Consider the following 210,050-nt stretch of genomic DNA (forward strand, 5'->3'; position numbering starts at 1 on the left):
TTAAAAATAGGCAAAAGATGAAAACTATTCTTAGAAAAAAGGACAAATTGATTGTAAGTATATGGAAAGATGCTCAACCTCCCTTATAAAAAGAATAATACAAATGTAAGATATACTAACATTTATGTCCAACAAATGACTCAATTTCAATATACAAAGAAATCCGACAGTATAATCAGAAAAAAAACAACTCAATTTTCATTTTAAAAGTGAGCAAAGACTTCAACAGGCATTTCACAAAATCCAATACACATTGAAAAGTCTTCACGGAATGTAAATTAAGATTATTTAAGGAGTTACTGCCACATATCCAGTAGTACGGCCAAAATGAAAATACGACACCCCAGAGCAGGTGAGATGCTCATATATTGGGAGAGTAACTGGTATACCCACTCTGGAAAAGGTCTGATGGTCTCATGAAACTACATATAAACCAGCCTATGGTTAGCAATTCTACTCGAATTCATAGATCTCAGAGAAATTAATACGTTTATATCATCCCCAGACTCCTCTCATGCCCCTCTGTAGTTAATCCTCCAAACCCTGGTCCCAGGAGACCACTCATCTGCTTTCTGTCACTATACTAGATTTGCCTTTTTCAGAATTTCGAATAAACCGAAGGATACTTTACGTATGCTTCTGTGTCTGGCTTCTTTTGCTCAACATAATGTTTTTGAAATTTATCTGTGCCATCGTTCTATTTATGTTCTTTCTTTCTATTTATCTATCTATCATCTATCTATCTATCTATCTATCTATCTATCTATCTATCTATGAATCTATCATCAATTTCTTAATATTCCTGTTAGATTTTTATTAATTTTATCAATCCTTTCTAAGTAGTAGCTTTTGGTTTAATTGATTTTAACCTTTTTGTCCATTTCTTATTTCTTTGACTTCTGCTTTTATCTTTATTATTGCCGTCCATCTATTTACTTCCCTTGAATTTAATCTGTTCTTCTTTTAGTAGGTTCTTAAGATAAAAGCTTAGATTATTGATTTTAAATCTTTTTTCTAATATGAGCATTTTAAAGCTATAAATATCCCTCTAAACGCTGCTTTAATTACATCCCACAAATGTTGATATGTGGTGCTTTTATTTTCATTCAGTTCCAAATATAGCTTCATTTCCCTTGTAACGTCTATTCTGACCCATGGATTATTTATACACGTGTTGTTTAATTTCCAAATAAAATGAGCAGCCATCTTTAACCTACCATCATTACCCACAGATAAGATCTGTATATTTTTAATATTTTTATACCCCATGAATATATCACCTATTCAAAAATTAAATTTAAAGTTAATTTAAAGAATGATGACTCTCAGTTCGGGAGTGAGAACCTACCCACAGACTGAGCTTTCCATCTTCCCCTGACTGTTCTCTCTCCTGTGTGCCGCAGCTCACCTCCGCCCACCAGAATACTCAGCATCATTAGCTTCCTACCTCTCTCATTCCTCACATCTAAACAACTGCCCTGGCACATGGCTCTGATGTCCTGAGTTTTACAAACTATGCCCCTCTCCTTTGCCGTATCTCAGTTGAATTCGCCATTGACTCTAGTTTACACAAATGCGATAGCACCCTAATGGCCTCCCCACAAAATTCTTCTTAGTTACACAGGGGGAAAGAGTGACCACGCAGTAGAAAAGTCTGGCAGATGCCACCTTCATCGAGTGATTAAAGTGGACATCTTTGTTAATGGGACAAATAGAAACCACGCACCACTTGATAAAATGCAATCTGAACATATCACTTAAACATTTTTTTGTCAGATGATCCTAATGTTTTAATTTAATTTCTATTAACTTTCTCTTCCTATTGTTTGATTTTATTAGCTTTCTTGCTTAGGGTTAGATTTCTTCCTATGCTTAAGAATCTTGGTTTTCAGGCTCATTTTGAGTAGTCCATGGTGATAGTCATTGTGTTTTTGAGCAAAGGTTAATTTTTAAAATACTTGCTCTCTTATTCTTAGGTGCTTGGAGCAGCAGTAGTGCCTTAAAGTATGAACTTAAAGAGGATCTTTACAATCCAGCATCCTGTGTCCGCACTCTGGTGTAGGAGAAAGAGTCAAACTCCCAGCAGGCCAGAAGCCTCCTTTTGAATTCTGGCTCTGACGTGTGATTTTGTTCAGGTTACTGCATTTCATTGAGACTCAGTTTTCTTGTCCAAAAAATGGGCATAATAACACCTACCTTGCAGAATTTTTGTAAGGATTAAGAGAAAGTGCCTGCCAGGGCTTCCCAAATGTTGTTGACTTTGTAATTGAAACTATAATGGACTTTCCCCTTCAGCATGAATGAAACAGAGAAAGTGGATATTCTGCCAACAGGTGCAAAGGAGGCTGCTGGGCTTTTAAAAGAGAAGGACTCCAAATACATGTGACTGTTTACATTACGTGTGAGTGGTCCCTTAATCCAATTTCTGTCAGTGTGCTCTCAGAGGGAGTAAATAGAACCCACAGAGATTGGAATGTGTGGTATTTCTGGAGTCAGAAAGTGGCAAATCCAGTAGCAGGACTAATGGCTGATCAGCTGCTGGGGCTCTGATAACTTGCAAAAATTGACTAGGCGAGACCTATGTCTTTCTCAGCCTGGCAGTGACAGAATCAAAGGCTCCTGTCATTCAGGTCCAAGTAGCCCATAGTAATAATGGGGGCAGTGGCGGGGAATTGGGGTGGGGGGGAGGGGGAGGCATGGGAGGCTCAGGGATGGGAGGAGAAGCTAGAGTTGTGCCTTTGTTTCCTCTTCCTTGTCATTCCAAGCTTCTTTCTGTGGGTCCCTTCTCCCCGGATGTGCTCACCAGCTCCCCCAGCCTGACCCTGAAGTCGCCGCCAGCCCCGCACAGGTTTTTACTTGAGTTACTGACTCTTCTTTCTTGTTCAGGGTCTTCCTCGTGGCCAGTGCACACTTCACAAGGACACCAGAGAGGGAAATTAAGGCAAAAGACAAAGAACTGAAAAAGGTAGGTGACTGTACTCAAGATACGTTCATATTTCGAAACTCATTTAATTCCCTGAAGTCCTTAAAGCAAGTAGGGCATAGTACTTATTTTTACTGTATTAATGAGGCTCAGAGGGCTGGAAAGAAACCCAGACCCCTTTTACTCTAATCACAACATTTTTGAAATTATAGAAAAAATAACATTATTTAGCTATTTTTAAAAAAATGGTTAAAATCTGTTGTTTTATTAGTCATAATTAGCCTAAAGGAGTTATTGTCATTCTGTTTTGTTTCTTTCACTATCACTATAAATAATGACAACAGAGTGACTACCATTTATCAAATGCATGTTCGTAGTAGGAACTGTGCTAAACATTTTACCTATTTTGTCTCATTTAATCATCACGATGAACTGATACAGTAGATGTTAACAGCCTCATTTTCCAGAGGAGGCCAAGAGGAATTTAACGTGTCCATCACTTCACAGTCTCACATAATGATTTTCCTAACTTTCCACATAATGTTCGTGATTATCATCTTTAATTGCTATATGCTCACAGTGTTTCCTAGTTCAGTCCATCCCTTTTCCCTTGTTAGGTACGATGATTAAAAGACCTTGCGGGGTTGGGGGGGGGGAGCATCATTCATTTATTTATTGACCAAATACTTAATTAGTGCCTCCTATGTTGTTAGGTGCTATGTTAGGTCCAGGAGATACAATGGTGAGTCAGGTAAAAACACTTAGCCTTCACGGAGCAGCTCACAGCCTCCTAGGGGATGTAGCCAGCATGAGGTGATTGCAAGGTGAAGGGGCAAAGTCCTCGGTGCTTTGGGAGCACAGAGCAGGGAGCCTAATCCCTGCCCCTCAGCAATGTCAGAAGAACAGCTGCCCATTAAGGTTAAGGACAGTCACTCCAGGAAGACTAGGATAAGCCAAATGGCCACCAATTTACCATCTGCAAAATTAAGGATGGCCACCACACTTGAACCACTCATGGACCTTTGATGGAACTTGGGAATTCAAGAGTTCCAGGGATTTAGACACTTTAGGATTTGGAGCCCCAGACTATTTTCATTCCATGGTAACCTTCTCAAAGGCATGTTTGTCATTCCTTAGGCCAAAGGGCCTAAAACAGCCATGTCTATGCTCTATTCCAAGTTCATGATTCTGTTGTCCTCGTGGTAACAATGTTGAAGATGACAGTGATGGTGGTGCCGGTGCGGTTTTGACGGCTTTCACTGACTGAGCATCTCCATGCTCACTTTATGAATGTTATTGATCTTCACAACAGCCCTAGAAGGTGATATTGTTACCTTCATTTTGGGGAGAGGGTCAGAAACTAAATCGGAGAGATTAGGTAGCTTGTTGAAGCTCAGGCTGCTAATAAACAGAAGGAACCAGTTCTCTAACCACAACGGTTATACCATTTAGAATGTTCGGAGTAGCGAGAGTGAGCTGGTTTTACCCTGAAGGTGAAGGGCCGGGTTATCGTGTTTAATTTATATATACATCCTGCCCCATTTAATGAAGGGTTTGAGCTTACAATAAAGATATTACAATATGTCTTAAAAACAGGTACTATTGAGTGGGAATTAAAGCCAATATGCTAACTGTTGTTGTGATTGCTCAGGTAAGCACTGAGCTTCCTGGCAGCCATGGTAAAAATAGAGGCATCGTAAGTTGCAAAGCTATTGTTATGGAGATACAGTACCATGTTTTTCCTGGTACTGATTTAGAAAAGCACTAACTTATGTAAAGAATAATATCCTCAATAATTTCTTTGAAAAAGCAGATGACTCCCCATGACCGTATTTTTCTACATATCTTCTATAAAAACCAAATACAAATATCTTCAGTTGGGTTTCCAGGAAGCAGACTCTGGGACTGAGATTTGTGTACAGGATGGTTCCTGGGAGTCCTCTCAGGGACATCTGTGAGGGGTGAGGAAAGCAGGCTTGTGCAGAGGAGAAGTTGAAGTTCAGTGTGGTTGCCACAGAGGCCTTATCCTCCTGATCCTACTGGTCAGCGTGATCAGTTTTCTTAGCTTTTTTTTTTTTTTTTCCTTTGTATGGTGTATAATTCTCTGCTGTGCATGTCATGGCTTGCTCCAGAACTCAGGTGTGTACATAGTGATTCTCCTACTGGGGTGTGTAATAAGTTCTACCCGGCATCTTCTCCTTCCATAAGCCCCACGAATACCACAGGTCTTCTTCACCCCATGACCCAAACAGCAGTGATACTTGTACTCGAGTCCCAAATGACTGCAGAATCCTTTCCTAGTCAGTGCTTCGTTCAGAGCTGGCCGCCTTCTGCATTACTTGATAGACGGGTCAGAGCAGCATCCCACGTGTGAATAAACGTGCTGCCTTCAGAACCCAAAGAGGACAGCAAGCATTCCGCTTCCTTTTCGGTGGTGGATGAGGCCATGCCAGAGGCTCTGTGTTGACATCTTTTTCGGTTGCAAATAGACATTTGCCAGGCTTTCACTGTTCAGCAGCCATTAATTCCTGCTTCCTTTAAATTGTCCACTAGGGAAATCACAGACTCTCTGGTTTTCGAGATGCATGCTTCAGGTGGAGTTGATGTCATATCTGGCACCAGGGTTCAGGACGTGACTCTGGATTAGCCAATAAGATTATCACATTTTCTGGCCATAGATTGGTTCATAAAAGAGGTACATGACCCAGTCAGAGCCAAAGACATGTAATAAGCATTTTGTTAGGGCTATTGAGAAGCACACTCACTTTTCTATTAGACTTGAACCTGGGAGGATGTAGCCGTGGAAATACTAAGAGCCATTTTGCCACTTCTGAAGGGTCAGCCTAGCTTCAGAATTTCCATGGGGTTGCCTGTGGTCTCCACTGAGACTTTATCATGGCCCAACTTCTCTTTTTGCTCAATCCTACTTCCTTCCTTCCCTTTCTTTCCCTTCCCCACGTGTTGATCCCAGGAACAGCCTCCAAATAAAGTCTATCTCTGTCTCAGAGTCTGCTTCCCAGGGAACCTCACTGGCAGGCATGGTGCTAAGCACTTACATAAACGATTCATTCCACAGACGAATTCCGAAGACGGGCTATGGGCCAGACACACAGCACTGTGACTCGCACAGCAACCCACGAACCTCTTTTAACAGGTGAGAAAATGGAGGCACAGAGTAGTTCGTTAACAACCCAACATTATACAGCTATTAAGCAATAGAGTCAGGATTCAAACACGAGTCTGTCTGATTCTAATGTACTGCTACAAACAAACCAATGGCAGAACTAAATACCGTTCCCGATTTCCAGATCTTCGTAGCCAACATTCTTGTGCTGAACCAAATAAACTAAACATTCTGCTGGCCAGATCTCAGAGTCCAATGATGAAAGGGCTGCTAAGAAAGGCCTGCCCAGTGCCTGCAGCTCAGGCATTCCTAACATGGTCAGGAGAACCAGACATAACACATGAAAAATGAAATCGCAAAACAGTAAGAAGGAAGCACATCGTCAAATTTAAAAACACGTGATTTACCGGTGAGTCCAGGATGAGCTGTCAGGGTGAGACGGGCGGACCAGCACATAAGCTGGGGTAGAAGTGGGCTGAGACAGGCAGGGCCTGGAGAAAGCGGGCGCCCAACACAGGCCAAGGAGAGGAGGCGCACAGGGGCAAACGTGGAAGGTGTTTTTGTGGGGCGGGTGAAGGGATTCCACCAGTCTGGCCAGAGCTTTAGTGTGCGAGGGGGCGCGCCCGGAGGCTAGACCAGGGGAAGGCTGTGGCGGCGTGTGGGTGTCAGAGTCCCTCCCCCTTGGACCATGGCTCTTTGCCTCCAGTTCCCTCCATACCTCCAATGCTCACTTGATCCAAGCATCTTGCTTTCCGCAGTAGCCCTGGGATTGGAATTGAGTTTGAGCGCTCCCGGGGTAAGGGGCCGGCGGAGGCGTCCCCGAGGCCCCTCTGGCTGCACGTTCCTCACCTGGCTTCCTGGGCTCTCAGATCAAGGACCAAAATCTCTTAGCTCTTCTCTCACCCCTAGTCCCTTTCCACTCTGTATTAATTTCCTGGAGCTGCCAGGAATAAAACAACACAAACTTATCCTCTCACGGTCTTGGGCCAGTGGTCAGAACCCCAGGTGTTGGCAGGGCCGTGTGGGACTCTGGGGAGACTCTTTCCTTACCTCTGTTCCTTGACTGGCATCTGCCTTGTGCCAGTCTCTGCCTCTGTCATCACATGGCATTCTCCCTGAGTGACCCGCGTTTAAATCTCCCTCTTCTTGTAAGACACCCGTGACATTGGTTTAGAGCCCCACCCTGATGACCAAATCTTAATTCGATTACATCTACAGAAACCCTTTTTCCTAGTGAGGTCGTATTCACAGGTGCCTGCGGGTAGGACTTCAACAGATCTTTTTTGAGGGGTTGGGGGTGAACACAATTCAACCTATAACACGCCCTTAGGTGTTTTACACATGCTAGTTTATTCCTTCCTGGGGTGAGGGGAGGAGAGCGAAGCAGGCACGTGTTAAAAACCCTCGCACACCTTTCACCTCCCTTCCCTGCACTCTCACGGGCGACCTGCTCTCACTGGATTCAGAGCTCTCTGAGCCGCCTGGTGTCGCATGACTCAGCAGGTCATCACTACGGCCACTCAGCTCTGGGCCAGCAGGAAGGAAAGATTTGTTATTCCCCAGTTCATAGATGAGGAAACTGAGGGTGGGGAGCTTACAGAAGTGAGCCCAGGGAACCAGGCTGGCAGGGGGCAGAACCAGGACCCGAACTCAGGTCTGTGAGTCTCTTACCTGCGGTGTGTTCTTCTGACAATACTCCCCCCACCTTTACCTTCCAGATGGTTCTTACGATTATTTCCTTTCCCTCTGGGGCTTTTACATGCAGAGAGTGATTGATATCCTAACTCAGAGCACCCCTCCCTCTATCAAGAGAAGATTCTGTATTATGAGTACTGACTCTCCAGTGGGAAGTCCAGTAATCATCATATTAAAAACAGCCGATGACAGTTTGCTGAGTCCCAATCATACACCAGAATACACTGGTGTTGGTGGTTCATGAAAAAATAATCAGCTTTATTGATGTATAACTGACATATAAAATTGTAGGATACTTAAAGTGTGCATGGTGGTGTTTTGATATCGTACACTTTGTGAAAGAATTCCCCCCATCTAGTTAATTAACTCCTCCATCACCAGACATATTCATCTTTTTGTTTGTTTGTTTGTTTTTGATTAAGGGACCAAAAGTTTTGCCTTTTGGGATATTGATTTTAGGCTATTTATTAAGAAACAAAAGACTCATAAAGAAACTTTGACCCTTCCCCCCATTTCCTACCTAAGAGATTCGGACAGAAAAATCTACTCCAGGAAGGCAATCTTAGGATGTTCACCTTAGCCTCATTTGGATTAAGTATGGTAACTCAGAGGGCGTCAGGCTGGGGCCTGTTAGCTGGATATCCACTGTGTCCCATTTTTTTTAATTTTAATTTTCAATTAGAATTGACATTCAATATTATTTTATATCAGTTTCAGGTGTGCAGCATAGTGGGTAGACATTTATATAATTTACAAAGTGATCCCCCTGATTAGTTTTGTACCCACCTGGCACTATACATAGTTATTACAATATTATTGGCTATATTCCCTATGCTGTACTTTACATCCTCGTAATTATTTTGTAACTACCAATTTGTGCTGTGTAATTCCTTCACAGTTTTCACCCACCTTCTCCAACTCCCCTCCCATCTGGCCATCACCAGTTTGTTCTCTGCATCTATGAGTCTGTTTTCATTTTGTTTGTTCGTTTATTTTGTTCCTTAAATTCCACACGTAAGTGAAATCATATAGTATTTGTCTTTCTCTGTCTATTTCATTTAGCATAATACCTTCTAGGTTCATCCATGTTGTTGCAAATGATAAGATTTTTTTTTTTATAGCTGAGTAATATTTCATTGTATGTATGTACCACAACTTCTTGAGTTGCTTAATAAGAATTTGCCTGCCATGGTTTTCTGCTCTTCCTCAACTACCTATAAATTGTCCATTCTCACTTCTGAAATCTAACACTCCATTCCTCCCCTTTTCTCCTTTGTCCAAAATGTCATCTAAACCCAATGTTGCCTGTCTTTGGAATTTTCATGCATATGTGAACTCCCCATGTATTAAACACTGATTTGCTCCTGTTAATCCGTCTTTTTTAATTTGATTACTAGCCTGGCTAGAAGAACTCAGAATGTAGGAGAAAAAAAAATGTTATTTTTTTTAGTCCCCACAGTGAGAACATTTTTCTACTCTCAGCAAATTTCAATTATATAATACATTATTATCGACGGTAGTCACCATGCTTTACGTTAGATCCCCAGTCCTATTTATTTTACCGCTGAAAGTTTCTACCCTTTTTTTACCAATCTCTTAAGTGCATTTAATCCTCACGACAACCTTATAATGTGGCCACTACTAGTCCCAGATGAGAACACGGGCTCAGGAGGTGAAGTTACTTGCCTAACGTCATGCAGCTAACAGGGCATGGAGATGGGTTTCTAATGCAGCTATTCTGACTCCAAAGACTATGTTGAAAGGGCGCTAGGCAGGGTCTCCCACACGGGGTGGCCCTGGATGACCAGGGGTGCTGCAGAAGGGAGTGGCACCAGCCTCTGCTCCAGGCCAGCTGCATGGGTGCCCACTCAGTGAGGTCAGCACATCACAGGCTCTGACTGTTCCTGGCGTCATGCTGGCATGCAAAAGCCTCCGGTGTTGCCTTCCATAATAGTCACCTGATCCTCAAGCTGGTGGGCAAATAGCCTGAGATGTTTATTTTCTAACGACCAACTGGCCTGACCGACAGACAGCCGGCTGATAAAGAAGACGGGGGAGGTAAGTGGGGGAGGTGCTGGATAAAGGAATCCTCTGCCTCTGAGAAGTCCTGTTTTGCTTGGCTGGGGTGGCAGTCACACTACCGGGTCTGAATGACGGTGACATTCCCCAGGGATTAAGCCTTCAGTGTAGAAGCTGGGTCTCCATGGGGGTGCCGAGCTCCACGGAACTTAAATCATGCAATTAGCCACCAGCTAACATTTCCTTCACATTCATTTCATACCTCCGTGACTTTCCATCCCCCCTCCAAAAAAATTCAGCTGCAACTTGTTTTATGACACCCCTTATGGTACTCTGCTGATTTGCTTTCTCCTGGAAACAGCAAAGGAGATAAAACCATTCTCTGATCCTTCAAAGCACAGCTTAAAATTCTTCTTTTCCAGGAAGCCATGGCAGGTAACCCTGTTATACCTTGCTCTGAAACCCTGGCACTCAATCCATAGTTGTTGGTTTGCCACCAGGTACCAAACAAGTAGTGGAAAGACAGAGCTCAAGCCAACTGGACTTGGGGCAGTGATGCTTCTAGGGGAGGCAAAGATACTGATACCACTCCTGGTTTGGGATAACTTGTTCAGAGCTATTGGATATACCTGGTGATGCAGAACCTACTGCTACTTTGATTATAATATGACACCTGTGCAGCTCGTTAGCGGGCAAGGGGACTGGCTGATAAATCCACAACCAGAGAGATGGAGGCTAAGCCTTTCCCTGTGGCCAATGAGGGACGAGTTGTTAGGCAGAAAAGAACCTCATAGGTCATGTCCTCACTTTTCCTCAGCTAAAGTTCCCTGACTGTCTCCTTCAAATTCAAATGTGCATCCAGTTTCATGAGTAACCACATTATTTTTAAACAGCATCCTTCAGCCACTCTCTCTTCTGAGTTTTCAGAGAGGCAATCCTTTGTGAAGCTAACACAGGACTTTATTTCACGATTGTTTAGAACACCTACAGGGGTTCCCTTGCCTTCAAGTAAAAGATTGTGCTATTACTCCAGAGAGAGGCCAGCATACAGCTCACCTCGGGGTAGGAAAGAGAGAAGCCAGGTGATGTGAAGAGTTAGGAAAACAAAGGGTGAGATATTAGAGACAGCAGAGAAGGTCAAACCAGCCCAGAGTTAGCAGAGAAGCTTCTGTCTTAAAAGCCCAATGACTCCAAGAGACACATGTGGAGTAGTTAAAAAACTCCACTCTAATTGTGATAAAGACTGGGGTTACATCCGCAGTCACTCCACTTACTAGCTGGCCAGGCGACTGAACTTCTTTGAGCCCGAGTTTCCTTATCTGTAAAATAGGCATAAAATAACCACCTAATAAGGTGGTTGTGAGGATTAAATAAGAAATATTATGTGCTCAAGACTGCCTGGCACAGAGTAATAGTCAAGAAATGGTAACTGTTATTATTAATACCAAGAAAACAGTCAATATGTTATGGCTAACTTGATAGGCTTCTTAATATTTATCCATAATTGTCAAAGAAATAGACTAACTGTATCAACATGACTGCTGGCAACTTAGTGAGTAATTACTTAACTGACTTCATTGGAGTTATTAGTGTGTGCAAGGGTAGTCTGGACAATATATTATCCAGTGTGTTACTCCTTCATTCTTCCAGATGAATTTTTGCTTTAAAAACATCCTGTTAATTTGCTAAGTGTTGTTAAGAATTATTAGTAGAAGAAACAAGTTCTGTTGTTAATTAAAAAAAAATGACAGTTCATAGTAAAATATTCAAACAATGCACGTACTTTGGTAAAATTTTATTTCAAATATTTGAACAATATAAAAGGTCAAGGTTTCTGCCCCATCCTTATTTCCAGAGGTAATTAATGTTAATAATTGTTTGCACAAATTCCCAGAAATGTTTTAGTTTCTTTGGCTTAATTGAACTGCAACACTCTTGGGGAACTTGTATTTTCTCCTTAAAGTACATCTTGAAAATCTCTCCCCAACAGCGTATATAGATCTGCCTGCCTTTTTTTTAAGGGCTACATTGTACTGTATACATTGTATACAGGGACCATCCTATATGTAATCAGTCCACCATTGCTTGGTACTTTGGTTGTTTCTAGTTTTGGCTGCCCATAAACCCATAGGATAAATTTCTAGAGGGGTAACTGCTGAGTCAGTTTCCTTTGTTTCAGCTTTGCTAGACAGTGCCAACTCACTTCCAAAGAGTCTGCAGCAACTGACACTTTCCCCCAGGGCATGAGACTGTCTGTGTCCCACAGGTCACCGGCTCTGGATATTATCAAACTACAATTTACTAAGTAAATTGTTATTTAAAAAATAACAGTCATAATATACATACGTGGAATATCAGTACATATTAAATGGGCTCATCTTCAACGATAAAAAATGCTCACAATCACCTTGTGAGGTGGGCTAGTTTCCCTTTGAACAGAGAGCATGCATGGGTTATCGGGAGTCAGACCACTATTTATAATCCCTGTGGCCTGGGGCAGGTTCCTCAAGCTTCTCTGTCTGCAAAATGGTGATATCTAATGAAATAAAGCATGAGAAAACTGGAACTAGTGCCTAGAACCCAGTAAACAGTGATCAATTCTGCATAACATGCCAGAGTGCCCAGAGTCCCTGGCAAGGCTGAGAATGACCCTAGTAGTAACAGAGACCTGGGTTTTGTTTCCTGTTCCTTCCTACCATGTCCCACCGGCCTGCTTAATTTCTTTTTTGTAAGATATCAATTTGGATCCCTTTTATAGATGTACTGATCCGGATAGAAATGAGCGGCAGAGTTGAGTCACCATGCAGGTGGCATTTTACCTCCACTGAAAGATGCAGATAGCATCGCAGTAAAAGAAGACAGGTGGGATCGGCTCCCTATCTGCCACTGAAGCAGTGGAGACAGGTTTGGGGTCAGATTGACCCAACTGCAGTCCAGTCTTGCTTCTGCCCCTTAAAAGTCAGGTGACCTGGGTCAAGTTCTTATGGTTATCTAAGCCTTGATTTCCTCAACTCTAAAACATCCGTAACAGTGGCTACCTCATGGGTTCATTGTGAGCAAGAAATAAGTAATAATCTATGAAAGCGCTGAGCAGGTGACTCCTTTTTAATGTTCAATATATTTATTCATAGACAGCAAAGCCTCCCTGTCTGACCACAGCCTGCTGGTAGGTCAGGAGGGATGGGGTACTTATGCAGACTAGAGCAGGAGAGATATTACCAGCCCTCACTTCCCAGTCACACTCCTTATTTGTTGAGTCAGGTGACTCACATTGCCTTTCTCTCACTTCTGTAACTGTGAAGGCACCCTGGGGTGGTGGGGGTGGTGAGGGCGCAGGGCAGAGAAAAGCAAGATGGCTACAGTTCTTAACTCGTTGCAACCCTAACTTGGGATCTTGTTCATTCTTCCTGGCAGGAAGTGAGGAAGCAAAAGTAAAAAAATATTTTCCATTGGAAATATTTGATACACTGAATGTCACACTTACAAAATGGAAATGCCTGTTCAATATTATCCTGGGTGAAATTTTGTGGGGATCTGAAGTAGGACATGAACTAGCCTGAAGGTTTTTACTATAGCATTCCTCGCTCCCTTTGCCATGTGCTTCCACTCAAATCTGATTTTTACAGAAATTGCAAATATGAATCTTCAATCATGGAAATGGGATCTCTGAAAAACACCTTGCGAATAATTTTTTCCAGTTTTTAGTTTGAAAATTTCAAACCTACAGAAGGGATGCAAGAAAAGCCCAGTGATTACTTAGATTTACCTAGTTGTTATTTTGTTGCATATACTAATACATTATTTTTGAGACGGAGAGAGCCACATTCACATAATGTGGGCTGAGGTTTTTTTTTTCCCCCCTATAAAAGTGTTATGATTTAATTTCATATCGACATTGTGACTTGCAGGCACTCAGCTTCCTGGAGTTTGAGATCTGTGGTTCTTTTTGGCTATAAGATTGGGATATAAGGAATTATGCTTGTAATAACCTGCACCATATACGCAAGATACATTTTTTCTCATCCTAATAGCATTTGTGTAAGCCATGGTCTCCTCACTCCCCATTTACCTATCTGGTAACTGGTGCTCACAGAGGTTGAATCACTCCATTGGTAAAAACAGATCTTGACAAAACCCTTTCACAAAGGTTTTGGAGGATTGTCACAGGGAGATTTTAATGCATACATAGTGAAATATAGTGAAAGTTTTAGTTTAAGTATCTGGGAGTAGCAATGTTAATTTCAGGTAATTTCCCTCAACCAAGTTGGTTCCCGGTGGCGGAAGGTGGAGTTTTATGAAAACCATAGTCAGTACTTTAAGTGCTAGAAACTAAAGATTTTGAACCAACCATCCAGAGAGCGAGAAGACTCATTTTTAGGCAGCCTGTTACTAGCCGCGGTGGGACAAATCACCCTGAAGCTTCATTAGTGAACTGGGGACAACAGCCGATCTCTCTTTACCTGATTTTTTTTTTTGGTGAGACTCGATTTTGCGAACTGTGACGATCTTTATGAATACAGGACCGGCTGTATCATTTTATCTGTGGGAGTAAGGAAGGAGGGAGAGAAAGAGAGATTGAGGGGTGAGCATGGGAGGCGGGGGAGGGCTGGGTAGGGTGACAGAAATCAAACGAGGTTAGTTTCCTGAGGCTGGCGGGGAAGTCCATAGGAACTCACTGTTTGGAAAGAGAAGAAAGCATCTTTAAGGGGATTCAAAGCGTTGCCAGGTCCCAGAGAATCTATCTCCAGAATTTTCCTCCGCGGGAGGACTGGTGGCTCTCGGATCCTCGGCAAACTTCTATTCAGGCCGGGAGGCACCCTGGCGTGTGCTCTGCCTTCCAAGGCACCCAAGGGACACTTTTCCTTGCTTCTCGAGGCTGCAGGTGTCAGGATTGAGAGAGCCGGCGAGCCCGATGATCTCTTGGGTGACTTCTGTGGGCTTAGATGTTTCTTCGGTACCTGTGCATCAGGACATTCAGCTGCCCCTTGCGGGGGGCGCTTTCTCAGCCCAGGACGCCGGCCGCACCCACAACTGTGAAGCGGTGTGTGCAGGTGAACTGGCGCACGTGGGCGCCCGGGCAAACGACAGAGCTTCAGAGGCAGGGAGGTGGCTGCGCACGGTCGGAGAACTCTCTTTTTTCCATCCTTGACAATTTCCACTGAGATTTCGCCAATAAACAAGAATAAAACGTGTGCTTGGTTTTGTCTTTGCGCTCGCAGGATCGTGGCGGGTCTTTTAGAGAAGCGGGGATAAAAGATGAAGAGAAACCGCGGCAGCCCCACCCGCTGCTTCTAGGTACCCCCGGAATCGGCCGCCGGAACAGCCAGTGGGAAAGCCCTCGGGCCTGCTCCTCTAAACCCTGGGGTTGAAAGACCCACCGGCCTCGGGGAGGGGCCGGGCTTTCCACGCGCGGGGCGGGCCCCTCGCCAGCGAGCGGCGCTGGCAGGCCTCCAGCCGCGGGAAGGTGCGGAGCCCCGCGCACTTCGCGCCGGCGACGCGCGCGGACGTCCGGGCGCGCTCCGTGAGTCCCGCTTGGCAGGAGCGCGCGGGGCCGCGCGCGCCGTGCCCGGGGCCGCCCGGAGCCGCCGCCTCCGGAGAGAAGCGAGAGCCCGGCGGCGGGCGGCGGGCTGGCGGGCGTCTGGCCTCCTCACGCGGGTGTGCTGCGCTCGCGGCCCGGGACCCTGAGCGCGCGCGGTGGCGGGCGGCGCTCGCCGCCCTGTGTCCCCGCTCACAGCGCCCGAGGTCGGCGGGCAGAGCTCCCCGGACCACCCCGGCGCCGAGCGGCTCCTGCCCGCCGGGAGACGCCCCCTGGCCCCCACCCCCGCGTGGCCGGGTCGGAGGAGCGAGCGCGGCGCAGGGAGGAGGAGGCGGCGCCGCGGGGACTGCCTCCTCCCCGCCCCTCGCGTCTCCTCCCCGCGCCACCGGGAAGGACAAGGGGACTGGGCACGGGGACCCCGGCCAGTGAGCGCCAGTGCCCCGGGGCTGCCCCTTGCGCGCGCTCTCTCGCCGCGAGTCGGGGCAGCTCTCGCCTCACATGGTGCTGGCCGCAGCCATGAGTCAGGACGCGGACTCCAGCTGCCCCGAGCAACCGGACAGAGATGCCCGCAGTGTGCCCGGTGCCTCGGTGCCCCCAGCACCTTCCGGCCCGCGAGGGATGCAGCCGCCGCCTCCGCCTCCAGCCAGCCTGCCCCAGATCATCCAAAAGTAAGGGGGGGGGTACGCTGGGGGGACACGCCCCAGGCGCCCCAGTCTGTGGCTTCGTCTCTCCAGGTCCTGCTAAACTTCGCTCTGCCGCCTTGCGTTTGAAGTTTTCCTGCCCACTTTCCCGGGGGAGTTGGTGTCATTCTGGCTGTTTGTGAGGTTGGGGACAGGGAAGCCAAGTTATTCGGGGAAAGTAATTTTGGTTTCCCTTATCCCCTTTCCCTTCTCTTCAGGGATGTTACTGGATGTTTTGAACTAAAATCTCTCAGACTGGGGGGAAATGGACCAGAGACTGTATTTCATCCTTCTGGTCCCAAGAGGCCGCTGGAATGTATGGAGGACCGTGCGTGAGTGTGTGTGCGCGCGCGTGAGGGTGTGTAAGCGAAATGCCGCCACCACGAAACCACCCTTAACGGTGCCCCTGAAGTCAGCCAGTGACATTGGGTGAAAAGGGTGGTGAGGGTTTATGAGCAACATGTTTTTGCTTTGCCCTGAAAGACGTGTTTACACTTTTCAAGAAGGCCCTTGCGAGGAGTTCTCAGCCACGCAACTGTTTTCCATTAATGTCACCATCTCGCGATTCGGGGACCCGCGCGGCTTGGTGGTTAATTTTCCAGCCCGCCTTCCCAACGCGTGAGCACGTTGGGGGTGGTCCACAGGCTCTGAGAAGCTCCTTTAGCCCACCCGGGGGGACAAAAAGTAGAACGATGATGTTTTGTTTCTTCTTTTAAGATTTGTTTGACAGTTTGAGGCCTACAATGTTGGTTCGTTTGAAGGATATTTACTCTCCGAAGAGTTTCCCTCTGCTTGTAATGAAGCCCCCAAAACTAGTTTAAGAAGTGTAGGAAAGTCTGGATGATGAGTGCTTGGGCGAAACTAGAGAAATACTCACACGTACAAGCGATCGTATGGGACAGAGCAGAGACGTTTCTTCAGCGCTGCTGCATGGATGCTTTGAGTTACATAAACATTAAAATGTAGTAAGAGAGGTAAACAGCGATGCGATGCAAATGGAAGTAAGTGGCACTTAAATGTTGTTAAGATCGATTTATGCAATAGAAAGAATAGCGAAAATTCAAATTTGACATCAAAGAATGCTAGTATCATATTTCAGAACAAAATGGTTCCCCTTTTTGGACAGACGATACTAAAGCTCCATTTATGACAACTTTTTAAAATTTGTTTTTATATAACTTTCGACTGCTCGCAACTTTCCAACTACATGAAAATTAGAATATTTTATAATATTCTGTTCCTGTTGTTTTACAGAATATTTCAGTTGAGACTTAATATGAGTGACACTTTATGTACATCATTATTTAAAATTTCTCTTTAATAGAGAAAAAAATTTAAAACCTAAAGTTTATTTACTAAAAACCGTGAATTGACCAGTTAATAATTGGGAAAAATCTAATGCCCGGCCAGTGTCTTGTGGTTCGAGATTAGGCTGCACAGTAAATTTATTGAATTTGCTTTAGTATTCTAATCACCCTGCATTTTCCTATCATTTACTTTTAATTAGGAAAAAACTAGGAAGTTTAGGTTCACAGAAAAATCTCTGTAGATGGATGTCTTATTATGAAATGTTGCCAGGGCAAAAATAAATGCCGTTTCGTGGAAAATGGATAATTTAGAGTGTATTTTAGTTTCCTCATATAATAGTAATTTACCCTGTAAATCCATCCCCGTTTTGAAAATTTCATCTCTGGAATATCTTACTTTTAAAAGATAAGACTGAGCTCTTCAAAGATGGCCCCTTCTGCTAGTAGTCCAGGATGGAAACCTCAGGAAGCGCCTGATAGCTCTGCCTTGTTTTGCGCTGGTGACAGATCAGTGTTCAGGAGCCAGGTCCAAGGCCCATGGGATTTGTCGTTTATATGCTTCTATCTTTCAGTCTTTCTTTATAAGGAGGTTTTGGGGTTTGCATTCCCCCTCGTGCCCACTGACATTCTACTGGAACCAGGCATAACATAGCAAATGCTTTGCAGGTCCACCCTTAGTGCGCTGAAACTTGAGCATGTTATTTTGAAACTACGTTTGCATAATTTAATCTGAGCAACCATTTTTCTGTAGTTATGAGGTGCTGTTTGCATCAGCCATCTTTGAGAAAATGTAGTGGGGAGGTTGCCTTCAGCCGCGAAATGAGCTGTCGGCCTCTTGATTTGGGAGTTTTGTGAACCAGAGCTTTGGAGGAAAGTCTCTTCTGGTGGACTACATATGGAATAAATTTTATTGGGGAACCTGTATTTTTTTTCAAGTTATTGTAGTGAGGTTATTTTGTAATTTATAAGGGGAGAAGTTTTGAACTCTTTCACAATGATGAAGATATCAATCTTCATATGCATAGCGTTTAAGGATTACAAGAATTTTTTCACTTCTTAATGCCTAGGTTTACTGATTTTCATTAAAAAATGGCTTTTATTCAGGGTAAAGTCAATGACTTTGGTAAAATAATTGTCATGATCATAATAAAAGCCAGTTTCTACTCACATACCTTATATTTGGTGTTGAGAGAACAGCTGTATACTACATTTATGTCGATAAACACATGAGATGTGATGATAAATAATGAAACCGATTTTGTCGTTTGCTTTGTGGAAGCCAGTATCGGCACTTACGAAGACCACGTCGAAAGTTAATTTGTGTGGAGTACTTTTGTTCTACTTAGGGATATTCGGTTTTCTTATTATCGCATTCTTAGCTTCAGTCAAGAATTGTCCATGACCTTTCTGCACTTGTTAAACCCCTGACTCCTGGCCAATATTGGCATTACCTATAAAGAGTTATCAGCAGTGTTTAGACACATATTACCCCTATCTGTGTAAGATCTTTGTTTTAAATGTGCATTCTTTAGGATGGCCAATGCGGAGGTATTATTGGATAAAATATAAAGCATTATGTAAGCCACGTGGGCAATGAGAAATATAAATAACACCTTAAGAGGAGACTTGGGATGAGTTTATTAAATCAGAATAATTTGAAGACTTAAAATATATCTTCCATATTAGCAGAAGTAAGAAAACATTGGCTCGTGTGTGTCGGTGAATGTTTTATAAAGATTTATCTCCTCAAACATTCACAATATTTTATTTCCAAAAGTGTTTTGTATTTTAATTTTGTGCTTTGAAAGCAACGCTAATTCTTGATTTATAAGAAGTTATTAACCACGATGAACATCAGAAATTGAAATTTTAGGTTGTAAATTTTAAAACTCTCTACGAGATGAAAGCAGAGCCGCTCAATGCTGTGTGAAATGTTGAAGTCAGTTGTCAGATGCAACTACTACGTGTGCCACTAATGACGGCGAAAATTAACCAAACAAGCACACACCCCTTCCACAAGGTGAACACATAGGTGATTTTCTTAAATGACTTGATTTGCAGCAAAATATTCCTGGCTAATGCGTGACCTTGGGCTGCAGACCTTATTTGAATATAGATGACTTATTTTTTTTCCTTCCCAGATTATTAGCCATGAATAAAAGTCAATTCTAAAAACTGAAAAAGTTTTGGTCTAGCATTCGATAGCTAATGTCACCTGCATGTGTTTGTGACTTATGAAGAAATAAAGCCAGCTTTAATTTCGAAAGTTTATCATCTTCTGCATAGCGTTAGTGACGCTGGCCAACGGTGTTTTGGCCGACTGTGTCTTCAGAGCAAAGTGCTCCCTGATTCAGAATAGAAAACGTGATAAGTAGTCATTATGATTATAGATAACTCTATAGACATTCTGCATTTGGAAAGATCTTCAAGTAACTCTTAGGGAGTGATACGCAGGCAAGTTGTATGTGATGTCCACCCGCTTTGACGGAGATGCTCACAATTACCTCCAGAATTGGAGAGAAAAATGAGAATTTGCCAAAAAGGGACATTACCTCACTCATACTCGGTCCTTTTCTGGAAAGAGGATGGAATTTCTAACATATGTGCCAGTTTATAACATGAATTTGAGACCATTTTTAGGGGAAACAGGGGTACAATTGTAGAAGGAATTTTGAAAATTTTAAATACCATCTTAAACTGCACGGAAGACAAGCATTCAGCAGGAGAAAACATCTGAGAGGATTAAGCATTTACCCAAAACAGGCGAGGAGTGAGGGTGGGCTCTTAGCATTCTTCAAAGTTTCTTTGCTTCTCCAGAAAGCCTCTTAAGCATAATTTTTTTTAAAGGCAATTATGCTTGAGGGTTTGTTGTGATTAGTATTTTTAGATAGTAAGTGTAGCCATCCAGTTATGAATTTTTCTTAAATGTCCAAAGAGATCGGTATTATGAAATGTAGTACATTATTCTCATTAGTCATGGTAAATGACTATACATATGGCATACACAGAGCTGTTCTAATGCCAGTGCTGTAGGGATAAGAAAAGAAGAAAAATCTTATCACCTATTTTATTCTTCTACCCACTTACATCTTTGCTACCTCCTGAGCGATTTATCAAATTAATAATTTTAAAAGCCCAAACCTGTCAGTTGGAATGTTAACGCTGATCTGTTAAGATCTCTTTGTCTTTCCTTACAGTTACTGGGAGAAAAAGAAACCCCACCAGGATTGGCTCACAGTGAAATGATCCCACATGATCCAGTTTCTCTCTCTCTGATTTATTTTTCTTGGGGCTGTAGGCTCTTCTCTCCAGTTAAACTAATATTTCTTCCCTGCCCCCAACAGCTAATCCTCAAGGAGACAAACCAATATAACTCAATTTACAGCTTTGATAAACAGGAATCCACAAAAATCTTGGGAACTGGAGTCTAATCAAGCGATAGAATTAAAATGGACTGAACTAAACATGGAAAGCAAGAATGGAAGAACCTTGAGATAGTGGAGTTAAAACTCCAAAGAGAAATCCAGAGTCAGGGCTCCCTTTTCTCTTCATCACCATGGTCCCCCTGCCAGACAAAAGCTTGAAAGGGTTCTCCTGTGCCACAAAATCCCACTTAATCTGATTTTTATTTCCTGCCACAGTAATTACCTTGTTTGGGATGGTCTGATAGGATTTTGTGTTATTTTAACAGGGAAAGTTGCTGTGGATCCGCAGCTGGCGTGAGTGACTGGTAGTAGTGTTTAGAATAGCATGTTGAAAAGTTTTGCAGAAAGTAAAGTGATCCCGTATTCCAGAATCAGAGCAAAGACCATGATTAGTGATTTGTAGAAAGGAGTACACGGCAGTTCTCTTTCTGGTTAATGGACCTGGCTGGATCTTGGTGATATGTGTGTTATCCTGGGAACCTAATATTCCTCGTTCCCACCAGTGAGAAGACTGGGAAACCCTAACTTTAATTAAATAGACACATTTTTGGATCAGGAATGTGAATTTGTTTTCCAATACCACCAAGGGGGTTCTGGCAATGGGCTGATATTTTGCTTGGCTCAGTGGGTGGTCGCTGTTTAAATTCCACCCAACTAAGGTTTCAGTCGTTGACATTTACAGACAGCAAGTTTGGGGACAAGTCATCACTGCCAGCTGTTTGAGGAGGTGGAAGGGAAGGACCCCCTCATACTCCTAAGATTTTGTTGTGTACTTTGGATATAAGATATATTTCTGTGAATATGATGCCTATTCTAATATGGTTACGTCTTTACAGCCGCAGAAGTTACAGCCAAGTTAATCGATCCTTCTCTTTCCTTATATTCTGCTGGATTTTATAAGATAAATCCCATGATGATTTACAAGGCAACTTTTCCAACTCACTGACAGCAGATCTGTTAGGGAGATGGCACATACTGCTGTGAATGTATTTTATGAGCAAAAAGGGAGCCGTTAAGCAACTTGCATGAGGAGGTGTTAATAACGTGTAGCTGTTTGCCGAATAAATCTTTCCATATGTTCAGAAACAAAAGGCCGAGGGTCATGCATATGTTTGGGGGTGGTTGTCACCCCATAAAGATAGTTTTCACGCCACTTTGCCCTTCTTTTAATGTGGGCATTTGCTTTAAGGATGCACGAGGCCATTTGCTGTTGCCTTTTCTTTGCACCTGCCTTCTCTCTATCACGGTAAAGACCCATCACTTATCAGTTGCCGCTTCCCGCTCTAGCCCAAACCTGGAAGCCTCTGTTCGCGGCTGTCTGGACACGAGGAGTAGGCAAAGCAATACATGTTTTAAAAGACGTATTAATTTCACCGAGTTACTTCTTTTGGTTTATTTTGAATTCATTATTGAAGAGAAGGATTTAGGATCTGCCTGGTGCTGTCAAGTGTAAAATGAGCATCTTTGTTCTAAATTAATTATCGGGTTTCTGACCAAGAGGGTTAAGGAGCAAAAGAAAACACTGGTTGGGAGTGGGTGACCCCGACAAGCCTATAAACCTTCCTAATCCAGCCTCTCCAGGGGTTGGAAATGATCGATGGCAGTTCCTTCCAAGAATAAAATTATGTGAACCTCCAGGAATATTGCTGAGTGATCATCAGTGTAGAAGGCTGTCCATCTCCTCCTGTATACCTGACAGAGAATATATTTCATATCAGTTACATTTTAGCAATTGGCACAGGTACATATTTGTGAGATCGATTACTCAGGAAAGAAGCAATAACCACAAAAAGACAATCGCTTTCTCCAGAATTTGCAAAGAATATTTGAATCAGTGCCATAATTTTAACGTCAGAAAAGCAGACGCAAATGTCAGTGAGAAGGACATTTTATGCTGTTTTCTAATGTCTAAACATTTTAATAAATAACAATTATTTTGGAATGTTGAAATGAACACTCGAGTTTGCAAAAAGTTCTGTTTTCAATTCAGGAGAGACAGAGCGGATACTTTTCATATGTCCAAGTCGGCTTGTGTTTGAATAGGCAGTTGGGAGTGCTTTGGTGATATCATTGTTTTTAGAGGCGAAAAACGTAAACACAGGACCTACAGGCGTCTTCTAGGAGCCTGGCTGCCGAGCGGACTGGACTCGGTCAACCGTGACGGCGCAGTCAGTCGGCAGTGCGGGCGGCGCAGCCGGCCTGCCGAGCGCTCATGGCCTGAAATACACTTTGCAGAGAGATGGTGGTTGTCCAAAAGCTGGGCCTTAGGTTTCCCTGTGGCTCCTTGAACTGAAGAGCCCCAGCGTTGTTTCCTGAGCCTCTGAAGGACAGGGTCTCCTTGGGGCCCTGCGTCCCCCTGGGATGGCCTGGCAACAGGGAGAGCTTTTATTTGATATTTGGAAAGATTCATTTTTAACCTTCTGCATAACAAGGGAGAAGAGCTTGTGATTAAAACTTGATTTATAGACTTTATACGTCATATACATAAGAATATTTATTGCAGCCTTGTCTAGTAGAGCAAGCGTTAGAAACTAAATGTTTCTCAGCTGAGAAAATAAATCATTTGCATGAATAACAGTGTGTACCGTTCAACCATTAGAATGCTGCTGTTATTTTATATATGTAAATATGGACTATAAACCATATAATACTGTTAACTAGAAAGAAATTACACACAGCATGTGTACAGAGATCTTGTGTTTTTAAAAAAAAACGTGTATGATTGTGCGAGTGCCTGCAAGCTTGGAAAAACATCTGAAGAACAAACAGGAAGTTGTTAACCGTGGTTCTGACTCTAGGTGGTGCAGTTATAGTGGTCTGCCTTTTTTTTCTCTTTTATACTTTCTGGGTTCTTGGTTTTTTTTTTGTTTTTTTTTTTTTGTTTTTTTGTTTTTTTTTTTTTGCGAGCTTGTATATGTTGGTATTGCACTGTCTTGAAGTCTGACCTGCCCGTTAGCATTTTAGATTTTAGATCTGGAAAGCATCTGAGAGCTGCCGGAGCCCGGTCCCTCTTGTTTTCCTCGTAAGGCTAGTGAGCATCAGAGAAGGCAAGTGAATTGTTCCAGGTCATACAGCAAGGCAATGGTCAGGGTGAGCTAGGAATCCTCGTTTTTCTGTCTATTGTGTTTTCTGCTAGGCTACCCTTTTGTCTGCCTGGAAATGAGGGAAAGTCAAATGGAGAACATTTCGAAACTATCTTTCCACCGGCTTCAGTCTGTTTACATTCCCTAAGGGGATTTTTGTAGAGCATCCATATGTATCTCCTGTCCACCCCCGCAGGTTTCTGTGCGTGGGGTAGCGGCCGGGTCTCCCCAGAGCGCCTCCTGCTCTGTTCCGTCCTGCCGAACACAAGACCAGTGACACATTCCCCCTGCCCCAAACTATTTGAAAGGAAGTGGCATAACCATAATTCTGTTCACAAATCTAAGGAAATTAATCTTACTTAAATAATTTTTTGTAATAAACACTAGATTTCTAACGTGTTCCCATAATAAATAATAAAAATGCCTCTTAGCTGTTTTTAAAAATCCCTGGGTTTGCATTTGTTGATGATGCCTCTTTTAATTTAGCAGCGTGCCTGCCTTTTTCTCTTCCTCATGACCGTAGATTGCAAGCTAGCTGCCTTGTAGAATGATCTGGATGTGTCTACTGTCTCAGATTCAGGTTAAGCATTTTGGCAAGGGTATGCCGTGGGCGATGTGTGTTCCACGAAGTTTGATTCCCTGAGTTAACTTGGTCACCACCAGATCTCTCCACTGTAATGGCACATTTTTCTCTTTGTGATAAGTAACTAGTCTGTGGGAGTGATACAGTAAGACCTTCTGAATATCCTGTCTCCCAAAAAACTTTCATCTAGTGGTTTTGTTTTTTAATTTGACCATATTCTAAAAAAAAGCCGCTTCGATGAAATGTGTGGAACCGAAATGACAATTAAATATCACTTTAGAATGGATATAGAGTTTAAATCTGACAGCCATGCAAAAGTGTTTGTATTGTCCCAGCCTGAACATATTATCTGGAGCTGCTGGATTTTTTCACTCCTGACTTGCTAGGAACTTAACTGATGGGCCTGCCACTTCCTACTTAACCTCTACGGCAGGCGTTCTGTCACAGGCCGTAACACTTTTTAATGTCCATACAGAGTGAATATACATACCTTTTAATGCTGATGGTAATGACTGGATGCTAATGTAATTTTTGCTAGCTCACACAATTTCTTGGCATCCTCTTGAAGCTATGTCAACTCTTTGCAAAAACTTCTTCTCTTCCTTTTTAAAATCACTATATGAAGCCGACTTTAAAAATGACCGATGACTTGCCCTGGAGCCTAAACTGGGTGAGTCCTGGAGCCGGTCTGTGACTACCAGTTTGTTCATGCTTTTTAGGTTGAAGTTAGGTAGCTATTTTTGCCTCTTCCAGATTGGTACTCTTATTTTCATGCAGAAAATATGTACGGGTGGGGAAAGTTGTGTGGAGTCGTGAAAAGAATCCAGAGTAGGCTCTATGTTGTAGAATCAGCTTTACCGCCACTCACCCTGATCATATAAAGTGAATAATATATTCACAATAATATAAAGTGAATAACAATGAACATTCATTGAGGGCTTCCTGTGTTCCAGCTACTAGTCTAAGCACTTCACGTATGTTTAATCCACTTAATCCAACAATAGTCCTGAGGTAAGTGCTGTTATCTCCTCCATTTTACAGATGAGGAAATCGAGTTACAAACTTACAAGGACTCAGTAAAGCTTAAAAAAAATAGTATTTATGAGACAACTGGGGGGCTGGAGCTGGGAATGGGAGAATGTTATCTAAATCCAGGTGATCTTATCATCTCCCTGTAAATATCCGTGTCCTCCAAATAATTTCTAGAAAACCCGTCATTTACAAAGAAAATATTATGCAAAAGAGTTGCTGAAATAAATTTGAAAGCTGGTCGAATTTGAGATAAACTAAACGATCTAATCAAAACCATTTTTTTTTGGTCTTCTGCCCTTTGTTTTTTTCTGTAATTTGAGTATGCCTTTTGATTTAAAGTGAAATCCATATCCCAATTTAAATTCCACAAGCAAATCTGACTCTGGCATTGATTCACTGCCTTACTCTATTTGTTATGCATGTTAGTCAAGATCTGAATTTGATGCTCACTGAGAGTATATAAACACTTATAATCCTCTCAGCATGTGCTAAAATAATAACAGATATGATCATTTGATTTGCAAAGTGAGTGTCAGCCAAGTTCTACCAGACCCATTTCTGAACCAATTCAAAAAAAAAAAAAAAAAAAAGAAAACCCAAAAAACCCCAAAAGGAAACCTCCCCCCCATTAAGTAGTTATTCCCCATTTCCTCGACCCCTGTTCCCCAGGTCCCTGACAACCACCAACCTGCTTCCTGTCTCTGTGGGTTTGCCCTGGACATTTCATACAATACGTGGCCTTTTGTATCAGACTTTCTTTCACTTAGCGCACTGTTTTCGAGGTTTATCCGTGTCGTAGCACATGTCGGTATTTCACTTCTTCTTGTTGTCGAATGATGTTCCATTGTATGGATAGACAACATTTTGGTTATCCATTCATGAGTCGGTGGATTTGGGTTATTTCCACCTCCTGAATATTGTGAATAGTGCTGCTCAAACATTCGTGTACAAGCTTTTGCTTGAACGTCTGTTTTCAATTCTTTTGGAGATAGCATATCTTGGAATGAAATTGCTGAGTCATATGGTGACTCTACACTTAATTGACTGAGGAAACTCCAAATGTTTTCCAAAGTGGTGGTACCATTTTACATTCCCACTGGCAGTGAGTGAGCGTTCCAGTTGCTGCACAACTTTGCCAACAGTTGTTATTGTCCCTTTTTAAAAAAAATTGTGGCCACCGTAATGGGTATAAAGTGGTATCTCATTGTGGTTTTGCTTCGTATTTCTCTAATGACTAATGTCATTGAACATCTTTTCGCATGCTTGTGTTGGTCATTTGTATATCTTCTTTGGAGAATATCTATTCAGAGCCTTTGTCCATTTTTTAGTCATCTTTTAGTTGTGAAATCATAAGAGTTCTTTATAAATTCTGGATTTGCAGATATTTTCTCCCATTCGGTGTGGTTTATTTCAACGTAATGATTCTAAAGCTCATCTATTTTGTTACATATATCAAAAGTTGAGTCCCCAAACTTACCATAAACCTTTCACCCTCTCTGGATTGTTGGTTTCACATGGTAAACACACTGCACTGATATTTAATCCTCTAAAGAATTCCTAGTGGAGTCTTCTGTCACATCATAGAGCCGTGTAGGGTAGCAGTTCGGGAAGAAGGTGTCTGTCAGTGCCGGGTCCCCAGCAGCCTGTGGAGCAGTGGACAGGATGGAACTGTCAGTTGGAGGTGCCCTGTACACACCATCATCACCACTGTGCTGAGTGGTTCACACATGCTTCCAGGTCGTCTGTTTTATCAGCCCAGCTGATTGGTTTGGGGACACAGGTGCTTCCTCCATCGGTCCCTCCATTCTCAGCCTGAACATCTGTTAGGGAGATAGTTTTCCCCTTCTCATTCTTCTCTTTTGCTGGGGACACCACATTGAGAGAGGAGGAGGGAATGCAAAGCCTCCTTTTTTTTTTTTTTTTTTTTTAAATGTGGACATATCTTTTAGTTTTCTTGGGTAAATATCTGGGCCAATGATACTTTAACCTTTTAGGAGCACAGATGCTGTACATTAGAATCATTTTTGGGGGGTGAAACCACCTTTGAGTTTTTATTATTTTGTCCTTGAACCCAGCATGTTAATGTGACCCTTCTAGGCATCTAAACATGCCTTTTCATTTTCGTTTTCAGCATTAGTCACTGATTAGCTTAGTTTGTTTTCTCTTCTTTGGACGACTCTTCCCTCAATAATTTTTTTATTGGACAAATAATTCTTACCATGGAAGTGGGCCATGAAATGAATAAGATGATGCAACTGTAGAACTTCAAGCTGGAAAGGACCCTAGAGATCATCTAATTCAGTTTTCTCACTTTATAGAAAAGAAGGTCAGATCCAGAAGAAAGACCAGATTCACAAAAGGGCACTCGACTATTAGAGAAGATAAGTGAGCAGGGAAAACGCACGTGCCTGTAAGTGTCATTTGAAGTCTCCCAGCGATGAGGCGTCTACAGCTGCAGGGTGGGTCAGTGATCAGCCCTGTATTCCTGCCATGCTGGGAGGTTCACAGGCTACTGTCTTCCCTCCTGGGTTATCCCATGTAATCCTCCAACAGCCCTGTGAAGTAGGTAGGGATTAAATAACGGTACCAGTGGTTCAGGGTCCCCTAGCCAATGACCGAAGAGCCCAGGCTCAGAGCCAGGCCTCCTGATCCGTTCCAGCTTGTGCTCCCCGCTTCCATGCCCACTGCCACGGCCTCGGTTCCGGCCTCCCAGGTCCTCTCCCTGCCTCCGGCCGGCCCTGTCCTCAGATCTTCCTTTTCTCCACACCCGTGCAGCCTTAATCTTGTCATCTGCTTACTTATAGCCTTGCTGTAGCTTCCTATTGCCTGTAGGTTGAGATTCAGACTGTTTAGAAGCCCTTCTAGACCTGTCCCCACTTAGCTGTCCGGCCCTGAGCTGGTTGTCATGGCTGCCCTCAGTCTGTCTTTACTACACCACCTTCTCACCCCTCAACTCGAATATTTCTTTCATTTTTATGGATTCTGCTTAGACTTTACCTCTTCATCATACAGGAAGGGGGGTTACGGGCCCCTTTCTTGTAATGCCTTGTCGCCCCCACTGTAGCATTTATCCCACACTTATCATTGTCTGTCTCCCCTAAAGATCCCATAAGGTCCTTGTGGGCAGGGCCAGTGTCTTCGATCTTGGTGTCCTCAGCATCTGGTAGGGTCCATGGCGCATAGTTTGTTGAATACATGCGAGAACGGGAAATTTAACTGTAACGTGACTTGATCTAACTGACTTTGTGATGAGAAAAACCACTCAGGATGGTCTCATGAGTGAGAATTGATGTGAGACCAAAGCTTGGTTTTTTCCAACTTATGTTTTATTCAGCCTGCCTATCTGAAAGGGATAGATAGACATGAATACCCTGCCTTCATGTTTGGAGAGGCAGTATAAGCAGAAAGTACAAACCTAGGAAATAAGAAACCTGAGCAGAGGTAAGGCACGTAGTCTCAGGTCTTACATTTGTTAGAACGGGGGTCAGGGTGTAGGCTTGTTATAGAATTTGTGGTTTGTCTTAACAATCAATGAGACCAAACACGAACATACTTTGACAGGAAATAAAGTGCTGAATACATGTGTATTATAATGTAACCTTTTTTGTCTCATTCACTCATCTCCAGCCAGGGACCTGATTATACCTCTCCAAGTACAGGCAAATTCCAGATTGAATTTCTTCTGCGAGATTTGACCCAAGTAGGAGAAATGGTAGAAAGGAACCCTTGGAACACCCCTTAAGTCTCATTGCATCAAAACGTAGAATGACAGGAATTTCTGGAACACTGCTTATTCAAGGAATCGCTAAACACAGTTCAAGGCAACTGCAACAGCAGGAGACTAGATTATTATCCTGATATTTGCTATCATGACAGTTGAATTGTGGCAATGATAATGACAATGGACCTGTGGCAACTTCTTAAAGGAGTTGCACAGATAATAATATATTGCCCGTGATTTCTCAGCGAGACCTAATCTGACCCCCTTATTTAAATTGCATCCTGTACTTTCCCATCCAGTCTCCCTTACCTTGCTCTGTTTTCCCCCATAACACTTGTCATCTTTTAACAGGTGATGTAATTTACTTGTTTGACTTATTGAGTTTTTATTGTCTGTTATAGCCCCTCCCACCCCGCCTGCGCTGTGCAAGCTCTCCAAGAGCAGGGGAGTTTTATTTAGTGATTCCCACCCACCCCATCCCTTTCCTGTCAGTGCCTAAGAATAATACCTGGCACCTGGGAGCAGCTTGCTAAATATTTGTGGAAGGACTAGATGAACAGTTAATAAAAATGCCAAGCTTAAGCATTGCTACATGGTGGCATTTGTTTCTTCTCTGGGCCCACCTAGGATGTGAATGACATGTGACTCCTGGATCTGAGTTTTGTGATTCAGGAAACAAATGAAAGTACAAGATGTTAGAAGATTGTAGCCTCTGCTCCGGTGTGATTCTTGGCAGTAAAAGAAGGTGCCAAACCTGGGCTGCTCCCCCAGCCCAGGCGTCAGTGACCCTTAAAGTGGCCTGGCTCCAGCAGCAGCCAGTCTAACTGGGCTCTCCTTGCAGACATCCAGGCTGTGCATTTAATGAGATCTTGGTGTTGAATGAAGAAGCGCCAGGTTTCACTCAGTCCCTTAAAATCGGGGCCCAAAAGACTGGGACAATCCCTTGTCCAGTAACAGGGAATTAGTGAATAAATTTGGCTGCATCCTCCTCTACTATGAGGACCATCTCCGTGTGCTGGCACAGAGAAATCTCAAGGATATGGGGAAAAAGCGGGGCGCAAAACGTGTGTACAGTTTCTACCTTTTGTGTAAGAAAAGGGAAGAGTGGGACTCTTTATATATTTCACATTTACCTTAGTTGCATAAAAATACTGGAAGGATAAATGAAAAGAACACTAAATAAAATGATTACTTATGAGTGCAGGTGGAGAATGCGGTTGAGTGGGTTGAGGCTGTGAGGTGAGACCCGTGTTACAGCAGGTGACGGAGGGTGAAGGAGGAGGCTCAGGGAGGACAGACCAGCCGTCTGCAGAGGTCAACCTGAGCTGATTTCAAATCCATACCTAGAGGCTTGCCAGGTGGATGGAGGAGGGCAAGTCTAGATGGAGGTGGGAGGAGAACATTCTAGGGGGTAATGCATTTTCAGAGATGAGAAAGACCATGGTGACCTGGGAGCCTCATGAGTAATTCTACTTGACTGGAGGTCAGAGTGTATTTTTAATTAAGGGACACAAACATGGGATGGGTAGCTGGGGAATGGTGAGAGCTGAGGATGTAAAATAAGGCAGGATGCTGGTGACGCAGAACCGTGTTTCTCAAGGCAAGGCGTTTGGATGTTATCTTTTGAGTAGCCATTTGTAAGCAGGGGCCTGATGTAATGCGATTGGTGTTCTGGAAGATTGCATGGGTATTGGAGAAGAGAGGATAATTGGGAGGGGTGTGCGTGTGTGTGTGTGTGTGTGTGTGTGTGTGTGTAGGTGTGTACCTAGGAGGCCTCCTGCACTCAGGTGATGAGCATCTGAAATGAGTGAGCACCATAACATGACAGTTAAAGGTAGGTATTGGAGTTGGAATGCCTAGGTGTGCATCCTGGCTGCCTACTTGCTTGCCAGGGGTGTAGCCTTGGACAAGTCACTTAACCTCTGTGCACGTCCATTTCTTCGGGTGTAAAGCGGGGCTGATAGGGCATCTACCTCAGTGTTATTGTGAGGAGTGAATGAGATTATGTGTGGTAAGTAGCCTTAAATGTTGGTCACCTGTATTAAGGTGGTGGCAGTGGTGTTGGTGGGGAGGGAACAGGCCAGAGAGGTGTTGGAAGTAGAGACGAGTAGGAAGAACCAACGAAGTCTCCATGCTGCCTAATCCGAGCTGCTGGGAGGATACAGTTGGGAAAGGGAAGCTCAGGGTGATGCTGATCGGTGGTGTGGGTGTGGACAGGAGCCAGCAGTCAGTCCACACCAGATCTGTGATTCGTCGAAGGGATGAAAGGGCATCAGGAAAGGAGAAAGCACTGAGAAGCCCCGCCCACCCCCGCCACTTTGATGTCCCAATTCAGGGAACTGCTTGTAGTTCACAGACACCCAAACTAATCCATGATATTTTCAATCTGAATATTTCATATTGTGCCTAACTTCTTTATTAGGGGAGAGAGAATTATGTATAAGGTGTGCATATAAGTCAGGAAAGGCTGGGGATAAAGGCATTTCCTTGAGCTTAGTACTGCCTTTTCTCAAAAGAAATTTTCTTTGTTTAAAATGTAGAGAATTGAATTAGATAGTTTTAATCAAAATCCTTCTCAGGGATTGTTAATTAAGCCTCTGAGATTTCAGAGACTTGTTTTTCCTTGTTGAAGTCAGCATGTAAAACATATAACCTCATGGGGAGAATGTAAAAATGGTATCACTTCAAGGGAGGGGAATTTGACAACATCTAGCAAAATTACCTGTGCATTCTTTTTTGACCAAATAATCCTTTTTATGAATTCTATGCCAAAGATACACAGGCAAAAATAAGAAATGACATGCACAAGGCCTTCCGTGGTGGCATTATTTGTAATAGCAAAAGACTGGAAACAACTCAAATAAATGTCCAGCGATAGAAGAAACCACAGGACATCCATACAGTGGGATTCTACGTAGCCGCGAAAAGGAAGAAGGACCATCTCTATATACTGCTATGAGATGATCTCCATGACACACTGTTAAGTGAAAAATTTGGGGTGAAGAAAATACAGGTAGTATGCTTCCATTTACCTGAGAAGTACATATGTATTTGTTTATAATGAAAAGAAATGGAAGAGTAAACAAAAATGATTACCTGTTATACATGGATGGAAGAAATGGTCAGGGATAGAGGCCAGGCTTTTCTGAATGCATTTTTTTTTTTTTTTGTAGACTTGACTCTGGAACCCCGTAGATGTTTTTCTTAACTATAAACGAAGTTTAATTAAAATTTTAAAAAATCACCCCAAATCAAGAGCAAAATGAAGCATATTTTATGTATCAAATTTGTAGTTTAACCACACAAAAATACTTCGAATGACTTTAAAACACAATAATATGATTATCTATAGTAGAATTTATCTTAAGGCAAAAAAAATTTCAAATAAATCTTAAGCTGTTTTCAAAAATATTGTAATAGTCTTGGTATTACTATTCTGAATCATATATATAAATTATGGTAAAATAATCAGAAACCAATGTTTTTAGTATATAAAAAAGAAGTTTATAATCAAAGATGTTAACTAAAAATCTTATAAACTTAAATTTGAATTGGCAGTGTCAGTATGAACTCCTGATATATTTTCTCTTTAACAAATGAAGTATTTCTTAATTTTGTCCACTGAAACGCCAAGATATAATGACCAACTCAGTAGAGGTAAGCACCTGTAACACCCAGATTGTGGCCTCTAATGTTTAGAGATCGAAGATTTCTGAGAAAAATGGTTGATTGCAGATCTATAACAGGACATGTACAAAATGAATTGGAATATCTTGTTACATGAGAAAGTGAAAAAGCTATCAAAGACCACTTGTGCCCTCTCAAAAGGACTCAGTAGCCAAGTTAAAGGGCTTCCCAGTTCCCAAATATGGAATGATTTGAGCATTAAAAAGAATAACTATACCGGATTAATGTACATTGTACATCAAATGTATTACATTGTGCAAAATCCCTGAGTTAAACATTCAGTGGTCTCCCCTGGAAGATGTTGAGGACCCAACTCATTCTGCAAACTGGCCAAGGAAGGGAGGAATCACATTTATTCTGTCCTTTCTTATTGGTTACCTTAGGGTACTCAAATCGTTGATGAGGAAAAGTTCTTTTTTTAATAAAAGAATTTCATCTAGTAGTCACAGAAGGAATATTAGAGTTGGGACATCAACATTTTGCATCTTCTAGTGAAATAATAAATTTAGATAATGTGGTTATTAAGTGGTTGCTAAAACACTAGGTGAAGCCGATGGGAAACTTTATCATGGTTGGATCAGGCTGATGACATTGAAACCCACTGATCAATCTTAACGTGACAGAAAAGAAAGACTCCAGGCATCATGTGCCTATTGAGGTGATGTAGTAGAAATGTGCGGCACTATCAGAAATAGAACCTGAGTCTTTGCCAAGCGCAAGATTTAACTACCAGTTTATCGAAAATACAGGGGGGCAGAAGAACATGTCAGAGTAATACCATGGAGATAAAAACTGACCAACTGGACTTTGAGACATTATTCAGGCCAGAAACCTGGTTTCTTCAACAAGTAAATTTTTGCAAGAATAAGAGTAGCAGGAGGGGTTATCTGTAGATTAAAAGAGACCTAAAATACTTAACAGCAAAATGGATCCTAGCTCAAACAAACCGACTAATCAAAATTATGAGATTAATTAGGGCATTTGAACACCCTAAATATCTAGGCTAAAGAATTCTTTATTAATATATTAATTAATTTGTTATTTATTTATAGTTGTGATGATATTGTGATTATGTTAAAATTAAAAAGTTACTCTTTTTAGAGCTATATACTAAAGTATTTATAGATGAAATGACATATCAGGGATTGGCTTCAAAATGATAGTGTGAAGGGTGGGAATGGGTAGCCGGTACAGAGTAAACAAGATTGACTGAAATAAATAATTGTTGAAGCTGGGTAATGGGTACATGGGACTTCATTATACTGTTTTCTTTACCTTCATATAGTTAGAAAATGTCCATAATAAAAGTAAAAAAATAAAACCCGCCAGCTTAGTCAGTTTCATCTGCCCCTGAATTTAATTTTGGGCGGTGGAGTATCCTCTTGAAATCACCTGGGTAGCAGTTAGAAGGGCTAAGATGCTACTCACATCTGCCTGGCCCCACAGCTCAAGGTCTTCCCATTTTCCTCTGTAGAATTGATGACCCTCTGTGGCTCAAACTATCGTGGGATTGTTTATCAGGTTTCACTAGCACTCATCATGTAAACTTGGGAAAACGGAGGCAAAAGCAAAACAAGAACCCCAAATCAGAACTAAAACATGAAAGTTGGTCTTCCTCCAAGGGAGAGAACTTTTACCCAAGGTGGAAAGACTGCAAACCTCCCACCTTGACCTGGTTGGGCTTCTCCTGTTGTACCGCCTTGGGTTTGGGATTGAGAGACCTGGGCTAAATAAAGTAGCATGGCCTGTCCCTTACTAGCTGTATGACCTTACTGTCCTGTGCTTCAGTTTATTCAACCTCATCTGGTTGTTGGGAGAATAACATGAGCTGGTAAGGCCTCAGGTGTTTATTTAGAAGAGAAAGCGGAAGCACAGCTCACTTGGACCCCTCCCCCCCGCCCCCGCCGCCCCAGCCCTAGCACATTCTCCAGGACCTGGGGAGACAGCCTCACCTCAATTACCATTTAGGAGGCTCAGTGCTCTAAGGATGATCATTTTTCTACATGGTCATGTTTTGATGTGGCCCAACAGCCAAGGACGGCTGGAGAAGATCATTCTTCAGTGGGTCCGCATGAAAGCTGGAGGCCAACTTTAACTTGCCCATCTTTGAGATTGGGAGGAGAAGGTGAAATTGCTTGTCCTTTCTGAAGGATACACCGCACCATTTTTTCTCCCTTTTTTATCTCTTATAGCCGCACCCTGTCCTACTTTCCTCACTAAATTTCTTAACACACAGAGGGCTCCATCTAGCAATGTGGATCTTTTCTCGAGCCCTTTAAGAGTTGCTGGCCAGTGCCCTTGGTTGAGTCACTTGGTCACCTGGGAAATGTCCAGAAGCCATACCTTGTGGCCTTTGATCCCTGGGTGTCTGGTTCACTTTCCCCCACTGCATGTGGCCTGCCCACCACTTGCCAGGGCTTGGGTGTGAGAGAGCCAGCCGCTGGCCTGGCTGAGGCAGCTCAGCCAGAGGGAGCCCTGATTTACGAACTGTCCATATTTAACCGAGGCTACAGCACTTTTATTAATAGAACATGCTGCATTTCCTTTTTATAAAAATATAAAGATCACTGCACTCAGGAAAATGCCTGGTGACTTTCTGTCTTTGGGGCATGTTCATCACCAGGCTAAAATTAAAAGTGAAGTCAGGCCCTTCTTGAGTCTATTTTTAACCGAGTTTAGCATATGAATGTGAACGTGAAGTCTTTCTTTAGATCTCACTTAACTCAATTACTTACTTATGCCAAGCATCCCGCCTGGAATTCTGAACTGGTTGGGTCTACCTAGAGTAGGAGGCCCAAAGGGAAGTTAGGGACAACTAACCATATCCCCTGCTGAGTTTGTGTGTCTCTACCCATCCAGGTTCACTTATTCCAGAAGTTAAGGTGGAGCTAGTCATCATACTGAAAACAAACAAATAACAAACACAAATAACTTCTGAGAGAAACCAACCAACTAACCAAACCAACCAACCAACCTAAGGCCATCCTGTGATGCTTAGATATGTAACAGCCCCTACTTGGTACCTATTTTCCTAGGGGCCCCAATTTAGAAACAGCCACTTGGGTTGAAGGAGAGACTTTGTCATGCAAGCAGAAAGTGCGAATGGCCCTGGCATCCCACAGGAGACTTGGGACAACAGGTGGAGGGAGGGAGAGAGGGGAAAAACATAACAAGTGTCATTCCTGCCCGAGAGTCACCGTGAGTGATGGGAGTGCGAGGGGAAACTTTCAGAAACCCTCTTAAATTCCCTCTTTGAAATCTTTTTAATGTCTGCTCTTTGAGGCCTGTGAACAGAGGGGAGGGCAGAGGGCAGACTTGATCCTAAATCTTAAGATTCTTTGGCCTAAAGTTTCACTTGAAGGCAGGGACTGACAAAGGCTCTTTTTTTGAACTTCTGAGGGTGGTTCCCTGTGGACGTTTTTCAAATAAACCACTTAAAAAAAAAAAAAAAGAAAGAAAGAAAGAAAGAAAGAAAGAAAGAAAGAAAGAAAGAAAACCCTGTCTATCATGATAAGTCTTCACCCTTGTTTTGTTTTTCTGAAAAGTGATTTTAAAAATGGCGATCTTATGTTTTATGTATATTTTATGTATGAAAAATATTGGTAGTTTGTTCCAGTTGTGTCAATTTTCTTCCCACTTTTACGTGAATGTGTGTTTAGCTTACGTTGTCCTGAACCCCTTTAAGGCGTTGCCACTTTGAAGCAGGAGAAAGCTCCTTCTATATTTTTGGTATGGCCCCAAAGCCATCACTGAGGACCAGTGGAAGATTAATTTAGAATACCAATTACTTTTGCTAATCTATTGATAGTGAGGTTGTTTATGGCTAGAAAACCTTGAAAATGTTGCAAGAGTCTGAGCAGGGAGCATGGGGAAGGACCCGGTGAATAGGCAAACCCTTGATGAACAGAGTTGCTAAATTCAAAGTAATAAGCCATTTCTTTGAAAGCATTCAGTTTCACCATATTTAGTTGTTCAGATTTTTTGTCTTGGTTTTTATCTTGACTCTCCCGAGTGAATCTAATGATTCATCTCTTTGAAACCTTTTTGTTTCATCTTACTGGGTTGTTCATACTAAGGAGAGCATTTTTGTCTCCCTCCCCGCCCCCCCTTATCTCAGCTTGACCCTTTAGAGAGTCTAAGTATTTCACATCTTGGCATTTCAGAGTGGATCCAAAAAATGGTCAAGATCATTCTCGTCTCTTTCTCAGAGGCTGTTGGGTGGCACCTGGCACAGATAGACAGATAAGGAAGTGAAGAATGTGGCACATCCTTAAATTGTCCTCTGAGGTGAGATCTGAGCCTAAATTTCTCATGACTGGGCTGAGCGAAAAGCCCCTGGCATTTGCCTCCGCTTCTTTCACTGCTTTATGATTTGTAGGACTGAGGCTAGGCCTGGAATCCCCAGAGTTCCTCTCAGCTGGAGTTCCCTCGCACAGCACCGGCGGCTGGTGCTAATTCCAGCTGCCAGCATGATCCTCCTCCTCCCCTGGCAAGTCGGAACCGAGCTCAAAAAACACACCAATACCCTAGAACCATCCCTGCTGCAGGTTTTCTTCGGAATGCTCGGAGCTCGTGAAAAGATGTCTTACTCTCACAAATCCTTTTAAGATATTCTCCCCTTTCTCCAGCTTTTATTTATAAAAGCTCTACTGTAAGACATAAAGGGACATTTTTGAAAGGAAAAATAATGATCAATAATTCTTTTGTCAGACTCGATAATTTGCCCATTTTTAGGTTCATTCCTTTTATGGTTGGACATACACATATATTTTGAAGTTTACATACTACTTTATATTCTGGTTTTCCTACTAAATGTCTTGTAAAAATATTTTTTTGCAGTTGCATCATCTTCAAGATTTAATTTTCTGATCACTTTATATTCTACTGTGCTGATTTACCAACATGAATCTAATTGCTTATCAACCGATGAACAATTTCTATTTCAGTTTTTCACTCTGATTAATGCTACGGTAGTGATATCTTCATGCATGTAGCTTTGGAATTTCTCCCAGGAATGGGATAACTAGGTCCAAGGGTATGAATATTTTTATTGTTCTTGATATATTTGCCAAATTGCTTTACAATAAAATTATACCAGTTTTAAAGTCAGCAGTACCTTATGAGGGTTCAGGAGTTTCACCATGAAAACTGAGTTTCATGAGAGGAAACGAGAACCACTTTCCCTGGTTCGAATCCCAGCTTTGCCACTTACCAGCTGTGTGTAACCTTGGAAAAGTTGCTTGACCTCCCTGTGCCTCAGCTACTGCCTCTGTAAAATGTGGGTAACCACAGTATCACATAGATACTATGTGAGTTAATATTTGCATAGTGCCTTGCAGGTTGTTACGCACTGTGTGTAACACATTTCTCTAGTTCAAGAGTACAAAGAGTAATAGAAATAGTGACTTAAAAAAACCTTTTTACATGTTTATTAACAGTATTCCTAAGATGCCCCCTTTTAAATCTTTTTTTGGAAAAGATGAATTCTAAATGTTAATTTACAGAACATCCACGCTGGTGGGATTATTCATATTATTTTTGGACTACTTCTTTAAACTTTTCGGAGAGCCCCTAACCCCTTTAGGCTTAGGTCTGAAGGTCTGTATCAGCTAGCCTGGAGGTGCAGAGGCTGACAACTGCTCATCTCTGAGAAATTCGAATGCTTAAATCTGGTCTCCCCCATCTCATCTCTCTGCGGGGCAAACGTGTGTGTACGTTAGGACTTGTATCAGGTGTTCTTCTACTTGTCTGGTTAGATACCTGTTCATGCAGAATTCTGGTTCGATGCTGAGATTGCTTTTACCCGAGGGACCGCGGGGGACCATGCTCGCTGCTTCCTGCGTTCCTCGGCGCACGTGGAGCGGGTTCTCCAAGCCTGGTGGCGATGCCCGGGCCCCTGCGGGTGGGGGCAGTGGTGAGGCTTCAGTCGGCCGGGCAGCCGGGCTGGAGGGCGGGAGAGGTGGCAGCCCTAGGCACGTTACGGATCGGTCAGCTTTTCTCTTCTTAATCCTCGTTCTTTCTGCTGAGCTCTCCGAATAATTCAATCCTCGTGTGCGTTTAAAAACTCTAGAAACCTGAGAAATCACAGAGAGCCGGTCTCGGGGGAGTCTACCCGCGTGCCGTGTGTCTCCTGCGCAAAGACCCTGCGTCTCCACCTCGCGGAATCCACCTCTGCTGAATGAATGGCTGTCGCCCTCTCTCGGACCGCAGAGCTCCCAGGTTGTGGGCCGAAAGCCCCGGGGCGGGTGAGCTGCACCCCCGCGATCTTCCTGCAGGGCGTGGGGAGGTGTGAGCGCCCGCCCGCCCGCGCGCCCGCGCGCCCGCGCGCCGCGGTTCTCCCGCGTCCCCAAAACTGCGGCCTTGGTAGCTTCTGTCCTCTGTGTGCAGACTTTTCCAGGGCTGGGCCATCACAGCGGTCCCCCAGGGAGATGATCGTCTCTCTTGAAGTGAGATAGCGGGCTGCTTGCTCTTGGAGCGCCAACGCCCCTAACATGCTGGAAGGACTATGGACCAAACCTTCTCGGCTTTTCAGATAACGTTTAACGCGTGCCTATTATAGGAAGTGGAAAAGTAGGGAAAAACCTCTCATGGGTCCACTCTCCAAAGTCGGCTACTATTTGGGATGGTCCCTTTGCCTTCTTTTTCTATAAATTAATTTTTTTCTTTTCTTTTTTCTAGTTTGCATGATAATGTTCACTTTTGAAGTCTTGTTTCACATTATTTTACAAACATACATCCTGGCATAATATTTTATTAAGTGTACACAGTCATTCAGGGGAATGTATGTTAAGATGGTTGGGTTTTTCTTCTTAAAAAAAAAATTTCTGGAGTAAATATCTTTTTGCCTAAAGTTTTTTCCATATTAGTCTCATTATTTGTGACAAAGTGTGGCTGATATTTTTATTTCATTTCTCTCTTCCTCTCTCCGTCTCTCTCGGTCTCTCTCTCTCTCTCCTTCCTGTCCTCTCTCCCTCCCCCCTACCTCTTTTTCTCTTTCTCACTCTCTCTGTCGCTCTTGTTAGCTATGCTGGAGTGTCTGTTTTGTGCCAGCCTCACCAGTGCTGGGTATGGTCAGAACCCCGGTGAGGTACTGAGGCCACAGTGGGGAGAACTAGGAGGTACTGACTGTGGAAGCCTGAGTTCTGTAACCCATTATTTCCATCTCTCTGCCTTTTGAGCACAATGGCCTCTATTGAAACTGGGGGAATGAGGTTTAGTTACGTTTCAGGAATTGGGGTGGTTCTAGATGAGCGGTCTCCAACCTTCTTGGCACCAGGGACCAGAGCTCCTATCAGAAGCTGACACCCGATGATCTGAGATGGAGCTGAGGCAGTGATGCTAGTGCTGGGGAGCGGCTGCAGATACAGATGAAGCTTCTTCGCTTGCTCTCCCGCCACTCACCTCCTGCTGTGTGGCCCAGTTCCGAACAGGCCACAGACTGGTACTAGTCCCTGGTCCGGGGCTTGGGGACCCCTCTGCTAGAGGTTATCTTGGATCAGTGTGTTTATAGTTAGTAGAACACTATCTGAAACTGTCATGCCTTCATAACTCGTGCGCTTGAGTCACACGTAAAGAGAATACCACTATCTCTGTGTAGCACACCTTTTTGGGGTTGGCTTCTGTTTTGAGGAGAGTGAGCCCACATGGAGGGACTTTTTCCTTGGCTGTGTGCGGGTGTGTCTTTCTGGGCAGGGACTAAACCCGACATTATTTTTTAGACTTCCCCTTCCCCCGTAACTTTTATATTGCAGTTGTTTGTTAGGGTCGTTGCTGGGAGAGACAGGGTCTTTCTTCAAAGGTTTGTTTCAGTCCCTTTGTGAGTCAGGTGGATGGGAAGGAATGCAAAAGTCACTTGTTATTATTATAATTAGTAATTATTATTAGTAGTAGTCGTCTGCAGATATATTGGAAAGGTTGAGTTTTAAAAACAAGTGAACTGTGCAGGGTGATGTTCATGTTTGAGTTGTTCAAGGTCAATTCTTACATTCTGTGGCTATATCACCAGGTCACTATTCTTCGCCTGCCTCACGTTCCTGGGGCTCTGCTGACAATCGTGAGCTCTTCAATGCAAGGCTGCTGTCTTTGCTCAACTGCTTTTGAGTGGGAGCAGAATTTCAGTCTCCTTCAATTTAAACAAGCTCTGAGTATCTCCTTAGAATTATTCTCAACTCCCAGCCCATTTCCAGAGAATGGGGCAGGCTTAAATTACATAACCAGTAGCTGGACATTTGTATCATGACCGCACCAGCTCAATCATGGCTTCCAAGTCTTTGTGGATCACTTAGAAGCTCACTGGATTAATAGTGTTGGAGCTTTTTAATCCAAATAATTTTAATTGCATTAAGAGGCCTGCATTTTAACAAGCTGGTAGTAGGTGTGAGCATTAAGATTGATACTGCTTAAATCTTTGAGATCAAATCCATGGTCTGGTATTTTTGAGCATGTTGATGGACTGTATGTATTCTTTAGACTTTTTCTTGAGTTCATTCTCTACTCTTGTAGATAATTTATCCCAAATAATTATTTTAAATATCTTAAAATAATATAAGCCAATTACTTTAGGATTCTTCCACCAGAGGATATGCCTGTTTTACATGGCTCTGTGTGTGTGTGCATGCACACGCCAGCTCTGTGTCATTGTTTGCAGAGGATATAGAAATAGCTCACGTACTGTCCTCAAGGAGCTTGCAAGCAAGTTGTGGGGCAAAGACAAACAAAGCTGAACTATCTAATGAAAGTTTCAAGTCGGGATATAAGTCTGTATTCACAGTGTATTGCTGATTGCTGATGATGTGCAAGGTGCTGGCCTTAGGCATATGGTCAGGGAGGACCAGTGGGCTCTCAGTGTTTGAGGAAGGCTTCATAGAGAGGGTAAGATTTGGAGGGGCCCTGGAGGAATTAGCAGGTTTAGTTGGAATGAAGTTATTGAAGTTACACCCCAAGGAGACTTGGAAATAGAGGAGAAAGAGAGCTGAGTTAGGAGAATAAGATTTTTGTTGAATTTTGATGGGTAAAAGGTGAGATCGGATGATGGGTCTAGGCTTGGGAGGAGCCCAAAGTCAAGAAGAGAAGCTGATCCTTTAAACCACTATTGTCGCCATCATCATCAGCAGCCTATTGTTAGCAGCTAACCTTTACTGTGTGCTTACAACATGGTTCTAAGGACTTCACATATGTTATCTTATTTCATCCTCCAACAGCCTTACGAAACAGATATAATTATTATGTCCTCTTCGTAGCAGAGAAATTGAGTCATAAAGAAGTTAAATAACTTTTAGCTGGTATGTGGGTAGAGTTGGGGTTCTTCAGATGGACTGAATTGGGGAACCTGGTGTCACAGTCTGTGTCCTTCACAGTGTGTTACTGCCTATTAGTCGACAGCTCTAGGAGAGTGACGTGGTCCCCCTCGGGTTCTGGAGGAGTCCAGCCTGTCAAGTCAGACCTGGGCTCACATTTTGGCTTTACCATTCATTAACTATGACCTTGGAAGTTATTTCTCTGAACCTCAGTTTCATCATTTATGAAAAAAGGACAATAATAATACTTCAGGATGTGTGGGAGAATTAAATGAAATACTGTATATAAATCACCTAGTGGAATGCCCAGCAGGGAGTAAGCAGACAGGAAATGACAGCTACTATGGGCTTAAATTTCTCTAATACACCCGGGACTATAAATGGGGTCTCTGAGAAAGAGAAGGAATGAGGGTAAGACATAATTCGGGTAGAATTTATTTGGTGTCACTTGCAATAACAATTAGCCAACACAGATACCAGATGCTTGATTCCTTCTTCTGCAGCATTCCAGGAACGGGCTGTAAATTCCAGATGTGATTCTGCATTGCTCCAAGAACTGACTACACTCCGCTTTGTCCTCCAAAACGTGGAGGGTAAAACCAGGACATTGTCGTTGCACTGACATTTGGCATAGGATCTGGTGCCAGTTTTCCATTCCAGGGGCTGCAGTTGGGATTGTTGAAATGATCAATGTCCTCCCTCTGCTGTTTCCCACTTACCAATGGTTCCAGCCGGAGATAACTGCCCTGCATCTCAGGGAGAAAAAGAGAGCTTTGAAAGCAGCTTATTTAACCGTCTATAAAGTTAAACAATATTTGGAATAATTATGGCTAAGACAGACATTTAAACAAAACATTTAGAGAAGAAAAAAAAAAACAGTTGAAGAAAAACCGTGCTGAAATGCTAATTAGAAATACCGCTCTCAGAATTTCTGGAGAAACAGCGCTCAGTGCTTCTCACACTTGAGTTCTTGCACATTGCAAACTGTTCACGTGGTTGGTTTTCTCTGTGTGACGTTCTGTGGTTATAGAGTGCTTCTTAACATTACTTCCTTCAAGAATTAAAAAAAAGCCACTGGGCATGTGTCTACAAAGAAGAACCATTTTTAGTCCTAATTTTCAGTCTTCTTGGTTGCGATAACCTATTTGTTTTTGTCTTTGTGTCCTTGGTATAATCCAACTTGGCTTCCTTGGAACTACGATGCTCTTTGTTCTTCTTAATCCAATATTGATTTTGAATTTGGGAATGTCAGAAGCTATATGGCAAAATAAAGGTTAAAAAAATATGTGTCTGAGGATGTGAAAATTTATTAAATTCCCAGAGTCACTGTAGAATTTTTAATTTTTCAAATAAGGGTAGAAAGAGCTACTCGCAAATCTATTTTGCTAAGTGATATTTTGGAAAAACTAGAGTGTTGTCCATTATTTCATTTTTCAAAATATTAGCTTTCCAAATTGTTTTGCTTGAAGTAAAGGGGGTTCACATCCTCCAGAGCTTGCAGCTTCCTAGTCAGACACATGGGACACTTCAGTCTCTGTTCATTCAACTAAGAGAAGTATTTATTGAACAACTAATGTGTAGTAGGCACCGTCATAGGTGCTGAGTGACGAACAGAACAGATTCTTATGGGTGAAGCCTACCGTCTAGTGGAAAAAAACCAAACACTAACCAAAAAACATACATATAACCAAAAACATATATCGAGATAAATAACATGAAGGGAAAGAAAGGATTTCTCATGTGTAGGTGTCAAGGCATTTAAATACGTCAAGTGGCCATTAATTGTCCAATGAGGTGTCGCTAAATGGAATTCTGTTTCAAGACGCATCTGAGCTCACGGCCATGCTGAGGCCATGGATAGTGCATCTTCTAGTAATTTGGTTCACTTTAAAGTGTCATCATACCCACTGCAGTGTCACCGTAGAGTGGATTTCCTGAGTCAGGGCCACCATGGAGGATGTCTGATAGGGTGACTCTTCTCTATTCCTCTTTTCCGGTAAGGTGCAGTTTGCTCCTGGAAAGCGTCCTTGAGTGTGCAAGGCCAGCGGGATCTGGGTTCCACCCTGTGTTCTGCTGCCAGCCCCTTTGGTCAGCTTGCCTTCCTTGAGACTTAGGGACTTAAAATATGAAGGGGTTGAGCTTGATGACCTCGAATAGTTTTTCTAGGTCCAGATTTTATTTCAGAAGACATGGCCAGTGGGAGAAGGTCTGGAGCAGAATCGCTTCATGCTTAATCACGACGTGACATTTTAATGGTGTGATGTGATAGGAGCACTGGACCAGGAGTCTGAAAGGTGCAGGCTCGGCAATACCGCTGACTCCCGGAACAGCTTGGCTTACGCCAAGGCCCAGAGCGCCGATGGGGTCCTGGTCTGCTGCAGCCCTTGTTCAGAGACAAGGAGGTTCCCCAGTGGGCGAGCATGCAGGTTCTGGATTCGAATCCAGACACTCCGCTAAGCGGTCTCGTGCGCTAGGGCTGGAAACTTGGCCTTCTTGAACCTCAGTTTTCTCATCTATAAAATGGAGCTTCTGTTTCTCATCTACAAACATTCCTCTTCTCCTCCCAGGGTTGGAGCAAGGAGGGAGGTTGTGTGAGGTGGTTAGCGTAGTACTTGGCACATAGGAAGTACCCATGAAGTGTTTCCTGTCACTGTCACTTTTCTTATTAAATTATTATGGCTTCTGTTATTGTTTTTCTTCGGTTGGGCATGTCGTCTGTAACCCCTGTGTCTTGGTGTCCTGCCTTTGGTGCCTGCCTCAGAGGGTTGTTTTGAGCATCATGTGTAATTATGAAAGTGCTTTGTGAACCCTCACATTGTCTCCGATGGCAAGGTGGCAGGCCTGAGCAGGTGGAAGCAGAAGGCTGGAAGTCTGTCCGTCTGCAGCCTGGCTGTTTTCCAGGGGAGACAGACGGGTCCGCCTTCCTCCGGTCCTGACAGACTGAGGCACATGCACACACATTTCCCATCCAGGCGGACGGGCTCAGCCTGCAGATGGCCACAGAGTCAGTCATTTGGTGACTGTCATTCACAGCTCGCGCCATCTCCTGCCAGAGGCCGTCGGAGGGCACCTCCGATCTGCGCTTCATTTCTCCACGGACCCTGCCCTCTTTCAGCTTCCTTGACTGAAATGGCAGGCGCAGGGCATACACAGTAACAAATAAACCCAAATGCAATTTTAAAACGATTTTAAAAACAATTCCATAGGCTAATTAAAAACAGTCTAAGATCCAGAAACCGCGAACGGTGGTGTGAGAGCCGGCACCTGTTGTCACGCAGGCCGCCCCGAGGGAGAGCAATTAGTTTGGCAAAACTGCTGGAATGTTCTCGGTGGGGGCGGAAGCCAGGAGTGGGTGGTGGGTTTGCTCCCCGGGTGTGTCGCCTCCTTCGAGCAGATGGGGCTGAAAGAATTTCCAGAGGGCGGAGGGAGGCACGGCCGGGAAGGGCCCAGGGCCTGCTTTCCTGTCCAGATGGCCCATTCATAAAACGCCTGCTCTTCCTTCTCCAGATGGCACTGGCCGCCGCCTGGTTTTCCCCACCTTCAGGGGTTCATTTCTCTCAAAGGAAGGAGGAGCAGCACTGTCAGCTAAAAAGGTGGTAGGAGCCTCCTTCTCTGAACTCCATCTGTTTTACTGGCTCTGTGTGATGGATGGCCTCGGCCACTCTGGGTTGCGTGTTTAGCTGTGAGCCAGGATCTGCCAAGGGTGTTTGGCCAGCTCGGACTGACACATATGGAGGACAGCCTGGGCTCTGGTGTCTGTCGCAGTGATAGCTCACCTGGGGGCCAGGAACGGTGGGTGTGTGGGGGAGGCTGACGGACCTTCCATGGCTCGGGTTGGTGGGGCCTTCCTCTTCACTCTTCACCCCAGCTTGGTTTCCTTAGACTGGGGTGATCAGGAAGGCTTGGGAGAGACAGATGTTTCCTGGGGGTCAGTTTGCCCAGCTGCTCCTTGCAGGGGAGAGCTGCACCCACACTTTAACCTCCTGTTCCTCTTATGGGCTCCCCACACCTGGCCCCGTTACCCTTGCTTCTTTTCTTTCCATTTCTTTCTTGCAACCTCTGTCTTTGATTCTCTTTCTCTCTATTCTGGCATAATTGTAGATGTGATTTGCTAATCTTCCCTCAGTGCGGCATGTTTCTGTGTGGGCGCAGCTGCTCGATGGAAGAGAGGCAGGACTGCCTTCTCTCAGGTTTCTTGCTGACCACTCAGGAATAGCTCTTGAGTAAATGAAGAAGGGACACCTCTTCAGAAGGCATTTCACTCCTTTGTCAGGGCTGCAGGAGAAGCTGGTGGCAGAGCTGGCCTTGCATCCGAGGAACACACTCTCCCCCTCTGCTACTCCCCTGGCAGACACTTCCAAGAAAATCCTCTGCCCACCTGTCTCTTAGGGTTGGTTTAGACTTTGAGACACCTCAGGGGGCTTAAGAGTCTGAGTTCATCCTTTTACTACTTTTTCTGGTAAGTACAGGGGTCCCCAAACTGTAATATGTATAAAACACATAATATAAAATAAAATATATAAAAATATATTTCAATTTAATTTTATTTTAAAAAATTAATTAATTATTATTATTTTTTATGGCGAAGTTGGTTAATGAAATCTGGTACGTTTCAGCTGTACATTTTTATAGTAAGGAATATATACGTTTACATTGTGTGTTCACCTCCCATAGTTAGATTTCTTCCTGCTGTAATATATTTTTAAAGGCGATATTGGTTGAAGCAAGATTATACTCTCTGCCAGTCCCGTCTGCCTTTGGTTCACTGGTGTGGATCGTCAGTGATGCTGGAATCGTTTTCACCATTGCCTTTAAGCCCCATAGAGAGAAACTTCGGGAGGTGATACCAGCCTGGAGATGGCTGCTGCTGCTCCCTCAGCCTCAGACCCGGCCGCGGAGTTTCATTACAATTCTTGTTAACCTTATATTTTGAACTAGTTTTAGACTTATGGAAAAATTGCACAAAAAGCACAGAATTCCTGTATACTTTTCCCTCAGCTTCCCCTAGTATATTAACATCTTGTAAAACCACGACACATCCATCAAAGCCAAGAAGGGAATATTAGTACAATGCTAGTAATCACACTGCAGACTTTTTTTTTTTTAAACAGTTTTCCAGTAATATTTTTTTCTATTCTAGGATCTCACATGGCATTTAATTGTCGTGTCTTCATGGTCTCCTCCAGCGTATGACAATTTCTCAGTCATTCCTGTCTTTTATGACCTTAACACTTTTGAAGAGGACTGGTCACTTGTTTTTTAGAACAAAGATCAGCCAATTTTTTTCTGTCAGGGGCCAGATAGTGAATCTTTTTTTGGCTTTGCGGCCCACGTGATCTGCGCGGCAGCTACTCCGCGTTATGTCGGAGCACGAAAGCAGCCTCAGACAACACGTGAACGAACGGGCATGGCCGTGTTCCAGTATGAGCATGGGCGGAGGTCCTTGTTTGGCCCTTGAGCTGTAGCCGGCCAACTCCTGTTGTAAAGGGACCCTAGATCTAGTTTGTCTGATGCGTTCTCATGACCAGACTGAAGTTACGCATTTTTAGGTAAGATTCCCGTAGGATGCTCGTCCAGTGCCTCACTTAATCCTTTGGTTAAGGAGGTTTTAATTGTAAACATTAAAAGTTGCTTTCCCTCCTGTGTAATTAAGAATATCTTGAAGGAGAGACCACAAAATTATGCAAATATGGTGTTTCTCCTGAAACTTTCACCCACTAATTTTAGCACCTCCCCGTGGAGCTGGCCGACAGTAGTTATTGCTGTGGTTCTGATGCTGAATTTCTGTCACTCATCTCTTCCAGATTTTTTAAATTGGAATTCTCCTGTAAGGAAGAGCAGTTCCTTCTCTACGATTAACTTATTTATATCAATATATACTCACAAATATCTCTTTTATTTTTTTTTTTTGCATTGTGATGTTAACAGTTTTTGAAGTGGATGCCAAGTGCCAACTCCTTTAGATTTCTTTGATCTCATCTAATTCTTGACCACCTTCTTGATTGCATAGTTATGAAATCCACACTTTATTTTAATTCCAACTTTGTGGGCATCTGGGGGCCTTAGATCTAACAGTTTTGCCTTTCATTAACTTGTTAATGGCAGAAGGCAGTGTTATTTTTCTAGCCTAAGCGCTGGCCAAGTTTACACTCTCCATCCATCACACAGAGGGTTGAGTTGCTCTGGGAGGTCAGCCTTGGGGCGATTGGAACCAGTTGGGTGCTGGGTAATTGGTTTTCATCAATCTTGTTGGGCGGAGGAGATTGTAGTAGTTTCTGGTACATGCCAGGTCAGGTTTGAATTGTGAGTGTGAGAACTAGAAATTACTAGTTCTTCCTCTCTCCTGCTCTGTAAGAGCTTTTTAAAAATTCTGTTTGCTGAGAAATGTGAAAGGTAAAAACTTGGCTTAAGTGCCCAGTTTAAAGTCAATAGAACTTCACTGCTTCTGTATGCATATTTCTGGATTAAAGTAAAATGTCAGTTTAAATGGCTCAGTTAGAAAGCCAAATAGGTTTCTAAAATATAGGCCCTCTGATCTGCTTTTAAACACAAAATGATTATGTTGACTCAGCTTTCTGAAATAGAAGAACCTTCTATTACTGCTGTAATTAAAATTATTTCTTTAGTAACCACATGGAAGATTAGGTGAACAGCCAATGAATGTGACTCTTAGCTTTTTGTTAGCCCTTTATGTGATTTCAGAAAATATCCTTTAATAGGGCTTTTTGATGATGATAGAAGAAAGAGAAAAATCAAGGCATGCCCAGTGATTTAAAGGCCGGATCCCTCACTTGGAAAGATTAAAAACTAATAATTAATTTTCTAGAAAGGGTGAGTTAATTCACTCAGCTTTTAAAGAAATTCATAGAAAGAATTCTCCCAGGGGATCAGTTAAGGGGGAAAAAAAGAAAGAAAAGAATTCGCCCAACACATTGTTAGAATTAAAAAAAAAAAAAGGGTCGGTGAGGGGAGTGTCAGATCTTGTTCTGGTTACAGAACTCAGTAAAAGAGCCTCATAAATTGCCGCTTAATTCCTGTCTTCTTTAAGGTAGAAATATGTGTGCTACAGATTCCTGTGGGAGTTCAGGCAGGTTTCCATTAGTAACTAAGAAATTGCATCCAAAACTCTGGCAAGCTGTTGATACACACCTTTTTAATTTCTCCCGAGATGTAGAAGTGGGTGAAAAGCCGAGCTACTAATACTAATAAAAAACAAAAAAATTGATAACAGGGAACCATGGACTTTGCTGTTCTGTGTTTATTTCACTCTCTGCGAGGCAGCCTAATGAAGTCACATGCTTGAGTCAGATGTAGATCTCTTAAGCTTAGGGCTACCAGAACACTCACTCCCAGAAAACATGCGAAGGAGACGGGTAAAGAGAATGGCTGGTGACATCTCTGGATGACTGTGGTAGATTCTGGTCCTTGAGAAGTGAATTTGTTATGAAAACTCTAGCTTTAGCACAGGCCCCTGGATCAGAGGGCTCCACATGCTGGAAATGAAGTGAAGACTGGGTTTGCTCATTTGTAAAATGAGGCAGTCGGACCCGCTGTTGGTTTGGGGAAAACGTCGTGTGGGCCCTTCCTGTCCTTCCTGGGGTTTGTGATCCCTGTGGAAGCTCAGCGCTTTCACATGTGACCTTACAGAGTCATTGTCATCTTGTCCTTGGCGGGCCTGTCCAAAAGAAGTTATTTCGAAAGCATGTTGCTGATTGTACATTTCATTCCATCGAGTGCTCGGTGCATTTCGCGTAACTGCTGGAGGCCTCTGAGATAAGAGTGGAAAAGTGCCCTGTGCCCTTCTGAGCGGTGGGTGATCTATTTTCGACTTGGAGACTGGTGACAAATCTGTCTTCTGTCAGGTCAGACTCACAGGGACTTTCTTGTTTTCTGGTCTTCTGTTGACAGCTGTGGCCGTGTCCAGAATGGTCATAGGGTAGCTGGAAGATAGCGCTGGCATTTAAACGCCTAGATAGGAAGGGGCGGTGGAATGTATTTTTCCTTGCTATTTTGGTTAGCAAGTCCCTACTAGTCCATCCTGAGAGGCAAAGAAGTGAGGAGAGACCTCCGGGAGGGTGGGCAGGAAAAGACGCCCAACTTCTGGTTTGGAAGAGGCAGAAAGAGAGACAGAGAGATTTCTGCCACTGATGGGTTTAGTGCCCAAAAAGGGAATGGCTGGAAGGAAGATGGAAAAGAAAGTTTGAGTGTGAGCTAGCCATGGGTGGAGAGAGCAGATAGAGGTTGGATGGAGAAGAGAAAGGCAGCGTTTTTTTTTGTTGTTTTGTTTTGTTTTCCTCCCATGCTGTATAAAACATAAATTAAAACTCATGCACTGAAAATTGCCTTTCTATAATTCTTTCACATAATGTAAGAACTTTGTTTTCAAAACACAATGGTGAAGGCCGACGACGGGAGAACTTTTGAGAGACCCTTTTAATCTTCGACAGTATTTAACGTAAACGTGCATGCAGCTTGGTTTAAATGCAGTCTGAGTTCCCAGCGTCTTGCATCCACATTTTTAGCCATCAAGCTTTGACGAGTTCTGTACCATCCTCGTCAGCAAAATGGAGGCAGATCTACCTGCCTGCCTCACCGGGCTGTTCTGAGCGTCCAAGACACAAGGGCTATGCTATGTTGTCAGCGGTCTTTAGATATTTTGTAAAACCTGTAATGGAAACTAGGGGTGTTGCTCCCAGACCTCACTTTACTTATTTATAGTAGCCAGTGATTCTTCCCCTCACCCCTCCTTTATTTAAGGTCATGGCTCCCTCCAAGAGTCTGATGAAGGTATAGGCCTCCTTTCCACAAAGCACACATACAATTTAGGGGTTCACAGTCTGAAGCCCAGTTGATAACCTTTGATTCGACTGTGGTTTTTCTTTTATGAAAATTACAGTTTGATCTGAGAGAACTGGGTTTTTACAGATGCCTGGCATTTGGAATTTTCTGCTCATATACAACTTTATCGATCATTTATTTTTCAGTAGAAGAAATCACTAAATTGTGTTCTTACTATAAGTTCAGTGTTTTTCTAGTACTGCCCCAGTTCAGCTATAAACAGCGAGATTGTAAACTGACAACGGCAAGACTAGAAACTCAACAGAAGGAAAAGCTGAGTCATATGTTACAAACTGGGAAGGAAAGTAGTAAGTTATTAAAAGTAGATAAATCAAAAGTATCCAAATCACGTTTCCCTTCTCATTCTTAAAATGTCATAGCTAACCAGAGGGCAACATTTTTTTCTGCGCTGAACCCAATCAATGTGATTTAAATCATTCATGATATATTTATAGCTGAATGATTAAGTTGGATGACGTGACAAAACTCTTAAATCACATTTATGGTCATCGATGGTTATATGCGTTATTAGCAAGAAGCATAGTTACACCAAATTAAACAGAGACATCTGATCCAGACATCAGTTCAGTAATTTCATGGGAAAAAATAAATCTAAATGAGCAAAAAATGTTGTGGTATTAACTCCAATACGATGGTATTACAAGTTTCCCCAGTTAATTAGTAACACATATGGTAGAACAAATGTTTGAAACAGAAATCTCATGTTTTAACGCGACAGAAAGAACCCCGCTCGAGGAGTGGAGCTGGGCGTTTTAGCTCGCCTGCAACTCTGCGGTGTGACCTTGGGCAGATCACTTCACCGCTTTGGATCTGGGGCACGGGAGGTGGGACTGTATATTTTAAGTGACAGAAGATTTCTTGCAGTGTTAATATTTTGTGACTCTAAATTTAATTCTGTGATTGTTGCTTTTGAAAAAAAATACCGTTTTGTCAACTTTTAACATATATACAGAAAAGTGGACAAATCTTTTTTATGTAACTCATTGGATTTTCACCCTTCTAATCAGCCCTGGATTAAGAAATGAAATGCTATCAACATTCCGAAGCCTCCTTTGTTGTCTTTGGGTCTTGAATGCTACTCATAAACATGTGTGTGTGTGTGTGTGTGTGTGTGTGAGAGAGAGAGAGAGAGAGAGAGAGACAGAGAGAGAGAGAGAGAGAGAGAGACTGGGAAAGGGTTAGGGAGAGGGAGACATGTAGGTAGGTAGATTAAGGTGAAAATAATTTTTGGAAATTTGGAAGTCTAACATTAAAAATCAAAAGATTTATTCACTTGTAATCCTATTAATCCAGTCCACAATCCTCTGTCCACTGTTTTGAAATCTGAATAACTCTGAAACCTAACTGAAAGTTTTTAGCAAAATTATTTGACAACAAAATTTGATCTGAAAGGATGGATGATCGTAGCCTTTATTCTATGGAGTCAAGCATCTTGCTGAAGAAATATTCATGTGTTTACTGTTAAGATGCTGCCCCAGGACCGCAGTGGGGTTTAATGTACAGCACGTGTGTCATGCTTCTTCTTTAAAATCAAATAGATTCTAAATTCCAAATCAAATCTGGCCCCAAAGATTTTTGCTGAGGGCTTGCGTAATCAAAGCAGTGTAATTGTTCGTAAGCGTAGAGACCCCCAACCTTTTTTTTATTGCTTAGATAGTTTAACTGGGGGAGAAAAGCAGATGTACTTCTAGTTAGCTACCTGGTATGTTATCGGATGTTTCTCTTCCAACTCTACATTAAAAAAAACTTTCGTTTTGGGGTAGTGTTGGTTGCAGTTACTGCAGAATTTTCATATATCCTTTACCCAGCTTCCCTGAATGTTACCGGCTTATATAACCAAGGTACGTTTGTCAAAACTAAGACGTTAACTCTGGGTACAAGACTATGGACTACATTGTAGACATTATTTATATCTACTTAGTTTTTCCACTAATGTCCTTTTGCTGTTCTGAGATCCCACCCAGGATCCCTCATGCCATTTAGTCGTCATGTCTCCTCGGTCCCCTTCCGTCTGTCACGATTTCTCAGTCTTTCCTTATCTTTCGTATCCTTAACAGCTTTGAAGAATATTGGTCAGGTTGTGACAACGCGGATGGACCTTTGAAGGCATTATGCTAATTGAAATAAGTCAGACAGGGAAAGACACAATACTATGTGATCTCACTTAAATGTGGACTCTCATAAAAACAAACAAAAAACCCCTACAAAGTCATAGGAAGAGAGATCAGATTTGTGGTTACCAGAGGTGGGAGGTGGAGGCAGGGGGAATTGGAGAAATGTCATCCAAAGGAACCGACTTCCAGTTAGAAGACAAATAAGTGCTAGGGATGTAATATACAGCCTGGCGACTGTGTTTAACACTGCCGTACGATGCACCGAGAAGTTGTTTAGAGACTAGATCCTAGGAGTTCCTATCACGAGGAGAAGCTGTTTTCTTTTTATCATATCTATACAAGACGATGGATGCTAACTAAACCTGTTACGGTTATCATTTCACAATATCTGTAAATCGAACTGTTATGCTGTACGCCTTAAACTTGTACAGCGACGTATGTCAATTAGTTCTCGATAAAGCTGGATAAAAAAGAATACAGTCAGATATTTTGTAGACTGTCTTTCAGTCATTTGCTTGCTTAAATTTTTGTTGGTAAGCTTTTTAAAATTAAACCTTTTATTTTTTTAGTAGTTGTAGATTCTTGTGCGGTTGTGTAAAATAATACAGAGAGATCCCGTGTACCCTTTTCCCAGATTTTGCCAGTGGTAACATTTTGAAATCTGTAGTCCAATATCACAACACAACAGTAATACAGTCAAGTTACAGAACACTTCCATCACCCCAGGGATCTGTCATCCAGCCGAACTCTTACACTCTCGGTTCAGTGCATACTGACTGAGGTCTCTTGTGGGTCAGGCTGTGCACAAGTCCTAGGGAGACAGAGGTGAACAAAAGAGACAGACCTGCCTTCATGGAGCTTAGCGTCCGGGAGACAGTCATGAACGAGGAAACACATGCGCTGATTGCAGCATGTCAGCTGGTAAGTGCTACAAACTAAAATCAGGAGACTAAGGACTCAGAGAGAGAAGGAAATGCAGAATTATAGCTTCTCTTAAAAATCGAGAGCCTGGTCATATTCAGCCAGCCTTTCCCCTCAGCACAGTACCCAGTGGGTTCCCTCGCCCTCCCCCCCCCCTTTATTCTGTTAATGTGGTAGACTACATTGATTGATTTTTGTATGGTGAGCTGTTCTTACATTCTGGGGATAAATCCCACTTGGTCACGGTACACTAATTATTTTAATGTGCTGTTGAATTTAGTTTGCTAGTATCTTGTCGAGGATTTTGCATCAATATCTATAGGGCACGTTGGCCTGCAGTTTTCTTTCCTTGTGTCTGTCTGTCTTCGGTGTCAGGGTTATGCTGGCCTCATGGAATGAGTTGGGAAGTGTTCCCTCCTCGCCGATTGTTGGGCAGAGTTTACGAAGGATCGGCATTAATTCCTTAAATGTTCAGTAGAATTCACCTGTGCAGCCATCTAAATTTTGGGGGGAGGTTTTTGATGAAAGCTTCTGTCCCTTTATTCGTTATAGGTCTTCTCAGCTTTTCTATTTCTCCACGGGTCAGTTTTAGCAAATTGTGTGTTTCTAGACATTTGTCCATGTCAGCTGTGACCATTTTAAAACTGAACAGTTGGCAAAATAGTTAATTCTGTCTCTTTGATTTTATTACTTTCTTGCCTAAAAGTGAAACTCTCATTTTAAGTGGCATGTTATTTTTTACAAAGTACCAAGGAACATGAGGGATTTACTCTTATGTATTATTATTGATGTGTATTCTATTTTTTGTTACATATTCAGTAAAATATTTTACGGTGTGTCTTGCGAGCCATTAAAAGTAAGGAAGTATATATGAGATGATTAGGCTATATAAAAATGTTTACAATGCGCTAGTTACTTATGGTTCAGATTACAGAGCTTCTAAGGAGTTTTCGGTAAGGCATTATTAACTGACAATTATCCCTACTCTTGTAAACTGACTTTGTTTTTATATGGTCTTTAGCCCATTTAACTGGTAAAACAGAATGAACCAGTGATATGTTTGTCTCAAGTTTAACTTTCTCAAGTTACACCAACTGGGTCAGCCAGAGCCAGCAGAAGCAACACCTCTCCATGTGCTATGAGAGCTTTGTGATTTTCCCCTGTGTTTTCACCTGATCATCAGGGCGAGTGTGTCCCAGTAGAGTCATTCATTGAATAGTTATTCACTGAGTACCTGTCATGTGCCAAGCACGGTTGTAACCATTGATCTCCCAATGATGCAAAAGTGCAGAAGCACACGAAACAGGCAACTTCCTGCGTGTTGGCAGAACCGAGGGGTGAAACCAGAACCCAAAGGCAGTCTGGGTCCTCAAAAAGTAGGCGATTTGCTTTCCGAACTCTTGGAACCTTGGTTGGAGCTGGGTTGGCCCTTATGTTAGAAGCCCGAGTAGCCACCTTTAAGGCGATTTGGGGCTGTGATGAAACAGTTGGAAAATTTCTGCAGAGCTTTGAAAGCCTCCCAGAATGATATATGAAGGGTGGTATTTGCGTGACAGAGGAAAATATGGCAAAATGGAATCTAATCATTTCATCACAACAGGAGATTGAACTCAAGCTACTAATGCAGGGAGAGACAGATGGGAGAAAAGTCGAAGTTTGCATTCTGAATAGCTCTGCTTGAAGCAAAGAGCTCGCGATGCTTTGGGTTAACGTGGTAATTTATAAGCCACATGCCTTTCAACAACAGCAAACTGGATCTTGCCGTAAGAAGGGAGTTCGTTCTGTTAGAACATACCTTCGCGTTGGATTTTAATGAGACACTTTAGAAGCCGACTGGTGTTTCACTAGAAAGTTCCTACAATTTTGAAAAACACTCTGCCCAAGGAATCAGAGTGACTTTGGCCAGTGGCCTCCTGCGGGGAGTCAGACATGTGCCAGGAAATCTATACTATCAGAGCACCATGCCCATGGTTCAAAGGTTGTGCCTTTATCTCTTGAGTTACATTTTCATTGAGAAGACAGAATTGAATTTTGCAGGTGTCGTCACTTCAAAGGGTTTCCACACATGATTGAATTTCTTAGGACATCCTTAGAGAGTGAGATGATATCCCGGGGCTCCGAAATTGCTAACTTTTCCGGCCCCTGCTGAGTTGTGACAGAATGTCCCCTGCAGTTTCACAGAGGTGCTTTATTCATCTGCAGACTGGAAGCCCGGGACTGGAAATTTAACACAAAATAAATAATTAAATCACAGCTTCCACAGGTGCAGAGGGCATAAATAATCCAACTGCATGCTGCCCGAGCATTCCATATCGTGGGCCATTTAGATTTAATGCCCAGGCACTCACTCGTAACTGAATATGTCAGAACGCGGCTCCTGCCTGGGACAGGGAAAGGGTGCTATTTCAGAGCCGTGTGCTTGCCCGTCTGCTGGCAGGCCGCCTCCACCCTCTGACTCTTCTGGAGACCCTGTGCTGGCTTAGTCTCCAGGGAAATTCATCTGTCCCAAGCACAAAAAAACTCCTGCAACCCACTCTTCTTGTGGTTGGTGAGTGAAGGAGGTGATGTTTTGAAGGGCGACCCAGGAAGACGGCTCATTTAATTGGAGACGTTTGAGGGAAAGGGATGAGTGAGTTCGCCGATAGGTGTGGACCTTGAAAACTTTATTCTCAGTCAGGAGTTTGAACCTGAGCCCATTTGAGCACTGGGGAGTGACCGAAAGGTGGTGTCCTTTTCTGCTTCAGCAGCAAATCCTATGAAGGGCACCGAGGAGTAGCAATCCATTTTCTGGTGACTGAAGGTGAGAGAACATAGCCACCGATTCTAATTACGTCTGCATCGCTTGTGCAGCTTTGCACATGGTAGGGGTTTAATAGAAGTTTGTTCAATGAGCGAATGAAGGCACATGGTGCTTTGCACCGCTTCCTAGCTGTGGCCCTGTCTGGTCTGCCGCTGCTCGCGGGGAGGTCGCCAGACCAGCAGCATCTGCATCTGGGAGCTCGTTCGGAATGGACATTCTCACTTCCACTGATCTGCATCTCTGGGGTGGCCCAGGAATCTGTTTTTAACAAACCCTCCAGTGATTCTGATGCCCACAAAAGTGCGAGCACCCCTGGCCTAGAGTTGCTTCAACCAGGGATGTGAATTGAGAATCGTACACACACTCGCTCTCTTTCTTCTTTTTCAGTAGAAGATCACCGTGGCTAGTTGCAGGAGAATCACGTTTTAAATCCTTGCGCGCACATGTTTCTTCACCGCCATCCCCTCGGCTCGGCTCCTTGCTTTTTTCTCTAGCTCTCGCTTTTCCAGATTCTCTCCTCAGTCTCTTCTAGGAAAATAGAGATGGGATGGAGTGGAGGCCATTCTTCCGCTTGCCGCTTGCCAGGAGGAGGGCGAGCCATCGTGTTAGACACTTATTGTATGTCTGCTGTGTGCTTCGTCTGTGTCCCCGGGGCCTCAGGAGCCCCAAGAGCGGCAGACAAGGAGGTGACGAGTGCCAGGCCAGGCAAAGGCAGCATGCACTGGCCTGTGTCGGGGAGCACTCAGAAGAGCCAGGCTCAGACCTGCGTTAGGGTGGGATAGAAGAGGCTTCCTGGAGGAAGTGCTGCCTGGGCCACCTCTTATAGGATAAGTAGGGTGACGGCAGGGTGCAAAGAGGGAAGGCCAGAAGGGAAAGCACACTCTAGAGAGTCCTTTTTTCAGCTATCAGGGTCTCTATTTACTTACCATTTTACCTTTTAAATTGAGTTACATCCCACATTTGGTAAAGTGGACAACTTTTAGGTTTGCAACTCAGCGAATTTTTAAATATGTCCTCACTCTTATAAGCACCACCCAGATCCAAATATGGACATTTCCAGCTTCTCGAAAGGCTCCCTGTACTCCTTCTAGTCTATAGGACCCCACCCCCAAAAGAAACCCCATTCTCACCTCTGTCACCATAGATTAGTTTTCCTTGGGGACTTTTTTAGATTATAAGCTTATTGAACAACAAGTTTATCCTGGTAGCCAAAGATTGCTAACAGGCTGAATATGGCTCCCAAGTTACGTGTTTTGTTTTTTATTTGTTGCTATCATTTAAAAATTGGAGGATTTCACATAGTAATCAAAAGACCTGGCAACACGGGGCTCAGGTACCTTGGTGGCAGCGCTAAGCTGCAGTTGGGTAGGGACTGTCCCCCGTGAAGAAGGGCTGCCCACTCTAGGAGGCCCCTCTGCTCCCCATCACTCACTTCCTGTTACCCGCCTGGCTCTGTGGGCATTTCAGTCTGCAATCACTGCCTTTAAGGATTGTTCGTGTTTTGGTTTGGGGCCTCCAGCATGGCTGAGGGTGCTCGATGACTTTTATTCATTCACTTCTCAGTGTTTATTGAGCACTGCTCGTGAGCTGGGCACTTGCCAGATATTGGGAACTCAGAGGTATTCCCGGGCAGAAAGACAATGTTATCTGTTGGCCTGCCAGGCAGCAAACCCCACGTGTGGACTTCCTGTCTCTGCGAGTTCCCTTCTCACTACGCTCGGGGATGCCACCCATGCTGTTTTCTAGTCTCTGAACCCACTGTGTCCTTTAATAACTGTCACACTTCTGCTGCCGCCTTCCCCCGTTTCCTCCCTGTCTGGCCCTCACGCTGCCCTGAAGTTTCTGCTCGAGTCCCACCTCTTCCGAGAAGCCTTCGCTGACCATCTGTTCTCTCATGACCTTCTTCCTCTGAACTCCTGTCAGCGTATTTTCCACACCACCACACGGTAAATTCTATCCTTGATTCCCTCACATTAAAAAAAAAAAAAAAAAACAAAGAAAAAAAAGGCCCGAGTGTTGCATGCCCTAAGGACAGAGACTTTGCGTTTCACATCCCGACATCGCTGCCTAATGCCCTGCGTGGTCTGAGCATACAGCAGGCGCCCAGTAAGTGCAGAAGACGAGGCTGCAGATGGCGGCACCGGCGAGGGGGAGGCAGAGAGGAAAGCACTTGAGAGCAGTGCCAGCCTCCTCACCAGGAGTCGCCCTGGATGGCGGTTGTCTGGTAGGAATCCTGCCTGTCTGTGAGGACCGCGCGTCCTTGCGAGAGCGTTGACACCGTGTGAGCAGGGCACAGACACTGCAGCCGCCGGGCCGCAGGCATTCCTGCCGGTGTCATGTGAGGTGGCATTTGAGGTTCTCCCCTTACAGCCTGACAGAATGTCCCTTGCGGTGGCAGGGGGAGATTTGCTGAAGACGGCTCGCGGCTGGAACAGGAAGGTGTCACTTCGAGGGCCATCCCCGCTGCCTTTTGCCATGCTCTGTCAGCCGCCCAGGCTGCCTGCTCTGCCCCACTTCGGTTCCCGACTCAGGGATGCAGACGGCGAAAGGCAGCCCAACGGCAAACAGCCCCACACCTGGTGATGTTGCCTCCTGGAAAAGCACCTCGGATGGTGACCTTTCTTTAGTAGACTTCTGCTCCCAGCCCAGCCGTGCAGACCGCTGCAGAGGAGGTGGGAGAGCTGAGCAGAGCCTTTAAGGACATTTGGCAAAGAGCTGTCCCGTTTGCTCGGGTTCTGTTATATGTCACTTGGTGTGCAGGGTTCCAAGAACTACTTGGCCTCTTGACAGGGAACATGATAGAATGTCAGGACCTAAGCTAATGTAAAATATGTTTTCCCTCGCCAAGTCATGCACAGGCAACGCAAGAAGCCCATCGGTCATTCACACGTCTGCACCATGTGGCCGAGGGGCTCCAGCGACGGGATTTAGCCTTTCTAGAGCCACGTGATGATGGAGATCAGGCACACGGTGGCTTCTTACTCAAAGCACGCTGATTTTGTAAAGCATGAGGGCATCCCTTAAAAAAAAAATGCATTCTTAAAGGGCAAGTGTTTCCTGTTTCTCTTTATTCCCTTATACTTTCCCCTTCCTGTTCCCCCCTTGCCCTATACCTCTGTGTTTATCTGTTGTGCCTTTGGCCTCAACCCCAGATTTCCAGGTGACAAGGCAGGCTGGGCTTGTAGGTGCTACATTCTGTTACTTAGGGGCTTCAGATTTACATACCAGGACAAAGATACCTACAGGTTTCATCCAAGTTTCAGCCTTGGGACAGTTAGGGAAGGTGACCCTGGCAACTGTCGTACAACTGTTGAGCAAAATTATTATGGGAGAGTCGTACCCATGAAGAAGTGTTTAGCTGCCACCAGAAAACCCAACAAGCCATGGCTTAAAGCAGAAGAACATTTAAACTCTACTTAACATGAAGTCTGGAGGCAGGTGGCCCAGGGGTTTGGCGGGGTCTCCGGGGACCCAGGATCTTTCCATCCTCCTGCGCCACCATGCTTAGTGATGTTTTCGGGTTTGAGGCTTCCTCTTCACAGGGTGGCTGACACCAGTTCCGGATTTCACGTACTTTCATGTCCGCAGCCAAAGCGGGCAGTGGAGGATGGAGGGCGGGCAACGAGAAGGTCTCCTTGTTTACCTCTCTCTTATCCGGGAGCCGAACTTTTTGGATCCTTGTTGCAAAGGAAATGCTCTTGCAGTGTGAAAACTGACACGTGGACCCGGGTCATTCGGGGCTACGTGTGGCAGAGTGAAATACGGTCCATTTTCCTGCTCACCATTCCCCACTCCATTCTCCACTGTTCTTTCTCAAAATTACAGAATGTGAAGAATTCTACTTCTGCTTAATTTCTTCCAGCCCTTAGTTCATAGTTGGGCTTAATTCTTATCAACCGATGTGTCAAGGCTTAACTAAGAATCTCCACGAGCTGCTGCCTCAGAAACTACAGGCATACCTTGCTTTATTACACTTCACAGATGTTGCTTTTTTTTTTTTTTTTTAACAAATGGGAAGACGCCACCCTTTACCACCAAAATGATTACGACTTGCTCTATTGCAATACTCACTTTATCGCAGGAGTCTGGAACCAAACCTGCAGTATCTCTCAGGTATGCTTGTAGTAAAGTCTGGCCCCTACTCCCTGGTACCCACTCCTTTTTTTTCTTTCTTTTTTTCTGAATGGTGCATCATATCCGCAGGGACCAGTAACATAGTGTTTGCATTATTTAGCCAGTGGGAACTGTGATCCGGAGCCCTCACGATTTGCATTGAGTGGCAGTGCCCTCTTTTGTCTTGTGAAAAGTTTGGGTCTAGCGTTCCTTGGGCCCTTTCTAGCGTTGAGTCTCGGAAAATGATTTCTCTGCTAAAATAGTTTCGGTTTGCGCACACGCACGTCCGCAGACACACGCAGACACATGTACCCCGGCTCCATGCCCCCCTCCAGTGGGAAAGGGAGACTGCAGTTTCACGGGAGCTGTGTTTTTGATGAATGTCCCCATGTCCACCCATGGGGCCGTGACATTCCTGCCTCCCTATTTGATAATCTGAAAATCTTCCAAGCCAGGTCTGCAACTCTGGAATGCCACATGGGTTCTGCATTTCAATCCCCAGGGCCCACACTGGCCAGCGTGTGTCAGGGCCTGTGGGCTTGAAGCTGATAAGGCGGGGAGCTAATGGAAGCCATTTGGAGAGTGCCAGAAAAAATACAGGGCTCTGGTGACAGGCAGCAAGGCTGCAGGAGCTGGGGCAGGGGTGTGTGAGGCGTGAGCGATTACATGGTCTTGTCTCAGCTTTCCCCTTTCATCTGCTCCCAGATGCATTGTGCTTTTTTAGGGCTCCTCACGCTTTCCCTCCGAAGTGTGCTTCCGGATGTACCCGGGTCCTGTGTCTCCAGCCTCTACTGGCAAAGGTGTCGGAAGGAAGAGCACACTTTCCTCTGTGGCAAGTCGCTCTTCACTGTTGAGAGTGTACGCCCTCCCACTGTGGGAAGGTTTTTGCAATAGAATCTGATCAGTCCATTGACTTCCTTCAAAGCTGGCCGCGTGTGAAGTTTATGATTGGCTTTATGATCCGAAGGATTCGTCATACTTTCGGCCTGCGTTCCAGGGGTCTTCTACAAGAGCCACTGTCAGGATTCAGGGTCTAGTCCACTGGGCCATCTGCCTTCACGGGTGAGATGCTGAGCCTCAGGCAGGGAACTCTGGATCTAGATCGCCTGCCTTGGAATCAGCTTCCATCTGTTAACTTACTTGCTCTGTGTCCTTTGGACAAGTTACTTAACCTCTCTGTAACTCAGTTTCTCCACCCGTAAAATGGGAATGATAGTAGCACACACCACACTTGGCAGTTAGGAGGGGTCAATGAATTAGCTAAAATTGAAGTGCTTAAAACGTTACCTGCCATTCAGGAAGCACCATTCGAAGTGTTTGTTAAACACATAAGTCTTACTAGTTTGAGATATTCTTGTTGGCTTAATACTCTTCTAACTGAGTATTACGGAGATTATTGCACAGTCAGAGGTAGTTGCGAGAAATAATACAGAGAGTTCCCATGTCATGTTTCATTTGTCTAGTTTCCCCAAGGGGTAACACTTTGCAGAACTGTGGTACAGCATCGCAGCCAGGGTATTAACAGTGATGCACTGCTCCTCTCCTGCGGATTTCCCCGGCGTCGCGTGCGCTGGTTCGCCTGCGGGTGTGCCCGTAGTTCCGGAGGTTCGCGTTCGCATCAGCATAGTCAAGATCCTATGGCCGGATCCATCGTCACAAGCATTCCTTCTGTCGCCTCTTTATTACTCCACCCATCTCCTTCCTTTTTCCAGCAACCCCTGGCAATGACTAACCCGTTCTCTGTTTCTAAACCTTTGTCATTCGAAAAATGTTATATAAATGGAATCGTACAGCTGGCAACCTTTTGGGGTTGGCTTTATTCACGCAGCATAATTTCCTGGAGACTGACCCAAGTTGTTGAGCGTATCAGTAGTTCGTTCCTTTTTTATTTGTTTACTTTTTTTTGCCGAGTAGTGTTCCATGGTACGTATGTACCGCTGTTTGTTTAGCCATTCATCTAGGCTTGTTCCAGTTTTTGGCTGTTATAAATAAAGCTGCTATGACTATTTGTGTACAGGTTTTTATGTGAACATGTTTTCATTTTTCTGGAATAAATGCCCAAGAGGGTAATTGTTGGGTTGTGTGGTAATTGCATGTTTGGGTTTACATAGTATATAGGTATTACCCTTTGTTATTTAAATGTATACTTTCCAACACTAAATTTATGTTCAGTTCTTTGACTTATAGTAAGCATTGTTCTAGTATTTGTTAAACAAATTTAAATGGGCCACTGGCTTTTACAATGTATTCAGGACAATGTTAAGTCAAAGGAGGAGGTTCAAATGCTATAGTGATAGTTCTTGTCTTCAGAAATATTTCATTTTGAGTCTGGAACTGAGCAGTTGCACATAAGAGCTGACATAGATTGTGTGCTGTCAGGTTATAGAAGGCTTGAAAAAGCCCAGTGGGCAGCTGACAGGGAGGTGCCGAATGGGGAGAGAGTGGAGGTTTGGGAAAAGGTTGTTAATGCTGGTGCCACCGGTGCCTGAGTTTGAGGATTTGATAGTCTTTTGTGTTTGAGAAAAAGTTTTGGAACTATTTGACTTTGAAGAAAAGCATCGATTTTGTGTGGAGTATGTGTTTTGGGTCCAAGGTAAGGATAATTGTAGAATCCTAAATTCCTTCGTAAGGGCATTCTTGACTTACACAAAGAGAGCCGAAGCTTGGCGTTGCTGGAAAACCAGTTGGATTTAATGTTTCGCCGTTGTGGACAGGCAGCTGGTCTTCTGGCCAGGTCACCCTCTGGTTTTCCCAGGCCCTGGCTGGAGGCCGGTTCTTCCCGTGCTGTGGGGCCAGTTTGATGGAGTGCAGTGGAAGCTCACCTAGCGTGTGTGACACCTGGAGCAGATGCCTTTTCACATTCCTATCTTTTGAATGACAAAATTATTTCCAGTAGACATCATATAATCGGCAGTCATTATTTTCTTGATTTTTTCCCCTTTAGTTTGTAACCAATGAAAGATCGAAAAAGAATACATTTGCTTTAAAGGTACTACTCAGATTTAATAAAATATTTACATCGGAATTAAAATTCGTGCTTACCAAACAAAATGATTACATCTCGCAGTTTGGTGTTTTCACTGTTTTGAATTTTACACACAAATTAAAAGTTCCACGTGATCACAGTGACTGAATCAAAGTAATTTGCATTCTTTTTCTTCATTTTTATAGTCACCATGCTATCTTGTTCCTTTAAAATCCGTTTAAACATAGGAATATGGAGTACTACAGGAATTGAAGACAGGAACTGTCTGAGTGGAATCAAACATTCTGACCTATTACAAATTTATTTTTGAAAAGAGTAGGGGGTCTAAGTTTGTATGTGTCAGCATCACCTGCAAAGCCAAGAGTGCTGTGGATTACCTTTCCCGTAAATACAGTATTCATCAAAGGTATGATCAGTAATGCAAACGTGACAGTTCGAAGCTCACATATATATTATTCAAACTCAACAGTAACCGCAGGAATTGTTTAGAACGTAAGCCAACAAAATATTTGTTTTCCAGGAGGAATAGCTTCTCACTGTCATCGTTTAGAGTTGCTGATACTTGGTGATAAGAAAAAGCAGGTGGCTTTTAGTGGCTTTATTATTGTTTTAAATTCTCGAGAGACAAAGCCCTGCCTCCCTGCCGGCACTGAGGAAGCCCCACATTGGGTGTCACCACTGATGAAAAGCTGGGGCTTCAGGAAGTCGGTTGTCTCGAATGCGAAGCACAGCCTGTTCGTAGCCCTGTGACTCTGAACAAGTTACCTTCTTGGCTGTAGTCAGCTTCCTTATCTGCAAAATGGTAAGCTTCTGTGTGGGTTACTAATACGGTCTGCACAGAGGGCCTGGAGTTGGCTCTGATGCACAGTAGGTTCTTTAAAAATGTGAGCTGTCCTCCCTTCTCCATCCAGAAGGAGCAGCATCCGCGTGTCTCCGGGACTGGCCCCGGAGAAGGGGCTTAGGCTGACCCTTTTCATCCTCTCTGACACTTCCCAGGAAAAGAGGCAGCTCTGTTTCAGCGGTGTTCATTGAGTGATTATACTGAACCCCTAGGGAAGCTTAAACAAGCTCCCCGGGGTTCCAAGATGCATCCCTCAGAATGCGAGCTTGGGTGCGGAGAGCGATTCTGGTCTCTCCTGGGCCGAAGGAGCGGCGAATCTCAGAATGATGTATTCAGCTCCATCTCTCAGAAGGGCAGACCACAGGAACAAAAGCCATTCTCCCTTGCTTCCGAGAGGAGGGGTTCGGCAGCTGTGTCTCCTAATGGAAGAGGCTTGGTTCTAGTCGAGGCCTCTTCCAAACCACTTTCCCCCACATTCTGTGCCTCCTCCTCCTCCTGATAATTGCCAAGGAATGTGGTCCAGGACTTTCTTTAGCTTTTGTGAGCCTTTTATAGCAGCTTAGAGGGAATTCTTGGTATTCTTATCATCTATTAAAGATCAAACTATTCTTATGCATAACCCAGCTTGTGTTAAACATGGAAATACATTTATATGACCCAGGGAGGCGCTGGGCAGAATATGCGGCAATTTTGTTGTTGTTGTTGTAAAATGAACCTGTTGTACTTTAAAGAGGCTAAAGAGAATTCTTAATTTTATACAGTTTGATTTGCCAAGTGATAAGGTTTTCTTTTCCTTTACTTTTAAGGGAAGACTATTTAGCGACAGCTTATTGGGTATAGGGAAAGAAGCACATAGTTTGTCATTAAAAAAAGTAGAAAGCATATTACAAAGTTAATCCTAGAAAACTACCTCATGTTGTAAGTAATCTCAGATGTAGATATTTTGGATGTGAAATGGAGCTTAACATTTTATTCTTGAATGTTTTGTAGTTCTACAATACTAGCTGCATAGCCAATTCATTTTGACTGGAAAATAAATACATCGGCAAATATATAGCTTAATCAAGGTCAAGCTAAAAATGTACTGTTTTTAAACGTTTTTCCTGGCCTTCTCACCTTACCCTTCCAATTTATTCCTTATAGAAAGCTGAACATTTTTATTTTTTATTTATTTATTTTTACTTATTTATTCTTTGAAAGCTGAACATTTTTAGAAAACATCACGAGTGGTCTTAAAGGTCTTAAATATGATAGATCTGAAGCTTTCAAAATGCAGAGTAAACACTGGGTAATCACATGGTTAAGTTAATCTGTATATAAGCAGGGCCGCTTCCCTGGCAAGAGACCTCTGCAGTCACACAGGGCCCTGTGCCTCGAAGGTGCTGGGTTGGAAGCTCTTTTGCTGTCGTTGTGTGATTCTTTATGCTTCTGGAACAGAAGGCTGTACGTCTTCATCTGCACTGAGCTCCACAGGTGGTGTGGCTGGTCCCATGCATTGGCTCTCTGGGAATTCAGCTTAGTTTTGGGCTTTTGAGTTTCCAGATTAACGAACTAGCCTTTTTTTTTTTTCTTTCTTTCTTTCTGTACATGAATGTCAAAGAATCATTCTAATGACCTTTTATTTAGATACATTTCTTTTGAACTATTTTCCAAGTTCTAAATACTATATTGGGTTAGGTGATGTTTTTGAACATTTTGCTGCATATGATATAAAACTAATATCCCATTTCTTTACTGGTGTCTATTCAAATGCGTAGGTTCCACAGTTTTTTGCTAGATAATAAGTGAAATGACACTCTTGTTTCTGAAATTATTATTAGTGGCTATTGCTGGAGGCTGTTTCAGTAGATTTTCACTTCTTCAGTTTGGCAGCTCTGAATTCAAATTCCTGCAATAAATTGTAGCTTTTTCGAAAGGATCAGCTCCTTTGGGTCCTGGCAGCTTGTGAAGCTGGGGCTCTGGGACTCCCATTTCCGTGGGGCAGCCACAGAAGTGTTGGTATAGATTGAAAAATGTCTTGGAGTGAACATGGCTGAGAGTGGGTGATACCGTTTGTGGCAAAAACATTCAGTGGGTGTTCGTAAACTTAGTGGGGGAAGGGGGTCTGGAATTCAATTTTACATGAGGAACTGATGGAATCTTATGTCATTTTAAGTCCTTGGCTATCAATTGTTGTGTTTCCTTGTTTTTCTTGCTTTAAATGCTCCTCTCACTTTTCAGCAGTCCATGAGAAATATGTTGCTTTTGGCCAGAGCTACAGTTTGCCTTTGAACCAGGGCAGGGCTGTCTTTCTTCTGATACGGGGTCAAGTTCAGAGTGAGATAAACAGCTTTGGCGTCTAAACCCTTGTTGACATCTCTCCCTGCTGTTCACTGTGGCACCAAGAAAGCCCTCCCGCTGCGTGCGAAATGGCCAGGATTTAAATGCTGAGGTCGAGAGTAAAAGAACCGAGGGGTGACCCTGGCCTTCTGCTGGACGTCTGCCCTGAGAGGGCACCACCCGCAGGGTACTCTGGGAGGACCGGACAACCTGGGACAAGCCCTGCTCCAGCCAGCTTCTCCGCTAATGGGAATTTCTGCCCTTGTGGTGGCGGGGGTGGGGCGGGGTAGGTGGGGGGGGGTTTGTTACTGGTATTGGGCGTCATCTCTTCTTTTTCCCTCTGTACCATCTTTGGGCAGAAAAGCTTTGACCAAGGGCTTTGGCACATCTTAAACATCACTTTTAAGATAAGTTATAATTTCAAAAATTATAAGGCTCAAAGCAGAACAAAGTGAACGTCCATTTGAGGTTAAGAGAATGTAATGTTTGATCCATTCAGCCAGTTTGCTTGTGTCCTTTGGGGCCCCAGGGGCTGCTGCAAAGGGGGCAGGATAGGGTTAGGGACCCTCCCGGTCCCCACCCCACATCTCCCAGACCTGTTTCGACCACATCTGCATTACATTTTAGTCTTCCGCCTGGTATTTTACATGAAGAAGAGTTCATTGCTAAACAGCGGGAAGTGGGAGAACCATGGAATTCGACCATCTACCGTGCTGCTTGACCCTTAGCATCTATGATCTCTAGCTCTAACATTTGTGCTGATCCGTAAAAACAGACCCCTACAGTTGGTCTATGACCGTATCGAACAATCTTTATATTTGAGGATTTCATCATAACAGGTTGGTGGTCCTGCTGAGCAGGATATTCCCTAATGATCTGGAAATGCAACCGAGACTCCAAAATGATGACAATAATGCAGACACTTCTGTAGCACACGCTGCGCGGTATGCAGGCTCGGCACTGGTCTAAGCACTTCTCACGCATTCACTTGCTTCATCTTCAGTACAGCCCTGTGAGGGGGTCGTCACCCCCCATCTCCCAGGGCCCCCGGGTCTAAGTTTAGAGACTAGCTGAATATCGAGGCTGCCTCGTTGGGCCTCCTGAGGTTGCCACTTTTTCACCTTCAGTTCTCTGCCTCCCAGCCAACCTGCCAGCCCCATCCGAGCCCTCCTCCCCAGTAGGGAGAGGACTGAGGGAGGAGAGAGAAGGTCACGTTTTGAGGAGCGCAGTTTCCTGAAGAGAGGTTGGTCCATTTCTCTCTCTCCCCCCTTTGGAGGGGAATGAATGGGGCTTCCCTTCCCCAAAGACTCTTGTGAAGACTGGGTATTCTGGTGGCTAGTTTCCCAGTTAGACATCCACTTCATCAGTATCTGCTACCTATTCTGGGCTCCTGGCACAGGAGGGGAAGTGGGCAGGGGTAGGAGCCCCACCTGGAAGACAGATCTTAGAATGTGAGAGAGGGCAGGTGACATTGGGGCCACAGTCTTCTGGGACTGCTGTTGCTTGGGAAACAAATATGCTCCCATCTGGGAAGGTCCTCTTGAGAAGCCACCCCTGAAAGAGAGCATCCAGATTCCCAAGATTTCTCTAAAGAGGTGGCTTGGGACAGAGGCTCTTATCAGTGTCCCTGAACCCAAAGACCACAGACGAGGGTGTGTATGTGTGTGTGTCGTAGTAGTCATTACGAACAGAACCGAGTCCTTTTAAACTAAAGGCTTCTGCAATTTAGTAGCTACCGCAATAGGCCAGCCATGGTGTGAGAAGACTTTGTAGAGTTTTCCAGTCTTCATTGATTTAGGATGATGAAAACTGTTCTAGAGACTGCGATAATTACTCTTCTGTTATGTCACAGGTATATACTTTATCACCTGGACTCAATTGGACAGAAATAATAGTCTTTTGTCTTTGCTGTAATTCCCAGCACATCTGTTAGTACATCTCTTACACTGTCTCTAGAGTGTCTTCAATGGTTGTCTGTCCTTTGGGGTCACCCTCACTTTGGCCCCCATGTTTCGAGCATCTCCTCCTTCCCCTTCGAGGACTTCGGGTCCTCCAGGCTGCCTCCTGTGCTGTTCTTTCGTTCTGCCCGTCATCTCAGTTCTGGTTCTTCTTTTCTCTTTGCCCTTCAGAACTCTCACTGTGAGAAACACGCAGATAGGTAGTTGACAGAGAGACTGGACCAATGGGGTGGATGCAGAGAAGTGGACTTATGTCTACACCCACGGACACTCGGGTGCCAGGCCTGGCTGGGCCGCAGTCCTGCCTTGTGGTCCTAAGCAAGTCTCCAGCACAGAGGAACACATCTGAAGTGTTAGCACTATAGCTGTTGTTGGTCATTTGCTTTTCTGGGCCTCAGTTTCCCTCCCTGTTCAGCGAGGGGCGTGGCTTGGATGATGTCCGGAGTCTTCTCCACTCTCATTTGAGGTGCAGCAAGATTAAATTGGAGTATAACCCTGGCTAGGGTAAGTCACTAGGACGGAGGACCAGGCCTTAAACCGCTCTGTGTCCCTGGGAAACTTTGCACACTAACGACAGAGAGTAGTTATTTAGTAATTTAGTGCTGCCATCTGAGCAGTTACGACATCGATAAAAGAGTTTTTATTAATTAAATATATGCATTTCTTACAAATTAAAGAGTAAACGAACAAATACTACCCAGCATTGTACAGTGGTTTGAAAGAGCTTTCACAAGTATTAATTTAACGTCAGGTTTACAACCATTCCCTAAGGTAGGCAGAGCAGATCTAATTCCAGTTTCCAGATGGAGAAGCCAAGACTTAGGAAGGAGGTTATCTTTTTCAGGTTTCCCAGCTGCTCGAGTGGCAAGTCTGAAACCAGAATCCAGGATTCCTTATTCCCGTGCCAGTGTGTTTTCCATCCCGCCAAGGGCTGTCTCGTTAGGCTGGTTGGGAACAGTAAGAAATACTTCCTTGTGAAGACTCACGATATTTAGATGCATTAATCCCTAGGAGAGGCCCACAGGATCGTAACCCAGGAATACATGGAAGCCAAAGTGAGGGCCAAGCTTCCCCACTGACTGTGAGGACCTGGGCTGAGCAGGTCCGTGCCTGAGGTCAGAGTCACGTGTGTGTGTGTGTGTGTGTGTGGTGGTGGTGGTGGTCCTGGTCCTGCGTGGGATGTGGGAAGAGGGCTTTCAGACTTCTTCCAAGTCCACTGTGTAGATACTTGGGCCTCAGCACACGTAGGATTGAAGACCTTCTTCAGGGAGAATGTTCCCTGATTCACGAGGCTCGTGACCCTGGGTCTTGCCCATGCCGGGCAGCTCGACATGGAACCACCTCTGTCGTCCTGGGAGGGCAATGACAAGGTTTTGTGAAGGAGGAGCTCGGTGGCAGATGTCTGCAGTGCCACCGCTGCAGCAGAGAGGGCTGGCCCAGCACGGCCCCGCCGAAGCAGTGCTTTGCGTGCTTGTGAGCATGCCGGGTTAGCCATCTGGCCACCCAGGCTCCACGGAGCTGCTGCTGGGATGAGACACAGGGGACCCCAAGAGCTGCCAACCTGAGGAACCCCCGGACAAGCACATTACCCGAGAGCAGGAACTTCTGCCACCAGGTTTGTTGAATGACCTGCCGATGAGAGCAGTTTCCGGCCACTGATGGAAGGAGCTGCCGCACTCAGAAGGCAGGATGGAGAAGAAGCGTCTTCCATTAGGTGACCTGACTGGAGACCTGGCAGCTCAGGGTGGGGGTTCCAGTTGGCTTGAATCATTTGTCACCTGGTCTTCAGATTCCTGGTGGAGTAGTGACTTCCAAAAAGGATTATCATTGTGATAGGGAGCTTCCCAGATGAACTTAAAAAAGTATCAGCAATCCAAAAGTTTCTTCAATATTTCTATCGTTAATATTCATATTTCTTCTGCTCCATCACCCTATACCGATTAGCTCCCAGATGGAGCTGAACGTTTCCCGGTCTTAGCCTCCCATCATCATGCTGTCTACACCACTTTTATGTCACCAGACATCGGTCGGGTACCTTAGACAGGCCAGACCGATGTCAGCCTTTCTTTGTTGGTTTCGGTTATTCGTGTACATGTCGTACCCGTCTGCTTAGGCCAAGAGCTTTTTTTATTGTCATAATAGACGTCCGCTACAGCCCCAGAATCCCAGAGGCTTAATACAATGAAAATTTATTTCTCGCTCATTCACGGGTCCTAGACAAATTGGTGAGGCGAACACTGGCGGGGCTGCTCCATACAGTCCCTCAGGGACCCAGGATGATGGAGGCTCCACCACCTCATAGCTGCGCTGACTGGAACATGTGGCTTCTTGGTCACTGGGACAGGAAAAGAGAGTACTGAAGGGTCTCACAGCAGCAGGGAGGTACTTCCACCTGGAGGTGGCATCACCGCTACTCAAAGGCCCTCGGCCAGAGCTGATCACACGGGCCCACCTAACTACAAGAGGGCCCAGGAGTGTGATTCTCCTGTGTGCCAGCAACAAAGAACCGGATGAGGGTGAGCACTGGAAGTCTCTACACAAGCTTTTCCTACATTCTGGGTTCTTTTCTTGACTTGAGGCAAAGCTGTCTCTGGAAGTCTCACGATCTTCATTTGCGAAAGGGACGGGATGTAAGCGATGAAGAATGGAGTATCTACTGCAAATCGCCCAGCTTCGAAAGGACCAGTAGTAAATAGTTCAGGCGTTCTCTTTGTAAAAGCGTCTGCCTTTTCTCTTTCCTCGGAATGGAGAATTTAGTGGTTAGGGATGCAAATAGCCTTCTGAGCAGTTCCCAGGTCCCTCCATCCGAGGCGAGATTAATTTTCTTCCATGAACAAGAGCTGAGACTGCTGCTACCAGCCCATGCCTGAGCACCAGAGTGCCTGGCTTCTCTTGTCTATTCGGTCTGGGTGAAGGCAATCTTAATTATGCTGCTCAACATAATTAGAAAATGTACTGTTTACCCTGATACATACATTCGACCACCATTACAACTATGGTTTGGGGTTGGGGTAATCTGGATGATCCAATACCCAGATGTAGGTTATGTCCTAGTTTAGAACGAGAGCCCAGGGGTGATGGGGATTTCAGAAGGCAGTGGGCATTTGAGTAACCAAATGTTTGTTGAATAAATGGCTGGAGTATGGAGTAAAAGAATTAGACAGAATGGAAAATATGAATTTACGACCGTGCCTGTTATCCTTCCTGTAATTGTATTTTCAAACATCCGCTGACTGAGTCTTCTTCCTTATGTGTTTGGACTCTGCATAAAGAAAAGTTGGTCGGTTGTACTGATGTCATGTTTTTCTTGTCTGTATACCCTGTGACAGTCACCTATAGCCGTGCCCATCTTTAATTGCAAACTTCTGAGGACAAAGCTTTAACTCCTAACTTCTGTGGAGGGCTCACTCCTTCCCACCTCTTCCCAATTTGAAACCTCTCTCCAAAAGTCTTCACTGTTGAGAACAGTGTGGGATATACACTTCCAGCCCTTTCTTTTTGCATTCACGTCTATATATCTATATCTATCGATCGATCGATCGATATAGATACGTATACACATGTATATAATTTTGTGTTTTATTTTTTAACGCATGGAGTAACATACATGTGTATATTCTATAACTTTTTATCGGTGGTTTTAAGATCTTTGATGCTAATACGTACGATTCGATAGCATGGATAATTTGCTTAAATAACCTGGTGCTGATGGACTTTAGTTATTGTCACATCTTTTTCTTTCTGTTACAACGCTGCTGCAGTGACTAAGCTTGGTGTGTTTTCTTGCACACGCACAGAGATGTATCTGTAGGCAGAGGCTTCTAGTAAAGCAACAGAGTCGTAGGACGTGCACATGAAATGTTTTTGTGGGTTCCGCCAAATCATCTTCCAAAATGACGGGACTGACTTACACTGTCACCTGCAGAGGAGAGTGAGAGACACTCGCCAAGACCATAGGTAAGTGCTCTTTTTTTTCTAACCCCCAAAGCGAAGGGCACTCAAGCCACAGTCCCCTAGCCCCCGTCACTCTCTGTCTCTTTTTCCTTTTTCAGTTTTTCTCTCAGCATTTACCATTGCCTGACACATTATACGTCGTTCTGCCTTCTTTCTGTCTTCCTGTACTGGAATGTCATTTCCTCGGGAGGAGAGACTTTGTTTTGCTCCCTGCTGAATCTCCAGACCCATGGCAATGCCCAGCATATACAGGTCCTGCACCTATTTCTTGAGTGAATTGTAGAGATGTCCAGCCTGGGCTCCTTCTGATGAGGACCGAGCCTGCTGTTAGGACCGTGGCTGCCTTCTCACAGTCAGCTCGGGGTGGGCAGTGTGGGTGCCTGCTCTTGTGAACACCGTCTCCCGTGGGCTCTGGTAAACTCTGCCAGGACAGGAGAGGCTCGTGTGCGCCTGTGTCCACGTTTGGGTCTGTCCAGGCAGAGTCCTCCCGGCAGTAAATTATGGCCGCACGGACCATGCCTTTACACTTGACCAAAGGGCAAATCAGCAAGCTTTTCAGCAGCCTCCCTAATTGGTGTCGTCTTCAAAAGCAACCTGAAGCTTCCGACTCTGGGTTTGCTCGTGCAAGCGTCTCCCTCCTTCCCATGAAACATCTTAATGTGGCCGGATATTTGGATCTCCCTGCACCTGCTCATTCCTCCAAGCTATAAAACGAAGGCCTAAAAATAGGTGTGATAAACAGATTAAGGCAATTTATTGCAGAGCTCCCCTCCCTGCTTCACCTGCAGCCCAAGGGCAGGGGCAGGAGCACAGAGCAGTCTCTCAGCCTCAGGGCAGGTGCGGCCCCAAGACCTCCGACTTCGGAGACATGTGGCGGGGCCAGTTTTGTCTCTTCTGTAGTTGGGGTGGGGAGGGCTCCCCTCTTGGGCACCTGCCTCTTCCTCACTTTTGACTGCTGCCTTCTCTCAGCCTTTGATGATTATTACTATGATTTTTTTTTTTTTTTTTTTTTTTTTGCAGGAGGTGAGGGTCGTAGTTTGGCAATGAAGTTAATTGTATGAGAAATTACTTTCTTTCGATTACAGTGACTTCCTGGCTCTTGGTTGCTGTCAGTGTTTAATTACGGTTGTTAGACCAAAAGATTTGAATGATTAATAGAAAGATGTATGTCACGCATAGGAGCAGACATTTTCAAATGAAATTTTAATTACACAACACGTAAAATATTAAAACATTACATATAAAACTAAAGTCTCTTTTTTTCCCTACTATCTCCAATCTCAGACCCTGCCCCAGAATCAGTCTCTGTTATCAGTTTGTGTCCTTCCCTTCGTGTCCAGGGAACCGTGGCACACAGGGTGACAGTGCTGCTACCACCTTGAGTAACGTCCACAAAGTAGCAGCAGGGCCGGGCACGTGCCGGGGGCTACACAGCGACTGGCTCACGTGACCCTCCCAGCAACCCTGGGAGGTAGGACGTGGGTCTCCCGTGGTTGGTGACAGCTTTATTGAGAGAGATGTCACCCTTTTCAAGCGTGCAACTCAGTGTTCTTTTTTCGTACATTCACGGTGCTGCACATCCGTCTCCGTGATCTCATTCCGGAAGAGTCCGTACCCCAGAAGAAACTGCACACGCATCAGCAGTCACGCCGCATCCCTGCGTGTGCAGCACCTGCTTCCACAGGTCGCCCGCTGCTCAAGCCGAAGCTGCTCAGAGCTGGGACCCGAGCCCTGAAGTGGCTTCACAGCCAATTGCCACTTCTTCGCGGAAGGACAGAGTCTATAGGTGTCCCGTGGGGCCTCATCTTTTTCACCTGCTGTTCTATAAGACTGATGAATCAGGATCTCCTCAGTTCCGTTTCTGGGGTAGTGGGGGTCGGAGGGGAATCAGTGGCTCACTTTAGAGTTTGAGTGGAGAGAAAAGGTCGGTTATCCAGATGGCCCAGCGTTCTTCCTTGAATCATGGGCTTCTCTTTCCATGTAGTGGCCTTGTGACTTGTAATGCCCGGTAACTCGCTTGCAGCCACTGGTGTGCAGGGTCATATTGGTGCCCTACTGGTGGTCTGGCACTTCGGCAGGGTTTGTAGAAAAGGTACATTCTTTTTTTGTAGCCAAAGCAGATGTTTGCTGCGTCTGAATCATCTGAGGAATGAGAACATTGGACAAGGAAGACATCATCATCCTTATCCCTGGAAAGCATTTATCAAACACCTACTGTGTGTGTGCCTGGCTGACTGTGGTGGTGCCTGGCCTCCCCCGCCCCCCCAGAACCTTGACCTCTTAGACCCTGACCACGCACCTAACGCCTGGTGGGTGTTTGGAGAACCGAGTCTTCATCCTTAAGAAGTTTTAAGTCTTCAGGTTGGAGAAACACGTGTGGGCCATCACATTACTGCAAGGCAGACTGTGATAAACAGTTACTGACCTTCTGATAAAGTGACAGGCATGCCCCGTGAACTTGAACAGTCACTGCCCTTTCCCTTCTGCCCAGTTGGATAATCAATCTTCCCCCGTATAATTCACAAGGATGTCTTGAGAGTAAATGAAACCGAGAACGTGCCAGCTCCAAATGTGCTAGCAGCTCTCACATTTTGGGGTCAGAAACCTCTTTAAGAAGCTGATGAAAGCTCTAGACTGTCACCTGAGAAAAATCACTCTGGAGTGCACACCCACGTGATCTTGCAAACAGTCTCAGTTCCGTGGTTTGCACGGACATCCTGAAACCCATCCGTGGACCCCTGAGAGATTGTAAGCTAAGAACACCTGTTTCAGAGTTTATCCCCCAAAGCGTGTTTTTAAAACCCCAGATGGTAATTCATATTACTATTACTAAGAATACTTACTGTTTCTGAGTTATTTCTGTGTTAAAAAACTTTCTGCCTAAAAAAATTATTTGCTAAATATCCCTTATGACTAGGTATTATTTAGATTCTTGAATCCGAAGGATAAAGCAGAAATAAGGTAATCAGACTGATGAGATTTTTCGTATGTTCTTGTGCACACGTCTGAAATGAAACAGAAAGCGATGGCATGGGAGCAGACGTAAAAAGGATATAAAAGTGGAGCACGTGGGTCTCGATTTTAGGTGTGCCATCTTGCTTGGCTGCAGAGCCCACAGAGCTGTTGGGGGGACAGGTCAAACCCACCGCTTTTATGAAACCAGTTTTATGGCACAGAGCTGGGGCGGTGTGTGTGTGGGAGGCGGAGGGCATCGCCCACGCCAGGTTTCCTGAGACGCGGAGGCAGGATTGACGGGCACAGCTTGGCCTCCACGCTGCGGGGGAATCTGCTGTGTGTGCAGCCTCCTTCCTGCCCCTCCCCACCCTGGCAGGCGGTGATGCCGCGGCTGACTGGGGGCAGGTGTGCCATTGGCCGCCCTGTCTGCCCCCGCCCCCCGCCCGAGTCCTCTCGCTGCACACCCCCTCGCCACCCGCCTGACGCAGTCCCCCGGCCGGCCTTTTCGTGGAATGTCCTGTCCTAAAAGGCATTGCATCACCGCTGTCCAGCCTGCTGCCCCTGAGGGCTCTTCTGCTCTGACCATGAAAGGGCCGAGGTTTGGGTTTCAGGGCTGCTGTGGCGTCTCTGTCCTAGGTGGCCTGTCCCCGAGTGGGATGGAAAGGTCACGACACCGCCCGACACCTCTCCAGCATGGTACATTTTCCTACTAAAGCCCTTTCTGAGTTCTCCCCTGACCCTCCCATGGCTTCGGTTGCTGTTTAAGGCACCGCGTTGAGTGAGACCCTCCGTTCACTCGTCCACAGCCTTCAGGGTGGCCTGAGACGTGGTCTAGCAGACGGAGGCAGGACCGCCACATGCCTAGGTGAGAGTTTCACTGATGCTTCAGCTTGGTGATTAACCCCAGGCCCCCCACCTGCTGGATGTGGGGTCATGGGCCAGTGATGGACTTTCTAAGCGACTCATTCTCCTTGTCTGTGTGGTGGGAATGACAACGCCTACTTCCTTGGGTTTATTTGCGGATTAAATGACAACGCTGAGGAACTACAAAAGTTTGGGAGTCCCTGAGACCACTCTTGCTTCTGATACAAGCTGTAAATTCAGGGGTTCCCAAGATACCACCGTCATGAGAAAATTTGTTAGAAAGACTTGTAGAACTTGCTGGGAGCTGTTATAATCACTCTTACTTTGAAAGGATAAGATTAAAGTGAGCCAAGGAAAGAGGTGCACAGGGCAGAGTTCAGGAGAGCTCTACACACGCAGCCTCTGGTTGCCCTCTCCTACGGGGGTCAAGCAAAGCACTCACTTTTCCTGGCAACTGGGTGACAGATGACGTGGAGTATCACCAACTAGGGAAACTCACTTGAGCCTTGGTGTCCAGAGTTTTCACTGGGTCTCGATCTTGTAGACATGCTTGACTGCCCGAGTGCCCTAACTCAGTCTCCAGGCCCTCTGGAGGCCCAGAGCCCCCACCGTAAATCACATTGTTAGACTATTCAGTGCAGCCCCAGGTCCCCAGGTAAGTAGATGGACACTCTTATTAGGCAGGACAAGCAAGGGCTTGGAGGTCGCCTCCTGGAGCCAGTGCAAGGCAAAGGCTGGACCTCCCTCTGGGCGAGGGGTCTTTACTGCACAGGGACTGTCCCTGGAATGCGGTAGGCTTCAGGGGAATTGCTGAGAGATCTTGTTTTTATGCCCTAGGGCCAAAGAGAGGGGGCGGGGCTTTGATTTCCTTTCGGTCTCTCTTCTCTTTAATTAAGTCTGTGGTCTTAGGAGGGCGTCACTCACCTTGCCTATTTGAAGTTAATATCAGGGTTCCTTTCGCCGGATAATAATGCCCCTCGTTCATGTGGTGCTTTAAATCTGCCGGGTTCACCTAGGCCTGCTTGAACTTCACAACAACCCGATGAAGTGGGGAGACGGGTGCCTTTAGTCCAATTTCACAGGTAAGGCAGTGATGTCCCAGGAGGCTCTCTGGGTCCCCAGTTCTCACAGCTGACTGTAGGGATAAAGGCAGCAGCCCTGGGTATCTTTCACGTTCTTCTGCTGACCGCCTGAGCCCTGCCCCTCTGGTTTCTGTGAATGGCCAGGAACCGTACGGGCCTGGGTTGAGATCCGACCCCTGCCACACCCAGGCTGCGTGATCTTGGGCAGAGTCATTCACCGTTTCCCTGTCCAGTATGATCGTTGTCTGAGTCACATGAGATCAAGCATGTGGAGCGTAGGCTCGTAATGCTGGGAGCTGATGTAAGACATTAGTACTAAGAGTAACACTCTTATTACTACTGCAGCAATGACAGCAATAACTTGAGCATTTTGCTGGGTGTGTAAGAAATTCAGAATGAGAAGATGTCTGGAACACAGAGAAGGCAGTCTGTGGCGTAGTTTTTAATCATTTTTAGATACTTGCCAGATCATTATCTAAATAGTCTAAAAGACAATATTTGTTGCTCCTCAAACTTACTTCCGCTACGGGGTGTCTCTATTTTCAGTTCCTGGTACCTGGCCTCCCCTGCTTGCCTGTCTTGCCTCTCCTCTCACCTAGGAAATGCCTGCACCTGCTTCGCAGCCCGACACTGGCCCCCCCGCGCCCCAGTGGAGGCTCACACCCCCATTTTACTCCTGCCTTTGAAGCAGTTCCACATTGCTTGGACAGTTTGATTGATATCTGGTAGGCCTTGCGCTCTGTGAGGGCGGAACCTGGGATTCGGCACAAGGCTGTGGATCATAGCAGCCAGGTGGGGTCTCTTCTAGGCTCCAGGGGTTGGTTCCCACACTGGGGAGCACTGGCCTTTGTACCCTGGCTGCGGCGTCCACAGCCTGAGAGGAACCGTGCCCACCTGCACCCCACGTAGGAATTCGGAATGCTTGAGTGTCGCTCGGCTGACCCTCTCCTCTCTGGGCAATGCTGGTGTCATTTCGTTTCCTTTTCTAGACGAGTCCCAGATCCGCGCTGGCCCTGAGCTCTGCTGCTGCTCTCCGTGCCTGGGAGGGGCGGGTTCCCAGGTGGATGACAGCAGCGTGGCAGGTGCTCAAAACACGTTCGATCCGGTTTCCTAGGACTTGCTTTCTCCTGGTTGTGCCTTAACACAGCGGCCTCTCCCACAAAGGTTTAAGAACGTCCACTTTCAACCTCATTAATCCTGGCTTGTTGCCCTCCCCCCCGCCCCCGCCCCTGTCACCAGGTGTCTAACTCTGGAACACCCCAGCCCATCCTCAAGTCCTCTCGCAGAAGCGAACCGGAGCACTCCTCCTGCAGCCTAGGAGAGGGAGGCAGCTTTGTGCGGACTTCGGCTCGGCTCGGTGAGGGCAGGTTCTCTTTTGGCTGTGCCGTTCCATCTGCAGCCTCGAGCAAGCTTCAAGCTGTTGGGAACTTCACCAATAGAATGGGCAGGGGGCCTGGCCCACGGCTGGCCCTCAGCTCTTGTGAGTCAAGTCTTGCCCTCAGGAAACCTCTGACTGTGCTGATCCTGGGAACCATCAGCACCCCCGCCACCCCCACCCCATGCCTGGTTCCCCTTAACAGAGCCCAGGAAACCCTAGGAAACCTTCCCAGGAAGTAGGATTTGGTCTGAAATCAGTAATGACCGTCCTCGGTTACCTCTTATTATCAGGGCGACTCAGCAGAAAATGTCCTTTCTTGTCAGTACTTTCCTCATGGAATCGATTCTCATAGGAATCGGAATTCGTGTGGGACATCCTACTTCCGTCAAGACTCTTCACTCCCTTTCCTTCTTGTCTCCGTCTTGGGCTCATCACCACTTAAAACACACAGAGAGGGGGAGCTGGTAGGGCCCCAGAATGATGCCGGCACCATTGACAATGCCCTTTCGGGAAGTGGTGTCTCGGCTACTTGCTTGGAGTCAACGTGGGACCTTTTTTCACCCTCTAGCTCCAGAGCTGGTCACAGTGTGTCCATTCTGTCCATCCCTGCCCCACCCAGACATTTCTTTAGGGGAGATCAGTGGCCCCCTCCCACCCTTCGCTGGGGGATGGTTCTTATGTAGGGATGAGTAGAACTCTGAGACGAAACCATGAAGCACAGAGCCAGGTGCGTGGCTGAGAAAATTGCCGATGTGGTTTTCAAATACCTTCCCAAGGGAGTGACTTGGAGAAGGCTGCCTCTAGATAAATGGTCCCCGGATACACAAAGGAGGCAAGCAGCATGATTTGTGGTTGCTATGAATAGAGTCGCCCAGGCAGGGCCAGCTCCTTGGTGTGCGCATCTTGATTAAGGTCACGGCAAATCCGGGGTACAGCCCCTTTCGTGGGCCCTGGGGATCTTGCCTGTGGTTTCTGTTTAGCCTGAGAAATCCTGGCTTGGCTTTGGCCACACACTCCCTACACTTTCGTGACTCAGCACTTTCCGGCTGCCTTTGATATGCCTGTGACTTTGCAGAACGCCCAAGAACTGCTGGCTGGGCCACTTTCACCCTCACTTTAAAGATTATCGCCTCTAAAGCAAGGTAATGGACAGATTTCAACCCCAGCAATTTGGTTCGCATTTCAGAAGCACTTTTCCACGAGAATGGTCTCATGTGTGACTTCGGCTAATCAGCTCGTGTGAGTGTGATGTCTAACTTTGCTTGTCTTTTTCTTGACTTTTCAGTATGCCTGGGAATGTCTATTAAACCATATTCACTAGATTTCTTCCTTTGTTTTTTCATAAAAATAAAATCACCCCTTCTGTTCTATTAAATGAGGAGGTAATTTTCATCGCTCATTGAAGGTCCACATTCTGTCTCGAATGATTGATCTTTGGGCAAAAGCTTGAAAGAAGCATGCTAATTTAAAAATATTTTCTTGATTGATTTGGTTTTTTTAATGTCATAGAGTGTGATAAGAGGGTCTCATCTGTGCCCTTGGAGAAATTGATTTGTGCTTCCCTGATGCTGATCCACACTACAGAGATTGAGCAAAAGGATGGTGAGATTGTGGGAGAAGAAAGAGGAATGGAGAAGAGATTGGAACAAGGAAAATTGCCTTATCAGCATAGAAATGAACTCAAGGGTTGGCTTCAGGAGCTCATACCCATTTGTCACTTTTAAGTCATTTACTTTCAGGTATAGTTTTAAGTATTCTTTGAACTACAGATGATATTGGAAATGTATGTGTTCAATCTTTTTCTTCCATTAAAACTGGACTTTAGTCTGCTTATAATTTTATGTTTTAGCCTACCTTATATCTTGGGGGTGAACTCATTGTATCCAGTAAGCCCAAATGGTGAAATTTTGGCATAGATCCTACATAAAAATTTCCTCATATTCTCATTCCAGAGGCTTGTAGACCCCAACCCACTGAGATGAGTAACCTTATTCTTAATGGTGGATATTTTCTTGTTTGTAAAATAGGGTTTCCGAGAGGATGGGTGAGGTTATGTAGGTCTCTGGCACACCTCTCAGGAGCTATCGTCGCCGTGGGCTGGTGGCCCTGGGCTAAGCCAGTTTACATACAGAACCTCATTTAACCTTCACAGTGGACTCCATGAGGAAGTGTTTCTTTCTGCACTTTACAGACGAGGAAACAGAAAGGGCCATCTGCCCAATGATAACATGTAGGTGAGTAGGTGGCTGAAAGCCAGGCTTTTAACCTGACCCCATCTGGTTTTAAAGATGTGATCTTAACAAGTCCCTAGAGAAATATATATTTAGTGAATTCAGTAATAACATCAGGATACCTGAGGCCAGGAGAGAAAGTGGCTAAGCTCTTCCACAGGCCGACCAAAGATGTAAAACATTTCATAGATTTATTGTGGCTTTTTGGGGGAGGTAGGGGAGTGGGTGGGATGATCTAATTGTGTCATATCCTTCTAGCCCTTGCTCAAAGTTGACTTGCTCTTGGAGTCCCCAAATTATCCAAATAATGTCCCTTGGCTCAAGCCTTTGTTTTGATGTCTCCTCACAAGCTATGTATATATGCTATTATTTGGCTTATATAGAGTTAGGCAAAAATTAAGTTTCTTCTATATGTATATTTTTCACTCAACACAACTAAATTTATTATTTGAAAAAGTTACATGCATAAGATAAAAATGCAAATCATTCCAAGGTGAATGTAAAATCAGTAGATCTGCCTCTTCGTGAGACGTCCCTCACTTCTCTTGTCTCCCCTCCTCAGTTTCTCGGATCTCTTTCCAGAGATATTTTCTATTTGTAAGAATGTGTAGATCTGCACATGTATCTGCAAAAGGAACATATGTATACTATTTAGCGGCCTTATTTAACTTCGTTTTAACAATGTATCTCTGAAGAGACCGTTGCCTGTCAGCACACACAAAAACACGTTGTGCTTTGGGCTTGGTTGAATAGGACTCCATTGTGTGAATTACCAGAATTCATTTGCCCTATTGATCGAGGTCGTTACTAGTAATTTGCCATTACTGACAGCGTTGCAGCGAGCATCCTGGTACATGTGTCTTTGCATGTATATATGAGTCCATTGGAAAATAAATTTCTATAAGTAGGGTTGCTGAGTTGAAGGCGTGCATGTCTTTATTTTTTGATACAAATACCATCCAGTGTGTGAGAATACCTGTCTGCCCCACGAGTCTGCCATCACCTCTAGGTTGTATGCCTTCTAGTTAAACCCCTGTGGGTACCCATAGTACTCAGTATACTGTCCTACAGACAAAAGATAAGTAAGCAAAGTTGCTAATGAATATGTATTTCAGTAGAAGTTTGAGATATTTGTCAGCTGGTCTGGCTCAGAGAGCACAAATGTATCTGCGTAAAACATTCACACTTTCAGACCCAGAGAGGGTGAAACTCAATCTTTTGGGAGCAAATACTAAATAACATGCACTTGGGATTGTAAAGTCACAAATTCTTCACAATCAGAGAGCTCGCATTGTTCACAGAAATTAAAGAGATTAAAGTCCACTTTCCCAAGTTGTACTCTCTGTCACATGCTTACTTCTCTACAATGCTGTTTGCACTGAATTCCATTGCTTGCTCCCTTTCCAGTCACGCACTCTACATGTTTTTCAACACATTTGTAGCTCTAGAGAACAAGATGTTTTATTTTCTGCTTTAAATTTCATACATTTTTGGATTAGGTCATTCAACAATAATCCCGTTCCTACTTGTTACCGTATCCCAATGTCTGGCACGGTGCCTGGAACGTGAATGAATGAATGACTACAGAGAGTCTATTGACAAGCGAGACCTGGTCCTGTAGTCCCTGGTATGACAACCCAATGACCCAGTAATTCTACCCCAAGGCGTCGACCCAGAAGAAGTGTGTATATTTGTTCTCCAAAAGATGAGCACGACAATGCTGATGATAGCACTATTTGTAATAGCCATAAATTAAAGCAACCTAAATATCCATGAACAGTAAAATGGATAACTAGATTGTTATATTTTTTTAATGGACAGTGAAAAATAATACAGCAGTGAAAAATAATGAAGTACCATTACTCGCTATAACGTGGATGCAAAAGAAAGTCACAAAAGAGAACATACTGTGTGATTCCAATTATGTGAAACTCAAAATCAGGCTGAACCATGGTCAGAATGCTAAGAATTCTCATGACTTTTGGAGGGGGGATAGTGACTGGAAGGGGGCAAAGGGGTTCTCGGGGTGTCGGTAAGGCTCTGTTTCTTGATCTGCGTGTAGGTTTTTAGAGTTATGTTCACAGCAGGGAAATCCATCAAGCTGTTCACTTACCATGTGTATAGGTGTGTTATACTTCAGTAAAAAGCTCACTGAAAAAAGGAAAGACAGTTCCTCCCTTAGATGGTGCCGGATCTCAGCAGGCCAGAGGGTGTTCAGAGCACAGCCTTTAACACTGCTGGTGTGTGTCTGCCCGCCCAGCGCTCGTCAGCAGGTGCAGCCATCATGTGCCTCTCTGTTCCTGTCATGATAGAAGGAAACCCCTGTTTATCTATTTAACCTGTTCTGTAACTGCCACAGGAAGCCTTCTCTAATACTCATGGTAATTTGCCCCGTTCCTATTTCTAACACCTATTATTGTTCCTGGGGACAGAAGTAGTTGTTGGAACATTTCCTTGGCTGGGTAGGCAACTGAATCTCCTAAGGGAGGATTTGAAAAAAACCTACTTAGTATTAAATTTACTTACCATAAATTGATTTTTAACTCATGAGTCAAACTTTTACTTTTGTAATAGAGCCTGTAGTAATTAAAGACAGGCAGATATTCTTGTCTGGTGATTCTTGGTGGGGTGGATAGGTATTAGCATCCATGTGTGGCGGATACTGGGAGATGGAGGTGGAGAGTGGAGACTATGAAAAGATGCTCATAGGAAGATGCAAATTATAACCATATATGAGATACTACTACCTACCCACCATAATGACTAAAATTTTTAAAGACCGAAAATACCAAGTGATGGTGAGGATGTAGAGAAATTGGAACCGTTGTTTATTGCCAGTGAGATTGTAAAATGGTGCAGCCACTTTGGGAAACAGCCTGGCAATTCCTCAAGGAGTTACATATAGAGTTCATATGGCCCAGCAATTCCATTCCTGGGTATATGCCAAGAGAAATGAAAACATATGTCTACGTGTAGGGTTATACGCGAATGTTCATAGCAGCATTATTCATAACAGCCTCACAGTGGAAAAACTCAAATAATGAATGCATGAACACAATGCAATCTCTCCATATGATGGACTATTACTCGGCGGTGCAAAGGATCGAAGTGCTCACGCGTGCTTCGGGAACTCCTACGCACACTGTTTGTGGCAAGGTATCATGGGACAGCCATTTTGGGGGCACTGGCAATATCTACTAACGTTAACTATGTGCCCACGCCCTGCCATGACCATGCCAGCCTACTGCTAGTTGTATATCAAGAGCAGGGCATACATGCGACCACAAAATGACATTTACAAGAACATTCATAGCAGCTTCTTTGACAATAGTTCCAAACCGGAAGCAACTCAGGTGTTTGCATCAGCTGGCTAATGGAGAAAGAACATGTAGTGTATTTACAATGGAAGACAAGTCCGAAATTGAAAAGAACCACCGGCACACAGTGTAAGTCTCACAGTTACGTTGACGGGGAGAAGCCGGATACAAAAGAACATGCACAATGTAATTCCATTGATGTGAAGTTCAAAATCAGGCAAAACTTATACTCTATATGAGAAAAGTGGTTACCTTGTGGGGGAGGTATAGGTCGGGGAGAGAGGTGTAGGAGGGAAGTTTTTAGGTGCTGGAAACATTCTGTGTATCGTGAGCAGGGTGGTGTTTAAATGGCTGTGTGTATATGTTAACGAGACTAGTAGCCTTTATGTACTTTATATTATTTCACAATAAAAACTCATCAAAAGTTATTTTATGAAAATACATTAATTATTTAAAATTATTTTTTTACATATTTAAAATGTTCAGTTAAATTTCAAACGTTTAAAACCAATGTTAAACTTGTCTTGGTTTTCAAATTAGTTGTAAGCAAGCTGAGTCGGGGGCCCTGGCCTGGTCCTGTCTGGGGGTCTCCCCCAAGCTGATAGAGGGCCCAGCTCCTTAGCTGGGCTCTTCCTTCATGTCAGCGGAAACAAGACGGGGCCCAGGGCGCGTGCCCTGTTTCAGCAGGGCCACTGCAGCCAGTCTGTTCTCCTAATGGAAACATGATAAATGGTGCCTCAGGATCTTCAGGCACAGCATATCCTCAAGGGAATCTGACTGAGGAGCTTTGTGGGATGAAGGCTGTCCCATGCATCTGGCATTCCTCGGTGGGACACAGGAGACCTGGGATGGGAGCCCAGACCAGAGGCACTGGATGAATGGGAAGGGCCCGTTCTGCTGCAGAATTAGAAGGAAGTGTTTGCAACGTTCCACGACCGCTCAGAAACCTTCAGGGAGCTGAGGCCTCGTGAAATCTTGCCTCGTTTTTAAGAAGGGTTTCGACCATGAAAACTTGGCAGGAATCTGCAACCTGCAAGGGCGTTTGTTCAACAAGCATTCATTGGGTGCTTTCTATGTGTCAGCTTGTGCCAGGCAGCGTCCTGGACATCGGGCATTCCACGGCGAACAGAACAAAGTCCTCCTCCTCGTGAAGCTGTGTTCATCCCTAGTCTCCTTGCAAAGTAGGATCGTTTCATTGAGCCGCCTGGTCTCTTGACGTCTCAGACCTTTCTACATTAGGGAGATGGGCTTATGTGTAGGCGCAAGGAAGAAAGAAAGTAGAGAAGAAAGCCTTCTAGATAGATGTGGATTAGAAGACTAGTCTGGCCTGGTGGGGCGGAGGGCAGAGTAGTAGAGCCTGAAAGAATTTCAAGGTCGGTGTGAGTCCCAGCCTGGGCGACTTCCAGGAGGGTATGGCTTTGGGCAACTTGACCTGTAAAACTTTGGTCTATAAACTGTAGAGTAACTGCCGCCGGCAGGATTGTTGCAAAGATGAACTGAGACGGCTTAGGTCAAGCCCCTGGCCTGAGGATGGGGGCTGTCTTGGCCATGGAGCTGTGAGGCTCCCCAAATATACCGCACACAGCAGAGAGAAAGCCTCACCCAGCAGCCCCCAGCCCTGGCGTGCACGGCCCCAGCTGTGCCGTCTCCCTCTTGCTTCCGGCCCCAAGCGCCCAGACCTGCTCTAGCCTCCCTTGATCCTCAGCAATGCAGAAGCGTCTGGGAACTGGAGTGCTCAGGCAGCTTGGCATTTCTGGCCAACTGCTGAGCGGAGACAGGACAGGTTTGTCTCCAAGCCCTGGCCAAAGAAGCAAGTCTGGTCGGAGGCCCCAGGGCCACTTGCCCCAGAGTTGTAGAAAGAAGGCTGTGCAGGATTTTGTGGTTTGGGCGTGTGTGTGATGGCCTTGACTGTGGGTTGGGGTGCAGCAGTGTTGACCTTGGAAGGTTAGGATGCTCTTGTTTCTGATGGAATCGTGTAGTGTCGTTTGCTAGGCCTGAGTGGTGGAGAGAAAACTAAATTGTTTTTCTGAGGTTGGGTGTTTTCAAGCCAGTCAAACACAAACGTACTGGGCAGACCTGGGCCCCGGAGTTAGTACCAGGTGGATGTGATTGTTTTACGGGCGAGGGTGGGGTCTGGGAAGAGAAGGTGGCTAAGATCCAGCTGGAGAGGGAGGCAGCTGGGAGCGAGTAGGGGCAGCCCTTTCTGCAGAGCCGGGTTAAGAATCCACCAGAACTGGAACCCACCTTCCCCGCCTGTCCCCTCCACAGCTGCCTCTCCTACGGAGTGGCGGGACTGTGTGTGGGGGACAGTTTGCGGCTACCTTGCCCTCCGCTGGGAGTAGACTAGGGACTCCTTCCTGGGCTAAGGTGACTCGGATCCTGCTTACCTTCATTACTCTTCTTCCTCAGGAGGACGGCAGCAGATATATCATTACTTGTGTGAAAACATGTGAACACATTTGCTCCAGCGGGCAGTGTTCAGCAGATACCTAGGACAGTCACCTTAGCTCTGGTGAGCTCAGAGAGGGGATGCAGAAGCCCGCTGGGACCAGCTGGGAAGAAACGTCCTCAGCAGCCCCCGGTGTTGGGAGCGTCTGTCCAGGGTGACATGGCTCTAATTATCTGGAGTTCAGGTCCTTCTCTACCTTACTGTCTGCACTCACCTGTTCCTTTGATTCTGTGGTATTCAGCTGGGCTTTCCTGAACTTCCTGACCACGGTGGCGGCTCGCACCTCTGCCCCGCTCAGCAGCTCCCTGACCCCCTCCGGCTTGCCTTGCTCCTCCAGCATGTCCCACCCCCATCCGCACATTCTTCTTACTTGCCTTCCATACCAGTTTTCCTCTGGGACCTTTTCACCTCTCCCTGGACCAGAGGCTCCTGTGAAAAGCTGAAAGGATAGATAGATAGATAGATAGATAGATAGATAGATAGATGATAGATAGATAGATAGATAGATATAGATATATATATATTTAAACTTAAGTTAAAATATACTTGACTTGTGGTGTAAATTTAAGGCGCATGACATGTTAATTTGATACGTTCATATATTGTGATATGATTGCTATTGTGGTGATCAGCACCTCTATCAGATCACGTAATTATCCATTCTTTTTAGGGGTTGGAATCATTAAGTTCTAGTCTCTTAGCAAGATCGAAGATTATGATATCGTTCTTTATGTTCATGGTACTACGCATTAGGTCTCTAGAATTTATTTACCATTCATTGTAAGTCTATGCCTTTAAGCAACATCTGCCCTTCTGTGCCACCCCCATTCCCTGGTAGCCACCATTTTACTCTCTTGTTTTACAAATTTGGCTTTTTTAGAGGCCACATGTAAATGATGGCAAACAGCACTTACTTGTCTTTCTCTGTCTGATTTATCCCACTTAGCTCAAGCTCCACCCCTGTTGTCGCAAATGGCAGGACGTCCTTTCTCATGGCCGAATAGTATTCCATTGCATGTGTTTATATACATACCGTATCTTCCTTATCCATTCATCCACTGATGGGAACGTAGGTTGTTTCCATATCTTGGTTATTGTGAATTAATGCTGCAGGGAACACAGAAGTGCAGATATCTCTTCGATATCCCATTTTCATTTCTTTTGAACATACACTCAGAAGTGGGATTGCTGTATCATATAGCACACATATTTGAGATACCTTAGGATGGATTCAGTTAAGAGAAGAAACCGTCTATAGAGGTATCACAGAAAGCACAAAAAATAAGGAAATACGGACTTTCGGCTCTGTCGTCTTCCCAGGCTTCATACGTGTGCATCCAGAGACCCGCAGCCATGCCCCCTGGCACCAAAAACTTTGTGTGTCTGAATCTGAACTTATCATCCTCTTGCCCCCCCCACTTCTCCTGTTGCATGTGACTCTGTCATTGACCCAGAAAGCCAGAGAATTTCCTCACAAGGCATGAGAAACGACAACTTGCTTCCGGTCACGGATACCAAAAATAGAGGAAGAATTTGAATCCAAAGCCCTTCTAGCCACTGTCTACCATCAAGCCACAGTATCTTCCAGATCTCAGTGGTTGCACGGGCTGAGAGGGCGCTTGGGGTTCTCTTACAGGCTCGTCTATGCGGGAGTCCCGTTCGAGCCCTTCGCCCCACCCCGCGCTGTTCAGGGGAGGGCCCCATGATTTTGCCTCTGGCTGAGATCTTGACTCACAGCCAAGGTCTCTGTCCACATAGTTCAATGTTTCTGGTTCACATGTTTGTTGAGATTATCCTTTGAGAATGACCTGTGTCGGGCACAAAAGGAATTAGGTCATGTCTGCCATGATGGCCTTTTGGACCGTCTTTCGTGGCACCAAGATGAAAGATCTTCGGGGACCTCGTACTGCTCCAGGGGTGGGGTAGGGACGGGAGGGACTTCTGGTAGAGAAATGGATGGATGGCATGAAATAATCTATTCACCTCCTAAGTTACAAAGCCCTTTCCACCCACAGCACCCCATAGCACATCGTAAACCTGTTTTCTTCCATTCCTTCCTTGTTCTTCCCTCGCTGTGTTCCGTGTCCCGCGTGCCGATCCCTGCAGGCTGCACCTCCTGCACCTGCTGTTGGGTTTGACAGTGCAAGGCACTGGTGGGAGCTTGGAGGGTGGGGGAAGGGAGATGCCATTTCTGCCCTTCCTCTGTAGCTGATGGCATCTTCGGCAGTGGCTGTCTTCCAGGGCTCGACCCTCCTCCTCCTATCCCCACTACCTTTTGTTTGCCTTCTCACTGGTATATTCAAGACCGTGGATTAACTTTTCTTTGTTCTAAATGCTCGGAGTGGTTTTTCTTTTCTTAATTGGGTCCTGACTAACATAGCCATCCAGAACCTCTCCTCCTGTTCTAACCTGACATACACCACTCTGTTGTTACGATGCTTTTCCATATGTATCTTCTCCAATAGCCATGACCTTCTCAAGGGTAGGCTTCATACCTAATTCCATGCCAAGTCCCTGTTGCCTCCTCATAGCTGTTACTTGTGACATGCTCAGTTAATGTTTGATGAATGAATGAAGGATAATGTGTGGAAGGGTCTGAAAACGCATAAGAAAACCAGAATATGCAACATTTACAATTTGTGCAGTAGTCAGGATTCACCATGTGGAAATATTGAAGTATGCTCTCCACCCAGCCATCAAAAATAGTAATAATAAACTAAGCTTACAGTCCAGAATACAGATTTTTAACACATAAATTTGAGGGTATGTCAGTTATCTACTCTTACTTTGTAAACTGTTCCAGAATTTAGTGGCTTAAAACAATAGTTTACTATTTCCCATGCTTCTGTGGGTTAGTGCTTGAACTGGCTTCAGCTGGCCTTGCCTGGGCTTACTCATCAGTACGTTTGGTAGTGGTTCAGCTGTGCCTGGTTCCGGTTGGTTCAGCTGCGACTGACTGGCTCTGGATGACCTCACTCACATGTCTGGGGCCTCAGGAGAAATGGCTGAGACATCCTGTTCACTCTCTCTCTTCACCTGGAGTCCCATCCCCTAGGAGGCTAGTTTGGACTTGTTCGAGAGGTGGCAGTGTTCCCTCTGAGGCCTCTTGAAGTGAAGGCTTGGAAGATTCGCATCACTTCCTGTGTATTGTGTTCCAGAGCCAGTCACCCGCCCAGCCAGCTGAGATGCAGGGGATGGCGGAAGTAGACTCCACCTCTTCATGGGAGGGGCTTCAAAGATCTGTGGCCATACTTAATCTACCACACAGTAGTGATTTTCATTACAAAACATTCTTCTTTAAAAGATTCAATACAGGCGTACCTTAAATAGAGCCTCCTGGAGCGGATTTAAAATGTGACTCAGTAACTCAAGGCCCACAAAAGAGCTACCCACTATCAGTGATTTTCTTAGTTCTTTGCCTAACCACCAGATGGCGGCATTGCTCAGTCAACCTGGAGTATTTCAAGGTCAGCACCGGATTCCACCTGGAGATGATGACCTTAAAGCTGAGGGAATCCTGTAATCCTGCGTGGGTGGATCTGGGCTCAGCGGTGCTGACCACAGAGGGGGCCTAGGCTGAGGACTGTAATGGGCATTGACTGCCCTTCTGGAAAAGCAAATACCAACTCTTTACCCATTATTCTTATAGAACTGGAAACAAGGATCGATGAAGCCCCTGTAAATATCTGCAAATAAAATGATGCAAATATCACCTCATTGCAATAGACACAATCACAAAAAAATATTGCTCGTAATAAAGTAATGTTTGCACACTCATGAACTGCCTGTCAAAATTACATTGCATCGATTTCATTATAGCATTGTAAATCATTCTATACCAGTGATTTCTCTGCCCTCTGCAGTTGTGTGTAAACTTAAAAATGACAATATATGCAAAAACTGATGGCGTCTGCTGAGATCCATAGTCTAGTTCATTGTATTGTGCCAGTGTCAGGTCCTGATAACATAAGGTGGCTTTATATACGATGTTGCCATTGTGGGAAGCTGAGTAATAGGGACAGAGACCTCCCTGTGCTATTTTTGCAACTTCCTGTGAGTCTATAATTATTTCAGGACAGAAAGTAGAAAACAAATGCTCTTTATAAATAATCTCCACCTGGTTGTGTATTCCTGGTATTTGCATTGTTCTTCGAGGAAAGAAGGTTGAGCATCAACTACAAATATTTTCTTGAGGGGGGTGGTTGTTCTACAAGGGTAGCACCCTCTCCTCCCCCTTCCAGTCCACTGGCCACTCCCACAGAGCCCCCCGCGGACTCAGAGCACCTGCTAGACCAGCAGGTCCTCTGTGCAGAGGACCTGGAGCCAGGCACGGGGAGGTGACCCACCTTCCTTCCTCCCTTCTGTCCTGTGAGCACTTTCCCACTTGGTGTCTAAGATGTCTTAAACACTCCTCGCAGGCTCCTAGGAAGGCATTTTTATTCCCGTGTTGTGGACAAGATGCTAACTCTGAGGGGTTGGGGGTCTAGTGGAGTGATGGACCCAAGGCTAGCAGGCAGGCCTTGACTTTTAACCTAGGTTTCTCTTGCTAATTCCTAAGTGGACTAAAAAGAGAAAAAACTTTTTTAAGAGAAGTAATACAACTTCTTTCGCAGTTTACATGCTCAGACCCTAAGCCACTATTTCATGTGCTTTTATTTATTGGCTTGCACTATGAAAATGCAACCTAGAACATTCACATGGTGTTTGAAGCAGAGAAATGAAACTTTCTCTCATAGATAAGTGGAGAAAATGGTGTTAACTCCCCTCACCCCATCCCCCATCAATGGGAAAACAATAGGTAGCAATTAGTTTAGTAGTTTTGTGGCTAAAAGGCATTTCCTGAGATTGAATCAAGGGCCAAAGGAGACTGTTATGTTTTGCTGACCAAAAGAACAGTGAGAACTTTTTAGATAAAATGCTCGTTAGAACTGAGAAATGCTAATAGCATCCTGCATGCTTTTCAGTTTCCATCACTTCAGTGAAGTCATAAGCCCTATGGGGCGGTTCTGCCCGCGTCCTGCCCGGTCTGGCTGTGGAGACGGAGGCCAGCACGCGTGAAGTCACAGAGAGCAGGACAGAGAGCCGATGCCATTGTGCAGGCCGTTTCTGGACACGTGGGCCACGGAGGCCTGACCCACTCAGTGGAGGGGGCAGGGATGATGCGCTGGACTTGAGCTGGGTGTAAAGATGCAGGGAGATCGCTCTCTGCCGACTCGAAATTGCGGCGAAAAGCTGGGCTCTTCGAATCAACTCTTTGAACCACGCTTGCTAGCTCTGTGCTCCTGGAATAATTATTTCAATCTTCTTGGGCTCGGGGTTTTTATTTGTTTGTTTGTTTTTGTTTTTGGTTTTGGTTTTGGTTTGGTAGTGCGACACCCGTAATATACCACTTACTCTTTTAACCCTGTTAAGATCTACCATTCAGTGTCATTACGTGCATTCTTAATGGCCTGTGGCCATCAACCCCATCTAGTCCCAGAACGTTTTCATTGTCCACAGAGGAAGCCCTGCACTCGTCGGCAGTCACTCCCTCATCCTCAGCGCCCGGGAACCACCAGCCTGTTTTGCGTCCGGATGGATTTGTATGCTGTGGCTATTTCATATAAATGGAATCATGCAATACGTGGCCTCCTGTGCCTGGTTTCCTACACTCCGCACAGTGTTTTCAAGGGTCATACGTGTTGTTTAGCCTGAGTTTTACATTCTGAAAAATTACCACGTCAAAGGCACTGTGGGGCATGGCTAGAGTAAAATAGTTCACGCCCTCAGAGGTGCTTGTCTGCTGGAGAAGAGAGGTGTGTATCTGGCTCATTCTGATACAAGGTGGCGACACTCACGATACAGAACAGAGCACCACATGACACCAAGTTCAGGGATGAAAACCTACCTGGTTGGTTTGGGTACATGCGGGTGGTCTGGGGCGGCCAGCGCATGAGGCCTGTGGGGAGACGAGGTGGGAGATGAACTCAGATCAGAGCCGAATGCCTTTCTGCGAAGTCTGGACTTACTCAGTGAAAACGAGGAGCCGTGGAAGGTTTTAAGCAGAGGTCTGAGGTGTTCCACCTTGGCATTGTGGAACTCCATTTAGGCCTGGGTGTGATGGGAAGGGGCATTGGCATAACCCAGGCAAGAGTGCCGACCTGGGCATTGGCCGTGGGTGTAGCCAGGAGTCGATGCGTTTGTTATTCATAGTGCGGATGACTGAGGAGAATCCGGTCTCTGTGTGGATGTGGGGGCCGAGGGAGACGAGGAGGCGAGGATGGGCTCATGGGATCCGCCAGGAGGCCCTCCTGTCCAGCCGTGCTGTGCAGCCTGTCTCCTTTCTGCTTTTTCCTGCATTGGGCTAGACGTGTCCCAAGACAGGTTGCTAAGTAATAAATGAGTTTTAATGACACCGTAAGGCAAGGCTTTATGGGTCTTCCTGGCAGAGCCCAGCTAACGGCTTATCCTGTCTTCTCAGCTGGCCCTGCTCCTTCAAGCCAACCATGCAGGGATTTTCATTCTCTGGCCTTAGGACAAACTTCCTTCAAGGGCTTCGGACTTTTCAGGGACTAAGCAGACTGTCCCTTATCCCGGGCCCATGCTGCACTAGCACTTGGGACCGTGGACCATTTGCTTAGAGATTGGAAGGTTGCCTGCGATGATACGGCAGGCAAGTGGTGGGGCCGGGATTTGAACCCAGGAGCCCCGCTTCGGGAGGGGCGGGACCCCTCTGCCGCCGGTACCTGCTCGCCGCTTTGCGCTCTCTGCCCCTGGGGGTGCGTCACTGCCTGCTGTCACTCTGGTTTCACCCCGGAAGTGAAGCTTTGCTCATTATCCCTCTTTCCAGCTGTTTGCTTCGACAAGGCCAAGGCAAGTTTGGGGTGGGTGGTGACAGTCTTCTTGTCGCTTGACATTCGCGTTCTTCTGAGTATGCCAGGCAAGTGAGCTGAGTGCTGAGGAAAACGAGTCCAGGGGGTGGCTTGGCCAGTGGCAAAGGGGACGGGAACTTGAGCATGAGAAGGAAGCTTGGGCTGCAGTTCCGTTTCTCTCGTCCCTACCACAGGCATGTTCTCATCAGGACTGAATGAAGGTCCTAGTGGTTTTGTGTGGTACGGCCTCAGGGGGACTGTGCTGGCCACGTTCCCAGGAACCGCATTCCTGCTGAGAAGCCAGAAGGCGTGTGGCATCACTCCAACTGAACTGTGTGAGCGGCCCCTTCCTGTCCCCGGGGTGCTGCTTGGCACAAAGCAATAGGTCCTTGTGCATCAAAAAAAAAAAAAGTCAGTGACCCATTCAGGGGCCAGTTAATCCCTCCAATTAATTCTCGTTCATATGAGATGAACAAGGAGGGAAAGGATAAACCGTCTCCAGAGGGTAGCCAATTCTCAAATCCCTGAAAGAATTCACTTTTTAAAAGTCGGAATCCTTCTGTTTTTTTCATGAACCCCCCAGAGCCTCACTACATGAACCGCCATAAAGTTAAGTATGTACACTTATGTATACTTATGTACACACACACACACACACACACACACACACCACTTATCTTAAAACCAGCAGCTACTGCTTTTGCTAGGGTCAGAGAATCAGGAAGTGTCAAAATAAATATCAGGCATTATCAGACGTTCATTGTGCATCTGCTGCGTGACGGCACTGTGCCGTGGCAGATGGAAAGATGTATGAGAGTTAGGCCTTGCTCTGAAGGAGCTCGCTAGTTGGGAAGATGCCATCCGAGAATGTAAAAAAAAGGCAGCCGCTGTCCTGTGGTCACTACCGTGCTTGGTAGAGGAACCACAGAAACATTCCCAATTAGAGTCACAGATAAGGGAAGGACACTGGCGGTCACCACTGCTGTTCAACTTTGTGCTGGAGAGGACCAAGCCCATGCAACAGGACAAGAAAAAGAAATTAAACTGGAAGGATGGGTAATAAGAGACAAAGTTCTTGTTATGTGAAGATTATATGAGTGCGTACCTTCGAAATCCAAGAATTCTCTAAAGTGTTATATATAATAAAAGAGGTAAGCTGAGGTGCAGAGTATGGTATCGACATACAAAAAGCAATAGCATTTCTGTACAGCAGTGGTAACCTATAGGAAATGTCATAGGAAAACAGATATGTTCATACAACAACTCAACTCTAAGGTACCTAGGGAGAATTAAATAAAACATGTGTAGGTTTTAATGGAGAAAATCTGAGTATATAATAAATGGACAATGATATGTTTATAGACAGGACAACTTATTAGCATAAAAGCATCTCATTTAAGACCATTCTAAACAAAATCTCAATAGGATTTCTCTTAGAATTACACATTTGGAAAAGTAAGCCACATAAATGGGTCTGATATTGCTGGAAAACAAAAAAATAAAAGAGATCAATAAAACGGGTTAGAGAGCAGAGAAACAGACCTAAGAATTCCTGTGAACTTGGCACAGGGTAGCAGTGCATTATAAACCAGTGGGAAAGGCTGAACTCTGCAGTGACTCATGCTGAGACAATTGGCTTTCTATAGAAAAAGATCCTTATCTCGAAGTATACACAAAGATCGATTTCAGCTAACCTTAAATGTGAAAACCAAAACTTTTAGCACTGTTAGAAGACGGCTCCAGGAGACTATCTTTATGATCTCAGGGGTTAAAAGGAATTTCTTAGAAAAGGCCCAAAAAAGCGTGGCTTAAAAGTGAAAAGGTTGATAAACTGGACTACGTTAAAATATTATTGCGGCACGTACTCTAAGCATATAGCTTGGAAGCTGTGCACATGGATGTTGCCTCTGGGGCCGAGAGGATGAGACGTGGAACTCAACATTATCCATAATGGAGAAAGCGAGGAAATGTTTACATTGGTTAATTCCGGATGGTGGGAAGATGAGGGCAACTTGCTCTGTTCATCAATATTTTTGTATTTAAATTTTTTTTCAAGAACACACAAAGAGCGCATGCTTCATCGGCACATATACTAAAAAAAGAAAGCAGAAAGCAACTGCCCACGCAGATCAGCACGCAGTGTGGAAGCTACAGTTATGTTAGGGAAATCGCCTGGCCCCAGAAAGTCTGGTTCCGGTCCCGGCCCTGCCATCAGCAAGCTGTGGCTGTGGGTGGGAACCTTCACTCAGGAAAACAAGAGCATCGGGTTGAGTGCCTGCTGAGGTCCTCTCCCTCGCCAGCTCTCGCGCTTTCTCTTCTCTCCACGGGAGAGGTGACAATCGCAAGAGGAGCAGAGAGGGACGAAGGCGTGGGGACGATGGCTGTCCCGAGCACGCTCTGCGCAGGCGAGGGCATTCACTCCCCCCCGGCCTGACCTCTCAATCGTAGGCCCTGCCGGGTTTCTGTTCAGCCCTCGCCCTTGCTGTTTCCCTTGACAGGGCAGGTCTGATGAGTGTTCCCTACCAGGTCTGATGAGTGTTCCCTACCGAGTGGCAGAGGTTCTTAATTAGCTGGGGCCGATTAGGAGGGGCCTGCTGCTGACATTGTTGTGCCCGCTTAATTGGTCTCCATTATTGCTCTGGAGTCATAGCCTGAAAAAGAGCCAAGAGATACACCTTCGCATGGTGGCGTGGGGCGGGGGAGGCTGGCAGAGGTCTCTGGGGGGGGGGGCGGGTACCAGTGTTTTGATCACGGTGACCATCTATGGACTGGTAATATAGAAACACTAGTCTTAGGCTCTGGCCCCTGGACTTGCTGGCCTATTCTGCCTTGGTTTTCTTACCTGTGAAATGGGGCTGACCAGATGAGACCGGAGCGATAATATGGGGTCATTTCCTTTTTGTGGAGACAGGCGTTGCAATCAGGGGTGGTGGTGCAGCTGTCCACTGGGTCTGAAGTGTTCTTGACTTCAGTTATCACTGCCCTCAATCCAAACAGGGAGTGTAACTGAGTTCTCGGTCATCGTAGGTAATTTATGTGTGTGGACAGAGTCTTCGAACTTTACAGGATGTCCCTGTAAAACTGGTCTGGGTGCTAGGTGACAAGAAAATCAGAGTCGAAAGGCCAGGCACCCTCTAATGGCCCCTCTTTGCTACAGGAATGAATTTTAAGAGACTCAGCTGAGTATCTACATTGAGAGGTAGTCGTAGCAGGATCGGTTTGGGGCTGTAGACACACTCACGCTCCCCTCCACTGATCTCCAGCTTTTCACGGCAGGCACTAAAGAAATTCACACCCTTCCTCTGGCTAGTGCCTAATTCTTATCTTCTCCTCTGCTGTTTCTCTCGCTCTTCACTTCGTTTAGCCATCTCCTCTGTGCGTTTTCCGGGTTCTTTCCCTGGAAGGTGGTTTGAGAAACGAGGGGCCGTAGAGGCTCCCTCCTGTTGTCACGGCAATGTTTTGCAGAATGTGCTTTAGACGTGTGCTAACACGGACCCACTGTGGCTTTATCAATTTGAAAGTGGCCACGCTTTTTGAAACTCATGGTTCCCAAAGTTCTGGCTGTGACTCGAGTTGGTAACTTTCAAACTTGATCGCTAGCTTGTTGACATCCGCGGAGATTGCTCTGATTTAAGAGAAAAGTTGAGAGAGGGACCTCGGACGAGTGGGCATTGCCCAGAGGCACAGGTGACGTTCTTGTGTTTTCAGTGACCGGTGTTGGAAATCTTGTGCTTTACAGCAATTGTTTTAATCTTGTAGGAGATTATATAGAAAATTAGCAATAAACGAAGATGCTCTTTAAATATTTATTTATATTAAGATAAAATTGATTTCTTAAAAATTCTGCATAGATTTATTTCCTAAGCCACTGCTGCTGTTTGTGCTTCTCCTTCTCAACCATCCCTGCCTGTGCCCTGGGCTAGGCACTGCTTCCTCCCAGCTGAGTTGCCTGGTCTGGGGCAATGGCCATCCCCCTCCCCCGCCACCCTCCTCCTCCCCCCCCCCACCCCTGTCCGCTCCCTGCCACACACAGTGCTGTTTTTCTTTGGTATGACGCATGACTCTTTGCGGGTTTTTTTTGGCAAGCGTCTCATTGGGAAGCCACCCTCGCGTCCAGGCTTTATTATGTGTCCTGTTTTTTTTTTTAATCCCTGCTCTCGCACCATTTGAACGCTATCGCTGCATCAGTATTAAGAGTCTTGCGAAAGCACTGTTAATTACAGGCGCTCACACATTTCAGGCCACTAGCCATCCTTCTTCAATACGCAGGATAGTTAGAGGCCAGGGGAGGCAGATGCAGCTCTGGGACCATCCCAGTGCAACCGATGCGAAGGTGGGAAATCTTTCAGATGCTTTCGCGACATATGGAGTGTGTGCCTGGCGGGAGGCGAGTAAAAAGTAGAGTTTGCTTTTATTGGAAAAGCAGAAGTAGAGGTTATGCTCAATTAACTGGATGAAGTCACTCCAGCCTTGGGTAAATCATTCAGCTTCATTAGACTTCGGTCGCACCGTCCGGAAACTGGGTATAATAATTTACTTGTCTGTAGGTAGAGAGATGGATGAGATGGTGTCTGGAGAACTCGTCTGAGGATTTTTGAGATATGAGAGCTGAGATAGAAGAGGCTGGACGTGGAATGTAGTTGAAAGGGATACATGGCTGATTTTTTCCGATCATTTTCCATGGCAGAGTATTGCATACACACCAAAGACACACTTCGAGCGTATATGCAGAGTTTAACAAATAAGGCAAGCACCCGTGTACGTTTCACCGGTGCATGGCGGGGTGCTGCCGGCTCCCGGGAGCCTCTGGGTGTCTCTGACCCGTCCCAGGCCTCTTCCTCTCACTTTTGCGGTAACTTCCTTGCTTTTCTCTTTAGTTTTCCCACCCGTGTTCTCTCTGCTACTTTGAAAATTCTACACTCTTTCTACTCTAAAAATTATAACATTTGCACTTAGAGTTTAAAGGTTGTCAAAACTTTCACTTCCCATTGGATAAGACCAGGTCTTTGGAACACTAAAAATATTTATCCGCTAATCGCTTGTTTTCTCTCAGTGTTTTAATTCTATATCTATTTCAAAGAAACCACAAAATACGTTGTTCTATGTCATCCGCGTAGACTTAGGTCTACTCACGGCATTTGTCTCTGTCTTTGCTCTTCATTCTTTTCTGCATTTCTTGTCTTCCACCTGGGATCCCCTTCCTTCTGCCTGTCGTACAACCTTTAGCATTTCCTTTCAGGTTCTGTGTGCCTCAGACCTCCTGGATTCCACCCTTCCTGTGGAAGGCTAGTTCTGGCCGTCGTATTACTTTCCTACGGCTGCTGTAATGAACCCGGGGAGGACTTAAAGCAGCACAAATTTATTTTCGCACAGCTCTGGAGGCCAGAAGCCCGGAGTCAGTTTCCCCGGGCTGAGGTCAAGGTGCCAGCGGCGTTGCGCTGCCTCCCGAAGGCTGTAGGGGAGAATCTGTTTCCTCACCTGCTCAGGCTTCTGGAGCTGCATTCCACGTGTACCTGGGGCCATGGCTCCTTCCTCCGTTTTCAAAGCCAGCATTGCAGCATCTTCAGGTGTCTGTCTTCTTGTGCCACATGAAATCTCTTCTTTGTCAAATCTCCCTCTGCCTCTCTCTTGTAATAATACTTGTGATGGCGTTTAGGGCCCATCCAGAAAATCGAGGATAATGTACCCCTCTGAAGGTCCTTAACTGACTCACACCAACAGGCCTTCTTTGCCATATAAGGTAGCACTTTCAGGTTATGGGGACTATGACCTGAATATCTTTGGGGGCCATTATTCTTCCTTGGACAGGAGTATATAGAATTATAAGTTGGTCATTATTTTATTTCAGCATACAGTTGAACCTTGAACAACAATGGGTTTGAACTGCATGAATTCACTTATATGTGGATTTTTTAAAATGAATACACAATCAGCCCTCTGTATCCCTGTATTTTGTATCCATGGATCCAACCAACCTCGTATCAAAAACATTTTTTTGACGCATGGTTGGGAATCTGTGGATGTGGAGGGCTGACTATATGCATCGTTCTGTGCCATTTTATATAAGGGACTTGAGATCCATGGATTTTGGTACCCATGGGGGGCGGGGTCCCGGAATCAATCCCCTGTGGATACTGAGGGATGACTGAAGTTTTGGGGGAGTGAAAAGTTATGCGTGGATTTTTAACTGTGCGTGGGATGGTGACAGAACCCCCAACCACTCCATTGTTCCAGGATCGGCTGTCTTAAAGATATCATTCAACTGTCTCGTATTTGATGGTGAGACGTCATCTCTCAGTCTAACCATCATTTGTCTTAAGGTAATCTATATTTTGTCTTTAAACTTTTATTCTTGGTTTTGATCACTATAACTATTGATCACTTTGATGTCTAGGTGTGCATGTGTTTATATTTATTTTTCTTGGGATTCTCTGGGTCTTTTGAATCTGTGGTACCTTTCAATCGTTTTGAGAAATCCTCGGCTATTATCTCTTTATTATATCAGCCCCATCCTCACTCTTCTCTTCTGGGACTCCAGTGAAATGTATGTTGGACCTTTTTACATGTCATAAATCTACTCTTCTCTGTTTTTCATGTTTTTGCTTTTCAATGCTGTATTCTGGACAGTTTCCTCTGATCTAACCTCTGGTTTCTAATTCTCTCTTCTATTGTTTTTAATCTGCTGCCAAACACTTCCATTGAGATTTTACTGTTACTGAATTTTTCATGTTTTTGCTTTTCAATGCTGTATTCTGGACAGTTTCCTCTGATCTAACCTCTGGTTTCTAATTCTCTCTTCTATTGTTTTTAATCTGCTGCCAAACACTTCCATTGAGATTTTACTGTTACTGAATTTTTCCTTCCTAGAAGTTATATTTGATTCTCTATTAGATCTGTTAGGCCATTTTGTACAGTTGTTTTTTCCCTGCTGAGATTTGCAAACTTGTTGTTTACTTACTTTATATCTGAAGCTTATCCAGGTCTGTTATTGCTCTCATTTATTTATGCTGGTTCTCATTCATATGGCCTTATTTCCTTATGTGTCTGGTTATCTTTAATAGTTTTGCTGGCTGTTGCCCATAAAAAATTCTTTGTGGAAATTGCCTGAGGCTTGGAATAGGTGTACTTTCCCTTTTCTGGCTGCTTTAGGGGCACTACAAGTTGGGGACCACTCCAAACCAAATTTGCACATTTATGCTGTATGTACGCTGTGTGAAATGTGTATGACAGACGGCCTATGACCACATCTTTTCAACAGTATTTTTCCCCCCTTTTCCTTCTCCTACTTCAGTTAGGTACAGAGCAACCTTCTCTCTGTGCCGGCGGGGTTCAGGAGAAACAGGAGGTGACCGATTAGTTCTAGTTCATCCTAATGCTGAGAGTGTAGCCTTTTGGGGCTCAGCTGTCAGTCTTTCCATTAAATGTGCTCTGCACCTTGACTTCTGTCACCCTTACCCCTCCAGTGTCTTCAGGGCAAAAGCAATATTAGCACTCAAATAATCCTCTAGTCTCTTTGGGTTCAAGCTTTCCCCAAAATTGGCCTGGCAGGGCTGCACTGTCTTTTTAACTCAGTGCTTTTAAGGTAATTTATCCAGAATTGTTTTCAGTCTGGAAAGTTGAGCTGAATAATCCACTAACTAACCTGCCCTTATGGGAAATAGCTATTACATTTTTATCGTATAAAATTATGCATCTTTGTTTAACAACTATGATATTTGGCTTTGGGAACTTTATAGTGCAAAGAGACCAAGAAAATGTAGTCCCATGAGTTTTTATTTGTTTTAAGAGATTAGTAGTAGCCATATGAAAGACTGATCTGGTGCTGAATTTGGGGGAAAAAAAGATGTGAGACTTTTGAGGGGTTGTCCCATTAATGTGAAACCGAAGCACCCATTTTGCTTGATGCCTCTTGTTCTTTCCTCAAGGGGTAACTTCAATTGGTTGGCCGTTAAGTGGCATCCTTGCCTTGACAAATAACCATTGAAGGAAAACCAATCTTAGCTGGTTTCCCATCCAGCTCAGCCCGGTCATGAGTTACCCCGTAGTGGCCAAGGTCGAGCCTTTTCAAATTAGGGGCAACTGTTTTTGATTCAGACCATCGAGGCAGCATTAGTCGGCAGATTGTTCTCTCACACCCTGGTGCCTTAGCACTCCGACGTGTGTCTGTGACAGCAAAGGTGGTTCCTGACTCTGGCCGTGGATCAGTGGATGCACATGGGCCAGGTATGTGAGTCCAGTCATTGGCTCACCCTCAACAGTCATGTTTTGCCTAGTTGGTCTTGGATCAGACCTTTGAAACTTTGAATCCCAAATATCAAGAATGAATTTTTGACGCTTTGGTCTTCCTCTCCCAAACTTGGATGGAGAACTCTGAAATTATAATCAACATGAGGAGAAACCTACAAATCATTTGTTGATTCAGAAAACATTTAAAAGACTTTTGTCTGGAAAGCACCATGCTGGATATTGTGGAGTCCTTGCCCTCAGAATGCTTATAATCTGGTCCTGTTGCAGAGACCTCAAGGACAGTCACCTAAGAGGAAAACTGAGATTTAGAGGGGCCCCGTGGCTGGTTGCGGGAGTGATCCATGATCTTTGTCATCCCATTGCTTGTGAGGTGTGATTCAGCTGATCTAATTGGCTGGTGTTTTCTTCCTTTCCCATACCTCAGTGAGCATCCCTCACAAATCTGCGCTCGCATCAGTGAGTGTGACCATTCCACCTGGTGGAGGACCATCCTTTGGCCAAGGTGTAGAGGTGATGGTGCTTCTCTCTTTAAGGCTCAACAAAAGACAAAGTGGAGAAAGCCTGAAGATAGGAACCAATCTTGCTTCTAGTCTTCATATAATCTTGAGAAAATAAACAAAAATTAATCCATGAATTATGCATCAGAATAGATTGAATTTCCCGGAAATCATTTCAGAGTGGATATTTGATTAATAAGATGTGGATAGAGTGAAAGATATATTCTCCCTGCTAGTTCTCTCAAAAGTCATTGTTCTGCAGGGCTTCTTCACAAGTAAAGTTGGTGCATTTTTTAATTAGTGCCACCCAGAAAACAGTTAGAGCTTCAGCAAACAGTCGCCATGTATGCCTTGAAGGGGGAACCAGTTTAAGATCAGGTTTGTTTCCTCAGCAAGAATTAGAGGGTATGTGGAAGAAGCTTCTCCACGCTGCCCCTCTCTTTCCTGGCAAGATGTCAGACTGTTAGCTTCCGGCCCTTCAACTTCCTTGACTATGAGGATTCCTTCCTAGTTTGATTCTGAGCACAGAGTCTGCCTGGTCTTGTTTTTGTTTTCTATTTGTTTATTATTCTCCATTCATTGCATGTGCTCCTTTTCCATGCCCTGCTCCTCTGGTTGTATTGCTGAGTTGTTTGATCTCAAACAAGGGTGACTTTTATACTCGGCTTGTTTTGAAAGTTCAGCAACATGTACACGGTGTGTTTTCCAGCTTTTCTATCTTTATACCTGTCTGGTGTTTTCCTGAATATGATGATACTCCTTCCATTCAAATTTTAATTGAAGTAAATAATAAAACACGTTGTGGTAGACCGATTCCTCCTCTTCCACTTCCTCCTTGATAGGGGGCATCAGAATACCAACTCATTAAACTCAGGTTATAGTTCCATCCTATTACTTGCTTTTGTATATGCATTAAAAGAAAAGTGATTTCATGTTGAAGGGTGTATAATACTATTTTAGGGTGTATTTTGATCTTTGGAAAACCAGAGAAGGAAGACAGTGTAAGTGCTGGGCACAGCAATGTTGTCTGGCTGATAGAGGAGATCGGAGGCAACCGGTGTTCTCGGAGGAGAACCTGGACAAAGTTGGGTGTCACCTACTCTGCTCCTACCTGGGCACTCCCACAATACTCACTCTCCCGGATGCTCCTGATGGGGCCCATGCTGAGACATTATCTTTGTTCATGGGAAGGTAAGCTGGAGCTGTCTTGGGTAGCTGGCGTCTTGTGATCTCGAAATGATGGGGTAGACACTACTGTGAGTCAATTATTCCACAATATTTACTGAGTTTCTGCTTGTGCCTGATACAGTTCTGGGCATTGGGCATGCAACAACAAACGAGGAAGACAAGCTCCCTGTGCTCAGGGGGTGTATATTCCAGGGGAGGGACAGGCAATGAAATAAATAAACAAGAGCATGAATGAAATAAACAAGGTAATTTCAGATAGCCATAAAGGTAGGATGAGGGGACAGAGAGTGACCATGTGTCCTGCTTTAGATTCCTGGTCTAAGGTGGCCTCTTTGAGATGATAACAGTAGCACAGGGGCCTGAGATTGGAAAGGAGCTAGTCAAGTGGATATCGGAAGCGGTGCTGTCCAGTAGAACATTCTGAATGCTGGGGATGCTACACACTGTGCTGTTCAGTGTGGTAGCCACAAGTCGCATGTGGCTACTGCACACTTGAAATGTGGCTAGTAGAACTGAGGAACTGAGTTTTGAATTTTATTTAATGTTAATAACTTAAATTCATGGCTAATAGCGGGTGTAGAGGAAGGACTTTGAAGCAGAAGGAACAAATCGTGCAAAGGTCCTGAGGAGATGGTCACCCTGAGAACCTGGCATGGGATCTATGTCTGGAAACTATGTTCAGTCTTTAAAGGGCAAATCTAAAAATCTTAAAAATGCTTCCTGCCTCTGTCTCGTGGGCCCCTGGAGAACCTACAGAGGAACGACAGTTAACCAAATGGGAATTAAAAATCTTTGCCCAACAAAGAACCCATTTCCTTTTCTAGAAGGGCTCATTCCTACATCATCTGACTCAGAACTCTCGACTGGCTTCCTCTGCCAGTGGGCCGGGGCTGGCCTTTGTCTGTGCAGGATGTAGCCGGTACATGGGCCGGGCCTGTTCATTCTGGAAACGAATTCTGTCTTTGTTCTTCCCTTGCAGCTTCCTGTAACAAGAGGCTGGAACCTCTACCATTGCTCTTTCAGGGGGTCACAAGGCAAATTATTTTTACTACCTTCCATCCATCCCAGGAACCTGAGACCTCATCTCTTCTGGCTTAACTTTTCTCTTTTCCCCCATTGCTAAAGATGCCATAGTCAGCTCTAGTTACAAAGAGAAAACAGTTTTTAGAGATAGTTTCACTGTGAGTTACCACTTATGTGAAAGAGTTAGGCAAGAAAAGAGGAGAGGAGAGGAGAGAAAAAGAGTTTCCAGGAACATTTCCAGTGCTTTTCTCACATGCCACACATGCACTGGGATCTCTTAGGTCGTGGAAGCCTCCGTACCTCTTGGCTAAGAAGCGGGCTATTCCAAGCAATCACTAGCTTATCCCGGCAGAGCAGAGGAGGGAGTGGTCATGGCAGGGACCAGCTCTGCCTGTCCAGTGTGGGTAGAGATTCTGCTCCAGCAAGATTCCTGCTGAAAACAGACATGAGCTGGCCTCTCCTGGCTCAGCATGCTGGAGATTAGAGGAGGCCCAGCCACCCAGTCTAATCCTGGGCTAGCCCGGATTAGTCATTGGTTATCACTGTTCTTGGCACTTGTGTACCCAAAAGAAAACACAGTTACCCAGCACCACCCTGAAAAATATACAGAACTGAGCCAAAGGGATCAAGATGTTAAATTGGAGACCCCAGGCCCAAGGCCACTTCAGGGGGCTGAGCAGTGACCCTGCCTTTTCCGCTTGGTCTTGCCTGACAGCAGTTAACTCAGAGCTCAGCTCCTCCTGCCCACCCCTACCATTGTGGTTTGCGGTGGGGCGGGCAAAGGGAAAGCATAGAGGCTGTTGACCTTGAACTGTGACATGTACCAAGAAGCTGTCTCGATGTTGATGACCTTGATCTCTCTGGTGATAAGGCTGAGGTCATAGAACGAACCTTTGTTTGCTCCTGAACAATGTGCTGGCATGCTCTGCCTGTTTTGTGCAAGGTGCCTTCCTGGAATACAAGTGTGAAAACCCATCTGAATCACGTGCCATGAGCAGACGAGCCTGGCCATGCCTTGTGCAGACACCTTTCTTCTCCACGTGCCTTGCCCTTGCTTTCTGGCATGTGTTTCTCCAGGAGAGAAGTGCCTGCTATGGGAAACGGGCTGTGTTAGACAAGTTAATATGACGGGGTTCATTTGAAGGTCCTTATAAGCTAGATGGGGAAGTATTAGCCCAGCTGAATTCATTTGTTCCTAAAAAATTACTTTTTCTTCACTGAAAAATAAACATGTTTATTAAAGAAAAACGAACATTTATAAAAGGAGAAAGGAGAAAAAAAGGACCCAAGATAGCTGCTTTGTTAACATTTCGGTGTGTTCCCTAATAGTATTTTTTTCTACCTAAGGGTTATTTTGCCCTTCACATGTCTGTAATCATGATATATATATGTGATATATATGTATGTTAAATTAAAAAACAGTACACTATATCATATATACATACACATATGCACATACATACATAGTGTGTGTGTGTGTGTGTGTGTGTGTATGGTTTTGTGTTTTGTGTGCTGGTTTTAAATTTGACATTGAATAGTAAGTGCATAGTAAACATCGCTTTTGATGGCTTTGTGGTATGCCCTTGAATTCCTGTGTACTTGGCACTTGGGTCTTTTGAGCCACCAGGGTAACCGGCGAGGTCACACAGTGAGTTGGTGATGAGCGTTCCTTACACTCGTTGATTCTCAGTCTTTCATGGCCTTTATCCCTCGCACATGGGCTGCGTACCCCCGGCAGTGTGTCCCCGCACCCTCCACTGAGGATCACCACACTACCCGCTTTGAGACGCCTCCCTAGGAATGGAGGCCAAATTATCCCCTTCTATTGTGTCTCCTCAAGAAACTCAATATCGTAATAAATAGCAGCATTTATTTGGGCCAGATTTGTCTCCTGCTTCTCCCAAGCCAAGTTCCACCCGCAGACACTTCCAATCCCCTTGCAGTCATGCTAGCTCTGCTCAGGAGAGAGGATTAGCTGGAGGAAAAGGGGGCAGGCTTGGATGCCCGGCAGATGGCCTTGGACTGTGGTGCTCTGGGAACTGCCGCCTTTGGGGTGGAAGGCTGACATGGCTCCCTCTCAGAGTTCTTCCTTCCCATTCGGGACTGGCTTTGTGGGCATGTATTCACACAGGGCCCTCTGCTTAGAAGTGTTCTGTGCTTGGTTGAATGCTCTGCTGTTGCCATCTTGACAGTTTTGATAATTTTTGAACAACAACACTGCATTTTCATTTTGCACTGGGCCCCACGAATTATGTAACTAGTCAGCCCAGCTCTCATTACACTTGGAACACATCTTACCTGCAGCAATCATCTTATGTTACTGTTATTTACACTTAAAACTCGCCTCGAACACTGGGAGGTGTTTTAGTAGGACAGAGTCTTTGGAATCAAACAGACTTTGTTTCAAATGACCACTATACTGACTTTGGGACTTTAGGTAAGCTATCCAGTCATTTGGAGCCTCAGTGTTCTCATCTGTGAAGCGGGAATAGTGATCTTAATTTTTAAAGGCCTGTGAAGATCAAGAGAACGTGTGAAGTGGGTAACGTAATGTCTTGCATAGCCACACTCGGTATCGCCTTGCGTTTCTCCTTCTTTCCTTGCCTGGTACAGTGCTGGTATACAGTAGGTGCTCAACATGCACTCACTGGCTTTTAGTTTGTGATGGTCAGTTTGTGCCTCTTCATTTCCAGATGGGGCCAGGGTTCGTGTCCTGATCTCTAGGCAAGAGCTAGGATCCCACAATGAGAAGGGTTCATTCTAAGAACTGACTTCCCTTCTGGGAGTCATACTCCAGGCCATGTATCAGGGTGCCTATTTTTTCTTAATAATTAAGTTCACCACCTGTTTATCACACTATGGAGCTCATGATAGCAGATCCTCAGCCAGCAGTGAGTGTACCAGGCATTGGGCTGTTAAACATGCACCTACTATAATCCAGTAGGTAGGCATGGACTTAATCCCTCTTCCTGTGGCTGGCTGTAGCTGTATGGCTCCAGGGTCTGTATTCTTAACCACTATACACCAGTGCCTCAGGGGCAAGCAAGAGCAGAGCCTTAGATATGGGGTTGGGAATATGTGTATGGAAGAACACATTTCAGTGAACTATTATTTTAAAAAATTTCAATTTAAAAAAAATTTTTAAAATATGTTTTCCTACAATCCCTTCCACTCCTCTTCTCTTTGGCAACCATAAGTTTATTCTCCATATCTATGGGTCTGTTCTGTTTTTTTTTTTTTTTGACTCTACATGTAAGTGAAGTCATATGGCATTTGTCTTTCTCTGACTTATTTCATTTAACATAATACCCTCTAAATCCATCCTTGTTGTTACAAATGGCAAGATTTCATTCTTTTTCATGGCTTAGTAATATTCCATTGTAGGTATGTACCACATCTTCTTTATCCATTCATCTATTGGTCAACACCTAGGTTGCTTCCATTAATTGACTATTGTAAATAATGCTACAATGAACATAAGGGTGCACATATCTATTTAAATTAGTGTTTTCATTTCTTTAGATAAATACCCAGAAGTGGTATTGCTGGGTTGTATGGAAGCTCTATTTTTAATTTTTTGATGACTCTCCATACCATTTTCCATAGTGGCTGCACCAATTTACAATCCCAACAACAGAGTACAAGGGTTCTCTTTTCTCCACATTCTTGCCAGCACTTGTTATTTGTTGATTTTTTTTAAACGATAGCCATTCAGACAGGTGTGAGGTGGTATCTCATCGTGGTTTTGCATTTCCCTTATAATTAGTGATGTTGAGCATCTTTCGATATGTCTCTTGGCTGTCTCTTTGGAGAAATGCCTATTCATAGCCTCTGCCCATTTTTTAATTGGATCGTGTGTGTCCGTGTGCCTGTGTGTATGCTAAGTTATATGAGTTTCTTTTATATTTTCGATATTAGCCCCTTATTGGATATATCATTTGCAAATATCTTTTCCCAGTCGCTAGGTTTTCTTTTAATTTTCTTGATAGTTTCCTTCACTGTGCCAAAGCTTTTTAGTTTGATGTAGTCCCATCTGCTTGTTCTTTTTTGTTGTTGTTGTTCCCCTTTCCTGAGGAAATGTATTTAAAAAGAGATTGCTAAGACTGCTGTCAAAGAGTTTACTGCCTATGTTTTCTTCTAGGAATTTTATGGCTTCAGGTCTCACATTCAAGTCTTCAATCAATTTTGAATTTATTTTTGTGTATGGTGTAAGACAGTGGTCCAGTTTCTTTCTTTCTTTCTTTCTTTCTTTCTTTCTTTCTTTCTTTCTTTCTTCCTTCCTTCCTTCCTTCCTTCCTTCCTTCCTTCCTTCCTTCCTTCCTTCCTTCCTTCCTTCCTTCCCTTCCTTCCTTCCTTCCTTCTCTGTCTTTCTTTCTTTCTTCTTTTTCTTTTTTTTTTTGCTTGTATCTGTCTAGTTTTCCCAGCACTACTTATTAAAGAGACTGTATTTCCTACATTGTATATTCTTGCCTTCTTGTCATAGATTAACTTACCATATAAGTGAGGACTTATTCCTGGGCTCTCTATTCTATTCCATTGATCTATATATCTGTTTTTATATAAACAGATCTACATAACCTTTATGCCAGTACCATACTATTTTGATTATTGTAGCATAATTTGAAATCAGGGAATGTGATATCACCCACTTTATTCTTTCTCAAGATTTCTTTGGCTATTTGGGAACTTTCGTGGTTCCATATAAATTTTAGGATTAGTTCTAGTTCTAAGAAAAATGCCATTTGTATTTTAATAGAGATTACATTGAATTGGTATATTGCTGTAGGTAGTAAGGAAATTTTAACAACATTAGTCTTTTCAATCCATGAGAATGGTATATCCTTCCATTTATTTGTATCTTCTTCAGTTTTTTTTTTTAGTATCTTATAGTTTTCAGAGTATAGGTCTTTCATATCTTTGCTTAAATTTATTCCTAGGGATTTTATGCTTTTAAATGCAATCGCTTTCTTAATTTTGCCTTCTTATAGTTCATTATTGGTATATAGCAACACAACAGATTTCTGGATATTGATTTTGTATCCTGCAACTTTACTGGTGGAGTCTTTAGGGTTTTCTATATATAGTATCATGTCATCTGCCAATAGTGAGAGTTTTACTTCTTCTTTTCCAGTCTGGATGCCTTTTATATCTTTGTCTTATCTAACTGCTGTGGCTAGGACTTCTAAAACTATGTTGAATAGAAGTGCTGATAGTAGGCATCGTAGTCTTGTTCTTGATTGTAGAGGAGAAAGCTTTCAGCTTTCAGGATATTGGCCTGTAATTTTCTTTTTTTTTTTTGGAATGACTGTCTTTTTTTGGTATCAGGGTAATGCTGGCTTCATAGAGAAGTTTGTAAGCATTTCTTCCTCTTCACTTTGTTGGAATACTTTAAGAAAGATAAGTACTAATTCTTCCTTAAATGTTTCGTAGAATCCACCTATGAAGCCATCTGGTCCTGGACTTTTGTTTGTTGGAAGTTTTTAAATTACTGCTTCAGTTTCATTGTTAGTTAATCAGTCTGTTTAGATTTTATATTTTTTCCTAGATGAGTCTTAGAAGCTTGTATGCTTCTAGAAATTTACTCATTTCATCTAGATTGTCCGATTTGTTGGCATATAATTAATTGTTCATGGTATTCTTTAATAATGTTTTATATTTCTGTAATGCTGGTTATAACTTCTCTTTTATTTCTGATTTTATTTATTGGACTCTCTCTTTTTTTCTTAATGAGTCTGGCTGAAGGTATGTCAATTTTGTTTAATTTTTAAAGAACCAGCAATTAGTTTCACTGATCTTTTCTATTTTTTAATCTCTATTTTGTTTATTTCTGCTCTGATCTTTATTATTTCCTTCAGTCTCCTTTGAGTTTTGTTTGTGCTTTTTCTTATCTTTTTTAGGTATAAAGTTAGATTGTTTATTTGGGACTTTTCTTGTTTCTTTAAGTAGGCCTGTATAGTCATAAACTTCCCTCTTAGAACTGCTTTTGCCACATCCCATAAATTTTGGAAAGTTCTCTTTTCTTTTTTATTTTTCTCAAGATAGTTTTCAACTTCCTCTTTGAGTTCCTGTTTGATCCATTAATTGTTAAGTAGCATGTTATTTAGTTTCCACATATTTGTGTTTTTTTCCAGTGTTCTGATTTCTAGTTTCATGCCATTGTGGTCATTAAAGATGCTTGATAAGTTTTCAGTCTTCCTGAGTTTACTGAGTCTTGGTTTTATGGCCTAGGATGTGATCTAGCCTGGAGAATGTTCCATGGGCACATGGGAAAAAATGTGTATTCTGCAGCTTTTGGATGAAATGTTCCATGAATATCTGTTCAGTAAACTCTTATCTTAAGGAAGTCCTGAGCATAATGAAGCCAGAGAGAGAAGAAGGGCATGACTGGAGTCCTGCCTTGCACCTGGGAAAACCTCATAGCTCATGGGAGGGACCTAAGGCCGGAGCAGAAATGCAGCTGCAGCCAGGTTGGCTGGTTCCCATAGGCCAGGATGGATCTGGGGCCGGCGTCTTTAGGTGTCTGTGACTGCGTCATGGGCAGAGAGCCAGGTGAGCCTGTGGCAGCCTGTGGGCTGTGACTAAATTAGGAAGAAAGAGCCCTTGGGCTCTCTGGGGAACTCACTGGCCAAGTGGGCCTCTGGTGGGCAGCTGGAAACAGGCCATTCAGACAGACATGAGTGGCTTTCACTTTGCCTCTTCAGTGGTCTGCAGGAACATCATACACTGAGCCCTAGCAGAAGTCTCCCCGGTACCAGTGACCATTCCCCACCCCATCTCCAAGGGTGTAAGTAAAATGGGAGAGCCCAGCGAGCTTTAATCCCCAGTCCTTTATATGCTATTTTGGGGAGGCTGTACCTTGTAAAAAGCATTACCTCCTGGGTCATTTTGGGAGGGGATTATATTGGATACTGGGCATCACTGATGAACATCAGACAGTCCAGACAGGACAAACTGGGATGATGGCTGCTTTATGTAACCTGGCAATGAGGTACCTGTGGGCAGCAGAGTTTGATTTAGAAAATCATGCGAAGGTTTAGTTTGGTTTGATTGTATGACTATTACAGTGTGAGATTTGGAAGCAAAGTGGCATGAGAACACTGGCTCCTAGAGAGAAAAGTGATCAAGTTACAGAGTAATTAAATCACAAATTGGGCCAAGCCCATCCCTAGACCCCAGGGACTTCGCTCAGTTCCTCACAGAGAGGGCTTCTTGGCTTTGCGTTCTTTTCTTTTTTCTTTTTATTGCAGGGTATCATAGTTTCCACAAGACTTATGGGAAGGGTTTAGCCTTAGAGTGTTTTCTCAGTTATGGCATTGCTGAAATCTTTGGCTGGGTGATCCCTGTTGGTGGGGTCTGCCCTGAGCATTATATAGGATTTTAGGGGAGCCCCTGACCTTTGCCCAGTAAATGCCAGTAGCAACTTCCAGTTCTGACAAACAAAACATCTCTAGCATTCTCGGGAGTGGGGGGGATCACCTCCAATTAAGAGCCACTGCTTAGAGCAGAAGATAGTCCATATTTCCTGCTGAAAAGTATTGTAGTTACCACTGGACAGGTGGATCTCCCTCCATCTCCTGCTCCACACACACAAAAGAAATGAGACAAGCTGTTCGAGAAGTTCGTTGGTTGAAATTCAGTTTGTCAGTGCTATCTGATGTGGCTATATCACTGCAGGTTCTTTTGGGGACTTTCAGGACCAAACAGTCAACCATGAAAATCCAGCACAAAATAACAAGCAAGTAAACAAACAAACAAACCACCATCACTACCACCACCAACAACAAAAAGTAGGAAAACAAAGGCTTTGGAATTTTATTAAAAATGGCTGCGTGATTAGCCCGAGTCCCCCGCTTCAGAAGCGGTCTCAGAAGCTGGCCGGGGTGTTGATATGCGAAGAGGCTGAGAACATGTGGCGTAAACATCGACTGATATTGTTTGCCATTTACACTCAGCATGTGTAATGCGGCAGGAATGGCTCCCGGCGGCATGTGACTCCCCTTCCAGATGGGCATGCGGGGCGCTGGGACAGCGCTTTCTCTTTCGCTCGCTCCCTCGCTTGCATCCCACCCCACCCCCGCCCCTTCTCAGACTAAGTGGAAGCCTGTCATGATTGGCATGCAGAAAGCTGGTAGAATGTCATTGGAATTTCCTAGGGAGGCACATGCGCGACACCCAAAATGACTCCCGGCTTCGGCGGCCTCAGGTCAGCGCTCCATGCCAGGCGCCCCGGTCTTTTTCAGAGAGGTAAGGTCGCATGACGTCACCCTCCCTTTCCCCAGCACCAGGGGAAGGTCGGGGGCTTCCTTTTTATTCTCTGGTCCAGGCAGCACCTCTGCCCATGTTCTTGGCGATGAGCACTTGTGCATGAGTGTGCGATTTGTCTGTATCCCCACCCCCTCCCGTTTAAACAAAAAAAAATGGCAATAAATGAATCACAGTGGCAGGGCGACATGTGACCTAAAACAGCTCCCCATGACCCCAGTGAAGTCATCGATTCCCAATGTCAGGAAGCCTAGGTGGTCTTTTCACTCTGGCGACTCAACTCTTTTATAAAGAAAAGTCGGGTAGCCGCGGGAAAACAGATTGCATTATAACCAGATCTGAGGGAATTGAGAGGGGACATTTTTGGAATCCCGAAGCCTTATGAATGATGGGGGTGGGGGGGGAGGGTCTCTTAAGATTGACATGTTTTGTGTTAATTGCTGGAATTTGTCGATGATAGAACGTGAGCGTGAAGATATTTGAAATGTCTCCTATCCGTTGGGTGCAGAGTCAGACTCACGAACTGGGTGGCAAAGTGCCGTGTAAGGATTCACGAGCGGGGCATACTTCGCTAAGAAGGAATGCTTGGTCGTTGCTTCTCAGCGCTCTGAAGGAGCCGTGACACGCATTTCAGCAATCATTAGGCGTCTTTAAATAAAGTTCACTTTCAAAGCAAGACGGTTTTAAAGTCCCCAAGCAAACAGGAAAGCAAGTGTATAAACTTCTGTCGTGGGGTTCATATTTGGACGTGAACGTGATGATCCGTTAGCAGGCTCAAACGCAACCAACCATGACTCACCTCGTTTCTTTATCTGAGGCAATTAGAAGCAGCTTCGACACTTTCGGGAGAGGAATGATGGTTTTCTACTTGCGTGTAAAAGCAAACCCACACTTGTACGTGTGAGAAATGGTGTGTGTGATGTATTTTACATCATGGGAATTTTTTTAACCTTAAAAAAAAAATCTGTTATGTAGCTTTCCCCTTGGTGTCTGCCTTATATGTGTTGGAATTTTTTTTTTTTTTTTTTTTTTTTTTTTTTTTTTTTGCCAAGCGTCCGAAAACTGAAGGGGAGAGGGTTAATATTTTCACACACTTGTTTCCTCCCCCACATGCATACCCTAAACAGCTGCCATGTATGATTTTGCGGAATTTGATATTTCGAACGAAATGACTTCCTTATTTTCCATAGTAATATAATAATCAATTTTACCATGAGGACTGTGTACATGTCAAGCCTTGGCTGCTCCTAATTAGCAATGGATGGGGTAGCGGGGGAAAGCGCTGGAGAGCAGGTTTGAGTGAAAAGCCAGCCATCGAGTTTTAATCATTCTTTCTTGCCTCAGCCAAGGCAACTCTCAGTCTCCTTGGATCTTAATCGCAGGTTTAGTTTATGGTGATCTGAGAGAAATATCTAGAATGACACATGCAACTGTAACCGATGGTCCTGTCCCTCTAACTTTTGCTGCTTTGTCTTTTATCTCCTCTGTGTAGTAACTTACATTTGGCCACGGCTTCGTAAAATATAGGCAAAAGTCAGAAGTAGCCCATATATAATATTCTCTGCCTTGGCTGACATCTGTGTTTTTTTTTTTTTTTTTTGGTTATAGTCAGAAAGGTATGTTTCTTAAGGTACCGGAAACTTCCATCTACTTTGGGAGATGGAAGCTTTCTCGAATAAATAGTTATATGGTATATTTATAAAGTTCCAACCTCAAGGTTCTCATTTATTCTAAAGAATTTGAAGGAATTAAACAGTATACATCCTCAATGCAAACACAGAAACATATACCTCATATCGCACAATGAAAAGCTTAGCATTTTTTGCTAAGGTCTGCATTCCATGTGCTTAGTAACAGTCATAAATTCAAGTAAGTGAACAAGTATTTGTTCAGTGCTTTTAATTTGCCTAGCATCATGCCAGACTTTTACTCAAGAATTTGAAAGATTTTAGAACGTGGATGATGTCTTCAAGGTGCTTATAATTTGGAAGGTAAAAGAGTCACCTCCCAGCAAACCTTACCTGGCTCTCTGCAGCAGAAACTGTATGTACACTGTAGGGAAAGTCTTGCTACAAAGCATTTATTTAACTATGTGAACGATGCTTTAATATAGCTAAGAAATATTGCTTGATTGCCCACTGTGACCCTTTGTGGGCTTGTCAAAATTTCAGTGTTTATTCTTAAGTATAATTTAAGACAAATAAATGGTCATGTTGTTTGTAGTGACAAAAATGGCTTGCGGAGCTCAAAGTGATGAAGAACAGATTGGTTCTATTGCTTCATGGTTTGATGAGTCTCAGACTTCACTTCACAGGGGAAGTGGGGAACTATTAAAAATCCTAATCCCTGGAGACGTGGCCCAAGCAATCATATTTTTTACAACCTCCCAAATAATTGCTGTGTCACCAACTTTGAAATCTAGTGATATAGATGATTTTATTTTAAAAAAAATTGCTTTTAGCCTACAGTGAGTTTAGAAGTTGAACTTTCTTAGAATCAAGAATTTTTGGCATTTTGGGGTTTGACCCTTCTGTTCTCTGCATTAGTGTACTCAGTGTGAATGGAGCTATGCTTTCTTCCTAGTCAGCAGCCCTGATAACATGATGCTGAGCCAGTCAACCAATTAATTAAATTATCTGAGGTTTCGTGAACCTTGAGTGTTTTGATTCTAGGAGGCCAAATGTTGAACATGGTGATTGAGGTATAAGAGTGATTCTGTGTGCTGCCCTGAAATTGTTTTTGCAGTGTTTGGAACCCCCATGAAAAAGGAAGCACCTTCTTGATATACTGCGAAGGGTAGAGGTAGCTCATTAAAAACACAGTAGTTAATAAAGTTTTTATAACTCACCATAGATTCTTAGAGTTGGAAAGTAGGTTCAGAGGTTCTCAAGGGCAGAATCAGTATCACCTGAACTTGCTAGAAATGCAGATTCTCAAGCCCCAGCGCAGACCTCCTGAGACAAGAACTGGGTGGAGATGAGCCCAGCATCTGTGTTATAAGAAGCTCTGCTCTCCCGATGCTCATCCAGATTTGAAAATCACTGCTCTCGTTTCACCTTATCATTTTACAGACAGATCTGTTCGTTGGAGGCTAAGTGCCTCTCTCTGAAGCCATCCCGGACTAGAGGAGCAGTAGAGGCTAAAACTCAGATCTCTCAGTGTAAAATCTCTCTTTAGACCACAGTCAGATCTTCCTAACTTTTCCACGTGCCATAAATAACAGCTTGAAGAAAACATCCACCATCCTAAAATTATAAGGCATAAAGGCACTTTAAATGCTATCTCATCTGACCCTCTCATTTTACAGATGAGAAAACTGAGCCCACAGAGTGAGTGAGTGCAGTAAGATGTTACTGGTCGTAGAGCCTGTACAAGAAGCACACTTAGAACCCAAACAGGGCCTCCCCACTAGTACCCGCCCCCCACACTGCCTCTTCGCTTTCATAAGGACTCCCAGCATTTGGCTTAAATCACCTTTATTAAAATGTTTATATTAAGAGTCAGGCAAGTCTAGGAAATGACCAGCTATTTTGATGGAGAATTTTAATTCTTTAAAATTAATCTAAAATTTTATTTTGATTTAAAATGTGCTTTAATTTTGCAACACTGGCCAGAAAAATCTCAGTGATATAAACTACTAAAAAGAAAGTTTAAAGAACATAGGGACCATTCATTCCCTGAGCATATGTTTCATCTCAGAATCATGCAGATTAGAGACTTATATCTTCACAGCTCGCACACTGAAATCGCATTTTCTTCAGATTTAGTTAAAAGGAAAAAATGTGGCAACACGTCTGTTTGTTGAATATTTTAGGATTTTATACTTAATGTGGTTGGTGGTATTTACATAATTTTGACAGTGTTCAAAGACTGAATCTAATCCGTATTCTTTGCAGAACTTCATCTTCAAAGCCTTGAGCAATGCACACATGGGACAGTTACCCAGGAAAACAAATTGAAAATGTGATATGCAACTATTATCTTCACACACACACACACACAGAGTAGGTGTGAACATGTATAGAAATGCTTACTGGTTCCACATACCTACCACGTGCCAGGCACTGCCACATGAAATGGGACGCATAATTCCTGCCTTCAGAATGATGATGGGGCAGTGAGAAAGTCGGATGAGTCGTTAGACAGTTATGCGGGTGGGTGGTAAGAAGAAGAAAGAGTAACTGAGGCCAACAGAGCAGCAGGATGTGCTGGGGATCGCAGAAAGGGCACCAGCACACACTCGATGGGGGCAGGCGTCAGGGAAGTCTGCCTGGAGGAGGTGACATCTGAACTGCGTGTTGAAGATGTAGGGCAGGAGGAGCAGTCTGTGCAACGGCATTCATGTCTGCCTGCACGCTGGCCCTCAGAGGGGCAGTATTGGCCTATAAACCCCTAAATATTTCGTTTGCCTGTACAAACATTAACACGTGGCTTCTTAGAGAACTTGTATAGCGGTTTTAAAACACATTTCAAACAGCTTCTTTTTCCATCTCAGAAGGCTCCAATGTTCCCCCAGAAGTGTTCGTAGTTGAGAGGTCACCATATCTTATGTTACTGAGACACAGAGAGGTCTCTCCTGACCCCAGGAGTCCAACCAACTCCCTGGATTCTAGCCTGCCGCAAAATCAGTGAAATTCTGCTCAATGTGAATTTCCTGAAGAATTGTGTGTCAAACAAACCAAATCCAGCCCTAAATGGATTTGAGCTGCATTTCGCTGTGAAAGCCTGGGGTCTGTCTGTGGAATGGCTTTGTGTAGGAGGGCATCTTATAATGAGGTACTTTTGGTGTGTCTTTCCCTAAATCTTCATGGATAGAGATCAGAGTGCCTCTCTTTGTCCTGAATGGCCTGCCAAAAAGAACAGGGAAAGAAGAAATTAGCGCATGCCGGCTGGCCTGCAACACACGCCTCTGAACCAAGCCGTTTATATAACAACGGTTTCTCTGGAAGCATTTCTGGGAGCTTAAAAATAGCTTAACTTGTGAGTAATAATAATTATTATTATCATTCAATTTTTTTCAATAGTCATTATTATTATCATTATCATGCTTTTGCAGAGCAACTGTACATCATGTTAGATCTTTACAGCAGCTTACAGGGCAGATGTTATTATCTCCATTTGACAGATGAGGAAATTAAACCTTAGAGTTATCAGATTTCGATATCCTTTCATATCTAGCTTTCTCATTTTACAAAAAAAGGGAACTCGACTGACCTGCGTTCCCACGGGGAGTAAATAGTGGCTGTGGGACCAGGCTTGGGTCTTCTGATTGGTAGATCACTAATTTTTTTCACTCTATCACATTGCCTTCAACATTCAGCGTGTTAAAGGAAACTTGGAAGACTATGCATTTGTTTTTTCAGGAGCAGTATTGTTGAAACCAGTCCCACATGCTGTTTTAGGAACATATGCATGTACAGAAAAAGTCTCTTACTTTTATGCTTTTTTCTTCATACAAATAGACACAGACAGATTGACAGACAAATAGGTATATAGTTAAAGAGACACATACGCCACACATGGTTGTCACTGGGGAGATGGAGGTGGGATCGGATCGAGCAGTGGATCAAAGGGGACTTCAGTTTTATTGGTATAATTTTATTTTTTTGATAAAAAATATCTGAGGAAAAAATGGCCTTAACAGTAATTTGGGGTGATGGGCAGTGATTTCATATATATTTGCTACATTCTTCATATTTTTGTAGTTTTAAAATTCAAAACAAAGCAAACATAAATATTAAAAATAATTACCACCTACCCTATTATCATCTTATAAAATAAATAAAGGGTATTTTAAAGAAAGAGAAATGGTATAGAAGGAAAGAAAAAACAACTAATAGATAGTTCTTAACATTAATTCTCTCTTCGCTTTAAGTCTTTCCTGTTTGGACACTGGCAGAATGTATATTATTTTGCCTGCATTTGCTGCATTATCCATTCTCTTGTACATTTTGAGCCCTTCTAATACCTCCAGCAGGAAAGGCAGGCCCTCAGGTGGCAGTTATAAAACTTCTAGCCACCCTTCTGTGACTGCACTCCCCTGTGGAATAAGGTTCTGAGAACCTTATTTGTCCTGATGAGAGTGGTACAGAGTGTAATGGACTAAAAGGCTGGTGAGTCGATACCAAGTGCATTATTTAAAAATCGTATCCTCAATGTGTTAATTGAACTTACTGTGGTAATCATTTTGCAGTGTATCCATATATCAAATCATTACGTTACACACCTTAAATTTATACGATGTTAATAACTCAGTCAAGCTGGAAAGAAATTTTAAACCACTATGATAAATTGGGAGAAAAAAACACAGAACAAAGAATAAAAACTGTATGTTTCAGTACCTTTAAGCAAACAAAACCCAAAACAACCCAAAAAGTTAAATTTAAAGGCCAGGAATGTGGTTTTAGAAGCTCTCTTTAATGAACCTGTACCAGAGGATAGGATATTGGCCTTAGAGTAAAAAAACCCACGTTCGCATCCCAGCCAAGTCCCTTATTTGCTGAGAGCCCTCAGGTGGTTCATCTAAACTTTCTTGGTCTTAACACAAACTAGAAATGGCCTCATTTGACTTAACTACCCACATGGTCATCCTGGAGATCAGATAGCTAATGGGGGAAAAACACTATAAATATGCCAACTGAAAAAACATGAAACAAAAGAGAGATGATAGGATTATCATTGCTGTTATGAATCACTCCAAGAGGTGCTTTGGTGCTGTGAATCACCGTGTGGTGATACCATGGACGACCCAAACGTGGGATGCCGCCGGCACGGACCCAGTCATCTCAAAAGGAATCCAGCCCAGAGGCCTAGCTAGTGGTCATCTGTAGTCCTATTGTTACCAAGAAGACAGCACTATCAAAAAAAGTGGTGATCTCACTCTACTCCCTGAAAAAGAGAAGACTCAGGGGTGAACGTCGGTGGGGACATGTCGGCCGCGTCAGCCCCGGGGAACGAGGGCACCTGGGCTCCAGGCCCTGCTCTGCCCCCTCTAGCCATGTGAGTTGGGTTGATTCACGTGTCATACCAGCATCCTTGGGCTTCATTTCTTTTCTCTGTGGATGGATGGAGTTGGTTAAACGAAATGGTCTCTGAGGCCTCTTCTTCCTCTTATCGGTTGTGATAATTAGCTAGAGTTTGAACTTTAGCCCCAGTTATGACTGTAGTATCATCAACGTCGTCTTGTAACCTGGCGTTTAGAGGCTGTTCCCTGAGGTTCACATCCTGACCTAGCTTCTGAGGGTGTTCCAGTAGAGTTGAGAATTTGTGATTAGAAGCTCAGCTCCCAGGAGATGACGGAAGGGCAGGACCCAGCAAAAACCTCGTCCCGCACATTGTTGTTTATTTGGTTTGCTCACACTGTGGAGGTGACCACGCTGGCCTGGAAAGGGACCTGAGTTGACCTGGAAGTGAATTTCCGTTCCCGACTGGTTATCTCGGAAGGTGTGGTGCCCACACGACCGGGCGGCTCTGTCTAGGCACTGGTGCTCTCTGGGCTGCGGTTCTTGGCTTCTGTTTCTGGCCGGCTGAGCATCATCAGGGCAAAGGTCGATGCGAGTCCGCGCACATTCACACCGCTGAACTTCAGCCGCGTCCTTGTTGTTATTCCACAGCCCTGGACGTGTGTCGTTGACCACGTATCCGGTTGACCAAGCCACTGTCATAACTCTCTGTTCCCCCCAAGTTCCCATCCCCGTCCCTGCTCTCTCCCCTCTCGCCAGATGTCCACCCTTATTTACATCTCTGTGTTTTCCGTCATTCATCTCTATCCGTCTCCGAAGATTTGTCTCTCTGCCTTGGCAGAGCTCACTTGCCATCGGCCCTGACGATGACAATGAGGATGACGATGGTAGTGATAGTAATGGAAGCGATAATGGTGAGATGAGTCGTAGGGAGCAGTGAATGCTTACTGTGTGCCAGGAGCTGGGCAGGACAGTTCGTGCACTCCCTGTCATTTAACTCTCAGAACAAGCCTCTGCTATAACAACGGAGGAGGACCCGGAGGCTTAGAGAGGATAAGTATTTCCCCAGTCCCCAGCTTACGGAGTGGCAAGCTGGAATTTATACCCAGGTTCATGCTAACTCTGAAACCTGAGCTCTCAGCCTCTGGGCAGCGCTCCTTCCCGGCCCCACCCCCCACCTGCGAGGCAGAGCACCCAGCTCGCTGATGTGGCTGCTGCTTCGTGCGGCTGAACTGATTTTAACTCATTCTGTTCTGAATCCTGGCGGCAGTGAGATCATCTCCAAGGGTGTGAGCAACAAACATCACTCCCTCTGTAGAGGTCTGTTTTCTGAAAGGGAAGGGTATGCCGTGATCGTCTCCCTTCTCATAAACTTCCAGACAGCGCCACACCCTTTCACAGGCACAGCGCCTAACTGTGCGGAGCATTCTGACTCTCCGCTTATCTGATCCCACATCCACCTTCGTCCTATAAGTGAGAAAAGAGCGTGACTTCTCTTTTTATAAACGAGGACACTGAGGCTCTGAGGGGTAAAGTCTTTTGCCCACTGTTGACACAGCCGAAAGGCAGCAAGTTAGGACTCGGACCCAGGATGCGGAATTCCTACCCCCAGTTCATCCGAGGCAACTCTCAGCCCAACAGGCACTCACTGTGTGCTCTCCTGTCCTCCAAGTGAAAGAAAACTCAGAACCCATGTATCTTTAATAAAGATCCTTTTCTCCTAGGGAGTTCACTAATGCCTCCCAAAAAGCCAGTTGTTAGTACAGGAAAAGGGCCTGGTAGCTGTTGAAAAATGGAAGGTGTCTCAGTGGTTTAGAAACTGCCCCCTGGTGAGGGCCGGGCCATTGTATTCACCCCACAGCTCACCCTGCAGCTGCCTTCCAGCCGGCAGCTGAGGCATTTTCGCATCTGTAGATGGATTAATAAGCCCAGAACATTTGCACGCCTTTGTTCAAAGTTCAGGGACAGCCTTTGAATTGGCCTTTTTTTTTTTTTTTTCATTTGTTTCATTTCTCTAAAACGTCTGAGGCTCACACCACTTCCTCCTGTGCCTTGCTGTCGTGCTTACTTACCTCTGTCGGAATACTCATTGCTCTCTGGGCTGGTCTGCCTCCTCTCGGGAGGGGATCTCTTTTCCCATCTCTGTGTCCCCACACCTGGCACGTAACAGATGCTCCGTGCATGTGGGCTGAGTGCGCAGACTCGCGGATGCCCCCTCGGTCCCTGTGACAGAGTCCGTGCAGAACAGAGGCTCCGTGGCCTCTGCCTGTGTCTTCGGAACAGGACGGATTACGTCACAAAAATCGTGCTGAATTTCTAGCACCCTGACTCAAACCCAGGAAGGGCACTGCCTCACTCACTCCTTGTGCCCAAATACTAATCCATCACTGCATCCTGCTTGGGACTCCGAATGAAATGTGAAAGAGCTTTGGGACAAACAATGAGCATTGTCAAGGGGGACAGCTGTTGCTCTCTCCCTCCCGGTGGATACAATGTGTTGCACATCCTTTTGCCGTTCTGGAATTAAACCATTAGAAACAGTTTTCATCTGAGTCTCCTATATATCCTGGCATTATAAATGCAACTAGTTCTCTTTTATTCATATTTTATTTTTAAAGCTCTTGAGAGAAGTGCTGCTTTAATGAGGGAAAGAAAAAAAAAACTTTCTAAGCAAGCAGGAAACCCACATTTTTTTAACGTAATAATTTTCACTGTGAATTCTTCGTCACCATTAATGGCTCAGAAAGGAAACGTCCGCCCTGGGGGCAGAGAGCCTCGTGGAGGCCTGGACCAGCCAGCGTGGCTGTGCGGTCTTTCTCCTGCGAGTCGTGTGACTGTGTGGTAGCTTTTCTAGCTCTGTGCCAGATGCCCAGTTTACGTAACTCACCGTGCTGCTCTCCGTCCTCCGGGGTTCGACTACATGGCTGTAAACAGTGTCACTGCACAAGGTTTAGGAGAAGAGGGGACATAGCAGGTGCTGGCTGTCACCTCTGCAGCGTACAGAGGTCCAGTGCCCGGGGAGTGCCTGGCAAGTCAGAGGTAGTCAGTATCTCTCTGAACGGAGGGGAGGACCACAGGTAGAGATAAGTTGGTGATGAAATAGTTCTAGGACTTAGGGTTTTTGGAGACAGGGCTATTTTGTCAGTTGTTAGAAGCTGTTTTGAATGATCTGAGTTCTCACTAAGGTTTTGCTGTTACCCAGCTATGCAGCTTTGGGTGCGTCACTTTCTCTCTTCTTTTAATGAGGGGAGTGGATGAGCCGATCCCTCAGGATGTGCGATTCTAAGCTTTCCCAGGGTGTCATCGCTCTGGCTGGGTAAAGAAAGCTGACTTTGAAAAAGAAGAGACCTCTGGGTTTCCCTGGATCCTGGCGAAGTTCCCAGAGGGTCTTCAGATGCCTGGTCACATGGTCTTTGTTCTCCAGGACCTCTGAGGACATGAGTTCATGCCGACAAGATCCAGCCAATGTCCCCACACCCGACACTGCCTCTCTGTGTGGAAGCCTCTTTTAGATCTAATTTTCTTGGCGGAGTGTATTAGTTTCCTATTTGCTTCTATAACATAGTACCACGAATGTAGTGGCTTACACCAATACACATTTCTTATCTTACAGTTCTGGAGGTCTGAAGTACAAAATCCATCTCCCAGGGCCGAAGTCAAGGTGTCCCCAGGTCCAGTTCCTTCCTTCCTCCATCTTCAAAACCAGCAGCATAGCATCTTCTCTCCTCTCTAGCCTCTGCTTCCATCCTTCCATCGCTCTGGCTCTGATCCTCCTGCTTCCATTTTATGAGGACCCTTGTCATTACGTTGGGCCTGCCCAGATAATCCAGGATTGTCTCTCCATCTGATAACCCTTAACTTCATCACATCTGCAAAATCCCCTTTGTCATGTAAAATAACAGTCACAGGTTCTGGGGATTAGGATGCGGATATCTTCCGGAGTCATTATTCAACCCACCACAGGGATTAATCATCAATCTCTAAAGGGAGACAGGGAGAAGAGTGTGTTGGAACTCCTGCTTTGGAATGGGGAGTTACAGACATTCCCCCCCCGGACAGAGGATTCTGCAGCTGACTGCAGTTTAAGCTGTATCCAACAGCAAAATCTATTTGCTTTCTAGGCAATAGTTAATTCTCCTTTTTGGATTGTTCGAGGGCCTTTATTTGTAGAAATGTGTGCTCTCAAAAGGTGACCACATCTCCTTAAAGCCACCTGGTCCTGATGAGCTACGCCCATTATTTTTCTTCTCCATTCTGGTCGTCATGGCCGTTACTGAGTGCCCACTGAGTGCAAGGCAGTGTGCCAGGGAAATATGACAATCTCCAAGACATGTTCCTTTCAATCGTGGAGCCGATGTCTAGTGGAAGGAGAAAGGAACATAAGCTGTTCTTTTTATCACAAGGCAGGATGTGCTAAGTGAGGTAATGGTTATAAACCACGGTAGTGGGAAGACACATCAGTTCTATTCCCTAGGGGCGTCCGTGCATACACCCCGATTTTTTGGCTCAAAAATATGATTGCTATATGCACCTCAATTTTAAATGATTAACTCTTGTGGGCTAAGAATTTTAGGGCTTTTGAAAGATAGGATGAGGGGTCTTTTCTTCTTTATCTAAAGGTCTTTGGTTCAAAAGAGGTGTCTAGCTCGGGTGATTCATGTGAAATCACTTCTACTCAAGGTTCATTAGAACTGGGGACAATAAGAATTTGCCAGGCACAGCAGAAATTGGGAAGAAAATAGTCTTATTTTTTCATGCTGGATCTGAATGGATAATCTGGAACCTGGGCTGTACCTGAACAACACGTGTTTCCCATGGCCGACCTACAAATACCCAGCGGGGCTGGCCTTTCTAGTTGGAAAGACAGCCTCTCCTCACGTGTCCTTTCAGAGGTGAAGGGGACTCTCCAGCAAGAGCTCCCTCCAGCCCAGGACACAGTTTCAGAACATACAGCTGACTTCTCCTGGAAAAACAAAACCAACCTCTTCTCACTCCGATCATAGAAACCAAGTTGGCACCTCATTATCGCCTTGTTAGCAAGAACAGGCTGTGTCGAGGACAAACCTGGTCAGAAGGGTTGGCCCTGTGTGGGCAGGGTTTTGAGTTAAGCTTAATTGCTTTTCTAAAGCTCCGCTACTTAATAGTGCATGAGTAGAGATACATCATCAGACTCTTGTCCATCCTCCTCTTCCTGCCGTATTCTCGCCTCCATAGACCATTAGCGCCTCTCCAACTCAGCTGCTGCTGCCATGATTTGTGCCTGGGCCCCACTGGGCCACCAAGGCTTTGCTACAACTGGCACACAACTACCCAGAGGAGAATAGGTCTGTAACCGGCGTTAGCCTTGATTCTCCTCGGCACCCTCAACATCTTAAAATTCAGCCACCTCATTCTACCCGTGGAGTACAGCAGGGCTGCTGGCTGGGTGAAGGGTAGTGTCTCTTTCAGGACTTATAGCAAATTCTTGATTTCTCACAGAATGGGAAATCGTAACCCAGAGTCATGTTTCTGTCTCTGAACTATATTTTGTAGTTGTATTTGAACATGAGGGTGCCCGATGTTCTGAGAACTCACTTCAAACAAAACAGCGAGGCAGCCCATGAGACGTACTCAGGGAGGGCTCAGAAGCTGCATGCTTAGCCACCTGTGCCTTTTCTCTTCTTTTTCAAGGCCTAGCTGGCATTCAAATCCCACGTCTGTACTCACCAACCAACCGCGAGTGTTCGTAAGTAGGTCACCTAACCTCTCTGGGCTTTAGATTCTCGCCCTGCAAAATTAGGGTGAAAACTTCCTGCCCCATAGGACGCATGGAGCGATCGACTGAGATAATGTAGGCTACGCACGCGATGCTTAGCGTCATGGGCAGTGTGAGACTCTCCCATTCGCCTCCCTCCCCATGACGCGTCGCCTCCTCCCTGCCTCCCACTCGTCTCAGCCCAGTGCAAAGCACCAGCACAAGCGGAAGCTCGCTTTCCTCAAGTGGCTCAAAAGTGGGAGAGATGCGACATGCCGCCTACTTCCGTGTCTTCCCCCTTTTTCTTCCCGAACCGTGTCTGCCCCCAGCCTCTCTCCTTGTTCCATCGTCATCAGACTTTTACCGTACAGAGCCTATGACAGTGAAGACCTAGTCTACAGTGTCCCGGCTTTGCAGTGTCTTAACTTACACTTCCCTTGGCGTGCTGAACGTGTAGCCTTGGTTGCCCATGGCAATCTCAGTTTCAGATGCTTAGTTCCATCCTCCCCATTCGGAAGTCTTGGGAATTTCAGTTTATCAACATCCCAAACACATTTCCTGATTACACCTACTCCCCAGAAGAGGTGTTTAAGACCCAGGAAATATGGTCTTACAAAGGAGCCCTAACTGTGGTAACCACACGTACCTTAGACTGTCTCAGAAAGTCTGTCCCCTTTCCGGATGACGCTTCCTCATTTTTGGTCCAGAAAACACCATAACCAACTAACAGCGGTCACGAGCAAGGCACATGTCAGACAGAACGCCCCTGTGGTAAGGGTCTGTGAGCACCTCCCACCACCTAAGACGTCAGATTCAGATTCTCTTGTAATCTTTACACTAGTTGTGTTTTGAGAGCGGACTGAGGGAAGCATGATTCTTGCTGCTTTGGGATGTGAAATGAGTCCGGACAGGGGAGAAAATGTGTTCGGCACAAATATTCACACAATTTGTTCTGTATGCAATTCTGAAGCCCCCTTTTCCCCCTTGACATTAGAGGATGTGGATTTTCTCGTGTCGCTAAGTATTTCTGTTGTTGTTGTTAATATCGACCATGCCAAACTCAGGGGAGTGTCGACCGTTGGCAGTGATGGGGGTTAGGGCTGGGTGGGGGAGCAGATACCCGAGGAACAGTTAGTGCGTTGGGATGTTTCCCGTCTCAAGCTTGGTGCCGGTTACACTTTTTTGAACGTCTTAAACACTGCACAGTGAAGTAGAAATTTAAACACCAGTCGTAAATTTCTACTTAACATTTCATTCTGAACATATATCATAATTTACTCCCCTCCCCTCTGTGATGGGGTATTTGTAGTTCTCAACTATGGACTCTTAAATAATGTAGTATTATTATTAACGATCTTTGGTATCAAGTTTTATCCGAATTTTAGTTCACTTTCTTAAAATAGATGTATAGAACTGAATTATTGGGCCAAGGCATGTGGCTGTCATGAGTGCATATTTTGCCTAACGAACAAAGCCATGTGAGTTTAGATGGTCATCGACGTGTCCATTCCGGTTTACCTCACACCAGCACTAAGCGCTATTATTTTTTTAAAATGCCACTTTGCCGGGCAAGTATTTGTTTCTTGTGGTTTTAGCTTGTATCTCTCTGATTACCAGTGAGAGTGAACATTCTGTCATATGATAACTTTTCCGCTGGATTTTTTAAGTTGACGTGTATGTGCGAGCTCAGGATTTTGCAGATTATACGTGGGGCCTGTGTCGGAGGGTCTTGTTTACCTGGTTAGCCTGGGGGACCACAGATAAGCACAGAAAGAACACCTGCCCACCTCTGTGAAAAGCAGCTGTGCATCTCAACCTCTGTCTTCCCGCAGTGCCGCCAAGCTCCTGGACAAGAACCCATTCTCCGTCAGTAACCCGAACCCTCTGCTTCCTTCGCCCGCCAGTCTCCAGCTGGCTCAACTGCAAGCCCAGCTCACCCTCCACCGGCTGAAGTTGGCACAGACAGCTGTCACCAACAACACTGCGGCCGCCACGGTTCTGAACCAAGTCCTCTCCAAAGTGGCCATGTCCCAGCCGCTGTTCAACCAACTGAGGCATCCGTCCGTGATCAGCGCCGCTCACAGCCATACCGGGGTGCCCCAGCATGCTGCAAGTGTGCCCAGTGCCCGGTTTCCTTCCAGTACAATTGCCTTCTCTCCCCCCGGCCAGACGCGAGGCCCAGGACCCTCTGTGAGCCTTCCCAGCCAGCCCCCCAATGCCATGGTGATGCATCCTTTCAGCGGGGTCATGCCTCAGACCCCTGCCCAGCCGGCCGTCCTCTTGGGGATTAGCAAGACTGGGCCAGCTTCTGCTGCGGCAGGATTCTACGAGTACGGCAAAGCCACCTCCGGCCAGGCCTATGGCTCCGAAACAGACGGTCAGCCCATCTTCCTGCCAGCCTCGGCCTCTACCTCAGGCAGCGTGACCTATGAAGGGCACTACAGCCACTCAGGGCAAGATGGCCAAGCTGCCTTTCCTAAGGACTACTACGGACCCAACTCCCAAGGGGCGAACGTGGCAGGCGGGTTTGTGGCTGAGCAGGTGGGGAGCCTAAAAGGCGAGGGGGGTCCACTGCTTCAGGGCCCGAACAGCCAGTGGGAGAGCCCCCATGGGTTCTCTGGCCAGAGCAAGCCCGATCTCACAGCCAGCCCCAACCTGTGGCCTCCCCACACCAGCCAGTCCTACGAGCTGTATGACCCTGAGGAGCCGACCCCAGACAGGACCCCTCCTTCCTTCGGGGGTCGGCTGAACAACAGCAAGCAGGGTTTCAGCGGGGCAAGGCGGCGGGCCAAGGAGGAGCCCGCGATGCTGTCCGTGCGGCCCCTGCAGGCTCAAGAGCTGAATGACCTTCACGGGGTGGCCCCCCTCCACCTGCCACACATCTGTAGCATCTGTGACAAGAAGGTGTTTGATTTGAAGGTGAGTCCCTTAAGACGGGCTGGGAGCTATAGCCAAGCCCAGGTGGGCTCACCACCACCACCCAGCTCTCGCTGTTTATGGGTGAGGAACTGGTACATTTGGGGACTGGGTAAAAAATGTCATTGCCATCAGTACTCTCGATTAAAATAGGTATTAGGACTAATAGGAATTTCGGAAATGTACCAGGGCCAGTCCCTTGCTTTAAAACAAGTAAGAGATTCTTACCCATGTCTACAGCTGAGAAAGCTCCTCTGAGTGAGGGGATCAAGTGGCCCTGCCCAGGTTTACGAGAAGGGACTTGGGAATTAGGGTCCCCCACCTCCTTGATGGAGGTTTTTCCTCTGAGCTACGCCTAAATGTTACTGCTCCTGGCATTGTACTGAGAGCAGAATTTTGGGTCGGGGCAAGAGAATTTCTCACGTGGGACCTAGACAGATTATCATAGAGGACCTCAGCTTCCCCAACTGCATAATGGAGGTAAGAACCTCATGACCCTTTCCGGTGGTTGTAAATTGCTTCGGGCTCCAGCAAACAAAGGTCCGTTATAGTATAAATTTCCCCTCAAAATGTATTGATGATGCAATGAAATATTTGAAAGCAATGATAATTATAATAGCTAACATATATTAAACCTTTTCTGTGTACCAGCAGTAACTCTTCAAGGTTGATACTATTATTATTCTCATATGTGAAACCTGAGGCCCAGAGAGGTAAAACGACTTGTCCAGGGCCCCTAGCTAGAAAGGGCAGGGTGGAGATTTGAATGTGGGTCTGGCCCTCCCAGAGCCTGCGTCTCCTAGCCTCAGGCTACACTGGCTCCTGTCTCTTCTCCCATTTGCATTTCATAATCATCCCTCTTGAGTGTGAGTCACGCCACACTGTCATTCCCCCTCTGCTTGGGTGCGTGCTGCAAGTGTGTCCCTGTCACTTAGCTGGGGCACACCCTCTCACCTCCAGTCTCCAGAAGGGGCTGCTGACATGGGAGGTGGTGGAGCACTTTGTCTCTCCTAAGCCTTTCCTTAAGGCTTTGCAACTCACTGTGAGTCCACCTGTCAGATTCTTCCAGTTGGAAATGGCAATGAGCTGGAGGTGAGGTGGGACTAAGGGGGTCCACCGAGAGGAGAAAAAGGGATCAGGTGTGTGAATCTGGGATCCTGTCCAAGAAGGACACGGCTGTGTAGGAATGAGGGCTGGACGGAAGGCCGGGTTGGGGCAGGAACCTTGGAGGGAGAGCGGAGGGGAGATGTGTCTGCAGGGTTGGTCCAACCTCTGGGCACTCTAAGCTCCCTGTCTGGCCAAGGGAGCCTGCACGCATCCCCTGCGGATTCCATCATCTTTCTTTCCTTCTGGCCCAGGACTGGGAGCTGCACGTGAAAGGGAAACTACATGCTCAGAAATGCTTGGTCTTCTCTGAAAAGTAAGTGCCGTCCAGGAGAACAGGTTCGTGCACGCGCTCAACAAATGTTCGTTGAGCACCTACTGTGTGCTGTGCTGTTCTAGGTGCTGAGGAAATGGAACAACACAGGCAATGTCTCTGTCTCCAAGGAGCATACACTTAACGGCGGGGGCGGGCGGGGGGGAGTGTCAGATGATCACAAAATAAACAGTGAATTATATATCGCATGTCTGGTGGTAAATGCTAAGCAAAAAATAACGTCAGGGCAGGGGCAGGAAGAGGGGGGTATGTGTGTGCGCGCATGTGTGCGCACATGAATACACATTCGCTCACAGGCTGGCCCTTGCATTTTTGGGGGCACTCGCTGAGGACACCTCAGGAGAGGATGGAGTGAGACCGTGGCTGTCTGGGGGACGTGCACTCCCAGCGGAGGCAGAGGGGACAGCAAGTTTGATGGCCCTGGGATGCGGGGGCAGCATCACTATGACCAGAGCCCTGTGCTGGGGGAGGGAGCGGTCAGGGAAGTGCCAGTGTGTTGGGTCGTGAAAACTTCTGTTTTTGCTCTGAGTGTGACTGGAGTGTGGGAGGGACGGGCAAAGGAGGGACATGCTCTGGTTCCGCGTGCTGAGAACAGATGGCGGGGGCGATGGCAGACACCGGAGACCAGTGCGGAGGACGCCGCAGTGTTTTGAAAGGAGCCCATTCAGAAGGCCTCCCTTAGTCACAGTGGCCAAAAGGTGGAAGCAACCCAAATGTCCACAGCAGATGAGTCGGTAAACAAAGCATGGGCCATACGCACGGTGGACTGTAATTCAGCATCAGAAGGAAGGCATTTATGTGCTCACTTGGGTAGCACATGCACTGAAAAAGGAAGGAATTTCTGACACATACTACAACGTGGGTGAACCTTGAGGACATCACGCTAAGTGAAACGAGCCAGGCACAAAAGGACAAAAACCGTGTGATTCCACATAAAGGCCCTACCTGAAGTCGTCAGAGTCATCGAGACAGAGAGTAGAATGGCGGTTGCCAGGGGCGGGGGGAGGGAGCCACGGGGGATTAGTGTTTACTGGGTAGAGTTTCAGTTTTGCAAGATGAAAAGAATTCTGGAGATGGATGGCGGAGGTGGTTGCAAAACAGGGGGAGTGTGCTTAGTGCCCCTGAACTTAAAAATGGTTAAGCTGGTAAATTTCACATCACATGGATTTTACCACAATGTAAAGAAATGACTTCTAAAAGGTCTTTCTCCTCTGGCTCTCTACTTTTGTGTGTGTGTGTGTGTGTGTGCGTGCTAAAATTCACATGAGGCCCACCATTTGAACCATTTTAAAGTGCACAACTCAGTGGTATTTCGCACGTTCCCAAGGTTGTGCAAATGTTCCCAGTATCTAGTTCCAGAACATTTTCATTGCCCTCAGGTGAAACCCCATACCCCTCAGCAGTCACTCCCTGGTCCTCCTTCCCCGAGCCCCTGACAACCTCTAATCTGCTTTCTATCTCTATAGATTTTCCTCTGGGCATTTCATGTATAACATGTGGCCTTTTGTGACCGGCTTTTTTCACTTAGCATAATATTTTCGGGTTCATTCACATTACAGCATATACCGCCTTTTTAGGGCTGAAGAATATTCACATACGTGTATATATATGTGTCACATTTTGTTTATAAATAAATCCTTTGATCTATATTTGGAGCGTTTCTCTCTTTTGGCTATTGCGAGTAGTGCTGCTATGAACATTCGTGCACATGTTTTTGTTTGAACGTCTATTTTCAACTATTTTGGGTCTGCGCCTAGGAGTGGAGTTTCTGGGTCAGATGGGAATTCTTTATTTAACTTACTGAGTAACCGGTTCCCCCTTTTTCACCCCTCTGCAGTGCTGGTGTCCGGTGTATACTCGGTCCCACAGAGGGATCTCTGTGTGCCTCTCCCAACAGCACAGCTGTTTATAACCCTGCCGGGAACGAAGGTGAGCATGGGCCTGCGGGTCAGCAGCACGGACCCGGAATCATCTTCCCCAAGGCTAATTGTGCCACATCTTTAATAACCAGACTTCCATTATGTGGCCTCCTTATGCGTCTATAAAGCATACAGATCCCAGGATGCTAAAATGCATTAGGCCTGCTGTCTGGGGCCTTCAACATTTTCTGACATATTTTAGACATAAAGCTTTGCTGGTCATCAACGTGCCCAGAGATATAATCATACCAGTCACCCAACGATACGTTAAGAGGGAATTTTCATTTCCCCCCTCCCACTTAGGTCCTAATAGTGACTTTTGACGGTAAAGTAAATAACTAGGTTTTCATCCGGTTTTGTGTAATTTATCGTTTAGATTATGCCTCAAATCTTGGAGCATCGTATGTAGCCATTCCAGCAAGGTCATTTACTCAGTCAAATCCCGCATTTCCTTCAGCTTCCCCGGGGACAAATGTGAGTATGGAAGCATTTTCTCCATTGTCATTGTTGTCATCGAGGCACTTGTGTCACCTGCGGTGCCCGAGTGTTATCAGGTACAGAAGAGCTGACAAGAAGCTGGTGGCGGTATGGCTTTGTGCAGAGCAGGAAAACATGCCCCTGGAAAGAGGTTGAGACTTGTGTCCTTCAGTCCAGCAAGTATCGAAACACACAGATGTAAAAAGGCCAACCAATTCTTAAAATCGAAGGCACTCAGAGACTATAGCACACGGCACTGTTTTAGGAAAAAAGCTAAGTTTGTATGCGTGTGTTTTTAAGACGTTGACAGTTTACCAAAGTGGATCGTTTTTCATGAGTGGTAATTCTGAAACTTGAAGCAGAAAGGGAAAATCCGTTTGAAAGTAAAGACTTCGCATGGACGGCGTTTGCCGGCTCCTTGGGGAGATGGCTGCTTCTGTGTTCTTTGCTTTCAGTCCTCTCTCTCAATGACGTGCTCGTTGGTCCCCCAGAGCTCTAAAGCTTCATCCCTTCTTTCCCACGGATCATGACAACACTTTTTCTCTCTTCGGTTTCCCATGGCACGTAGCCTTGTGCCCCTAGGAGCCTCTCTCGTTCCCTGGGAACACATGAAAGGGGGTGGGAGACGCGGAACCGACTGTAAAACAAAATGCATTTGATGGAGGGCGTGTGTCTCTGTGCTTTTGCCTGTGCCTATGTGTGTTTTTTTTTTTTTTCAATGTGTGATGTGAACAGCTACAGCCTCTGTCTCTCTTTTCATGCAGCAAGCAAGTACACGTTCATGACAGGAGCCCCTCCACGTGCCGTCTCCTCCACATGTTGGGGCATTTGTGCAAAACTTAGGAAGGGTGAGATTGTAGGCCCTGGGGGATGAGCGAGTAGGGAGGGAGGCAAGGAGGTCCATGACAGGAAACGAAGCCTGCCTGGGCTGAGATTTCTGTTTGTTTGTATCTGTTCGTTTGTGATGTTTAATGGGGGAAGTGCTTCAAGAGAGAACCCCCAGCTATAAGCCCATGGTTTGAAGAAAGAGGATTTTGTGGTTTTCTTCTCTGTACTCTCCATGCTCGGAGCCACACCCACTCAGTGGCAACTTTAGGTCATTTCCAGGAGAGCAGGGTGGCTGGGTTCAGTGAGCCCTGTCATTCATCTTTGATTTCGTGACTTCTTGTCCCAATGGGGGTGGTGGCAGCTCCAGCACCACCCTCACCCCAGGGCCTCTTTCCCCACGCTGTGGACCATGGAGGCATCACTGTGCTCACAACCTCCTCTGAGACCCCAGCACTGAGGGTATGGGAACTGTCACCCAGATTGGGGAGGGTGGATTGGAAGGCAGGTGAGTCAGAGGTCTAGGTACAGGAAAGAGAGCTGGTGTCAACTGAGCCTCATTGCAAAGGGAAAGAGGCTGAGAAGTGTTAAGACAGGCCAGGGCAGGACAGCTCTGTGCGTGACCCCATGCCATCCTCTGGGGCTGACCAGTGACCCAGAGGCCTTTTCCTATGGTTGTGGAGCCAGGAGCCCTAAGTTCAAGTCCAAGTTCTGGAGCCAACTAGCTGTGTGGCCTCAGGCAAATCACCAAATCACTTTACTTCTCTGAGGCTCTGTTTCCTTAAACGGAGATAATACTCCCCTAATACATTGTATGACTTTTGAAGGTAGAGTTAAAGGAAGCGGCCCGGTGCTCACCTGGCTTGTGTAATTGATTGTTTCGATTATGCCTCAAACCTTGGCATATTATATGTGGCCATTCGAGCAGTCTCCTGACTCGGCGTCAGAGCTGGACAGCAGGAGCCAGGGGCAGGCCGGACCAGAGCTGTCCTGCTCTTGGAAGGATTGGATGAGTCCATGTCCACGATGACGATTCGTGCACCGTGCCGGGTGCGGAAGTAACAATGGCTGTTATTGAGTGATAACCCGCTGTGGGGAAAACTTCCTGTCTCAGGCCCGCTCTGCTCTGTCCGCTAGCCCCGTGACTTGGGCAGGTGTCAGTGTTAGCGTCCCTCGTGCACGAACCTGTCCAGGAATCCCTGTCGTCGTACCTGCCCCGCCGAGAGATGTCGCAAGGCTCCCATGAAAGCCCTTCCCTGTGGGGCAGGCATGAGCAGTCTGACCCGTGATCATTTGTTGGTAAAATTTCTCCCAAATGCCTAGTGATGGGGAGGTATCTGGCCTGAGCCTGAGTGGAAACAACACAAGAAACATTTTTCTTGCTGCAGCGGAGGCCAGCAGGAGGGAGGTGGAGAGCCCCAGACGCTGTAGGGGGATGATAACAATAGCAGACACTACATAGTGCTTAATGCGGCTGGTAAATGGAGGCAGGCCCAGGAGGCCTGGCTCTAGATGCCTCACTTTCAACCACTAAGCCCTGCTGCCCCTCTTGGAGGGTCTCTGAGTTGTCGTTCTTGCTGTGATTTTCTCTTTAATAAGTTCCCTCCCCTCCCCTACTCCCACTCCACAAGCTGCTTGGCAGGGTCTGAGGTGCCTTGCGGGTGCAGGGCCTTGGCCAGCCATCAGCCATGGAGCAAGGTACAGAGGCCAGTTAGACCCAGACTCAGATTCTTTGTTGCTGTGGCAGCATCTCCCAGGATGGACTCAGACATTTGGAGGGATGTTCTACAGACACAATGGAGGGGAAGTGGTATCATCTGACTGCTTTTATTGTTGTAAGTTCTGTGAGGTCTTGGTCAGATGAGCTTTCCCAAGGATATCTGGGGGACAAGGACAAAGCCTGCCCAGCCGTGCCTAATTAGTGGCTAAATGGTCACATCTTTCTGGTCCTCCTGTTTGCCATTTTTGTCAAATGGAATCGAATGTGGGTGTGTTTTTCTTTAGGAAAACCTGAAATACAAAAATATTGATATCTGAAGACAAGCTGAGAAATGAAGGGCTGATTAATCCACTACTAAGAGGTAACTTTACAAGCCTCTTTTATGTAGTAGAGGAGTCCCTTAGAGAATTTTTTTTTTCTGCCTATAATTACTGGCATCCAAAGGAGAGCGGATACATCAAGGGGTGGTGACTCTACTAGCAAAGGACACCTTGCCCAGTGAGCTGCTCATGTGTATACATTTTAATGCTTTTTCTGCTTCCAAAATTTTCGCTTTTTGTGAAAATTCAAACTGAGAAGACATATTTAATGGGAGATTGAAATTTCCCCATTATCTCCCTCTGGCCCCCATGAGACCCCACGAAAGCTTTGACACACTTTCCTCCAGAAGTGTTTCTGTGCTTGGGCTTTTTCTGTCCAATTTCACTTATGTACATCTTTTCAGAAACACATTTGTGGAGGGCCAGCCAAGACTCCGCCATTGTAGTATCACTATTGTTGGTGGAGCAGAGAGAGGACCCTGCTTCTAATGTGCCCCATTTTTAAGCAAGAGTACGCAGGGACCCAGCCCTCTGGGGGTGAGACTTCAGAAGGTCTCGGAACTGCTACACGATCTAAAATGATTGCAGATCCCATCTACCACCTCCACCAAGCCTGGGCTTGGCGGCTAAATTTACACTAGTCCCAACTCTGTGGGAGTGTGAGCCTTTTGTTTCCATGTTTACAATTGACAGAAATGGGACGCTGAATTGACAGTCGTGGGCTGTGTTTGTCCCCTCCTACCCTGGGATTCTGGGAGAGCATGCTCACGTTCACAGGCACTTGCTCCTTGGCTGACAGAGTCATCATAAACAGAGTAATCAGGTTTCTTGAACAGGCCCTGCAGGGCCTCCTCGTGCTGTAAATAGTTTTCTTGTGTCTGTTCAAGATGTACTTGGCCTGCTGACTGTCCCCATTGAACCGCCTTGAAGTTTTCACAGCCACTTGGGGGTTTATTTACTGTTGGCGCCGCAGGTGGGCCTCCCTGGCCTGGGACAATACACACTGTTTTTATGGTTTCTTCTCACCAGGACCCTGTGTACCAGGAAACTTGTATAAATAAGGAAACTGAGGCATAGAGAATCTTACATGTGTATGGAGGGCTACAGGTTTAAGCCATAGGTTGCCCCTTAGATTGCTGGCTGTTTCTAAAACAACCGTTCATCCACTCTGGCCTTCCAGGTTCGTGGTTCAGAGCACTGTGGTCTCTGGACTTGCAGAGAGCACAGAGTAGTAACGGACATGGTGAATACTTCCCACCCCTCCCGCACCAGCCCAGCTCTGTCCTCATTCCTGTCCCCTCCACGGGGGGGTGGGGGAGGGGTGGGGGGGGACCTCATGCATTTTTAAAGAGAGCAAAGAGCCAGGAATAGAAGATGTGGGAGGGTTTTGTTTTCTGGGGTTTTTTCCCTTTTCTTTGTAAAAATTGTTTATTTTTTCTTGTCGCAAACATAGTATACACTGTGTAACAAATTCAAACAGTAACAGAAACACAAAAAAATAGAAAATCGAACCCTGCAGAGAAAACCGACGGTAGATGTCTTTTGCTCTGTGTACCTCTAACTAGTGTACATGAGTATGTTTAATTATTAAAAGTATATATTTTTGCAAAAATCAGAGAACATCATATAATCTGTTGTACCACTTGCGTTTTTTCACTTAGCATAAGCTCACAATGCGTACCGTAATTGATTTCTAGACATCTTCATGCATCCAACATCTACCCTATGTATTTAGCACAATGTATCAAGTCTGTGATTATTCGATGTTTCAGCGAGACCTGAGTTGTAATCGCAAATCTACCACTACTTCATTGCCCACGGATTAAGTTCCTTCTTTCAGGCGTCAGTGATGCACCAGATGACCTCCGAGATTCCATGACTCTAAAGTTTACAGGCATATTAAAATTGCTCAGCAGTGGGAACCACCCCGAGGCCTGTAGGCAAGTCTGGCATCAATAAAAGTAGATTTACTCTAAGTCAAAGCTAATATGCTTTATAAAATATTTGAAAGCGTCAATAGATACCTCTGTGTCTGTCCTCTGAGATGCACACAGGAACCCACGCCCGTCTGCTATCCGCACGATAACGTTCAAAAGCAAGACTGTGGGGAATGAACATTTGCCTTGTGACTGTCATCAGGTGTCTTTAGCAGAGAACCAGCAGAGGCCCGCAGACTGTGTGCCAGATGAAATTAGGTCACACCTAAAGGAGATCAGGCTGGAGCACAGAAGTTTTTTATTAAAGACCGAATGAATCTATATTTGCAGCTCTAGAAAGCACTTTGAGAGACTTCTCTCACCCCGCAGGCCTATTGCCCTAAGCACTATTTTTATTGCAACCCTGGGTTATTTGAACTGGGCTGTTCTTTGAACTCATCTGCAAAGCCTGTTCCCACCTGCATCAGAGGGCATTGAAAGGTCTCAGAATCTCTCTACACAAGTCCGTTTGCTCCTTTCACATTTCCATCCATTTATAAAGAATTTGTGGATGAGTGGCGAGGTCTGGGACACAGCCGCATGAACTAGTAGAAGCATCTGGGTTTAAACAAGTGACCACAGCATGGGGAATGAGCAGCCTGGGCCCATGATTACATGGGGCTTATCCAGGCCTGAGCTGGCTTGAGGTGTCCTCCAGGCTGGGGAGGGATGACTGTCCCTTCAGGTTAGTAATAAGGGCTTTGGTTACAACCCCTGACACCTTAGCTCTGTTAGAGATTTGACCTTGGGCTGGGAAATTTCAAATGCACCTGTCACATGTGTGCCTCCCAGAAACTCGGCAGGCAGAGCAGTGGGTGAGATGTTAACGGGGCCCATCAACACCTCACACCAAAAATTCAAGTTGGCAAGGTCTTGTGATTCTCTCTGAGCCCATCTACTCCTCTGCCGCAGAGCACAGCTTTTAAAGCGTATTTTGGTAACTTTTAATTTTAATGTAATTCAGACTTACAGAGAAGTTGCAAGAAAGGTATAAGGAACATTCATATACCTTTTGGCCAGATTCATTATTCCTTTACATTTTGGCCCGTTTATCATTCTCTGTGTTTCTTTCTGTCTCTCCGTGTGCATCTCTCTCCCTCTATTGTCAAACTGTCCAACCATCTCTATCTGTCTGTCTAATCATCCACTCATCCGTCCATCTGCTCACCCATCTCTCTATTATCTATCTATCTAATTGTGTTTTTGCCTGTTTTTTTTTCTCGAACCATCGGAGACATCGCACCTTTTCACCCCTAACTATGTCAGTAGGAATTTCCTAAGAACCCAGACTTTCTCTTAAATGATCATAGTACAGTCACATCCCCCCACCCCCAGTCTAAGGTCCTCATAGAACATCCTTTAACTGTTGGAGGAAAGGAGACAAACATTTATCAGAGGCTGCTGGGTGCCAGGCATTGCACTCACACACTTTATATATATATATTGTGGCTTTTTTTTTTTTTTCTTCTAAACAGTTCCATGGAATCCATTTTTATTCTCCCTGTTTTATAGACAAGCAAACCCAGGCTTGGAGAAATTCGGTAACTTGCCCATGGTTAGTCACTGGGGAGCAGGTACAGATCCAAGTCTATCCGATGTCCCCGTTGCCCTGGCACATCCATGATGTGTGTCCGTCATCAGAGAGGCACCAGGCTCGTGTGTCCTTAGTTCATCTCAGCATATCACCTCAACCCTTCTAGGCAGTGTGGATGCAGAGTCATTCAGGGAGCGCCAGAGCTTATCAGCAAGGTCCTCACTGCTTGGGGCTTACCTTTAGTCCTGTAAAGATGCAACTGCCACCAGTACACACAGGTGTGTCTGAAAGATGAACATATGCATGCTGAAACAGACGATCACATAGGGAGGGACAAACATTACACTCATTGGGACCGGAGTGGGAAAGACACTGTTTATGTCCCACATCCTGGAAAGTTATCTTCATCCTGGATCTTAGCTTGGTAAGGCTTCTGGGCAGAGTGGAATTTTAGAACTTAGAGCTACATAGCATGGGTATTTTACATCTAGAAAGGACTTTAGACAATAGGCTACCTCCCTCATTCCGGACACTGAGAAACTAAGGCCCAGAAAGAAGAACTAGTTTGTCCTTGTCACCTACCTAATCAGTGGCCGAGATGGGACTTGAATCCAGGTCCTCTGTCTTCTAGGCTTGTTTTTTCCATTACATCAGAAAGTCCAATCTTTTTACAGCCCAAACCCCTTTTAATTATTTACCCCAAGCAGCCACTGTTCTGCATCCTGTGTTTGGAAAAACACCCAACCTGCCAAAGTACTTATATTAGTGAGTAATTAGCTAGTTACCCATTTTTATTGGTGAGAATTACAGACACACCAATCAGACTTGCTAATCAGCCTAAGATCTAACCAGGGTGAACATATTGATAGAATCAAGACTCAAAGTATGATCTCAACTCAGATTTTTTTTAAATGTCAAAAATAATGACCTTCCCTTGAATATTATTACCTCCAAAGACCCTTCAGGACTTATTAGAGAATTCAGGTTGGGAATAGCGTACAGTATCATGCTGCTGCTCGAAGGCACTCAGTGTGGTCTGTACCCCCAAGTGAACAAATTTTACTCTAGATGTCCCACTAAAAATGACATTATCCCTTCCTCTTACCTTTCCACTTTCCTCCCTCCCTCCTTTTCTTCCTCAGCATTCAGATCTCCCATAGGTTACAAGGCAAATGATAGCCATGTTTATATAAAATGTTCGAGAACAGGTTGGAGGGATTATACATATAAACCTATACCTTCTATGAATAATCAAATATGATTTCGAACCTGCTTGAGTTGAACAAAAAGGTATTTTAGATCAATGACAGAAAAGAATGCAGACTGAACTTTCCTAAATCAAATACTTGCAAAGAACATGCAGGCATACCTTGGAGAGATTGTGGGTTTTGTTCCAGACCACCACAATAAAGCGAATATTGCAATAAAGCGAGTCACATGAATTTTTTTGGTTTCCCAGTACATGTAAAACTTATGTTTACAGTATACCGTAGTCTATGAAGTGTGCAGTAGCATTATGTCTAAAAAACAGTGTATGTACCTTAATTTAAAAATACTTCATTGCTTAAAAAAATGCTATCATCAGAGCCTTCAGTGAGTCATAATCTTTTCGCTGGTGGAGCATCTGCCTTCACTTTGTCAAAGACACAGTATGTGCAAAGTGCAATAAAATGAGCCATGCCTGGAGCGCATAAAAAAAAAAACTTTCTAACTGGATGGGATATTTCATGTGCTCTGAAGCCGGACACAACACAAAGCAAAACCTGGACACAGCAACCCTTAGGATTTTCAGTTCTCAAGATTTTCATTTCCTGGCTTACTTAGACGATGATAAATGGGTTAACTGAAGAAGCTGCTCGTGGTCGCTGGAGCAAGTTGGCCTCCACAGCAATATCTGGCAGACCTGAGCCCATTTGTAGTTCCACTTGGGAAGCTCCTAATGAACATCATTAGCTGGAAAGAATACCAGAGGTCTTGTGATTATCTTAACAAGAGAATCCATAAAATCCAGCATCTATTTCTGATTTAAAGTCTTAGGAGAAAAAAATGCATGCATAGAACGTGTTTTGAATTTAAAATTTGAGTGAAAACCTTGAGACCTATTCATTCTAGGGCTTCTCTAACAAGGTCTGCAACGTGAACTCATCTCGCTCCTTGGTGACTGGCAGCTGTGAGTGTTTATTCTCCAGGAGGCATGTTCCACCGCCCCATAGCAGCTTTTGCTGCTCTCACACTTGAATAAAAGCCTCTTGAGTTGCTTTTTCAGTCTGGAGGAGACAATGAGAGAGGCATTGGCCCTCGTACCTACTCACTAGGCAACTGGACAGGCAAGGAGCAGAGCAGGAATCAGCCCAGAACCACTCTGTTGCCCAAGCATACATGAGCCCAGGCCAACCACAGCAAAGTCACATGTGGCATAAACGTGCCCCACTAAGAGGCGCCGAGCAGAGTGTCCAGCCTCAGCCCTCCTGCTGATGAACTCAGAGGACCAACCACGTTGCCTTGTCTCAGAGTTCAGCTGGGTCTCTGTTTTTATGTGGACCACTCATGTTAACATAAGGCACAGGCCCTGCTCCTGTCATCCCTGGAGGACCCTGAGAGCCACCTGGGCCACACACTGAGTCCCTTTGTCCTTTGAGAAAGTGTTTGACCTCCGGACATTGCAGCTGGGGAGGTCTGAAAGGGACACTTGGGTTTCTACAGTTAGGGTTGAACCATAAAAGGAAATTCTTATAAACTTTAATTATCCTCAGCCCAGATGAGACGAGTGAGGGCTTTTCACGGCAGAATGACCCAATTATTAGCTCTTGTTAGGGGTGGGACCTCAGACTCTCCTTCCGTATTACTTTAGCAGAGCTGGACCCACGTCAAATGTAATTAGATGTTGAAGTCGACTTTATTTTAGAAAATAGTGATTATGCAAATGTAGGCTATGCTATTAGAATGTATTTTGGGTTTGAAAAATTGTATCCTTCTCTCCAGGTTGGGTTGTCTTATGGTTACTAATTCTTGAACCTCCTGGAGACTCCAGGCCGATTAAGGTTTTCACGGGCCACACGCACTTCCTTCTCCGGAAGCTTCGATCAGGCCCAGCTCTTGGCTTCCAAACTGTGGTCCGTAGAGGTGTCTTTGGGCCCCTCCCATCTGGAGGCGGCAGCAGGGTGCTGGACCCCAGGATTTGTCTAGAGCAGCTCCTCTTATGTGTTGAATATATTGGGCTGGTGAGCAAGCTTTTGTTCGGAGGAAGGATTCAAAGGCCAACCAAGTTTTGAAAGCCACTGTCCTAAACCACAGGTTGTTACTGTGAATGTCTATGTCTGTGAATTAAATTCTTTCTATGTTCTTTTTTTTTTTCCTTTATTGGGATTTTTTAAAATTGTAAGTCAAATGATATGAGGTATGTAAGAAAAAGGTTACATCTCTCTCCCTCTCCTCCCTTCTAGCTCTGTTCTTTGAAGATAGCTAGTGTTGACAAGTTGAGATGTATCCTCCCACACCTTCCTCTTCTGTGCTGATATCTTTTAAATTTTTCTCTTTGGGAAAAGTTTCAAAAGGACAGAACAGTAGAGACTAGTATCAGTAACCCCTGTATTACCTATTCTCCAACTCCAATAATTGTCAAAATTACAGCATTTGCGTTATCTATCTCTTCACATATGTTCGATTTTTTGTTTCGTTTTACAAAAATGACATCATACTACACGTGACTCGGCAACCTGTTTTTAACTTACTCTACCTTAAAAATGACTTCCTATCAGCTCATCTACCTCCTCCTTTTAATGGCTGTGTAGTTTTCCATGGCATGCTTGAATCGTCGCTTATTCAGTCATTCCCCTGTTTTTGGACAGCCGGGCAGTTTTCAAAATTTTTTGCTGCCTGATAAATTACTGCAACAAATGTCCTTGTATCTAATTATTTACATATTGGTACATTTATTTCTGTAGGGTAGATTTCCAAAAGTGAGTTGGCAGGATCATGGACTATGTATATTTTAAGTTTTATTAAATATTGCTAAAGTATATTCTCAAAAGATCGTAGATACCTCCCACCCGCAACATACGCCCATCTCCTTGTATTTTCAACAGCCCTGGGTATGATTGTTCATTAAAAATGTTGTGAATCTTTTTTGCATAGAGATGGCGTTAAATCAACGTTTTCATATGTGTTCATGAATGGATTCTCTTTCTGCATTAATTTTGTAAATTATAGTTTTGCAATCATTATTTGGGGGAAGATAGCCATTAGGAACATACCCGGAATAAAGACCAGCCACTGTTCTTCGTTTCCGCTAGTTTGCACAGCGGAAACTGGGCGCTGGCCGCGTGGTGCACATCTGCAATCTCCCTGAAGGAAGCTGCACTGAGAATGACGTCATTAACCTGGGTCTGCCCTTCGGAAAGGTCACGAACTACATCCTCATGAAGTCTACCAATCAGGTAGGGCTGGGCGCTTTCACAATGCTGCATGCTGGGTATATCACACATTGGTGGAAGGAAATGATATACATTGTTTTGTTTGTTTTTTTAAGAAGTTCTTCTCTTTTTTTTAATTAATTAATTAATTAATTAATTCATTATGGTAGCATTGGCTCATGAAATCCAATACGTTTCAGCTGTACACTTTAACAGTAAGGCATATATAGATTTACACTGTGTGTTCACCTCCCATAGTAAGATTTCTTTCTGTCACCACGTATTTGACCCCGACTACCTCCCCACTCCTCCCCCACCCCCTACCCTCTGGTAACCACTAGTCTATAGTCCACGTCCATGAGTCTCTGTTTGTTTGTCCTGTTCATTTGTTGCTTTTGGGTTTATATCCCACATATAAGTGATGTCATGTGATTTTCAACTTTTTTCTGTCTGGCTTATTGCGCCTAGCATGATTATCTCAAGGTCCATCTATGTTGTCGCAAATGGCAGTATTTCATCTCTTCTTATGGCTGAGTAACATTTCATTGTAGATGTATGTACCACAAGAAGCTGTTCTTAACATCAAGAGGTAATGCCCAGCTGACTCCCATTGGAACAGCACAGAGGTTTTTGGTGATGGTGGTGTTTTAATCCCCTTGTTTTACTTTACCCATCTCGTGATGGCTTCAGACAGGCCTTTGTGAGTTGCCTAGAGGTGAGGAGGTGCTTTGGAATGAGGTGTTCATTGGAACAGGAAAGCTAACTGGCCCCCAGCATAGAAATCCATGGATTTGAGCCTTTTCACTCTGTCACCAACTCCCCAGCTAACGCTCCAGCCTTACGGTTCTAAGTTTCTCACCGCTGAGGCCTGGATTTGGAACCTGCCAACAATCGACTGGAAACAGATATTTTCACTGATCCTTGGTGTTAGCATCCAAGGCGAGGCTGTGGTCTCACAGCGGGAGACTAGATGGGAATTAATGGGCGCTTGGTAAGTCTAAGGAACTAAGAATTCTTAACCTGTGGGGATTGAGTCCTTTTGGGAGTTCATGTGTTTGTCTTCATTTCTAGCATCAAAGGGGGGAATTTATACTGAGAATGATCAGAAATAAGAATATTTTGCGTTTTACTGTTAATAAATATATTTTTACAGAGGAACAGGCACAGGAGAAATTCTTTTCTTAATTAAGGCATAAACTTCAGAGACTCACAGCCACATTGGATCATCAGTAGTCTTCTCCACTAAACTGGGCTTAAATTGCTCTGTCTCTTTGTTCCTGCTTCTCAGAATTCTATTTTGGGTAAATGTCCCAAATTCAGCTTGCAACATTAATGTGGTGAGATTCACTGAATTAATATTCGCATTTGGCAGTTGAGAAGTCGAGGTGCTAAAACGCTTACATGAACAGAGTCACTTAGAAAGCCGGGTGGCAGAATTTGAATAAAACTCTATGTGACCTTGACTTCTTAGTCTCCCACATTTCTGCCATGACTGTGACAGCATGGAGAAAAGCATATCTGAAATTCAAAAACAAATGTGAGGGAAGAAGGGAAGATGAGCTTCTTCGAGGAAATGGGGGCGGGGAGGCGTTTACAGTAAGGGCCCCCTCAACGTGGAGGAACCAGATCAGTACAAATCAAACAAATCTCAGAAACAGTAACAGTAATGAAACCGCCACGGCAGCTATAGGAAAACGGACCGATTAGTCAACATCGTCTACTTAGACAGTCTCCACAGGCACCAATTGAATGACAAAGAACGTTTCTTTGTAAGTCGTTATTTTTAAAAATCAGAACAGTGAAATAAAGAGGGAAAATGCTGTGGAAACATAACAGGGTTTTCCTTTCTCTTTAACTACAGAGACGTGACCTTCTTTCAAGCCTAGGAAGCACTTGGGATTTTTTTTTTTAGTATATTTCTTTCTTTGCCAAGAAAGTGAGAGCTCAGCTACCCAGGATTTGTGTCCCTGTCTTCTGCTGTTGCCACCACTAAGTAACGAATTTTGCAGGGATCCACCCAAGGTCACTTGTGCAATAAACTCACCCTCCCCTGTGCACCTCTCCCCTGGGAAACTGTGGTTTAATGGACCCTCCCATCCCAGAGGGGCTCCTGTGGCATGACGTAGCCCAGGATGGACATACATAATTAAGAGTAATGTTTGGTAACCATGGAGATCAAGAGGGGGGGGCCATCTTATAATGAGCTCTTTTGGTGAAGTCAATAAGTAGGTCTCTTTGAACAGATGGGATCAAAGAGAGCTCTTTCTTGTACTGATTTTTTTTTCTTTTTATTGAGGTATAAAATACATACTCTAAAGTGCACTCATCTTAATTGCACAACTACATTAATTTTTTACATGTGTACGCCCATGTAATTACCACGCAGATCAAGATACAGAACCTTTCGAGAACCTTATCCCCCTTCCCAGTCAATACCCCACCCCGCCCCACCCCAGAGGGATGCTCAACTCTGACTTCTATCGCCATCAATTCGTTTTATGTACTCTAGAACTTCAAATACATGGAATCACACCTTGTACTGAATTTTAAGACCATGCAAGTCAAGTCCAATGTAGGTCCTTCCTGTCTTTCCTAGGCCTTTTTAGAGATGGCTTACACAGAAGCTGCCCAGGCCATGGTTCAGTATTACCAAGAAAAATCTGCTATGATCAACGGTGAGAAGTTGCTCATTCGGATGTCCAAGAGATACAAGGAGTTGCAGCTGAAGGTAAAACATTCTCTTATTTGTTCAGTCATTTCAGTTGAAAGTCTTATCAGGAAAGAGAGAATAGGAAGAGATCCAAAAATTACCCACTTCCTTTGAGGATGTCACGTGGAAAGGCAAACCATTATAACATAGCAAGAAAAGTGCTCATTGATGCAAGTACAGAATGCAAAGGGATGCCTGAGACAAGATGACTAACTACCTGAGGCCCATGGGATTTACAGGGGAAGTCTTGGAGGATGAAGTAAGGAGGGAAAGGTGGCTGCTTTCCAGAGGTGGGAGTTCCAGGCATCGGCCCTGAATATGACCTTCTCTCCTCATACAGGTCTTCAGTAACTTTCTTCCTTAGTCACCTGCCTTGATCTCTTATTTTTTCCTCCATCCTCTATATTGATGTCTTCAGCCCCATAGAAATCCTTCTAAGCAATACATGGCTAAATTGGCCACCATCAGAGCTCAAGTGAATTCAAATCATTCCAAACAGGACTTTTATTTTTGTTTTAGCTTGTTCTACATTTGTTTCCTCTTTATTTCTTTTCTTTTTGGTGTGTTTTATTTTGTTTTATTATGAAGTACAGTGTACATACAGAAAAGTGAGTAATTGTGTATTATACAGTTTAAAAAGCAATAACAGGTGAAACCCCATAAGTTCCATAAAACCACCACCAAAGTCAATAAATAGGACACCGACAGCACCCCGAAACCCCTCTGAGGCCCTCCTCATGCTTAGCACCCCCCTCTGCACTCTGCTGACTGTACGGATGATCATTTCCTTGCTTTAACTTGTAGTCCCACCCCCATTTCTGCCTTCTTTAACAGTAAGTTTTGTTTTGCCTATCTTTGAACTTTATATGAATGGAATCGTACTATCTGTGTTCTTTCATGTCTGGCTTCTTTCATTCAACATGATGCCATCCATGTTGAGTGTGTCTGTTTATTTTCATTGCTGTATAAGTTTCCATTGTGTGACAATAAATTTAGTTATCCATTCAACTGTTGATGGACATTCAGGGTGTGTCTAGTTTTAAAGTATTAGGGACAATGCTGCTGTGAACATTCTCAAACGTGTTATCCTGGTACACCTGTATATGAGCGTATAACTAACTAGGAGTGTGTACATAACTAGGAGTGGAATTGCTGGATTACATGGCAAATTTCCTAGATAATATAGCAAGCCATTTTCAAAATTAGTTGTCCCAAATTTATACTCCTACTAGTAGTGTCTGAGAGTTTTCCATGGTCCACATTCTTGTTAACGTTTTGTGTGGTCTGACTTTTTAACTTTTGCCTGTCCGGGAGAGTATAATAGCCTATCGGACTTTTATTTTTTATTTTCCTGATAACTAATTGAGATCGAGCACTTTTTGATATGCTTATTGGCTCTTTCATTTGGATCTTCTCTGGTGGGAAGTTTTTTTTCAAATTGTTCCCCGTGTTTCTCTTTTAGATGAGTCTTCTTAATGGTTTGCAGGAGTTAACTAGATCACTTAGTCCATTTGGATTTATTGTAATTAATCCTATATTTGTGTTTAAATCTCCCTTGTTATCTTGTACTTTACTGCTGTCCCATTTAATAGAGATGTTCTAGGTCACTTCTGCTCATTCCACATTTACTTAGGGTCCATTTTGTTTAAGTCCCAAAGCCCTCAATCTGCCTTCAGGGTTGAAGCCAGAAGACAAAGGCTGAGTGGCTGTTTCTGGACAGGACTAGTTCTCACAAATCTGTGTATGTAAATTGGTCATATGTCAACCTGTTGCCAAAGCTCTGATTCCGCTTTGCTTGCAGTGCTGCTGTTGAGGTTCCTTTGCCAACAGTTCTGGCAGAACCTGGCATTTTTTTTTTCTCACTAATGAGAGCATGGGGCTTTTCTCCGACAAGTGCAAGGTCCCACCCCATTCTGTACCCAGCCAAAGTTCCCGTTCTGATTCTCCCCGGGGGCTAGAATTGAATTTCTGCACTGAATTCTCTTTGGAGCTTTGGTCTCCAAATGAAATGTTGTTGTAAGTTCTAATTAGGATTAATAACCATCCTCAGCTTCTTAAATTCAGGTACTAGGCGCTGCAGTACCTTACCAAGGGAGATAGTTTGGGGCGGTGCAAAAACCGAGGGTTCTTTCAGAGGTCCTATGGTCCAGATTCGCATTCAGCAAATGTTGTGCCCACTGTGGGTGGGAACTAGGTCGGTACTGTGGGTGTGGAGGTAGCAAGCTTGCGGAGGGAGCACAGGTAAAGACAGAGCCATCCACAGCCTTGTGACCTGTGCCAAGTTGGAGGGTAGCGGTGCCAACCTAGGCTCTACCCCTTCCTGCTTGATGAGCTTGGACAAGTTGCTTCATCTCTGTGAGCCTCAGTTTCCAGATCAGTAAAGGACTATATCTTTAGAATTTTAGTGGTAAGCATCTTTTTTTTCATACATCGTCTCTTTGAGCCTCACAATCTTTCTTCCTTGTGAGGTACATAGGGTGGATAATAACACTAATTATAAAAGTACAATGATAACAAGAATATGTACCTTTGATTGAATCCTGGTACTCTGGATCAAGTACTGTGCCAAGCACTTTACATACATTTTCTCCTGTAATCCTAGCATCCGCCCTGTTAGACAGGTGTTATTATCTCAGTTTAACAGATGAGGAATCTGAAGCTCATAGAAGTTCAGTAACGTGCCCAAGACTGTAGTTACTGCAAGAGCCATGATTAAAACAGGACGGTTTTGGTTTCGCACTATATTTGCATCTCTATATTGCGTTATTATGATCTTCATTGTCCACTGAAAAATCAGAGAGAAATCAGGTAATTTGCTGTAGTCACCTAGTCAGTAAGCAGCAGACGTAGTATTCTAAAAGAGCATCTCACATTTTAACGTGCAGATCTTGTTAACATTTCTGATTCAGTGTGTCTGGAGCAGGGCTGTGATTCTGCGTGTCTAACAAGCCTCCCAGGGGATGCTGACGGCTGGTCCTCAGCACACACCTTGAACAGCAGGGGTCTAGAACACACTGTTTTCTGACCTTTAGTGAGGGTCCCCTGCTCCCCAAGCTCTCTCACTGCCCCTGTGTGAAAGTATCTCAAAGGATGTTTCATTAACATAGTAATGCATATATTATGGTTCCTATGGTGACATCAGCTAGGACTTTGCAGGTAACATAAATTTGTCTCATTTAAGCATAGTGACTAAAGTTTAAAAAAAAGGAATTTATTGGCTCATGTAAATGAAAAATCCAGCCTTGGCTGGAGGCCCGGCTGGATTCAGGGCCCAAGTGATGTCATCAAGACTTGGCTTCTCTCCACTCTTCCTTCTGCTCACTTGGCTTTGCTTTTGGGGTCTCCCTGGGATGGCCTTTGGCTCTCTCCTCTAGGTGGCGTGATGGCCTCACTGACTTCAGCAGCTCTGGCTTCTTATCCTCTTTTCCTTCAACAAGAGAAAGCCAGAGTTTTCTGAGTAGCTCCCACAGAAGTCCAGAGAGTCACCCTGATCCGGCTGGCTTAGAACACGTGTCCTTCCCTGAACCAATCTCTGTGGCCAGAGGGGGCCGTGCTGTGATTGGCCATGTCTGTGTCACCTGCTAGCTACATCCTCAGAGCAGGGGTGGAGAAGGGAGAATGGCTGCTGGGGAGGTAGACAGCAAAACACCGCATCCTTATGTGTCTCTGTGCCAAAGGGGCCACCACGTGGGGTGGGGGCAAACTTTGCTTGGTTTTTCTTTTGTAGCTTTACCTTTTGTTCACCAGGCAAAGTCGGGGAGGAGAGATTTTAAGGTACTTCTCGTCTCCTCTCTTGAACGTTTCCTCATGCCAGTAATCTTATCTCTCCATACGTTCTTTGTGGCAGAGGTTCTATTCCTCAGGGCATTTAGGGAAGAACCTTTCACATAGCAGGTGTCCAACAAATGTGAGGAGTGAATGAGAAAGATGAAAGCTGAAGGAAAAATCAAAAGCGAGTGTTTTTCTTTCCGCAGACAAGAAGATTGAATCATTTTCTGGTTCTATAGAGACTCCTCCAGAATCATAGCATCTTACATACAGAGGGGAACTTGAATAATCTACACCATTGTCTCCTAGTCACTGCATCAGAATTGTTCAGGCAGTTTTCAGTCCCCTTTGGTAGATTTTGGGTGAGATGGGGGCTCTCAGGCAGTCTGGAGGCAGAGGGCTTGGTTTCAGAGCAACTGGTGTTGCCAGCCTCCTAGCCACAGGGAGAGTCTCTGGCCCAGGGAAGCAGTCTCGTGAATGGTCCATGATGCTCTCAGGAAGGTGGAATCAGCAAATGATGATTGAGGGTCTTCTCCACATATGACGTATTGCTGAGAGCTATGGTGAATACAAGACGTGGTCCTCACTTGGGGAGAGTTTGCTCTCTTAACTGGGGAGACAAGCTATTCTCGTGCAAAATTATATAGGATTTAAACATGAGTGTGTAAGTGCAGGAACTCCTAATAGTTCAGTGGCAAAAGGCAGTTGTGATTTGGTTGCATAAAGATGGGTGGGATTACCGAGCAGGGCCTTGAATGATGAGGCAGATTAGCTAAACGAAGGGTGCATTCTAGGTGGAAGGAGCCAGGTGAGAAGAGATGTAGAGCCTTGGAAACGGCCAGGGCTGGCGAGCTCAGGGCTCATCTGGAAGGTTTCAGCATCTTTCCAGGACTCTTGAGGCACGTAAACTAGCTGTGGAGGGGTCAGAGGGCACGAAACCCTCTAGCAGCTCCTTTTATGTTGGTCCAGCCCGCTGTGGCTTTTATCAAGGTAGCCTGCTATGCCCTGAGGTGCTTGGTGAATGCCAGATGGGCCTCATTATCTCACCTTTACAGATGGGGAAAGTGAGTCTCCCACAGATACCGATCCTTGACCCCAGATGACGCAGTCAGCTGGAGGCAGAGCTGGGGCCACTCTTCCTGGGCTGAGATTTTCAAGCAGCACTGCTTCCCTCTGAGGGTGCCAGCACCTCCCTAGGACCACATAGGGCTTGGCATCTCACCCTTGTCTTAAACGCAGCAGGATGTGTTGACCGTCAGCGCTGCGGATGGCCCCCTGTGGGGTCGTTGGGCCCCATCAGTGTCATCGCAGAATGGATGAAAAGATGCAGTGACTGAGGTTTGCCTCGGAATGCTCTGTGCAGTGGGCGTAGGGTGGGGTGGTGGGGTGTAGGTGAAATAAAATTGGCCAGAATTATTGACAGTGGACATGGATATGTGGGCGTTCAAGGTACCATTCTCTCTGCTTTTGCATATGTTTGCAATGTCCTACAATAAAAAGGTACCCAGAGTGTCTTCGTAGACCTACTCACTTCTCTCCCATTTTCACTTTTCTGCGGTGATTACAGCTTTAGTTTACCTGCCCCCTTTACACCTTTAACCACAGGAGGACGAGGCCAGGCCCGACGAGGAAGACTGAGAGGATTTTCTTAGGGCTGTGAGAAGTTGATTCTGTCATTTAAAAGTCTTTGGTTGCTTCTGTCCCTTTCTCAGTCGGCGGCCGGTGGAGTGTTCAGGCCAGAGAATGCCAACAATTTGGAATTATCACTGAAAGTAGAGGAACTGACCTGCGGCCCTCAAAGGGGTGTCACAATGCCGGTGACCGCCAGCCCTGGCATACAGCTTTAGCAGATTGTCTTAATGTTTCTCTGTCACCCCGCGCCTCCGTCTCTCCAGCCATTGATGCTGGAACGGGTATTATGGAGTACCCGTTCCATGCCAGGCTCTGTGCCGGTGCTGGCTGTGTGAGGACCAGCACCCCAATGCCCTATCTCCCTGGGGACATGGGACCTGGGTAGACGTCACTTCAGAGGGTGCTGGGCTGAAAGGAGCCTCAGGAGGATGTTATGGGTAGGAAAATAAGGGGCAAGGAAATATTTAAGCGCAGAAGAGGCTCTTCTAGCCCACAAAGCACTCTAGGTTTATCTCTTTGACGCCTGGAGGACTGCATGGGACACTAGAGGATATTTTCATCTGTAGTGCCTGATTGGCCCTCTCTGCCCTTCACCAAGTGGCACCCCAGAGGGGAAGGGCATTATCCTCCTCCTACCCAGTGCTTTCCTGGGTCTGGTTTTGCCATCTGTAAAATGGGATATACGATGATACCTAACAATCATATAGTGCTGAGATTTCACAATTTTTTTTTTGTAAACTATACAGAAAAAATCAGGGATAAAAAGAACATTTGATTAAACTTCTTAATCAAATTCTTTGTCAAAAGTTGACTTCACAAACTGAGGGTGTTTAGGCCAGTTTCTTTTAAATGTTGGTTTTATCGAGATAGACTTCATGAGCCCTAACAGTTACCCTGCTCCATACCTTTTCAGGGAGGGGGGCGATTCTGTAGTCTTTGGAAGACACTCATGCCCTTTCTTTTATGCTCATGAAGTTCTTTTTTTCTTTAATTGTTTATTTTTTTATTGTTTTGTTATTGTTGTCCACTCTGGGCTCAGGAGAGGGTTTTGGCTGGGATTTGGGAGCTGGGGTTGCTCCTGTCCTGGCATAGCCCCCATATAGTGACCCCATATAGTGACCTTTGGGTACCTGGCATCCTCAGCTGTGGATCAGGGCTCCCTGCCTACACCGCCTATTCCACGGGTTTCTGTTGAGTACCAATGACTCCTGTGGAAGAACACACTGGAGCCCGGTGTTTCATAGGGCATAGAGAGGATCTTGGAGTTGAAATGCCTGTCCTCAAGTTCTGATTCTCTGACTACCTCTATGACCTTGAATGTGTTCCTTAACCCAGCACAACTCCAGGAGTCATCATCTGCATGAAACACAATGTGGCTGGTGACCCTGGAATTGTGCAGGGCAGAGCTCTGCCTCAGTCTCTCTGGGTCCCAGTTTCCACATGTGCAAAATGCGGAGGCTGCATTCAATGACCTTCAAGTCTATTTCTGACTTTTAATGCCCGGCTGCCTTTCCTCTCTCCCTTTCCCGCCCTCCCTCCCTCTTTCCCTTCCTTCCCGGTACATCTCAGATATTTTCTTTTGTTCAGAAAGGGGTAGGAGGCAGGTATGAACGAATGCTACTTTTTCCAGCACGTGAGTGGTGAGTACCAGGCTCCTTCCTTCCCCAGCCCAGTGGACCCCATATTCCCATGAGTGCTCACCCCACTGTCGTTAGTACTGGACTCACACTCCTCCTCCCCAGGATGAAATGTTTCTCTTCCTTTAAAAGGGCACTTTTCCCCAGTTGGAAGCAATGAACCTGAGTCCTAGCTGCTTCCCTCTGGTGTTTGCAAGGCTGTTTCTGTCTGATGATGACTTTGACTTCTCTAACTTTGCCTAGAAACCTGGGAAAAACGTGGCTGCCATCATCCAGGACATCCATTCCCAAAGAGAGAGGGACATGTTCCGGGAGGCAGACAGGTGAGGCCTTGGCCCTAGGTCTCAGGGAAGATTCTGGGCAGTTGGAAAATTCTCCTGTTTCTCACTCTGAGGTGTGTTTGAGTCATGCCCTTGCCCCCGCCCTGTCCATCAACCTTCCTGGGCCCTACCTTTCCATCGTAATGCATCAGTCCAGTCCAGAAGTGCTGCTCAGGTTAAACCTCAGGAAAATGCAAGATGCTAAGCTTCCTTTCAGCTGTTTTTTCTTTGTTGGAAAGGAAGATGGGGGAGGGGGAGGGGTGGGTTCTGTTGATACTGGGTTCTTAGGGGCAAGTCTATACTCTGTTAAATCAGCGTGTGTGTGTGTGTGTGTGTGTGTGTGTGTGTATTCTATTTAGAGCCAGATCTTGATTTTTTTTTCATGAGCTAAATGTAGATGTAGGAACAGAAATAGAGATGCTCCAAGAAAAAAAAAAAAAAAAAGCAGTTACTTGACCAGTCACTTACTCGGAACATTTTCCAACTCATTTCTTCCAACCGAAGTTGTGACCGTGCCAAGCGGTGGCTGTGGCTGCAAGTTTACCACTGTCACTGCCCTACAAAGACAGTCTCTGTGGAGAGCCAAGGTGGCAAACAGCGGGAGTGGGCACCTGGCAGGCACATCCTGGGGTTCTTGCCCAGGGCTGCCACAGACGGCGCTCCGACCTCACTGCAGAAGCCTGTGCCTGGGCTGTTTCCCCGGCGATGGGCAAGGCAGCCTGGTCCTGGGGAGCCAAACCTTGGGGTCCCCTGGTCAGTGAGGGCTACGTGGTTTTGCTGTATTTGGGAACCATATGAAAATTGCCTATCCTTTTAAAATATTGGGTATGTGACTCAGTTTATCCGCTTATTAATGGAACAACCTTCAGAGTGTGTGCGTATGTGCGTATCTATCTTTGTATGTAAATGTTCAGGTTTGAGATTTTTGTGTCTTTGTTTGGAATTTATTTTTAACCACGGTTATGTGGGTTTCCATGAGACACGTGTAAAGCTACATGGTGCCCCCTGCAGTCCTGTGACAGAGGTTGGGGGTCGAATGACCAGGAGATCTTGCTTAGAACCTTAGGCAGGTCAAGGTCCTTTTTTGGGTTTCAGTTTCTTCATCTGAAAAGCTAGCAGGTCAGTGACCTAAGGCAGTGTGTCCCCAACCTTTCTGGCACCGGGGGCTGATGCCCCTATGAGAACCTAAGGCCTGATGATCAGAAGTGGAGCTGAGGCGGTGATGCTGGCGCCGGGGAGCAGGTGCAGATACAGATGAAGCTTCACTGGCTCACTGGCCGCTCGCCTTCTGCTGTGCAGCCTGGTTCCTAACAGGCCACAGACCGGTACCAGCCTGCGGCCTGGGAGTTGGGGACCCTTGCTCTAAGGTCTCTCCTAATCCAAAATTGCCTTTGTAGTTCTTCGTTTTCAGTATTTCTGAGCCTCTCCTTTTCCTTCTCACCACCTGATAATTAGCCTCCCTCTTCTATGCCCAGAATCTGAGCAAGTAGACATGAGAAAAAAGAAAACAGAGGCCAAGAGATCGTTTTATATCTATAGAGAGATGGGAGGGAGGCTTCAGTCTTGTGGCCAAGAAGCAGGCTCATTGAACCCGAGGGTTAGGCAGCCTTGCCCACCAGCCTAGACCAAGGCGACCTCACCCGCACCCCCACCCACACACCCCCAGGAGGAGGGTCTGCTGCTTCCTGAGCGAGCTCACTTCCAAGAGGAAGGAAGATGGGCCTGAGCTACACCTGCTGGTTATTCATCCCTGTTCCAGAGGAGGATAAGTAAAGGGGCAGGTGGCGGCCAGGGCTGTGCTTAGGGACAACCGCGGCCCCTGGAAGCCCGGTGGGGGGACAGCTTCCTCCTGGGCCACTCTCCATGCGGCCTGTACGGTTGTGGTGAAGAGCGTCTGATCGGATGGGGTTACGTGCACAGTGTCTGGGGGTGTCTGGGTGTAGGGCTGGGGAGGTGCAGATTCTGAAACCTGCTCCTTTGCTCCCGCACAGATATGGCTCCGAAAGGCCACGGTCTCGCAGTCCGGTGAGCCGGTCCCTGTCCCCGAGGTCCCATACTCCGAGCTTCACCTCCTGCAGCTCTTCCCACAGCCCTCTAGGCCCCTCCAGGGCTGACTGGGGCAATGGTCGGGACTCCTGGGAACACTCTCCCTACTCCAGGAGGGAGGAAGAGCGAGACCCAGGCCCCTGGAGGGAGAATGGGGAGGACAAGAGGGACAGGACAGACACGTGGACACATGATCGCAAACACTACCCCCGGCAACTCGAAAAAGCCGAACTAGACGAGCGACTCGAAGGAGGGAGAGGCCACCGAGAAAAGCACCCGAGGTCTGGGTCTCCTAACCCACTCCACTCGGCGTCAGGCTACAAAAGCCGAGAGGACGGCTACTACCGTAAAGAGCCCAAAGGCAAATCGGACAAGTACCTAAAGCAGCAGCAGGATGCCCCCGGGAGGTCCAGGAGGAAGGAGGAGGCCAGGCCGCGGGAAAGCAGACACCTCCACCCGGACGGCGCAGGCAAGGAAGACGGGTTGGAGCCGAAGGTCACCAGAGCCCCCGAGAGCACCACGTCTAAGCAGAGTGAGAAAAACAGAACCAAGAGACCTGACAGAGACCAAGAAGGAGCTGACGATAGAAAAGAAAGCAGAATGGCAGAGAATGAGGTAACGATGTAATATCCTCCCCAGGGAAGGAGAGGCAGGTCTCAAAGGATAAAAATGTTAATGTAATGATCATGAACATTTATGGAATGAATGAAACACTTATTGAATATTTACTCTGTGCCAAGCACAGTGCTAAATACTGTATCTCAATCAAGTCATTTAATCCTCACAGCAACCCTGCAAAGTAATAACAGTAATGATATTATTACTATAGATGAGGAAACAGAAGCACAGAGATCTTAAGTTAGTTGCCCAAGGACACACAGCCGGGAAATAGCAGAGCCAGAATTACACCTGCCTAGGTGATCTGGCTCCAAATGCCACAGCATTCTGCTGCCTTTATTAGAAGTTAGGGAGGGACATGATGCAAAGGCCTTCTGTGGTCCTGTTTGTCCAGGGTGGAGTGGCCTCAAGGTGTTTGCACCAACAGACGCTGCCAAGGGAGATTAGATCTTTGGTCTGCTCAGTTCTCTCTCCTGCCAAAAACATCTACCAGTCCCAGGACGTCAATGGGAGGCAATAAAGGAGAAGCAGCCGCCACCCACTAAATTATACTGGGTGTCCAGGGCTTGATCTGTTTCTCTAGACCCTGTCCACAATGTTTTACTTCTGTCGTAATAAAAATGCTCAGCAGTTGGCTGGCATCTTTCGTTCAAGCACCTGAAAGGGCTTATAACCTGCTGCGCGACTTCAGTTCATGCATTGGGTCACCAGGACTCTGGGTACGAGGTTTATAGTCTCACTTGGCTTATACTCCCTTCTTGCCAGAACCACCTACATTTCAGTAGGAGTGGAATAGTGGACGTTAGAGGTTCTGCATAAAGAACTTTTTAAAATCCTGCATGTATGCATACCTTCTAGTCTGACCCAGGAGTTGGTGACAATACTAAGTCCAAATAGGGAGCCCTATTCTCTAGTTCATGAATACTGAAGAGTCTCACTCTTGGCCACTACCTTAATATGCCACTTTGCTGGGTAGCGTGCTAGGCACAGAGGGTCCAAAGGTGAATGGGACATAGTCTGTGTTATGGCAGAGACCATGTTCTAATGGTGGAAGCAGATGTACAAAAACCATTTGCATACAGTGGGGCCCATGCTGGAGTGGGGTAGTGGATGAGCTGCTTGGTGGTCCCTAACTGCACAGAGGAGGAGACGTTTGAGCTGGGCATTGAAACTGGGGGAAAAAACAGTTTGAGAAGCAGCAAAGGCAAAGTGAAAAAGAAAGACCATTTTGAAGAATCTGGAGATAACTCAACATGACTATTTTTAGGGCATGTTAAAGGACCATGTTTTTAAAAAGTAAAATCTTGACTTTCATGCAAACATAAAATGAATACATGTCAAAGATACTATTTAACTCAATGAATGAGGGAACCAGTAAGATCTAAAAGCCAGTTCAAAGGGGAATCTAAAGACCAGGCAACATGTAGAGGAGATCAGGAATGTGGACATGAATTTGCTAATAGAGGCAACCCAGAACCAACTGCATCTCCACCACATAAAATTCCTTTCATCTCTGTGGACAAGAATCGTTTGCATGACTATCAGTCATGTGCAATTTACAGAGTTGAAAAGTAGCTCGGTTCAAGATAAAGTGCAGACTCCTGTAAAACCAGATACCCTGAAGGGTGTACTGGACAATTACCCAGCATTCCACAGAAAAGGCACCTAGTAATCTTTTTTTTGCCCATCACAAATCTGCCATAATTTTTCCTGACTGGCCCAGCAAGGGGGAAGGTCAGGAAATGAGATTAGGAAGTTGTGATGGGAGAAATAAATGACCTTGTGTACCTCCCTGAGGACTTGACATCCCAGGACCTATTAACTGGTGGGTGTTTTTAAGAAGTATGTGTAGTCTACCTCAGTATCCCTGGAGATTGGTTCCAGGACTGCCCGCAGATAACAAAATCCGCAGATGCTCTAGTTCCCAGGATATAACAGTGTGGTATTTGCACGTAACCTACGCACATCCTCCCAGATACTTTAAATCATCTCTAGATTATTAATAATACCTAATACAATGTAAATGTCATATAAATAGTTGTTATACTCTATAGGGAATAATGACAAGAAATGAAAGTCTGTACATGTTCAGTACGGATGCAACCATCGTAGGCCTAGCTACATAGCACGTCTCAGCAACAACATCACTTTTGTTTCTGAGAATTTCTGTCCGCGGATGGCTGAATGAATCTGCAGACGGGGAACCTGAGGGTACAGAGGGCTGACTCTATATGCTTGAAAGTGTCCAAGGTGCTGGTGACAGGTCAGTGACTCAAGAAAAGGTACAGAGGGACAGAGAGCGAGGGCAGGGCTCAAGCCTGGAACCCTCTGTCCCCATAACAGAGGGCGGGGCCACCCCTTCACACTCCTACTCACTCTTCCGAGACTTCTTTGGTAACCTTATTTCTGCTGTTTACCCACCCTTCATTAGTTTACAAACCCTTGCCCATTTAAGGTGACACATATAATAGGTCACCCCAAGGGTGCATGATGCCAAAAGAGATTCCCAGAAAGCCCTGTGGGTTTCCCCAGAGTTCTGTCCCTCTAGTTGGTTCTGCCTCTAATGGCCCTAAAATGGGGTCAAGTAGGGATCAAGTTGGGGTCTTCAGCAGATTATTTCCATGGGTTTGAAGCCAGGCAGCTCTCCACTGTTCGGTGGAATAGAAGTAGCACAAACTCTGTATCATGATCTCAAGAACATCCCCGATCCCCACAGGGCTGCCAAGGCCTGACAGCATCAGGGACAGGCCTGGGGAATGAAGGCGACAGGGCTGAGGATGGTGTCCTTGCCTTTCTTCTGAGATGCCAGGCACCTGCCACCACAGGGCCCTGCCTAGGAACCACCTCCCCTCCCCGCCCCGCAAGTCCACATGGGTCTCTTCTCATTTCTTTTGTCTTTGCTCATCGTCACATTCTCCACCGGTTTGTCCTGGCCACTACATAAAATCACAGTGTTCCACCGCTGATCCTTCCCTGCTTTCCCTTTCTTGGTGGTACCGACCTCCTTCTGCTGTGCTCACCGCTGTCCCTAGTCCCGAGATTAGAGCGGGTATTCAACACGCTCCTGCTGAAGGAATGGGTGACTGAACCCAGACTCTGGAGGCACAGGCCTGGCTTCTGAGAACCTGGTCGTACCCTGTTCCCTTCTCCCTCAGTTTGCTTAGTTGTGAAGTGGGCGTGGTCACAAGGCCGCGGTAGGACTTTAATGACCTTGTGCTCACTGGAAACCCTCTGGAATCTCCGGAGGAAACGCCCGTGCTGGAGAAGCTGGCGCAGGTGCTGCTCCGTGTTTGTGTGCGGCCTGGTCCACACGCGAGACCCGACTCTGACCACAAGAGCAGAGAAAGGAGGGAAGAAATCAAGTCACTGCCTAGGGAGAACGTGGGAAAGAGGTACTTCTCTACCTTACTAGAAGGGAATTCGAGGGTTACAGACCCACATGCCCAGAGAAGGAAAGACAGGCAGGTGACACCAAACCAGATCATATGAAGGAAACCACGTGGAGAGATGGGACCATGGCGGACCTAAGTGGAAGTTCTTATCTTTTGGGGACAGTCGGCCACTGCTCAGCTTCATTCTGTGGCTGCCCTGGGCTGTCAGATCTGTTTCTTAAACAAGACCAAAGGTTAGATAGCTGTATGAAATTTCCTACTTTTTTAGAAGCTGTATAGCTCGAAGCATGTCTGTGGGCCAGTTGGAGCCCAGGGGTCCCCAGAATGCAGTCCCCAGTATAAACAATTCATAGGAGGGAGAAATAGAAAAACCACTTACGCTCAGTTCAGAGCCCAGCGACGCAGGCACGCTGAGAAGCAGGTGTGAACTCGCTATTCACCCTACCCTCTCCTGCGGATCTCCATTCTTTTCCTGACCAGTATCCACGGAGCACCCAGTACTGGGGCTCAGGTGTGAGTGACGCTGAAATGACCCCTGATCTCATAGAGCTCATAGTCTAGTGGAAGGACATACTCATCGAACAATTCCTCAAATGAGCAGAAGGGGATGAGTGTTAAGTGCCAGGCAGGACATAGAGGCATAAGTGCCATCAGTGCTGTAATGAGTCAGAGTCTTCCCTGGGTTGGGACGTGACTGTTGAGATTTAAAGGAAAGGCGAATATTTGCTGGGTGGAAAGGAAGGAGCACAGAAAGCAGGAACAGCATCTGCGCAGGCCCAGCGGCTGGAGGCCAGTGTGGCTGGAGCAGAGAGAGCCAGAGTTAGGACGGTGGGCAGCCAGACGCATTTGTCAGCAGGGACCGCATCATGCGGGGCCTTGGCGGCAGGTTACGAATCTTTGTCTATCCTAATATTAAGGGTAAGCAAATGAAATGTTTAAGTGAGAAGATGCAATGAGGTTATGATGATGTTTGCATTTTGGAGTGATCATTTTTGATTGCCTTGGGGAGAATAGACTTTGGAGGAGGCTACAGAGCAGAAGGGGGAGACCAGTTATTACTGGCGGGGTGGGGGGAAGACAGTGGTTCAGTGGTGGCCCCAGCCCTGTGGTGAGTGAACCCTGCCTGCACCAGTTGGGATCTAGTGTCTTGACCCACAAGCTGGTGTGGGCGGTGGGCGTTGGTGGCATTTATCTGTTCCTCTTAAGCTGCCACTCTCACCCGGAATTGATCCCAGGGCCAGGGGTGCACTGAAAGGCACTTCTGTGTTTCCTGTGCCTAGAGGCAGGGGCGGCGGGGGGGGGGGGGGGGGGGAGGGGGAGTGCTTCTGGCACAGCCAGGCTGTCCCTGCCTCTCCCAGCTGGAACTGGAGGGGCCTCTTTACTGGACTGCCTGGGAAGGGTGGGGATTATTTATTTTGACAAGGGAGGGCCGTAGATGATTTATTCAGGGAGATAAAAATAAAGAAAAGTGGTCCCCTGTTGGTAGAAGCTATGGCTTCTGATGGCTAAAAAGGCATTTGGAGATGCTTTGCACTTAGGTTAGCATGAAAGGTTGAACAGGGATTTTGGTGGAATCTTCTCCAAATACTGGAAAGGCTCAGGATTTGAGAGTTTGAACTGTCTTCCTCCACCCCGGTAATAACTGGTTAAACCAGTCGGCCCTGAACTCCTGCCCCGCCTGGCTCCTCTCAGCTCAAGAGGGGTGTGTTTGCTCATAAGAAATCAGAAGTAGAGTCATTAACTTTGAGCCAGCCCCAGCCAAAGTGTCCTGAGGAACCCCGGGAATAGTCATTGATCTGGTGGCCAAAGACATGGGAGAATAACCTCCAAAGACTTCTAAAACGGGGGTTGGCCAACTTTTCCTGCAAAGCACCAAATAGTAAATGTTTTAGTCTATACAGGCCAACAAGAGGCATAATTGAGGATATTATGTAGGTACTTTATATAATCATTTAAAACACAACTCTTTAAAAATATGAAAAGTAGGGTTAGTTCACAGAGTGTACAAAAAGGGTCACTAGGTCACATTTGGCTTGAGGACTGCAGTTTGCTGATGACCTCTGTTTCAAAGGCTGGACAGAGATCCCAGTTCTCAAACCAGACGTTTGTTTTCAATCGTTCAATTTCCCAGACATGACCACTATCATGAAGGACTTAATTTGAAGGAGGGACGAGGAAGAAGAAAGAAGGGAAGGGGTGGCTAGTTTGAGTTGTAACACTCTGACAGAGATGGGGCAAAGAGGAGGTGAGAGGGCCCCTGATTGGGTGGCAACCCTCTTCGTACCCATAAATGGCCCAGATGTGATTTTTTTAATGGCCGAGACAGACGTGTTGGGGAGATGTCACCATAATGGTTGTTAACCCCAGGGTTAGTTCACCGTTCTTGGGCCACTTTACTTATCCTCACTGCCTATAGATTTCATAGCTGCAAAAAGTGCCCAGTTTGTGAGGGGTTTCTGGCCTCCTGAAGGCATCAGGCCAGCTGTGAAAACACTTCCAGGCTTTCATTTGTCTGTGTGGCTTCGAACAAGTTATTTAACCTCTCTGAGCCTCAGTTTCCTCATCGGTAAAATGAAGACGATAATAGCACGTGCCTCCGAGAGGTTTTATGAGGGTAAAGGAAATAAGTGTGCAACACACCCAGCGACTGTTAGCTGTGCTCAATACCGTTCATTTTCTCTTGACTCCCTCTTTTCTCTACCACTGCTGACTACTGACTTGGCTTGTTCTGTTCTTTCTTTGGTAAGGCTGGGAAAGAGGGCCTGGAAGGAAGTCCTGCATCAGCGGGCAGGCAAGAGAAAGAAGACGAGTCCTCCGATCCAGAAAACACAAGGACAAAGAAGGTAAAGTGGCTGGGCGGCAGGGCGGCCATGTCTGCATGACAGCCCTTGGGCGCTGAGTCACAGGAGTGCCGTCCTGCCCAGTGACGCCTGCCGCATGGGACGTGTCCCAGACCCCTCCAGGGGCTCCATGAATGAAGTCGTCTTCCCAGCACTTCCTGGCAGAATGGCTGTCTGCACAGTCCTTCTGGGGAGATCCTCGACCACACGCCTGGACTCTGTCGTACTCTCCAGAAACTTGGCTGTGTTCCTAAGAGAAATCATGTCCCCAAAAAAGACCTGAGCTTTGGAGCCAGGCTCCCAAAATAGGAAAGTCCCGTGGGAGAGGCTGGGATGGGAGGGAGGGCTTTGGGTACTCCATCTGGGGCCCTGACCTCAGCAGGCCCAGACCCTGGGATTAACGAGACATCGCCTGTGCTCATAAAGATTATTTTACATAATTAAAATGAAAAACCCAGTTACAGTGCTATGGCTGCCGCAGCCAAAAGAAATGTCCTTGGAACGCGGCCTGCTTCGTGCCTTACCGGTCAGGAGAGGCAGAAAGATGAGTATCACTGTCAGGGAAGCTGATCTCCTAAATCTGGCTGCTGGGTCCGTAGGCTACTGGGGACATGAGTTTCAGGAGGGGCCTACTGTGAGCCAGGCTACAGAAGTTGCACCCTTGCTAGGAGATGGTGCTTGGAGGAATTTTATGGGGACTTTTCCATAGTTACATTTAGTGATGCCCTACGTGCAAGGAAATAGCTCCGGCAAGCTGATTTATTGAGAGTTTATAACGTCATCATTCATTTGTTCATTTAAAAACTATTTATTGAGCACCTATTATATACCAGGGGTTGAAATTCTTTGTGCCACTTTAAACATAGTGGATTAAGCACTAAGGGCTTATTCCAAACCCTGTGCTGTTTTGAGCCTTGTCCTAAGGATGAATCAGTGACGTGGGACTTGAGCAGTTTACAGTTTCTAATTACCCAGTAAGTGTTCCCAGGTAGAAGTAAGGATATCAGGATCTTTCTGGTTTGAGAGGTCCTGTGGCCAAAGATTGTGCCCTCCAGTTGAAGACCAAGACCACTCCGCAGCCACCTTCTGACCCCCATTCTACATTTTTCTTCAGGATCAGGACTGGGACAGTGGCAGTGAAGCAGAAGGAGAGAGCTGGTACCCCACGAACATGGAGGAGCTGGTTACAGTGGACGAGGTGGGGGAGGAAGAAGATTTTATCATGGAGCCCGACATCCCAGAGCTGGAAGAGATTGTGCCCATTGACCAGAAGGACAAAGTCTGCCCAGAAATACGACCCTATGTGACAGCCAGCTTACACCTGGACTTAGCCAAGGATTTCACCAAGGAAGGAGCCGAAACCATAGGTAACGGAGCTGCAGAAATCAGCCTCACGTCGCCCAAAGCAGTGCCTTCTGCTTCCAAGAGCTGTCCCAGTGACACGGACGTGGAAATGCCTGGCCTAATTCTGGAGGCTGAGCAGAAGCCAGCTGAATTCGAGACAGGCCTCTTGCTGGAGGGTTCGGATTGCTACGAGAAACAGGCAAAGGGAGCAGAGCGCTCAGATGTTCGTCTGTCCCCTACACTCCAGCAAATGTCTTCCCCCAAGCCAGTGGAGGAGAGGGCCCGGCAGCCTAGTCCATTTCTTGACGACAAGAAAGCCAGGGGGACCTCCGACAATGGGGCTCGTGAAGGCAGCCCCCTGGAAGAGAAAGCCAGCCCCCCCACCGAAGCCAGCCTCCAAAGCCAGGCTTGCCAAGAAGTGTCGACCCAGGGTAACGACCTCCCTTTTCTCCCGTGTGGCTGGGTCGATGGGACCATCGCTCACCTAGAGAAATGGAGGGGAGCGGGGGTGGGGTGGGGTGGGGTGGGGTGGGGGTGGCGTGTGCAGGTTGGAACGAACATGTGTAAAGTTTCAACAGGCATTCAGGCTGGTGCAGAAAACAAGCTTCTAAAAGCCTGGCTAAACTCTTAGAGCTTTTAGGCAGATGATATAAAGGAAATCAGATAGGAGGCCACATGTTTTCTGAGAAGCAAACTCAGATAGGACAGACTTCTCTGAATTTACAGGAGCTCAGATGGACTCTGACAACTGAAATCAGCAAAGGTTTTGAGTTATTGGCCAGAGTTCCTCGGGGGGCAGCAAGCAGCCTCTGCTTGCATGACAGAGGACCACCCAGGCCATTATTTCTGTGCGGCCTGAGTGAGGGGCTGAGAGCATGGGAGGCTGAGAATGGAGCAGGCAGAGGGAAGAGTGAGGGGTTCGCTAAGGCGTACAGCCTGTTCCCCTCTTATTGCCCAAGACCCACTTTTCTCCAGAGCCTGATGATAAAACAGGCTTGTCCTGGACTCTCCTCTGCCTCCATGGAAGGTGGTGTTTTGTGTGTGCTCGACACTATGACATCATGAAAGACAGGGTTTAAAATAGGCTAAGCCCTATCTTCTCTGCCAAGTGGAAACTAAGATCCATCAAGTGCACCGGGAGCAGGGAGGGGGAGTAGCCCTGGGTGTTCTTTCTGTGAAAATAACTAAAGATTCATTTCACAGAAAGCTTGCAGCATTCCAGAGGTTAAAGTGAGGGGGCCAAGGGTCACAGGCAGAAACTATAGAGGAAAGCCTTCAAAATAAACATTTCAACCCAGGGCTCTGTGGCTGGCATGAGCTGTTGGGCGAGCTACAGGCTTGGGCTCTCCTCCATGTCAAGCTGACCTGAGCTGTTTTGCACCTTCATGAATCTACGTCTCCATGGAAACTCTGTCATGAGCTGCCTTCTTGTTGCTAGAGAAACGCTGAGGCCTGGGCTGTGGCTAGAGAAGGCGAGAATAAAGGAGTGAAACAAAACATTCTAGAGAAGGCAAAGATAAAGGAGTGAGACATTCACCTTGCGCTGGGGAACCCCTTTTCTTCTGCAGTATCGGCCTCAGCATGCACTGGTGTTCACGGCTTATTAGCTCACCCAGTGTTTGGTGTTCACATTTAATAACACACCTCGACGAGCTTGGTGTGAGAATGGCATGGCCTTTCTTGCCAGCCTCAGGACTCCTGTGGACGTCAGCACAATTTCTGCCCTTTGGTAATGCGTCTGCCTGCGGAGATGGAGCGATGTGGAGTTGGCGGGGGCGGGGGTGGGGAGGTCGTGGGGCTGGATCATCCCAAGCAAAGGCATCAGTAGCCCATCCCCCATGGGCCTGATGCAAAGATTTGCCAAGTTTTCTTATGTGTGCATTCTTCTGGCAGTGGGAAGAGCTGTTAATTATAGCACTTGGGTTCTAATGAGCAGTCCTCACCCTGGCCCCATGTTATTAAGCGGTGCAAGGGATCAGTCCCAGTCACACAGTGCAAGGAATAGAATCGCAGGAATTCTTGGAGGCATGTTGTGTTTCATTTCTTTTTATTTTTTATTTTTTTGCATTGACTCAACATTTTGCAGAAAACTCCAGGTACATGGAAATGAAATCTCTGGACGTGAGGTCACCGGAATACACTGAAGTGGAGCTGAAACAACCCCTTTCTTTGCCTTCCTGGGAACCAGAGGATGTGTTCAGTGAACTTAGCATTCCTCTAGGTGGGTGAACTACACAGTCCTTTCTGAGAAGGCAGCTCCAGGAGATGATGGTTTCCTAGTAACCTCTAAGAGCTTGAGAGGGCTTTTTGTCACTTCGTTTTTCATGCTTGATGCAATAACTCAGATTTGCAAGGTGCTACTTCAATGTCTCTTGCAATTTCAGTCTCCCGTGGTAGAGCAGATGGATACCTCATGCGGCCAGGCCTTGAACAGCGAGCGCCTCACTGGGAGCCAGAGTTTAGAGAGACCATTTTCCTTGTGTGGGCGGGGGTGGGGGGGGGGTGGGGGAGGGAGATGCTTTACTCCCAACCAGGCTTTGGGAGTGGGAGTTGCTGTCAACTCAGGGCCAAGGGAAGGCAACCCAACCAGAGGCAGAATGGAGATCAGCACCCTGTCCAGGGGAGCAGCTGGCTGAGGATGGGGGTGGTGCCAGGGGTGGGGGCAGTTCCAAGGGCGGGAGTGGCTCAGAACGGCAAGGTCTCACGGGGAAGGACAGGTTGGCGGTTCCTGAGCCTTCCGTTTCCTCACTTACAGTGTGAAATTGGACCAGGTCAGTGGCTTTTCAATGGGGGACCTGTCGGAGGCGGAGGGAGGGAGGTCGATAATAAAATCACCTAGGACACACTTTCAAAGAGGAGAGTTAGCTAGAGCCTCAGGGTAGGGAGTGAAAGTACTTTAAGAAAGTCCCTGGGAGCTTCTGACACCATCTCTGACCCAGTGCCTCTTACAGCCGGCAGTCCGGCAGTCCGTTCCTATCTTTGCATTGTCTTTGAAAGGTTGGAAAGCAGTGAGACAAAGGAGCGGCAGCCACAGTGAGAGAGAGCCTGGGAAGGCGTCACAAGGAAGCAGGATAAGTGTGGGTCATGTGATGTGAGGGCCGGTGACCACGTGTCTGCGCAGCCAAGGAGGGCCAGTCTGTGTGGAGGCTCGCCTATTTCATCAAGTGTTTCTGTTTATCTCTTTTCGAAACTTTTTTTTTTTATCATTTTTGTCTTCCAAGTGTACTGTTTTCCTAGAATCGGATTGAAAAGCAATCTTTTTTTTTTTTTTTTTTTTTTTTTAAGGGACAAGTTTGATGCATAGCCTACAGCATGTGCTAGGACAAAAACTAAAAAGAGAAAAGACAAAAAAAAAATACTGACCTTAGAATGAACTTCGGTGACTACGTGAAGGCAAAGGCTGCCTGTCGGAGGTGCCAGCCTTGTCGCCTCATGCATTCTTCATGCATTCGTTCGGTCAGCAACACTTCCTGGGGACCTGGCTCTGTGAGAGGCACTTGGGGGGAACGTCCAACGACTTGGAATCTAACTGACACACGCGGCAAAAGTTAATAGCAAATTCTACTACCTTATCATTTGTCTTTTTTATTATTTGGTTTTCATTGCAAAAAGTGTGAAGGATTATTGTGATGAATTTTAAAAATAAGAACCATCTAAAAGTAAATATTGTCATATCTATTCCCCTCAGCCTCTCCCCAGCTTCAGAGGGAGTGACTGTCATATTCTCGAATAGTTTTTCTCCCACAAAAATAGGATCACGCTATATACATAATGTCCTGCAATTTGCTTTTTTAACTTAGCAGCGGATCTTAGAGATTTCTTCAGTACACAGAAGATGCATTCCTTTTAACCACTGCAAACATTCCATCTTAAAAGATGGGCCGTAACTTACTGAACCATTCTCCTGACGAACATTTAGGATGTTTTTAATCCATTTTCCCTTTATAAAAATGCGATAATAGCTAAGCCTTCAGCTTCATCACTCGCCGCGCGGGCTTTGCTCTCAGTATTTTGCGTATATTATCTCATTTGGCTCTCTCAAAACACCTATGAGGTAGGCGCCATTTTTATTTTACAAATAAGAAATCTGAGATCCGGGGTCACAAAGCTAAAAGGTCGGCGAAGGTTGGAGTCGGGAGTTAAAGCCCCGTAGTCTGGCCCTGGAACCACGCTTCCTCTGTGCTCTGACGCCCTCTCTGTGTGCTGTTACCTCTGTCCATGTGCCCCTGTAGGACAGCCTCCTAGCCCCGGGGGCTGTAGGGACATACACCCTCTTTAACTTTTCACAATTGCTACTAAATTGCATTGCAAAGAGAGTACGCTAGTTTTTACTGCAGCCTTGAGTGCGAGTTCTCATTCTCCGCTTCTTGCCGACATTGCATATTGTCAGTTTTTCATCTTTACTAACCTGTTAGGAGGAAATGGTATCTCATTCTGTTTTGTAAGCGGTTCTGTTGAGGTGTAACAACAAAACACACATATTTAAAGTGTACAATTTGGTCAGTTTGACAAATGTATATACCTGTGAGACCGTCACCACAATCAAGATAGTGAACATCTTCGTCACCCCCCAAATTCCTTCATACTCTTCTGTAATCCCTCCCTCTTCATTCCTCAGTCCCCAGGTAACCACTGATCTGCTTTCTGTCACCAAACACTCATTCTAGAATTTTGTAAAGGGACTCATACAGTATGACTGTTTTTGCCTGGCTTCTTTCACTCGGAGTAATCATTGTGATATTCATCCATATTGCTGGGTGTGTCTCTAGTTGGTTTCTTTTTATTGTGGAGGAGTATCGCGTTGTGGATATGGATAAGCCGTGTTTTGTTTGTTTATTCACCCATTGATGGGCATTTGGGTTGTTTCTGGTTTGGGAACAATAGTAGTTTTGTACAGATTGTAGATTTGTACTGGATCATAGTCTTCGATTAACTTTGAGCTCATTCACCTCTGGGGGCCTAAGGGTACGGTGCTATTTTCCACATTAGACAGATAAGGAAACTAAAGTCCCGAGTTGTACTTAAGACCACACAGGTCAGAACTGGGCATTTCTTACATGACACCACTCTGCCCTCCCGTCTCTCGGTTCAGGCAGCTGAGTGTAGGAGAGGCAGTTTTGTGCAGCGGTTCAGAGGACAGACTAGCTTCTGACTCCCTGTGTTCCAACACCAGCCGGCTCAGGGACAAAGAGCAGCTTACCTCTCTGCTTGGCTTTCTTTGTCTATAAATCAGGCGTGGTAAAAGAAGCCTCCCATGTAGGGTTATTTTGAGGATTAAATGGATGAATAGTTGTAAGGTTTTAGCGTCTTCCAGTAGGAGGTACTTAGAAAGGATTGTCTACTGTCATTATTTGTTCATGAAGTAGTTATTGAGACCTACTACATGAAGGGTTATGAAGGCTGCATAACCCTTCACCCTCTAGGGTCAGTGGCTACTGCAGAGAGACTTCTAGAAAGATGGGTGGAAACTCTCTGGCTTTGTCCCTGTGGAGAGCAGGGAGGTAGAATGAGGGATGCCAAGGACTGAGCATACTATCGGAGGAAAGGGAGATGAAGTCCCCTTGCTCAGGAACTGGAGTGGGCATGGGGGAGGGCACTGTCCTTGTATTTCAGGCCAGCTCTCGGTGACCCCAGCCACGGTGAGCCTGCCGAGGCCTCCTTTTAACCAAAACCAAAGGGCATTGCCTACAAAATGTGAGCTCCCCCTCCACCCATCCCAGACTGTGCCAGGATGACGGAGTTATAATTACCCGCACCAGGAGCTATTATTAGAAGGCAAATGCAGCTTTAATTATTGTACTTAATAGAGGCTGAAAACTGGGAGGACCGAGTGGCTCCAGAACTCTTCTAGGCCATGGCAGTTTTTTTTTGATGCCGCTTCTTCACTTGGCCCTCACCTTCCGGAGGCGTCCTGAGGCAGTGTTGGCTCCATAACACCTGTGGCAACTCCCACTTACTCAGGGGCGCTACAGGCGTTTAGGGATCCTCCCTGATCAGACTTCTCCTTCCCCAGCTCTGTGTTTTGACCGCCTGGTACTTCTGACCAGATGCCAGGTGGGAGCCGGGAAGAGTTGCAGCCAAGCTGTGGAGCACGGGTTCCCCAGCCGGCCTTGGCGACAGCGTGGAGGGTGTGAAGGCCGGTGCAAGGCATTTGGCCTGTGGACGGATGTCTGGAAAATAATATTTTCTGAGCACCAGGCAAAATGATGGATGCTTCCCCATGGCAACATTTGTGGTATTATTATTCCTATTTTACAGATGAGGAAATGACTTCCAGGGAGGTTGAATAATGCAAATGAGGTCACACAGTATAAGTAAGAGCTAGCTCTCTGACTTTAAATTCCAAGCTTGCTCCTTCCTCCCTCCCTCCCTTCCCTCCTTAGAGTGCGAGGGAAGGAGGGCGAAGAAGTGAAAGAAGGGAAGGAAGAAAGAGAAAGAGGTATACAGAATGCCCTGAGCACATAAAAGAAAGAAATCACCCCTCCGGAATTCCTTCAGAAGCAAATCATACCTCCTCCATCTCCTTCCTTCCTTCCTTCCTTCCTTCCTTCCTTCCTTCCTTTCTTCCTTCCCTCCTTCCTTCCTTCCCTCTTTACTTCTGTGGCAGTGGAAGCCTTCGTTCACGTGAAATCTCACCCAGAACACCACAGTTGGCGGCCGCACCACTTTGGTTAAAAGGGGCAGGGCTGCCAGCCACGCCCTGCTTCATTCGCTTCTGAGGCTGTTGCGCCCCTTCCGGGAAACTCAGGACGAGGACTGGAGGGTCTCTGGGTAACCTGTAGGACTCTGGAGGCCTCAGCCGGGGTCCGCAGTGAAAACCCCAAGGCCTCTTTCCTGGTACCACATAATCGTCCCATCTCGCAGGGTCTGCCACCGAGCAGAGGGGGCGGCTCTGATCACAGGCCTGTGTCTGCTCCTGGTGGCCTCCGGGTGGTACTTCTCGTTTTCCACTTGCCTTTGTCGTTCTTGTGTGGGCCTCCGCTCCCTGTAGAGCAGCAGCAAGGGGAAGAACTATTTTGCGGGAACAGGATGAAAGCCGGCCTTGCTTAATGCCTCTCCGGCAGCCATGGCCAGGAGCCAGGGCCCGCTGGTGAAGCAGAGCGGTGAACTGGCCACCCACAAGCAAAGCTGGGGTCATTTTTCCATCCTTTGCAGTGAGGGGGTGGGGAGGAGAAGGGACAGACGCTCAGCCTTCCTTTGGGCAGCTGGGCCTCAGCGAGGTCCCCTCACTTCTGGGAGCCGCTGTAGGCTGCTGAGGGCATGGCAGCGTGCAACGTGGCAGTTAGAGAAAACCGGTCGAGGAGGCTGCCCAGGCCCTAAACCACAGAGAAGCAGTCTGTCAAGGCTGGCTGTGGGCAGGCCTCCTGGGCCCCCTCCTCCCTGCAGGCGTGCCCCTCCCCCCCATAAGTGGCTTCTTTGAAATGAATAAAAAGGTTGTAATTACAAGTCCAAGCTGCTTCTCTATGACAGGGTCTCCTGTGTACTCAGCGCTGTCTCATGGGAGGCGGGAGGAGGAAAGTGAAGGACGCCCCAGACTTGTGGGCACACACAGCCTTGGTGGAGGCCTGGCCTGTCTCCCTCTCTGTAAGAAGCTGCTGTCCCCCTAGTGGGCTGCTTCCACCCCCCTGTCTCCCCTCCGCCCGTTGTGGCCGGCTCTCTTACATCCCCACCCCCACTGGAGCGGCAGGAGCTATCCAGATGCAGCAGCAAAGCCCGGCTGATACAGCAGCAAAGCCCAGCCAAAGTGTGTCAGCGCGCACTCAGCTACATCCCCAGCCTGAAAGCAGGATTTGCAAGCGGCCAGCCCCTCTCTAGTTCCGTGGTGGATCCTGCTTATTACAGCCCTCACACCCTGCTCTTCGGCTGGTACTTTACGATCAGGTGCCTGAGCTAACAGACCCACGAGAGGGTCAGCCAACTGTCCCCAGGTTACACAGGTTCTTGGTGTCTGGTCCGCGCCCTCTCAGACCTGGGCTCTCTCCAGTCTGCCGACTGTGTCTTCAAAAGATGAACTGTGACCCACAAAACTCCTTGGTGGAGGCTGGACCGGCCACCATCCCTTCAAAGATGAATTTTCTGGGCTGTAACACTGTCGTTTCTCTGGCTGTCAGGCCACTGTTTCCTTTCCTTAGAATCTAAAGGCCTCCCAGAATCCTGGGACCTATATTAACAAATGAAAAATAAAATACTATTAATCGGTAGTTCAAATGTAAAGACTGAAGAGGATGGAGAAATGTTTGTGATGTACTACTACATGAAAAAGGGAAAAGGCAGATTGTACTGAGGGTATAATTGAAACTGCCCCTTTCCCATCCCCAAAAGCCTCTATGTATAGGTTGTGTGGAAGAACATGTTTTGATTGGATTGACACTAGGTGATTTTTCCTCGCTTTTGTTTATTTTTAAAAGTTTCTTTAATGAACATAACTCAGATAAACAGAAATGAGAGCATTCTTCCAGAGCCCTGGCCACAGCCGCGGCCCAGAGGGGGTACGATGTGGAGAAGTGAAATGTGAGAAACCTCCTTCCTCCTCCTTTCCCCAGATACGGGCTGCTCACCGGAAAGCCAGGACCTGGTTATCAGAGGCAGTCGCAGAGTGTAGACTTGCCAAGCACTCCATTCCTTACATTCACAACCACCTGTGGAGGAAATAGGTGCTATTCTCTTTGTGCCTGTTTTGCAAATACAGAGAAGCCAGGTAACCAGCCACAGTCAACAGCATCAGTGGGGGACAGAGCTCATTGCAGGACCTGCAGGACCACAGCAGCCATGACCACCGCGGCCTCTCATCACCTTTCTAATTGCCTACCTGTCCATCCCCCATCCTTCTGCAGGGGTGGAGTTCGTGGTGCCCAGGACCGGGTTTTACTGCAAGCTGTGTGGGCTGTTCTACACGAGCGAGGAGATGGCGAAGATAAGCCACTGTCGCAGTGCAGTCCACTACAGGAACTTGCAGGTAACCATCGGCCTTCCTTGCCTGTTTCTGAGATTCCCTCTCCTTCCACCACATGGACAGTTCTTATTCTTCTTTCAGACCTGACTCCATCAGGCCGCTCCACATGTTGGCTGCCTCCCCTGTGCTCTCAGAGCATCTGTCCCCACTTGGGGACTTAAAACATGGTATTGGGTCGGGTTTTCTGTATCTGCCTCTCCCGCTAGGCTGAATCATTCGAGTTCACGTTCACCATGGTTGGGGCTGACCCTTTCCAAGACCTGGGTGTTCCAGATGCAAACACTTCTCTGTTTTTATGTTCCCCTGTACAGCACTCCTGTTTGCTAGAATAAAGTCACTATTATGCTCTAATTACATATTCATCCATATTGCAACTCTTTATCACAGGCATACTATGCGCCAGATAGTGTTCTAGACATTGGGGATACAACGACAAAAAATAAAAAGTACAGACAAAACCCCTGCCCTCATGGAGTATCCATTCTAGTGTGGGAGATAGCAATAAATAAGTTAATTTTTATAATATATTAACAGGCAACAAATAAAAATACTCCGAATACCATATTTCACCCAATCTAAGGTGCCATAAGTTGTAAAACATACTATTTTTCGATACCAGCAAGAAAAAAATGTGGCAAATTAAATGGTGAGACTCCACCAACTGTCAAATGCATCTCAGTTTCAGAGATGTTGATGTCTGAAGAAAGACATCTTAAAATCAATGAAATATAATAATATGATCCATGGTATACACCTAACTAATACATAGCACATTAAAGTGTGGTTTTCATAATTAATTTCTGGTATAGGCTGGGATTTAGTACCCTAATAGAAAGCAAAGTATATCAGAAAGCATGGTAAGTGTCTCCTATTTTTACTACAAGGAATTATAGTAGTTTTTGACACACGAGGCCTCAGGAAGGCCCTAGGGTTGGCAGTGTCCCCTAATTCCAGAGCAGGCATTACTGGTACAGTTAAATTGTTAAAGAGTAGCTGATCTAGTAGTTTTTAACCAGAGATGTAAACCAGAATCACCTGGACACTGTTTCAAAAGTATATATACTAGGTCAGGCATTCAGGAGAATTTGCGGAGACCCAGGAGTATTTAATTTGAGATAGTTCCCTAAATGATTTGAAGTGCGCCCCTAGTTAAGAAACTCAGATATGGGCCAATTCTCTTATAATTGCGGCCCAGAGAAGCTCTGTGATCTGCCCAAGGCCATGCAGATGGTGAGTTACAGGCCTGGAAACGGAGCACCTGATTCTTATAATCACTTTCCTCTTTTTACTAAGCTGGTCTTGCAAACTGAGACCCATAATAGCATGGCCTGGGTCACCAGCTGCAAGGGACTGTCACTGGCAATTCCCAAACTCAGGTCATTTAAGTCTCTTGATTTCCCTCCAGAGAGCAGCTGCTTCGTGACCGAGGATGCCATGGGGTCTGGGGCCCAGGTCCCAGCGACTCCTGGGGGAAGGCAGTGAAGGCCTGACTTGGCCAGGCCAGGGGTTCAGACTGGGCTCCTTAGAGCCAGCTGAGGGCGGCCACCCACTCTGAAGATATCATCCCCCACCCCGACAAGATGAAACCTGGGGAACAGCAGGGCCGGATGGGCTCTTGGAGATCATCTGTCCTTATTTTCCCAAACCTCGGTCCTCAGAACAGCTGGCATCTTTTATAAATGTGTCTTTCTGGACCTATGTTTTATCTGCTTATTCATTCTCTCTAGGGCAGGGCTTGAGAATCTGAATTTTAAAAATCCTTCCAGCAGGTTCTGATCCCTCAGTGTGAGAACCTATGATTTCATCCAGCATTGTCAGTTGGACCGTGTAGACCCTAAGGGGATCACACAGCTCAAGGTCACCCAGGAAGTCAGGAAGAGTGCCAGAGCCTCTAATTTTAAATCCCGTGTTTTTTCCAGAGCAGTGAGCTGCACTGCGCCTGGGCTTCTGGGTCAGGCCCTCAGGCAGACTCACCTCTCCCAGCAGGGCAGAGCCATTCCTGTGGTCCCCAGGCATGTGTGGTCCAGACGGTGGCTAAGCCCCTTACACCTGTCAACCTCAGTTCAGGTTTCCTTGTGCACCTGTTGGGAAGCTAGAGTTTCTCTCAGTGGCCTTGACAGAATGTCTGTCCACACAGCCTCGCCCACCCTGCCCTGCCCCAAGTTACATGTGTGAAAAGTGAAGAATTCAGACCCCAGCAGCAGGTGCTGGCAGACGCTTAAGTCAAGCAACTTGTAAACTCAGCCCCAGCAGGAGGCCTCGAGGTGGGGGTTGGGGATTGCTCTTTGAGGCAGGGAGCGGGTGGAAGGAGCCTCCTGCATTCTGTCTGCACAGCTCCTGCTGTGCCCTACCGCTAGTCGTAGCCCTATGAGAAGCCACCCAGGGTGCTCGGGATTCAGTGCCAGATAGGCAAAGAAGACACCTGCTTGGCTCCAGGTCTGGAGAGGAAAGTGCCCGTGCTCAGGACACTCACTTGTCTTCCTGAGCATGCCCTTCCCTCCCTGGGCTGAGCCCCGCCTCTGCAGCCTGGCCCAAGGGCTCCGTGGTCTGCCCTCTCCCCATCGGTCTCACCCATCTCTCAGAGCCAGCCGCAGCTGCATCCAGAGAGCAGGCAGACCCAGTCGTCTTACGGGCATCACCTCCTCTGACTCTCAGAATCATCCAGGAGGAGGAGGACACCATTTCTTCCACTTGACAGATTAGAGTCTGAGCCTGGCAGAAGATGAGTGACTTCCCTGAAATTAGACCACTTACGCTAACAAGCGGTATTACAGAGTGTTTATCCCGTGCCAGCGCCATGGTAAATGCTTTCTGGCACCTGTCTTAGACATCACAGCAACCTCACGCAGTAGTTCCCATTATTACCCACACTTTACAGGTGTCAGAGATATTGGGTGACTTGCCTGTTGGGAGCTGGGATTTGAACCCAGGTCATCTGACAGTAGCGCCCACACACTTGACCATTCCCCTGGACCTAACTCTGCTGACTCCTAACCCAGTGCTCCGTGCACTGTTCCAGCAGCCGGAGGAGCCAGCCGGGGCCCCAGGCATTTTCTAGTTCTGCCACTGCGTTGAATCTAGAATCCCAGGAGGGGTCTGACGTTAGGCAGGGGGCCAGTCTGAGCGGCGAGTGTCCTGGCGGTGTGATGCAGTCCCAGATGTGGAACAGAAGTCCCCAGAAGGACTCCCAAGGCGCTCCACCTGCCGGCCTGCCTCGCCGCAAACAGGCCGTCAGGGGCCTCAAACATCAGGCTGCGGTTCTGTTCTTCACAACATTTACAGGGCGGCGTTTCTCTCCTCCCTGCTCCTTCACACGGCGGAAATGCAGACTGGATACTGGAGCTTTTTTCTGGAAAATAAGTAGAGTTGTTGTGAGGCTGAAATGAGTTTAGATAAGAAAAGCAGATGGTGCTTGCGTAGGATAAGGCCTATGGAAGGGTTTGCCAGGGCCCGTACTCCCTAGCTTTGCTACGGGAGACGGGAGACGTGTGCTACTTATAAACTAACATAAAGGGGGAACAAGTAAATGCGTTGCTTGTCGCGGGTCCGATAGCTCCAGGAGGAGCTGGGGAGGCAGGCGAGGGGGTCTCGCACCAGGTCACCACTGACCCTCTCTTCCTCCTTTGTCCCTCTCTTCCCGCCACAGAAGTACTTGTCCCAGCTGGCCGAGGAGGGCCTCAAGGAGACGGAGGGGCCAGGCAGCCCGAGGCCTGAGGACAGTGGAATCGTGCCCCACTTTGAAAAGAAGCTCTGACACCCCCGGCACTGTGGGAACAGGGAGAGCAGGGCCCGCGAGGTGGGGCCTCCCTGATCTCCAGGAGCCAAAGCCAGAGAGGGGGAAAAGCAGGCAGGCCTCGTCGCCTGGGCTTGTTCTCAGAGACTCAAGAAAATGCCCCGAAGTGTCTCCCAGAGCCGTCACCCTGGTGTGTCTAGCCCACCGAGGGCCACCCACTCTGTCCCTGGTGACTCTTGTTTCCTTCGGACAATCTTTGACTTTGCTTCTCTTTCTCCTTCCCTCTCTCTCCCTCCTTCTGTGCCAAGGGTCATTTCCTCTTCATAAAATCCAACTTCTCAGGGATTTTCACAGTGTTCAAATTCTTGATGAAATAGGACAGGTCAGGCCAGGCTGAGTCATCCAAGGAAAACATTTCACGGAAACTCCTGAGTCAAGAAGCGCTTCAGTGAACCTGGAGCAGTTTCTCTGCCCTGCATCCTGCTGGGGTGGGGGGCTGAGTGGGATCCCCCAGTGCTGGGGAGGGGGCACCTCAGACGGTTGGTTGACAGAGGCTGGGAGTTCCTCCAGCTGGACCACCTTTTTGAAAAGCCCTTGGTTTTATGAATAAGACTTTTACCCTTTTAGTTATTCTTGATGTCTACTAGATTCATGCCTTAAAGTAAAATTAAATGAATTTTACAAAAAAGGGAAAGAGCCCTTCATTTTGAAAGCTCTGATAAGTTCCCCCCAACTGATTTCTCTCTGCGTGATTTCGGGAGATGCCAGGGTTGATTCTGTTCTGGACAATGAATTTGGTATAGATTCACTTGAATTAAAAATGGAAAAGAGAAGCACCTTCTCCCTCCAGCCAAAACAACGGTTGGTAAGAGCTTAGGTCAAAGGTGGCCTCCCTGCCATGGGTGGCATTAGTTCAAGTGACACCAAAACAAGGAAATGGCATCTGTCCTTCACTTACCCTTGGTGCCTGCGCTCTGGGCTCCAGCAGCCTCGCAGTGGGGTGGTTTTAAATGCTGTCCCAGTGAGGAGAGAAGCTAAATGAAGAGAAAGCCGAAGGACTGTAGAGCACTCGAGGAATTTCGGGTGTTTATAGCTGGGTCCTTTCTGAAGACAGAAGGTCAAGCGCATCTCAGAGTTGACTTCCCATGTGCAGACTTTGATGTCCAGTGTTGTGAAGAACAGAGCCCTGACTCCCATCGGGCTGTCCGATACTGGAGGCCAGTGCCTTCAGGCCCCAGACCGGCTGCTTGGTCTCCAGCCTGACGTTCTGTTGGAAGGGTTTGGGACAGAGGTGCTCAGTGAAATGCGGCCCCACCACAGCCCTAGACAAGACCTGAAGAAGGTCATAGTCGAGCCTGGTGCTGTTTCCACAGCTGAGATCCTTGCCTGGAGGCGGCCTCCTTGGCTCAGCCCCTGGAAGACAGTTCCTGCTGTTTCTATTCCTGACTGCTGGCAGGTGGACTAGGAAGGGATTGTTTTATTTATTTTGCATTTTTCTTTTTCCCAGTAGATGAGAGGATCCCGCACATTCTGTCCTCTCATGACAGAAGAGTAGAGAGATTCCTGAGTTCAACACTGACACAGGAAGGAAAGTGATATAGACAACAATAAAATGATCATGAGTGAACCTTGGGGCATGTGGTCACTGGCAAGGAGAGACCTGTGGGGAACCTGTGAGAGAGAAGCATTAAGGCACCAGAGGACAGGTGTGGTGAGGAGATGCTATAGGAACAGGAGACCTGAACTGGGCACCAGGCCACCTGGAGGTCTCAGAAAGGTTGGTGTCCCAGAGTAGGATTCGAAGATGGTGCCTCAGCCGAGACCTGGTCCCCTGGCTGCCCCCACTGGGTTTTACCTGGCATTCTAGAAACCAGCCTCCTCCATTTCTCAGAGAACCTTTGGCCCTATATGTCTGTCTTCTGCCTGGAGGGAAGTCTAGGGCCAGCTCTCTGGCCTCTTTGCCGAAGCTTGCTGGGAAAAGCCTGCTGCCTCCATCAGAGGCTGGAACTGCGCATCTTCAAAGAGGCTGGCAGTCCTTTTTTCCCAGCAAAGTAGAAGCTGACCCCACCACCTCATCCCTCCCAGCACCGTTTCCATGGAAATCTGGGGGGCTGTTCAAACAGCCTCATTCCCCAGTAATGTAATGGCTCCCTTGCTGACAGACTGACCTCCATATTGGAAAGCTGGAGAGAGGAGAGACACACTCTGCATTCAATCAGAGCCTTCGGTTTAAAAACCATCTAAGAATCTATATTTGCGTGTATGTACATATATTTATTTTTATTTATTTTTATACAATTCCATTGGCATGGTCCTTTACCCCCTCTAGGATTTGCTCTTTTTATTCCTACGTGTGTCATACACACTGCAGTATTAAAGGCAACCAGGAAAATATTGATTTATTTTTTAAAGCTTTTCTTCAGTGTTTGTCAACTATTTCAAAGTGTCTCCCCCAAAAGTTATTCAAGAGCAGCTGCTATCTTGAGCAACAGATTAATTTATACCTTGGGTTAATAGAACAGAAGGCCTATGTAATTTTCTTTTCATTGTAAACCCCAGAAATAAAATATATCCAGACAGTATTCCCAAAGAATTTGGTAAACTCGATGTTGGTGTGAGCAGCTGCCATTAGGATCAGGGATTCCCTTCCTTGGACAGTCCGAGGCTGTGATCTCTTAGATTATACTTGACCTGGACCAGACTTTGTTTTTGAGCTTACAAGAAAAAGATAGAAAAACACTAATTAATTTAAGTTTGAACTTGTAAAGTATTTGAATTTGTTGAGCGTTCTATAAATCGTCACCACTTTTCCTGATCTGTATAACTGACCGCAAGTGTTTGTTTTTACAAAGGAAAAAAAAAAAGATTTTTAATAAAGAGAATTTGAAAGCTTGAGTGAGTAGCCATCTGGCATTCAGGGAGGGACCCCTTGATGCTTGGCTGGGGGAAGCTCACTGAACACAGAGGTTGGGATTGGTCTCTCTGAATCCAGAATATTTCTAAAGGGTAGGAAAGAGAGGTGACAACAGTTTTCCCTTGGGGATCTGGGGGAATCAGAGATTCTTAGGGGTGAATCTCTAGAAGGGCTGAGTCCGGGGAGATCAAATAGAAAAATCTCTTGGCTTCTAAAAACATCTATCCCTGCTACCTACTGCTCTTTGAGCTTCTGGTGGCCGAATCCCTTTGTCCTGCATCCAGGTCAGGCCACTTCTGGCAGTTCCAGACTTTGTGAGGTGGTGGGGGCCTCTCTCAGGCACTTGTTAGCCCTGTGACTTCTTACGTTCCTCTCCCGTGGGCATAAAGGGGGATAATGGTGGTAACTCCTCGCAGGTTGTTTCAGGGTTGATCACTGATGAAAACACTACTTTGCTGCATGGCACGGAATCTATTTACTTTTGGGATGTGTGCTCTGGACAACGGCCCTCTGAATTTCGGTGGTTCCTAAGTTCTCTCTCAACCATTTCTTTTAGCAAAACAATGCCAGTCTCCTGGGCCCAGTTGGCCAATTCTTTGAAGGTCCTGGAAACTTTTCTGAGCCCATCCTTCCTCTTGGCAGTGCTCCTGAGTCAACAGAGAAGGGACTGGACAGTCTGGCCCCAGAGGGCAAAATGAGCTGGGCAGCCTGTAATTAGTGGAAGCAGATGGTAGATCTGAGGAAAGTTCCTGCCGAGCCTGCTGCTGCCCACCCTGCCCCGTTCCCAGCCTGTTGCAGCTACGGTTGAGCTCAGGCCTCCAGTTCCCAGCCAGGATGGGTGGAGAAGTGTTCCTTGCAACTGCTGGCAGCTCCTCAGTGGGTCAAAATAGTGACTGGAGCTTGACCTGCTGTCCTAAGTCCAAGAGCCAGTCTGCCTGGGGATGGCCCTGGTGCATAGCTCCATGTGGCACAGCTCCAGGGGGTACTATGCACATTGTATTATGTAAGATGGCACCCCCTGGTGCAATGGCGATATACTGCTGAGAACCTCCCAAGTTCTACCCCTCCCCACCATGCCTGGGTGTTCCCCTTTGCTCTCCAATGTTCCTGTGGGCCCTAGAACCTAGCTCTGAGCCAGTCTACTGGGCTGGAGCCCTGACATTTAGACCCACCGTCTGTGATCCTCAACCCAGGAATGAGCCTCAGACTGTCCCCGGCCTGACTCTGCCATGGCCTAGACACTGGTGTTGGCTCCTCACAGTCTCCCACTAGGCCAGGCCACTTGGATAATGACCTTGGCCCCCATCTGGCCTGAGACCTCTGTGCCCCTCTGAACACCAGTAGCAATTATCGGCTGTCTACCCAGGCAGTGTGGGGACATTTGGGTTCACCCCCAACAGCTCCCCACTTTCCTTTCCCACCATGCTGGCCTTACAAAGGATCCTGTTCCAAGTGGATTTCCAGGCATGTTTGAGTGTGGTTGTCCCAGGGACCCCTAAGCCCTGGCCCTGCCATTTGCAGGTGAGAAAACTGAGGCCCAGAGAGGGGAAGTGACTTGCCTAAGGCAACACGGCTTATTAGCAGAGGGTCAAGATTAGAATCCAGATCTCCTGGGTGCTCTTGCTGTAGACACACAGGGAGTTTAGGATTTTTGTTAGATTATTTCATGACTTTTCCAGGTCTAGCCCTAGCTGCACTTTGGCACTCAGCAAGGACTCAAGAAACAGGGTTGATGTTTGTGCTTTGTGTGTATCAGAATCACCTGCAGAGCTTGTCAGAAAGCGATTCCTGGCCCCCTCCATGGAGTTTCTTCTCACTAGGTCACAGGGAGGCCCCAGATTTTGACAACTTAGCAAGGCTCGTGAGTGAGTCAATGCAGGTGGAGTCTACTGCCCACATTTTGAAAACACTGCACTGGATGCCAACCAAGGACTTCCCCAGCAGCTCCTGGAATAGAAGGGCTATTTATTTTACTAGGGGGAAGGGCAGGAGAGATGTGAATGGAGACCATTCAAAGTAGGCGAAACTTCAGCATGAAAAAATCTTGAAAATGGGAGACAGAGAGAAAGAGACTAGTCTGGCCATGGCGGATGGAGGTGGTAGGAGCTGGTAATGTTAGGGGGTGGTCATCAGACTGGGTTTGGGATACACGCCAGAATTTTCTTGGTTGGCTTTCTACTAATGTGCTTGAGCAAAATCAGTTTTCCAATGGTCTCGTTAGCCTCATTAATGGCTGAAAGCATTGTGTTTATTAAGCAGACTCCTTGAGATCTGCTGGTAGCTCTGCCCTTCAGGGCAGAGAGCTGGACACAGTAAGCAGGCCTTTTGGGGGGACTGGAGTCACGGGGAACAGGGGCATCCCCACAGGGCCATGTCACTGCCAGCGGAGGAACCCTGGGTGCACACGCACGTCCTCTCCTGCCCTCCATGTGCCACCACTAATACCAGTATCAGCCCTGCAGATCATTGAGCTTGTCTACACAGCGCACTCAGTGTGTACTCTGTAGGGACATTGTCTTGACCACTTCACAACGCTGAAAGACAGGTACTATTATTCTCCCATTTTACAGGTAGGGAAAGTGAGGTTGGAGACCAAAAGTAGTTTTCCCAGGGTCAGGCAGCTGATAAGTTTCAGGGTTGGGATTCAAACCCAGGTTCGCATGACTCAAACCACGCTTTCAAGAACTATTCACTACCTGTCTCAGGACTGGGGGCTTCTCTGGTTCCTTCATCTCCCTAAAGTCTCCACGCTCTGAGCCCTCCAGGAATAGCGGGCTCAGGAGATTGGCCGGCCTCATTTAGCTATACTCAGGTGCTGATGATTGACAGCCCGATCCTTACGTACCTGAAACAAATCTCGACAACACTGCTCCTCCTTAGAAAGTAGTTAAAGAAGGGCCCCCACCCACCACACTGCCAGGAAAACAGGCAGGAAGCCTGAGTCGCCATAGAAACAGTTTCTTCCTTCTCCTCACTCTGGAGACTTTGCCAGGGAGCTGCATCTAGGAGGCGAGAGAGGGAAGAGAGCCTGGGAGCGGGAGCTGCTCCACTTCCTCCTGCTTCTGGGGAAAGGAAAGTGCCCTGTTCTCTGTTCTCGGGTAATCTAGGGGTATAGAGCATGCTCCAAAGGGGATTTCCCATGGCCCCAGAATGCCTGCCAGACTTTACACTTTTAACCTCTCCTTCCTGAGTGAAACCTTTTTATTTACTTACCACCTCTTTGCAACAAAGAGCTGAAATGATATACAATGCAGGCCATGTGTGACCAGATAAGGCCAACAGAAAAATTTGAAATGAGGATGGAGGAAAGTTTAAGGACAGCAAGTATGTGAACAGCAAGGGTTGGTGGAATGGTGGCGAATGAGCATGAGCTGTGACTGGGAGCCTCCTGGGACCCAAGGCAAAAAGGGAAAGCTCCATTATTTGGATCTCCTTGTTAGGAGCGAGAGCATTCCAGTTTATCCGAAGAAATTGTTCGATTTGACTTTATATTCTAGAACAATTCTCCTGTGGAACTATGCATGGTGTGAACAGAGGCACTGAAAGGCTTATAGAAAATTCTTAGGTAGCCGGCAGCCCAATATTGGAGAAGAGCACAGTGAAAGCCCCTCTGGAGGGACATGAGGAGAGTCCTGAGTCTGTGGGAAGTGGCTCCTGATGTCAGAGTGACATTTCCCAGCGTCCAATGGCCTGAGCTTTGCTCATGCCTGCCAAGCCCACCTGAGCCAGTGTGCTGGCTAGAGTTAGTGGGTTTTTTATTTTTCAAACTGTTTTCAACTTTCTGCTGTTACCCGACTGAGCTTCCAGGGGCCATGTTCATAAACAAGGAGGATACCACTGTCATCGCTGCCATCTGCCTGCTCAGCACACCCACCTGACAGCAGAGCACTCTGGGTGGGTCTCTCGCTGGCCTGGTTCTGGGAAAAAACTTCATGGGCATTTACTTTTGGGGGTTCCCCATGGGCTGACTGCAGCCAGGAGGGAACCCAGCCTGAGTGGCAAGCACTGACTCCCTCAGGCTGAGCCTGGGAACCACCTCAAACCTGTCTGATAAGGACCCGCCCTGGGGACGAGGGAAACCGAGGGCACCACCCACCTGCCTGCCCAGATCTCTCGCCCTTACCGTCTGTGCGTCCAGGAGGGAGAGAACTTTCTGGTTCAGGAGCAGGTCCCAGTGCTGGGAATCGGGATCCCTGAGTCTCTGTGTCAAATCTGCTCAGTCTATGAGCCACCTCAGTCTCCTCACCTGCGCATTTGATGGGTGCTCTGTGCTTGTCTGAGGTTCTTGGAGCAGAAGTGAGGCATCAGCAGGGATTTGCTGTCAGTCACAGGGGCGGGAGGTCGTTTCTGTCTCTGCACATCCCACAGCCCTAGAGCTGCATGCCACAGGCCTGCTGGATGATACAGTCCTGCTTCCATCTTCCCACCCTGGCCAGTATAGTCTACCATCTGAGGAGGACATGTCCCGCTCAGGAGCAAACAGAGGAGCATCCGTGAGGCAGGCTTTCTCAGGTGCCATCTGATCTCTGTGCTCCTGCTCCTCGTGTGCCTCAACTTGACATCAGCTGAGCCCACTTAATGCCTGTCCCATCCATCTCCACCCACCTGCTCACCCCATGCCCTCTGGCCATGTTTAATGCCTCGTGGGTCCCCAGACAGGCCCCTTCTCGGCTCTTTGGCTTTGTGTATGGTTGTCTCACTGGAATGCCCTTCCCCTTTTTCTCTACGTGGAACCTATGACTTTCTTCAACATTCTAGGTAAGTGTTACCTTTATGAAGCTTTCCTTGACCTGCTTTGACCTCCCCAGAGGTGTTACTGCTCCCTCACTATGTCCCAGAACAGTCCCCCACCCCATACACACACACACAGGCCTATCTTTTATAGCCCTTATCAGTTGCCTTGTGATCTGTTTATAGGTTTGCCTCTGCATTAGCCACCAAGCCCACAAGGGCAGGGAGCGTGCCCTGCTGCCTCCGTGCCCCCCAGGGAACAGGTATCAGTGACTGGTAGTTGGACAACTAAGCACCTCCCTTGCCCATGCCTGGGAAGCTGGAACAACACAGGCCTTAGCCCCGGCTCTCTGCACAGCCACCAGCTGACTAGAGGAGCAGGGTGTGTGCTCAAAGCAGTGCCCAGGAGCACCTGCCTCACCCCCTGGCCTCGGCCCTGTGTGCCCTTCTCACCCGGGTTCCCACTGCCCAGTCCTGGGAGGCGGCTCTGACAGTTGGTGACATGAGCCCTGCTTGTGTTGCCCAAAGCTTGGCCTTACAACAGTCGGATGCTTCTACGGCCAGGGTGGGGCTTCCTATGCCAGCCTCATCTCTCCGTGTCCCTAGGGGCATCCCCTCTCCAAACTCATCCATCCATACTCAGCTTCCTCACCTTGCCAAGACCACCCACTTCTCAGACTTTCCCAGGCAGAGCTGGGAACAAAACAGGGTTTTTGGCAGTTGTATAAATGCCGTGTGGCTGACCTCGGTTCACTTAGAAACCACCCCTGCCTGCCTGGTGCCTACACCTAATCAATGCCTCCTGAAGACCGAGAGGCTGCAGGGAGGCTCCTGACATGCTTCTCTCCAAAGCCAAGGAGTTTTAGAAAGTGTTGGAAGCTTGGGACAGTGAGTGGGGCTTTTACTTCCCTGAAAGAGAGAAACCTTGGTCTAGATTGATTAGGCTGGCTAGAGGATTAATAATTAAACCTGACCTGTTCCCAGACACACACACACACACACACACACACACCTCCCCCCTCCCCCCTCGTGAAGCCAGGAATCACCAGAGAGCAGTTCTGCGTGACTCCAGCTTCCAAAGCTGCCAGAGAAATAGCCTCTTAAGAATCTCAGGGCTCCTGCTTTCCACCCACCCAAAGTCTTTCAAGTCTACCTCCTGAGTAAAGCCCTCCTGACTTCTCTCATAGGCTCTGATCAGGCCTTGGTCAATTTCTAGGGTGCAGCCAGCCTTAGTGGCTCTGCTCTGGGGTGGAATTTACAGATTAAATTGGACTTTGGCTCCACCTGTGTTGATGCATAATTTTCTCAACCCTATTGTGAATTTCTTCTGAGCATGGCTTCTTCCCTTTCTTATTCATATTCCCCGCCGCCCAGCATTCTGCAAAGGGCAGGGCATACTTAGCAGGCCCAGGCCCAGCTTCTTGTCTGATGCTGGCCCGGGAGTAGTATTCAGGTCAGAGACGTGGGAGTTAGTCAGCCAGGTTGCAGTCCACCCTCATCACCAAGTCCTCCTAGGTTTTTCCAATGGTCCTTCTTCAGCCACAAAAACTCAGAGACCCTGTGGAGCTGCTAGGCAACTTGGAAGCTGAGGACCCAAACACCAGGGCTCAGTTAGGTGGCCAAAGTAGGGCTTCATCTTTTTCTCCCCCCTCTTCAGACTCATCCTTCTAGCTTTTCCCTTATTTTCAACAAAGCCCTAGGGGAGCAGGATCTCCTCTCCAGAGGCCCTTTCCACCTGTCCTTCCTCTCCTAGCTCCCCATCTCCCCGGAGCTCAGAGGCCTTTCCCACCCAGTGGAGGCTACTCTTTTTAGTATGTTGTCCAGACTTTGGTGGTTAATTTTTATCTGGGAAGCATAGGGAGAGGTCGGGTCTCCCCGCAGATCCTGTGGTGCCCTGACCTCAAGCCAGCCTGCCTAACCTCCCTTGCTGGACCTCTTCATCCCAGGAAAACGGGCAATTGTCCTGGCCCCACCTGCCTCCCCTCTGGCGCTACGTGAGGTAGGACAGAGGCCTTGGCCTGTTGTTTAAGAGTGTGTGCATGTGCATATGTGTATTTGTGCCAGTGTGTACGCATGTGTGCGTGCACGCATGTGGGTGAACACGTATGTGAAGCTTCTGGAGAACAGCGGTGACAACTGAAGCTTTTAAAATCTGAACCTTCTCAGGATGTCCCACCGCAGGTTACACTCCAACCTGGCCCCAGCACAGTGCTGACCTTGGGTTTTAACCCACACAACAATCTGCCTGTTCTCGTACTCCTGGCCCAAGAATTATTCCTGTGGGATTATTCAAAGCCTCTTTCCCTTCCCTTTCCCTTCCTTGCTAAAGAAAACCCTAACTGCCAAGCCTTTGCCCTAGAAGGTGGCTGAGATCGAATCCCAGAGAGAAGGAGGGAGTGACGGGGAGAGCAAGAGAGAGAGAGGAAGAAAGAGAACGCACGTCTCTGGGGAAGATGTTAGGTTTGTCACGTTTTGGTGGAGAGTAGAGCATTCAGCATTGGGGGTTGTGGGGTGAGGGGAGGGAGACAGACAGACAGAAACTTCTGGGCAGTTATAGGGAATTAGAGAGTTGGAAACCAAAAAAAAAATGAAAGCAGGGATATAAGGTCACATCGCTATGAATTACAAGTTTGATTTCAATGTTCTTTGAGAGACCCAAATAATATTTTTCATCTAATCTAAGACAGCATTGATTGTAAATTTTATCTTTATTTTTTTGTGTAACTAGGAAAGAAAAACATGGCCAATTAAATCTTAATACGATGTAGTTTTATGAAATCATTTGTTAGATGCAGCCTGCAGTCACGTGCTCTCAAAATGTCTTCATACATTTTCTTCACTTAAAAGACAATCTGATAGATGGATAGACAAATAGGCACGTGCACATGCGTGTGCGCGCGTGCACACACACACACACACACACACACCCCACAGTGTGGACATCTGGATGACCAGATGACCCAATCTGAGTCCTCCTGTGCAGGTGTGGGTTTATGATGGGCTTGGCGCCAGGAGCATACCAGTTGCTCTGATTATCCCAGGCTCTTGAGGAAAGTACAGATGGGGACCTCACCCCCAAAGAATGTGTTTGTGATACTGAAGGGGGAGGGAGCGGTTTTAAGAAAGAAATATGGTAGTCATTGAGATAGATCGGATTGTCTCCACAGAAGAAAAGTTTTATGGCAGAGCCCCCAAAGGCTATCATCATTTATGAATGTGCAAAGGACGCTGAGAAAGAGCAGCCAGAAAATAAGGAACCCGAGAGAGTAAGACACCAAGGGGACCCAAGAAAGAGTATTTCAAGAGGGAAGAGTTGGCCACCATAGTTGAATAGTTGAATTAATCATCTGTAATCCTGATAGATTTTATTAGTTAAGTGCTTCAGTAATTCTGAAGATAAGCAAGCAGAAGATGCAGAGCGTTAAGCAGTGAATGTGAAAAAGTCTAGACAGGTAGAATCATGTTTGAGAGAGTGTCATTTTAAAACTGCAATGCCTGTATCGCATAGTTTCCATTGACTTATGGATAGTATAGAGTCATTCTCCACCCCCAGCTTCTGACATCTGAGTCCCCTCTGCCTTGCCCCACTCCTCACCCCTGAGGGCCCACTGAGTTCCAATAGCTGAGTCAAGCCTGACCAAGACAGGAAATATACACACAGTCTCAGCCCCACCGTTGTTGAAGGGAGCCGCAGAAGGAAGCACTCTGCCCCTTGTAAACACACCGTTTCACCAAACTTGGGATCTTGTTGCCTGGTTCTACCTACAGGGCTGAATTAATGTCCTGCCAAACTGGCTCCAGGACCGACCTGGTACCCTCAGGGGCTAGGCTTCTGCCTGGGAACCTTCTCTTCCTTAGCTTTGATCCGTCCTCCTGCCTGATGCTGGCCTCAGCCACCCTCAGGAACAGGCCTGGTCCTGTAGCCCAAACATCGCTAACTTCTCTTACTCTACTGAACTGTACACTAGGCTTGTGCAGTGCCCCGTCCCTCGTCTTCCTGTGAGAACACTGCTCCTTCTTATGGGAACTCATGCTCTGTGGTTTGGACCAGCTGATCTGTCCCATCCTTTCTGGAGAGGTATTCACTGACCAATCAGAGCACTTCATCCTCCTCTTCACAGTGATGGATTGAGGGAGAGGAACATGACCCAAACAGGACCATCAAAATCTTCCCTGTGACTTTTGCCAGACTTCCTCAGGACTCCCCGCCCCTTCCCCACCAACAAAACAAAACAAAACAAACAAAACCACGCACTCTGATTCTGGGGTTGCTAGCTCTAAGCCAGTGATTCTCCAAGGTCTGCAGATTCCTAGGAGTCCTTGAGAACTTTTCAGGAGATCCCTGAGGTCAAAACTATATTTATAATAATGTCAAGATTTCACATGCTTTTGTACCTGTGTTGACATTTGCACTGATAGTGCAGAAGCGATGGTGAGTAAAATTACTGGCACCATGGCATGAGTCAAAGCAGGGACACCCAATGAAACTTATAGTCATTGTATTCGTTGCTGCCACATACTTGAAGGGCAAAAAAGCTACTTTCACTTAAGAAATCTCTTGATGAAGAATAAAGATTGTTATTAAGCCTCGACTCTTATGTATACATCTTTATAATATTGTGAAGTGATGAAATTGAAAGTGCCCATAAAGCATATAGTGGCCATGAAAAATGTGCTACTCACATCACCTCCTGGGGGAGCATCTTCAGACCTATGGGTCCACCACCACATTTGTGCCAAAGCCACGATGCCCTTGGTCTGCCCTCAGCCAGTGATCTAGTATTGGTGCAGGTTCATTCTTGGAAGACATGAAACTCCTACACTGGTGACTTTGGCTTGAGGACTCATTGGCCTGGCTGAACCTTTATTGATCTATACTGCGGTTTGAGACCTTTCCTATCTAACACTCTTTCCTTTTCTCCCTCCCTCCTCTGGGTTAGGCCAGCATCGTGATCTAAACCAGGGGACCCCAATCCCAGGGCCGCAGACCAGTACCGATCCATAGCCTGTTAGGAACCGGGTCACACAGCAGGAGGTGAGCAGTGGGCTGGTGAGTGAAGCTTCTTCTGTATTTGCAGCTGCTCCCCAGGGCTCGCATCACTGCCTCAGCTCCACCTCACATTATCAGACATTGGGTTCTCATAGGAGAACTGGTCCCTGGTGCCAGAAAGGTTGGGGATCGCTGGTCTAAAGGATCTCCTTACCTTTCCTAGCTCCTGCCTCTTTTCCCTTCACAGGTGTTTCCTCCACCATTCACGTCTACTCTCGCTTAGTATCTGTTTCTAGTACATTCTATATGTACATAAATCATGCGTACTATATTATAAAATACCAAAATGATGTCAAGAAAAACACTCATGTGATGGAGCCATGTGCTGAGCTAGCCACTTTTTTTTTCATGGAATACCATTTTGGCTGAAAGGAATGACTGGTAAACTGTGGTTATTCAGACCTGGTATCTGGCAGACATTTCCTCAAAAAGGAAGGAGGTGAGCGTGCCATTGTCAATGATAAAATTTGAGCTTTGAAGGAAAAATTGGAATTTTGAAGTCTTGTATCCTCTACCATGAGTTTAACAGCTTCCCAATGCTTAAAGTCTTTTCTGATGAAGTTGGTGGTGATATTTAAAAATGTGATTTGGGAATATTGTATAATGAAATGGGTCAACATTGGAAGATCTACAAAACTCAGCGAATCAGCACTTTTTAAATGGCCGAACTCATGATCTTTTAAAATCACGCATGGGTAAAAAATCCATTCAAAGTGCAGGACAGATCAATGAATTTTAATGTATTGAAGTGTGAAAAGTTTATTGATATGGTTTCAGATTCTACATTGCAACTACCCTTTAAATTTTTGAATTTTGGTGTAGTATCAAAAAAGCAGAACCTGCCTGAAAAAGAAGCCAAGCAGAACTAAGAAAGAGAAAGAGAATCAGAGTCCAGATATATACGGATATTTGGACCAAATTCCTAAATGTGACGTACTTGCAACCCTGAAGAAGAGTTTCCAGTTATGAAAGAAAATAGATCATTTTCTTTGCTTCAGCTGAATTGAGCTGGATTGTCACTTGCAATCAAGGGTACTGACCAATAGCTTCATCTGCCTGCTAGGCCGGGCCCCATGGCTCATACAACAATGCTTTCAATATTCCAATGTCCTTGGCTCATACCTGAACTGAACACCCTATGGACATTATACTTTTTGTTGATTTTAATTGATAAGTTTAATTTTTAAATGCTTACAAATGTGACATATAAGTCAACTCATCTCATGTAGATATATACATTTTATATCAATATGGGATTATTATAATGTGAATTAGGACCTCTAAAGCCTGGGAACCCTCAAAACATCCCTCAAATTATCCTCTCGATCCACCACCGCTGACTTTATCATGGGCCTGGAGACAATATCATCTGTCATAGGACCACCCCCCGCCCCCCGCCACACACACACACACCACCACCACCTCATTAACCCTGCAACCTCCTGCCATCCCAGTACAAACTTAAATGTGCAGATGGCTCACCTAGGGATCTTTTAAAATGCAATATGTCTGGGGTGGCACCTGAGATTGTTCATTGTTAACAAGTTCCCACATGATGCCCACACTTCCAGTCTGTGGATATCACCCAGAGTAGTGAGGCAAAAAGCCCTTATTATTCTCGGGTTTGACATTCACAGATTATACCCTTCCCTAGGAGTCTCAAAAGTCCGGAACATATAACGATTTGTCATTTTATTAATCCACGGACTTTTAATTGGGCAAGGTTTGAGAGTGGCAAATGGTATAAGCCACTTAGCCAGTGACGCCCTGGTAAATGGCCTATGATTCCCATTTAAAAAATTGAAGCAATGCATGTATTTAACATAAAAAAATCAAATAGTGCTAAAAGGTTTATAACAAAAACGACAGTCCCCTCTGCTGCCCTGCTCACACCCCCACGACCTCCCATTAGCTCCCGACCAGTCCCCCCCGTTTCAGCTATTCCTTTGGGTGTTTGCCTCCACGTTTCTAAATGTGCGTACAGTGCGTTCGTTCTTGATGAATGAACTTTAGATACTATCCATCGACTTCCTGGAATGGTAAATGAGCGTCTTAGCTTGCTTACGCTCCCCTTTCCAAATCTCCCTTCCTCATTCTAAATAGATATTTGTGTTTTTGTTATAGATATGAATAGATATGAATCACTCCTGGGCCCAGTAGCGAGCTGTGATTCCATGGCTTTCTTATACTTTTTTAAGTTAATAATTACCTCTTGTTGTTGTTAGTTTTTTTTTTTTAACCTCATGGATAGGCATTCTCTCCCACCCTCCCTCCCTCCCTCCTCTCTCCCTCTCTCTTGCCTGGAGCTTCCCTCCAGGATTCTTTTTCCACTTTTGCTATTTCATCCAGTTCTAGTTGGAACTAGTCGCCCTCTGGACTTACCACACAGTTGTTGTCCTTAGACTGCCATTGCCATCACCTGAGGTGTCCATCTGAGGCTCTCTCCTGTGTTATGTCACCTGTTTTCCTGGAATCTACACCTGTCTCTTTCTTTACTTACTTCTGTTTTCTGTAAAGTAGATATTCAAACAGTTCCTGAATAGCATGGGAGATAATATTTTTGAGACTTCGCAATTTTTGAAACACCTTTCTTCTACTCTCAAGGGTGATTGAGAGTCTGGCTAGGTAGAGACTTCCGGGTTGAAAATCATTTTCATTTGGAATATTGAAAGCATTGTTGTATTGACATCGAGTTTCCAGTGCTGCTTTTGAGAACTGTCATACCATTCTTATTACTGTTCCTTTGTTTGTGATCTGACATTTTCCCCCTCTGGAAGCTTTTGGGGTCTTCTTTATAATCTGAGACTTTTATATGTCATTGTATTGTACTTTGGTGTGTGTTTAATTAAATTCATTCTGCTGGTTGCTTTCTGCCTGGAGACTCACGAGTGTTGTGCTTTGATCTACTGGCTACTTTCCCTAAGGCTCCCTCTGTAGCTAGGTCAGTTTTCGCAGCTGCTGAGTGCTGACTCTGGCCTTGTAGGGGACTGAGCCAAGTTTCAGGTAGCTGAGTGACAGCCATATGGATCCTATGCTTTGTCCTGTAGTTATAGAGATGAGGTCAACCACTCATAACACCAGAGCACCATGGGGATGATAGTAGTCTGTGTGAGTGGTCCCACTAACCCAGTGCACAACCTACAAGGCCATACCCAGTAGTCTTGAGAGCCATGCCTCACAAACTACACTCCACGTGACCCTGGCATCACAAGATGCAACTCACAAAAAGGATGCCCAGTTAAATAAGCTTGAAAAGTCTGCATTCAATGTTACTCTCTCTTGGAGAGATTCTCAATGGAAATCTGCATAGTAAGGGATCTGAAGTCACACAATAAACTAACCTGATTGACTTAATCTCTTCTTTCCTAAACCATTTTACCATGCAATCACTTTAATTCAAGGAATATTTAGTAATATATCATGAAATACTGGACTTTAGCAAATGTCTATGAACTGTATTGTAAACTCCATGAAAGCAGAAATGGTGTCAGCCTTATTTTGTGCAGTATGCCCGGGGGTTATTTGCCTAGCAAATAACAGACCTTTGAAAATTATTTGTTGAATAAATTAATGAGTCAATGAATAATGATGCTTTCTCAAGCTCCTGATCTCCTTAGTACTCTCTATTTTTACAAAAAGTGAGGTCCTTTTAGAGCATGATTTAAGTTATTTTGCCAACATTGAATTCTATGCTGTGGTCAGTTGTCTTTTCCAAATGATATATTTTTCAGGATGCAATGAAATTTTAGGCATTCCAATTTGTTCCCTCTGTGCACAGGGCTAAGCAAGCACAACTGTTTCCTATTAACCCAGCCGTTCTGAGGCCTCCCTTCTTTCTGTGGTTTGAGCTGGTGAAGAAGCAAAGGCAAGCCCTTCCCAGTGGTTTTCATGTGATTGGCAAAGACCTAACACCACCTTGGAAAAGGAAGGGCCCACAGCCCCTCTGACTCCACTCCATTCTGGGTCAGTTGGGCAATAACGATGCTCCCGGAGTGCCTTCTCCGCAAGTTGCCAACCTCAGGCTACATGTTTTTTTTTTTTTTAGAAGAACAGGGAACCGAGAAAGGGAGTGAAAGTGTCTTGGAAAGCCCAAAGTTTAGAAAGTGTAGATTTTGGGGGCTGCAGTGAGAGAGAATAAGAATATCTTCCTCTGTATTATTCTCAAATGCAGGAGTAATAAATTATAACCCGAAGCCAAAGCCAGCCCCCTGATTGTTTTTATATTGCCCGTGGAAAAGAAAACATTGAAAGAATAATATTTTATGACACATGAAAATTATATGAAACTCAACTTTAATTTTCAAAGATAAAATATATAAAATCTCATTACAGATCAGCGTTAATGGATGATCATTTGCAATAGATTTTGATGATGGAAGGCACTAATTTTGAACCCCATTAAGCAAAATGTCATTCCTCAAAGAATTTTGTTTTCTTATTAAAAAAACTGTATTTTTTTTAAAAAATTGTATTATTATATTTTGAATTTTATCAATAATAATCTCATAGAAGTTTGTTTTCTCTTTTTCTTTTTAAGTGCCTATGTAATAGCCCCGATTTTGCTTCTTGCCTTTATAGAAAAAGTTTGCAGAATCCTTCTCTAGTGGATTATCCGCTGTGTTGGAATGACTTAAACTGCCATATGGCGCAGGAGAGAAGTGAGTTAAATAGATTCATCCGGTATTCAGTTAGTCAACAAGTTCTAGTGGGAGCCTCCTGGATTCTAGGTTCTGTGTGTACAATTGGTGGACAAGGCCACCATGGTCCCTGCGCACAGGGAGCTTACAATCCAGAGTCAGAGCATTGGAGTTCACCATCCTGCGTGTGCACGCCTGCTGGATGATGAGTCAAAGTGGCGCCTATCAACTTTGGAGTTTCGAATGTGTCAGCTTGTCGGTAGGTCCCTGGCTGCCCAGAAGCACTCCGAAAAGTTCTGAGAGGGGATATAAGGAAGGCAGGATCAGGTGAGCACCATGAGACCAGTGGGGGAAATCCCAGTCAAGGAAAGTCAACCAGGATAGGGTTGTTCTGTCATGTTGGTTCAGGCAAGAGGCCAGAGAGCTGGGCAAAAGCAGCACCTGCAGATGAAAAACAAAGAGGTGAGCTAAGCTGCCTGGGCTAAGGGCTCTTTTACCTTCTGCACAGAGGGTGGCCCGGCAAGGGCACAGGGATCGTCCTCTTGGGAGGCTGAGAGATTCTCAGACTCCTTCCTTCAGATCTGAAAATTCTCTTTTCTTGTGGCTGCAGCCTCCAGGGACTTCACAGGAGAAACCAAAGTGTCCCAAGCTGCTGAAGCCATGACACCCTTGGTCTGAGGCAGCATTAGTTGATTGTCTAGTTCACTCTCTGTATCCAGGTTGGCAGGTAGCAAAACCTACTCTAGACCTGTAACCTTTTCTCAAAGAGAAAAGCATCTCAGAGAGGCTATCTGGGTGCCTCGAGACCCATCCTCAGAGCCTCCCATGGAATTCTGAGGCTCCAGGAATAGGGGCAAAGGTCAGAAGCAGAGTGCCTCCCTGGGACATGCCCATACCTCACCCTGTGTTTCTGTTCTGCCAGAAACCACCTAAGAAATAGTTTCAAGGCTAGTCACAGACTTCCTTCTATCTGCCTGATAAGAGCAGGTGGAATCCTGTGAGCTATTGCCAACCCCTATACCCGGGGACAGCCTGGCAACATGGAAAGAATATGGGCCCTCAGGCCGTGTGAACCTATCTGGAGTCCTGGTATTGTCACTCAGTGGCATCTCTTGTCATTTGACCTTGGCAAGTGACAACTTCTATAAGCCTAAGTAAACTTATATATGCAGAGAAGATAAAAGTTGCACATGTTTAAACGATATGTAAAAAGAACAATAAAAGTTCTCTTCTTCACCAAGTCCCTCTCCCCAGATGTACATTATTAATACTTTGGTTCAAATACTTGTGGACTTCTCCCTAGGTTTACACTGGCACAGATAGAATGTATGTATAACTATGCATATTTTTATAAACCAAATATTACCATATGTACTGGTCTGCAACTTGATTTATTTCTATTCAAGAATCTATCACATATGTCATTTCAAGTTCACACCTGTAAAATATTACTCTTTACCAACTGCATAGTGTTCCCTAATATGGATATGCGGTAGTTAATGCAACCTACTAATGGATATTTAGCTTAGTTCAAAGGTTTTTCTATTACCAACCTGGCTGTAATACATGTTTATGAATCTCATTATTTCTGTAGGAGAAAGTCCTAAGAGTAGAAGTCCTGTATAAAAACTACACACATTTAAAGTACACACATTAGATTCTACTAAAGCACCTTCCTGCCTAACTTGTGTCAATTTATACTTGCACTCATGGTGCATGAGAGCACTCATTTCTACAGATCCTTGCAAGCACTGGGTTCTATTAATTTTTAATTTTTGTGTTTCCTTGACAACAATGAAGTTGAACATCTTTCTACGTTTATTGACCACCTGCCTTTCTCTTGTGAATTTTTTGTTTATATTCTTTGCCTATTTTTCTGTTTGGATGTTTGAATTTTTCTTCTAGGCAAACTTTGTACATTAAGCATGGACATCTGTTGGCAGAATGAAAGGACATTGTGTTTTGAAGCACCTCGGGGTGGGGGTAGAGCATCTGGAGCAGGTACTGGGGTGCCAGAGGTCTGTATTTGACATTAGGGATATTAATCTTCTGTCTGTTAAATGCGGCAATTTTACCTAAGTCTATTATTTGCTTTTAAACGTTATGCTGGTTTTTTGTTTTGTTTTGTTTTTCGTTTTTTTTTTTAATCATGTGAGAGTTTTAAATGTTTCAGTATTCAAATCTGTTATTTTTTTCTTCTGGCTTCTGCGTTTCCTGTCTTGCTTAAGAAGTCATCCCCATCCTGTTGTTGTTACCTAATTCGTCTACTCTGTTTTCTTATAATATTTTTATGGCTTCATTTATTTATATTCATATCTTTAGTATTTTAGGAAGTTCTTTTTGGAGTAAATGAGGAATTTATGTTCCCAGCATAGACAATGTGTTTCTGAAGTTTTCTTTTCTCATCATTCTGAATGCATTAAGGGACCCATAATTTTTTGAGTAAAAAAGGCTGTATGTCCCTGTTAAGGTACTCATTCATATGTAAACAATTCTATAGCTAGGTAATGCTGATTATTAATACAAATGTTAATATTGGTTATTTATGTGTGATGGTATTGCAGATAATTTTAAGTTTTCTGTCTTCTCATTGGTATTTTCTTGTTTTTCTATACAAACTACTATTTTTTGTGCATTGAAGTGTATTTGAAGAAAAAAGTATCAGGAAGAGCACTATTTACCCAATATCTTATATGCGACCTAAGCCCGATCCTTGAAAAGCAACTAGACTATAAGTAAGCTTCTTGAGGTTAGCCCCGTACTTCTGGGATGCCCCTCCCTCCCATGACACAAAGGCAACAGCTGCACTCCTTGAAAAGGTCTTTTCTTCTGGTCAGAAATTTTATTTCCTGGTTTCCCCTCTCTCTTCTCTCACAGTGGGTAAGCCGCATGTGCTTCACACTGTAGATATGAGTAAAGGTAAAACAGATTTACCATTTTAGGCCAACTCATCAACACACATTTGTCAATGTCATTCCTAAACAGTCTTCCGGAATAATCTGAGACCAAGGGATTACCCCTCGCTATCCCAGTTTGAATAATGTCTTATACCTTTTCGGTAGCTTCCGCCTTCCTATTATTTGATTCTATCCCGGGGCCAAACACTGATATGCAGAGAACAGGTATAACTATGCCCTCCAGAGTAATCGAGGAGCATAAATATTTGGAATATTCGAAAGGACATTTTTTTCTAAAATAATATTCTGTAAAGCCCCGCCTTGCGAAGTGGTAGATACAGAGTGCAGTCATTTGAATCTTCCTGGGAAGTCCTCGTAAGTATCAATTATCACAATAGGCTCCTAGGCATGATGGCTGTGGGAGCCATTGATATGTGTAAGCGTGTTTGCCCTCGTACCAAGTGGCTTGTGTTGCTTTTAGAAATCTTGTTCCCGCCCTATAGTTTGTCTTTCTCCTTTCTTGCTCTCTTGGCTGCCGTTTATGTTTCTGTTGGTCATCAGTGTGCCTATCTCCAGCAGCCCAGCTCCTTGCTAATCAACCGTTTGTCATCTGTGGTAGGCCAGGAAGCCAGAAAACCAAGCATATTCTCATTATATGTAAACTAAGGACACAGGCTCCAAGAGAAGATCTAAGGGGCTTTTCTTGGAGTAAAGAATATGAGATAGACTGACAGGTGGAATAATTTCTTTTAATTTCTCAGAAGTCTGGAGATTGTCTTCTTGTTGTTCACGTTGATCAAAGAGTTAGTCCCACTTTACAGATGAGGAAGTAGATGTCAATGAGACAAGGTGACGTGATCAAGGTCACATGGTAGCCGAGTGGCAGAACAAGCACTAAAACCTGGATGCCTTCCTCAGCTCCATGGCCCTGTCAAGTCTGGCCCTCTACATGCTTTCTTTGATGAGCCAAATGACAGAGGCTTGGCTGGAGCAGAACTCACCATTGCTTCTTCTGTGTTTCTCACCAGAAGAATGGGCCAGTTGTAAACCCTTGCCTCTTTGGGAAGTTTACCCAAGCCCACATCTACCTGGCTCCCTTCTGCTAACAAATCAGGCCTCTTTATCGTTGGAAATTAGAGCCTGGAAAACAGCTGTGTTTATTCAGAGGGCTAGTTTATGCTGTTGGATCCTGGAAGGGATTGTTCAAGCTTATCTTCTCTAGATAGTGATATGCTGAGGACTGCACTGTTCTGAACCAGACTGAAATCAGTTGCAAAACACTTAGTCCTGAACACACACACACACACACACACACAACCTCAGGCAACTTAAGCCAATTGCAACTCAGTGACACATCCTTTCCTCAACAGGATGATTCCTTCTCGGAAGGCTGTGAGCTGAGCCAAGGCAAGCTGGCAGAGCAGCAAAGGTCCCAGGTCACTCTCTGTTGAGTTAGGACCACTGCTCTGAGCTGGGGGCCTGCCTCCTGTCCCATATGCCTCATGCAGGGAGATGACTGGGTGAGAGAGCATGCAGGAGCGAGATGGGGAGTACTGGGCTAGGAAACACTCAGGACCAGAAAACAAAAGGCAGCTTTTGACCTCTGCACTTTTTATGCAAGCCCTGAACCATTTTATTCAGGGAACAAAGCCCTTGTAAAAATGGTGGAAACTCAGTGTTTGCCTTTCAGAAATTCCACAGTCTGGTTGCTACAGGTAGAAGAGGACTAACAACAGTTTCCGGCCCCCCATGGCTCTAATCTGCCCACTGCCCTTTCAGAAGATTTTAATGACTTCTAACAGTCTGGCCCCATAAAGTCCAAACTATCATTCAAGATTCTTCATGAACTGGCTACAGCTTTACCTCCTTCTTACCCTGGAATCACCTTCTTTTTGCTATCAACTTTCATAGTCTTTTATCTGTACCCCTCCTAGTACACTTATCACTTTCCACTGCACACAATACGTATTTTTATGTGGCTTATCATTCCTAACAGTCTAGCCTATGAGCCCTTTAAAGGAAGGACTTATGCTTATCTTTGTACTCTGAGTCCTTAAAACGGTACAGGCTGTTTTGGGGTGCTCAATAACATATGTTGAATTAAAATAGGAACTCTCCCAAAGGGCTCGAGAGAAACAATAAGACATCCAATTCCCTACTGTCCACGAACAGGGAGGACACCTGCACCTTGGCCTGCACAGAAAGTATTTTAGTTAGAAACCTCAAGGTCCTGTGGCCCAGCCCTTGCATTTCAGAGACAGGGAGACAGACCCAAGTACTGTGCCAAGGACAACGGATGTTATTTGTTTCATTTATAGCTGAGAGAGTTGAGGTTCAGCCAGCAGAAGCCATTTTCCTGAAGTCAGATAGAAAGAAGGTGGTCGAGCTGGGATTTAAACCTGGTCTGCCTGATTTCCAAACCCATTTTCTGTTGTAGAGGAGCCGCCAGCCTCGGCCCCTGAAAATCCAGCTATTGTGCTGGTTTCCCAGAAAAGGGCTCTGGCTGACCGAGGCCAAGGAGGGATTAAGCACTGAGGCAGGTGGCACACGGCTCTAGTCCGGTCTGAGCTCTATGGTTGGAGAAGCTGTTGATGAGCTCTGCCCGTCCCAGGCCTGGCAGCACAGCTGCCCCAGCTGGGTCTTTTCACAGAGCACCCGTTAGGCAGGTACTAGACATCACACAGAGCCTTTGTCCAAAGGACACAGTGTTTTCCAGTGAGAAGTTTGCATTGGCCATGCTGGGAGGGAGAAAGGAAATAGAGGCCTCCTGCCCACAGGGCACTGCTCCAAGAGGGCAAAGCCTGCAGCTCCCAAGAGAGAAGAGGGCAAAGGGGAAGAGAGGGGCTTAGGCCAAGAGGAACCCAGTTCAAAACATGGGAGAGAAACAGCCTGGGTGGTACTCAGGGGAGTGTATTGGGAGCTGTGCAGGAGCTTGAATCAGGCTTTGTGTTGCCGGGTTGCAGTGGGCAATGGAAACAGCTCAGGCTAATAGGTCACTTGGGTTCAGATCCTCTCCTTTACTGCCTGTGAGGATTTGGGCAATTTTTTAATCTTTCTGAGCCTCTGTTACCTCATCTGTTGTGCGATGGGATGATAGGACTATCTTGTTGAATGTGGTAAGGATCAGACATCCGGAGTTTGCCGGGCACACAGTAATCGCTCAATAAATAATGGTCTTTATGAATTTTGTAACCATGCCCTCAGTTACCTGATTTTTATGAATAAAAGGACTACAGAGAACACAGGGTAATGGTGTCAAATGACTATTGACGGAGAAAAGGAAGTGAAATCACTAAGAGTAGACCGACATTTAGAGGAACTCTGCCCCAGAAATGGTTGGGGGGGTGACAATCTGTTTCCAATTAGGGAGCAGCCAATGGAAGAACTGTGAAATTTGGAGCTGTTGGTTCATAAATGTTTTAAATTTCACATATGTATGTATGCGAGGGTATGTGTGCTGTATATGTATGTAGTGTGTGGTGTGTGTGTGCTATGCGTGTTGTGTGTATTTGTATAGAGTGTGTTTGTATGTGGCATATGTGTATGGTGTGTATGTGTGTGTATACGGGTGGTATGTGCAGTATGTGCACGTTGCATGTGGTATGTTATCTCTACAGTGAAACGTTACCTTTACGCTGGAGGCCTTGTCTTTCACCTTCAATACCACTGTTAAAAAACCAAAATTCGACTGAGTGATTTTGAAGACTAATTGGTTTTATTAAGTGACTCACAAATTGCATCTGGCAGCATCCCACCTAACAACTAGAAGGGCCTTCTGAGGGATTGTCTAAAATGGAAGGTTTTTATAGGGTGAGAGAGCTATGAACAAAAGGGAAGGAAAATTATGTTTAGATCAAGATGTCCTTTTTTGGGGGGGAAGGGAGAGGCAAGGGTTTTTATCATGCAGATTGCTTCTTTCTATTGGGGGATGGAGCCGGCCCACTTGACAGATTACTTTAATGGTGCTTGATTAGAAAAGACCAGACGGATTGATTAAGAGTATATTTTTAGGAAAGGTTGAAACAGCAGTTAGGTCAGCTATTAAATGTAGGCTTGTATCATGGGCTCTGGCACAAGAGACACCATTTCGAGCCTGTAGTTTTCCCTCGAACAGTGCTGAATAATGAAGAAAGAAATGATACATATTTGTTATGTAAGTGGCTGGGTATATGTTTTTTGCTTAAGTCCACCAGACAGGGAAAAATAAGGCTCGGAGAGGTCACTTTTCTAAACTCAAGCATCTGGTTCGTTTCAGAGGCCAACACTAGACGGGATCTGCCTGACAGCAGTCATATTGTTGACTTGACTCCTGAAAGAAGAAACCCCCAAATGCAAATAGTCAGGGTTTTGTTCTATGGTCTGATCTTCAGGCAGCTCTTTTTTTCTTTTTTTTCTTTTTCTTTTTCTTTTTCTTTTTTTTTTTTTTTCTTTTTTTGTGGTGTGTCACCCAAATACCTGTGCTCTGTTCTGGTTCCCTGACCTGCGACTTCCTGTGCAGCGCTTCACCACACTGGTTTTATTTTTGTCAGCTCTTCCTCTGAACCTGTCCTCACCCCAGGAAAGCAGGCTCAGTGAGAGCAAAAACAGCTCAGGGGCTGTTGGGTCTCGCCCCTGGGCTGAGGCAGAAATATCAATCCTGCTTCAGCCAGTGGGGCCAGAGTGTTCCTGAGACAGCCAGAGTCTTATTCTGCGTGTTCTGCCCGGGATCTGGCTTGGCTGGGGTCCCTGGAGAGCTCTAGCTTCCTGCCATTCCTGTGGCCCCTACAAATTGCCACAGTTCCTCTTTTTGGCATGATCTCCACAAACTGCAACCGCTAAAGCCTGCTTAATGTAGTTTATTCTCCTGAGTGACTCCTTGTAGACCCAGAAAATGGGCAGGCATCCGCTGGGCTAAACTAGGAAGTGAAATCCCACTGACACTTCAGACAAACTCCTATACAGAAAACAAAATGGTATGTGTTCCTTTCTTTTTTCACCAAATATTTATGGGCAAGTATCTACCATGTGCTTGATGCAGGGCTGGTTTTTTTTTTTGTTTTTTTTTTTCGCCTTCAGGATTCCACAGTCCAGTGGGGAGCAAACATGAAAACAAAGATCTGAGCCTGGAAGATCAGCATGAAACGAGACTAACATATCATGGGAGACAGACACATCATACTGTACTCTGCCCTAGACCAGGGAAAATCACAGGAGGCATTATTTTACCCAAATCTGAAGGATCTCAGAATTCAATGAGTAAAAATAATATCGATAGCAACCAAAGTATTTTTATTAATTATTTATAATATATCAGGCATCCTGCTGAGCACTTTACAAACATTATTTCTTAACAACAACCCTAAGCAATAGGTGCTGTAATGATTCAGGTGATTGTACAGGTAAGAAAACTGAGAACCAGAAAAAGTGAAGTAACTCACTCAACACTAGGAAATGGAAAAGCCAGTATCTGAATCCAGTTCTGCTAATTCCAGAGCCTAGGATGTTATATTTTTTAATAAGTTCAGAAGTAACAGTATCATAAATACGTATATGCTGAGAAGTCTTCCCCCATCCTGGTCCCTGTATCCCCCATCTCCCCACTGCCCTTATAGATGTAAAAGTCATAGTAGTTTCTTGTACATCCTTTTGGTGTTTATGCAAATGTAAACAAGCTTGAGGGAATATTCTTATTTTGCCTTCTTTCTTGTAATGTAAAGTGGCACATATTAACACTGACTTGTACTTAATGCAGTCTTGGAGAATTTTCCATTGGAGTATATAGAGATCTTCCCTGTTCTTTTATACAGCTGTATCATCTTTTATTTGTTGATCCTAGCCTTTCGAACACAACAAGGCAGTGTGTTCCTAGCTGGGAAGATACGGGTATGCTTTGATAAACTGTTTAGATTTCATGAGGCCCCAAGGAGCAATGCGGTGATGAGAATTCTTTTTGAAAGATTCCTTATGTGAGATACGAAGCTGCACACAGCACAGCCTGCCCCGACATGTCGCCCAACCTGGATACAAGGACACATACGCTGCCACTGAGGCGGTGGGGAAAGCCATTCCGGGGAACAAGTTTCAACATATCTCTGGCCTTGCTGCCTGCAACCCTGAGCCCCTGCTTTTTATGACATCTTCCCTATGTTATGCCTGCAAAATTTTTATAGAGCTTCCTGTGCCGTAGATGCAGAAAAAGCATGTAGTTTTAATGCGTCACCCTGGACTACTTGCCCACTGATTGTGCAAGAGTTCAAGACTTTCATAGGTAGTACTTAAAGCGTTCCCAGGGCTCTGGTATGCCCTGAGAAAGCTTGCTGTCAGGGCTGTTATTGAGGCGAACACCTTTGAAAGTGAGCTACAGTCAGCACTCCTTTTCTCTGAGGGGATGCTCCCAGAGGATAATGATGCCTGTGGGAATAACTTGGGTCCTTTAAAAAGAGGCATTTGCCCTTAAGATCATGCGACCATGCTTGGTAAAACCTTGCTGGCTTCAAAGAGGTTGTGTGGTATCCAAAAAAACCAGCCCCATCAGATCTAACTTTGGACTTACCACATGCACTCATCACAGTGAATAAATCTAACTCCACTTTGTACTGTTGGCTCTATCCTGTGTTGTGGTACCTTGACATTTACCTTATCTCTCCATAAGATTCTTAAGAGACTGGCATACGAGGGCAGCCAGAACCACAGTGTCTCCTGGATGAAAATATGCATAATCATAGAGAATGGCTATAAGCAGAGTCTGAGGTCATTGCCCAGAGATTGTACTGGATGGATCACAGCCCCAGAAAGAATCTGGGAAATCTTTTAAGTTCTACCCTTTCAGAGTAGTCAAATGGCCAAAGGTCATCTGTCCAATGAATAGCAGAGGTAGGACTGGGACCCAGGTCTCTTGCCTTCTAGCCCAGGTCCCATTCTACTATATCAATGCTCTCTGGTGTGTATCCCATAGATGTGAGTAGAGATTATGTAAAAAACAGTGCCATGGTCAAGTAAGTTCAGCAAATATTAGTTTAAAGAAAGTCAAATGAGTTTATATAGAGAGGCTTTTTCAGAGCCTTTAAAACATTGTTTATTGTGATTCTATAACGGGGGAGATGAAATCTTTGGTGGTAGAACATCTGTAAAGTGTACAGTAAGTCCTCACTCAACTTTATCAATAGATAGACTTCAAGCAAAATGATGTATAACAAAACCAAGTTTACCATAGGCTAATTGATATAAACAAGAGTTAAATTCCTAGAGCATGTTACTGGTCACAAAAACATCACCAAACTTCTAAATAAAGACCCCACAAACACTTCTAATATTAAATATTGAAATAAATGTGAGCTATACATTTGTTTAAGAAACATTGATAAAAACAAGTTAAGATAATTCTTCTCCAACCTACGTATTCCAGTTCCGGGTTGCCTGGGGGTGGAGCTGCTCTGGGGACAAGATGGGACCCATCCTGGATGCCCTTACAGTGCATGGCATATTCACATCCACACTCACACTGGGACTATGTAGACACACCAGTTCAACTCACATGCACATCTTTGGGATGTGGGAGGAAACTGGAGCACCCAGAGAAAAGCCACATAGACATGGGGAGAATGTGCTAGCTCCACACAGAGAGGGGCCCTGGGTGGGACTCAATTTTTTTTTTTTTCCCTCATCAACATTATAATGAAAGCACATTGAAAGGACATCGAATAACATCGAACAATGTTATTCGAGGCCCTGCTATATCTTAACAGACACAGTATACTGGTTCTTCTCTTAAATAAGTTCAAAAGTTTTTTAAAGATAAATTCATGGGTGATGAAGCTATGACCTTTGTTTAGGAAATGTTGGGAGGTTCAGCTTATATTTCTGATCCACTAAGGACAACATCATGGAAGGTAGTTGCCAGCCATACCTGACTGAAATGGCATTTGGGATGTTGCCAAATGGCATCCCATTTCTTTTTAAGACCACTGCTATCTTTAAAACCAATTTTGTTTTGTTTCCCTATTGCAGTTACTTTGAAGGCATTTTGGTTCCGTACCTGGTCTGACATACAGAGGAAAGTCTGGTGGCATTTCCTAGTGGAACGCCCACTCTGAAGATGAGCTTAAACTTAATAACATGCTGTATTTCAGAAGTTTTTGATCTTTTGGGGGCATAAGACTCTTTTAGGGCTCTTATAAAAAATGTTATCGACCCCTCGTGCCAGAAAATTCAATTCATAATAAAATTTGCACAAAATTTTAGATGTTCTTGCACCTTTTGAAGCTCAATAAACCACTGACTTAAATTCATGGCCCTCAAAGAGCATCTTCTAAAAACAAAACACACACATCCATTCACATATACTCAACACAAAAAATGGTGGTAAGACTTTCAGTTGCCCCCTCGGGAGTCATTCTTTCTTTTGAATTCTTGGTTCTTGAAGCGTGCCTTGTTGCCTGCTAGTTTCTGTTTGGATGCTGGCTTCGTTAGTTGCGCTGAAGGGCTGCCAATCTTGTTGCTTTAAATGCAGAGTTTAGTCACTTACTGGTGCTGCTTTAAAATATTGGGCCTTATTTTTCTTTCTGGATGTTGTCTTTTTGGAAAGGAAGGAAGGACGGAAGGAAGGACGGAAGGAAGGATGGAAGGAAGGAAGGAAGGAAGGGAGGAAGGAAGGAAGGAAGAAAGGAAGGGAGGGAGGGAGGGAGGGAGAAAGGGAAGAAGGAAGGGAGGGTGAGACAGAGAAAGACCAAGAGATAGAGATAGAGTCAGAGAGAGAGAGACAGAAAGGAAGGAAGGGGGCTGAAAGACAAGATGTGTTTAGAAAACCATATGGAAAAAGGAAGGCAGCTGCACATAGTAGGAAGAGATACTGTACCTGTATTATTTGGCTGGAGCCAGAACTCTTCCCTTCTCTGGGCTTCAATTTTTCATCTGTATTCTGAGCAAGTTGGCCTCACTAGGCCATGTCCCAAAACCTTCAGTTCTGTCTCAGACTTTCTATGGGACTAATTTAATTTTCATTGTAAATAATTACTAATAAAAAGCAATGTATCTCTTGGCTTGCCCCTGTACTCTTCTTATTTTCCCCTACTTTTATTTCTTTTTGTCCAAAAATAAATACAGGTTCGATCAGTTCCTTTCATTAACTACCTCTTCTTCCCTTCGCCCAACTTTGACCCCTTGAGCCTGCCCTCCACCCCTTTCTAGACTTCCCTGCTTGTGTATCCTTGTAGATCAGGCCCGCAACCGTAACCTGTGACTATCCATTCCTCTCTCATTTTTTAGCATGAAGAGTCCGTCATTTCCACATCAGGCTTTGGGGTTCTATTGCCTTGTTTGGGAGACAAGCAGAAATTGTGACTCAGATGGGAGGAGGGCCTAATGGCAGTTTATGTTCCTTTGAGGCTCACTGGAGAAAAGAGGATAAATTCTGATAAGTGTGAGGCCTAGCAGAGGGCCCAGTGTTCCAGAAGAATGCAAATAAAGCCCCCAGAGGTGCAACTGGAAGAGTTCTTCTCTACCCACACAATTAAATGGGTGCAGGGTGTGACAATTGCAGTAAGCACTGAAAAGCATCCGGCCAAAAGGTCCCATGATTGCAAAAATCAGAGGAACTGGAAGTTTCATAGGTTTAAAACTCAGGCCAGGTGTAGGTGATGTGTTCAAATTTATGGGCTTTTGGGGGAGAAGATGATCTGCTGAAGTTCCTCCACCCTAATTGAGCTTGTTTCTAAATCCTAAAATAGTGATTTGATGGGGGAAATAACACAAAGATATATGTACCAAGAAAACCCCTCAAAATTTTAATCGGGGAAGTAAAACCTTATTAGCCTTTCTTGGCACATACTATTTTAAAACGTTGCATCCTCCTCTTGTGCTATGCTTCACTTACTCTATGCTCTTTAGGAAAGAGAGTCTTGAAAATGCCCCCATCAACAGCTTCTAAACATCATGCAAAGCCGCCCCCTACTCCCCATCCTTTCTCACTTCCAGGACCTTAAAATGGACTCACCTGATAGCCGGAGGCTCTGGGGACCAGAAATGTGCTCAAATATTTCCCTTTTATTCAAGAGATGCAAGATTGAGTAGCAGAAAGAATCCAGGCAAAGTCCTGGGTGTCAGAACGTCTGGACTCTCCCTGTTAACATGATCCCTAGCCCCTGCAAGGCTGGGACACTGAGACCTCATTTGCATTCTGGCTCTGTTACTAACTTGCTGTGTGGTTTTGGGCAACTCACTTCTCTGGGTCTCTGATTCTCCATTCGTGAAACGAAGAATTTGGACTGGAGATCCACACATTTCCTTTTAGCATAAAAGACCCACGATTACCAGTGACCTGTTCAAGCCTCATTTTCCTCGACTTTAAAGCAGAGAGAGTGATTACTGTTTCTCTTCTTAGGGAGGGGATAAAAGTGCTCAGTAAGCCTTAAAACACAACACGAATGTCAGCTGTCATCATTATTAATAGGATTCTTTATTCAGCCCTCTCTTCAGAGCATGTTTCATGTCTTTTGCCATTTGTGTAAAGAGCAATTCAGTGCCTTACAGGATGCCTAAGATTCAGTCCTTGGTTTGGTGAAGGCACGATGTCAGCTCAGGTAGGTGAAATTGTTGCAAATGACAGCAGGATTTGAAAATTCTTCGGAAGGAAGTGGGCTAAGGCCTGTCTCAGTTCCACAGAGAGAGATCTTGTTCTCTCTTGATCTTATTCAAGGGTCATGAACAGTGCTTACTAAGGAACTTGTGTTCTCAGATATGGCTTTGCCTAAAGAATGAAAAAGCCTTGGAAAGTTCCAAGGACAATAACAGTAATTTGAGATGCTTATCTTTTGCCTAGCTTCTGTGCATTTCCAAGTAATTTACCCACATTAACTCATTAGCACTCCCAACCCTACAGAAACTTTCTTTGCCTTTGCCTTGGGATTGGAGGGAGGTGACGTTCTCTGAGCTTTGCATTCAGAGGAGGCCTCTGGGTTGAGAGTGACAGTCCCTCTGCCCATATCTGGTGGAATTATCTCCTGCCACCAGTGGCAAACCCTCTCATCTCTGGTTCCTCTCACTACTAGGACTCTGGTGGTGCCATTGTAGTGCATTGCCTAGCATTGCACAGTGTCAGAACTCAAATGGCTGCTGACGGACTCCTTGCAGGCGCCAACTCCTTTTACAGTGCAAGAAACTGAAGTATTCAATTGACCTAGAGAGGGGAAGTGAAATGCTTGAAGCAACACAGCTAGTTAGGGACAAAATAACTTGTCTTTGGAGGCAAAAACTCAAAACTGTCCTCCACCTTCACCCACAAACACACTAACAAACTAAACATTCTTTGTGTCCCTCTCAGCATCTCCATAGTTCTTAATCCTAAAGGACACTAGGCGCAGGGAAGATATTTCTGTCTGTCTGATCACAATGCAGAGTTTCCATTGCCACCTCTAAACAGCTGCCTCAACCCAGATAACACTGGTGGCCCTTCCCCTCCTAAACTAGAACAGGTCATTCTTAAGGAAAATGGAAGTTGTAATTCCAATGTTTTGCATAGAATGAGTTAAGAGGGAAGGGCTCTCTCATTTCCTCTCATCCAGCAGCTAAATAACATGAACTCATAGGCACAGGGCTTTAGGAAACATAAAGTCAATTTGTGAGCAATTGTAATGTAAAATGAAAATGTACATTGTGGCTCAGAAGCCTGGGCAGCTCTATGCTTTGGTCATTACCTACCCTAAGGTAATTCCTTTGCCAAGAAAACAGTTGAATAAGCTCTGTGCTTTTCCCAGAACAGGCATAAAATAAATATTTGTGGATTAATGTGGTGGACAAACATTCTCCAGACTTGATACTTTTCCATTTTCCAGCTTATTCTTTTTATATTTCTTTTTTCATGTTCAGCAAAGGTGCAGCTGGAAGGAATACTGGTGATGGCAGCTGTCATCTATATTTTCCAAACTGGTTTCTAAATAACACTGATTCTGGGTATTTAAAAAAGAGTCTATGTTTAAATCAGTTTGGAGAATGTTACTTAGCTTCCTACTCTGGTTCTCCAAGACTCTCAAAGCAAATTAGCTTATTAAAGAAACTGAGAAGAGTTGGGAGAAAGAAAGTTTTAACTTTATTAAAACAATTTCTTTCTAAGCAGTGTTGATTATGGAGCAGTCCCTCTCCATATTTTCCATATCTGTTAAAGTTCCACACAATTAATGTCTTTTGGAAAATGCCTTGGGAGCTACTAATCAAACCCAATTTCTAAATTTTACTGGTGAGAAAAACAGACATCTGGAGAGGGGCTGAACGTCTTACAGGTAGTTAGTGGGAGAGCTAGGACTAGAGCCTCATTTTCTGAATGCCTGTTCCAAACTGGTTAACCATACTTAACTAGAAGGGCATTCATTAAGGTGGTTGCTGAGATGCCAGGCATCATGTGTAGTCTTTGAGATGATGGGTAAAAAGGATGTGAACATTTTACTCCATAACAGGTTCTTTCGGGGGCGGGGTGGTGGTGGTGGTGGTAATTTGCTAAAAGATAGAGGTTGTTTTAGGTATTTTTAAAAGTGGGTAATTGTATCTCACTCATTTGTTATTGTATAAATCTTGGAGTCCCTGCCCATTGCAGCCTGGATAGTCTACAGGTGTTTAATAAATGAGTAAGTGAAAGAACCTAGCAGGGGTCAGAGGAGGTCGGAGGCAGGAAGGAAGAAAGGGTCGGGAACTAAAAAGTGAGAAAAGGAAAAAGGTGGAGAAAGAGAGGGATGGATAAAAAGAAGGAACAGCAGTCACTGATCTGTAGAGGACAGTTGAGCCCTGGCAAAGAAAGGAGACAGTGGCAGGTGACTGAAAAACAAAACAGAGTGACCAGGAAACTGCTTTGAAAAAGCAAAAGTGACTTATGAGGCTAATTAGGATGCTGACCATGCCAGGAGGTCCCTGCCAGGAGATGGGGATGAGCATCAACTGCTAAGAACCTTTGTAAACTCAGATCCAGGTGTATTTATTCCATGGGTATAATAAATGAGCAAGACATCTTCTTAAGCACTAGAACTATAATAGATGAGTAAGACACAGGTCTTGCTCTCGACAAGGTGACAGTCTAAAGGGGAGAAGAGCCAGGCCAGAAAACGTAATGCCAAGTAGAATGTTATCAGTGCTCCTAGAGGTACAACAAGGCAATACTGTGAGGAATCATGAGACAGGAAGAGCAAATCAAGTCATGAGGCTAAAAAAGGCCTACGTGGAAGAGCAGTGAGGCATGAGGGGACTGTACCAGGCAATGACGGGAAGTAAGAAGAGAGACATTTCAAGGTGATATGATAAAGAACCATGAGGAGG

The 210,050-nt window shown here is 45.6% G+C and overlaps 2 protein-coding genes across 4 annotated transcripts; one reads left to right on the top strand and one right to left on the bottom strand.

Annotated features, from left to right (window-relative positions):
• Nucleotides 1–15,696: 15,696 nt before the first annotated feature.
• On the top strand, nucleotides 15,697–178,247 carry RBM20 (RNA binding motif protein 20). Of its 2 annotated transcripts, XM_016145713.2 has the most exons (14): nucleotides 15,697–15,965; nucleotides 127,849–128,935; nucleotides 130,291–130,352; nucleotides 132,208–132,299; nucleotides 132,666–132,763; nucleotides 143,434–143,577; nucleotides 146,150–146,281; nucleotides 153,544–153,623; nucleotides 155,612–156,281; nucleotides 162,424–162,519; nucleotides 163,631–164,291; nucleotides 165,947–166,081; nucleotides 172,695–172,816; nucleotides 176,460–178,247. In XM_016145713.2, the coding sequence occupies exons 1-14, from the start codon at nucleotides 15,796–15,798 to the stop codon at nucleotides 176,565–176,567; spliced, it is 3,657 nt and encodes a 1,218-aa protein (XP_016001199.2). In that variant the 5' UTR covers nucleotides 15,697–15,795; the 3' UTR covers nucleotides 176,568–178,247. The 2 variants fall into 2 exon arrangements, with proteins under 2 accessions (XP_016001199.2, XP_016001201.2); XM_016145715.2 differs by lacking the exons at nucleotides 172,695–172,816; nucleotides 176,460–178,247 and adding an exon at nucleotides 166,858–167,020.
• On the bottom strand, nucleotides 169,555–172,023 carry LOC118603847. 2 transcript variants are annotated; one of them, XR_004951351.1, is made up of 3 exons: nucleotides 171,305–172,023; nucleotides 170,497–170,845; nucleotides 169,555–170,030 (listed from the first exon to the last, which is right to left on the bottom strand). XR_004951351.1 is itself a non-coding variant. In XM_036222603.1 (2 exons), exons 1-2 carry the CDS (start codon nucleotides 170,996–170,998, stop codon nucleotides 169,837–169,839), a joined length of 696 nt encoding a protein of 231 aa, XP_036078496.1. In that variant the 5' UTR covers nucleotides 170,999–171,119; the 3' UTR covers nucleotides 169,555–169,836. The 2 variants fall into 2 exon arrangements, 1 of the variants encoding a protein (XP_036078496.1); XM_036222603.1 differs by lacking the exon at nucleotides 171,305–172,023 and having other exon boundaries at nucleotides 170,497–171,119.
• Nucleotides 178,248–210,050: the final 31,803 nt, after the last annotated feature.

The sequence above is a fragment of the Rousettus aegyptiacus genome, unplaced genomic scaffold, assembly GCF_014176215.1.
Source record: "Rousettus aegyptiacus isolate mRouAeg1 unplaced genomic scaffold, mRouAeg1.p scaffold_m13_p_6, whole genome shotgun sequence".
In the NCBI taxonomy this organism is placed as follows: domain Eukaryota; kingdom Metazoa; phylum Chordata; class Mammalia; order Chiroptera; family Pteropodidae; genus Rousettus; species Rousettus aegyptiacus.

Coding starts and splice junctions, on each gene's coding strand:
- RBM20 (XM_016145713.2), top strand. CDS start 15,796: ATGGTGCTGGCCGCAGCCATGAGTCAGGACGCGGACTCCAGCTGCCCC. Junction 132,764..143,433: donor CAGCTTCCCCGGGGACAAAT/GTGAGTATGGAA, acceptor CGTTTCCGCTAG/TTTGCACAGCGGAAACTGGG. Junction 143,578..146,149: donor TCATGAAGTCTACCAATCAG/GTAGGGCTGGGC, acceptor TGTCTTTCCTAG/GCCTTTTTAGAGATGGCTTA.
- LOC118603847 (XM_036222603.1), bottom strand. CDS start 170,998: ATGACCCCAGCTTTGCTTGTGGGTGGCCAGTTCACCGCTCTGCTTCAC. Junction 170,031..170,496: donor CGCCAACTGTGGTGTTCTGG/GTGAGATTTCAC, acceptor ATTATTTTCCAG/ACATCCGTCCACAGGCCAAA.